General features: G+C 35.4%; 20 protein-coding genes and 3 long non-coding RNA genes across 32 annotated transcripts; 11 read left to right on the top strand and 12 right to left on the bottom strand.

Moving 5' to 3' along the window:
* Nucleotides 1–1,892: 1,892 nt before the first annotated feature.
* On the bottom strand, nt 1,893–8,958 carry LOC124630094. The gene is made up of 2 exons (XM_047163820.1): nt 8,689–8,958; nt 1,893–2,102 (listed from the first exon to the last, which is right to left on the bottom strand). The coding sequence occupies exons 1-2, from the start codon at nt 8,956–8,958 to the stop codon at nt 1,893–1,895; spliced, it is 480 nt and encodes a 159-aa protein (XP_047019776.1).
* An 811-nt stretch (nt 8,959–9,769) lies between these two features.
* Nucleotides 9,770–11,976, bottom strand: LOC124630046. The gene is made up of 4 exons (XM_047163756.1): nt 11,780–11,976; nt 10,906–11,049; nt 10,349–10,480; nt 9,770–9,959 (listed from the first exon to the last, which is right to left on the bottom strand). Exons 1-4 carry the CDS (start codon nt 11,852–11,854, stop codon nt 9,789–9,791), a joined length of 522 nt encoding a protein of 173 aa, XP_047019712.1. The 5' UTR covers nt 11,855–11,976; the 3' UTR covers nt 9,770–9,788.
* Nucleotides 11,977–12,315: 339 nt separating this feature from the next.
* On the top strand, nt 12,316–13,447 carry LOC124630134. Its single transcript, XM_047163869.1, has 4 exons — nt 12,316–12,384; nt 12,470–12,613; nt 13,013–13,144; nt 13,298–13,447. Exons 1-4 carry the CDS (start codon nt 12,316–12,318, stop codon nt 13,445–13,447), a joined length of 495 nt encoding a protein of 164 aa, XP_047019825.1.
* Nucleotides 13,448–16,486: 3,039 nt separating this feature from the next.
* LOC124629924 (aldehyde dehydrogenase X, mitochondrial-like) lies at nt 16,487–27,784 on the top strand. The gene is made up of 11 exons (XM_047163599.1): nt 16,487–16,596; nt 17,597–17,701; nt 18,062–18,329; nt 19,150–19,266; nt 19,608–19,795; nt 21,104–21,206; nt 25,519–25,700; nt 26,018–26,182; nt 26,489–26,646; nt 27,181–27,255; nt 27,554–27,784. The coding sequence occupies exons 1-11, from the start codon at nt 16,567–16,569 to the stop codon at nt 27,627–27,629; spliced, it is 1,467 nt and encodes a 488-aa protein (XP_047019555.1). The 5' UTR covers nt 16,487–16,566; the 3' UTR covers nt 27,630–27,784.
* Nucleotides 27,785–28,581: 797 nt separating this feature from the next.
* Nucleotides 28,582–30,444, top strand: LOC124629927. The gene is made up of 4 exons (XM_047163601.1): nt 28,582–28,984; nt 29,251–29,394; nt 29,798–29,929; nt 30,242–30,444. Exons 1-4 carry the CDS (start codon nt 28,913–28,915, stop codon nt 30,401–30,403), a joined length of 510 nt encoding a protein of 169 aa, XP_047019557.1. The 5' UTR covers nt 28,582–28,912; the 3' UTR covers nt 30,404–30,444.
* Nucleotides 30,445–30,665: 221 nt separating this feature from the next.
* LOC124630086 lies at nt 30,666–32,733 on the top strand. The gene is made up of 4 exons (XM_047163812.1): nt 30,666–31,053; nt 31,480–31,623; nt 31,918–32,049; nt 32,522–32,733. The coding sequence occupies exons 1-4, from the start codon at nt 30,979–30,981 to the stop codon at nt 32,678–32,680; spliced, it is 510 nt and encodes a 169-aa protein (XP_047019768.1). The 5' UTR covers nt 30,666–30,978; the 3' UTR covers nt 32,681–32,733.
* Nucleotides 32,734–32,860: 127 nt separating this feature from the next.
* On the bottom strand, nt 32,861–59,901 carry LOC124629637 (lipase member H-A-like). Its single transcript, XM_047163130.1, has 8 exons — nt 59,726–59,901; nt 45,702–45,816; nt 45,102–45,247; nt 44,115–44,208; nt 43,529–43,680; nt 34,865–35,056; nt 33,457–33,628; nt 32,861–33,087 (listed from the first exon to the last, which is right to left on the bottom strand). The coding sequence occupies exons 1-8, from the start codon at nt 59,781–59,783 to the stop codon at nt 33,030–33,032; spliced, it is 987 nt and encodes a 328-aa protein (XP_047019086.1). The 5' UTR covers nt 59,784–59,901; the 3' UTR covers nt 32,861–33,029.
* LOC124629636 (aldehyde dehydrogenase X, mitochondrial-like) lies at nt 35,846–42,941 on the top strand. The gene is made up of 11 exons (XM_047163129.1): nt 35,846–35,952; nt 38,350–38,454; nt 38,870–39,137; nt 39,918–40,034; nt 40,301–40,488; nt 40,694–40,796; nt 41,037–41,218; nt 41,491–41,655; nt 42,078–42,235; nt 42,442–42,516; nt 42,688–42,941. The coding sequence occupies exons 1-11, from the start codon at nt 35,923–35,925 to the stop codon at nt 42,761–42,763; spliced, it is 1,467 nt and encodes a 488-aa protein (XP_047019085.1). The 5' UTR covers nt 35,846–35,922; the 3' UTR covers nt 42,764–42,941.
* Nucleotides 48,197–49,610, top strand: LOC124629638 (three prime repair exonuclease 2-like). Its single transcript, XM_047163131.1, has one exon. It carries the CDS (start codon nt 48,265–48,267, stop codon nt 48,985–48,987), a length of 723 nt encoding a protein of 240 aa, XP_047019087.1. The 5' UTR covers nt 48,197–48,264; the 3' UTR covers nt 48,988–49,610.
* LOC124629639 (three prime repair exonuclease 2-like) lies at nt 49,878–57,334 on the top strand. Of its 4 annotated transcripts, XM_047163134.1 has the most exons (4): nt 53,464–53,801; nt 54,347–55,215; nt 55,564–55,772; nt 56,600–57,334. In XM_047163134.1, the coding sequence occupies exon 2, from the start codon at nt 54,449–54,451 to the stop codon at nt 55,160–55,162; it is 714 nt and encodes a 237-aa protein (XP_047019090.1). In that variant the 5' UTR covers nt 53,464–53,801; nt 54,347–54,448; the 3' UTR covers nt 55,163–55,215; nt 55,564–55,772; nt 56,600–57,334. The 4 variants fall into 4 exon arrangements, with proteins under 4 accessions (XP_047019088.1, XP_047019091.1, XP_047019089.1 ...); XM_047163132.1 differs by lacking the exons at nt 53,464–53,801; nt 55,564–55,772; nt 56,600–57,334 and adding exons at nt 49,878–50,505; nt 52,412–53,258 and having other exon boundaries at nt 54,347–54,476; XM_047163135.1 differs by lacking the exons at nt 53,464–53,801; nt 56,600–57,334 and adding an exon at nt 53,122–53,258 and having other exon boundaries at nt 55,564–55,792.
* Nucleotides 59,902–61,015: 1,114 nt separating the features above from the next.
* LOC124629644 (sodium/hydrogen exchanger 9B2-like) lies at nt 61,016–66,416 on the top strand. Of its 4 annotated transcripts, none has more exons than XM_047163141.1 (13): nt 61,016–61,161; nt 62,885–62,935; nt 63,032–63,055; nt 63,305–63,338; nt 63,419–63,561; nt 63,942–64,173; nt 64,243–64,412; nt 64,661–64,875; nt 64,969–65,140; nt 65,210–65,364; nt 65,451–65,615; nt 65,751–65,937; nt 66,032–66,416. In XM_047163141.1, the coding sequence occupies exons 2-13, from the start codon at nt 62,914–62,916 to the stop codon at nt 66,085–66,087; spliced, it is 1,575 nt and encodes a 524-aa protein (XP_047019097.1). In that variant the 5' UTR covers nt 61,016–61,161; nt 62,885–62,913; the 3' UTR covers nt 66,088–66,416. The 4 variants fall into 4 exon arrangements, with proteins under 4 accessions (XP_047019097.1, XP_047019099.1, XP_047019096.1 ...); XM_047163140.1 differs by lacking the exon at nt 61,016–61,161 and adding an exon at nt 61,757–61,954; XM_047163143.1 differs by lacking the exon at nt 63,032–63,055.
* A 195-nt stretch (nt 66,417–66,611) lies between these two features.
* On the top strand, nt 66,612–69,726 carry LOC124629645 (protein fuzzy homolog). Its single transcript, XM_047163144.1, has 8 exons — nt 66,612–66,916; nt 67,077–67,198; nt 67,508–67,781; nt 67,920–68,117; nt 68,555–68,754; nt 68,885–69,057; nt 69,130–69,262; nt 69,509–69,726. The coding sequence occupies exons 1-8, from the start codon at nt 66,839–66,841 to the stop codon at nt 69,564–69,566; spliced, it is 1,236 nt and encodes a 411-aa protein (XP_047019100.1). The 5' UTR covers nt 66,612–66,838; the 3' UTR covers nt 69,567–69,726.
* On the bottom strand, nt 69,721–77,496 carry LOC124629643 (polycomb protein Sfmbt-like). Its single transcript, XM_047163139.1, has 10 exons — nt 77,089–77,496; nt 76,803–77,020; nt 76,285–76,515; nt 75,880–76,052; nt 75,269–75,407; nt 74,705–75,180; nt 74,270–74,471; nt 73,766–73,946; nt 73,131–73,366; nt 69,721–72,156 (listed from the first exon to the last, which is right to left on the bottom strand). The coding sequence occupies exons 1-10, from the start codon at nt 77,201–77,203 to the stop codon at nt 71,773–71,775; spliced, it is 2,355 nt and encodes a 784-aa protein (XP_047019095.1). The 5' UTR covers nt 77,204–77,496; the 3' UTR covers nt 69,721–71,772.
* Nucleotides 77,497–78,525: 1,029 nt separating this feature from the next.
* On the top strand, nt 78,526–94,479 carry LOC124629623 (protein argonaute-2-like). Of its 3 annotated transcripts, none has more exons than XM_047163116.1 (23): nt 78,526–78,544; nt 78,806–78,844; nt 79,914–79,965; nt 81,004–81,941; nt 82,020–82,196; nt 82,277–82,365; nt 82,463–82,562; nt 82,650–82,770; nt 83,065–83,198; nt 83,515–83,684; nt 84,889–84,982; nt 85,371–85,475; nt 85,965–86,092; nt 86,932–87,043; nt 88,621–88,785; nt 89,056–89,160; nt 89,457–89,576; nt 89,836–89,925; nt 90,449–90,580; nt 90,923–91,032; nt 91,315–91,411; nt 91,986–92,188; nt 92,786–94,479. In XM_047163116.1, the coding sequence occupies exons 3-23, from the start codon at nt 79,953–79,955 to the stop codon at nt 92,880–92,882; spliced, it is 3,300 nt and encodes a 1,099-aa protein (XP_047019072.1). In that variant the 5' UTR covers nt 78,526–78,544; nt 78,806–78,844; nt 79,914–79,952; the 3' UTR covers nt 92,883–94,479. The 3 variants fall into 3 exon arrangements, with proteins under 3 accessions (XP_047019072.1, XP_047019071.1, XP_047019070.1); XM_047163115.1 differs by lacking the exon at nt 78,526–78,544 and adding an exon at nt 78,622–78,719; XM_047163114.1 differs by lacking the exons at nt 78,526–78,544; nt 78,806–78,844 and having other exon boundaries at nt 79,716–79,965.
* Nucleotides 94,480–108,361: 13,882 nt separating this feature from the next.
* On the top strand, nt 108,362–150,090 carry LOC124630003. 2 transcript variants are annotated; one of them, XM_047163705.1, is made up of 5 exons: nt 108,362–108,445; nt 108,597–108,743; nt 128,468–128,612; nt 141,857–141,958; nt 149,289–150,090. In XM_047163705.1, exons 2-5 carry the CDS (start codon nt 108,723–108,725, stop codon nt 149,339–149,341), a joined length of 321 nt encoding a protein of 106 aa, XP_047019661.1. In that variant the 5' UTR covers nt 108,362–108,445; nt 108,597–108,722; the 3' UTR covers nt 149,342–150,090. The 2 variants fall into 2 exon arrangements, with proteins under 2 accessions (XP_047019661.1, XP_047019660.1); XM_047163704.1 differs by having other exon boundaries at nt 128,468–128,627.
* A 3,134-nt stretch (nt 150,091–153,224) lies between these two features.
* On the bottom strand, nt 153,225–155,502 carry LOC124629966 (uncharacterized protein DDB_G0290685-like). Its single transcript, XM_047163649.1, has 3 exons — nt 155,451–155,502; nt 154,859–154,969; nt 153,225–154,526 (listed from the first exon to the last, which is right to left on the bottom strand). The coding sequence occupies exons 1-3, from the start codon at nt 155,500–155,502 to the stop codon at nt 153,460–153,462; spliced, it is 1,230 nt and encodes a 409-aa protein (XP_047019605.1). The 3' UTR covers nt 153,225–153,459.
* A 2,723-nt stretch (nt 155,503–158,225) lies between these two features.
* Nucleotides 158,226–166,323, bottom strand: LOC124629660 (uncharacterized protein DDB_G0290685-like). The gene is made up of 15 exons (XM_047163173.1): nt 166,246–166,323; nt 165,529–165,607; nt 165,019–165,084; nt 164,551–164,616; nt 164,110–164,241; nt 163,825–164,010; nt 163,367–163,414; nt 162,614–162,730; nt 162,383–162,433; nt 162,109–162,159; nt 161,966–162,019; nt 159,696–161,654; nt 159,160–159,486; nt 158,705–158,792; nt 158,226–158,375 (listed from the first exon to the last, which is right to left on the bottom strand). Exons 1-14 carry the CDS (start codon nt 166,321–166,323, stop codon nt 158,722–158,724), a joined length of 3,285 nt encoding a protein of 1,094 aa, XP_047019129.1. The 3' UTR covers nt 158,226–158,375; nt 158,705–158,721.
* Nucleotides 166,324–167,286: 963 nt separating this feature from the next.
* On the bottom strand, nt 167,287–168,347 carry LOC124630145. The gene is made up of 4 exons (XR_006984387.1): nt 168,336–168,347; nt 167,951–168,004; nt 167,430–167,522; nt 167,287–167,301 (listed from the first exon to the last, which is right to left on the bottom strand). It is a non-coding gene; the product is annotated as an uncharacterized LOC124630145 (long non-coding RNA).
* A 4,431-nt stretch (nt 168,348–172,778) lies between these two features.
* Nucleotides 172,779–173,733, bottom strand: LOC124630136. The gene is made up of 4 exons (XR_006984384.1): nt 173,704–173,733; nt 173,322–173,375; nt 172,922–173,014; nt 172,779–172,793 (listed from the first exon to the last, which is right to left on the bottom strand). It is a non-coding gene; the product is annotated as an uncharacterized LOC124630136 (long non-coding RNA).
* A 5,238-nt stretch (nt 173,734–178,971) lies between these two features.
* Nucleotides 178,972–181,751, bottom strand: LOC124629659 (secreted protein C-like). The gene is made up of 7 exons (XM_047163172.1): nt 181,676–181,751; nt 180,953–181,060; nt 180,823–180,873; nt 180,069–180,119; nt 179,931–179,984; nt 179,263–179,526; nt 178,972–179,036 (listed from the first exon to the last, which is right to left on the bottom strand). Exons 1-7 carry the CDS (start codon nt 181,749–181,751, stop codon nt 178,972–178,974), a joined length of 669 nt encoding a protein of 222 aa, XP_047019128.1.
* Nucleotides 181,752–183,378: 1,627 nt separating this feature from the next.
* Nucleotides 183,379–188,107, bottom strand: LOC124629658 (spidroin-1-like). Its single transcript, XM_047163171.1, has 13 exons — nt 188,041–188,107; nt 187,722–187,784; nt 187,259–187,321; nt 186,227–186,289; nt 185,736–185,804; nt 185,415–185,465; nt 185,134–185,193; nt 184,706–184,771; nt 184,409–184,465; nt 184,006–184,071; nt 183,798–183,833; nt 183,501–183,557; nt 183,379–183,428 (listed from the first exon to the last, which is right to left on the bottom strand). Exons 1-13 carry the CDS (start codon nt 188,105–188,107, stop codon nt 183,379–183,381), a joined length of 768 nt encoding a protein of 255 aa, XP_047019127.1.
* A 1,119-nt stretch (nt 188,108–189,226) lies between these two features.
* On the bottom strand, nt 189,227–191,267 carry LOC124629959 (putative odorant receptor 92a). The gene is made up of 5 exons (XM_047163642.1): nt 190,453–191,267; nt 190,051–190,147; nt 189,862–189,966; nt 189,360–189,515; nt 189,227–189,283 (listed from the first exon to the last, which is right to left on the bottom strand). Exons 1-5 carry the CDS (start codon nt 191,265–191,267, stop codon nt 189,227–189,229), a joined length of 1,230 nt encoding a protein of 409 aa, XP_047019598.1.
* A 943-nt stretch (nt 191,268–192,210) lies between these two features.
* On the bottom strand, nt 192,211–193,217 carry LOC124630110. The gene is made up of 4 exons (XR_006984379.1): nt 193,154–193,217; nt 193,012–193,050; nt 192,541–192,596; nt 192,211–192,325 (listed from the first exon to the last, which is right to left on the bottom strand). It is a non-coding gene; the product is annotated as an uncharacterized LOC124630110 (long non-coding RNA).
* Nucleotides 193,218–243,793: the final 50,576 nt, after the last annotated feature.

Below are 243,793 nucleotides of genomic sequence, written 5' to 3'. Positions count from 1 at the left end.
CCACACTGACAGTGAAAGCTATATATCGCTCATCGCTCAGAAATTCTCCTTTCGAGGACCATACGAAGAAAAATAAAGTTTGTATTAACTATTTCTAACGCTATTAAGTATGCAGCAACTTTGCTAAGTAGGACTAGGACAGGATAGATATAGGATACTAAGATGAAAAATTTACAATTGTTGCATTTCCAAGATGTATTTTGATCTTAATCTCTACATTGATTCAGCTATATATAGATAGCAGATTCAGAGATAAAGCGTAATGAAAAGCAAACTCATTGTAACGTATGTAATTATCACGTTAATTTGTATTTTACAAGTCATCAATCAATAATAAATAGCTACATATGTTCAGACTAAGCTTAATTCTTTTTGTGACAGATCTATAATGAAAATAGGATCTGTAGGGATGTAGTTACTTATGATTTGCAGTGAGTGAACGTTTCAAAATCATTCGTACGAAAAGGATGAGCGAATAAATCATCTACTTAAAAGTATAGCTCTCACTAGAAACCAGCCTAACATTCTTCCGAACAAGCAAACTCTGTATTGTCTAAACACTTTTGTATAGTAAAGAATAGTAGCCTGTGAATTATCAATACACTCATTCAATTCATTCATAGACGTAGTGATCGGCCCTAAATGTATTGATATATGATATTGATATTCAACACCTGTTGTACAATGAAAGAGAATGCACTTTCTACTCACGGTAAAGAAAAACATAGTTCAGAATACATTGTCAAACCGTTGCCGTTTCTTCGAAGGACGGACCGTTTTTTCATTTGACTGTAAAAGTAATTTAATAAAGATCATTTTTGATTGCAAAGTGTTAAAAAAATATTAAGTCCGCAAACGTGTATCCAGGAATAAATGGTAATGTTTTTTTCTTTAAAAACTCACGTATTACAGTGTGGACTTTATATATTATTAAATACTTAGTTTTTTAATACCTACTAGTCGTAATGTTAAGTAATATAAGAGGAAACATTTTTTGTGTGTACTAATGGCTCTGAAACTACTGAAAGGATCTGAAAAATTCTTCTGTTGGAAAGCTACGCTATTCCCGAGCAACATAGGCTATATTTTATCCGGGCAGTAGATCCACTGAGACCCGGGCGAAACTGCGGGGAAGCAGGTAATACCTAAGAAACATAATGATGAAACCTAGATGAGAATTAGGTAGTTGATATTAATATTAACAAAAAACAACACCACATATCTTAAATATCTTTATTGATTGCAGCGATGTGAATTGATCTAAAATATTCATCATGATCGAAATAATTAACATTCTACAAAAAATAGTTCATGGAAAGAATCCATATACAAAATAGAATAATTATCATCTTACACGGCACTATGTCTAGATCAGATATAGAAATCGTAATTGATCAGTATTCATCCTCATCCTCCGAGCCTTTTCCCAATCATGTTGGGGTCGGCTTCCAGTCTAACTGGATTCAGCTGAGTACCAATGCTTTACAAGAAGCGACTGCCTATCTGACCTCCTCAACCCAGTTACCCGGGCAACCCGATACCCCTTGGTTAGACTGGTGTCAGACCTTCTGGCTTCTGACTCATGTCTACCTTAAAAAGTCCTGAATCATCCAAAAGATTGCAATCTATTTTGCAATACTCATGAGGTTCAAATATGAAAATTCTTTCATTTCATCCTGCAAATTGCTTATATTTTAAAACGTTTATCTTCTATCTATCGTAACGATCTAATTGCAAAATTATTTATAAAACCCAAAAGATAAGTGATAACCAGTTCTAAAACAATTCATGTTAAAGAACCCAAACGAAACATAAGGATTATCCCAAAGTTCGTTTCTCGTCTCATCCTATCTCAAATCAAAGGAGTAATTATTTATCATCCAGAACCTAGACTAACTAGACGTTAGAATAAAGACGAGTTCAATCAACTTCAGTATACCAGCAACGAGGCATACTACTCCTATTGCATAGTAGACTTTGTCAAAGGTATCGTCACTTCCCCCTGACATAGGTTGTCCACGGCCGTGATGGGTGCGCGGCGGCGGTGGCTGGGTTACATTACGACGTCGAGACCTTCTTTGGCATTTTACTTCATGTATTATCTGTAAAAAAATTGATTCATCTCAATCACGACTTACCATTTTTTTTAAAGAATGTGCGTCGGATGGCACGTAAAAATGTAGGTCCCGGCTGTCATTGAACATCCTAGACAGTCGTTACAGGTAGTCAGAAGCCAGTAAGTCTGACACCAGTCTAACCAAGGGGTATTGGGTTGCCCGGGTAGAGGAGGTCAGATAAGGCAATCGCTCCTTGTAAAACACTGGTACACAGCTGCAACCGGTTCGACTAAAAGCTGACCCCAACATAGTTGGGAAAGGGCTCGGAAGAAGAAGAGATGGCAATGTGGATGGATTAGCGTTGATATTTGTGTATCCTGACGGGATATGCAGACTTATCAGTTTTAGGTCAAGTAGAAACACTTATCAAGCACGTAGTCGGTGCCATTTATTGGTAACAATTTGCAAAAAATATATATACAGATATAATATATACAGATTCAAACCGTATCTAACAAAACAATAAACCGGCCAAGTGCGAGTCGGACTCGCGCAGCGAGGGTTCCGTACAAATGATGTATAGATAAAAAGTGAGTTTCGCGCCAACCGTTCAGTTTAGATCAATCATAGTTATGGTAATTTCGTGAGAGTCAAAATAGTTAATATTTTTTATTTTATAATATATCTAAAATAGTAGGCCAGTACCTTGTAAAAGTTATTTTATTGAAGTTATTTATATACAACATTTTATAGTCATCATTCAGAAATCTGATTGAAAATAACTAATTATGTCTTAAAGGTCATGGGGCATATCTGACCCGCTTTGTAAAAAGTGGCGGACATGAATCAAAGTAGTTTTAAATCGTGGAGAATGGTATGACCTTTCTTTGAATATAAATATTTTATTAAAATTCCATGGAGACGAATGTCCAGGATCGTTTGAAAAATATAAAAGACAAGCAGTTTCAGAGGATTGTACAGGTTGCAATGCTAGTTTTTATTGTTAAAGACATTTCATAAAGAAGGAAGGTGCCAATCCGGATGACCAGGATCTGATGAGGATCTGGAAACCCTGAGAAATCGAGGGCAACTCTTGAATATTGTAGGCACGCATCGAGTCATAACCAGACATGTGAGTGTATTTTTGAGGGTACTGGTAAACAGTGAAGGTTTGGAGCTGATTTGATTATGGAGACTACAGAGAGTCAAGGGAACTCCCGAACGGTATGTTGCAACTACCACGAGTTTGGGCTTATTTTATTCGTATTGGCGAAGACTTTCCACAAAGATAGGTCTGACTGCCATTGTGGGATCGACAGCTAAGATCAGATATAGTTATGGGAACTCCTTTACAATTTATAACGTAACCTTGCGTTGGAGCTTATTTTATTTTAGGTGATGAGAATTCACTACTAACTTGGGTTAAAGCAGCCATTGCATTAATGGGATCTTTTATTTTTGAGGGATTAATCACCTAAAGAGCCCCAGTTTCAGGTTTTTTTCGAAACCGCCTGACGACTTGTAGCTGTCGAATTGTAACAACGACTTCTAGAGAGTAGGATTCGGGGCTGCTGGCTTTACGTTTCTAGAGCCTTGACAAAAGTGTAATTCTGTCCCTTTCTTTGTTTTATAAAGTCGGCATTATTTTATTTTGTTGCATTTTACAAACAAATCCAACTTCAAACATATAAAAAAGCAACAAGAAAACAAAAGCAAGAAAGAAATTAAAAAGATGTTAGGTGCATCGGTCTAGAAGTCAGTGTCTAGAGGATGCATCTATATTTATTTAACCACCGAGATCTAGACCGATGCATATAAACAGTTTTCTTGTTGTTTTAGAAGTTATTTTTTTTTTGTGAAAAGTTAAAATATAAGCCCAAACACGACGTAACTAAAACATACCGAGTTCTCTCGACTTTCTCACGTCTCCATCATCAGATAAGCTCTAAACCTACACTGTTTGAGTTTTAAGAATGTTGTTGTAATAGGAGATATTAATATTGATATCATAGACAATACCCCTGATACAAGATCTCTACACTACCTTAATTTAATAGCTTCGCACGGTATGCTGCCAGCTCACACCATCCCTACACATAACCGCACCTGTCTGGACCATGTTATGTTAAAGACTAAATTAGAGGCACACTGTTATGTCGCACAGACATATATTACAGATCATAACAGTGTTATTTTATTTATTGACAGAATACGACTACAAGGACAAGGCTCGAGAACTATAAAACGTGTTGATGAAGAAGGCCTAAACAGAGACGTAAAAAACCTAGATTTTAATCATATTTACAGCATCACTGATGTTAATAAAGCTACAGATCTATTAATTGACTCCTTAAATCAGGCTATCGATAAAAATACTACAATACTAAAAACACCTAGACGGAAAACAATTTTAAAGCCGTGGATTACTCCCGGTCTTTTAAGATGCATGCGAAACCGCGACAAACTATATCAAAAAGCACTAAAGTATCCAGACAATGATATAATACAGGTTACATCAAGGAGATACAGAAATTTTTGTAATAATATTTTGAAAAAAGTCAAGAGGAATTACGAGAAAGATTCCATTAACAAGGCCGGTAAAAACACAAAAAAAATATGGGAAGCTATTAAAAATATAACGTTTACTAATAAAATTCGTCAATCACCAACAGAACTGATATCGGATAAGACACCTGCTGAGTCTATTAATAACGTAAACTCATTCTTTGCCAATATAGGCAAAAATCTTTCTGAAAAGCTACTTTCGAAACAAATCCAATATTCCACTCAACACCAAAACATTCAATTCGATTCCACTTTTCATAAATCTCTCGTTCTCCTTCCGACAGACGAAGATGAAATTAAAACATTAATTACTAATTTGCGCAATGACTGTGCTGTAGGATTAGATAATATATCTGGGATCTTTCTCAAACGCTTTTCGGACATAGTTGTCCCACCTCTGACATATATTTGCAATCTTGCCTTCTCCACTGGAAAATTCCCACGAGCATTTAAGAGATCAAGAATTGTACCTGTATATAAGAGCGGTGACAGACACTGCGTAAACAACTACAGACCCATATCTATACTCCCAACACTATCAAAAATCCTAGAACGGTTAATAAACAATAGACTAGTCAATTTCTTAGAAAATAATAATCTTTTATCCCCGTCGCAATTTGGTTTTCGCTCAGGTAGATCTACTGCGGATGCGGTCCACGATCTAACTGATCATATAGTACATGGGCTTGACAATAAAAAGAAAATAATTGCTATCTATCTTGATCTAGCTAAAGCCTTTGATACAGTGTCTGTCCCAATCTTGTTAAATAAATTAGAACAATTAGGAGTTAGAAGTCTACCACTACAATTGTTTTCAGATTACCTATCTGACAGGACTCAAAGAGTAAAAATAGATCACTGGCTTAGTAATGAACTGCCAAATGAGTATGGAGTACCTCAAGGAAGTATTCTAGGACCCACATTATTTCTTGTCTATATCAATGACTTATGCAAAATCAACCTGCAAAATGGTAAAATTATTACTTTTGCAGATGATACGGCTTTATTATTCGACGGCGATTCATGGAATGAGGTTTATTCTCACGCACAGACCGGATTCAATTTAGTTTACAGATGGCTTTATGATAATCTCTTAACCTTAAATGTAGACAAAACAAAATATATGACTTATTCATTAAGAAGTAATGAACAACCAAATCTAAACCTTTACGCACATTACTGTGACTTATATAGCTCATGTGCATGTCCTAAATTAACTAAAACCACTTGTATTAGATACCTTGGAGTTCTCATTGATGACCACCTGAATTTTCAACAACATATCGATGCACTTGTTAAAAGAATCCGCAAGCTAATTTTCATTTTCAAAACCATACGCCATATCTCAGATACTACAGTTATCAAGTCAGTATATTATGCACTTTGTCAATCGCTACTTATCTATTGCATTACTTCTTGGGGTGGTACAAGTAAGTCTACACTCATAAACTTGGAACGTGCACAAAGAGCTGTATTAAAAGTCAGTTGTTTTCTACCCAGACTACACCCTACCTTTGAACTGTATCAACATTGCAAAGTTTTGACTGTTAGACAGCTCTTCATTCTAATGACAGTTCTCAAAAAACATTCTTTGACACACAACTCAATTAGTACTTCCCAGAATAAAAGGATCCCCACTGTATGCACAATAAACAGGTACAACACCAGTTTCTCACATAATTTTTTTGGTTTTCTTGGGACATTCCTTTACAATAAAATAAACCAAAAATTACATATCGTTACCAATACTAAATTACAATGTAAGAAGAAACTGACTACATGGCTTCAAAACTTAGATTATGACTCAACAGAAAAATTATTAAAACCTATAAACTAAGCTAAATTAGTAATTATTTATAGTAAAAAAAAAAAAAAAAAAAAAAAACCTTCATTGTAGGACTACACGTCAAACACTATTGATACCTATGCTATTTATACATATTGATAACTAAATGCAAAACATAAATTAGATATAAAATAAAAAAATAAATAAAATAAAATAAAATTGATGATATTACCTAAAATATGAAACAAAAATAACTAATAATATGAAACTAAAATATGAAACAAAAATTAGAATTATTAAATACACCACTACTAACTACCTACTAAATTAAATTTAGAAAAAATAAAAGTACTTTGTTAACTAAAAAACTTTCTAGGATTAATTCATCTGCCCTACCACAAATTTTATATCCTAAATAAATTATATTTTAAGTCTTGATTAGTAATTAAACTACATTTGATCTCAAAATGACTACACTTTTAAGTTACTATTAATTAGAAGTTCGCCATCGTATGTACTATGTGCATAATTGTGAATGTAATTGTACCTACCCACGGAAAAGTGGCTCTTAATATTAAGTTAATTTTGTGTTATTATTATTTATTATTGATAACGCGTATTCATAAGTGGAAAAAGCTATAATTATATGTTATGTGTTATATATTTAAATGTTTATTTGCAATAAATAAGTGCAGTGACTTATGTTTGTTAACGTATTCCTATTTTCTGTTATTTTAATTTATCTATGGTATAAGCATTACGATAATAAGCATAGATGTATTTTAGATTTCTCTTTGCCTCTCTCCTTACAAAATGTACTGTAGAAAATTCAATAGGATTAATGGTGATCTGTAACACAGGGGTAACCTTAAGCAGACACCATTCTCTTAGAAATGCAACTTGTATTGTAATGTACTTTTAACACTGTAATTGAAGAGAAAAATAAAGATTTTTTATGTTTATGTTATGTTATGTTATGTTTATGTATCACCAGACATACATCTGAGAATCAAGTTTTAATCCTATGCATGCCTACAATTTCTGATAGTTGCCCTCGATTTCTCAGAATTTCCATCATCAGATCCTGACCTGATGACAATGGAAATAAACGGCGAGTATACTCTTTCACTACAAAGAAATGATTTCTCAAATCCGTCAAACTTGGTCGTTTAAATTCCCCATTGAAATGAGGAAAATATTTGATGTTTACACCTGATTTTCTCTAGATTCCCATGGTTCACATTGATGCGACTAATGCCATAGTAAATCAGAGCCTTTATCATTATACTGTGCTATATTTCGTTCGTATCCGCCGTGGGTATGGTTTTCATACTAAGGTGCCCAATGACCTTTGAATGATTTAAAAATTTTCACAGTTTAGAGGCCATTATATTTAAGAAGTGTTTGATATGAATTTCACTTTTTATTCAAAACTTTAATATCTATACGCGTTCATGTGAAAAAGGGTAGGTAGTAAGTTTATAATTATTAAAAAAATATTTTATGTCATGTAAGCAAAAATAATATTTTAATATTTTATGTAACTTCAAATTTATCATTTTCGCAATTTTTCCTTTATCTGTACTATATAATGTTGCTTCGTGCCGAATTTTAAGATTCTGAGTTCACGGGAAGTACCTTGTAGGTTTTGATTCCCTAGCGTGTGACGGAAATTCGTCTAAGGTGTCGGTAAAACTGCTGTATCTTTTGATCGCGTTAACTTAGAAGATTGTTTTTTTCATTGCTTAAAGGGACAATAGACCTAGGTATTTGGTATAAATTTCAATTTGGTACCTTTATTCGTTCGTGAGAAATAAGGTAGTAAGTTTCATTTTATTAAAATATTTTTATTATATTATATAACAAAAAAAATGAGATTTTCGCATTTTTTCCTATATTTGCATTATATAACAATGCTTCATGCCAAATTTCAAGATTCTGAGTTTACGGGAAGTACCCTGTAGGTTTTGATTCCTTTGCGAGTGTCGAGAATTTGTTGAAAATATCGACATAATCGGTTGTATCTTTTGATTGGCTTGGCTTAGAAGCTTGATATTTTCACAGCCTAAAGGGACAATAGACCCGTATTTCATGTGAATTTCAGCTTGATACGTCCACGCGTTCTTAAGATAAAGGGTCTTGACAGACAGACAGACAGACAGACGGACAACAAAGTGATCCTATAAGGGTTCCGTTTTTTCATTTCGAGGTACGGAACCCTAAAAATTAGACACCCAACTAACACGTTAGGAAATATTGAGTCTTTCAAAAAATACTGACCAAAACGATTCCAGTTGCCCACAAAAGAGTGATTCCTGTTATCAAATAAAAGCCTTGAACAAAATTGTCAATGTGCTCTTCCACAATCTTGGATATCATTAGTCCTATAGGTATAATTATTTGACTCCATATCGTGCCACCGACTAGAGTCTGTTCGTCTCTGAATCGAGGTCTTGCATCCACCCCTGCTCCCGCCCAAAGTCCGGCCCCAGCAATCACTAACCCTATACTGCAGAGTTGCATTACTACTTCCACGTACTTTACGACCATCTAGTTATATGTCGGAGTTTTGGCGTTTAAATGATGCCTATCTTTACATTATTGGATTAGTTTTATACCTTTAATTTTGTTGACAAATATCTCAAAGTGAAGTGAATCATGAAATTCAGACAGCTGTCAATAAAATATGATGCATTCACCACATTCACTGCTGAAGCAATGCCATTAGCAGCGTTCATTTCTGCTCAAATTTCATGGAAATAAAAACTTTTTTATAGATTTGTTGTTATACGAATTAACATTCTTACAGTCGTCATTGAGAGACACTTTCATGAAAGTAATTTCACCTGCATTCAAATTAACTTTCTCATAACAAAATATTCCCATAACATATCTAATGTCACGACCTTTATTTTCATACAGGAAAGAAAATATGAGCAAGATAGAATAAACATAAATGAACGCGTACAGAGAATAGAATGGCTTTCTCATAGCCGTGCCTGTAATACACATTGTGCGAAACAGGGTCTTCTTACACTGAAATTCTAATACATACATACTTCCCGTATTTTAACCGTGAATTATTCTAATAGTCAAAGCAATTCGGGAGCATTGTTTAATTTACAGCTTTTAACCTAATATTTTGGAATACCTAAAACTTCTACTTGTAGGGATAATGTAAGAAAGCAAGGAAAATCATTCTCCTTTTTATTTATAGACTTTTTTTATAGATTTTAAAGTACAGAAGTGTATGTGTGTACTTAGTTATACACAGAAGTATGGCTCTCCCGCTTTTGTAAAATAAAAGGTCTTTTCAGGGTGATACATAAACAACATACTTATTACTTTAATAAAACAAAGGTTTCCATCAATACCAAAACTCAGTTTAATTTGCCACTATTTCCAGATATCATGACTTCGATGACACTGCAGGATAAATTGCAACTATCTCCATAGAAGAGTGCCTTGAATGCATATAGGCCATAAAAATGCATGCCGCCGTAGTACGCCCGTAGAACCTCTTCAAAATTAATCGTAAATAAATATCGGCCCTGAAATAGAAGCATAGTTTAAAATAATATTTCCTCGTGGCCAATTAACAGCCCCCACGGGCTGGCCTGTCTTGTCTCATAAATTAACACATTACGGACATATTATAATACGTGCTATGACTGGTGATCATTCTTTATCATAATATCACAAAAATGCAAAAGAAAGTCTGTCTATGTGACTGACTATCTATCTGCCTTGCTTTCAAGCCAGAACCAATGAACAGATTTCAATGAAATTTTACAAACATACCTAGTTCAGACCCCAAGAAAGCACGTAGGATACATTTTAACAGCATCCTGAAAGCTGTTCCATCATAGGAAATATACTACTATATAAGGGCAGCAAATTTTATTAATATTCCTTAAGCTAATCAGATGTGTTACCAAACCTTCTTAATAATGCAGTTATTCGTAATGTTAAACAAGGATGTAATGATCGGCTTCACGAATATATGTTCGCAAGGCTTGCTAATCTGTAGCCTCAAAAATTCCTTGCCTTTGGATATCGCCAGTACTTTTCCCTGAAAAAATTAAGAAAACCTTAAATTAAAAACAAGTTGCTATTTCTGCACTATGTGTACTAAACAGTCGGACGGCAGTCGAACTTTTTAACAAAAATCAATATTATTATGAAATGGAAATCTTGAGTCCTATAGAAGTTTTCAGCCGATCTGATACCAACTAAATACATAACTGCTTTCTACAATCCATCTCCATCTAATATATGTATAAGCCACTAACGTAACAATTATTCACCAGTTTTTTTAAAGATATTTTTCATCTATACAGGCGGTTCTTAGCCAAAGTGGTCGTCATTGATATCGATGGATAAAAACTAAAACCATGTAAAACCGCGGCAGGGGCTAATATAACTATACTTAAAAGATTTTTTTCTTTATGAGGTATTCAAAGATGAATTTAAAAATAATATAGAATGTACTGAAACCTTAACCGGCGACATGTTCTCAGTGATCTGGACATCAAAGTTAATAGTGACGTTATTATGTAGTTTCACACGGTATATGCTGCAATCTTTCCGTTTTGGTCCTTTGCAGAGCTCCACTTTCGTAACTACGAGGCCAAATGAACCCTGGATAGAAGATAAAAAATATTATTACTTTATTTCAACTTGCTACAGTATTCGTAACGTTGCTTGATTTTGCCTTAAAAATCCATCATTGCATAGCCTTTTCCCAACTGTTTTGGGGTCGGCATCCAGCATGCTTTCAGTCTCAAAAATTGCAGCTGAGTACCAGTGTTTTACATAGAGCGACTGTCTATTCGACCTCCACAACCCAGTTGCTTGCGCAACCCTATACCCCTTGGTAAGATTGGTGGCCAAAAATAAGGACCAAAGAAGATAAAACACTAGCCTGGGCTATCCCAGAATAGTCTAGCTAAGATATGACCACTTAAGAGAAACTATCTAATCGGATAAGAAATTATTATGAAATATATAACCTCCTTAAGATAAGAAAACTGTACTACGTATCAATCATTTCACAATTTGTTGCAATTCAAGTTAAAAATAAAAATTAATTCTGTTGATACAGTGCATATCCTACTTATATATAAATGTGAAAGTTTGTGAGAATGTATGGATGTATGTTTGTTATTAAATTTGGTATGTAGAGAGGTGATACCCTGGATTAACACATATGCTACTTTTTATCAACACACCACGCGGGCGAAGCCGCTGGCGGAAGCTAGTAGTGTATATGTATGACTTATCATAAACTTCATAAATAAGATTATGGGAATTTTACATTATAATCGAATAAATAAATGATGCAAGAGAACAAATAATTTGCGATACTCACATAATCCTTGAGTTTATCGGAACAAACATAAATTATAGTACAAGAGATTATAAAACTGTATAAAATGTATGACATTTTCTCTGAAGTCACAAAACGGAGTACATATTGGTCATTTTTGAAATTGGTCAACCCAATTATCCACGGTTCATGTTTAGGATAATTGGATATATTTAAGCTAAACTAGCATAGAATATTATATGTATCGTTATAGTTCAAAGTCTAAACATGAATTATTTAAATTGAAAGGAGCCCATTATTATTTTTTTTTTTTTGGAAATTGGCCCCTCATGTCTTACCGGAATACCTACTGAAAAATTTACTCTTGAAGAATATGAAAATAATCACTAAAACCACTACCAAACTTTAAAGATAAACTGTTGGTAGCTTTTTGGCATAACGTTCATACGTTCCGTTTGTAAATACACTAAGTGGACTGGGTAATAGAGTTTGCTACAAATTAAATCGAATAAATGCCGCAATTATCTTGCGACATTACAATAATTTATGTGTGTACATGTATGCCACAATATTTCAAAATGTTAAAAGGGACACATCTCTTTGTATTTGTACTTATATTCGTAGGTGTTAGTTCGGATATAAACTATGTAAGTTTTTCATTTTAGCAGGGAAAAGAAAGCTAGTATCTACATAAAGGATTATTATATTACAAGGATTTTTACAACTTTTCAGGGATCATTCAATTTAACGGTGACAGGCGTCGATATATGCAAGGGCCCGAAACATAAAGACTGTTCTTCTATGACGGTGCAACTTACTGAACATAATTTACTGAAGTATGATATAAATGTAACACAAACCCTCCTGATTACTAAAGTAAGTATTTACATATAGTGCAAAACCTCGGGGAAATGCAATTTTTGGCATTTTTTTTTTATTTGTCTCAGAAAGGCATATTCTCAAAGCACTTCCTCTTGATAAGTTAAGTTTTCATGGTTTTCACTCTAAGGCGTTGTGTGGTTATCAATGTTATATATTTTATAATCATCTTCATCATTACGAGCCTTTTCCCAACAATGTTGGTTCTAGTCTAACCGGTGGTTTTCAACAAGCAACTGCCTAACTGACCTCCTCAACACAGTTATCAGGGCAACCCAATACCCCTTGGTAAGACTGGTTGTCAGACTTACTGGCTCCTGACTACCCGTAACGACTGCCGAGGATGTTCAATATGTTTTATAACAAATAAGTAGTATTGACTTTTATATATTTTAGGGAAAAATAATGGCAATACAAGCAGGAAGAGAACACTTAAGACTACATATGAAGAAACCATGTGAACATCTATTTTTGAGACCAATATTTCAGACTTTTTTCAATGTAACAAAAGACTGTGCTGTATTAAAAGTAAGTCGTTTATTGTTCGTTCGTTTATCATGGAAATGCTTTTTTCTTTCATAAGAATTTATGATAATAGTTCAGTAGTAATATTAGCATTTAGAATATCATTGTACAAAAAAAAAACAAGAATAATCTTATTCAATTTTATATTTTTTTCAGGGTCGTTACCAATACAACGTGGATGTGCAAAAAATCACCCAGTCGTATTATGGTGGAAATTTCTTACTGGGTAACTTCATATTTAAATCTATGTTTTACAGTGACGATTGTAATTTTTACTGTGCTGGGGTTAAAGTTACTTTGTTTTGACACAAATTCAGTTAAACATAGTTATTATGTTGGTGTATTATGTGTTTTATTCTCCCTACTTTGTGTAGATGGCTAGGGTAGACATATGTCCATTTGTTTAGTCAAATATATATCAGTTTAAGTTAAAGTTTTCGAACTACCTATTATTATGTAAATATATAATTAACTGTAGTAAGTCCATACGGCCTGATCCATATTATAACAAATAATAATAACATTATTTTAATTAACACACATATCTTAACGACCTTTCAAAGTACCTACTTATAGGTAACAACCGAAGCTCTCGAGATAAAAGCTGATAAAAACAACACGTTGCTAAGTATATGAAGAAAATAACTAAGAGAGAAATGAGACACTGCAGAGTAACAGTCGGCCGAAAGTCGACCTTACCAGTACCTGCATATTAGTGTATAATCTATGGTCGACCCTATAGTAGGCATTTTTTCAAAAAATCAAAGTTTTCAGTCGGTTTGATGCCGGCTTAATTCCTGATCTTTTTAATGTGCATCTTCATACTGATTAATGGGCCCAAACAAACTATCGGCCGACTAAAAATTTGCAGTGTGCGGAGGCTCTGAAAGGAAATTATTTTCATACAGGAATAGCGAAAAACAAAGATATCGTATTTCCTATTATAAAAATTCCATGAGCCTCAGCTATAAGCTATGTAACTGATATTTAACGAAACAGGTACCTATTGTTTTTGTGTTCAGTCTAGACAATTCAGACATGCGACGGACTGATTCACAGACGTTACCTAAATGAGTTTGACAGTGCGTGGGCGCCTCTTTAAGCTTATAATGAAAAATATAAGTGTAAGTATGACTTCGTCTATATATCGTATTTACTTACTCCTTTCTTAGCTAATATTGTATTAGAGCAAAACCAGAATAAAGCCAATGATTATATGAGAGACATAATTTCAAGGCCTTAGAACTCAAAATGTAATTATGTAAGTATCGAGGTTCTTACATGGTCTGACAATACAAGAATGTTGAATAGGCATATAATAATATACGATTAAAATAACATTAAAATCAAGTGCTTTTGTGTCTAAGAGTGGACGAGACGAGTCAATTTATGCGTATTTTGTAGGCGGACACTTTTCACATCACAAAGTTATATATTAACATGTCACTGAGGCCCATCCTTGTGCAATTTAAATAATCCATATCTTTATAAGTCGGATCGAGTGGCTAAGTAACAGACGTGAATGGTTCCTGTTTGTCTTGCAACGTTAAATCTGGTCCTAACTGTCTTTTGAACATCCTTTTCAGAAGCTAGAAAGGTTGGGGAGTTAAGATATATAGGCATGTTCTCAATGTAAAATAATGGCAATCAGCATCTGGCATCTATTAAGACTTGAAGCGATGCCCAATATAGTTGGGATAAGGCTTGTCAGGTGAGGCAGATGATACACACAAGTACAAGGATTCAGGGAATCACAGATTATATACCAACTTAGCAGGAAGTATAGCAACTAGCCATAAGATGCCTACTGACAGTAAGTAATATTATACATCCCCATAGGGACAGAATAACAATGAAGAATATATAATATTCAGTACCTACGCCCTCACAATAAGTTCAAACATTAACTACATTAAAGAGATGAATTGTTTTTCTTATCAATTTGTTTTTCATTTCACTTAATGTTGTTTATTATTTATTGAGAATGTGAATAATACTCCGATATGACAGACCTCTGTGTAATAATGAGGACAGCCAATGATAAAAACACTTTCAATTTTATAATTAACGTTATTTATGTAAAAAAATCTTGTGATATGAAAACATTGTTTTGATAGGTATACCTCCTGCAGTATCCGCTATCACTATGCGTATATCAGTTACATTGTATTCAAAAAGCAAAATATATTTGGTTGATTTGGAAAAAAATGCCCCTATGGCTTTGTTCTCCCAACGAATTTGTAAATATTGAATCATCATCATATCAGTTTATTGCCATCCATTGCTGAACGTATTTCCCCTAAAGTGATGGCCAACTATCCCGGTCTGGTGCAGCGCGTAGCCATGCCCTGCCCACCACTCTTGAAATCAATTAAATAATAAACTGAATGTTGAATCTGCGCCCGATGTCTCTCTCCGGTCGTGTTGGATTACCGCCCCATCGGGCTATGAGAGTGAGAGAATTGTGAGTGCACCTTTGTCTTCGCAAATGCTCGTGTACTTTAATATACCCTGCGCAACTGGCTGATCTCCTTCTGTGAGAACAGAAAATCGGCCTTAGACGCCTACCTTAGTTTACTATATGGCCAAATCAAATAAAACATTTACTAAAATCATTCATTCTGAATGTACCGAAATTACCCAAAACGTTTGTATTGAGATAAGTAATCGCACTTTATTATTTTTCAGTAACACCTTTCCTTTATACATGTGTGAAACAATAACAACACACACATAGGCATATTAGTTAGATAATGCTTCTATGCGATATAAATAAGCAATGTCATTCTCCTCAGCGTATGAATGCCAATGCCAAGATTTATTTTCAGGATTCAGCGAGTTTATTAAACTGTAGTAAAACCAAATGTGTTACTTTGTTGCCTATGTTTATGGAAAGATAATTTTAAGTTGGTTTATGGACAACATATGAAACTGCTGAAATGTTTATTATAGAAGCATACTTTATAATACTACAAAGAAAAAAATATTTTAGTACACACAATATAATGTGAAAAGCCGTTGGTAAGTTGTCAATATTGTAAGATTGTTAATACAATTTGGCAAAGAGCCTTTAGAAAGACCTCATAATAAAGTTCAAGAAGTATGTAGGTACCATAAATATTTATTATACATATGAGTATAGTAAATGATCCATAAAACATTAAATTATCCTTAAGGGTAATAATATTTTTTTATTTTATAATGTAAAAAATATTTTAAAGAAGTATTTATTACAAATATACCATTTACAAACTGGGTATGAAAATAAATAAAACATACGGAACACTAAACAAATCAACAAAATCTATACTGCTGTTCGCTTATCTTTAGTCGCGTATGTTTAATACCGGCCCACTGTGAGCGAACTACTCATTTATAGAAGACCGTTGGGGCGAACGCACGTGTGGTAACGAACCGGCTTCAAAATGGTTAAAGTAGACATCAAATACACTAAGGTAAGCCCTATTTATTTATTAATCTAGTATATTATAACTCCAAAAAATATAACATTAATTTTTTGTGTCTAAATTCTGGTAGTTTCTGTGTAAAATCTGCTGTAAATGTGTCCTTTTACAATCAATTGGTTCGTCTAGTACAATTTGCCGGGTCTTATATGTATCATTTGGGTGTTGTCGCAAATTTGTCGGATTCAATTGTTTACGTACCTTCGTTTTGATTAATTAAAGGTAAAGGTTAATTTTACTCTGAAAGTTAGTATTTCCCTACATATATTTTGAAATGAAAATATGTAATCATTCATGGAACATAAAAAAACAGTTTCCGAATACTCCTGCTACAAAAATGTACTATGGTTAATATCGTCGTATTTACGGGCAGTTTTATCGTATGGTTTCTTATTTTAATGGTCCGTTTGGTTAGCAACGAGCTGTAATTTCATACTTCCGTACTAAACCCGGTGTCAACAATGCAACGTTCAGCAGCATACGATTGACCAACAAAACCACAATAGGTGATTCTCGGCCCAGTGTGCAGTATGCATTGTACCAAATTGAAAACATTTCCTCAACTCAGGGAATCGAGAACTGAATCGATGTGATTTGGCAATTGATGTCATATACTCTTTCAGCTAAAATAAGGAAAAATACACAGTTTCATGAATGGTGAACATGTAGTTACATAAATATATGTACTTGTGTGTATGTGCTATTCAGTAACTTTATTTTCCCTTGTATATTAATATTCCCATAGAAGATGTAATACAGATGTACTACATTAGAAAAGTACATTTAGTTGATATTATTTGTTTTACTCTAGTAGGTAGATGTAGTTTTATTTTTCTTTTTCCTTCTTTTACTTGGCCTACACGAATGGTTATGAGATAAATGTGCCTAAATGTATTTATTCAGGTGTTTGATGTGTGTTGGTATCAGTCTACTAGAACTAAAACATTTACTTATTTGTAATTTTAACTAACTTGGTATTTCTTTGGTTCAGTTGTTCATCAACAATGAGTGGGTGGACGCTGTCAGCAAGAAGACTTTCCCCACCATCAACCCTCAGGATGAGTCCGTCATCACACAAGTGGCTGAAGGCGACAAGGTAAGGATGGAAATATTTCTTTTCTTAGGAGAATAATCCACCAGATTATTTACTGGAATAAATTTAAGGTTTACCTAAGCAAACTAGATAGATAGATAGGTATATGAGCAAAGGTCTCATAGCGGTGTCTTGAGAAAAAATATAAGTTGGATTTCCATAGCAGTAACTCAAAAAGTATATCTTCAATAATCAAAGATATAAACTTGTTTACGTTTACCTATCGCTTTATGAGGGAAACGTAAGTATATTTATGTCAAGCACCTGATTTAGATAACAACATCATCATAATCATTGATAAAGTAGATACTACTGTCCACCTGTAATTTCAAAAAACGTTATTACATAAACTATTATCCGTAGGCTGACATAGACTTGGCTGTAGCTGCAGCCAAGAAGGCTTTCCACCGCTACTCAGAATGGCGTACCCTCGACGCATCCCAAAGGGGTCGCCTCCTCCTCAAGCTAGCTGACCTCATGGAGAGAGATGCTGCGTACTTAGGACAGCTGGAAACCCTGGACTGTGGCAAGCCCGTCAAGCAAGCTGAAGGCGAAGTTGTCTGGTCTGCTGGCATCATCAGATACTACGCTGGAAAAGCCGACAAAATCCTTGGCAGCACTATTCCCGCAGGTAATTGGTAATTCGAAAATTGTTGATCTCGGAGGCCACAAAGAAAAATACGAGCAACGTTTTACCAAAAATATGAAGTTGAAATCATACTCAACCTTTAAGCATGAGGTATAAACAAGCGCATGTAATCTTTTATTGATGAGTAAACTAGTGCATAGGTTGTCAATATGTCAGGAAATCGTTAAGGCCAGTTAGAGCAAATAAAGATCTAGTAATTCTAGTTGACTGCAATGAGACTGCTAAAGCCTAAGGTCTAGTCTAGGACAGTTCTTATAATCGCAATTATATCAGACATTGGTGACACGATGAGCATAAAGTTATCTGATATTAAAAACTATTTCTAATCACAAAATCTCGACGTGTCCGATGAGGCGTACTTCGATTTTATGATAAACGTCGACATTATTACATTCTATAATAAGTGTCTCTAAATGATAAACAAAATGTTGTCAAGGAAGCTTAGCATTTCTCAACGATCTTAATGTTAAGTTCAGATCGAAATCCAAGCATAAAAATACTTGCAGTGACTGCCTTTATTATGTCTGCAACCCCACTATGAAACGACAAATACTCGTTCTCATCAATAACTTCGGTCAAAAAAACCCATTATTATTATGTGGTTCACCTTGATAAATACCCTTACTCTTGTAAACCGAACCCCACATTCATCAACCCCAACAAATACAAAATATACCTCAATATTCATAGAAAACACACCAAGTATTTTAACTAGTAAAATGTCGTGTTTACAGCAATTTTTGCCGAACATTTTCATAGTTGTGACCTTGAACGATGGCGTTATAACAATTTTGTGTTTCAGACGGTGACGTCATGACCTTCACCTTGAAGGAGCCCGTGGGTGTGTGCGGACAAATTCTGCCATGGAACTACCCAATCCCCATGTTTGTATGGAAAATCGCCCCTGCTTTTGCTGCCGGTAAGATTATTTTATAAGTTTTTTGTAACATGCAAATGTAGAATACGTACTCAAATATCTTCAAGAAGTCTTCAGTTTATGGAATTGTAATTAACTTTTGTATATCTTACAATACTACAATAGACTAAAAAATATTTTCATAAAAACCATTTTCTCAACCAGTAGATAACATTATGAAGGTACATAAAGACTTGAGAAAAAAGTTTAAAGAAATTCTTCTTGTATGTAAAAATGACAAAAAAAAATATTATTTATTTATTTATCTTTATTACACAAGGTAACCATCTTATGTGCTAAGCCCCACAAAACCGTTGTAATGTCCCAACGTATTTCTTCACCAGGTTGCACCGTAGTAGTCAAGCCCGCGGAACAGACTCCTCTCACAGCTTTAGCCATGGCCGCCCTGGTCAAGGAAGCTGGTTTCCCTGCCGGAGTCCTCAACGTAGTCCCTGGCTACGGTCCCACAGCCGGACACGCTCTTACCCACCACCCTGATGTCGACAAAGTAGCTTTCACGGGCTCCACTGAGGTAAAACTATGCAGAACAAAATGACTAGCGGAGATGTCATAAAGCAAAATTTACTTAGAAAGTAGGGCGCCAAAATGAGGGTGACAAGGAACCCAAACGTCTCTCTAGTTCTAATAACTGGTCACGCATACTTTAAGCTCCTTGGCCTACAAGAAGACGCCAGAGTTACCTTGCTTATGGCATCTCCGCTATCTTTCCTTCCTCCGTGGGTAAAACCCATTTCTCTCATCACCCGGCTGCACCCAGAAATGTAATTTATATAAACATAACAAACCAACTTAAATTCCCATCACAAAAATGTGAAGATAAAAAATTAAATGTCATGTAAACGTAGAGTAGAGGGAATTTGTATTACATATCGCTGTGTTGTATACTATCGGTATCGTTAGATAAATAAAATAATAATCAGCTGTTTTCGATAAAGCTGTAAGCATTCCTGACAGTATTAAGTTAGAAGAATGCATAACATAAATATTTTTAATCGATTGCCCAAAGAGGAGGAGGCAAATAAACCTCACATAGCTTAGCTGCACTAGACACCGACTTCTAGACCTATGCACCTAATTTTTTTTTGTCTTACGTGTTCTCAGTAGTCGTATTTTGCCAAAAAAAATATTTTCCACGCATTTTTTTTTTTAAATTAAATACAGGTGGCTCAAAATTACAATCAAGCGCCAATTTTTTTCCCGTTTCCATACTGTTAATTGTTTGAAAAGTCTTTGTTTTAGGTATGACAAACCATAATAAAGATGATACAACAGAATTCAACATGAAAATAACAAATAAAATACTTTAGTCTCGTGCCATATATAGATAAGATTGTATTACACAATATTATGTAAAGCGTCACGGTAGATAAATTTATCAGTAACATTTGGGAGGGATACCTAATGTTTACAATTGCATTATAATTAATTATCATCCTTTGGTGCAAAAAGTGCATAATCATGTTTATTTATATGACACAATGATCACCATGCCGGTCTGCCGAACTAATGATCCCGGGTTCGATCTCCGGTACTGTCAATATTTGTGTATTGAGCATGCTTGTTGGCCGTGGTCTGGGTGACCCTTACATGTATTTATAAGTTTATACATGTAGTTTTTCAGTAATGGTGTTAGACATGGTGTCTTACAGCACTAACACAAGCTAATAAATAGCTTATCATAGGACTAACCGACCCTGTGTAAAGATGTCGCATTTATATTAGTATTCCTCCTTGAAGGGACATAAAATTTGCAATGCCAACTACATTATATTACGTGCTTAGCATAATGATTCATATAGGAATGTTTTTTCTCTAACAGGTGGGTAGGATCATTATGAGCGCTGCGTCCGCTGTCAACTTAAAGAGAGTAACTCTTGAACTTGGAGGCAAGAGCGCTCTGGTGGTCTTCAATGATGCTGATGGTAATTGATTCTTTGTTGTTAACTAAAAACTGGCTGAAACTTAACAAAAGACTAAATATTTTCCATTTCACAAATGTGTTAAAACATGACGAAGTCATAATCTATACATATAATAAATCTGTAGAAAAGTAATTTTTGTACATTGAAGAAATTGACAAAAAAAATAGCCAGCATGTTAAAGGATAACTAACAGAACCCATTTCCATCATTTTTGTCATTTTTGTCTGTTTGTCTGTTTGTCTGTTTGTCTGTTTGTCTGTTTATCTGTTTGTTTGTTCGGGATTCACGTAAAATCTACGAATTCAATGCAGACAATGCTTATATACAAAAATTCTACGTAACTTGGGGTATTACTTAGTTTTTGTTTTATCGAAATCGATTGACTCTATCAAAAGATATGATTAATTTTGTGAATTCAAGATGTAAAATTTTACGACACGCAATCTGTTTGTCAAAACTGTACATTTGAATGTTGTACTTATATTAGTTGATCGGCCTATTATTAACCTTTACACAGAAAATCACACCTTCATAAGTAACTTCGGAAGAAAAAAAAATATGAAAATTTTGTTTAGCCAAGGTTAAAGTAGCTCCATCTGTGGTAATCTGTGTTAAATAAAATACATCAAATTTGTCAAAGGAGCGAGGTGGTAAATGACAATAAATTACCATACATTCTTTATAGAGGATTATTATTTCAACAGATGGAGTTGTGTATTTTCCGTAATTCACCATATTTTAACACGTAGTGTAATTTTTCGATAGACATTTCAATAGAGTTTGTCAGTTTGCCGTGCCCCATCAAAATAAAATTATAATTATTACCTTGATGAAAGGAAAATGAATAGTTCTCAGCCAAATTTAAAACGGTGCCATCTAAATTATTTTTTGAACATTATGTCAAAAATGATGACTTTAGTGGAACAATTAATTATCATTTAAAGTTACAGATGGAGTTCATATCAGGATTTTTTCATAAACATAGTTTAGCTTATCTTCCACTAAAGGCGCGGTTCCACCGCAGTGCACGCTGTGCACGGACACGCGGCGCATTTTAGCTGCGTGTATTCATTTGTTTGACAACGTGGGTCTACGTTTCCACTGAAGTACACGAATATGACCCACGACTATGTATAGCGTGGCACGGCGCACGGGTAGACCCACGCTGACAGCGTTGAGCTACGTAACCGCTTATTCGAGCAAGCTATGCGTGTGTCAATGATCATCAATCTCACTTTCGGATTCATCGTCAGAAGAACTGTCTAGCAAAGTCAGTACCAATGCCATTCTATGAGTACCTCGATACGATATATGTATACGAGAAACACGAAACGCGTCCGTTCCACAACGTGAATGACTGAAAACTGCTCTGCGATAACCGAGCTGTACATAGTCGTGGGTCTTATTCGTGTACTCCAGTGGAAACGTAGACCCACGTTGACAGCATGAGCTATGTAACCGCCTATTCGAGCAAGCCACGCGTGTATCAATGACGTCAATTCATGCGTAGCCTCTCCGTGGGTTGCAGTGGACACAACCACATACATTTTCTTACAAAGCGAAGCTTAATACACGTGCCTAGCCTCTCCGTGCACCGCGGTGGAGCCGCGCCTTAATGTGAAAACAAATTACTTTGAGTGAGTAGTATTAAGTAGACCTTAATTATTTTTTCTGATGCAAAATATGTAAACTTAATCCTAGAAGAAAGGAGGATCTGCGTGAGCGTGTGCTAAACGTGAGGTAGGTAGGTAATGTAGGATTCTGTAGCTTTAAGAACAAGCCCAGATACAAAGTGCAGATAAGAAATGGGAGCTTTCTCGATTTAATACCATACACACGTAAAATGCTTTATGCGTCTGAAAACGCACAAATTGCGCGTCGCATACCAGAGACATGCTTACTTTCAACTTCTGATCGCAAATACACTGGTCACGATTACGAACAGTCTCAGTAAGACCCGAGCCAAGTCTAAAAAAACACCTTTTATATAAAACTACGTTTGATGTCATTCAATCACAAAGACAGAATTGTTTTCTGTTACAAATCCTATCCACCTGTATCCTATCCTAATCCAGCATGCATTGCAGGTGTGCATTGCACAAAAACCAATGGTATCCTATTCGAGAAGTCAAAAGAGTCGACCTGCCAACGTCAGCTTCTGCGCTAAGTAAGTGTTCTTAATAGTACCATCAGAATTACATTCATCGTTGAATGAGGTGAATAAATTTTCAGAAACCACAATAACAGTAGGAGCCAAAGCATATGATCGCTTCATAGAGCTCTGATTGGCCCCAGGTGACCAAGTCAGGTCTGATTTGTTCGTTCATCAGATCTTTGAAAGTGTTTCGGTGGATACTTACTGTCGTCCTGTGTGACACAAAATATGGTATATAAACGTCCTCCGCAAGAGCGAAATTTTCCCGGTGTGCGGTAGTGACGCACAGTATACAACACTTCTGTTTCTTTTGATTTGCTGGCTCCACCAAGAAATGACAAATTGCGAGAGTACATTTTGAAAATCTTGGCAAAACTGCAGGTTTCAAGTACGAACACATGAAGTGGACTCTCACAGATACGTACATTTTGCCTATTCGTGAACTAATGCAAACATTTCGGTGGAGTCCCGGCTTAGGCCACCACATTAGGCGTGCGCGATCCTCGGGCGTATGAGTAGCGCGGGCTAAGGCGTTTAGCGGGCGGCGGGGATAGCGGGCGAAGGGGTAAGAACGCAACTCGAGCGCCACGTGCTCGCCGCGAGCGCGTCGCTTGCATTCTTCACACATGCCGCAGGGCAGCAAAACGTGACGTTTACGCAGCACGCTCGCGACGCCCGCGCTACTCACACGCCCGAGGATCGCGCACGCCTAATGTGGGGTCAGCCTTACCATAGTGAGTAAGTGCACAGAAAATCCCCGTCATACAAGTGTTTCTCCCCAGTAGTGAAACTATCCTACCCTATGCGCCTGCTGATGATGATGACTCATTTTATCATCCATCCAGCTATTCCCCAACTATGTTGGTGTTGCCTTCCAGTCACCGAATCTGTTTGAGTACCAATATTTTGCTTGGAGCGACTACCTATCTACCTATCTTCAATCCAGTCTCACTACACAAGACGATATCCATGGTGAAACTGACAGACTTTCTGGCTTCTGATTAGTCGCAGCAGCTGCAGAAAATGTACAAATGACAGCTTTGTCAGACTCAAAGCATATAGACATAGATTATAACTGTTTCCTGTGAAAATTACTTACGCACCATACGTAATAATTTTCCAAATTGGCTGACTAGATCCAGAGATATTCACAACGTCACAAACTTTACTTCTTTTGTTTAGATAAATGGTCACATCCACAACACAACCTTGATCAATGAATCTATGCGACTGCTAAGTGCTAATCCTAATTATACTGTCACGTGAAAGAATGCACCTACGGGATAAGTAGTATTTTGACTATTCTATATTGCCTACGCAGACGAAGTTGCGGGCAACAGCTAGTACTTAATATATTATGTGGATATGATAGTTACGGGAATTGCTCTCATGATATGGCATCATGAGAGCAATTCCCGTTTTCTATTAATCTTTTAAAATAATTTCATAATATTTGGTCTGCTGATTCGCATTTTTGCTAGTTTACTTACCTATGTGTGCCTATTGGCACTATTTTTGATACTCATAAAGACGCAAAATATTGAATTATTCCGCACCAAATGCCAACATTTTTTCTTTATGAAATTGCACAACGCACAACTTAGATTTAAAATGGTCTAAGTGATATGTTAATAGAATTATCACGTATGTATTTCCATAAATGAAAGCTATTTATCTGGTTTTCGCTAAAACATGTGAAAGAATAAATTTAAGTGCATCTTACATTTTGTTGTGTAACTTTTGCACACAACAACTGCGACAAAAATAAAACAATAATCTCCAGACCACTTGAGTGTATGTACTTGTGATAAATCGTTCAATTGTTTGTGAAGAGCAAATTGAGGATATAAATGGTCGTTATTTATCGCTTAAATAAAGACAGCACTGTCGTTATGTCACTTAACTCCAGTCAAAGGGCAATATTTATTGCAAACATCTGTACTACCTACTCTTGTTAACTTATACTTGTCTTAAAAATAATGACGGGTTTCAGAGAACTTATTAAAATAGAGCTTCATTAAAAATAACATTTCATTTAAATATATGGATGGTCCGTTATCACAAAATACATATGTATTCCTACTGTTATTGCAGTGCACTGTTATAAAAAAACACGAAATCCAAATATCAAAATTGACATATAATTTTTCTGTACAGTCGACAAAGCAGCGGAGATTGCGCACAGGGCTGCGTTCGCCAACGCTGGTCAGTGCTGCGTCGCTGGCACCAGGACCTACGTCCAGTCAGGCATTTACGACAAGTTCGTCGCCAAGGCCGCTGAGATCGCCAAGAACAGGACTGTTGGAAACCCCTACACAGATGTTCAACAAGGACCCCAGGTTTGTAAAATAAATATTGACTATCTTTTAAGCCTGCTTTCTAAACTGATATTTAGACAAAGTTTATATCCAACCAGTTTTACCTAAACGCTATGCATATCGGCCTAATCTCTTGAGTTATTCGGAGTATATTTCTCGTAAATGTTTCTTGAATAAATACTTAAAAGAACTGGAGATTTTGAAACTGATAACACGGCTTTAGAAGAACTAAAGCGAGGAAACTGAGAGCCAAATGGTTTTGGCCAAATTTTTTAACTACAAAAACCAAAATAATTTGCGTCACATTACCTAACCAAAACAATTTTTGAAATTTTCAGATCGACACAGAGATGTTCACCAAGGTGATGGGTTACATCGAGGCGGGTAAGAAGGGTGGTGCCCGCTGCGTCGCTGGAGGAGAACGCCAAGGAAACGTCGGCTTCTTCGTCAAGCCCACTGTCTTCGCCGATGTCAAGGATGATATGAAGATTGCTAGGGAGGAGGTGAGTTGTATTCTGTGTGGCAGAAGGTTCAAATTTGCATGGCAGGTCTCGGGTACATGGCACGAAGGATTGGACTTTGTCTGTTAGTCTTTGATCATCCACGTGTGATTTTAACATTAGCATTAGGTATATGGGCATGATAACATGTTCTAAAACCGGTTTTAACTTTTGTCTATTTTTGTACTTTGTGGGCAGTACCTTAGGTAAAATCTTAGTTCAAGGTTGTTTTTTTTTCTATTGTACAACAACTTCTCCATTGCTAATTCTGTTTTGTTTTTTCTTAATGTTATTGTTTTCTTTGTATAGATCTTCGGGCCCGTCCAGAGTATCCTTAAGTTCGAGACCTTCGAGGAAGTTGTTGACCGTGCTAACGACTCCAACTACGGTTTGGGTGCTGGTGTCATCACCAACGATATCACCACAGCCTTGGCTTTCATCAAGCACGTGCGCGCTGGCTCCATGTGGTTCGTATTTAATGAATTAATTATGTGCAGTCTTATTATGGGATAACGTGTTGCTCGGATAATTGGTTTGAGGTGGTCAGTTGCTCCATGTAAAGACTGTCAAGCTTCATCTAGTAAGAATGGTAGAAGATGATGATAATGTTGAATCTTAAACTCCATTTTCTTGTTCAAATCGTATTGTGGCTAATACTTTTCAATAGATAAACCGATTAGAATACAATCACTTATTAATTATACAAACATTGGAATACGGAATCTAAAGTTCAGTTTGGTGTTAATATAGAAGTGACTAATACACTTTTTATACCAGCAATGCTATGTTAAGAGGGCTTTTTTTAGGTAAAAAATAACGGAAATGGTCCAAAAAAAGGTTTTCTTGTTTTAGCAACTAAAACAGAAGCTGTATTCGTTTTTTTCGTTAACCAAGCCAATATTTTTAATTGAGCACACTCATATTTAGGTCAAGAAGTTTTCTAAAACCACTTCAAATAAAACTTGGTTGATTATAATGCTCTAATGTTCTATAATTTTCAGGGTCAACACCTACGAAGTAGTGACTCCTCAAACTCCCTTCGGTGGATTCAAGGAGTCTGGAATCGGTCGTGAAATGTAAGTAGTCTTTCATTATTGTAACATCATCAATCAAGAATAATATTACCCACATCACAGGTTGATGTCAATATTATAATTTACAAAATGTTTACATAAACGTCAGGAAAAATACACAAATAACAGTATGAGCAAAATGAAGCTACTTTCCCCTAAATCCAAATTTTCTGTATTTGTGAAAAAAGGTAAATTTATATCTTTCATATTAGCGGTTTATGGTCAGAAGTAGATGTCCCACAGCTTGAGACGATGATGATAATTTTCATGATTCTAATGGATGTTTTTTTTTTTCTTTCAGGGGTGAGGACGGTATCCTGCAATACTTGGAGAACAAGACAGTCTCCTTCAGCCTCCCCAAGAAACCTCAGCTGTAAACCAAAGAACTGAAAATGCCACGAGAATTGAGAAATTAAGACAACTTTTATATTCCAATTATATGTTTATACATGTATGTCTGTAATGCCTGTTATGTATATTATGTCTGTTATTGATATATTTGTATAAATACAAAATTATCAATTATTTTTTATGTGGCTGTTTTTTATTTACACCTGCTTACGAACATTACTGGACCTATATTACTTAGTTAGCAGTATTTTTGCAATATTAAAAAGATTAGGAGTTTGATCATCGAAAAAAACAGTACTCTATTTAAACCCCTAATTTGCCTATCTATAGGTATACGTATCTAAGATATTCTATAACTAATCTACAAATTAATACAATAGGAGTTAACTCTATGATATCAAACAGCTTTTTACCTATTGGCTATTTAGATGTACTCGACTGTTGTAATAAATACGTAGACAGATAATTCCATACCTATACAACACAGCCGAATTTATTCGTATATACCAATCCCGTATTTTATAGTTAAGTCCGTTTGAATAAGGAGAACATAAGAGACAAAATATAGAACACAAAGAAAACATCGAACATAAAATACAAGTAGGTATGTTCCTTCTTGTTCCAGGGCCAAGATAAATATTTCAAACAATCCCACCGCCCCGGCAGGCTATATACCAATACAAATAATAGTTATATCATAGACACCAAAACGAACGATGAAGTCGTGGTGGCCTAGTGGGCAAAGAACCAACCTCTCGAGTATGAGGGCGCGGTTTCGATTCCAGGTCAGGCAAGTACCAATGCAACTTTTCTAAGTTTGTATGTACTTTCTAAGTATATCTTAGACACCAATGACTGTGTTTCGGATGGCACTTTAAACTGTAGGTCCCGGCTGTCATTGAACATCCTTGGCAGTCGTTACGGGTAGTCAGAAGCCAGTAAGTCTGACACCAGTCTAACCAAGGGGTTGCCCGGGTAACTGGGTTGAGGAGGTCAGATAGGCAGTCGCTTCTTGTAAAGCACTGGTACTCAGCTGAATCCGGTTAGACTGGAAGCCGACCCCAACATAGTTGGGAAAAGGCTCGGAGGATGATGATGATCATAGACACCAAAACAATAACTTAAACAAACGACATTTTAGATCATTCTATTTATTTGTGCCTACGATTAAATATCGGAAACTAAATTATGATCATTTGCCTCCAGCCAACCATGATGAATTTACAAACTGTAATTTATATGTTCAAGTTCAGCTAGAAAGGTGTTTGCAAAGGGTATCTATTTTATTCAAAATTAAATATAGATCGTTATGTTAAAGTATTTTGTGCTTGTTTCATTATTTTTCATTCTTTCAAAATCATTGAAGACACTGTTAGAATATGTAAGTACATTTTGTTTGTTACGTTAGTTTCAATGATATTAAAGACCCTAATTCGATGCCATTTCAATCATGACTTAACTGATTATCATGCAAATATTCAAGTTATTATTAAGTTCAAGGGACATTAAAGAAGCCCGTTTATTTTGTTAGAAAAGCTACCAATAGTCCTTCACGTCAACCCTCCGGGAGGGTATTAAAAAGAAAAAAAAACAGAAACCCCGGATTCTGCTCTGGTTTCAAATACATATCATTTTGTTTTTTTTTAGGGTGAATTCGACGTGAAAATGACAAACATCGAAATTTGCAATGGACCTAAACGTAGAACTTGCGCTGACTTCTCCTTTGAAATTGTCAATGAAGTTATTCTTAAAAGTGACATGACTGTGAAGGAGGATATGAAAACTGTGAAGGTAACCTTCCCTTGGTGAAGTTAACATAAAGAAAGTACCTAAAGCAAGTAAGGCATATCATTAAATGAAAGTGTTCGTCATGGATGCTGTGGATATTTATCTACTGACTAGAAGCCATCCATGTTCCTTCTCGAGCACTTCCTCTAGCCGGGCAAAAACCCATAAATTTTTTGGACTTTACGTATTTAACACATTTTCTGTAAGCCTCAAATCAGGATCCTTGCAAAGGAATCTAATCGGTCTGATACCTCCAACGTGATGAAGCAAAGATTCCTTGATAAACGGTCCTGCGTTCAAATGTGGGTTGTATAGATGTCATATGGAACAAAAAGACGAAACCAATGCTAATGATATTCCTATTCATGAAGAAGGTATAAATCTAACGTAGCTTTTTGGTTTTCAGGGTAAAATTGTCGGCACATTAAACGGTAAAGAATTACTTAGGGTGCAGGTCAAAAACTTGTGTGACCACATTTTCTTAAAACCACTCATTCAGTCTATCCTTAACAATTCCGACCACTGTGTTGTATCCAAGGTAAGTGTAAACTTTATAAATATCTTCAATTGTAGTATCCTTCTTACAAATATTTTAAGGCTTGTAGTTACATCGATATCTGTATGTAATTACTTAACGAATAAAAAAGAAACAGGAAATAAACAGTTAAAATTATGGGAGCTGAATTAAAACCAAGATAGGTATAGCAGAAATCTAAAATTTCCACAAAAGTTGAAGAATTATTATTTTGTTTTTATCCCTGGCTTTAGAAAATCAAAAGCGAAAATTAATTGTGTTTCGTTAAAAATAATGTGTAAGTACTTTGTTTATAAAATTATATTTTCTTATCAGGGTCATTACCAATTTAGCGTGGATATGCAAACGATTGCTCGAAGATTCTACGGAGGCAAGTTTATTTACGGCGATTGGGCGTTCAAGTGGATTTTTCACGCTGAATATTGTAACTTTCAGTGTGCCACATTGTATCTTACAATGAGTCCAAAATCTGATTAATAAAAAATATATTTAACTCAATATAAAAATCTTTGAATTTGTTCGCAATTTTTTTATACATTCCTTGTCCTAACTAATATGACAATATTTACGTAAGTGATACTTATGTTTAAACAACAACAGGTGTAGGAAAGTAGAAATATTATATTCTGGGTGACAGGATTATGATACTTTTACTAGGTTTTAGTGTAGGATATCGGGACAAGCAACGGTAGGTCTTTTGGTCTATTATAAAACATTACCACCGCAGTGATCACTTCGATCCTTAAATTATTCATCGTGATAAAATCAGAAAAAAGATAAAAATAAACCTATATCATCCCCACTGAAAAGCAACAATTCTATAAATACTTCCAATTATGTAAATACTTACCTACCTGCTTTCAGAGAACAAAATTAAACGCTCAGTTTCCACGTCAATCATAACATAATTTTACTGTTTAACCATCCATTTCACTGGGCACTAATAACCATATTTGTTTGTTAAAAAATAATCTTTAAATCTAACCGTTTAGTTAACTAAACTCAGGTTTAGTTGCTATTAACATTACAGATAAAGTTACTTTCAGAACAACATGTACATAAAATGTTTTGTGGTCTTTGCAATCTATGCTGTATATTTTGTAACTTCAAATCAGCAGAAGGAGTATGTGAGTAACCATGTTCTTATCATCATCCCTTCGTCCCTTTTAGACATAATGGCGTCCACGGCCGATTTCGGCCACGGCGGCTGTTCTCATTTAAGGAGATCAGCCAGCTGCGCAGGACATATGATAGTGCACGAGCATTTGCGCAGACACAGGTGCACTCCCTATGCCTTCACTCTCGTAACCCGATGGGACGGCAATCCGTCACGACCGGAAAGAGATCAGGCGCAGGACCGACATTTACGTGCTCTCCGATGCACGGAACTGTCCAACCAACAAAGCAAGCAGAGTGACGACCTCCCCGCCCTCAGCAATTTAAACTACAGGATACTTGTTAACTTTTTAACGCAATTTCACTTTCAACGTTCCAAGCCGGTTACAGCCGGGTAAAATGTAGCCGCTTAACGTAAGGGTGTTTTCTTTGTACAGGGAAAGTTTAACTTAACAATAACACAATTCGACGTATGCAAGGGGCCAAAACAAAAGGATTGTGCAGTTTTACAGGCCGGAATCAGCAACTACCATTCTTTATATATTGACTTGAATGTCTTGCAGAGAATATCGCCCTCAAAGGTAATGTGTTCATAAAATCTATACATATCATCATATGCCTAGCATTTTCCCAACTATGTTGGGGTCGGCTTCCAGTATAACAGATGTAGTATGCAGTGTTTGACAAAGAGCAAATGCCTGTCTGAACTCCTCAACCCAGTTATCCGAGCAAGCCAGTACCCACTACTAAGACTGGTTATCAGACTCTCTGGCTTCTGACTACCCGTAAAGACTACCAAAGGTGTTTAAACGACTTCCGAGAAGCCTACATATATAAATACATTATATAATTTACTCACCCTTATATATTTACAGGGGAAAATCGTCGCATATTCAAATGGAAAGGAGTTCCTTCGACTGCAAGTGAAGAAACCATGCGATCACCTGTTCTTGAGGCCTCTATTCAACTCCATCATGAATATTACTAAGGACTGTTATGTGATCAAGGTAAATAAAAATATTAGACTAGGCAAGTACAGGGTTGTAACAGAATTGTGAATCGGGAAAAATAAATAAGCGAATTCCTTGTCTAATATCAGAACAGGCTGTTACCCTTTAATGGAACAATAAAATAACACTGATGGTGACTGAATCATGGATGACTTATTCAAACGCCTCAGCAATTGAGGCGCGTCTAACCAAGGGGTATCGGGCTGCCGGGTAACTGGGTTGAGGAGGTCAGATAGGCAGTAGCTTCTTGTAAAGCACTGGTACTCAGCTGCATCAGGTTAGACTGGAAGCCGACCCCAACACGATTGGAAAAAGGCTCGGAGGATGATGGTGACTGAATCATGGATGACTTATTCAAGCGCATCAGCAATTGAGAGACATAAACTACATAGATAGTACCAGATCTTGCACAATGTTACTCATTATTCTTACATGCAAAATAAGCCTAACCATAAGACCTTATTCACAGGGCCACTACAAATACAGCATCGATATACTCTCAATAGCACAGTCGTACTTCGGTGGTACATTCATACTTGGCAACTGGACCTTCAAATCAGTGTTCTACAGTGATGTCTGCAATTTATCCTGCGCCAATATATATGTAGTGATGTCACCGTTGAAGTAAGAATTAAACAAGCGAGGCATAGTCCAGAACATTATATTATTTTGGAGTGAAGTTCGGACATTCTGTGGAAGAGAAATATCTGAAAATCTAAAGCTAATTTTAAGCTACATTCGTCGAAACAACGACGATACAACTTTTCTGTATCTAAATAAGCCCTTAATGTGAATAAAACTCTTTCGAAAAGTATAAAAACTTATTTTAATTCCTTACATTACAAATCAATAAATTACTTTCTTAAATACTTTAACCACTTATTGTATTACTTTGGAATTGTGTACTAATTAAATTCCCTTCACTTTGAATCATCTGTTGAAAGATGAATGAATGAAGACCTCATAATTCTTCAGAATCAATCGAATGGACAATCTTCGTTGTGGTCGAAACTGATGCAGTACATCCCTCGTGCTCTGAAAACCACAAAATATTGTATTTATTGATAAAATATTGATCAACTTCTTAGTTACGGAATTTTAAATGTAATGGAAAATATGCATGAAAGTCGATGTGTATTGTATATCATATTAACAAACCCATTTTCCATAAAAAATTGCACTATTTTAAAGAAATATAAATGTATTTTATTATATTTTTAATTCAGATTTTGTGACAATAAATTATTGTTCCTTCTATGATCAACACTAGGCCAATATTATTTTGTTCTTTACAACTAAATATGTAAGTACTCCTTATTGATTCTTCTTCTCGATTAATTTACCTCTTCAAAGACATTCCTCTTCCTCTCTATCAAAAAAACGACTTCTAGAATAGCAACTTACGAGTCAGGAACATCTTCGCCAAGCATCACAGCTTTCCTATCGAACTTGATGCCCCAATGACCTCGTTCCTTAGGGCACGTGCTGTCACACGGTATACCGACCAGGCGTCGTTTTTTGCGCACACTGGCGGCGAAGTAGCATGAACTCATGAAATGGCTGCAACGGGCTATGCCTGGAATAAAACATATAAAAAATAACTTGCGAAACTGCTTTTTAAAGATTTATGGAGAAGTTAAGGGAATCATCGGCGTTTAAAACCCTCACGTAAGTACTCTTAGCAATACTCTTAATAATAACGACCGTAAAAATAAGCATCTCAGTATAATATTGGAAAGTACTATATAGATCGATATCCATCATCATCTTTCATCATCCCCCGCTGAGTCAACGGGGTTGGCATGTTCTAAGAATAAAAGCACCTAAAACAGAAGATAATAAAAACATATCCTTATCCCAATTTATTGTTTGAATAATAACAGACAAAATAAGCAAACATTACTTTCTTACGTTCATTCATATTGATGAGGATATCAATATCACGGGACTCGACTTATTTTAAGAGGTCACAGAATTGCGTGACAAAGCCTAGCAATCAAAACTGTTACCAACACTGAAGTAATTTTTGTCCTTGGAGAACAAAATTACTAGCGGAGATGTCATAACGGAAAATCTCCTAACAAAATTGTCTCCGAAATGCGAGTGTTCGGCGGTTGAGGAACTTGACTGGCTACGCCCTCGTACGCCTTCTTTGGAGCCCGCCCATTCTTTGTAAAGCCGAAAAATGTTCTACCGATATTTAAAGGAAACCAAACGCCTCGTTTGCTAGTCATTGATCGTTTTCGTCACGACACGTCACGTTACTTGATCTAAAAGGAAGCGCCTGACCTGCCTTATGGCACCTCCGCTCATATTTCTTTTCTCCGTATGCTAGCTCACTAGCTCCCGCCAAATTCTGATTCCCCGTCAAGGCAAAAGTATTTCGCATAATTGGCATGATTGGATTCAACTCAAACAATGATACCAACACGTGTAAAATACGTCATAGATAGACCAAAAAATCTACACTTATTATTATAAACCCGAAGAGGTTTGTTTGAAAGCACCAATTTCACTAACTAATTAAATGAGTTGAAACTTGTTATCAATGTAAGACAGCCCATTTATCTGGGACGACAAAAGGCTTCTTTTTATCCGGGTAATCAAAGTAGTTGCCACGACGTTAAGTTGCGTTTAGACCAAATTAAAAGAACTATTACAGCTAGAATAAGACCAAACGGTTCCCCAAGTTTAAGTAGACGTATTTTTTTGTTGTTATCTCAAAAATACTTCGATATCATATGGATAGAATGAACATCAACTCATTTATTTAAAACACCCCCTATAATATAAAATATCAGGAATAACTCACGCATAACGTGTCCTTTACACCCAGGCTGTAATCTTCCCCCATTGACACAGAAGTCAGCATGGCCCACCAACCCGTCTTCTCCGAGGAAACCAGCATTAGTATGTATAACATGAACCACGTATGCGTCGTCTCTGCCTAGGCGGAACTGACGAGACCCATATGCTGATACTAAAGGTCTACCTGGATCTAAGCCTGAAAACAATAGAATAACGGTGGATTTTAATAACATAATATCTATGTATTGAAATTCAAGAGATGGGAATATGGGGTTCATGCTGATTTAAGTCAGAATAATTCTATTCTATTGCAATTCTATTGCAATTGAAACCCGCAGTAAGTTTCACTTTAAATCTACTTTAGGATGAAAAAAACTGGTGGAAAAACTGCGGAAAATCTTGCACATTCTTATAATTCCGAGTTTATTTAAGATAATGCTATACTTATGCTATCCGTAGATATAACTGGGTTGTCATTCACAATTAGGTACTGTACCTACTGATTGGTCTTTAAATACTGTTCAAAATTGAACTCACTAGTAGACACAATACGATTTATTTCAGTTTGGACAAGCGGACGTTGATTGTTATAGTTCAAGTCCAAACCCAGAGTTGCCAGCAGATACAAAATTCCCACTTAAGCGGTAACCTGATATTATTTGGGGCCTAATTAATAAATAACAGCGCACACTATTGCGGCCATATAGGATTGAATAGAGAATTAATATCTCATTACTATGATTTTATCATTGATACACCCACGCCACTCATAACTCACTCATTCATAAACAAAGCGTTCTTGCTTTTATCATATATTTTTCATTTAAAGAATGATGAAAATGATGCGTCTAAAATTACCACATATTTTTTTATAACAATATAGTTTATGTTCTCCAAAAACAATAGAAGCAAAAAGATTGTCACGAAAAAGGTTGCAGATCGCAAATTTAAATTTCGAATCTGGCAAGAACGCCATTCCTATTATATAGTTTGCCTGAAGCCAGCTTTGGGCGCGTACGCGAGAAGTGTTTTAATAAGAAATAGATATTCTAAACGTAAAATATGGTGAAAGTAGATGTCAAATACACAAAGGTAAGTGTCAAATAATCTACTTTTTTGTATAAAATAGAGATAAACATCAACTAAGCGAGTAAAACGGCTAGTTTCAATAAAAATATTTATAGACGCGTCGCTGTGGGTGCCGGCCATAGACATAATATTAGTAAACAGGACTGCGCATATAAACCCAAAAAACGAGCCGAGTGAAACAGTTAGTACGGAGGCTGTCTGTCCCTTTCTAATAGGGTGACTATGAGATTAAGCTATGTGAGACAAATCCGAATTTGCTAAGATTATTAAACACAGATTAGTATTGAAGTTTTAACTTACGCAGTTTGTGACCTTAAGATACTAATAAAGGCTTTTAATAATTAGCGGAAATTAGCAGTATAAAAGCAGGAAGATTCGAAGTGAAGACTGTTTTTTTTGTATTTCTACTTCATATATAGACTGCTGAGCCATTTATGTCGCCTTTCTTCATTTTTTGGGAAGCTATAACAATAGTACAACAGTTTTAAAATCCATCACCCATATTTTGACTCGTTACAAGAATTCATGGGCACCCTAGTTGTTTGGTTTACGAAAATGTTATTATTAGCTAACCTGTGGAACGATATATTGCAACCACCATAGGATTCACTTTTGCAAGTAGAAACGCAACACTTTTTCACCATTTTAATAGTTTAAATTGATTTAATACAAAAAAATATAAACAAAATTTTAAATGCTGATTACGCGCCAAAAATGTTCAGGGTTACCGCTAGAAAATAAAAAAAAGCAAAATAAAAATTTATGTTGTTTATGTTTTAATAATAAATACGAATAAATTAATGCGATTATTATTAATTTGTTGACTTACAATTGTTAAAATAAGATAAAAATATAAGTGATTCAATTGTTTTTGGGAAGGCAAAACTTTTGATCACAACATTTTTTTATGCTGGCAAGGTGTTAGAAAGAGACAAACAGACTCCGTTCGAACTATCCCTCTCGGCTCGGATTTGCCTCTGTGTATTATGCAACCAATTTAGTACCTTATTGCGTTAGAATAGAGTTCATTTTCGTAAATATTTATTTTGAGCGTGCGCAATCTTGTTTAGTAATATTATATCTATGGTGCCGGCAACGATAACATGTTTTTTTTTTTAGATGTTGTAATATAAGGCACAGACGATAAAAGAGTGTTAATATGACATTTAAAGGATTAAGAAAAGTATTGCTCTGTTTTAAGCTTGTGGTCTGCAGTACAATATTAAGCGTAGCCTAGATACAAGTATAATATATAAATAAAAAGTAATAATAACAAATATTGGCTACTTATTGACCAATCTTGTTTGTTTTGCCACCGGTCCGCTATCACTAAAAAAACAAACTGTTCTTGACGACAATAATTAATTACTTTATTACATTTCTGATAAATAGAACTTCGATACATAAAAAAATGCGCGGGTTAACGATTCATATTGTACATTTGTACCCACACTGTTACTATTTACTCAAGAGTTTATAGCGGTGGTAATCTTATTTCTAGTATTCACTCATATTTACATATTAAACAAAATCAAATTCGAGTCCTTGCCCCGCACTTTTTTATACCAGAAATTATTTTTTTTTTTTTGGCGATGCGTAAATAGACTAAAAAGAATTGCAACCTGATTGCAACCTTTTTTTTATAAAAAAAAAGGAGACGTCAAATGAGGCAGGATCATGATTGGGTTATGTCATTGATATTGATTGATATTGCCTGAAACTGAAATGGAAAATGACTAAGCGATTTCTTCCAGAAATAAGGTTTTGCAATGTGAATTCATATTATATTCATAATGTATACTTGACAGATTTTGCCTGGAATTAAAGTTACCCGTTGTTTTGTAAACGTCTAGAAATATAATCATATATAAAGCTATGATAACTTAGAGTAGTCCATTATCTCAACCAAATAAAATACATATTTTTTTATTATAACACATTCCTTAGTGATAATTGTTCTACTTTCAATGTACTAGTCGCTGTACAAGTTCCAATTTGTTCCTTAAATACACTTAAATGGAACGAGGCATAAAATATAACCGCGACGATTAAGAACCTGGTTTCAACCCAGTTATACACTACACTCAAAATAGACTTATTCCAAAACCAGTTATTCAGTCTTAGTACTTTTATAGTCCATGTAAAATTCTTGAGATAATTGACAGGATATGAACCATTTCTTGTCAATGATAGCTTGTGTATTTAGATCCATTTTGACCTGTTTGAGAAACTAGTTTAGTCTAGGTTCTTTTGGTCTGTAACTAGCTCAAAAATTTAAATCTCTCATGAGCAATTTCATCTAAATGTTAAGATTATTTTTAACCACCCAAACTTTACAAAAATAATCGTAGATCGGATTATTTTCACACTAATTAATTTACACGATTTTCATTCACATAGTTGTTCATCAACAATGAGTGGGTGGATGCTGTCAGCAAGAAGACTTTCCCAACCATCAACCCTCAGGATGAGTCCGTCATCACACAAGTGGCTGAAGGCGACAAGGTAAACTCAGTCGTAATTCATGACATTAAAGATTACATTACCATGAACTCGTAAGTAATGCAGTATGAACGAGAATTTTATCAGTCTGTATCACGTTAGAGTACCATTTGTTATAGCACCAATTAAAATTATCTTATCATCTTAACTCAAAATCCGGACAAGTGCGAGTCGGATGAGATTTTCGTGCCATCCTACTAATGTTATAACCGGGAAAGTTGGGAAGGATAGAACACAAATCCTTGGATATATTTTTGAAAACCATCGCAATATCGCTATCGAAACCAATTCCGATACCGACACACAAAAAGTAGGCCTACTAATTAAAATACGCTATAACTCAATCTCCCTCAAACACTCTATGACCATGACACATCTCCCAAAACTTTTTTTTAATCTAAGATAAATGGTTTTACAGGCTGACATAGATTTAGCAGTAGCAGCAGCTAAAAAAGCGTTTGACCGCTATTCAAAATGGCGGACAATGGATGCTTCTCAACGTGGGCTTCTAATGCTCAAGTTAGCAGACCTGATTGAATCACAAGCCAGATATTTAGCTGAACTAGAGACCTTGGATTGTGGGAAGCCGGTCAAAGATGCTGAAGAAGAAGTGTACTATTCGGCATCAGTTCTGAGATATTATGCAGGCAAAGCTGATAAAATATTGGGAAATACTATCCCTGCAGGTAATTAATATTTACTGAAGATAATTGTAGATAGTAAACTAATTGAAAATAGCAAAGTTTTTGATATAACGTTTTCTGTTCAAACTTTCCCAATTTATGTCTTTCAAACTATTTCCAAAATTCTAAAAAGTTCACGATACTTTTACAGGAAAAGGAAAAATAAACTATTTTAATTACTAAAAATAAAACGGATAATTTCATTTTCATCATTATAATTTTCTCCTATTACCGGAGTCATGATCACAATTAGCTTACACTTAATTGTGTGTGTTATCATCACTTCAGGCATAGATAATTATTATTGACGTCTATTGTCACGGTCTTACAGAATCTCTTCAACGTGATTGCAGTGTGTTTAGGACCAGAAAATCTTACTTGGCTATTTGTTTTAGAGATAAGCTTGAAAATCAAGGTTACGTAGAATTTCGCTATCGGCACAGCTGAGTTACAATGTGTATCCAGATGTTTAGATTGATACAGCATACACTTGTGTTAAATGCTATATCGCTCTAAAACCCTGTTTATTTCTGGCAAATCGTTGTCAGGATTTCTCGCAATTCCTCGATAGGCGTAATCTGTCGAGTCTTTCCCAACTATGTTAGGATCCCGTAACGACTACCAAATATGTAGGTACAAATGGCAGCTTTTGACTTCTAGAGAATCTATTCATATTAACGACATCTTTGAATGTCCATATTCCCCTGATTCCCCCTGATCCTATTGATCTGTTAAGGATCGTACCTAGCCATAGCGTTAAACAATGAATAAAACCTATTACAGATGGAGAAGTGTTGTCTTTCACTTTAAAAGAGCCAGTTGGTGTATGTGGCCAGATCATACCATGGAACTACCCAATACCAATGCTTGCATGGAAAATTTCACCAGCGCTAGCAGCGGGTAAGTGATATTTATTAATTGCTAATATTAGCAGTTTACTTACGTACTGTTTAATTAACATTTATTTACAATCTGTTAAGGAAACATAAATAAGGTGATATTTAACACCCCTTGAATAATGTAAATATCTACAGCTTGAGGCAGGTTATGGTAGGAATCACACACCGAGACACGGATTTGGTATAGATACCTACTCTTTCTAGAAATCTTAAGAGCCGATTTAATGGGTAACACCACAGTATTGCACATTTATAATATTTTTCCAGGTTGCACAATAGTCCTGAAGCCAGCAGAACAAACTCCCCTCACAGCTTTAGCAGTAGCTGCCTTGATCAAAGAGGCAGGGTTTCCCCCCGGAGTGGTGAATGTAGTGCCAGGGTATGGACCTACTGCAGGATCAGCTCTTACCCATCACCCTGACGTCGATAAAATAGCCTTCACTGGGTCTACTGAGGTTAGTAATGTTTTAACAAAGTAGGTACATTTTATTTACAAATCCGTAGTAAATGTCGTGCCTGTTTGGATAACAGCCATAAGTTCTATGGGACATTCTATATAGTAAATGACATCGAGAAGTAGGGGCCTTGAATACGACCAATTAAATTAATTGCAGTAGAAATTCATCAATCATAAGTGAGTGATGATTGAATTTTTTTTAGGTTGGCCGTTTGATTTTGGGGGCTGCATCTGCTGTCAACCTAAAACGAGTCACTTTAGAACTTGGCGGAAAGAGTCCTTTGGTGATCTTCAATGATGCTGATGGTAAGGAATACTTATACAACAAATCAGTATTTATAATATAGCGTACCTACGTATTTTATGTCGAATAACATCGAAACACGCGAAACCTTTCCTAGCAACTAAGTATAATACTCACTACGATAAGATTGTGATTGATTTATGAGCAAATAAATGTGATTTAACAGATATTTTAAATTTCACGATAATATAAGCTGCTTTACTATCCGTATATTCATGATTCATGATATTTAATCGTTTCAGTGGAGAAAGCAGCTCAAATAGCCCACGCAGCTGCTTTTGCGAATGGTGGTCAGTGTTGTTGCGCCGGCACTCGCACATACGTGCAGTCTGGTATCTATGACCAGTTTGTTAAGAAGGCAGCTGAGATCGCCTCCAAGAGGTCCGTCGGAAACCCCTTCGATGATGTACAGCAAGGACCTCAGGTAACTAATACAGTTTATGAAACGAACCATCATATTCAGATTGTAACTTCATTTTGATGACTCATACAACGATAATAAATATTTACAGGAACTTTCAAATTGAGAACTTAGAATGCCAATCATAACTTAAATAAAAAACCTCAACGCGAGCGTTGGTTAGTTCTCTTTGTAGTAAAAATGTGGAGAATATAAAACAAATGCAATCCCCCACCAACAGGCAACTTTTTCATCGGCAAAACACAAAATACAAAATGCGCAATTCCAATTTCCAGATCGACCAAGAGATGTACAGCAGAGTTCTGGGATACATCTCGGCCGGTAAGGAGGCAGGAGCAAAATGCGTGGCTGGTGGTGACAAAATGGGAGATAAGGGTTACTACATCAAGCCCACTGTCTTCGCTGATGTTACTGATAACATGAAGATTGCTAGGGAAGAGGTAATAGTATGCATTATTTAACTTACAGGAGCATTGATTGTCGTTCTAGTCAACTGAAAAATATTTGCTCACATTTTGATGAAAGACCAGCTTCGGTCAGCAGTTTTCCTGAGAGAGTTACTCACTTCGCCCATCCGTATAAAATATTACATTATGAAGTGGAAGCTGTACATATAATGGTCAATTCTCGCGTTTACAATATTAGTGTGACGTCTATTTGACAAATAGTTTTGGGTCAATTTCATCACCTCTCTCAACTATTACTTATTGAAATGGTAACAAAGTAGATTGATAGACTCAAATTGGACACTAACAGACATCATGTGCTTGCCTTGCTTGCCACTTGGTAGCAACCATTTATTCGTTTCGACATGAGTTTGATAATTTTTTGTTCAATTACCATCCACGTTGTTTCCTTCCAGATTTTTGGTCCAGTCCAAAGTATCCTAAAGTTCGATACGTTTGAAGAGGTTATTGAGAGAGCTAACGACTCTAACTATGGCCTGGGAGCTGGTGTCATCACCAATGATATCACCACTGCTCTTAGCTTTGCGAAGCAAGTTCGCGCTGGCTCCATTTGGTAAGTCGTTTTTGACATTACATAATCGATTTACTTGCCTCGATTTTTTTAAAGCTACTGTATCTAATATGTGTCTTCAAATATCACGTAAGTATTTAAAATTTTTCTTCAATAGAAAAGTACTTTCTTTATTTACATCTCGTATGTGTAATATACAGATCCCATTAGTAAGCCTCGGTTTAATTCAAATGTTTTAAATGTTTCAGGGTAAATACGTACGACCACACCACAAGCCAAACTCCGTTTGGGGGTTTCAAGGATTCTGGTATTGGTAGAGAATTGTAAGTATAATTTCCTTTTTCAAATGCATTTTATATATTCAGCTTATCTAGCTAGAGTTGTATTCACTTTGAAGCAAAACTTGCTATTGCTGACCTAGAGAGTATCCGGGGCAGACACAAATTCAGGACTTTATAATAGAAATTTTATACATTAAACATTTTCTGTTTCAGAGGAGAAGATGGCATCAACCAATATTTGGAAGTTAAGACAGTCACTCTATCTTTGCCGCGTCAACCACAGCTGTAAACCTTGTCGTTATTTGTTTAATTATTACTGTAAGAATACGTATAATATCCAAGAGCCTATTTTCGTACTGATACCTAAAAGGTGAATTATAATGTATATTAAAATCACTGTATTTCAGTGCCGCTATTAAAAATAAAATATAAATTGCCAAGAGCAAGAAAAAAATGCCAAAGTTTAATTTGTGTTTTCTTTATAGGAAAGCATCAAATGACTCCTCCCGCTGTCGGTTAGCAGCGGTGAGGGAGTGTCAGACTCTTAATGACAACTACTAGACCTTTTATGTACCAGGGCCGCGGTAACTCTTTCGAGCAATCCCGCAGCCCCGGTTCAATTTGTGCTTCAGCTATCATAGGGTGCGTCCACATCTGGCGAATGCGCCGCGAATGCGCAGCACGCGAGCCGATCGCGAGCTGTCCGCGAGCTGCGCGCGTGCAGTCACTGCAATAGTTCGGTGCGCCTCTTTAGCGCAACTCACGCAAGGCTCGTATAGAGCGCGCGAGCGGCGCGCGATCTGCGCGCAATCAGTTCTCGCCCTTACAGTTCCGTATATTGGCTCAGTACCATCGAAGATGGCAGACGTCGCGCGCCGCCTGCGCGCCGCTCGCGTGCGGCGCTTAGGTCGCGTGCGAGCTGCGCGCGAGCGGCGCAGAAGCGGCGCACGAACAAAAATGCACGCGCGCAGCTCGTGGACAGCTCGCGATCTGCTCGCGTGCTGCGCATTCGCGGCGCATTCGCCAGATGTGGACGCATCCTTATAATACTTACCAACAATTTTGTACTGCTTCTCGGTGAGATGGTTGGAGATCATGCCACATATATGAGCTCCTAAGGAGTGTCCCACACATGTGATCATCTTAGCCAGCGCTCCGGCTTGCGTGATCGCCGAGTAAAGTTGCGCTGTACATTGTGCTGCCTTTCTGGAAAATATTAAGGAAGTAATTAACAAAAGATTTAGGGTGAGTTGCAGATGTGACTATAACGATAAACAAACCAGCACCCATTGATCAAATCGACAATTTTACAACTGAAAATGGTTTGGTTATCGATATAGTTAAACATGTAACTGGAGTATATGGTAAAAGTGTGATTGGATGAAATAGGCCAAAGGATAAAATACTAGATGTTTTCGATAAAGCCTTCTACGGGATGGTCATCTTCAGCGTCATTATTGCAAATTATACTTTCCAAAGGAATTAGGATGAAACCTGTCTTAAAAGGTTGTATTCCTAATACATATATTCGAAAATCCCTTAAAACATACTTTGGAATAATAAGTTTAAGTACCTATAGCTTTGCCACATGCATCTGTACAAATATGTGATGATTATGTAAATATTTCAAAATGACTTACTTCATGTTAGACAACGCAGAAAGGTAGCAAGGAAATCTTGTGAGCACCGACCAGTCTACCATAAATACATTGTAGTCTCTGCGAGACAGGTACGCTGTGGAGAAATAAATAATGACACTTCATACAATGTAAATATATGGCCTAAATTGAGCAATTCTGGATTTTTGAAACAGGAGCCTTTAGGAATGCAAAATGTATGCAAACAATCAAATTTTTACTCTTTAAATATTAGAAAGAAGAAATGAGGTAGACCGCATTGAGCCATAGCTTCTAGAATACCTTGTATGTGGTTATATTCTCAAAGTCTACTTTCACTTTCCAATTAACTTTATTCGTTTTTTGGCTGCTAGCTGAAAAAACTAATTATAGTTTGGGATAACTGCATTGAAATCGTTAATCTTAACTGTCCAGTTAATATCTAGATTTAGAAAGTTTCGCTTATTTTATGCATTTCTATTGATATAATATTTTTATAGCTACGATCATAATGTATTTTGTGAAATAACAGCGTTTTTTTAAACACGAATCTACATTTAATGATCTGGATCCCCATATCCGTAAGACTTATTAGAAACTAAAGTATTTTTGCTCCTGCAACTATGTGGCTAGGCTACACAGTCCTACAGTCTACAACTACGGACATTGAAATTGACCCTAGTTCGAGTGTTGCATCAGAAAAATCTGTAGGCACTTTGGAACTTCTCAACACCTACTCACTGCCCTTGACCCGTAAGAACTACATCGTGCGTGCTAATATAAATGGGGCCCATCAGCCCCGACATGTATCTGACAGTAAAACAATTCTCTAACAAATTGAACCTCCTTCGTTTCTGACATTAGGCAACCATTTAAGGATGCTAACTCTTCAGCTTTAAATAGAACTAGCTTCTGCCAGCGGATTCACCCACATCCCCCGGGAACTGCAAGAACCCGGATATAAAGCCGATAGTTCTATATTATTAGTAAAGATGAATAGGTAAATCTTACCATCTCGAATAAATGTCATCGGTGTTTTAGAGTAGGTGCCATTAAAGCCATGGATGATTAGAACGTTCTTCCTCGTTTTCTTCCAACCGTAATCACGAAGGAGTTTTGGGTGTCGAGGATCCACGAAATGTTGATGGGGGTGTTCTCTAGAAAGATAGAAAATGGTAGAATTTTTATATAGGTATTGCATATGCACAACTACGTCTATGAGAAAGTTAACAAATAGGTAAATTCATTTTTAAAAGGCAGCACGGAGATTTTGTTGATGTACGGGGGATGGTAAACGTCTTGCCAACCTGCGTGGACCATGTGAATGTTTCTAAAGAATTTCCCGAACTATAATACCCGAATAGTAACAGTTGTTATTACGTACAATTCCGTCAGGCGAATTTTCAAAACATCCTAGACCTGGTTAAAATTTTACCCTGCAATCCACACGAACGAAGGAGGTGATACATGGAAAAGGAACCCTTAATTATACAGCCTGTGCGTATAGGCGTGATACAATTGATTTTCTATTGTCCTTTAATTAGCGGAACACAAGCATTTAATTGTTGCTGTTAAAGTAAAATGCATGCATCAGGTATTTTTAATACTTACGGAGTATACATAAAAAAGTTGATTTCGCTGTCTGGACATTTCCACTCTCGCTTCATAACACATCGAAAGTAACGGAAATCTATCATCGATGCGAGATCGCCATCCGCTTTAGAAACTGCAAAAATATATAAGGAAACATTATTTTTCATACACCTAATCGATTGTATAGTTAAAAGTAATACCTAACGCCATTTAGGTAGGTAATTAAAAGTGAACACGATGAGTGGAGCAGGATATTCAAAAATAAAATGGTTTTCGTTATCTAATTTACCATCAGATAAAGTTATCGGCACGGATATCGAGCCCTGACCTTCACCTGCGCAGAAGCGATTTACTGCCTTATTGCCTTATGCGTACGGTGCGCAAAGCGACCCCCACTCCTCCGCCGAGAGCTCAATATCCGTGCCGGTGACTATACAAGTCGCGATCTTATTATTATTCACGGTAATAGTATACCAGTAGTTTTCTCAAACATGTTATTTATATCAACATTTTAATGTAGGTATAAGTACTTGAAAATGTTGACATAACTTTCAAAAAATTAACCATGGAGTATCTAGGTATTTAAATTTAATTTAAATAAGATTGCGCAATGGTTTAAGTGACCAAAATGTTAGTTGCACAATATTATTATTTTAATGTAGCAACTTCACCGCTGCAAAATTTTTCTATTGCACAATGTTAGTTTAGATCTGGGTGACGATCATGGGTCGCCTAAAGCGGCTTCTTAATAAAGAAATCTCTTTGCTTAGTCCAAATAGCCCGACCGACTGTCAATCTCAACCAGATTTAAGATTAGAAGCCAAATCGGCAAATAATTGCCCCAATATGATTAATGTCAATTGAATGACATACGTAAGTGTAAACATAGAAATAATGCGGATTTCCCGCGCGCTTTTCCGAGCAAAATAGCTTGGTCCGTACGGGGCGATACAAACAATTGACAACAAATTATGATGTTTAAAAAAATAAATTAGGTTTCGCTACACGCGATAGAAATCTACCAGTGTGAAAGAGCTCCTGCACACTAGCCTGGCATTTGTCCAGAGCGTACCTAGGCTTTAGATGCCGTACTGTGGAATGGATACGTCATCTACCGCTTGTTTACAATGATGCGTCATACGCAGGGAACCACGCCGGCGCAGTGATCGAATGCGACGCCTCTAGCTCTTTTCGTTCATTCATGAATCACACTATATATAAACGCGATAAGTGCTTGTTTCGTATCATTTTTGTTGTGTTGTGGTGGTGAAGTTTGTGTATCACCTAATAGAATAAGGTTGTTTTGGAAAACAATATACACTACGAATTAATTGACGTGTTAAATTAGGTGGGTTCTTTAATATACACAATTACATACATACATAGTTTTTGAAGGACTTCCACAGACTTGTGTTGTGTGTGTGACAGGGACCGAAAACCTTTATAAATTGTTGTTACCGAAAAAATTGCCGTATTAATCATACCGGTTTCGGTCCCTGGTGTGTGACAGTGTTTGTTTATTCGTCATCTTTCATTTGTTCGATTATCATTAATAATACTTAGGTACGATCTGATAAGCCTATCTGTGTAAATATTAATAAATTAAATTATTAGCAAGTTTCCTTGCTATAAGATCATAGGTAGTTGATTTGTACGACTCACAATCTAATTGTGTTTACCTATGTTGCGCAATGAGGAAAAATCGCTTAGAATTAGTGTCGTTTTTATTCTTAGTTTTGTTTATTTTTATTTGATTTCATCAAAATTGGTACGTAACAGATACTGCTGAGTATATTGATTTTATAAATTCATTAATAAAACTTATTTGTATGGGTTTTTTTAGAGGAACACACCCTCACAGACAAAACTGGTACCTATAAAAAATAAAATCACTAATAACGATTATATATACTACTACATTGTGCAACAAAATATTTTTAATATAATTGTGCAATCGTTCATTTTGTACTAACCGTTGTGCTTTCACAATACCTGATCCACTTGGTTAGGTGTTTAACTAAAGGTAAACAATCTTGGTAGGGTTTTTTGAATAATCAAATGGAGTATAAGAAGATAAACGTTCGAAAGTATTACACAACGGTTTACGGTAATTCAGTAAATAGGTACTTGAATTACATTCAAATTCACCGATTCACTGCATTCTTTTACCTATTGTGATTAAAAGGATAGGTAAGCAAAGAAATAATTTAAATTTTTAATATGTAGGTACAAAACAGCCCTTCCTGCCTTTTCCCAACTATGTTTGAGGTCGGCCTGCCTAACCGGATGCAGTTGAGTACCAATGGTTTACAGGGAGCAAGTGCCTATTATATACCTCCTCATCCCTTTTACCTGGGCAAACCAATACCCCTTAGCAAAACTATTTGTCGGACTTTTTGGCTTCTGAGTACCATTTACGAACATTCAAGATGTTCAAATGACACCCCGGACTATTCCTCTATGCCAAAGTAAATACTTTTTATATGTTTTTTAACCTTTATCTCTGTTTTCAGGACCTGATTTAGAACCGATCTACAAGTAGTATCCATCGAAAGACCTATGTGCTTCTCTTATGTAAATAATGGGTAAAATAGCTACGTACGTATTCTTAGACATAACGACTAACGGATATCCACTAGAACACCCATGGTCTATAGACATTGCAGAACTATGTATGGTAGCAGTAAAACGAAAGTGCATTGAGAACCGCCAAATAGAGCCCCGAACTCAGAACAAGTTCAAAATGTGCTTCTGGATCTACTGCGGTTTTTATAAAACTGGTCCAATAACAGGATTAAGCAAAGAAGATTTTTATGAAGCGATACAACTTAACGAGGATGTATGCAACGCTATCAATTCCTATCTAAGTTGTCTAGAAAAGCCCGTTTGTATTATTGCCCATGACGGCTTCAAACTTCAGTTTCCATTACTCAAAGTCAAGTTTAGTAGATTGACGTGTTCGTTGCCAGATGATCTCCTGTGCACTGATAGCATTTACGCCTTTTATGACATATTGGCCCTAGAAAACAAAGAAGGTACCAAAAGTTCTCGTTCGAAACATAGTAAACCTGGTGTTAAGGTTTACAAAAATATGGTACGGGAAAATTTTTACGATAAAGAACCAAAGGAATCGTACGTGTTGAGTGATATTTACTATAGAGTAATAAAAGGCAATCTTACATCATACGAAGCAGAGGATCACTGTCAAATGATTATGCAATTAGCGATCGAGAAAAGTAAAGACTTCGTCGCGTGGGTTGAACGAAACCACTGCCGATTGTCGGAGGTGCCCTTACTTTATTGAATGGGCCATCATACAATCCACTTCATTCTTCAGTGTATATAATACTATTTATTATCATGAATTAGCATGGCTATACAACGACGTGGCAATGCAGCCAGTCTTCTGGGCACGTTTCCGGAGGAGAGTGATGCGGAGGAATACTTCGACGCCTAATTTTTTTTCGTTGTTCTTTTATACGTTTTTAATTTCGATTTTGTACATAGTATTTTAGTTTTAAAATATATTATTTATTTATTATTATTACAACAGTGTACAAACAATTAAATTTAGGACATTTTCCCACAAAACCGGTTTAGCGGTTTGACTGTGGGTGTTGAGCCGCATTGATTTATATAGGTAAATTAAAAAAAAACTACTCAGTCATTATATGTATAAAGATATTTTTTTAAACTTAATTTTAAAGAGTTTTAAATCATTTTTTCTTTGTCTGATGTCTGCCGGTAAACTATTGAGCACATGGTACACGTTTCTTAAGAGTTCTATCGCTAAATTATTATGGAACATTATATTCACCGGCGGACATAGACCTTATTGTGTATATTAGTAACAGATACGTCACAGATACATATTTGTAAAATGTTATGCTATGTTTTTATTGAAATAAAATAATATTATTTATTCTATCTTAAGATACATTATTCTCAGCCTGGAACTCCTACTACTCCCTCCTAATCTATTCCTTATTATGCAATTAGCGATCGAGAAAAGTAAAGAGTTTGTTACGTGGGTAAAAGGAAACCACTGCCGATTGTCAGAGGTTCCCCGTTACTAAACGGGTCATCATAAGAGGCACTTCTTTATATTTTTATTCTATGAGACACGTAGGTAACTATCAACCCGGACTACAACAAGCGTTTTATAAATAAATATATATATTTTTTTAATAATCTTTTTTTTCTCTCTCTGATAGCTAGATTATCCTATACACCGCCTCCAGGCAAACCTCCATTACCTATTTTCGTTTCGTTGTGTATTGAATACGACCTACGTACTTAAAAGTAGTTTCATTAGATTCATCTTTTTCCGCCAAACTAGATTCTAGTAGTGAAATGAAGTTACATTTTCTGTAGCATATTGAATATCTAATATTAGTGCTATGTGCTCTATTTAATTATGGAGGTGTACGGATGAGAAAAAATATTGGTAAACCAATAAATATAATAAATAAATGACGAGTGCGAGTGACAAAGAGGAAACACTGAGCCAAGCTTCAAACAAAATTGGGGAGAGGGCAGGAAACAGAAGAAGGTAGAGAGTTATAAAGCCCAGTATTAGTCTGCACACTACAGGCAGTAGCCGTGGCATTAACACTGGTGCCACAGGCAAGGACGATCGATTCTATACGCAGCGTCACAAATACAAAACAAAAAGTTCATTCGTACGGCCGCGATAGTTGAGTCAGAGTGATCTATAGGTAGTGTGTGGTCGTGTACTTGAGCTGTGTCTAGTGGATACAAACTTAATAAGAATCACGTTTAAAACAACATATTATTTATTGGTGAAATTCATCAGGATAAGGTTGGTAGATAAGATAAAATTCTGATATATTTCGGTCTAGTACCATCAGCCCCGGATCTAGGGGGGGCAAGCCGGGGCCCATGCCCCGGGCGGCAAATTCAGGGGGCGGCAAAATCAGGTGGCTGCCAAATTCACACTTCACAGACCAATGGACTACTCAACATTGATTTAACATTGACCACGGAATAAATAATAGCACAAGTACAGCAATTTTATGGCCATATCAACTTGACCGATACCCTGAGCGCGGAGTGAGATATGCTGCACGACTGCACGAACATTTATTATTCACGAGACGAAGTTTTAGCAAACTAAAACTGATTAAAATTATTTGCGATCATCTATGACCCAGAAACGCTTATCGCATATTTATTGTTATTTTAAATCCTACTCCTTCTTAACCTATGGTGCAGTTCGTGCGAATAACCCGGGCGCCTCGGTCTCAGGGACGCCCCCCCACCAGGAAATTTCAATGAAATGACAACCTTTTGATAAGGAAGTTTCACATTGTATCATGATAGTGACAAGCAAAGTTTCTAAAAAGTCGCCTCCGCTTTGTTTGATTGATCATTTTGATTATTTTTCACTTTTAACATCCACTAAGTGAAAAAATTGGCATTGAATGTGACACTGTATGTTCATTTTTTCTGATTGTTTATTATTTTTATTGACGCACCGAATCAACGAACACAAATGGCACTCGCTCTAATCACCGTTTCTTTTTATTTGTACTTACATAATTCCCAGTTTAATTTGTGAGTCATCAAACAAATATTTTAAAAAAGTTCGCGCTCGCTACGCTCGCGGCTACTTGTTGCTTTACAAGGTACATAATCATCAGGTACTTTTGCGTCGTGGGTTCAAAAAATTTTGCCTTCGTTACTACATAAGTCGAATGTAGCAAAAAACATTTTTACGGAGTCCTCAAAAACAAAAAAGTTTGCGCTGCTTGTTACTTTACAGCGCTTTTTAAAACTTATTAAGTTTTTGTGTCCCAAAATTAAAAAATTTGCGCGCTCGCTTCGCTCGCGCTACTTTTTACGGTTGCATGAATCTGTCTCGACTTTCATAACGTAATCCTGGCCAACAGTTTAAGCCTACAATGATTTGGACACCTTTTTTAAGTCCTTTACCTACCAAAAAAGTGACTTTCGTTCGAACGTTCTTATTTATATTCCTTGTAACTACTCTAAGTACTTCGATCAATATGTACTAGGTATAGGTGGCGCTTGGGTGATGATTGCACCCAAGCGCTATATGAGCTAGAGGCGGCCCTGCCTGCCTACATAGTGATAGCTGAAATTAAATGGATGATAAAGGTGAATAAACATAAGTAGGTAGGCAGGGCGGCATTTTTCAGTTTTTGCCCCGCCTAAAAAAAATTGAAGATCCGGGGCTGAGTACCATCAATTTAAATTTTTGGCTAGTTATAGAAAGAACTAGTTATTTACTTAATAATGTTTTTTTTATCTTGTTATTTAGTGTTTCTCAATATTGTTTGACTAGGTAGGTAGGTACTTTATAAATAAGTATTGTGCAACAAACTGTAAGCCACTGTTTACAAACATTGTGCAACACTTCTTCAATCTTTCAACACCCTCGACTTTCAGCGGTATTGCACAATCGTTAACGATATCAGTAACATGTAGATAGGTACAACAGGAATGGAATAATATATTCCATATTTTAAGCAGAAGTTTATTTCTTTAATATGGAAGTATTTTTGTTAATTGTCTACTCAAATACAGTGTCCGTGACTTCGAAATAACTTGTCCCTACTTGAGACTTGAGAAAACTGACTTTCCCGCCTGATTTCCAAGGCACTAGTGCAGATTTTATTATATTCTCCCCCAAATTATGTGATGTGGTTATATTCTGTTCTAGGTTTGACTTTTCTCTTTTTCAGAACTTGAATTAGAACGCAAGAGTAACAAGAGCTACCAATCTACGAAGGGACTTTTTCCACTCTTGTTTTATAATGGGTAAAATAGCTACGTATGTATTCTTAGACGCAGTGACAAACAAAGAAACAGCTCAATACAAGGGCGAGTTAAAAATTGCAGAACTGTGTATGATAGCAGTCAAACGAAAGCACATAGAGCTACGACAGGAGGAACCCCGAACTCAGAACAAGTTCAAAATGTGCTTCTGGGTTTATTATATTCATGACGATGACTATTCTCGACGCACTGGATTAAGCTCCATAAATATGAGAAACGAGACAAATTTCAATAACGATGCTTTCAACGCTATTAACTCCTTTCTTAGCTGTCTGGAAAAACCAGTTTGTATGATTGCCCATGATGGTTTTAAAGTTCACTTCCCGGTGCTCAAATATCACTTTCATAACTTAAAGGTCTCCTTGCCAAATGATTACTTGTGCACTGATAGTATTTACGCCTTTTATGATATAATGGAACCAGAAACCAAAGGAGGTACTAAAAGTTCTCGTTCGAGACATAATAAGCCTGGTGTTAAGCTTCATAAAAACATGGTACGGGAAACATTTTACGATGAAGAACCAAAAGAATCATACAAATTATGTGATATTTTCAGCAGAGTAATAAAAGGTGATCTTACACCTTACAATGCAGAGAATCACTGTCAAATGATTATGAAATTAGCGATCGAGAAAAATGATGCGTTTGTCGCATGGGTTGAACGAAACCACTGCCGGTTTTCTGGCGTGCCCTAGTATTTCTGCAATAAATCCTACATGACTAGCTGGGCTATGCTGTTGTAAAATTATTTTGGTGAGTCCGAAAATTATTTCTGTTAATCAACACATTTGTTTTTGACAATTTATAGCAATCAACTCTCAATGAAAAGCGAAATAAAAATCTATAGGTACTTTTTGTCGCAGTAGCATCATAATATGCCGAAATATGTATAAGTACCACTGAATATGTATACGTTATCCTATTTAAAATATTAAAATCATGACCGAACTGATTGTTATCTATGAGTTGGCATCAATTTTATATCAGGTTTGTTAGCTTTGAATGCCTGACCTTGGCTAATAGATTACTGGGTGTTCCGTGGCAAAGGCATTGACCTTGGCCCCCGCAAGGTGGGGCCGGAGAGAATGAACTGAGTTTTAGCGCCAAAACGCAGATGTTTTTACTCGTTCATTTCATTCATTCTTATAAACAAGCCAATAGTTGAATGTTGATAGTTGAATCAGTGTGTTGAATTTGCGTATAGTAGAGTGACGTGTTGTGCCTGTAATATTATATTGTGTAACGCAATTTGTTGGTTAAAAACAGTTTAGACGAAATTTCTCACAGTTATAATAGGTACGTACCTATCTATAAAAAGTATTCTTTTACCGGCTGACTCAGATATTTCGCAATAAGGGAAAAGTACACTTTTACATTTTTATCTTGCATTTGTTAGGTTTTGGATTTTTGATAATTCATTAATAAATAACTATTGTGCCAGTGTTGTGTTTTCCTCTTCCGATAACATTAAATGGCTTTGAATTAATAGATTAGGTACCTAAAATCTCAGAGTTAGTTTATAGATTAATAAATATATCAAGTGATATTTACTGTCAACCATTTTAGTCGTCTACAATAATTATTATATTATTAGCCATTTTCAGTCTGAAATATTGCGAAATAATCTGCAAGTCACTGTATACAAACATTGTGCAATTCCCCCCAAGATGTTTGGCGTTATCAATTGCGCAATCATCAACAATCATACGTACCTATTTTGATTTAGGCAAACATGAGTTTACAAAGCTACTTAAAATAGTCACTTATCAAAATCTTTGATTATTAAATCTTCAAAGGATGACCACTCAAAGCACATTCTTAATCATACTTTAATTTTTCAGAGCCAGAATAAACAAATTCAAGTTTTGTGCCATCCGATAAAGAGCCATCCAGACTAAAGCACACAGTTAATAAACAAGAAGACTGATATCATAGTTTAAACAATGGGTAAAATAGCAACGTATATATTCTTCGACATACAGTCCAACGGCTATCCAGGACCATGTCACATCGAAGTGCAAATTGCAGAAATATGTATGATAGCAGTAAAACGAATGCATATTGAGGCACGCGAGGAACAACCGCGAACTCTCAACAAGTTCAAGATGTGTTTCAGACTTCGTTATGTTATTGCAGACATAGTGGCTTTACGCAGTGGATTAACCAAACCAGTTTTGAAAAACGAAGCCGAATTTAACAAAGATGTCTTCAATATTATCAACACCTTCATAAGTTGTCAGGAAAAACCCGTGTGTATGATTGCCCATAATGCCTTCGAGTTTCACTTCCCATTACTCAAATATCACTTTCATCAATTGAAGGTTTCATTGCCAAATGATATTCTATGCACTGATAGTCTTTACGCCTTATATGATATAATGGAACCAGAAAACAATAAAAATACAATACACAATAAGCCTGGACGAACTGCTTATAAAAATGTCGTACGAACTAAATATTATGATGTAAAACCTAAAGAATCATATAGATTATCAGATATCTACAGCAGGGTAATAAACGGGGATCTTACACCATACAACTCAGAGAATAACTGTAAAATGATAATGAAATTAGCAATAGAGAAAAGTGAAGAATTTGTCGCATGGGTTGAAAGAAACCACTGCCTGTTCTCAGAGGTGCCCATAATGTATATGTAGATGACTTTATTCTAAACAGGCTATAGTGCCTGTAGATAACATGCCTAAGCAATGTAAGTGCTTCTAAATTTTTTTAATTGTGTTACCTATATGTTCTCTAATGTAGATATTTTCCAAAAAATGATTATAAACATTTTCATGAGATTCATTTAAACATCTAGCAGGTCTATATCTACCCAGCAGCTTTATATCGGAATCTTATTCTGACATAACACTAAAAATAATGGTAGTAAACTAAATGAAACCTATCCATATAAAATCTGAAGTAACCCGTTCACAGTTACAGTTGACATTATCCATAACCGGCGTTAAAACCAGACTTAACGTTATCTTAACGAGAGGACTAACCGTCTCACGGTCACCAACCCACTTCCTTGTATAACGTTCTTAAATATTTTTAGATTTGCCTGCAACGAGGCATAAGGCAGGGAGAGACCAAGACGGCCGTCAGATCTTAATGCGAGTTTCAACTCACAACTGAAGAAGCATTGGATGACCATAATATGGCGGTAGAAACAGAACACCAGAAAAGAGTCACGCCGCGCTTATTGCAGTCACGGCAAACGATGCGATATCATTATTTAGCCACGTTTTTTTTAGATGCCTATAAATAAGGGGAACAAATATAATGACCACCATAAAATGCTTTGATACCTACCCTTAGTTTTGTAACCAGAAATATCTACTGAACACCAGAAAAATGAAGTCTAAAAATGTAATAGTACCAGCTATTTTAGTCACGACTTCACTTTAAATTGTATTCGACCACCAAATTTAGTAAATGATCACCAACTCTTGACGACCAAATTAATGTATTATTTTTGCCTAAATAAGTCACTGTGATTGCCATAAAATGTAGGCTTATTACCAAATAAAGTATTATGATGCCATATTAAGTTATGTGTCCGGCTTGCAATGCATGCGTGAGTGTCAGTATGACGAGTGACAGCGGAAAATGGAAGAAAATGACATATTGCGCCGACCCCAAGTAAAATTGGGAACAGGGCAGGAGAAAGAAGAAGAAGAATGTGTTTCTCAATACACTCCCTCGAAAACACACTCTTATCGCACTGTTTAGAGGCATGCAATAGACAATTTTCCACCCTAGTGCAGGAAAAGGGTCCCCATAATGTTATTACATTTATTGTATCAGGCCGAACTTATTTTTTTGGAGTCAGTTTACTTAAACAGGATAGCAAGATGTAAAAACTTGGATTATCATTTTATATTAAAACGCTGATATAATTTTGATGATCATTTACTACTTTTGGGATAACAATGATTTATTTGGACTCATTTTGCTTAAATAGGATAGCAGAATTTAAAAACTTTGGTTATAATCTTACTTTAAAATGGTGGTTTAATTTTGGTGATCATTTACTATTTTTGTCTGTTATTTGTTACTATATCTGGTGATCAGTTAAACATAAGCCATAAATAAGTACAGTTATTTATGTGTCGTAACGTATTTTGAATAGTAGCATTCAAATTACTATACCAATAAATTAATGAATTGCTGTTCGTTAGTCTCACTAAAACTCGAGGATGGCTGGACCGATTTGGCTTTTTTGGTTTTAAAATGTTTGTAGAGGTCCAGGGAAGGTTTAAACGATACCAAGTTCGGGGGATCAGCTAGTTTCAAATAAATTACTACATAATGTTGTACATAAGTGAGTGAATTGCAATAATATACTTAGTTTAAACTTTGTGAGGGGGAATGCAGGCAGACTAGAAATGGCACTTTCACCACCCATCCACCGGACTGGCCAGTTTCCAGCAGTGGGTTCAATCACTGTTTTATAAACACGCAAATTACAAAATATGTATTTACATGTTAGGTACCTAATAAATAAAAAAAAACATGTCGTAATAATTACTGATAAATACTGGGTTTGCGTTCACAAGTAATTTCTGCCTGCTAAAAATGTTAACATAACAAGACTTCACTCCGACTGAACAGAGGCATTTAAGTATTTTCCATATTTATATTTCTGAGATGCATTTCTTTTTTTAAATTTTGTCTAAGAATAACCACAGATTACTAAGTAGTTATAGTGGTTAAGATCATCGTCAAAATAACTTTTATTTATAATTTATTAAAATTAATTTTACTAACTTTTATAAATAGAAAGTTGAAGTGCAATAATATTTAAATAAATGATCTTTGCATAATGAATGTTGTTTTTTTTCTTTAATTCGATTTGTTTTCAAAGTGGTTCCAACTGACGTGGTTGCAAATTCACATTAATTGAGGGAGTTTATAAGAGAATAGACAAGGGAGCACTTAAAGAGGTGTATAGGGAGTATATGTACATTTAAGTGGAATACATAAGAGTATACAATGGGGAGGAGAGATACTCGGATGTACATAGTAAGGGAGTAAGTATCGCATACCGCACTGGACATCGTGCGCCTATTACTAATAAACCACAATCACATTAACATCGTTAAGGAATATTAAACCAATAAAGACTGAATAATTAACTACTTCACGTATAGTAAGGGAATAAACACGATACATTCTGTATTGTGTAAATAAAAGTAAGTAAATTGCGCAAGTACTTTCGTTGTTATTTAATTCCGTACACTACCAGCGTAGTGACAATTTATTTTGATTTCTCTGAAAGTTGTTCCACTTTTAATGCATCGTCAGGTATCCATTTGGCGTTTAACGTAATGGCGAGGAGACAACAGCTGCATACACTGTCCCTTTCAACCGTCGGTAGCGTTGAGGGGTTAAGTAGGCTAACGATATACGGCTTTGTATTTATCAAAATACAACCATTAGTATGTAAAGCGATAGCTTTTAGACACGGGAACTGAATAATGGTGATTATACATGTCTGTCGGTTATATAAGAGACTAAACTATTCTAGTTTAGTTCTTCAAGAATTGAGTTAGGCGTCTACATTAAGAGTCTCCCTCAAAGTTCCAGAAGAAAGTCTTCAGAAGCACATAAAAATGTTGACTTGCATGTGTGCACTATCATACATTTCTATATTGATTAAGAGTCTAGAGTCCGATCATACAATCCGCCTATTAACTTCTCAGTCTGCGGGCTCTAAATATGACGTCCATCTTTCATTTACCAGACAAGGCAGCCTTGATTATGAAAAAAATATGTTGATTTGTTAACAGAACAAAAGTCGATGGTAAAGAAATAAGGGGTGATTGATCTTTCATAATAGACACTAATCTTGTACGACAAATACACTTTTACTTCTCAAGGCAAAGTTTACTTACAGTAGTAATTGTTCGCAGCACAATGCTATCATCCATTGTTATGCCATCGATATAGTATTTTCTTGTACTTGCACTAAAGGTGTCAAAATTGAAACAAAGATATATTTTTTGGTTGGAACATGAATATAATGTAAGTAACTCCGATCATTTTTTGTAGAACTTATCTCCTTGCGTGCTAAGACATTTGTTCTTTGAAATCTTCCCCACGGTTTCACTAATGTTTACGTGAGAAAACGGGATTAAAAAATGACACATGCTATTTCCTAAAATGATTCCTATTTTTTTCAGATGTTTAGATTTTTAAACGCTGTTTCTTTATCTTAGCGCTATGAAGTTAAATGGTTAAAGTTTTTTTTTAATTCAATCTTGGTTTGTTCCTTGTGATTTTTCATGGAGGTGTTTTTTTTTGTTTTTTAGATATATGTGTACCTATGTTATTTTTTAGATAAATTAAGTAATTTACTGAAACTAAAAACTTTTACAATTTTATGACAATTTACAAATCAAGCACGGGTTTTTTGGATAATAAAGAACATTTTCTTGACATAGGCGATGCTCCTACATTGTAACAGCGCAGAATTCATACTCCTCGCATCATTGAATGAACAAGATTATGAAGGCATTCACAATCAATGCGTTTGTGAACCAATTAAGAGACACAATTTCTCCACTGATTATACAAACATCGGCTGTATAAAAATCCGTTTAATTGTGGCATGTGAGTAAGAAGTACATATCATTATTATGAGATGGACTTGACGTGGTAATTGTAAAGTCAAGGTTTAATCGCTAAACTAAACCTCTACTTCTTCATTCACTTAAATCCTGGGCGTACCTATATTTAGGGTAAGTAATAAGGTTAGAAAAATATTTACAAAAAACTGAAACAAGTTTAGCAGCTCTACAATCCATTTTTTTAAATGTAATTTTAAAGATTATAGTTATAATCCGTATCTTCATCTTATTGGGGATTCCCAAAACATCTAAATAACGAGAATTGATAGTTTCGGAGACCTGTTTTTAACTACGGTTGGATATAGTTACGTTTATTGCAAGGAACCATTAACTGGATGTTAGCAGTTTTGCTTCCGTTAAAACTAAATAATTTATCTTTCAAGTTTTTTTTTACTGTAAGAATCACTTCTTCACAATCCGTTCAAGTGGGTTTTTGGATCAGCGAAAGGATTAAAAAACTTTCCACTGAACTTTCCACGAATAAAAAATTGGAGTTGGTATTTGTTTTAAGAGCTATTCTTGTTATTTTCAAATTCTTAAAATACTTACTAAAAAGATGTGAAATTAATAGGAATAGGTACTTGCCTAATTCTGTAGAAATAAATATTAAAAACATAAAAAATCCACATGTTGTAATACACATTATCACATTCACTGCACACACAGTTTTTATTTTTTGAAAACAACTATCACCTCATTTGAGATTCCTTTCTGTAAATTTTTTTTTTAAATAATTTATTAATGGAACGTTAACGCGCGCTGTCGGCGCAGCGGTATAGTGGCAACGATGCGAAAACAACACGCAGAGAAAAGTAAAATGTATGCCCACCTCTTGATCGCGATCTGCAGTGCAAAATGTTGACCCTGCCCCTGCACGGTAGCCGGGGTACGTCTGTCTCATGTTCAAGGCTCTTTACATATTTTCTTTCGGAGAACCAACTTCGCAAAATTATGATAGAAAGTTAGTGGTAAAGTAGCTGGTTCTATGAAGAGTGCCAGCGATTCTGACGGTCACCTGGAATCTTATTTATTTGAATAGAGGACAGTGACAGATCAATGATCTTGATTAGGTTCCTAGATAAGTACCTGCATTGCAAAATAGCTTCACATTCAAATATGGATTACATGACCCGTCATATCATTCATTGCCAATAAGCGAAGCGAATATAAAATTAGTCGATAGTGTTCTCAAGCACATAATCGTTTATCGCGGGAGGAGATACAAACATTCGGTTTGTTTTACAGGCTAACACCACAATCTTTCCAAATAGAATGGTCGTGGTAAGTCGAGGTTATCAACAAACATTTACGCGTAACGGACTGTAACTCCTAACCATTTATGATTTAGGTGGGCATAGCATAGGCACTTCACTTTTCAGGGCGAACCTTTTGAACGTATCTTTTATTTAATAAAGGTAAGCCGTGTGATTGGATTGTGTTAAGTCAAAGGGGATCTATCTTAGTTGCTTAACATTACCATTAACATCATCCATCTGCTACTATTTACTTACAAAATAGAAAACTAAAATTGTCTAAATAAAATTTCGAGAAAGAGAAGAACTTCACAGCCGATTTTTCATAATTGAGTAACGCCCAGTGACATCTCACGAATTTTTGTCGTACTATTTTGGTTTTCCTATTGACTGTATGTGATTGACCGTCAAGGCCGGAGACTTCAAAACAATAACATATTATTATCTAGCATTTTTATCTTTCTCCCTCTCTCTTCTCTTCCCTGTCTGTCCTAATATTCAATGCTAAACACTGAAGCTCAACTACTTACATATGTTTTTTGTTACAGAAGGCACAAATGTTTATTTACAATGCACTATTTATCTTTCTAACTTTTAATAATTTAATGAGGTCATGTTCCTACATAAAAGTTTGAATTAATTTGGTACAGTCAAAATACATTAGCTAATCAACTTGTGGGTGCGTTGTTGTATTGGGAATCAACAGCATTTGTTAAGTGTACTTAAAATAACTTACTTTTGATAACACACACAGTACTTAGGTATTTGGTAAGTAGAGTAGGTACCTATATGCTTTGTTAAAATTTAATTATTTTTGGCTTATTAGACAGTCACTTTATAAATCTAGCAGTTGTTTAGAGGTTAAGTACTTACGTCTAAAAAAAAATGTTGTCCTCGTCAAAATAACAGCTGATTTAACATTGATTTGTTTTTTAATAGGTTGATAACGTAAATACGAGCTCAAAGTAAAATTCGTGTTTTAAAAACAGAATGTGGCGGGTACCTTTAGCAGTGGATTAGGGTTCTAATCATCATAACATTGGTATCATATTGTTATGGTAGGTTGCTATTGCTAAAGGTAATAAAAGGTGGCTAAAGAGAGACAATTTTGAACAAATTAGATAATACTAGATATATTTACCATAGAAACTAATCGAGAATAGTAATTTGATTGTCGGAAAACACGCCAGGAGTATAATTTATTCCATTCCAATAGGTACATCGCTGCCGTGCCCGACCACCGCCGCCATCATTGATGGTATTGCCAGAGTAAATAATATTATCACATGATAGGGAGAACCACATGTTTTCAGTTATCTTGTTGACTTTTGACTTTAGGTAGCCTTCTCACATTTATTGGTCAGCAGATTCAGTAGTATAAACACGGCGCTAAAACCCGGTCGTTTAAAATTGTAACTGAGAAATCTTTTGTACGTCTTTGGTTTTACGATTATTATTTTTTTACGATAAAAAATAGATTATTTAAGTCAATGTCAAAGTTCTTTAATCTTAAATGTTTAATTGGACAAAATAACTGTATAAACTTGATTCTATTTCAACGGTAAGTTTGAAATATTTATTCACTCTTCAAAAAGCAGGAATTAGGATCATTTTTTTTTACCTTATGAATTTGCTGTCCACTGTAAAGTGGTATATTGTATCTCAAAGGTTTACCAGAAAACCTAATTTTGTGTTAAGTGCGTCGTCGACATGTAGGTTTTTTAACAGACTTCAAAAAGGAAGAGATTCTCAATTCGACAGATTTTTTACTATTTGTAAGCTTGTGAGCAATAAATCATGTAATTTTGAGGTTTTGAAGTTTGAGTTGAAAGTTTTTTGGACAAATCGTTCTGCATAAGAAATATTATGACTTCACGTATATAAAATATATAAAAACATTTCAAAAATGATAAGTTAAGTACTTATCGTTTAGCTTATAATTCTTTACCTACTATATAATAAGTCATGTTAATTTTTATAAATATCTAGGTTCCAGCAGTTTAACCCGCTGCCTGAGGAAATTGGGTAGTTATGTTATTCTGAAGTTTAAGCTATAACTGCCAAATTTGTAGCAGGTGTACAAACATACACATACATACCATCTTTTGCCTTTACATTAATTGGTTTGTGAGTGCAGTAGGTTCGATTCTCGCACCACTTTAATACTTCTTGGAGAAAGTTGATCCTGATCAGTGGTCGCTAAAGATAAATGAAGGCATGTATCACTTTCCTTCCTGAAATTCATCTATTCATAATGATGTAGTATTTACCTAGATGTAAAGAGAACACAATAGTAGCCCTATATCTTTACGCGTATGAGAATGTCGCTTCTATTTTATGGTTTGCACCAATCAACAGGCATAACATAGTCTTATCATTATAATATCTAGTAGTTAACTGTTTCATAATTGTTCAGACATATTTACGAGATAACTAGAATAGAGAGTCAATTATTTTTCAAGTGTTCAATACTTCAAAACAATGTTTTCAGCTAAGCGGCTTGGTTACTTAGACTTAGATATGGAACAAAAACACGAAACAGGTCAGACATTCCTTTTGTTATCTTATTTATTTGTTTGAAAGCTAACTATTTGTCCCATCTTACATGTTCATGTTTTAATCGTTTATGTGTTTATAGGTGTTCGGGTATATACGTTTGTAGGTAAACAAATCTTTGTTGTAAACTACAATTTGCACGGCTTCGCTTGTGAGGAAGTAAATAAATGGATGTTTTGTAATTTTAATGTTAAGATGGGGAAAAAATGTGATTTCATTAATTTACTTCTCTGTGTTTTCACATCTTCATTGTCTTGTCTTATGTTTTAATTGTCTCGTTGCTGATTCTGATGCATCACCTTCTGGTATGTAATTTCAAAAAATCTAATTTATTAAGGTCTCAATTTTTTTACAGATGACGACGGAAAAAATCGTAAACGACAATATAAGTAAGTACAAACTAAAATTAAAATATCGTAAATAAAGATTGTTGGTTTTTATATACTTAAGTAATTAATTACATTTATAGATGGTGGGAAAAGTTTTGCTTACGATGCCATCAAGAAGACTCAACGCCCTCATGGCAACCATCGTGGTGGTCGAAAGTTTTTCCGTTTCCATTTTTTTCAACCTACAGACAGTCGGCACAACAAATCTGCATTATAATGTTCTGTAAGTTTTAATTGTACTATTATCCTACAAAACAACGAGAATAGCCTGCTGGTCTGCTAAGGTACCTTTAATATCAGATATAACTCCAACAGTATCTAGGCTCCAGATTGTACAAATTGTTGTAACTACTCACTGCACCTGATTGAATCGTTATCTACGTTTATCTAACTTATTTCACATCACCAGTCAGGTCAACATAACACGAGGACCTTCATTCATATTACATACAATAAATCGATATTTGCTCAAATCGTGCACAATATTGAAATAATACGACTTCATGACATTCACGTTATATGCACATAAACTGTTATATAAAAGCAGGTAGGTAAGTACTGGAGTTATTCATTTAATAATTCCATCATTGTTTTTGGTTACAGTTCTTCTCGCGTGGGGTATCCTGTATTCAGAACTCGGTGAATCTGTAGGTTTACAAGGCGAACTACTTAGTATGTCACTTCTAGTCATCTCCGCGTACTTAATCGGCTGGGTATGGTTGAAGATTACGACACTACCAGCACTAATAGGAATGCTTCTAACAGGAATAGCTTTCCAAAATCTTCAACTCGTGCATATGACAGATTCGTACAGAAAATTGAATCAAGATTTGAGGTAACCTGCGTCACCTTGCTCTGGATTAATGCACATTTTCGGTGGTTTGATGATTGACAAACCTTTCAGAAAAATTGCGTTAGTGATAATACTTACCAGAGCTGGACTTGGTTTGGATGCAGAAGTCTTAAGGAAACACTACGCTGCGGTGCTTCAACTTGGTCTCCTGCCATGGCTTGTAGAATGCGTATTAATTGCTGTCAGCACACATTACCTGTTGTACTTACCATGGATTTGGGGTTAGCAGATTTATTTTTATACTATAATGGAGTTTCATGCCGGTTCTTCTCCATGAGAACAACTCTTTGAAACCGTGCAACTAGTTGGACGTTTCGAAAGAGCTTTTATAGGCCTATCTGAAATAAAAAAAATTGACTTTGACTTTGACTTGCTTCCCTTGATGATTGCGATAATTTGAGGTCTACCTTTGGTACACACAGATATATGCTATAACTAGGCGTCTTAAATTCTTATCCTTTATTTTCAGGATTCCTCCTAGGTTCAATGATAGCATCAGTATCTCCAGCAGTGGTAGTTCCATGTCTGTTTAGGCTACGAGACGTTGGTTATGGCGTTGCCAAAGGAATACCAACAATTGTTGTAGCTGCGGCTGCGGTGGACGATTCCATCAGTGTGGCTATTTTCGCCATTATCCTAAACGCTATGTTCTCAACAGGATCTGCTACTTTCAATATCATTAAGGTACATAGTGTTGACTTATTTTGCATTAATTTTATTAATGCTTATTCGTATTTTTTATGTAATTTTAAAAACCTTCATTTTTATGATTTTCAGGGTCCAGTATCGATAGTAGCAGGTGTGGTCCTTGGATCTCTTTGGGGAGCCATGACTTCTGTTATTCCAGAAAAGGGTGATACTTACGTAGTCCCATTGCGATTCATGGCACTATTTCTAGGAGGCTTATTCTCACTGTTTATATCGAGCATGATTGGGTGGAGCGGTGCAGGTAAAAAGTGGCCTATAGGTAGTTTTACAATGTAGCAATTCACATTCATCAAATTTTTGTTCATTTCAGGTCCTCTAGCTATAGTATCGTCTGGATTCGTAGCAGCATATTTCTGGGAAAAGCAGGGTTGGCCTGTAAATAAAAACCCCGTCAGCAACATTTTCAGAATTTTATGGATATTTTTCGAACCAATTTTATTTGCTTTCACTGGAGCCCAAATTACGGTAATACGCGATAGCTCAACGACCCTGAATGGAAGTTATCAAAGTACATATATTAATTGTTTGTAATGGCTTATTAATTCCAACAGATAAGCGCCTTAGACCCACAAGTGATCAAGATGGCTGTTATTTGCTTGGTATCATGTTTAGTGCTGCGTGCCATTGCCACATTTTTTGTAAGCTTTGGCTGCGGTCTTAATAGTAAGGAAAAAATATTCATTGGTCTTACATGGACGGCGAAAGCTACTGTACAGGTAATAATATTATTATTTATTAGATATATGTAATATTAATTTCGTATCCCTATTTTGGTTAAAATGATCACCAAAATATACAAAAAAATCAAAAATGATACAAAAATATTAATGTGATATTGGATACATTTTCAGGCTGCGTTAGGGCCAGCTGCTTTAGATCTAGTTAACAGTGGCCAGACATCAGGCGCTGCCAAAGAAGACGAACTATATTATGCGAAAGCAATCCTCGCTGTCAGTGTCATAAGTGTGGTGATTTCAGCTCCTCTAGGAGCGTTACTCATTGCTCTTACGGGTCCTAAATTGCTTAGCAAGGATGAGCGTAAGTATCTTTACCATCAGCTACTTTGTTTGACTGGTTTAACTCGTAAAGAATATGCTTTTGGATTACGTAATTTTTTTTTCATACATTCCAGCTGCCGAGGTGCAGAATGTTCAAGACGCTGAAAATCAGCAGTCCACTCAAATTTGACGCTACTAGTAAAACGTACGCTCGTGTTGCTTAAGCTCCGGTACTTCCGAGTACCTATGCAAACAAGAATTAAAAAAAAATCTCCACTATTTTAACTTTTTATAATATAAATTTTAACTTAGGAATGTTAAGTTCTTATCATATAATAAGGTTCATAAATATGGGTATAGTTTATAGGTATGTTTAAATAATTTGTATTATATACTTAATACTAGTTATACATGCAATTATAGTCAGGTCAGGACATAAATGTACAAAAAGTACCTAAGTCATGTTACTTAACTAGAAAATAAATAAGCGTGGATTTAAATAAAACAATTGAAAATGAAGGTGACTAAGTATATTACTATGGTACAATAAATTTTGTAAATCTAGTTGTATTACATTATCTGTTTAAAACTTACGTTGGTGCTCTTCATAATAAAATAATAATTAAAAAAACTGAAGTATATTTAAGGAAAAAAATCATTTTACCAATATTGACGTATTTTTTGTTATTTTTTTTTATCTTTCATTCTTATCAATATAACTGTAGCCAAATATACGAAAGATGTATCTTGAGATGTGGATAAAAACACTTCCTTTTAAATGGAAGTTAAAACATAGAATATGGCAACACTTCTTTGCAGAATGTCAAAACAAACAAACCGATTGGGGTTGTGTTGTTCATTAAAGTTACGAACTAAAACTTTTAGAAACTTTTGTTTATAATTTAATGGCTATTGGTTTATAAACGGAATCTTTTTGTAAGATGTCTGTGGTCGTTATTGCCGTTGCAACAGAAAGTGGCGTGCCCATATTTTCAAGAAAACGCGGTAATAATGAAAGTGTAAGTTTAAACTATACCTACCAAATTAATTGAAACTTTTTGTATGAGAATTTTTAATTTATTATTTTTGATTTGTTGAATAAAATTGTATCTTTATTTGATTCAATTATTATTGTTATCAAATACAAGACAGGTACTTAGTTTTTCCCAAACTTTTAAGGTCCAATTTTCTACCATTGCTTCCCTCCACGGCATTAATATGTTCAGTAAATGCCACAATTTATCTATGATCAACACGCAAGTCGACAATGGAGCTATTTTGTGGAAAGAATATTGTAAAAGGTATTTATTATTTTATTCGATTTTGCGTTCGTCTTTGAGTCCTGAAAAAACTACATATCTTCTGGATAAAAGCCTTAACTCTCTCCATACCAATGCAATCGGTTCAGCAGTTTCAGATGGCTTTCTTTTTTTCCTAAAACTAAGTAAAAGTTGTTTCTATGCAGAGAACTTAGTTTGAATTTCTGTAGCTACATTAAAAAAATAAATTTTCAACCACTTTTAGAGACAAATAGGTATTCTCCACGCTGAACTAAGAATTGTGTATGAATTTTATAAACAACCATACTGAACTCAAACATGACTTTTCAGTGTGACATTAATTGGCATTGCAACTGGCGGACTGGAATGTGATTTGGAACTGCTCTTGTCCTGTGTCCACGATGCCATGGTGTTCTGCATTGGAAAGAAGGATCTAGAAGCTTTAAAGAACATTGACCAAATCAAAAGGGATTTGAGACAGTGCTATCCGATATTGGATTACTTGTTGGAGTCTTTAGATCCTAATGCACTGTCTAGTCCACTGCCAACTTTGGTCTTGGACTTGACACAAAGTATTTTGTGTCCACAAACACAGCAACTACAGGTTTATAAACTCGAAATTCTGTTAAAAATATTTTTTTATCCTTTCCAAGGAGTAACTGTTAAAAGATCTCTACTTTTTAAATGCTTGTTAATAATGACAAGAAATAATTTTTAAGTTAACATTTATTTTTTATTCAAGCAAGCTTTAGACCACTATGCAGAAAGTGTAACAGGCAGATGGGCTTGTCTAATCATTCATGGGCACTTGGTTGCAACTAGTTCCGACTTCTACGAGCTTGATCCAAGAGAGGCCCGGTTAATGCTGTTACTTGCTGCAGCTCAGGACGGTGCCCCACTAAGAGATACACCCGTATATTTACCGCAAATGAGTCCTAATGTAAGTTAATAAAATAAAACTAGAAAAGCAAAATACCTGTTTAAAAAGCTACTTCACAGATAGGTTTAGATAGACAATTAATTTTCAAATATTGAATACCAATTTTATACTTTTTATATTTTTTTTTAAGTTTGTATGTACTTTCTTAGTATATCTTGGACACCAATGGCTGATAAAAAAGGTGAAGGAAAACATCTTGAGGAAACCTGTACTGTATAGTCTGAAATCACCAACCCGCATTGAGCAAGCGTGGTGATTAATGCTCAATCCTTCTCCGTGTGAGAGGAGGCCTGTGCCCAACAGTGAGACGATAAAAAAAAAAGGCTGTAACAGGAATACCAATTTGCTAACTTTTTAAAAATAATTAGAAAGAAATAAGTTACAGACATTTTTTTGTGGAAACACAATATAAAAAAATCATCAATGTTATGTTTCAGGTAGCTTTCAGAGCTGTCACATGTAAACTTTTGGCAGATGTTTACATTTTGGTAGTATGTGGGGCAACTCCCGCTTTATCACAGATAGATGAAATAGTCCTTCAATGCTGGGAGGGTTATGCATCAATTATCAAAGAAGCTAAACTTGGATACCCTAGAAATTTTCCTATGAGTTTGACTTTCGAGCCATGCGTTTTAGGGTATGGATACTTATTTTCATTGAAACTTTCTGATGAACAGATCATATTTAACGACACTAGATCAATTGAATTCACCTTTTGATAAAACTTTATTTCATTTCATGAATAATCTGCTGTAATTTTATTTTAGGGTACTGGTAATTAATATAAATAAGCGACGCTGTGTATTTTCACGACACCTACACCCATCTAATCAGAAAGGTCGAGGTATGTCGGGAGCGCACAGAATGGACATATTGAGGACTTTCTATGTGACATCAGCAAGGGATTTAGCACCTGAGTTGAAACTCAAAGATGATATAGGTAGTATTCTAAATGTAAAATATAAGTAGGTGAAGCCAGTTTATATGTTTTAATCATTTCATTTAATTACAGGGATAAAGGAGGACATAGGAAATATGTGTGAAACATACTGGTGCTCTGAATATCACAAATGTCATGCACAGCGATCTGGCAACATTTTGTGTTGCACTCTTTATGCATCAAATGTACAAATGCACACAATACGGTAAGAAGTTGTTCTAAGGGTCAATTCCCACTGAAAGAGCAGCGGCCGGCAGCGGCCGTAAGAGCACGGAAAATGTAAGAGCGCGGCGCGGTGCGGCGCCGCGCGGCCCGCCGCGCTCGCGCTCAATCCCTTGCAATTACGGCCGCTGCCGGCCGCTGCTCTTTCAGTGGGAATTGACCCTAAGGGAAAATTTTGATTACATTATGTGTGTACATAAGCTGACAATTAATTTTAATCCTGTTTCAGATTAATAACGAATCAAATACTTCAAGATTTAAGCACTAACAAAGATGTTTATTGGTGAAACCAATTGAATGTTGTGTTGGATGAAGACTGAAATATGTTTAAGCGTGTACAAGTGTAACTTGTGCCATGTATGAACTAAGCTTATTTTAGCTGATAAAATTATAACATAATCAATGTGGCAATATATGATATCAATAAATAAAAGACTTAAATATTAATACTTCCGCTTTTAATACCAGAACATTCAAATTTTACATGTACTACGCAGATGGTACTAAATGATATATTTCCTTGTAAGTCTCTAAAAAGGCAATGTATTTATCACTGAATATACTCTTTCGTCTAAGCTTAAAACTGTTTAAAATCCCGTTTGGTCACCACATCTATTTCCCAACTTAAAATTAACACAAAATAATAATAATACAATACAATGACTGCTATAATAATTATTAAATTTACAGCTCATTTCTCTTTCTCAGTATGTATGTGTTCACATAATGGATAAATGGAACACAGATCACTATACTAAATCCATGATTTAACATTACAAAATACCGATTTACAAACTACTGATTTAATATAATTTATCTCATCATTGAAAACACATCAAGTGATTGGTGTAAAGGTATTGTATATTGCTTTGGTTGTAATTTTGATTGGGGCAGGGTTATATCATATACACAAATATATTATGTTGACAACACATATCTATTTATAACTCTTATAAAAATATACGGTAGCATTGTGTATAATTACTATACATATAAGAAGTTCGCAGAGTTTTCTCAGATAAAGGCTATATTATTCCACCCAGTAAAATAATCAGTTTTCTTAATTTCAATTAAATCATAATCAATTATTTTCAACAAAGTTTGCCTGGAAAGCTTAAAAAATACATTACGGCAAGCATTGTTTAATTTGATTAGTATCCAACAGTGTGGTTCTTTCTGAGATCATTTTATTCGCACACAACACATAAAAAAGTGAAACATTTTTAAAATTATTATTCACTGTCAGTAAAAAACTGAAACCGAATACATATTTATTATCTTTCAAATGAGTGCTATCCGTGTGCTATCTCATATATAAGACAAATTTATTTTTACACTAAAATAACGGTTGAGACAGCATATAAATGACAGATTTTGGACATATCATTAATTAATACAGGTATCTCCTTTTGATGCAGTTACTGTAAACTAGAAAAGACTTGATGATTTTGTCATAATTATATTCGAGATGATTAATTATTTCGAATGTCCTACGTATATTCAAAAGTCTGATGATAACATACGAATATTTTCTTAGTCTCAATAACTTGGTCCAATAAGGACAAATGCAAAGCAGAAATCATATCATTTTTTGATAACTCAGAACCAGACAAAATAATTTCACCCGTGCTAAAACAAGTTCAGTGAAATCACATAGCCAGCTTACGCTTTATAAATGAATATTATCAAGAAATATAAAAAAATGTAGTGACGAATATAAAGGGAAACTCGTCATACACACACAAAGCTGATATCAAACATGCCCAAAATATGTTTACAAAAAATTATCGGCCATTATGCGATACCAAAATATAGGCGGGAGAGTAGATTCATGTACTTACTATTTCTATTTTATAAATATATAGTTGAATCCGTGTGTAAAGGTTTACTTGATAGAATTGCTATCCGGATTCTACCGACCAGAAGTTTTAAAAGCTACATCGCTGCACGTTTGTAAAATGCTCATCAAGAAAAAAAGTTGAAAGTTGAGTAAAACCAGAAAAAATACTTATTATAATATACGTTGTAGTACAAATTTCGATGATTCTGAAAACTTTTGTCATACTTACGTTTAATTTAAATATTTTTAATTTGTTGATAATTTATGATTAACAATCATTATAGTTGTGTAGGTACATTTTAATTTCAATTCGTAGTCCAATAATAATTCACGACGATTGTGATTTTAAACAAGACTTATCCATAAAATTAAATTAATTCATAGACTTTACCACTTTCTTATAAATGTGTGATGTTTGAAAATCATTGTTAAAGTCTTATGTGATTCAAAATTGTGACAATTGTTGACTCACGGTCTATAAGGCTAATTTTTCTACCTATGATCGACATTCATACACTCAGACGCTCTAATCAGCCAATTTAGCAACCAAATGTGTAAACAAAATTGATTACATAAATTATTACACAAGGCCAACGACCTGATGGGAATAACCCGTTACAAACGTGGAGTGAGGGAGCTTATTCAAATAAAGACTATTTAAAACTACTTAGCAATCTACATTGAGGTTGTTTTATTTTACATTTCAACTGTTGTATCAAGTCGAAGATTTTTAACGACGGACCTACTTTCATTTCTAATAATTCGATGATTTCGTCTTTTGTTAACTGGAGCATCATAGGGCCTGTTATATTGGTGAAGTTAATACAATAAGGTTGGCAATCATTGACGGTGAGGAACTTTGCTACATCTGCTGTCGACCAGTTTTCAGGGTCAACAGAATTGAGGACATCTAAGGGCACGGAGGTATTGACTAGTCTAGGTATCACCTTGTCGGTGTCCGAATCTTCCATGGAAACTACGGGAGAAAGCTGCGCTAAGTTCTGGCTTGAATCTTGAGATATGTCTGTAAGAGTATTCTGAAAGAAAAAAAGTATTGACTGTTAGTTATTGAAAATAATTATTCAACTGATGCTTGCAATACGATATAAAGGGTAATTTATAAGCAGATCTTGATTATTGATGTATATGTTAGCGGAAATGTATGAAGTCTAGGAGTTCTAAAAATCTCGTAGGAAATGAATACAATTCCGAAGCTATGTAGGAAATGTATTAAATATTCTTTCAATAATTATTTTATACATACATATTATCATATGATTGTATAAAATAATCCAATATCGTATTAGGAAATGTATAAGAACAATGGTTTCCGTCGGGTTCCTTCTATCTGGCAGAATTGGCGTACTATGAAGATGGTAGAATTTCATTTGGATTCATTTTATTTAGCATATTGCCATTTATAACCTCCAATGCAAACACGTTGTATTAAAAATTGAAGCTAATGACGAAAACGAATCTCTGCAAAACCGACTCCACGTAGTCTTGTTTGCCCTACCCCTAGAGTGCAATTCAAAACCGCTGAGGGGCGAGGCGGCCTGCGAGCTGAGGCGCAGGTAGTTTTAAGGCTCGCCGCGGTGGTGAGCGTGAAAACCATCTGCGACAATAAGCTCGCATGGGACCGCCGGAGCAGTGACAGAAGCCATGCTTGTTGCATGTTTGCTTCCATGCTGCATGCCTTCTTGCATGCTTCGCTTCAATCAGGTGACATAGCGCCCGATCGGATAATGCAATACCCTCGCTCCGCTATCCCCCGCTTACCCCTTGATATCTTAAATATACATTTCCGATTACTATTTAGGAAATGTGTCTAATGTAATTTATTTTACACATTTCCGGGCGGTATTAGGAATTTCATAGATTTCATAGGAATTGTAAACAATGACGGATTACATACATTTCCGTTAACATATACAGTATGTAAAACTATTGCAATTGTTCATCTCAGCATGGATACTGTTGGTACTAAAATTCTGATGATAATCAAACTTACAGGACTATCAGGCTTTGCCTCTGTAGGGATCCGTTCCTCAGATGGTTCAGAACTATCCTTGGACTCAGCATCAACATCCATTTTCGTAGGAGTCGATACAGTTTCAGCACGCGGTTCTGCGTCTGCTGAAACTTCAGACACGCTTGTAGGGGGTGAAAGACTCTTTGTGTCACCCATGTCGGAGTTTTGAGAACTATCCTCTGTGGTGTTTGGCGGTTGTGATGTCACTTTTGAACCTGAAATTGAGAAAGGAAATGTTTACTTCAAAAAAACCAATGGTACGAAAATCTCGTTAGTACCAAAATTAAATTACTAAAATAAGTAAATTCGGAAAAGAAAACCCGATAGCAGTGAAGCCAATCAGTCTACATAGCGCGACTGCCTATCGAACCTCCTCAACCCGTTGCTCAGGAAAGGAAAAACGTCTATATATTTTTTCAAACCAGTCAAAACTCATGACGCTGTCTGCGATTTAATTAAAAGCAACTTATTTTCCTACAAAAAAATCAAAACTAGCATTATAAACAGAGAGAGATTTGATTGTTTGTTGGCTCCGGATCTACTGAACCAAGTAAATCCCTCGGGACGTAGGTAAAACCACGAGCAACAGCTAGCACTTTATAATTATAATGTACCTTGTTGCTTCCGTCGTCGTCTAGGCTGCTTAGGTGGGTGTTTGCGCGGCGGCCTCGGCGGCGGCTGCAGGGGCCCTTCTAGCCGATGTCCTACCGCGCGGCACCAGCCTACTGGATACACGTCCGTACTATGCGCCCACAGCCATTGGTCGTATTCCATACCCCAGCCGTCGAAGTGGACCTGAATTATGGATTTTTTTCTTACACTAATGCCCGGTTTCTGGATGGTAGTTTTCGACATATAAGCTTTTTAAAAGTACATAAACTAGGGACCAGCCCCGGTTTCGCACGGGAACAATACTATTTAATGGATATTATTATATGTACCTATAAAACTACCTCTTTAATCACTGTATCTGTTGAAAAAACCGCATCAAAATCCGTTGCGTAGTTTTAAAAATTTAAGTATACATAGGGACAGAGAAATCAACTTTATTTTATACCATGTAGTGATTACAATCAATACCTTAAACATTATGAAAAAACTATGAATGTACTACAAACCTTAAGTAAATCAGCAACAACTCTAGCAACAGTGGCCACACAAACAAGCCTGGGGTCCATGAGATCGGCGCATTCTAACCGCATGCCGGCCACAAACCCGTGCGATACCACGTGACCTCGCGCCGCGAACAACGACCGGTCAGCCGCCTGACCACCGCACACTGACAGGTATTGCTCCCAACTGAACTCCTCCATTGTTATCCTGAAAGGAAATTAGAATAAATTATATATGACTGCAGAATTAAATAAACCATACATGCCTTTTAATGAATCAAAAGTAATATGAGGTGTGTGTACAACCAAATACAATCACGTCCCCCAATTTTCTCTCCAATCCAATCTATTGTCATTTAGAGATTTCAATTGTTACAAAAATAAAATCATAGCTTTTTCTTTCTGGTTCTATCATGATGAAAAAAATAACTGGATACTCACCCAGCAGGAGGCACAAGTGGAATATTGTTAGCTAATGCAAATCCAACAGGAAATATGCACGGCGATCTCTGATGGTAGCAAAACCAGTCGGCGCCCGACGCATCAGCCGGATAGCAGTCTATCCTGATCATCATGTATCCTTCATTCAATATCTGCATCACAGTTGCGGCACAAACGGCTGACAAGTTGAGAGGATCTATGGCTTCAAGCTTCATCCCCTCTGAGAACAATGGTGGTTCATTGCTCGGATATTTATAAAACATTTCCGGTGTTGAGTCATTTGGTATGAGCCGTCCTGCAGCCACTCTTTGGCAGTAACTCTGAGGAGCATCTAAAGGATGTCCAATTCTAAAAGCCCAGCCAACAGGATGTATGAGCGGCGAGTCTTCATGACACCAGAAACCATTGTCTTCTGGCGAACTATCATAATATTTTACATGTAAACGTTTTCCTACAATTTCACACACAGTAGCTACCTAAAAAGAAAACAAGATTTTTACTCAACATCATAACAAATAAAACCTACTTTTTGCAAAGTTGTCAATATTCTTGGATTTTACCCACCTTAACTTGAGAGATCCTATTCTTATCAACAACTTCCATAATGGAACCAATAGAAAACCTAGATGCAAGACTATCATTTAACTTAGTGTAGAAATTGGCAGGCAGTGTACGTGCCCCTGTTAGCTGCTTCACAAGAAACCTGAAAGAACAAACAGATATGGGGTCATCAGGGGTCAGGGGAATCTATGTAAAAGTTACTTTCAGTTTTTTTTGTGATGAAAAAGTCAGAACATGAAACAGACATTGCAAGCCCTTAGCTTCTTTAAACTCAATTGCGTTTTATAATGAGTAATGACTTGTATGTATGTTACAAATAATCTCAAAGACAAGTGGACGTAGTTATGCAGAAACGTTCCAACCCACAAGTCACCCGAAATCGAGTTATTGTGATTGAACAGCCTAAAATTTAGCATATGGTTATCTAAACTCAATATAATTCAACAATAAAACCTCTAGTACCTTTACTAGTTAGAATAAAACAGAATACAACTGAAACGCGTAAATGCTTATATCTCAAATTCAAGTTTAATTTGAGATATAAGCATTTACGCGTACAGTGGGTTGGAACGTTTCTGCATAACTACGTCCAAGTTATATGCAGACAAACTTACTTTTTCCAATCAGTATATTTATCCTCAATACTGCGAGGAGGTATAAGTGGCTTGCCTCTAGTCGCACACCACCCCACTGGATGCACTTCTGAACAGCACAGATTAACCCAAAAGTCTTTAGAATCATCACTGCCAAAGCCTTCATAGCGCAATAAGCCCATGTAACCTTTTACCTAGAAAAAGAGATTGAATATAAAAAACTAAAAATATAAAGTAGGTAAAGAATCATCAATTGACTCGAGGTTGTACAAATACCAATGCAACTTTTCTAAGTATATCATGAACACCAGTGACTGATTAAAGGTGGAAAACAAACACAATGGAGGTTCTGCACAATTTTATATAAAAACTTTGCAGCATTATTATATAGCACACAATATAGGTATAACTTAAATTTCTACTTACTTTCAATACTGTAGCTACCCAAAAATAGTCACTTAGTTTCTCAGAATAGTTTTCGCAGTCTGTGTTCTTTACTTCTACTTTCATGCCTTCAAATGTGCTGTCCCACATTTCATGAAGGGGTGCATGTTTGAAAAGGCTTACTGGTGCTGCCAGGAAATCACAACCAAACAACTCATCCTTCCATTCATAACTATTAGCTACTAAAGCTGCTGACTGTTTTATTGGTCCAGGCTGTAAAACACAAAGTAAAATTAACTACCTACTTAAGAAAAACAGCAAAAAAACTCATTTGGCCTTGAAACAAATTGGCCTTTAAACAAGACTGCTGAAAGTTATTCTTCATTCGAATGTCAAGCTGTTAGTCAAGCTGTTAAATCAACATTAATAGTTAAAATGAATTGCCTGCTTCCTAATCAAATGATAAGAAGTCAAACATAAACAAATTATTACAGCTATTATTCCTTCATAACATCAGCTGATACATAGGTAAAAAGGCTCTTACAACAAAATGTATGTACCTGTAAGTCATTTATAGTAGCCTGCCAGTGCTGCAGCTGAGGCAAAGGCTCCAACGGAATCATATCCGCCATGTGTTCGGCACCTTCCATCAATCGGAACCTCCAATTACAATTTCGTTTTCTAGAATGACTCGCTTGGCATCTAAGCGAACAAAACTTATTGTTTCTTGGGTAGAATTGTCCCCGACGACCAACTCGACCACACAATTCGCATATTGCTGTAAAATAACACTAAAAAGTTGATCTTAACAATTGCGATACTGTCATTACCAGTAAAATTACTCACCGAAACTGTCTTTTTCTAATGGTATTATTGTTAGATCGTCCGTAATATTTGTATCATCGGTTTCTTCAGGTGAGTTATTTATATCTACGACTTTGCCGGCATTATAAAAGGCCATATTTCCAATAAAGACACAATATAGCTGTCGAATGTCGTCGCCGTAAACACTTCAATACACATGACTAAAACTACTCAAAATATTTGGATACTTATCAATGAATACCCATAAATACACTATTTCCATAAACGGTTTCACCGTAGTGGTCGTACTTATAATAAAATATTGTTTTCACGTCGAACAAAATTAAAAATTGTCTTGCTTTGCATTCACAATTTTCAACAACATTGCTTTGCTTGAATTTGCTTTGCTCGCTTGCGAAGTTGCGATTTGCGAATTGAATCCACAGACAAAAAAACTCTCTTATTTGTTTTCTCTATGATACAATACAAGGTCTAGAGGGTGTCTAGAGGCCATGAATTATATCAGTGATTATATCCATATTATCCCTTTTTTTATTTATTATAGTATCATTATTTCAACTGCGACGATAACATAATAAACCCCATATCAATCTGTGGATTTAAAATATACTCATCATGATGGATATAGACCTCTGTATTTATCACTGGACCGGCTAGGGCTGTTCCGTAAGTTTGACAGCAATTTTTTTGTGCCCATTTGAAGCGCCAATATCGTCTAAGCGAGTGTCCACAGAACTAATTTTGACGTATAATTTCAAATGGCTGTGAGAGAAGTGTTTGTTCATTGGTTCACTGCATTGGTTCACTGCATCGAGCTTAGTATATGTCAATGGTTCACTGTAAAATAATTTTAGTACCACGGACACTCGCTACGTCTAACAGCGCCAAAATGGCGATTATCAAACGGGCACAAAAGCACGTTGACAACAGCCTGTCCAGTGGTAAATATAGAGGTCAGTGATATAGTCAGAAGCCAGAAAGTCTGTCAATCATGGCTGATTTACATTGAGTCAGTAACTGACGTCAGTCCACTGACAAGTCAGTGCTGACCCGGCACTGCCATCGTGTAAATTGATTTGAAGTCAGTACAGTACTACTGACGAAACACTGACACTACACTGACTTCGTGTAAATAGCACGCGTCAGTTTTCGGCGCCTACACTGACGTCAGTTACTGACTCAATGTAAATCAGCCTTTAGTCTTAACAAAGGGTAAATATCTGGTTGGCCGGGAAACTGGGTTGAAGAGGTCAGAATCATCTCCTGGCTTAACGGTCACTGTTAAGATAAGCAGTCACTGTTAGACTAAAAGCCGACCCCAACATAGTTACTAGGGAAACCGCTGGGCAGATATATGAATTAAAATATATTTAATACCCACAGTGGAAATCGTAACTCATAAACGATAAACGTTCTTATCAGCTTGAATAGAAAAAAGCTGCAACTATGTGGGAATATTACGTTAACTTTAAAACAGGTAACATTTCTGTATTTAGTTCTGTAATAGTGCAAACCCTGTTGATTATTATTGATTTATTTGATAGCACAACATATACAGTAGTATACAAAACGTATTTGACAGTTATGACAGTTCTGCATTGGCCGGCCATTGATTGGTCTCTGGTGATTAGAGATTATTTATTTTGATTGTGGTGAGTGGAGTCGTTTGCTTGGATTGAGGTGATTCTGGAGCGTATAGCACTAATTGCAAAAATATAAAGTGTTGTTGTTTTTTCAGGTTAATTGAAATCCCAAGTAAAGAAGTCCGAAGCAAAATGTAAGTATACTGTACCAGTACTTGTAGCTATCCTTGAGATTATATATTTGTAATTAAATGGGATTTGAACGTGATTTCGTTTCGATTTGCTTTCCAATTTTGCAGTAACTTTGACTGTGATAGTTCCAGCTCTTTATTATCCATCGATCCCATTCAATAATAGGCACTTGAGTTGCTAAAGCACAACAAAAAGCTAGTTCATATCTATGTATACTTTTACCATCCGATCCGCCATTTGGACCAAACACAACGGAGTCCACTATTGCGTGAATCTAGGCGTTGTTTTTGAGTCAAAAAGGAACTAAAAACATTTTTCAACATACAGGTAGGCATTTAAAAACTATAAAATTCATAATGATAAATGAAAAATCTACAGAATACAGTTATAAAATTTTGTTTAACTGTTATTGTAGAATCTAGTTTAATTTGAATAAATATAATGATATCAGTATTGGCAGCAAGTGACAAACTTGTTTGAATTAATAGGTTATGCACAATTTTTTAAAACAACTACCTATAGACTGTTAAAGGATTGGTTAGTCGTCTTTGGTTCATTTAAATTGAAGTCAAACCTCCAAAAGCGAGCCTCCTAGTACCTAAAAAAAGGTGCACAATAGATTTTGTTGTCTGAAATTATTTAAAATTTGTATACAATTTATACACATAAGCAATATATTCACTTTCATACTAGTAATTTTTTTATTTCTGCAATTAAAAAGCGATTGCGGCTTGCAATTTTTTTTTCACTGGGCCTATCAAAACACTCAAAATTCTTACTGTATTTGTTGTCTACTTTGAAAAGACAGAGAAGAGAAAACTGTTGCCATTTCGATAATTCAATAAACTGGCAACACTGTAGTAGGGGAATTCTATAACTTTCATTTCACCACATATGTTTATTTTAGACTAGAACATTCTATCTAACAACATTCATTGGACATGTTACAAGACACTAGACATTAATATTGTTCATTTGATACCAGTGTGAAATAGTGCACTTGTGCAAATTCAGTAAATTTTATTGTGTTTTAGAGTTGTGAATTCAACCAGTATTGTTATACTCTTACAGATCTTGAGAAGTTTCGTTGGAATCTAAGCAGTTTCCAAAATGGTTAAACCATGTAAGTGTTTGTGTTTTGTTTATTAAATAGTGAAGTCGCCAATCTAGTTCAAGTTTTCTCAATAACATTTATTGTTGTATGATGTAATAGTTAATAACCTATTGCTATAACTATTTGTTCTTTTGTTCAGTAATATTATTTGTGATTACAGTTTTAAAGACTATTCCAATTTTGACAAAAGAGTGGTTTGAGCTTTGTGAAGTGTGCATATTTCTGTGTTTATGTATGTAGTGGTCTGATATTGATTTCTTAAACTAGGTCATTTAATGCAACAGGTATGTTCTAGATGAAGTAATGAAGTATGAGTCATTGCTTCATCCCAGGATCACAATAATGTTGTGCAACAGTGATGCAACAGTCAAATGTCCTTGACTTGGTTTTTTTTTAATCCCGGTATAGTCTGAACCCTTGTTTTATATTGTATAAAATGTAATTGTTAATCTGATCAGATTGATATGCTACTACTACCATATTAAACTATAACAAAGCCAAGCTTGTCACAGGCCATGCTCAGAAGGGTTTTGGACATTTTATATATTCCAAACTGGATGAGCATAAACATAAACCCCCTTACTTATAAAAATCTCTAATCACCTTCTTAGCAACATTTTAACTAATCACTACTTAAAGCCTTAAGTAGTGATTAAATGTTAGGTAAGACATGCTTAAGCAACGTTTATAAGTAAGAATTTTCTTAAACACCCCTTAAGAATTACTTATTATTTAATTCACGTTTATAAGTAAGGCTGTAATTGTATAGACAAGAAGACACATCTGTGTCAGAGCACACAATTTACTGTCCTGATTTTATATAATGAAGACATTAGCAAGGTTGAGCTTCACTAGTTAGGCTCAACTCATGGCTTCTTAAAGGGCGAAGTGACCTTCTGGACTTACAAGAACCTGTTACGCTTTCTCTTGTGTTGTTGAGTCTGGTTGTTTATGTTGTGAGAAAAGTATGAAAATCAAAGTTACTTATTGAATTTATTTTTGAACAAAACTTACCTACTTTTTTAAATAAAAAATATGCATTTACAGCGAAAAAGAAAGGGAAAAAGGATTCTGCAAAGGAGCAAACTCCTAGTAGTGTCCAAGAAGAAGAACCATCCACTTCAGAAGTACCACCACCACCAGCAGAGGGAGAAGATGACTCCAACCTTTCAGCTGCAGAACGTAAAAGGAAGGAGAGAAAAGAAAAGAAGGAAAAAGCTCGGCTGACTATGGAAGCGTCTAGAAAACCATCACGTTTGGATTCTACATCTGATACAACATCTGAAACAACCATGTCTAGAGCGGCATCTGAGGCTCCGTCCGAACCGTCGGTTGAGGTACCAGAAAAAGCTAAAACTGATGCTCCTCCCGAAGCGCCGGCTGAAGTTGCAAAGCCGGCTGCTGGAGAAGCCGCAGCTAAACCTGAACCTGAAGCTGAGGAAGAATCTGGTTTAGGCTTGCTCAGCGGTAAGAAAAGGAAGCCACGGAAGAAGAAAGGAGCTGCTGAAGGTCAGCAACCAGCTGCTCCTGCTGGCCCTGCTGCCCCTGCTGCACCTACTGTCTCTGCGGCACCGGCAGCCGCCGATCAAAGATCAGTGTCAGCGTCCAGCTCAAGTTCTCAACTAGTCTCACCTAGTGGCTCAGGGCCTACTCCTGTATTAGTACAAATGCCGGAGCCTCAGAAAACTGCGCAGCCAGGTCCTTGGGGCAGAGGTCGTGGTTGGTCTGCTGCAGCAGGTCCGTCTACTTCTACTGCTATGCTACCTCCGAGAACGTCACCTTTGACTCCGACAGCTGCGCCAATACCCACTCCGCAACCAGTTGTAGCCCAGCAAACCGCACAGCCGACACGGCCTCCGAAATCTCTAGAACCGGTATTATGTCGTTACAAGATACCAAACAAGATTCCTGGTGGTATGGTTCGGGCCAGGGCTATAAGAGTAATGGTCAATTATCTGGAAATGACGTTTAAAACACTTCAAATTGTAAGTTAACTCCTTAACTTTGCACATGTTTATAGTATTGTTTCTAGCTATATTAATTGGGTTATTACCTTTTTACAGTCGCGTTACGATGTTAGCTTCAGCCCGGACAGGCCAAAGAGGATGTTACCCGAAGTATTCCAGAAGGTGAAAGCGGAATTTTTCTCGAAAGACTTGATTGCATTCGATCAGATGAAGAACTGTTATTCTCTGCGTCCGCTCAAGAATGTTACTTCAACGGAACGTTTTAATACACGCGTTGGTATTTTTTTACCACATTTTTTTTTAGTTTTATGGGTAAATTAAATGTTTTTGTTTTAATTATATGTATTTTTCAGGTTGAAATAATAGACCAAAATGGAAGGCCTATGAATTTTGAAGTGTCAATGAAAGCTACTGGTGTTGTAGATTTGGGTAACATTCAACGGTAAGTTGGTCGTATTATATACACGTTGCACGATTTTTGCGGTAGTTCGAAAATTTTTTTGGTCAAAATGCTTAATTAAAATATGATGTTGTTACAGTTATATGACGAACAGAAGCTCATCCCTTTGTCACCCCACTGAAGAAATTCAATGCATTGACGTTATTCTACGCCAAGGTGCTCTGGAATCTTATGTGAAGGTATGTTCTTAAAACTGCCAATACATTATCGTAATATATGTTTTTAATTTGAATCGAATATTTAAATTAATTACATAATTTTTGTAGGCTGGTCGTCAATTCTTCAAGCGTCCATTGCGCCCTGTAGACTTGGGCAGTGGCTACGAAATGTGGACTGGATTGTTCCAATCTGCTATTTTTACTAACAAAGCTTTCATCAACATTGATGGTAAGTTTTTTTTTTACTAAGAATATCTTTCTAATACTGGTTCTCAAATCTAATCACAATTCGTCGTCTTTCGATTTTCGATTTCGATTTTCGATCTAATCACAATATTATGACTATTAAATCTTATTTCGCCATGTGCACAGTGGTTCTTACTGAAATCATTGTTATTATTTTTTACCGCAAACAAATTATATTACTACACACACACCTCCACATGTACCTAATGCTACATGGTTACTATTAGCCTTAAATCTGCGCATTTTATAGGTGGCATAATTATTGTTTTTATTCTAGTTGCCCACAAAGGCTTCCCTAAACACCAGAGTGTACTTGATGCACTCGTGAAAGATTTCGGGTTGGATCCCACTCGCAATGTCGACCATCAACGCGGGGGTGAACAATTTTCAAACTTCGTGAAAGGCCTAAAGGTAATTTAAAATACTGTTTAGAAATTATTATCATTTGTAATGAACGCGGAATGTGTGTGTGTTTTTAATCTCCTTTAGCTGGATATTTAACCCTTCTAATTTATAACAAAATTTTCACATCTCCATTGGGTGCCTCCTTACGCAAAACTTTGTAAAATTCGTACATATCGGCGTATGTGTCCACAACTGCTAACCCCGTTTGCAGCTAATACCTAGAATGTAGTTCTGTGCAGTGACTTCGGTGACGGCAAAAAGTTTACCGAGACTTGTATCAAAGAAAAAATATGGCAACACCAAAACTATCTTAAAATTCCAGGTGGTGGCAACACTGGTAGGTAATACGCCATCAGCGGGTCATCGGCGCGAGTTCGTATGCAACGGTATGGTGGGACCCCCGGACGAGCTGACTTTCACTATCACTGAACCTGATGGTCGCACACGGAAGACCACGGTCGGCGAATATTTTGCCAGGGATAAGAAATATAGGTGAGTTACTGAGTTCTTAATACATCATTTCCACGGAGGAAGATCCTCCTAGCCGATTACACTGGTCAACAGCATTTTTGGTGCAAAGGTGAAATATATCATTTCTTATAGATTATTTGATACGTAATCGAAGTCCAGAACATAAAGTTGCACTAGCACGTAGGGATTTAGAGTTATACCCCTCCTAAAGTACCAAAAACGCGTTTTTAACGATATTTGACAATTTTTTTGAAGGACAGCAAAATTGATTTTTAGTTTCTATCTATAGCATTATACAGTACTACTCTTCCTGATTGAAATTCATTTTTATTTACGAAAGCTAAGAGTTTAAATTTTCATTAAATATGTATACAGCTCCGATAGTTCGATCTTCCCTATATTTTATTTAGCCTGTTAGTATGAAAAAACTCCACTTTAGATATAAAATGGTATATATTGAGAAAGAAAACTTGCAAAAATATAAATTAAAATGGGGTTAATGCGGGGAAAGTAGTACTATATAATGCTTTAGTTAAAAATTACTAGAAAATTCTGCTGTCCCCAAAAAATTACATCAAATTTCATAAAAAATCGCGTTTTTGGCACTTTAGCAGGGGTATATCTCTAAATCCCGACGTGCTAGTGCTGCTTTATGTTCTGGACTTCGATTACGTATCAAGTATTCTACAAGAAATTGTATATTTCACCTTTGCACCAAAAAAATAATAATAATTTGTTGACCAGTGTTATCGGCCATGGCGGCTGTTCTCACATAAGGAAATTAGCCAACTGCACAGAACATGTTATAGTGCAAAAGCATTTGCGCAGACACAGGTGCACTCACTATTTCTTCACTCTCATAGCCCGATGGGACGGTAAACCGACATGACCGGAAAGAGATCAGGCGCAGGTCCGACATGTGCTCTCCGGGTGTACAAATCACCGGTCTAGCTTACGGGCTGCTTTGTGAAAGTCTCTATCCTCTCGTCTGTGGCGGCCATTTTGCGCGATTCGGCGCATCTGTGTCAGCACTTCGTGGGTGGTCCGCGCGATACCGGCGCGTGTATTTAAAATTTTGTAACGTTCTACGACCCCCGAACACCCGCGTTTTGGCGCTGCTAACATAGGAGATTTTCTGTTATGGCATCTCCGCTAGTCATTTTGTTCTCCATGATTAAATGAAGAAATTAATCGTTTAATTACTTAATTTGCACATAATTTTCAGGCTGAAGTTCCCTAAGCTGAACTGCTTGTGGGTTGGATCCAGGGACAGATGCATTTATTTCCCAATTGAACTGTTGCAAGTGGCTTATGGACAGGTATGTACTAATAAATAAATAAAAAACTATAAGTTATTCTTAAAAATAGTAAGTTCACTGCCTGGACTATGGGGAAACAGTGGAGGATCTATAATCATCGGCAGGGATATTGAGCCCTGACCTTCACCTGCGCAGAAGCGATTTATTGGTTTCTTGCCTTAAGTTTATTGCCTCTTCCGCCGAGAGCTCATTATCCGTGCCGATAACTATACCTACTTGTAGTACCTCACTTCACGCTGCTGTAATTTGAACTGTTTACAAATATAGCATTCTGATTCTAATTGCTTCTGAAAGTTTTAAGGAAACTCTGAACAAAAACTATTTGACGATAATGCAACGTCATGCTTTTAGTAATATTTATTTATATTATTGTTATTTATATTTATAGCCATTAACCAGGCAGCTGAATGAACAGCAAGTTGCTAAGATGGTGAAGGAAGCCGCGACTCCGCCTGATGAGCGACTACAGAAAATTACAGAAGTTATTTCCAATGTAAGTTGTGTAAAAAAATGCCTTTAATGTTGCTTTAGGGCCGATTTTTGAAGTACCAGATAACTTTAACCTGAAGAATATGTATGAAGTTTTGTTAGCTTTTGTATAGAAGATATGTCAAACCGCCATATTTATTCCTCAGATGGAAGAAGAAGCCCTGAATAGAGTAATATTATATTTTCTTTACAAAAAACTTTTAGTATGAATCAAAAACAAATAAGAATACATTATATGTAACCATTACGTAATATATAGACATGATTTTAAAATAAATGCTATGATAAAGAGATTTTAGAATCTTTTCAGACATTTAATTTAAAATGTCTGAAAAGATTCTTAAATCTCTTTACTATGATAAAGAGATTTTAGAATCTTTAGAAATCTTTTCAGACATTTGCTATAATTACGAAATTATTTATTATTCATCGCACAGATAACTCTAATCCGTTCAAAATAGTTCTTTCATATTCACAAAAAAAATATTTTTAGATGAAATACTCGCAAAACAAAGACTTCAAGCAGTTTGGCCTTGAGATATCGGATAAGTTTTACACCGTCAAAGCAAAGGTTTTGGAACCACCAACTTTGGAGATTGGCAATGGCAAAATAGTTCCTAGGTAAGAACAGTATTTTTATTTATTTTGTACTAGCTTCTGCCAGCGACTTCGTCCGCGTTAGATTCGGAGTTTGTGCAAAGAGATTTGTCTATAAAGTCGTCAATAATATTATTGTCGGTCAATAAGGTTGAAGATACGTGGTTTCGGTGTAGCTTCAACCATAACGGCTGCACACGCGACAAAAGCTTAAAAAATGGAGTAACTTCTCCCGTTTTCCCAACATTTCCCTTCACTGCTCTGCTCCTATTGATCGTAGCGTGATGAAAAGTATTCTATAACCTGCCCAGGAGTATGAAGAATAATTGTACCAAGTTTCGTCAAAATCCGTCAAGTAGTTTTTGTTTCCATAACGAACATACAGACAGACAGACAAAAATTTTACTGATTGCATTTTTGGCGTCAGTATCGATCACTAATCACCCCCTAATAGTTATTTTGGAAATAAATTCAATGTACAGAATTGACCTCTCTACAGATTTATTATAATTTATTTTGTATTAACAAAAAAAATGCCTTGCCTTTGAGCCACAAACTAAGCACAGCTTGTATCTTGTGGCTCTAAGATATTAAAAGTATGGAAGCCAGTTTCCGCCAGTAGTTCACACACTTCCCGTCGAATATACGCGCACCTGGTAATAAAATAGTTTTAGCCGTTCTCAATAAATGGGCTACCAATATCCTACCATTGAAAGACTTTTCAAATCGGTCCAGCTGTTCCTGATATTAAGCGCGTTCTAACAAACGAACGAACAAACGAAACGAACATACAAACGAACTCATCAAATTTGTTATTATAACTAAACTATATTAAACAATAATATTTATATGTAATTTTTCAGAAGAGGACAATGGCAGGCTAACCGCCTTTTGAAACCAGAACATTTGCAGTCATGGGGTCTCGTCGCTTTGGACACAGATCCAAGAAATAATTACGACGAAATGATTTCATTGGTAACGTTTGAATTAATTATATATTTTTTAATAACGTATACTCTACCTTTTAAAGTGGACCTTTTAATTAACACATTAGGTGTGATCTTATTAGTCGAGTTAATAATTTATCAATGTACTGTGCCATTTTTACATGTTATTGGCAGTTCTCGTAGCTTCCCCATTCTTAGTCCATTAGCATCGAATCACAATGGAAAGATGAGCGGAGATGCCATAATGCAGGTAGGTCAGGCGCCTACTTCTAGGTCAAATTCGTACGGTGGGCATGACCAAAACGATCAGTTAAGAGTGAATTAACGAGGCTTTCAGACATCTGTCAACGATTTTTGGTATTACAAAAAATGGTCGGGACCGAAGATCGCGAAAAAAGAAAAATTCCTTGTCCCCCGCACCCCCGCATTTTGCACGCTCTGGCATCTCTGCTAGTCATTTTGTTCTCCATGGTTCCAACTGTTATTCATACTTACATACATTCACAATGATACTCAGCTACATCCGGTTAGACTGGAAGCCGACGAAAACATAGTTGGGAAAAAGGCTCGGGAGATGGATGGTTCCAATTATTATTATCTGTTCCAAACTGTGTGATTATACTTCGGCCGTTCAGAGAATGCGTTCCTGACACCTATCAGTTAGTCACGACTAGTGATGGGCACAACATAACACTGAGTTCGTTACCGTTCCTTCAAAATGAACCGCCGCATTATTTTAAGATTATTTTCGTTTTAAATTGGCGGAATCATTTGTTTTATATTTTAGTTATTTAAGTGGAAACCAAAAAAAGGTAATATTCATATAATAAAATTGTTTTATTTATTCTTTGTTACAAGTACATTGAATTGAATGTGCGAACAGAATATTAATCAGACTCCGATTTGCTTGAGGAGGTGGTGTCTTCATCATCATCTTCGCCTACATGTATAATTATATTATTATCAATAACAGAATCAATCCTGATATCTCGGTCTAACAAAAGCCGGGTAATCAAATAAAAACAGATCGAAAACACTTGAAAAACGTGGTCTATGCGCACGAAACGACAACGGACGACTGTTTTAGCGTCACAAAATGGCGGCCCATAACGCCATTTGGGGTTACCATTTTTAATCTAAGTATAAAAATGCGGTTTGGTCATAGTTTTATTTTTATATTTCATAAAAGTTATAATTAAGTCTTATAGTCCATTATTTTCCAATTCTTAAAAAGAAAATCAAAACGTATTATTTTATATTATAACTGTATAAGAACAGATTACGATACTTGCCTGTTATATTTAGCACAGCACTACAAAATATAAACCGCTGACATAACCTTGTAATAGCGCAGTATAGATTTAGAAAAATATTGTTTACCAAGTTATTTGACACTCAGTTTGGCACAAAATTATAACATTCATTGATTATTGATATAATAATGTTGTTTTAATGCTCCTCAATTGTTAAAACGGTAAACAACCAGCAAAAATATTTTTATCGTAACTGCAACGCCATTGCAAAGTTACGTCGTCAGTTCAATCGCGATGTGTCAGGAACGCATTCTCTGAATGGCCGAACTATAAATATGTAAAATAATTTCAGATCATAAGCACGGGTAACCAGATGGGTATGAGTGTAGCTCGGCCTAAGATGGTGATGGTGAGCGCTAGAATGACGTCTCTTCATAATATTCTCATGAATGCGTACCGCGATGTCAAGTTCTTATTCATTATCGTGTCTTCGAGGGGCAGAGATGACTATCATAAGGTATTTGTGGATATTTTTTTCTTTTATGACAAAATATGCATGGTTCAAATGTTTCAATGATTCCATTAATATTTAATTTTTGAAGGTAATGTTTGGAATTAAATATCGATAGAAAGTCCATTAAAAAGAAAGAATACCATGAAAACGCTGCTTTAAACATAGGTAGCCGTCTGCGGGGTTAAGCGACAAACCATACATTCTGATATATTTTTATTCGATATATTAGCTTGGTTGACGATTCAGTTGCTTTAAAACAATCTTAATTTTCAGGTGAAGCAAATGGCGGAACGCGAAGTAGGAATTCTGACGCAGTGCGTAAAGGAAATGACAGCTAGGCGAATGAACCCGATGACAGCCAGAAACATTCTGCTCAAGGTAACATAATGCTTCTTTAAATATTATAATTATGTGAATGTGAAAGTGTGCTTACGCCTCAACGGCTGAACGAATTCTAACGTAACATGGCAGCGATATTGCTTATGTACAGAATAACGTATAAGCTACTTTTTATCTTGAGGTGTGAAGTTGCGTGAAACCGCAGGCGGAGATCAGTTATACATAGCATATTATTAAAACTAAGTTGTCTTCTGGCCTTCTTATTGGCCTAAACCTAAATTATAGGTATATATGAGAAAATGTCATAGTGTAGTTAATGTATGGTTTTTGAATAGGTGAACTCGAAGCTCATGGGTATAAACCAAGCTATTGATACGGTCACCATGCCCAAGTGTTTGAAGGATGGTGGAGTAATGATCGTCGGTGCTGATGTCACTCACCCCTCGCCGGATCAGGTATTTATAAGTTTCAGATATTTCATGTTCACATTATGTTTGGTATCTAGAAATGTCAGTTTGAGAGATTACCACTGTTGAGAAGGTACGCTATCGCCGAAAAATCGGTTATATGTATTTTGAAGAATAAAAAAAAACCGGGAAAAACTGCTAGAAATTACGATAAAATTGGCTCCAAAGCCCTGCTTTTTAACTCTTAAATTTTATACATGCATATATTTGAAAAAGAACTTGTTTTTTACTGAGTTTTTTTTTTCAGTCCAACATACCGAGTATTGCGGCGGTGACAGCCTCAATTGATCCAAAATGTTACATGTATAACATTGAGCTCAGCATTCAGACGCCTAAGGTAAGGTTTCTCTTCTTAGTCGTTTCCCTCACTGCTGAGGATCGTGACTCCTTCTGATCTTGCCCACTAGATGACTAAAGAGCTGGAGATGCCTATGAATGTTGCAATGCATCAAGCAACAGAACGCAATAAATGGCGACATCTAGTGGACAAGGTAAGGTTTAAGACCACAAATTATAATAATCATAATGGTACAGTATGTTAGGCTGACTGTATAAGATTCATTTCCTTTGAAGAATGATTTCTTAATCTCTAGCTATATATTTTTAGAAAATAAAGTCCTCCGCTGCTTTCAAAACTACTAAATTCATGCGTTTTTCATCAATGGGCAGTCGGATTTCATACATAGATTCATAAGGAACGACTTATACCCATGCAAACCTGGGTCATGTCGCTAGCTTTTAACAGAGAGGCCATAATAAACCTTTTCCAAAACTCGTTGACCGTGTGTCTGACAATCAATAGTTTTTTTTTTTATTGTGTCTCTGTCTATGGTCGATGTCAGTTAAAGGTTTAATTACAGAAAGAGATGATAGTGGAGTTCGAAGACATGATGTTCGATCATCTGAAGGTGTACAAGGAGCGCAACCACAACGCTCTGCCGAGGAAGATATTTGTGTTCCGCGACGGTGTCTCCGAAGGACAGTTCGCTCAGGTATTGTAAGACAAATCATTTATCTACTTAAGCCTTGATAAGAACTTATGAAAGTCTAAAAAGGTTGATATATTTTGGTCGGTGTTTGGCCCTTAGAACTTAGTAGTTTCGTCTCAAAGGACTGTTACCAACCTAAAGGATTTGAAACTTTTGTTATACGTAAATTTCTAAATAAAAACGGGTCTGAAACGCGCGAATTATATTATTTTATAGGTAATATGTTATCAACCCGAAGAACAGGTGACCAAAGAGTAGTAGTATAACTTCAAAAACTGAAACTTCTTCCAGTGTTTATTACACTAAAAATAAAAGGTTTAAAGAAGTATTTATTTTCTCGCATAGGTGATGAATAGTGAGCTCGCAGCCGTTCACAACGCTTACCAGCGCATGGCAGGCCAGTCCAGGAAGCCTGAAGTACTGTTCCTATTGGTGCAGAAGCGACATCACACGAGGTATGAATTTGCATGTTACTAGCGGTTTTCAGTTTTCTGTTAAAATGGTTAAGTTTTCCTATCTGTTTCATATCTGTAACCAATTTTTTTTTTGAAAATTACCCCAGATACTTATTTTGTAAGCAGCAAAAAGTAGCATACAGCGTTTCTGATAATTTTCAATATAATTTGTGTAACAATTGTAGGTTAATTAATTAATTGTAGGGGTTTTTCAATAAGTCTGTATACGTGTAATCGGAAAATATTCTATTAAAATATCATTTTTTCTTTGCTTGTCTTTAGATTGTTCAACGAAGGTGTAAACAAGCAACAGAACGTTGAACCAGGCACTGTTGTCGATACGGATATCGTTCACTCGTCTGAATTGGACTTTTATCTGGTATGTATTCATTTGTGTCAAATTAAAAATTATTTATTCATACTGCAAAACCACACCGTCTTACGTGTATTTGTCGGGAAGAAGAAATTGCGCAACAAACTCCCCAGAAAAGTAGTGTATAGGGGAAGACTTGATTAAATCAGAATGTTATTATTTATTATACATACTTTTTAGTAATCTTTTCGTCTCGGGACACAAAAAATCTGACTCTTGTACACGCGGCTACACTTGTACCTTGCACCCAGGGGAAAATCCGCTCTTTTGAAAGTGTTTTCGACCTTAAAATCTAGATCTGGTTGGCTAATTTCTAAAATGTACTTGTTTCTACTACACTTACTAATCTACTTGTTTATAGTCGTTTTTAATTATCTCATAATATTTTAAGTGGAATATATTTTTTGACGAATGGAGTCGAGTCACTAAATAAACGATAACAACTCAGTACCTACCCATATTTATCTCTGTCGTCAGTTGGCACTGTTGGCAGAGATGTATCATTTTGATACCCAGCGAAACTGTAGTATTTGTCTGTTTGAACCGACTTATTTATGTTTTTGTTTGCCAATTCCTACAGGTATCCCACCAGGCCATAAAAGGCACGGCCCGTCCGACCCGCTACCACGCGGTGTGCAACGACGGCAAGATCCCTGACGATGAAGTGGAGCAGCTGACGTACTACCTGTGCCACCTGTACTCGCGCTGCATGCGCTCCGTGTCCTACCCCACGCCCACTTACTACGCACATCTCGCCTGCCTGCGAGCTAGATCGCTTACACAGTAAGTATTATCTAATCAATGGGTGTAGTTGTCCGGGATGCCGCGGAAATCGCGAGTAGAAGTTAGTTGTTGTATAGTAATCAGCTGTAGCGGCGGCGGTGGGTTCTAGTGACTGAATAATAAACTATGTGCATATTATCATCTGCCTAGCCTTTTCCCAACTATGTTGGGGTCGGCTTCCAGTCTAACCGGTTGCAGCCGAGTGTTTTACAAGGAGCGACTGCCTATATGACCTCCTCAACCCAGTTACCCGGGCAACCCAATACCCTTGGTAAGGCTGGTTGTAAGACTTACTGGCTTCTGACTACCCGTAACCACTGCTAAAGATGTTTAGTGACAGCCGAGACCTACAGTTTGACATACCCTCTGATACCCTGAAAAAGCATCAGCAACGTCCTTTGTCGTGTTTTAGCGACTTAATGAAGTAAACAAAAAATCACCTTACATAATAGGCAATTTAATATTGGATACTTTTTATCTAATCATTGGGAGTAGTTTCCCCGAGACACACAGTGACCGAATAATAGACTGTATGTATGTAAAAATAAGGTAGCTCTACGTAGCAGTTACTAATAAATATGTTTTTTTTATTTCCAGTGGCGAGAAGTTTGACAACAAAGAGCTGGAACGCAAGCCGAAGCGTCTTCACGTGCTCGATAAGATGCTGCAATTCAGTCGCATGTTCTTTGTCTAATCATATTTATACTAGTAAATCATAATCACTTTTGTATTCATGTTATATTCGTCTTATCGCTGTATTTGCCGTTTGCAGGATCACCCGCGCTCCGTGGGTACTTCTAACCGTACCCGGATAAAATATAGCCTATGTCCACCGGGGATAATGTAGCTTTCTAGCAGTGAAAGAATTTTTCTATTCGGTCAAGTAGTTTCGGAGCCTATTCATAAACATCTTTCCAAATCTATCCTCTTTGTAATATTAGTGTAGATTAACGCACATCATTATTAAATCATTCATTCAATATCAGTGTCCATTTATATTAGTCGTAAATAATTAAATAGACCAAAAGAAAAACCTAAAAAATACAAAAAAATATAAATGTGTGAAATTGGATATTTTCTAACATTCTTTATACCTACTATCGAAGTGTTTCAAGTACTGCTTATAAAAAGTACTTTCTATTTTGTTTACCTATTTATAAAAATCGGAATTTCTATCTGCGTAATTTTAAGAAATGATTTTTTCCTATTTATTTTTAAAGGTGAGATTTTATTTTTAATGTAAGCATTATGCAGGGATTGTGTCAAATGATGTTAATGTTAGAATATTATTATTATCAATGAACTTTTAGAATATACATGCATTTAATCTCTGTTCGATGTCTTTAATAGAATATAATTCAATAATCAAATATAATTCAATGTCGTAATATCAAGATAGTAATAATTCTACAAATATAAGGGGGGCGTTACCACGACCTAAGTTTTAGACCGGATTGGACCACTGCTCACTAAATAGGTTTACCGCTAAAAAATTTCCCACAACCTCAAATTGATAAAGACAGTATATCTTTACTATTTACATACATAGTTATTTAGCAGTAAAATATTTGGGGAGTATTCTAAAGTTGTAAGAACATAGAGGTATAAAAATAGTGTGCAATCTCACTAGAAGTCCTTAAGAGGTTTAAAGAGATAGCATTTCTAGCTAGCGCTCTGTCTAACTCTTGGTTGAGGAGGGGAACAACCAATCACGAGTCAGCAAGAAAAAGATAGAGTGCTGGCTTAGAATGCTCCCTCGCTAACATTCTGATATGCACTTGGAGTTTCAATAGATTTGAGCATGACAATTCATTTAGAGATGCTGAAGTAGCTAGAATCGCCTAAGTTTCTAGCTTGAGAAAGGAGTATGATTGAGGTAACTTAAATGACTGTTATTGCTTGATGTGAATTTGAGAGACTGATATCGTAACGAAAAAGATTGTGATGTTGGTTGGTAACGGCTTCGTTATACAATTAATTTAGCTAACAATTATATGTGTAGCAGTAGCATAAAATATGTTGTGTACGTTGTTTTAACTTCAGGCTCATTATTTTGTGGTGGTATTCCAGTATTCCTATGATAAACTAGAACCCAGTCATGGTTGATCTTACAAAGAAAGCCGTCGTCGAAATAGTTTGCCTGCAAAAAAATAATAAAAAATCAAAAAATGGATCTATAACAGGGTGAGTTGTGGTATCTTATAAAGTCCACAACCGCTGTTTTCTTAAAGTACTTTACTGTCTGTAACTTCAATTAAATTATCCAGTAGTCAATAAATACTTTAAGGGTCTGTTTTGTTTTTATTTTGCAATTTCCCTTTCCTGTCTAATTATCAAATCTTTATATTAGTTAGACGTTACACAATACAAAATTCAAAGAGGACAGTCAACTCTTTAAAAGGTATGTCTTGTATTCTTTTTCTCGGCATAAGACTGATGCCGATTCTCAACTGGATGTACGGGGATGTGTTCGAGTGAACCAGATCTACTATGAGTCCTAGAACTGGAAGACCTTTTTGAGCAAAATAGTACCTGGAGGTAGGTATGCATATTAGTATTGGACTTGACAGCCAGGTCTGTAGTTCTGCGTTGGGGTATTATAGGAAATAATCCGTATGCGTTAGGTTAACTTTTCAGCCTGTCTCAAATACTTCTCGAAAATAGAAGTAGACTTACCAAGTTTCCAGCTATCAAAAGAATCTCCGTCTTCCTGGAATATCTACCTACTTACTAAGCAATTAATAAAAAAAACTAATCGCCACTAATGGTCAGCTACGACACAGTTCTCAGACTTACGTAATATTATAAAGCAAAACATTCGTACAACGGTTTCCGGCGGTTCTGTCCTATTTAGTTCGGCCTCAGCACCGCCTCGACATAGAGTGCATGTTAATTACCTAACACTTCGCTACAGCCCGTTGTTGCATGTTTAAAATAACAATAATGCGTTGCAAATTAACAATTAAGTTTTTCTATGCAGAATGTCTCGTGGCACCCCGGAGTCTGGTTGTGGTCAGGTGTAGTGTCCAGTTTACCTAGATTTTTTTAACGTAGGTAGGTACTGTACTTTTGTAAGGCTGCCTGCCCGCAACAGACTCTTAGTAGGACAGATAAATCAGTCCGATTTTTTTGTAGGACTTTCTGGATTTTCTGACTGACTTTTTAGGACGTGTATTTTGCACTACTGCTATGTGTGGTTCTATTTTTCTCCAACAAAAAATTGAGCACCGATTAATCGGCGGGAAGCCTCACAGCCTCACAAAAATTTATTACCTAAGTAGTAGGTACATGGATGGCAGGTTAACGCTTTATTCACATAGCTTTATTCTCACATTATTTCAGGATTTGTTGATTTGCCCACAGTGACTTTTTTAGAGCATCCTTTTCTTGCTACGCCGTAGACTACGGCGCTACGTAGGTACTTAGGTACTTAGAAATTATTCACGTAGTCCATTTTAATAACACAAGATACCTACATAAAAAGCAAAAATTGGAAACAATTAGGTACCTTTGATGTTTTTTTTTATGTAAACAGTTCTAAAAACGTCTGAAAGCTTAGAAGAAATACTTAAATTCCTTAACGACTTGGTTCAGAAAGTACGAACAACCTTATTGCTTGCTGACTTGTAAATTCTGTGTATTTGAGTAGGTACTATTACGCTAGTTTTTCATCGTAAAAGACATTGAATGTATATAGAAAAACTTCTACAATTCTATTCTTAGTGTTCACTGAAAGAAAAGTATTATTGTAACAGCACTTTTTTGCTTCTTCGAGGCATTGGAATTAAGCACGTATTTCGTCGGATCAAGGTTGATTATACAACAAAGCTATCTTAGTTATCATCACGGCTTTATCACGAATTCTGAGTCGTGCAAGTGGTCACGTAAGCTTAGTTGATAGCTACCTACTGTCTTAGCAACCGTAGGGCCTGACCACAGCTATGTAGACCGCATTGTGTAGTTAACCAAATTATTGTAGACGTATGCATGTATAAGTAGGCTTTAGTACTGCAGAGAATTCTTTTGTTTTAGAAATTGACGGTACATCTACGACATTATTGACGGCATGATTAGGTACTCTACTAGACCCACATAAGAAAATGTGAGTAGAGTACCTATATATAATGTATCTATGTATAATGTAATTTTGAATTTTAGATAATGTAACTAATTTTGTCGTATTAGGCGTACCTGTGAAGATTAAATTATAGTAGGGGAGGCCTAGAAGGGATTTCGGGATTTACTCATGCGCGGCAGATTAGTATATAGGGAGGTACCTATTACCCCATTTAACACCTCCACCAAATATAAGCCCTGTATATGCAGCCGCGCGTCTAGAATAAAGGATCAGATTAGTAAAAAAAAATTTATCATCTGACATTCTCCAGCGCGTCAGATTAAGATAGGGTTAGTTAGTTATATGCTAAAAAGTGTATATTCCACTAATCTGACAATTTGCGATTGACGATAAGAAGTAGGAAGGTTACAAACTTGTAAAAAAAAAACGTCATCTTGACTTTCTTGAGCGCGGCTATTTTTTTTTTTATTTTGAAGGGAGTAATTCAACGTTCACGAAAAATATAAAATCTGACGATTCCCGTAAGCCGAAGTAAGGAAAATTAATCGATAAAGTTTAAAGCGTGCAGCTACGTGATGCCGGTATTCTCCTCCCAAGTTTCTATTCCTCTCTCTCTTTTTTCAATTCAATTCATTTGCAATAAGTGTTAGTACATTTTGGGTCTTAAATAATCTACACTAATATTATAAAGCTGAAGAGTTTTTTGTTTGAACTCGCTAATCTCAGGAAGTTACTGGTCATGGTATGCAGATATATTGTTTTTAACGAAGACGATTCATTTTATTGGATACTTTTGTTAAATACGTGTGCCTTCCAGTTGCATTGTTTGTCTATCGTGATACCGAGAAATGCCGTTTCGTATACTTCGCCTTTTTTATACAGGTCGTGGTGGCCTAGTCATCCGGTTAACATTGGCTCTACTCTGCATAACGTGGTTCACAAATTACGCGCGTAGTGTCGCGTCATCAATGAAAGCAACTGCTATCTCTTTCTATCTGTTCTGCAAGAGTGGCAACGCGCAACTCTACTGGATGTTTTTAAACTAATAAATTAAGTCAAATTTATACGTATTTTTTTTTGTATGAAAGTAGCTGGGAAAAAGGCTAGGCAGATTATTTAGATTTTAGATTTATCTATGTGTATTAAATTGAATAAAATTAGTTTTTGTAAGATTTACGCGTAGATTATTTCCGTCAAGCCATGTTATTATATATAGATTCTATTGTATTGTTTATGACACATGTATTATCAATGTCATTATAATCAAATGTAATTATTATAGACATGTATTATTTTATGAGCAGATTGGTACACTCCGCTAATAGCAATGTCATATATATCATTGTATGTGCCTTCTTATCGAGAACAACCTTTATTATAACAGCTTTGTTGAAATGTTTGTCCGTTCTGAGATATAGATCAAAAAGTGTGTAAAAGTTGATAGTACTTAGAAGACATACTCGTAGTAGCACTTAGATATTCCTTTAAAAACTTGAGATATCAATGGATTATTTAGTTTTAACTTTAACACACTTTTTGATCTATATCTCAGGACGGGCAAACGTCAACAAAGCTGTCATATTAAAGGTTGTTCTAGATAAATATACAATGCCTATACAATGATATGTATGACATTGCTATTGGTGGAGTTTACGAGGTTCCGTATATTTGTGCCCATTGTCCTTTATGTTTTTCATACTTATTTGCTTATAAATAAAAGTTTTGTACTTCAAAGAATAGGTACATACTGGTTTATTTACTTGCAATTTTTTCAGTTCTTCAATTTGTTAAAAGGTTTGCAAAAAAACTTTCCATTGTCAGATTAAGCGAATTCCTCCAGATAATCGTCAGATTATAAGATGATTACGTTAAGGGTACATAAATGAACCATATATATCTTAATCTGACGCGCTCGAGTATTTCAAAATGGCGATTTTTTTTTGCAATTTCAAGTAATGGCCATGAGTTTAGGTCACGTCTAAATCGTCAGATTATTGCATAAGTGCCTTCGTTTTGGTTCACTTAACACCCCTTTTGATAATCTGACGCGCTCGATAAAATTATTTTTTTTCCCATTTTTAACCCTTACCTACTACCACCCCCACCATGGAAACAGTCAGATTAATATACGTATGTTTTCAAAATGACGTAGGACGTGCATGCTATTAATATCTGACGCGCTATAGTATGTCCATGCAACTGTTTTTTTTTACATGTTTGAAAGTTTATAGCCGCTCCACCCACCGATGAAAGTGTATGTATGTCAGGACATTTTTTTCTTCTTATCATCTAAGCTTCGCAATCTAATAGGTCTCATTGACGCTCGAGTCACTCCCGATTTAGCACTCTCGCCTCCCCTACTATTAGCTGTGTTTTTGATAAATAAATAAATAAATATTTCATATCATCCTCCGAGCCTTTTTCCCAAACTATGTTGGGGTCGGCTTCCAGTCTAACCGGATTCAGCTGAGTACCAGTGCTTTACAAGAAGCCACTGCCTATCTGACCTCCTCAACCCAGTTACCCAGGCAACCCGATACCCCTTGGTTAGACTGGTGTCAGACTTACTGGCTTCTGACTACCCGTAACGACTGCCAAGGATGTTCAATGACAGCCGGGACCTACAGTTTAACGTGCCATCCGAAACACAGTCATTGGTGTCTAAGATATACTTAGAAAGTACATACAAACTTAGAAAAGTTGCATTGGTACTTGCCTGACCTGGGATCGAACCCGCGCCCTCATACTCGAGAGGTTGGTTCTTTGCCCACTAGGCCACCACGTGGTGTGTTAACCATAGTGGTTTATTAAAATTGTAATCTGTGGTATCTACTATAAATTCCTTGTTGTTTTACCGATGGTAGGTACCTATGAGTTGATGGCACGAAGATGAGCAAGTTATCGTTACAAATGTATTGCTAAGAATATTGCAACTCTGACACAACATCTATTAAATGATGAACGATAGAGTGAAGATGACTTTGAATCGCAAAGAAAATGCCGATTAGTAACAGGTAATTAATTCACACGATTCTTGCCTTTTTAGATAGGCAGTGCCTATAGCAATAGAAGGCTAAAGGCTACAAATTAATTCTACAAGCAGGTTTAATTAATTGAAGGAGAAATTATTGTATTTTTGCGACGTGTTTATTAGTATGTTTTACATTATACGCACTTTCTCGTCATAAAAATGTCTGCAGACTATATTTATAAATCTAGATTGACGTGTGTTATACCAATAAAAATAAATTGCATAACAGTTTGTTATAATTACACCGGATTATTAGTTTATCTCGTGATAAAGTGAAAAAACACATTTGCATTTCGGTTTAATTGTATAAGCCTATAAAGTCTTGACTGCATAATTGTGTGTTCAAGTAAAACGAGTTTGAAAACAGCGTTTTCTACTATATAATCGGTTGACATTGTTTTTTAATAAGAAATTTATAAGTAAATATGAGGTGTACCGTGTAGGTACGTTTCATTGGGTCGAGAGTGGAGGTTGAGCAAGTGCACTAGTTCCGATTACGATAAAGGAAGTAGATGCAAGGTCTATGGCACCGTCATCCTTCCTTCCGCTATAAGATTATCTTATTCTAATAACACTCCAACGTATGTACTTTAATTTATTCACAATTAAACCGCGACATTCACCCATTCTCCAATTGTGACCGAAAAATAAATGGTGTTAATAATACCTTTATTTTAAGTTTGATTCGTAAGTCAGTAATTATTGCATGGTTGCATGCAATTTGAATGTTTTAGTATATTTAAACGTTACTTATTTGACCAATTCGGTTTCAATGTTGTGTCGAGGACAGCCGAATGAGTTCATTCTGTGCGCATGTTGTCTGTCTCAATGAATGCTACCATTATTTGCATTTACATAACGATTAAAATAAATCTACTTAAATTATATTACGAAATGAAGATGGTGGATAACATGCGTGACGTTGCATGATTGAGGAATACCTACGCGGTAGACTGATTCCGTACTCACTGTGAAAAATCCGATGATTCCAAAGCTCGGAAGCCTCTAAGATGTCAAAGTCGTATACCGTGTAATAATTTACATTTAACACAGTCTTAAATAGTCAGACGAGTTCTAAACCGTATAAATTTGCTTTAGAAAAAAAAAATACACTTTCATTCGTTTGTTGATGAAGGCAGAAAATGATTGAACTTTGTAACATGACCGTTATTTTGCCGCCTTTTTGCATATCTTAAAACAAAACTTGCAATGTCGTTGAAAGCTAGTGTTTAATGATATATGTCAATCCATGATTGCCCTGTCAATACTAGCAAAGTTAAATTACATAAATAAACCCATCATTCACCACAGACCACAATGGAGAAGTTGCTGTTTTCACACATAAACATCAACCGTGTTACCACAAAAACTATTAAACGTCAGTTTAAGACTTGTCTAAAAAAATTACAAATTATGACGTTGACATATGGTTCATTTAGCAGCCACAGTTTTTTTAGACAAGTGTAAAACAGACGTTTAAGTTTTTGAAGTAAGGCCACAAGTGTTCATAGGCGCTTGCAGAAACGCAAAAGACAGCAAATAATTGAACGAAGTTATAGTAAAGTGCAATAGAGCCTTAGTTGTGTTATTTTAGATGTTACATTTCACGCTAAACAATCAGTTTACACGACCTAGAACATACCAACATGTCAATATTGCGTAGGTCAGTTAACAATATACCTACTTTGTTAGATATACTTAGGTAGATTTCCAACAATCATTTAAAAGTAATTATTGATCTCCTAAATTGCATTAAGTTCCTTCCGCCTTCCTAAAGATTATCTTGATTCCATTTTAGTCACTCCGGTCCGTAGGTAGCAGCCTTAAAACATTTTTTCCTTATGAATATACCTATGAGTTTCTTCGATGAATTGAGAAAAGTTATGATTAATTGTGGTTAAGGTAAAATATTTTAATTTTGATTCTAACCGCACTCGAAACCTAACTTTTAGTATTTGCATGGATTCTTAGTTAATCGCAACAATTGACAATAAACGAATATGTCGACGTGTATTGAAAGAAAAGTCACACGAAACCACATTATTTTGTCCACAATCGTTGGTATTGTTTCGAACTTATTTCAGACAATTCTTAAAGGCATAGTGCCCAATGAACTTGGCATAATTCTGTTGTTATTAAGTAATAACGTTTTTTTGGCGGAGTTACGCTTGATCGAGAGATTGGCAAGGTGAAGGATTGTCGAGTATGCTTAACCTGTTTGATGTACCGTGTAATAACTAAGTGTTTGTTCGTAAATGCTGCTAGTAAATAATATGCTACCGATGGTCGAATGACGTGTTGGTGATCTAGATGTTTAGGTCAAGTGAATATTTCCGTACAGATTATTAAGGATTTTTTATCGACAAGACTTAGTTTTTTCCTGATTCTCCCCACTTTCGTCACACACAATTTTTCCCTTTTACACTTTTTCTTCCTATTTTGTCACGAAAATTTATGTGAATGAATAAAGAATGATGAAAGAAAATTATTATTACCTAACTATTAAATTGGATGACATGACCATTAAGTTCATTTCTAAATAAGTTTTTTTCTATTGTTTCAAATACTGAGCAGACCTACTAAGAATACTTGTTTCAGTATTTCTCGAAATAATTTGTAGTTTAGTTGTTATTATTTCTATTTGTATTGACGCAATCGAATGGCATTTATTAATTGAACTATGGGGTGGGATACCATGATTAGATTTGCGTGGTTGTAATAGATACAGGTAGAAAGTGGGACAATATCAAGCAATTAAGTAATGAATAACTCTGATTTCTATGAATAGCAAAATGGGAAATACGCCCATTATAAGAATAAGTAGCGTGACTAAAATTATGCATGGGACTCTAGAGATGCTTCTGAAATTAGTATTGATTCAGTCATTCGTGGGAATGAAGGTTCGTTTCATTTCCAGGCATTTAGGTATTTGATTTATAGCATTCAAGAATGGTATTGATTTAAGAATCTAATTTATTCTTTGAATCTGTTTACGATGGCGATGATTAAAGTCCCCTTGACTTGGCTCAGGTTTTCAGGCTAATGCAATACAGGACCATTTGGACAAACCATTTGTTGTTACCTACTGGTTTATGCGATGTTTCTTTATCATTAATCGAAATTAAAAGGAGGAAGCCATTAATTCGGATTTGGCTGCTTTTTCTCTCTTATAAGTATCATTTTGCTTATCTTGTAAATAAACATGCTTAAGTCATTAGGAATATTGAATGTTTATGACTAATTCGGCTAGAATATCGGAATGCTTATTCATAAACTTCTGGCGCCAGATAAATAATATAAAGTTTTAATCTATCTCCCAAGGTTTTACATTAATTCTTAGCATCATCAAAACATAATATATAAGTTCTTGAATAAAAGTAGGCGTGTTATCTTCTAAGTAGGTGTTGCAGACTCAGTCTTGCAGTTATAAATAAATCTTTTATTATAAAGCTGAACAGTATGTTTGTTTGTGTGAAATCTTAGTAACAACTGGTCCGATTCGATAAATTATTTCAGGTTTAAATAACGTATTTATTGAGGAAGCGTGCAGAAGTTCCCTCGGGTTGCGGGCGAAACCGCTGGAAGAAGCTAGTAACTTTGAAAGAAGAGCGACAGACTACCTAATCCATTTTCATCCTGGCAACCCAAATCCCATTGGTATGACAAGTTCCTATCGTCTTTCGAAAATCAGGATAGTACAGCTACAAATAACTATTCCAAGGGTAGCTCGTTCTGTTCCTGCCTCGTAAATAGAAACAGTTCAGTACTCAGTCTTTCAGGCTTTGTATGAACGGCATTGTTACATATTAATTTAACTTTTTAATTACTGCCAAGTCACCGGTAAAGGTTTACTTATTGGACCATGGATATATTAATTAGGTCGATGTCGTTCTATTTTAGTCAAGTTCAATGGTTCTTGGCGAAACAGTGAAAAAACTTGACTTTTATATTATTATTATTATGTAACTGTTTTGCAAATCGAAGGCTGGAACATCCAGTCGGTTGATAAGGTCTAGCTTTTTGTATCTATTGTCTGTCGTGAGATTGTTTTTTTGTGAATGGGTGTAATGTTGGTGAAAGGTATGAGGTGAAGTGCAAAGTCCGGAACTCTTCAGATCAAAGTATCTTTTTTAATTAACCTTATTAGAGGATGTAACATTCTCCGTAATATTAGGCACAATAATGTTTAGCTTGGGAAAAGATACCTATCAATTTCAATAATTAGTGAGTACGTAAATGTAATGTAACTTTTGTGGTTTAGTTATCAGTTATTTTACTTATAGGTACATATTATATGAGCACATAAGAAAGTAGGTATCAGAAGTCGTAGCCTAAAGTTTTCAGAACGCAACACTGTTCCGGCAATAACTAGCCAAAAAGTTTACATTTTTAGTCGGGCAGACACTTTGTTCCGAGTAGTCGGAGTTACATACATATCTTTTAAACAATACTAGTTAACAGCGATTCATAGAAATCGGGTTTTAAATCATCTTGTAATACAACGTGATCTTAAAAAAATCTAAGATTTAGTGATAGGCTTCATACTTACAATCATCTTAAAGAAAGACCAAATTTTATAATAAGTCAAAACCTAATAAGTCAAATATGGTTGGTGATCATTGCTGTAACTATAGAAAAATGTACCATATGTCCAACAGTAGGTAAATAGGCCAATAGCCTAGAGCATCATGCTCACGATTATGTCAGCGACTTCCGACCACTATGATGTGTGAAATAATGATCATTATTAGAGTATGTGCCTATTGTTATATCACCGGCGATAATCTACATATTTTTTATGTGGTAAGCACATGCCTACGTATGTGGCAACGACTTTTTTATTTTATTAAGAAAGACAAATCATGTTGGTCTACAGTTGATATAGTAAGTATGGAAAGAAATGCGTACTAACGTGATAAAAAGAAAAAAAAACCTTTGCTTAATTTTTATCCTAAAGGCTCCGAAATTTCCAAACACTATCCCTGGATGACATATACATGGGTTGTAGTCGTATTTTATCCTGGTACCGGGACTTAGCTTCCTTTGGACGCGGGTGAAACCATGTTATCAGACAGTTCATATATACGAATTAGGCTGTCTATACATATCGGAACTATTTCACTATTCAAACTATTTCACCTTAATTAATCAGTCGCACATTAAAGCCGTAATAATCTGCAAATTAATAGACTGAATCACTTTTGCATGTCCGGTAGACTAAAATCTTCTAAAATGACAAACATTAACCATGACCGAATATCGGTTCGATGACACCAGCAAACAATGATTTTCCGTTAAACGTGATGAAATGACTTCTAAGTTTCCTTTTCACTATTTTGTTATTTCTATAAGATGTTGATTTTCTGAGTGAACAAAATCAGTCTAGTTTAAAGAATAATTAAAATGCTTTTAAATTTGATTAACGTTTTTTTCTTGTTATGAGGATATGCTTCCTACAGTACGTGTAATAGCTACTTAAGAATAGTGTAGGAAGTGAGGAAGTCAAATGAAACATCCTATATAGATAAGGACCTGTTTTTTACTTTTATCGATAGTACCTATTAGCTAAGCTAATTATTCTTCGAAGACCTTAAAATCTATTGATATTGAATGACAATTTGAGAAAGATAGTACTGGAGTGTTAAGTTAAGATTTTCAAGTAGATTAAGTTATCTACCTTAGTCGTGTTTTTGCTTATCTTACTCAAGGTTAAGGTTAGAACTGTTAATTTAATTGTTTAATGACTTCAGAAAAACTCTTAAAGACAAAAATACTCTGCAAAAAAAAAAAAACCACGATGATTATTCTGTCTAATCACATCATTTAAATTAATGAGTATATTAATCCTACGATAGGTGAAACCTAGGTGACACGAACACTTCAATTTTAATAATGAACAGCAAACCTACTAATGATAATTTTGACACTGAAAATAAAATAACTTTTTTGCAAAGCACGTACAGCTATCAACATAAATATCTGAAAGTCAATAAAACAATTAACTTTACCTCAAATTGCGTAATCGAACAATCGATATTTAGCCGTGGCGAAAAATATGACATAAAAAATTACAAGAAGAAGGATTTTAAAAAGTCCCACTCACTGACATTGCCCTGTTTCGAGCCCACGGGCATTCACCTTCCATGTCACACGCGGAAGCCTAGTTGCCAAGCATTTTAACGTTTCAACATCAGCAAGGGCAAGTTCACTCGCAGTTTTATTTATACGAAAGTTACTTAGTGTTAAAGGCACGAATACGTGTTGATATGTGTGTCCTGGCATTGTATTACCGTTTATATTGAAGGTCGTGCTCTATATTTTTTTCTTTTCGTTGCGTAATGGGAATCATCTTTTGGTATGATTGTTTCTTGCGTTTCAAAGTATATTATACCTACCGTGACCCTGGTACACAAAAGGTTCCAAAAGGAACAAGGTTGATTTTAGTCAGTAGAAGCTTGACACTCCCTCTTGCTACATCCAAAGCGGGAGAATCATCTGATAGTATCCAAACTCAGAAAACCGGCCAAGTGCGAGTCGGACTCGTGCACGAAGGGTTCCGTAAATTACAGTTAAATCAACCTATCTCAAAAACTATAAGAGATACTTTGATCAAACCAAAAATCGTTGAAAGAGTTAATTAGCATGCATCACCTCTATTTTTTTTAGAATTTTATACCCCGTAGTTATAAAAATAGAGGGGGGGGGACATACTTTTTACGACTTTGAGAGCTGATATCTCAAAAACCGTTCACTTTAAGAAAAATGTTTTTTAGAAAACTTTATATCATTTTAAAAGACCTTTCCATTGATACCCCACACGGGTATGTACATCGAAAAAAAAAATTTCATCCCTCAGTTACATGTATGGGGGGCCCCACCCCCAATTCTTTTTTTTACTATTTAGTGTCATATTTTTGTAGCGGTTCATACAACACATATTCCCATCAAATTTCATCACTGTAGTACTTATAGTTTCCGAGTAAATCGGCTGTGACAGACGGACAGACGGACAGACGGACAGACGGACATGACGAAACTATAAGGGTTCCGTTTTTGCCATTTTGGCTACGGAACCCTAAAAAGGGCGTATAGTACCCTAAGGATATTACAAAACATCATAAGTAGGTTCCTGTTACCTGTTCAAATGTTTACCTTAAAGACTTAAGTCATCATCATCCCGTGGCCCTAATAAATTTTCTCATTTGGAGCATGTTTTCTTCTTCCATACTGCCTGACGTCAACTGAAACGTAATATTTATTCCAGCCTTACTGTCGTTCCGAAGGCTTGACAGCTGAACTTTACATAATTTTACCAATAAAGACCAACTTCTATTTAAATACTCATCATAGTAAGACTCATGAGTAAGACACATTAGCGGATTCACCAATCTCGTTCGCGTTGCTAAAAATAAGCTCATAGATAAAACTCCTGATGACCTTGCGATTAACGTATCATTAAATTCGTACAGGAAAACGACATAACTTTACAACTAGGAAGTCTTTTGGATTCCGACACATGTCACTTAACTATCAAGTTACAAACTGTGAGAATTTACAAATGATTGAACGCAATTTAATTTCATGACGTGTGGTTAGGGGGTGGCATGTTTTGACCAAAAATGTGGTGAGATGAATATGTATGGTATTCGTGTTTTTAACATACTGGCCGGTACAGGAAGTAGTCTTAATTAATCTAAGGGTGCGTTTAAAATGAACGAGCTGATGCTAATTCTATTCCCACCTATCAAATTATTTTATGGAAAATAACAAAAGTAAGCTTTGCATCTATTTATCTCAAATTCATGTAACCTAACGTAAGTACATAGCCATAGCAGGGTTACAAAAAGCACATATTATAAGAATTTAACAGGGAAAGAAAGCCCCATTAATCCAGTTTTTGTTTCTTGAGCCTAAAACCGTCCCAAGTTATTAATTACAAAATGACGACCCCCCTGAAAAATTCTGATAATCCAAACGCCTATAAAAATACATGCTACTCAATCCCTCGTTTGTATTTCACACTTAATATCTCATTCAAAGTGTGAACAGTTGAATATGTTCAATCAATCAATGTGGCAAGTGTAAGCGTTTCAGTTCACTGGTCACACAAGCATGTCGAGTTGTTGGCTCATCGCAAGGACCTCGATTCTTAATCCAGATTCCGAAGTAACTCTCTCTATTTAGAGTACCCGAACACAGACTAAACGTAACACAACAACACAACACAGAAAAGTAGCTCTGTCCGTCTGTCTGTCTGTGTGTCTGTTACTCTTTCACGTCTAAATCGCTGAGCTGATTTTAATAAAATTTGGTACAGAGATAGAGTTGACCTTGAGATAGAACATAGGATAGTTTTTATCCCGGGATTTTGATGAATTCTCTTGGAAACGCGATATAACCGAACACTACGCGGGCGAAGCCGCGGGCGGAAGCCAGTTATTAACACCTGATCTTTGTTATGTGTGTATTAATTTCCTACTGATTTATAGCCCCGAACAAACTGTCAGCCGACTAAAAGTTTGCGGTATACGAGAACTCTTAATGCTATGTAAGTATTAGGATGGTCTTAACATGTTGCAAGTTAGGTGAAAGAAGTTTTCGGTAAACGTTTTTGTTAGACCACAATTAACACATTGCGTATGATTGATTTCATAAATTGCTCGGCAGTTTTTCATGAAATATTTACACTCTATTATTTCACACGGGTCATGTTGGATGTTTCTTATGCACCGGTTATCTCATGTAGAAACGCAGAAAGTGCAGCAATATCAAGACCACCAAGAGCATCAGATAAAACTATACAACTAAAAATGATGTCACAAAATATAGAAATTGTTTTATATTTTAAGGTAACGAAACCAGGCAATTTTGTTTATGTCAGTATAAAACACTCCAATAATGCTAAAAATGAGATACCCCGAAGAATATATCTATGTATGTTGATGTTCATACATAGGTATATTTGCGAGAGCTCTTTTAGGTACCCGGCCTGGCTGCATCGGTTACCATGGCAGCGGGAGCACGTGGTGCGCAGACGCACTTCCCGCGTGTCGGAGGTCGCGCAGCGTTCTATATAATGTGAACAAGTTGCCCAAGCGCACACTACCACACTCACGCGCACGCCGCCAACATCCACCCACAAAACACTGTACGTAATAAAGGATATTAAAAAAAACTCATAACATTAAAATCGATCTAATTCCCAAGGTCAATTGAACCTTTTTTTTGTCTGAAATGCGTGTGTAGCTACCGGTTGTGTCGCGGTAATTGTGGACCCACCACCGATCGTTTGGTTGCAGCGGGAGCGGTCAGTCCTGCACCTCCAAGCCCCAGTCAGTCTGCGCTCACGCATCCGCCACTCGGACACAGTGCGCGCTCACTACAGTGATACTGTGACAGTGACAGTACCCGTTAAACCAAACAACATGAACCACTACGTCAAAATCGTAAGTCATTTTAATTTATATTTTGTGCAATTAAAATATAGAACAACCTTGCCCATTAACGTGTAAAGATTAGATTCAAATTGTTGGCCATTCAAACAATTAATTTTAATTAATAACTCGCTACTGAAGTTAATATAAACAAACAATTTTTTTCGACTATTGTGTTTGTGAACAATTTTTATTAAATAATCGGAATCACGTAATCGATATTGTTTTCGTGTATAATGTGAGACAATCACGATATTCAGGTATAAGTGTTAAAGTGTCAATGATCCAGTTTGTGTGAATTTATGTCAAGTTCTTTAACACATTGGTATAAAAAACGTTTACATGATAAACTTGAAAAACAATGATGAAATGGTAATTCGTAGCTTACGTGTGTACTTAGTCATAGCAATGTTTGTGTAGGTAAATAGCATTTTTATGACTTAGAATCTTGTTGAGCAAAAACAGATACAGCAAGCTAAGTCACTAAGATATAATTGGTAATGGAAAGAAAGTTCAAATACCATTAATGATGTAACAGGGTTTAATCAATTTATTAAAATATTTTTCTGTTAACATTTAAATTGATTTAATAGGACACGACAATCGTACTTCAATTAGATAACAATATTAATTTTATAGGCCTTAATAATAGGCAGCAAAAACGGAAATAATAATAATAACCACGAAGTGCAACGCATTTCATATTAGCATATCTCATTAGTATGATACGCATACATAACTTACGCACTGATTTTCTTAAGTTACATAAGAAACCAGTCCATATGACAAGGATTATCTAAAGCGTTTTCGTGAAAAATATACAAATATTACTCAATGAATTTTATGTAATATTGACAGGTTTTAATATAATTGATTAAATAATAGTAGTAACATGCATCAAAGGTCATTTTAGGTAATCGTTCTAAACGCCTTTTAAGGAAAAATTATATAGATCAAGTCTACCATAAATACCAAGACATTATGTGTATTATTGCCACATTTAATTAACTATATTGTTTAAATATCTGATCTAAACCAACGACATAACAAAGGGGATATTATAATACATTAAAGTTTTAATTTCATAGATAAGATCGGTACAGCAAATTATTTTAATGATCTTATTTCGTGGTTTAGTAAAAGCACTGAATTTGTTTCATGTTAATTTATCGAATCGGTAACTTGTATTGTTAGTTGAAGTGAGTCATTTGACTGTCGGAGACATTAATCAGTCGATCGGTAACTTAAGACACGGATTTCCGTGATAACGTTTGTTACCGATTTGTTGATTTATGAATATTTTTGCATACATAATCTAACAATAATCGATCCAGTTCATTATTTTTGAAACTATTAGGCTCTGATTTTAACTAGATTATTTATAATCTGTTAACCTGTCATTTATAGTATTATTTATTAATTCTTTTAATTGCTAAATTACAAAGCAATCACGTTCTATTTGAAATTTGTGGCTTTATTTGTTTATGATCTTAACTAGTTTGCATAAACTTAATTAGTTACGTTACGGTGAAGTTTCGTTATTTTAACTGTGAGTTTAGTGCTTCTAATTAGAGGTTGTTTATGTAAAGCGATTGAATTTAGTTTAATTGATTTTTAGGTATTGCTTCAGTATTTCATGAGATACACGACCAAAATAACTTAAATTAATTGAGTATCAAAAGCAGAATCTTTGGATATTTAATGTCGTTTCTTTTTAAAGTAATTAACGTGACTAAGTTGACTTTTAGGATAATATTAAATCGACATTTGGCGATAACAAAAGACATTAAAAAGTGCAGAGATTTCGTTACATAAGTTTTAATTAGTTTCAAAATCTTTAAGCGTTGTCATCCTTTCATTTGTTTAAGCCGTAATTCTTAAAGAAAGGAATTTATCTGATTTAAAGAAGTTGATTAGCTTTCTAAAGTTTGTAGGTAGCTAGAATGGTACAGATCGGACTTTTTGGTTCAGACTTAAATTTTTAAAGTATCTGGATAACTTCAAAAAGACCTGAGCTCAGCATATACTCTGCCGGGGCTGCGGGTTGTTCGAAAGAGATACCGCGGCCCTGGTACATAAACGGCCTATGACGGAACACGACGGTTTTTAGTCAGTAAGAGTCTGACACTCCCTCATTCATCTTCCTCCTCAATCATTTGATGATTTTTGACGTCGGAAAAAAAGCTTAGCATATACTATTTGGTACTTCATTAAATAATTAATTTAAATAGTTCAAAACAACATTAACTTAAACGATTTATAATAAATCTTTATTAATTAAAACCGCGCCTACCTAACTGTTTCCAATACTTATCAGAAATAACTGTTTTCCGTTAACACTATAATAATACGGGGGTAAAATATTAAACTATTATACAGTAATTTCACAATTCATATCGCGTTTCGTAGATACAGCGATAGACTTGTTCTAACGATAGTGGTCGATAACTGCCCATTACGTCGCGGAGCTTATAAATCGCAGAAAACAGAATTGAAACACTTTGAATATAAGTTACGGTATATTTAAATAGTTTCAGAGTTTTGTTTAGCTGTCTATTTATTTTTAAATAACCTTTTACCTAAATTACTTGGGGGAAAAAAAATGTCTGGTGCACAGAACCGGTAAAATTCCGTTTTAACCTTGCTGTTTAGTTTAGTTAACTTGCTATAAAATCTATATTTAAATGCTTTTCTTATAAAGTTGTTTCCAAATAGAAAGAGATTTAACAAGTAAATTAATTATTAATTTAAATGAGTTAAAATCGAAATACATAGGTATCTAAGGGCTTGGAGAGCCTAATAGTGAAAATGCTTAGGATGCAGTGTATATCTTGATTCCCGAGTGTACGTTTAAAGTTTTCGCATCCTAGATAATAGCAATGTTATAAGGATCTACCTATATAATGATGAAATGTCATATTCTATGGGAAAATCAAGGTAAGCAGTAACCAATTGTATTTAGGAATGCGGCTTCATAAATGTAAATCACGCATTGTTCATCGTTTTAGGATACACTGACATGGAGCTATGTTTTTATAGATAGTATAGGAAGATTGATTTTATTGTATGCACATATATTCGGACCAAATCTGCAAAGCTTTACACAATGATATTAAACTGTTCGCAAACTTACATACCTCTCACTAAACGTGATACATTTTTTGTTTGCCCAATCCTATTTATTTTTAGACCACGCCCGTCGAATTGTTTGCAGCGATAGATCAAATTTCAATTTTAATTCAAATTATGCGTCAAACTTATCATAAAATCATTCACGTTTTAGAGTAGACAACGAAATCTGAGGATCAGAGGTGACAATGAACTATGACCTGTGTCACTCAGAATACCTATAGGTTATTAATGTCATTTGGGAACCAAAGCTATTATATTTTACAGCTAATGCATCATATGCAGTGTATTGCAACACAGTTGCATTGACACGGTCAGTTAATAGCTAAAATTTTAATCTATTTGCTTTATTTCTTGGCTTGTCGTCAGGTTTAGTTAAATACCTTATTTACATTCCATTTGTGAGACCTTGGTGGAAATAATAATTGTTTGGCGAAAAAACATCACTTTGATTTCACGCAAAAAATAAAGTCTTCGTAAAGTGAGCAAGTGTCGAAAATCAATCAGCCCAAAATGTTCTGAGCTTTGAACAAGTGCCTTCATAATCTTGAATGCCTGAATAACGTATTCATGTCAGAGTTGTCATACAGATATAACAAATGATTTGTATCATATGAATACATGCTAATTCTATCATATCATTTTTCAATACAACTTGATTTACTAAGCAGCTTTTATTAAAATCATTATAATAGTTGCATCAGCGTAACAAACATACTTCCTAGTTGAGCAATGATAGAAGATCGCATGCAGACAATTAATTAATATCTCTGCAGACAAATACAGTTTCCATGTAGTGCCACACAAGTCGGGCAGTTAATCCTATCATACATTGATCAGACAAAAGTATTTGATTAATTACGGCCAAGGGTGACGTTGCGTCAAACAATGGTTCTCATAATAATTGCAGTATTTTTTTGTGTGGTTTATTCGCATAAATTTCATATTTCATGATCGCCAGATGATCATCAGTTGGCTCGTGACCGAGATATGCAAAAAGCGACCTTCACGACTTTACGGATAGTGGGTGAATGACCCATTTAGTGACAAGAGTATGTTGACTTCGTTTTTGCTATAAGTGCTTTAATTGTCTGTTCAAATTAATGATGTGACGACTAAATTATTCGCGATAATTATCGTGTTTTTAATGAGCTATTGAAGTGCGATTAAGCTGTGATTATATTTTAAACAATGATTAAACTATGCTGTTTAAAGGCGAGATTACGTTGACAGTAATGTGTTCACAATTCGTATGTGACCAAAATAATAGTACTTTAATGATAGCGTTAGCGCAGTTTTAAGAGCAACTGTTGTAAGATTGTGTAACACAGAAAGCGCATTCGTAAAATGTACGTAGAAAGCGAAATCGGCGATTGCATTCAACGCTTGTTTTAGTTTCTATGGGAATTATAAACTGCATGTTGTGTTAACATGGAAATAATTGCTTGAACAATTTCCTGATGTTTCACTAAGAAAGAAAATTTTAGGTAATATATAGTTGAAGAATATATTTGGGTTGTTAAAAATAGAATAGTTTCAATAATTGTTTGATTTGGGTTAATAAAATTCAAGTTAAAACAACATCAATAAAATAATTTGATGTCTAACAAGATACACAATGCGTATCTACAATTTATGATCATCAAATCACATAATGCAGTAATTTGCAGTACAATTGAATAGCACAAATAATATGGGAAGTATGTAACGATACTTTAATACCATAGTCTTACGGTGTCAATGTCGATGGGATTAGACCTTCGTAGAACGAGACCTGCTAATCGTAATCGTCAATGGACGAATTTTCCATTGTAAAGGTCTACTTCCTTTTTCCAATCCAAGTGAGGCCTCAGTATTGTCAAGGCGAATTTAAATATGTCTTTTAATGCGTTATGAAGGCCTTGTCTCTGTTTACATAAATGATGACCTCGTGTAATGCAGTCGCTATATAATTGACATCTTTCAATAGGTCTGTACGGTTATTGTTTGTTTTGGAACGGAATCTTAAAATAGGACGCTTTTTCATTGTTTTGCAACTTTTTGTAGAATTGACGCTTTTGTACGTAAATGGGAAGTCGTTATTAAATTATGTACGCATCTTTGTAACAGTGACGTGTGTCTGTAGGCAATTAATTCATTCTTCTCATTGAAGGGGTCATTTGATGATTTTTGACGTCATTAAAAAAAAAAAAAAAGGTCATGTACTATGAAAGTTCAGTGTAGTACTTATACATGCTAGAAGATTTTATTAATATTGTGAATTGTGAACATCTTCATTCGTATTTAGCAGTCATTCATGATACATTCATAAGCTCGTTACGTCATATAAACTGATTTAATAAGCAATACATATATTTTGATCCATTATAAAATAATCATTGCGTAAATATTTACATTTGTTCTTGGAAAATCTTTTATATCATTTGTTTTGAAAACTGTACACGTCATCAACTGTTAATGAGGACATAATTTTACATGTAATTTAATACCGCTAAATTGTCCTTTATTTTAACATGTAATAATTTACACGTATGATCATCGTATTACATAATTTGCCGATAAATTGAGTCATGGTACGGTTGCCAGTGGTTTTCGCAACATCATACGGTTGATGAGAATTTTTTGTATTTTTCTTTACTGATGTAACGGAGAGAGTGCACAGGCGCGGGCACTTATGGCTGCAGAATGCTCGCAGTTTAACGCTACGACATGTGTGACATGTGAGAGTATAAACTATTAGTTATAGTGTGTAAACACAATATTATCAGATTCAGATAATCTTCGCAAACGAGGCATCCACAGTCATTTGTTTCGGCCTATTACTAAAATGACCTCTAATATTTCGGAATGCGATTAATTTGTCAATAATCCGATAACATATGTTTTACATTCCAAGAAACGCCAAAAGATGAGTCCATTTGTAAAGCCTAATAAAAATTCAAATTAGGATTCTATTTTATGGCTTCATTAACAAAAGTCCGGACATTAAGGTCACGTCTAAAATAGCGAATATTAGAATTATAAACAAACAAATATTAATAGCAAATCGATAAATGTTATTGCGGTAGTCGGAAGGCGGAACTATGTAGGACCGGTTAGGCTCGCGTTATCAAGTGCGCGGGCGCACACTTCCCGCTATGTGACGTATGTGCGTACGTTGCCCATTCATGGTACGTGCAAGCTTTTATTTATTATGATATGATACGTGATATAAGCTACGGGTTTTCTATAAGACTTATTTGATTTATAAAATCATTTAATGTTTATTTAATTTATGTTATAATTTATCTAGCTTTCTCAGAAGTATGACTCATCACTATCCTCCCTGTCCTTATCCCAATTTATTTGGGGGTGACGCAGCATGTTTAGTTCTTCCATACTCTTCTAATCGACGTCATCTCACAAGTAAGATTCTTTCTTGCTATATCGTATTTTATTTCGTCTTCTTCCTCATATGTAGTAACATGTTAAAATCTTGTTTTCAACCTTGCGCATATTTGTTCTATTTCAACTCATCCTACTGTCAAAGTGCTAGGTCGTGGTCACACCGAATTATACAGAATTAAAAAATATTTACATTTAAACACATGCATTTGAATAAGTCATTTAAAAAAATTCTAACCGCATAATGTCGCAACTAATTTAAAAGTTAAAAAAATAAATCTATAAAAATAACTGATCTTATAAATGATTGATGATATTAATGATTTCACATGGATTAAAGATTTATAAGGCGTAAAAATTTGTCAATGATTGCCAATAAAGTATTTTTCGTTCTTTATATTTCATTTTATGCAAATATTGATTCTTATATTTTTACCTCATGAATATCCAGTTTTCCCACAAAATATATTTGGTAAAAGTTCCCAAAGATGATTTTTTTGAGAGGTAAAAAAATATAAATATGTAGAAGGAAAACAAATAACCATTTATCGTCGAAATCTTCTGAAGATTAACGAAAAAATACACGTTTAATAAAGATATCTATAAGGAATTAGTCGCCTGGATATTTCTCAACCTTACCTAAATAGATAAGCATCCCTACTAATTTACCTACTTAATATTTATGGTATTCAAATGATAACATCGATATTTGATATAATAGCTGTTGAGGTCAAATTCACTCCATAAATTGGAAGACTCCAAAAACATCCATATAGACCCAGATATATATTAAAATATTTAGAGCTACCTATACTAATAAGTTATCTATCACTTAGTCAAATATGTTGATAGTTACGTGCTAAAAGTAGGTATTTATCAGTCTTAACCTAGTTTCAAAATGTAGTAACGTTTAGTTTTATAATTATTTGAATAATGATAGCTTGTTCGACCGGAAAAGTAGGAAATGTAATTTTACAAAAATATTTGTTTATATAGTAAAGAGAATCATTTTTTTGTTTGCACCCTAAAAGCTCCAAAAATACTGAACCGAAATGAAAAATTAATTCACTAGTGGAAAGCTAAACTCTTTCCGAGTAAGATAGGCTATATTTTGTCCTGGTGTGGGATGTAGTTCCCATGGGACGCGGGTAAAATCGCGAGGAATCGGTTAGTTGTTAAAAAAATCGTAGACTTTGTGGTGGCACACTGACCAGCGTGCGCCCATTTTTTTGCGGTCATAATTGTTTCTTCATATGATTTGTGAAAGATTGTTGATGGATCCTTTAAGTATAAACCGATACCTACTTGGTCTGAGCAATAAAACAATACATTTCTTGCTCAACAAGATCGTATTACGTTGATTAACAAGTTAGGTATTATTTTAGTGTTACTAAATAGATCACACATGACTGTGTAAGTAGGTACCTAGTGCTAAATCTAGGATAGAATTTCAAGTAAGATTATCTTCTAGAAGAGATTACGTTATATTGGCAAGGCCTAATATATTTATTTATAGACTTCTTATTAGTGTAGAAAAACGCAGAAAAAAACTGTGCGAAAATCGAACTTAAAGTGGTTTCAAGATCACGCAAACAGAAGCGTAAAGGAACTAAGCCGAGATGTATAATTTATTTATTTTTATCACGGATACGTTACGATTATCTTTAATTGCAATTACCCACATACGCAATCATAGAAAAAAATAACATATCCGTATGTAATAGAATAATACTGAGAAACACGATAATGTAAGAAATCCGTTAGTTCGGTAGACCACACTTTGGTTACTGGATTGTCGGAATGCGGAACTTTTCGTGGACCTAATAAATATTCGTGGATTATTCAGTGCAAGTAGGCCTCAGGCTATGTGGTCACAGCTAAGTGATGGTTACAGCTATTTATGCGTAGGTTGAGGACCGATTGACTAATAATCATATCGATTAAGGAATAGGAAGTGTCTCCGAATCCTGTCTTGCGTTTTTTATCTTGCGTCACGTTTGTATTTCTCAAGAAAACTGTCATGTCAACTGTTACTTAATTTTTAATGCCAAAAAAAGGTCCCGTGAGAAAAATGTCTTATTACAGCACGGGAAGCAATAACTTTTATTCGTATCCGAGTCGGAAACATGCGTGTGTTATAAATTTCAATGTTCCGATATTGTTACGTAGTTTGATGGTTATTAATGGTAGTCAATGTCGGTGTAGCCCACAGCCTTAATGTCTGGGAATGCATTAATTCCTTGTATCATAATTCAGCTTATATCTGTACCTAGTGGTGGTCGTTAGAGCATGTCAAGGGGACGTTGATAAATACCTCATTGTTACCACTTCTGCGCTTGTCAATATGAGGATATTAAACACTATAAATTATAAACAACGAGAGACTCGAAACTAACTACTAGATTGCAAACAATTTAGAGTTCATTTATTATATTTTTTGTGCAGGCAAATATTAGTAAACAAAATAATATTAATATTTATCGCGACTATAAGAGAAATAAAGTTGCGCAATGCAAATAAAAAAGTGAAACCTGAAGTTTCTTTCGGAAAATAGGCTTCAGACGTCCTTCAGCGTACAATGTAGACTTTAATTTAAAAATAATTATCGTCTTTACATAATACACGTAAAATCGGTCGTTGGGGACATGCGACCTTCTCGAATTCGCTTTCATTACTTGTGGACAATTTTATAATCGAATGTAAACTATTATAGAGGTAAGTAGTTGAGTTGGTGACTTGGAATAGGCGTGGCTTTAATGATGTTGGCCCGTGTGACGTAGCCAGGCTAACCTTGGATATCTAGGTGACACTAGGCGATCACGATTAGCATCAGCGAAGACGTCAACACAATGTTATGATGTTTGTTCATTCAAGTGTATTATTATTCGCTCTTCATTCTATTTATTTATCGGTAGTTTCTCTGGTTTGCATAATGTCTAACAGATTGCAACTCCTTAAATAGAGTTAGCTATTTTAAAATCAAGGTGAATAACCAAACTGAGCACATACCTACAATTTATATTGACGAAACAATTTGTCAAATTAATGGCTATCTTTTCGAAAAAGTTGACCAAGAATGTGTCTGAAATCATCGTGTCCGCAGATAGTTGGGCTGCTAAAGTTATTAATAAGTAAGAGTAATAAAGGCTTGTACAAAAAAACTAACGAGACTTGCCAGTCCTGTATAATTTGTATGTAGAAACGTGAATAAAAGATAACGACTCAATCTCCGCTCTATTTGAATACACCAAAGTGATACATTATGACGTTTTTGCACACATTTTGTTTCGTGATCCAGCAAATGGATTGTGGATGCAATAAAGACTATTTCTATCGGTGTTTGTATCGTTAAAGAGCTAACTGGCATTTAATTGGACGTTTTAAATAACTCGTTCACCTGCATACCAGATTCACGGTAGCATTGAAAGCTTATGACAATTATATTGCGTTAATATATTAATTTATGTGAGTGCATTTACCACTTTTATTTCTGTAATTGATTTGTTTTGTAATGTCATGGGTAAAACAGAGATGCGGAAGTCAGTTGTAGCTAATTGTTTTAATATTCAAAAGGATAATATCATTCTTAATCATTCGATTGTAAATAGAGGTATGTTTTGAATTTTTTAATTTCCCTTTAAGTAGGTAATTACCTACTGATTCCACGAAAGGTACGAATTATTATAAATAGGTACACAAGGGCCTTTCCCGTTACTTTTCCTCAAACAATCAATATAAGGTTTCTCCATTTTGAAATATTAAATATCCCTTTTAATCTACAAATGATGCACCTCATATTTAGCAGTAGGTAAGTATTTGTCATACGCGGAAACAATATTACCTTTTAAAGTCGAAGCTTATGGAGAAATGTTGCCCTAATAAAATATTTAGTTCAAAATGCAACAGTATTTATAGCAGTAATAAACATTATACCAAGTGTAATAGCGCTTAGATGTCGTAAATCATGATACCACTGTATTCAGATATGCCCTATATAGAACTTATAATAGGTATGACCTTAGACAGCATATTACTTTGATACGAATCGATAATGGGCCGTAAACGTTTATAGCTGGACATAGGGCCTTCTTTACGGTTGTTACAACAATTGAGCATAAGTCATAATGCAGTATTTGTGATTGGAGGGTGTTCTGTGATTTTGATATGACTTTTAATTGAGTGGGAATTAGCGGGATAATTACTTGATTAGCGTTTTTGCCCAAACAGATATTATGCTTTCTGCAGCCTATTCTAAAACCTGAAGTATTCGTTTTTGTGGGAAATTGAAGCCTCAAAACCTTGTTACGTTCTGTTCGGGGGTGAAAGTATTTTCTTCCATCAAGATGTTTCTTTTTTTTGCCAACGCTAGTAATTCTGAATGTTGGCTTTTACTATTGTTTGTGCATTGAATAGAGACGGATGAATCACAATGACGAAGAACTTAATACCACAGTCCGTACTCTAATAAGCCCACGCAATAATCATAAGATGACCTCTGATAAAACTATAACTTTATGATATGAATCAATAATTATCATACGCAATGTAATTGGTGAAACTAGGCGCGTGATGTACAACATTTTTATTTAGTCTGACCCTCAAGAATATCCGGTATTCGTGATCAAAATCATCTGCTGTACTAACCTGAACTCCGATTATTATCTCAGACCGAATCATTTTCGCATAAATAAAACTATAATACCCAATTATATGGTAATTAAAATGTTCTAGCTGTTTAAATTATAACGAATTATGGTCTATGGTTCATGACAAATGAGGATGTTATCATTTAAACTTCAGTAGTCAGACTTTTTGATATTTATTGGCCATTTTTCTGGGCGTCGTTTTCTCTGCGTGCGGTCAAGGCCTGTTTTGCATAGATGATCATTATGATCATTATCTTTAATTGCAGCATAATGACTTTATTGCTGTTGTTAGATTTGCTCATTACGCACTGAAGTGTTAATTGTTAATAATTCCTTCCGCCGTCAAATAAGACCTTAAAGCGTTTTGAACTACTGACAAAATTCTCCTACAATAGTGAAACTAGTTCCCGATTCCATTTTAGCTCTCAAAAAATGCAACTTAGCCTAAGGCCAAGCATTCCCCAATAGAATCCAGTCCAATTATTCAAATGAAGCTTAAATTCCGACCATGTTCCCAGAACAAACAGGTTGTTTTGCTCGTGACTACTGCAGGTCTGATCTAAATCGATCATCTTCAAGTGAGAGGCAGCTACTGTTGCCAGTAAATCCTTTAATTCCATACTACTGAGATGGATTGTCTTCGTGAGTATTATTTATGCGCAGATCTGACGCATGTCCGTTATGCACGTAAATGAGTTATTAGTGTCGCTTGAATTAGCAATTGTAGATTTGTAAAGGTGAATTGAAATGATACGATAACTTTAGTTTTCTAAAGAGGCTAGATTTTAATAAGTTCTTTATAAATTATGGAGTCAGGGGTTACCTACGTTGTGGAAATCCCTCCACGGGGCTTCTTCAAGAGATTGATTCATCGACCGATCGAGCAAGTATCTAAAGCCTCGATTAACGATCACCCGGAACACGCCACGTATATTTCCAAACATTTTAGTGTAATAAATTACAAAAACAATGGGACTTACAATATGTCATGCTTATTTTTAATGGTCTTTTTAATCTAGAGCAACATCTTAAGTAATTTCATTTACTTACTAAAATCTACGTGCCTAATCTCGTTAATACTTCTAGTTGACCCAAAAAAGAGAAATGCAGACATCAATTACCATACATCGGCCATTAATCTGTAGTGAAGCATACACAGCGAATTTTAAGTAAGTTGCGTCCAGCATAACAATTCCAAGTAGCCTGTTCCGAAATCACTTGTGTAATATAATGTAACAGTTCCACATAATACTCGTATGCTATATATTAATGTAGCTATTAGTTCATAGACCTGAAATTGCAATTTTACTGTCGATTGATCATTGACGTGTGTTCGTAATAAAATGCGTGAGTGGTTTTTCAGATGGTTTTTGCTTTCAGTGGTTTGGGCCATTTTATTTACTGTTTCTTCAATGTAACCTGTTATTTTTCGAATCAGAATGTTTCCTTACAGTAACTGATTGAAATGAAATTGTTGAAACTAAGTAACACTACAATGTTGATTTATTGGTATTCTGCAAATGTTGAGAAATTAGAAAGATTGCGAAGCTGATCATTAGTCTTTACGTGCTTGTCCACGCTTACATACCTATCTGGTAGTTTATCATTTTGATAAATAGAGGTGACAATGCCTAATGGTCGGATTTTCTTTCCAACACTGACCATTAGCCATTGTCATTGCTTTTACAAAATACACTCCATTATAGTAGGCTAGTATTAGAAAATAAAATGTATGTCATTTCCAGTTTTATAAGATGATTTCGGTAAGAAATTAGATTTGTGGAAAATTAAAAATATGGATACATTTTATAGGTAGGTTTTTATACCTTTATCAATTTGTATTTAGTCAGCTGTTGAGTTTAAATATTTAAATAATAGTTTTATTATGTTAATCGTTCCAATCAATCACTTTTAATGGCAATTTCGACTCGTACATTTCTAAGGGACACCCCAAAAGTGGTTCAAGATCGGACCATTAGACGAATAATGCTAAATATGGACTTACAACAGTGTCTCGACACAATGGCCGCCGTGTTGCGTCACAATGTCGCAAGCGCACCTCGGTGCGTTCACACTTGATTCGGTTTCCTCGCACGCATGCGCGTGATTTGTGAATTGTACGTACATACTTAACGCATAAGGTAACTTTATACTGGTGCATTTTTAACGAGGTTTTGTATTTACTTTTAATATTTATTTATAGTATTTTATTTGAATAGATTAGTGTCAAATTACCTACTTATTTATTTTGGTTATTGCCAAGGTTTTTTTTGCTGACGTAGGTATTTAGCGTTCTAACAAAGTCAGTGTAGCTTTATTGATGAGCATAATAAAAATATTAATCAATATTATTCATACATTTATTCTGACTATTTTAACTTCTTAGATTTAATAAGAAGAACAGCACAGTATGTTGTAAAGATAGAAAATTACCTCAATATGTGTGAGCCTTACGTTCCAGAAATGTGGTGAAGGACTGAGATTGTTAAATAAATTCTGTTACAGCAAGATCGATGCTCAATGATGTGAAGAACTAGATCTGATTTATTAACTTCTTAAGTGGTTAACGCATAATATGATGAAATATTACACAATTTTAAATTAATTTAGAAACAAGCATTATTCAAATATACTTGACGCATTTGGTGTAGCATTTAAATAATTAATTTCCTACATATAGAGCCTCAGGCATGTGGTCCGTTCATTATATTGATGTTACATTGAACCACACTTTTTGTATTTTGAACCTTAATTGAATTATCCGCGAGGACTACTTTTCTTTGTCAACTTTCTCATGATCATCGCTCGTGTATTGTGTAGCAGCTCAATGTACGCAAAGAATTTAATGAATCTGAAGAATGTAATGTTCAGGTATTTTGTGAGTTACTTATTAACGCTCTTTAACCTTGCTTTAATGTTCGACGTGGGAAATTCATTAGGCGTGTAAATAGATATTAATAATTAGTGCTAGCATTTGTCTTCAAAGAATGTGGGCCCCAATGTTATCTTGTATGTATATAGAGTACAAGTTTTATGACAGTGACAAATTGCAATAAATACCATAGAGTCTATTTATTACGAAGCGTAAGGTAGGTACTAATTACACGTTTTTCTATTTGAATAGAACGGTTATAGTTCGGCCATTCAGAGAATGCGTTCCTGACACGTCGCGATTGAACTGACGACGTAATAACATTCATTGATTATTGATATAATAATGTTGTTTTAATGCTCCTCAATTGTTAAAACGGTAAACAACCAGCAAAAATATTTTTATCGTAACTGCAACGCCATTGCAAAGTTACGTCGTCAGTTCAATCGCGACGTGTCAGGAACGCATTCTCTGAATGGCCGAACTATAATAAGTTAGGTAGTATAGTTAGAAAAATACTGCAACTGATTTCATCAATTTAATAAGATCACGACAAGTTCGGGAGAAAATCGGACATACCTATTTAATTATTGCCCAAAAATATATTCAGTAGGTTGACTAATAGAATTTTATTTAAATCACATGGTCACTCGTAAACGGTACTCGATTCACGTAGCCTACTAAAAGACCTTGTTGTTTGTAGTGAAATTTCGCGATGAGAATCAATCGGAATGCAATTTGAATTGTGCAATCTTCGATCAAATTGTAATTGTGAGGTTACCTACGCTTTTTTTGCTTGGAATTAATTTTTGAGACGATTGTCAAAAAGGAAAATGTTCTCAATTCGTCGAAATCACGACTTTTATTTGTCAAAGACTGCTGGGTTTTTTCGGATTGACAGAGAGAGAGAGCGATGACGTATGTTAGAAGTTAATTATGAAATGTTGCAAGGGTTTTTGGCCAGATATACAAGTACCTAAGTGATTTTGGTAGACAAAGAATTGAATGAAACCGATTCAAGGACCAATCTACAAAGATTGATTAAACTTTTCTCGGCTCACCCGAGTTTTGAAATTGAAATACATCAGCCCTACATTCGTAACCTTAAATAAAGGTTATTTTTAGAAACTTTACATTTGCGTAATGATACCTGTCTGTATTTATATTATAAATTATTATAAGTTACAACAAATATAATAGAGAAAAGGCTCTTTGTAAAGGTAAATGCCTTTGTTCAGCATTTAAATAACTTTACTTATAGGATTGTGTAATCAATTAGTATTACTAAGCAGTTAGTAGTTACCAGGAAGAGTCGTTATTTAGAAAATAGATAGATTTATGATCCACAGATATCTATTAGATAATCCCTACTTATTGAGATGTAAATAATATAATTTATATGTATATGTATTATTTGGTATTAGCATATATAATGTTTATGTATTTGAAAGTATGATTTGTTGATGTTTATTTTTACTTTTCCCGGTTTCTATCGAACTTCGAACTCTTCCTTAGAAATCAGTATTCACTATTATTATATCAGTATTATTCTAGATTGTATAGGTATTGTTTGAATCTATTTATAATTATAAGATAATGAATATTTATGAAGAAAATGTCAGCTGTTTGGCGAAGTTAATCTTAATCTTAACTATAAACCTGCAAACCTTATAAACGATTACAATTTGTTTCTCGATTTGCTTAACTATGAATAATCATTGATCAATAACTTAAGATATCATTAATTGCATATATTTGTAGACTTTGGTAACTTAATCGCAATGTAAATTAATTAGCAAAGCTATCTCAATTTATTCTCCAAATACTTGTTAATCTTAATCAATAAAAAAAACCGGCATGTAATTATCACGAACGTCAATATTCTTATCTCCTAACATCGTATCTATAAATTAGCGCAAAAAATCGTTTAAAATATGGAAGAGAAGGCTTTCAAACACCATCTAGAAAACCCAGCAAACCAGCAATGTATAGATATTCAGATCTTTATTAACCCGTATTAGCGAAACAACTTCGAAAACAACGCTCATAACACAAAGGCCCATATTCTGATATCACTCGCGTTTACATTAACTTATTAAGCGATAAACTAACGAGTGATATCGTTTACTCTGACACTATCGTAACTTACACCCTGTCAGTTTTGTAATGACCAGTCTCACCCACTCGCAATTTGCTGATAATCGAAAAGTCACATTATAGAATTTACGCAAAACAAATTATTTATTAAATTATGTGAAATTTTCCTTAAGATATTTAGACAGCGTTAATGTAGGCACCTAATCTATATTTTAGATTTCAATACATCGTTTCATTAAATTTCGTCTGGCATTATGACTATGACAAAAGGTATCTGTGTAATATGTTTTAATGTGACTATTATTCTTTCTTAATACTCTTGTACTTCAGGAGTCGGCACTCAGTAGACCTTAAAGCCTTTCTAATAGGAGTTGTATAACACAATTATCTGTATAGTTTTATCGCGAGCAGTTTCATCAATAGAACACTAGTTGCTAAACTTCCTAGACAGCATTTAAACTCGCTTCGTTACTTCACATAACCAAGTTAGGATATTTAAACTATTTTATTGCTCTTTACTCCATTTACTTTATTTATTAGTGGTGTTACATGTGAATTATTATTTGACGTAACTGATTTTGGAAAATTAATTCCAATTGAGTTTTACGTCACTTCTATAATACCTATATAACAGTACCTATTTATGTTATGTGCAATCCATGTGGTATAATTGGTAGCGTGCAATAATCAAATTATTAATCTTTTATTTCATATTAATTTAGGGCTGCCATCACGAATTTCGCCAAACCCGGACAAATATTAAAAAAACCCGGACATTTTACGTAAATCGCATTTTTTTCCCGAACGAGTACGATTTTTTTTAAACAAAATAATACCTAATTTGTAATCCATTTATTATTAACATATACTTAAATTAAATGAGGTGCTTCCTTATATGCAAAGTGTCCGGGTTTTCCCCGGACACTTCTTGAAACCCCGCCCGGACGGCCCCCGGACGGCCTCCAAACGAGGACAAATCCGGGGAAACCCGGACGGATGGCAGCCCTATATTGATTGAATGTAAACTGGATTATTCTAGTAATTATGAGAAAACGGATAACTTACAGTCACCGAATGGCCTAAACTGGGTAAAGTATTTAAGGGAAATTAGATGACATTTAACGACACGCAATTTATAATTCGCTGTTTTTTGACCGATCTGCCTTGACACCCTTTGCAGGGACAGCTTAAAGGGCTCTGTAATTAAAGGGAACTATTACTAATTGCTACACTTTCAAAGGAATTTGGTTTAGTAATAAAGTCACAGTTTTGCAAGCTAAAGTGTATTGAACTTATTACCATATTTGATTCAGAAAGTATTTACGTCTCCTTAAATGGGGGCAGGTATGTTGCGTAGGGCTCTACAGACGGGCGTCTGGCCCACTAGACTAGTTGCGAAAGTCACTTCAGCAGTAAATAAATCGTAGATACGGAAGCAATCAATGTATGGGTGGGAGTAAATCTTGCAATGGTCAATACATTGGCGAGTTACTTTGTTTTAATTGAAGAGATCTGTTGTGATGGTTTTCTTATTGAATAGGTTTTTTTTTATGTTGAGAATTAAATTAATGGACAATAGATTTACATAGGCTGTTTTTATAGTTATGGCGTATTAATCCATTGATAGATCAGATTCCACAATTGTCAGATTTCACAATCGAATAAAATATAGAGGTAATAATAAAGGCCCGGTAATAATAGCTAACCCTTTGTTAAAGAATTTAAGTCAATAAAAACCTACACAAATATTCTCATCAACAAAAGCGAATTGAAACCACAACATCGTATACACCGCCGGTCTGCTCGCCCAACCCACGTGTGTACACATCAGCTGACTGCCAGGGTTCACGCACGCCCAACCCGCCACGGAGGTCACATATCAAGATCACATACCTGTTTCCAATCTGCTCTGAACCAGTTTAGCCGTATGAATGTATGCATGGCTTACGTCACTGTATTTCCGTACATTACCTTCCTACTATTGCAATTGATAAAAGCCAGTTGTGTAAGTCATTGTCGAATATGAACTATATGGAGTATTGCTTGTAAAAATAGTTTTAGAAAGTATTGAAGGTCGTTGTTTAATTTGTTCCAATCAAATGTTCCGTGTCTCTGTTTTGACATTTTTTGTCGCCAAATTGTCTGGTTTGTGTGTTTTGACGGTAGTTTGCCTGCCCACGTCAGACTTTTTGTAGGGCAGATAATCGGACCGATTTCTTGTAGGACGTTCTGACCGAATTTAAGTAGAACTATTGCAATCAGTGCGTTCTGTTTTTCTCCTACAAAAATCGTAAATCGTTTATATTATCGAACGTGGGCGGGTAGCCTTAGTCGGCATCTTCTTTTTGGTTATAAAAAGCTTAAAAATTAACTGGAATAGAATAATTATGATGATACTGATTAATCGCTATTGCACAAACGATAAGAAGGTCGCATAAGAATCACGGTTATTGCGAAGGCTTCTAAAATAACTTCGTAGTAGCAATGTAGCAATTTGAATAAATGATAATAATCTTATTACATGTTACTTAATTATAACATGTTCATATCGATTCCTTTTAATCGATCCTTTGTTCTAATGATAAATATGTTGTGGGTCATGTGTATGAAATATTTTTGTATCGAGATGTAATCTGATTATGATTATCGGCGCGAATCGTTTTATGTTTTTGTTGCAAGCTCAGAACTAGTTTGGCATACATTTTGTAGATAGGTAGATACTGTTTATTGCTCATGTGTTAGGTAGTTCTTTTACCTATTCTTGATTATTTTTAAATGTGCTGTGATAATTAAATTACAATAACAAGTTAAGAAATGTTTTCTCTTCTTTCGGCTTTTCTAAAAATAAGCAAAATGGGTATTTATTTACAAAACTGCAAAACCAATTATCTTTAAACCCACTGAAATCAAATTCAATCGATTTATTGAATTAACAACGTTAAAAAAACTGCTCTGAAAACGGATGTCCTTGCTGATTCTTTCCGAGTTCAATGACCTTTAGAATTAGTGCACAGATTAATTTGAATTACCCATTTTCCTGGTATTGTACACTTCCATTTCAGTTTCACAATTGTAAATTACAGTTCAATGACCTCTGTAACGTCTTAACGTATTTTTATTTTCCTCTGTACTTGACGTGTTAAACACTTGGAGGTTTTACGAGCAAAAACCAGGATTATAGTTGGTACGAAACATGAATAATAGTTCAAATCCATTACGATCCATTAAATGCCACACGTTCATGTTTTTTGTATGAAATCAAGTTTTTGCATTCATTACTGATGTTAAGCTTCGAAGGTAATAAGTCTCATTCACTGAATGTTATTAGGCTGTGTACCGAATTCTTTGTCTTTGTAATCTTTTTTTAATTTATCGTAGTATGATCGTAGGAACTTGGTATTAAAAAACATAACTTTAATTTTTTTTTCTCTGTGACTTCATTTATTTTTCGTTCAACTTACGCAAACCAATCGTATCATTGTGACTGGCCTATATTTAATTCAATTCTACGATTACGTGATCCCTATTCTTTTTATAAAATACTGTCAATTATCAACCCATGTACCCATTGTCAATTTTAATTAAACAAACATTTCTTTTGTCCACAGGCGTTAGTTGTGTGCGCGTGCATAGCTCTGACATCAGCCCAATTTGGGCACTATGATGTCGATTTTTCCGACTTCGGGACCAGTTTCGGAGGTGCGGGGTACAATAGTTACGCAGCGGCCGCGAGAGACCCCCGGGCTAACCAGGGTAAGGGGTTCCAAGGTTTATACGGTTCCAAATTTTGTTTGCATGCTAGCATAATGTTGAGGTATGCATGCGAAATGAAGTTATTGCATGAAAAATAATTGTGGAGATTTTTGCTGCATGAAATTGCATGGTTTATGACGGATGAATATCGCAATATCTTTTGCACTGAGATCGTTAACTAAGTTATAGCTTCTATACATTTTTATAGAATGAAAACTGGCTTAAAATGCATGTTTAACGCAATTTACTACCTACACAATCATGTTGTTTCAAATAGTTTGCTTCGCCGCTAATTATAATACTGCTGGCTAAATCCGTCAGGGAACGTAACTGTAATTGTACCTATTCATGTAAATGCAAACTAGACATACACTTCTTGTTTATTTATAAATGCACGTGTTAACTGCAAGGTTATTTAACATTATTATGCAACCACAAAAAATCTTAACAATCTAGAGTTAAATGGAGCATTTGACACTCGAAGGAATTCTGATATAAAACAAAAAAATATCCCACGAAAAGCACGTACGCCTCAGTTTTCAATGACACACATTTATATCAAGACAAAACATAATTCATTCTCATACCATGTAGGTAGCCTTAAGTAATTAAAAATGTCAAAGCTTTGGGTATTAAAACAATGTCAGGCATACGTTGGCCCTAATGTTAAATTGCATATTAAGAACCAGATAGTTGTGGTGAAGGTCGTGAGAAGAACAATTGTGGTCTGATTGTTATCAGAACGTTGGTGAACGAGAATGTTGGCCCGTCTGCGTTTGCCGTGTAGCTGTCACGTTTACGAGCTTGAAAAATGGTTTAGTCTTTGTTAAAATAAAATGGTGCAATAAAATCCAACATATTGGATATTTCTAAAAATAGACGCCTTTTTTGTGGAATATTCAGAGAAATGTATTAAAGAAGCTCCGTATTGTGGATATAGATTTGTACCTATTGCTTGTAGTATCATACACGTTTGTTAGCTAAATAATACCTATGTAGTAGCTTGAGACTTTAAAATATAGCATAGTCTTTTTTGTAAGACGTATACCTATAGCTCTAGATAGACAACATGTCATTTGTTACCTATATCAATTGCTCATTTGCAAATCAATCACAAGTTATTCAACATACTGTGTAACACTGTTATCGATATTAAACCACATGCAAATATAACACGCTATCACAAATTTCCACAATTTCCTACTAGTATGCAAATTACATTCCTTCATTCAAATGTACCTTACCTACGTACAATAATTATCCCGGTATCGCAATCAGTCATCGTAATTTTATCAGTTTCGCGATTTAGTCAATCAAGTTGGTCAAAACATTTCACAATGTTAGTCAAAAACGGACTCAGACACGGCTGATAAGCAAGCTGCCCATGTAGATAGAAATCACGTTTGTTACGAAAACCACCATTGCGTAGGTACTAACATTTTTGGCAGTTAAATATGACGTTTGTTAAAATGTAGAAACCATAATGTCTGTGCCTAGATACGACCTTTTGAACATAATGCTAACAACAGCTAACATGATGTCGTCAAAATCTTAGTTCTAAAATACCTCTTTGAGCTTTGACATTTCAATTCATCAGTTCTCAACTGATTTATACAGCAGTATTAAAATAATTTTATAACTATTACGGAAACGGTATCCGCTAGTTAAACACTGGTTACAACCTCGTGATCATTTTATGAAGTGACGATACTCAGTAGATCTTGCTCGGTCAGTCCCGATCCTCTAGTTACAGGTTACTGGTAAAATAGCACCATAATGACGTTTTTCTAGTTACACAAGCTGCAATTCCATAAGGCGCGGCACTCACTAATGTCCATGGCTATGAAATTAAGGAAGTACGACTGTCTACGACTGTACTATAATTAATTGCATGTAACTGATCTGTCGGAGCTAGTAAGCGCTTTTGTTGTTGCCAGTACAAAGCTCGAGTCCTTTTACTCGATGTGTAATGTCCTGTGTCGTTTGATAAACCCCCGTGGTGTTCTGTTTTCAAGTCGTTTGTCTCAGTTCTACCATTAGCAAATCGATGTAGCTGCATTGCGAAAATTGAATTCCTTTTAGTTGAAAGAAAATAGTCACTTAAAGATAGTAGTTTACAATACAAGGCGAACCTTTTACAACATGGTAATTACCCTTTTAATTCTATAGCAGGAAGTAGATTAAACGTTTTACGCAGCTAATGCTTCGATTTTGAGCTTATGCCTGTAATTAATTATCCATTCAATCCAATATGCTTTGATTAATGGGCACACCTAAATTCCGGGACGTAGAAGCATTAAGTACGAGGCATATTATTACCGCACAGCAAGACGAGGAAAAAAATCACACACGGTTACATACCTCTACATTCATAGTTCCGGATAGTTCATAGAATGTACATTGTCTTTTTATTCGTGGTTTATTTACATTGCAACAAGCGTTTGTAAAAGCTGTGTGCAATAAAACAAATTGGATTGAACGAACAAAGTTTCGTTATTACGGAACCTTTGTAGATACAAGGCTTGCTGTATGGAAATTAAATATAATTAACTGGCTCGGTCCTTTTTACGGCTGAACAAACCGCAATGTTAGTCTATTTGCATTTTGTTATGTAAGCTAACTTTGGTTTATTGATTTTAAGACAACGAGAGGGAGAGATCTTTGTATTTGTTTAATTATTTTGACAAATTGATTTTTTAAACTAGTTTATAGATATATTTATTTAATTGAATCTTTTAAATACAAATTGATTAGATATAAACTTAAATTCTTTTTCACGATATTTTCAGCTTACGTAGGACCCGTAAAGAATATTAACATTTCTTTTATCTACAACTTGCTTCTGCCTTCTCTAACACTGAAAGACTTTTTCATATCGGACCAGTAGTTTATGAAATTAGCGCGTTCAAGAAAACAAACTCTTCAGCTTTATAATATTAGGATAGATAACACTTTTTATGCCTATATGTCTAGATGCATAACGAAACCTAAATAAAGCTACGCTTATCAAGTTTATGTATGTGGGTACCCTTTTGGTTGTTTATCATAAAATAACCAGGTCCTAACAGGTGCCCAATGTTTCTGTTTTATGCGGGCCCTTATTCAATTTCAATTACTTATCTACTAGCTTCTGCCCGCGACTTCGTACGCGGATCCTGTCCCTTATGCCAGCGACTATGGGGTCAGCAAAATCAAAGATCTGAATAGTCGCAATAGACGTGACCATAGGGATAAAAGTAGTGATTCTAATTAGACCGCATTTAAGTTGTGTGTGGCAAAAATATTACACGTAGGTATTATTTCGTAAAAAAACATTAAATAGATGACAAAGTCGTGGTGACTTAGTGGAATTCGTGGTGGTTTAGTGGGTAGAGAACCAATCTCTCAAGTATGAGCGTGCGTCTTTGATTCCAGGTCTGGCAAGTGCCTGCCAATGCAACTTTTCTAAGTTCGTATGTACTTTCTACGTATATTTTGGATACCAATGACCGTTATTTGGAGGGGATGTTAAACTGTAGGTTCCGACTGTCATTGAACATTCTTGGCAGTCGTTATGGGTAGTCAGAAGCCAGTAAGTCTTACCAAGGGGTAACCGGGTTGTGGAGGTCAGATAGGCAGTCGCTCCTTGTAAAACACTGGTACTCAGTTGCATCGTGACTGGAAGTCGACCCTAACATAATTGGGACAAAGGCTCTTGAGATAATAACGACAATAATAATGAGATATATGCACCGCAAGACATCTGAGGCTGATGACGGGGAGTAGCGACCCCGCGGGGCTATATATACTGAGTTCTCCAGGGAGAGTATACTGTCCCCCATCTCCGGCCGGTCGGAGTGAACCATGACGGGGGTAGGTCTCACGCCTCTGGCTTGGCTTGGCCGTCCAGAGTGGAGTCACTAGAGCAGGATTAGTGGCCCTGCTCGGAGGGTAGGTGCCTCATGGTAAGCACAGGGAGCGCGTAATCCGCGTTTAAAGTCCGCCGAGGTATCCTCACCCTTCAGCCGCTCATGTCCCTATTGCCCTCTTGTTGCTATTCAGTGACTGGTTACAGTAAGTGAGGTGGCGAGTCTCCACCTGCCGTTTTTACATGTACCTAATACATTGTCATCCACTAACATCCCATCAAAATAGCCCAAGTAGTTTTCCTCCATAGTTAGCAATAGTTTAGCACAGAACCTTGGATTGTGTTCATTTCTATAGTGTATAAAGGGATAATCGTCGGTTTTGTGTCACCATTTCATTAAAGTTGTCTCAAAAGGGCTTCAGCGTGTTGGCTTCGACCCCACGTTTGCCTCCCAAAAATTTGGAACTCTGTAGTCCCGAGGTCTGGAAGAGATATACAAAATAATAATGAAGATAAAACGCAACAAAGTTAGAGAGTGGAGGCTCGTGACGCCACGTCTAGGTATGTAAAATTTGTACTAAGCAGTGACTTAACACGAAATTCAAGCGTTGTTGTATCTTCGTTATTATTTATTTGTGAGAGAGAGAAAAGAAAAATGCGTGTCCATTATTTTAGGGTTATCTAAAAGACGGACTAATTACTTATTTTGATTCACTATACCTATTTCATAACATTCATTTCTATACATTTCAAGTGTAGTATTGCTCTTGAAGTTCCACATCAGGTGTTCCAGATCTTCGATGTTTACACGTCAATAGAGAGTGCTTATCAGATTGAACAACTTTTGCTAAAACGTCATACCTCTATATGCTATAGTCTAGCTGGGCCCCTGGAGTTCCACATCAGGTGTTTTAGATCTTCAATTTGTATAAGTCAATAGAAAGTGCTTATCAAATTGAACAACTTTTGCTAAAACGGCATACCTGTATATGGTACAGAGAAGCTGGGCTCTTGGGGTTCCACATCAGGTGTTCCAGATCTTAAAATTTATAATCTCAGCTGAAAATGCTCATCAAATGAAACAATTTTTGCCACGGCACCATATTTGTATCTCTTATAGTTTTATTGGTCTGTTGGAGTTCTGCATCAGGTCTTCAAGTTTCGAAGATAAATTATAGCCTATATGTTGACCAGGCCTAATACTGATACAACAAAGAAAAAATCATTGAAATCCGTTCAGTAGTTCGGAAGATTAGCGTGTACAAACAAACAGACATACAGACATACAGACATACAGACATACAGACAAACAGACAGAATTTTTTTTTTGAATTTGTGCTCCATTACTGTTTCTAAACCCCACCCAATTATTATTTTTTTAATATATTCAATGTACAGACACAGTTTTTTTACAGATTTATTATATGTATAGATTTACGGTTTGATCTATTATTAATACCTATAATATTGAACTTGCAAACTTCGCTCTTAATTTGATGATCAGAATAAGGTAAATATTGCGTTATTTAAGAAGGACAAATTCTTGGTATTCGTCATAATTTCCATACATTTTAATATTGTAGCTACAGGGGTTTCATAATATGATTTCAATTTGATTCGGAGAAAATTGCTGTTTTTTGAATAAATAATAGGCAATAATACTAGAGCAATTCGTACATAAAAACAGATAAATACCTACTTTTTGCGATACGTCTGTATTTTACAAGGGCGTTCTGTAAAATTGATTAGTGAGTCACGAAAAATAACTTTTCTACTTCACCGTTGGTTACAAAGTTACAATACTCAAAGAAACAATATTTAATAACCACCTTATGTTTTTGTGGCAATTGTTTAGAAAATTAATTACAAAGGTCAAAGTTAGAATTTGTCATATTCTGAAACATTATTATTAACTGTGTGAAAATGCGGGATCATTTATAATGCGAGAGTTTAATGACCGACAAACTGACATACCTATGTATTTTATTCTCGGTGCTTTTACATTATTTTTTCTGTATTATATTTTGACTTTGCTTTGTCATATTATCCAGTACCTAATTACTTAAGAGTGAAGCATTAGTAGGTGCACGTTACGGTGTTCCTAAAACATTTTCTTAGTGTGCGTGTATTTAAAAGTCACTAAAGTTATGTAAATGATACTCAATGTGACACAAACTTGGGCCTTCGTCTGTACAGTGTAATACACACATGATTTTGGTTGTTTATGTTAGAAACACGTGTTTTCTTCACGAGTGTAAATATTGTGACACATTTGTCTCACGATGTCTTTCTTGCTTATTTGTAATTGTTAAATGTAACGCTAATACGCTAACTAGTTCACCGTTAAATATTATATAAAATTAGAAAACACTTAATACATAAGTGTCACATAATCAGGGAATTAAGATTTCCTACCATACATAGTACGTAATACCGCCGTCCTGTGGTTGATCTCTTCGTACTTCTGTCAGATTTATGTCGCACCAGGCTGCCTGCTTTATATTAAAATGCATCTGTTTGAGTTTCCTGTACGTATAGATGACTAGTTTCTGATGACATTAACCTTTGGCCGCTATCACTGAATTTCAGAATACATGCCATTTTGCCTCGCTTTTGCTATCAAATAGACACTGGTAATTTTTTTTCCTGTTGAAAGAGCAGATGTCTTCTGTAGTTCCATTTAAAAGTTTACCAAAATTCTGTACTATTCATCATATCTTCTATTATATCTAAGTCGAAGTCGATTTTCCATATCGATGACTCCACGATAAGAACAAAATGACTTATCAATTTAACACCACTTGTCTATAACGAGACAAATTAAGCCATACATGCTCTCGTTGGTCACCTAGCCATGGCATATTTTCCGTTCAAATTTAACGTGCGTAACCGCAGTATGACACGCTCTTAGAAGGGTCCTAATGACAGAATCATGCTTCGCCGAGCAAAAACCGAGGACATTTTGCAAGTCCGCGTTTGACAAACGCATCCCTCTATCAGAATTAATTATGGCTACAGCTTGTGTCCCTAAACAAATAAACTTTGCATGTTATATGATTTTGTGTGGATTTCGCTTTTGAATGTTTTGGTTGGCATTTAAGTTTGAAACGGTTTTGTATGCTTTAAAGCATTTACATTTATTTTCTATTTGTTCCTTTCAGCCTACTTTGTATACATAATTAATATAATTTTTCAACAAAAACGTCTTGAACTATCCTTAGTCCGCCTTTATTTTTGGTAAGCCTCAGCATTTATATGTATTTAGCATTTCGCAAGTAAAGGTACAGCAACAAAGAACAATAACTACCTACTAATTGGCATACCTATTTGTCTGTAGGACCAAAATATTACAATCCCATGTTTGGCACAGTTTACTTTATGCAAAGTGCATTGCTAAATACACAGCAGCACTCCGGGTCTATAAAAAACAAGACCCGTAAATTGACTCTGAAAAACGGTCAATAAGGACTTATTTATAAAATAAACAAATCGATATATAAATGACCTTTTTCACCACAGGGCACTGTTTTTCTTCAACTTCCATATACGAATAGAATTGATTTAATTAACTTATCACGCGACTAACATAAAATTTGCATTTTATAAGACGTGTATTTATTGACTCAAATCTATCCGATTTCGTAAAGGTGTCGATCGAAAATACGAATGTAATAACTATTGGGAGTTTACTATGTGAATGAAATCTATAGATACAAGGACCTCATAAAGAGATCAGTATCGGACATCCCTTTTAGTTAAATGAGTGTTTTGGAAGCCAATTCATAAAAAGTTAATGTTGAAATTATTTAAGGACTAGCTTTTGCCCGCGGCTCGCTCCCGTCAACTGACTTCTCTACTTTACCCTATTTTTTTTTTCATAAGAACCTTCTCCTGACAATAACAAACACAACAAAAAAAGAATTAGCCAAATTGGTCCAGGCGTTGTTGAGTTATGCGCTTACCAACACATTTTGCGATTCATTTTTATATTATAGATGGAAGATCGAAAGTGATAAGCATAAATATATCAACATCAACACAAAAGCAAAAGAAGAACTATACTTCTTCTATACTCGTATAGATAACATACAAAAAGATCATAATATTATTACGAGAGACAATACTATTTCGGAATATCCGTCTATCTAAACAACATAATTGGTCTAAAGTCTAAGTTAAAAAAGTAAGTAAAGAAGCAAACTTTATCATAGTTTCGTCTGAAATTTTAATTACATAGCAGTAGAATATAAACTAGATAATATCATGTAAGTGTGGTTAATTTAATTGTTTCTAGCTGCAGTCACGATTAGCGTAGCATTTGCTAATACATTCACGCGCTCTGTTTAGTTCCTTCAATGTCATGGTGATGCCTCGCTTTGCAATTAGAGCATGATCGTTGCGTTAATTTTTAAATGTTATTCTATAGATTTATGCGTGGTTAGATTGGGGTTTGTTATCAGCCATTATTTTTAGTATTTAATTTTACTGTCAATTACGGATCTCTCTTCAACTATCAAACGATGGTACGATCTCTTCTTAATACAAACATTTGTATGGCAACTTTTCTCGTAAGTAGTTAGAAATAAGTAAGTAGAAAATGTCTATGTCATTCAAATGTTTCTTTTGATTTTCTCGCTAGTGTTCATCGAAACCAATCTTATGCTATGTTAAATAATGTGTTTAATATAATTTTGTATATATCGACGGTAAAAAGGCAAAAGGGGTCAAGCGCCACATTTTGCGATTTTAACTTTTTTATTGACCCCAAATCCGCTATTTTTTCTCTTTCGAATGGTCGTAATATCGTTTTCCTAGCATGAAAAAAAGTCACTTGCACCAAAGAATTATTTGTACTGAAGTGCCAAATCGATACTTGCCAAAAGTGCTCAAGCGACACCAACTTTACCTTGCTTGGTTGAAGGACCATTTTGTGTATTACGTTTTTGTATCGCCTTGTCATTTGGCATAATGTTAAAAACAATATTAGAAGTAAATATGTCGTTTGTATCCATTTTTCTTTTATTTGTTTAATAACTATAACGTCGCTTACACCAATAGTAAAAATTGTCAACTAAACATAATTGGCGCTTGGCCCCTTTCTTAAATAATTTTATTTTCATTACGTTGCATTTGATCCACTAAGCGCGCGCCAGCGCCTGGAGCTTAGGCCAAAATCTAAATATTCCAATATTAGATATTGGTGCTTGACCCCTCGCGAAAGCGATAAACATGGTTAAAACCTGGGGTCAAGCGACATCTATCTTTGAAACTATTGATCTCAGGCTTATTTTGATGTAAAATTATTAAAGAACATTGTATTTTAGTAAACTTTTCTGAAGATTGTGATGTGATTCAATAAAGCAATAAAGAGATATTATTTTTTAAAACTTTCTTTTTACTCTCCTGAACAATATGATCTGTGGTGCTTGACCCCTTTTGCCTTTTACCCGTCGATATATAATTTCATATTTTGTCTAAACAAAGAGACAAAATGACTCACAAACATTAGTACATGAGCAATTTAGTATCAGAGCTTGACATCCTACTACAATGGTACTTTAGCTCCTAAGGACAAATATTTCGCAATGCACGTTTATGTCGCGTGTTCAACAACAGAGAGACAATTACATTCATTATAGACACCTTTAATAATCTCGGAAGTAACCACTTAACTATAATATGTAAAGAGTTGCATAAATATAATCCTTGCATGGTCGATATACCTAGCCTAGAATTACAAATTCAATAGTAAGGTAAATTGTTACCTAGAAAATGGCTTGCGGCTCTTCGAGTTGTAAATTGTGGTAAAGATATAATAATATAACCTTATCTATCATTACTTATTATGCCAAGTGGGTATGAATTTCCATCTGGGTGATCCTTTTGAGTTCTCGGTCAGAATATTGCAATATCTTAAATATTCTCAACTGCAATTAAAATAAAACAATGTTCAAAGGAACATGTTTTGGAAAACGTGGAAAGTAAACCACGTGTAATATTTTAATAAGCCTGTGTATCAGATTTGAAAAGAGGCCAAGTATGAATTTCAGTTGGATTACTAAATTTTTCTGACCTCAGTACTTTCAATAATAATTAATTGTTAATTTATACTTTTACATACAAATAGAGGACACTATGAAAATATGACGTCAAATAGTCGTGACGACATCTAATACATAATAGTTGAAATAAATAATAGTTTAAACTAGAATAAAGCTGTATCATTTTTGAATAGCTGTCTAAATAAGTGACTTGTTTTGTAAATGTCAAGCCCAGAGGTCTAATGACTACCTGCAAATCGTTGTTAGCAATTTAAATGTATTTAAGGCAAACAAAAATTTGTAATCATTTAGGCCTCCCACGGAGAGTGCGAGGCGGTCTCCTTCAATTAATCTATTATTTCGTCACATTATTGTGTTCTCGTCATAACGGCTCAATTAATTATTAGTTTGTAACATTATAATAATGTGTACTTTCATTGCGTAAAGGTATGTGGGCCACTGAAATAGCCTAAGGGGCCAATCATGTGGTTATAGAAGCCTTCATTTTAGGGGACCTAATTTAGTAATGATAGATAATGATTTCATTGTAATTGATAGATGTAATTGTTGAGAAATTGTGGCCTGGGTTGTTGCTACAAGAGTTTGTCCATTTATATGTTTTTGTGACATCGTACAGGATATAAGTGGTAATTTTATTTAAAATTCTTTGACATTATTAATTTTAATACGTTTTTAATGATCTTTAATAAACCATTTTTTAATCTTTTAAAATGCACCTTATCTAACATGTCTTATAAACAATAATAAAATAATACGTAAAATCAAAAGGTTACTGAGCATTAACATTTTAAATCATCCGCATCTGATTTATTATTAGTAAATAAACAAATAATTATTTTTCTAAATAAATTAGTTATTATAATTTTGAGATAACTGCCTAATTAGAATTAATATTGATATTTATGAAGTTTATTTTTAGTCATGAATGTGGCGCCAATGTTGTTACAAGCTTATTTATATATACTTAGTGAGGTATATATTAATATAAAATGGATTATATTTTTGTGATTTCCTGATCGAAGCTACTTATTGTGTTTGTGAGCAAACCGATCATCATGACCGATATGACCATTAGTTATCTATGCTACACTTAACTAAAATAAAAAAAAATGTTTTAAATACCGAAGACAATTACAATTTGTCGCCTCTAATAATTCTACTGACATTTCAATAAACGTATTTAGAAATCGTAGCCAAAACATTGAGCTACAATTAAATAATCCTTGAGTACTACAAATTAGAGTAATAAACTTCTGTTTTACGACTTCTATTATACTCGTAACATCTTATTTGTCATAGACTTTATAATTCAGTGTACAAATAATTAGCAGTTACTCAAAGGTTAACGAAAGCTTAACTAGCTGCTGATTTACATCTGTAACCAATCGTGCAATAATTGAACGTTAAGACGTATTTGGACTTATTTATTGGTTGCTAATTATTAAGTCTATCAAGGACTTTTTAATTTGAAAGCATATCTTTTATTATTATCTAAAACATACCATATTTATATCACTTGTTATATAGTTACACTTAATTTTTAATATTTAATGAGATAATAAGGGGTTGCTATATCGAGATTAAATACCTATGTTATCCATTAAAATCTTCGTGTGTACTAAATTACTTAATTAATTGAATCCCACTGTTTTGCTATGACTTTATAAAAAAAGAATCATACAGTGACCTTATTGTATGTTCTTAACAATTAATCGAATCTTGTAATAATAACATAATTGATGTGAATGACTGACCGTATCATTAATATTAAGTATGTAATCATACAATGAAGGCTTGTAGGCTTGGTATGAGGAAATAGAACTATGTGAATAAAGGCTTCAACTACTGACAGGAGGAAATAACGAAATTATGAAGCTTCCTCATTTTATACGTATAAGGAATCACAGAAACGGATTTCCTAAGTTGTGCTAAATGTTTTAGCTTTGATAACCTAGTTCTTAATATCACTATGGGCCACTCTTGTTCTTCGATACTGGCAAAAGGATTTGCATGAAGAAAAAGTATGCGGTAGTAATAAGCTACTGTAGTGTTAATATTCAGAGAAAATTATAATTATCGCGTAACCACGTAAGTGTATTGTGACACTGTGTGTGGCCTTATCATTTCAATGAAAGTATGATACAAAGATATAACATGAATAATATGAAAATCCAAGGCATTTTAACGACTCGCAATCTTCATATTAATTAGCAGAAATGTGAAAATGTCATCGTAATCGCATGCCATGTTAATCCGGTTCGTTTATGATTTTACATAATGCGACGCAATTGCATAATATCTCAATTACGGATTAAGTTATTGGCCCCAAATCTTCATTAGAGTGTCAAAGTATAAATAAAGTTTACTCGCTTATTTTGAATTACGATTGAATTACTCCTTAGGCTGATAATATCGCTATGAAAATGTGGCAAAGCATTTGTCTATATTATCAGGGAAAGGGTGTTTATCTATTTTGTACTAAGTCTCCGGTTTATCTAGAATCTAGCCTTTATTTAAACTTTGTTTCTAGCGGTATAATTCGATTATCTTGTCTTATCGGGCTAACATCTATGAGGTAAAAACTGATGCAATCATCTATAATAGATTTGATTACAGCTCTGTTATCTTTTCAATCTTACTGGAAGTTGTTTGTAGATAAAGCATTTTCCTCGCTTTACTTAAAGCTGAATTGATATCTTCTAATATTATAAAAGTATGCATGCTTTCTTGCAATCAGTTTCATTAATATCTTACTAATAACTTCTAAAACAATTTGGTGACCCAGAACAGCGCGTACGCATTAATTCTCCCCCCTTCTTTTTTCTAAAGGCCATTGTCGTTCAATTATCACTTAACCGAAGTGTCAGTGTTCCATTTTTGTCATTGTCAAAGTTACGTTTACCTAATTGATAAAATCTTGACAATTGATTAACGATTAAAGAATTTACTTTTGTCAGACTGCTGACAAATTCATAATGATTGCTATGTGATCTTTGAACTGACAGGTCGATTATAATCGCTTTGTCTGTTTGATTAAAAAGAAACGTTCCTTTGTTCGTTTTCGTTTTGAATTCTAAGAATGTTAAATGCTGAGGTTGGTTTAAGGTTATGGGTAATGTTTAAGAAATACTTTACTTTAATATCACTTGAATAGACCCCAAACAGGCCACTAATAAATTACAAATATAAAATGTTTCAAAATTTTAATTCAGTACAATTATTTTGTCTATAAATATTTAAGTCCTCGAAAGTCTTTAAATTGTTTTCCTACATGATGACAAGTTCAAAAGTTTTTTAATGCTATCTAACTAACAAAATATTTCGAACAATTCCAGGTCCAGTGCTGTTCCCTCCATCCCCCAGCGGTGACCCCTCCCAAACCAGCGGCGTGGTCGTAGGAGCATCAGGCTACGGCTTTGTGCCCCCCGGCTCCCAAGGTAAACCCTACGGCCGATGAATGACCCCCTAGTCCAAATGTAGTTAGCACTAATATAGAAATACAAATTGTAACACGAGATTCAGGTCCAAAATATTTTTGTAGTGGCATTTTGACCCAAAAGGGGGTCATGCCCAACTTTGTCAGGAAATAGACCCCTGTTCGACAATTTCTGACAAGGAATAGTCAAACAGGACTCTTTTTCTTTTTTTAAATTTCAAATTTAGGTAAATATTTAGTTTGGATTTATGATTTCACAGAATTAAAGAATTACTAACAAAATGGTGGCTGAAAAACTTAGTTGTTGTGTAGGTTATGTTTGGGATAATTTCGACATACCGAAATTATCTGAAATAGTTAATTTATGTATGAGTTACTGTAAGTATATAATAGATAAATGATGAAGACTGGAGTACTAAACTAACTTGATCTTAAAGTTGAATACTTCCTAATCTCGTGTTACAAGTTTGTACAAATAAATGTAACTGTTTAATATGTTATTCTACCAAAAACCATTAATTGGAGAATAGCATATTGATTGTAAATTATTTTTGTTAAATATTGCTGTAGTGTAATATAATTGCATGGGTAGTAACTGCATGTATCTTCATACTTTCCCACGGGAGTTTTGGTTATTTAGCTGAACCTGTAGTGGGGATATGGGAAACCAGATCCTGTATAAAAATAGCAAAAAAATCAAGCATGTACATGTACACTGAGCTGAAAAAATATTTTGTATTATATAAGTGTGTTTGTGAGAGCCCATGTTATTTATGATTTATAAATAAACGAATGAATTATTATATGTTTTATTTTATTACCTGCGCGTTGCACTATAATACGCATGTTTGCACTGCCGACGCCCGTAGTACTTAGCTACTAATGTACCTCAAATAACAATTGGCAATGTAATTATTATATAGCATTGTAGAGCAATATAAATAGCTTTTTAATTAGACAGTATCTGTACAATAGTAGTGTCAAATTAATCGTGATCCTGACTACTGCACGATCTTGGTAAGAGGTGTGACAGAAGCAATCCGTCTCAGCGATTAATATCTAACGATATTCATTTTGAAGGAAACCCACTTGAACGTTAATTTAGTTTCTCAAAGTATATATATTTAATACTATTACTTGAAATGTAATCATAAAATTGAAAAGTGTTTATTTCTATAAGTACAAATCCTTTGTTGCCAACAATCAATTTTCATCAATTACATCCAATTACAGGTAAACAATAAATATTCATTAATTGACAAAACTCGTCAATAAAACGAGGTCGGTTGCCAAAGTTTGTATTACTGATGCAGTACCTGATACCGACACTAAGAACTTACAATAGTTACATGTTGAAAGTCGTGATTGATTTGACAATAGTGGACAAAGAAAATAATTATAAATAAACTTAATAGGGAAACGAATGCTAGCTTTCTGATCCGGCATTATGAAGGTCACTTGTACGTGAACTTGCCGGAACAAGTCTGGCATTAGGCTGTTTGTACACGGAGATAGTTAGACAATAGATCGTGAGATGAAGGGGCGAGTCTCTCTAGTGAGTGGTTACCGTTACCACCTTTCAAATTCGCGTGAAAGATAAGCTCCTCTACCTCTTTACAATAGGCATGATGACAAATTTTTAAATTCCTTTGTATGATGTAGGTATACGTCTATTTTATATGAAAAATTATTAATTTTAAGAAAATGCGAAGTTTTTTTATCAAATAATTGCATTTTTCTCTGTCCACTTTGAATCCGGCGCGAAAACGCTTGTCAGTGTCATGTCGTCACTTGTGACGTCACGACTGAAATTACAAGACGCAAGTAAACAACGCTCGTGCAATAATTAAGTTTTTTGTGTTATTAAATATGAATTCGAAAGTGCATAGGTGTTGTGGGGTCCCCCAGTGTAAGAACACATCCAAAACAACTCCTGATAAGTTATTTGTGTACGTTCCTCACAATAAAAAAATACGAAACAAGTGGCTTAAACTTGCAAGGCGAGATTCAAAAGCAATATTGCCCAGGGTACAAGTTTATTTTTTTGTTTTATTTTTTGCGTTTCAGCTGTACGTAACTCACAGCGTCATCACCAAAGAATGGCCTGGAGGACCTAAAAGAAAAATCAATTTATAAATAAAGGGTAGAACCATGATAATAGATTTCATTAACATTTACACCTGATAACAAATACATTGTCAAAAGTAATTTTAAGGAATTATTTATAACTAAAATTGTTTTTAATTAAACTAATATTCTAACATAGAAGTTTTTTTAATTAAACTAATACACTTACATGGAAGTTTTTTTTAATTAAACTAGTATACTTACATGGAACTTTTAACATTTCTAAATTCAGCTGAACAAAAATCTTTATTTGATGCGAAAAACTCTCCCAGCATTATGATATCAATTCTAGGCAAATTAGCGCTGTTTGCCTTGATAAATCCGGGCTCCATAACTCATGTTATAAACAATTAAATAATTAAAAACAAAGATTGCAGTGGAAGTTCACAATAACGAAATGTGACGTTCGCGCGCTTTCGCGCGAGTTGTTTTCAGAGATGACGTCACGAGCTCTGATTGGTGTTCAAGATATCATGGCGGATTGCCTTATTTCGTAATTTTATTTTATAAAAATACATATTAATCGCATTATTAATAAAGAAAACAATGCGCGTTTTATATTCCAAGCTTCAAGTTTAATTTAATAAATATATTATTTTAATGATTTTTGATTACTGTCATCATGCCTATTCTCATAATTGTAATCATTCGTTGGAGTAAATGAGATGTAAATCAATTATCATTTAGATAATTGCATTCAAGATTTGCGGTTCAAAGACTATGTAACTACTATTTTTGATCAGTGTAAACCGATTTACAATTTCCACAAAAAGTAAGATACAGTAAAAAGGTTAATTACTTATTAAAATGCACCGACACTGAATCACCCTTTAACATTATAGACACGGGAACTCCAATGAGTAAAGCGAAATCATACAAAAACTGATTTAATGTGAACGAGTCAGCTGATTCGAATCACGGCCAGTTGACTAAGTCGCGAGGTATGTAGCCAGCCTTATAGATTACAAACAATTCAATTGACCTGAGGGCCCTGCGTTTTGACACGTCAAGTTATAAACTTATATTAATCTATCAATTAATATAGGTTGGTTGTAATATTTTGTATAGGAAATGTAATAAAGCAGTTCAAGTGACGTGTATTGCTGAGTCATAGATTTTGTAATGTCTGTTAGTTTCAACAGCTATTGTTCCTGAAATGCAACCTCACAGATACTCGTTGATAGATAATAATATGCACTTAATAAATTGAATTTATGTGCGTTGTTCTTTAGAAAACCCCTTGAAGAGATTGTATAATCATTCTCTGTTTTTTACAATTTATAGAAATACACACATTAAAAATTGCAATTTAAAATGTAATAAACATAGACCTAAAGCGTTTTCACAATCAAACAAACACTCACTCAAATTAAAGGTTTCATCAAATTAATAAAACAAAACAGCAGTATGAGATTAAATTATTCATAACGGACATTTTAATTGTGTTTGACGAAATTTCCCGATGACTTCATTTATATTTTTGGGTTCACTTTCAACCGGGTTCACTTTTCGGGTTGAATATTCAATTTGCGTACTTATAATCTCGTGGGCCCTCCCTACACGGTCAAATGCATTTTAATTATGAAATTGACATATCACAAGTCCGTAGGCTGCGCACATTTTATAATTTAATAAAAGAGTTTGGACTTATGAAATTAATTGAACCCTTCCTCTGCCATTCCTAGCCAGACCTCTGATATTTATCTAATGCATATTTATATGTTTGCTCACACAAAAATAGGGCGTTGTTTGTGTTTATTAAAGGGTTCACATTAGAACCCTTTTAGTGATGTGTTTTGTATAAATGCTCGATTTTTGAATGACCCTTTTTTATTTAACACTAAATCATTGTTGCTTGAAAAATAAATATTTATCTTTATGAAATAGTTTTGTTCGTTTCTTGTATGATGACAATTGTTTTAACAAAGGGCGGAAAAACGGATACGTATTGAAAAGTTCCCCGGCGCGACAGTTTCATAAGCTTTTTTACTGTGACAGCTTAGACATGGATTCTGTTTTATGAGGAAATTGTTTGTTTTCTTAGAAAAGAACTGTTGTCAAAGAAAGTTTGTCCACAAAGTAATAATATTTTTGAGTAATTTTCTTTTCCTTTTTTTTATGGTCCGGGATAAATACAGGAAGTACTTTTGGCGGTGAGTTTAAAAAGCGACATATTTATTGATTAGAATATTGATGCGATGGCAAAAATAAGGTATGGTAAGTTGCATTTAAAAAGTGTTTCTTGAACATAGTATTCGCATTACTGCCAACTAAGTAAAGAGTCGATATAAAAGTGTACATGAAATATAAATAGGTAAAAAATATATCTGGAACATTCCATATCAGGTACAGTCAAGTTATTCAAAATTAACATACCTACTACCAAAGATCCAAAACCGACTCGTCTAGCATCAAGTCAGTTTAAACTGTAACACGAATTAAATTCTAGGTTTGTTCTTAATGAACACGACTTCTTGTCTGACTTAAAACTTTGCACGTCTGTAATACGTGCATCGCTTGTTCTGTGTAAAGGACAGGTTATGTTGAGGAGCGTAGACAGAAGCGATGAGCGTTTGAAACTTTTTTTTGGTAATTGCCTTTTTGAATTGGTATGTTTGAGGGTTGAATTCTAGGACAAAAATTCACCCTTTAGCAACATATGTAAATGATCTCAGTCAGTCAGTTGATCTTAAACACTGGTGAATATGCATTTTAAACTAAAATATTATTCTTCAAGAAAATGAGATCACTCATAAGCACGTGATGCGACCTTTGTAAAATATCGTTAGGACAGAAAAGTCATTGTGATGATTCAGAAATCTATTTATAAACTCCCCCTAAAATATTTGAGAACTTAGCAGTATCACCAAAATAAGTATCAATAATATTACAATCGCTAACTCTTATAAATGGGGCAGTTCCATGACGGAAGTGACGCGTCTCGCCGTAGCGGCGCCACGCCGGAACCCGGCTGAAGGGTTGCCCCGTCACAAATCAAGTTATGAGAAACGCCACAAAAGGAAACTTTGTGCATTTCCGAGCCGACAAGCGTGAAATCCGACACAAACGACCCCGTGCAATTTTAAACCTTAAACTTATTCACTAAGTCCCAAATTCCCTTGTACATAATTAGAAGCACTCTTCAATACTGATATAAGTTTACTTGAGTGATTATTCTTGGTATATTGAATGTGTTTGTAATATTTTGTATTAAATTGTTAGCGCGGATAAACAATGAGATGAATGCCTTTGTTTCGGTCTAGTAACGATTTTGAGGTTTTCTTTGATGAGGTTCTTTTACAACCGTGAACAAACACTGGTAAGTTTAAAGGGGTATCCTTTACGCCTTACGGTAAAGAAGTAGGTATAGGAATAGATCATTCAAAAAAATACTGATTAATAAATGCACAATACCTAATAGATATAGAGGAAGAGGATGATCAGAAAAACGTCAGATGGATTTTGTGAAAGACGGTGTGGCTGCATAGAGTATTAAGTACTTACTTGTGAGATGACGCCCGATAGGAAAGCATGGCAGAAGATAACATGCTGCGCCGACCCCAAATATTAAATTTGAATAAGGGCATAATATTGATGATGAGACAGATCCATGCAGTTTATTAACAGAGTCTTTAGAACAGTTTTAATACTTATTAAAGTCATAAAGCATGAAATAGTTTATAAATAAATCATAATCATGATTCATTCAGTGTTTTGGTGCAATGCATGAATTTGGTAAACACGGAATTCACGAGTCATGACTAAGCAAGTTGGCTACTGTTCCACTGCCAAATAAGTAAGTAGCCGAAATGCCGGATTATAATAATAACGACACAACCGTGTCATAAAACATACTTGGATAAGTTACGTGGTTAGGAAACACAAAAAAGGTCGTTCTCTCAACCTGAAAAGTGAAGATACCAAAAGATTAAGCTATCAGTAAGAGTTCTTACAGAAGTGATTAAATGAGAAAATAATAACTGTTGCAGGTTTACAAATAGAATTGAAATTCCAAGGCCTATTATAAAAAAATGTTATACATTACACACTTAAACTGTCTTTTAAAAGCACATTATTAATATCGGTACAATAGAAATGAAATCGAGACAAAAACCTTATCGGACTGCAAGCAATTTATTGTAGGTACATTGACTTTACATTTATTTTCATTATAACCTTGTGGTTAGTTTAGCGAAATATCGAAACCAATCAAATGAACGTTACCGTTTTTGTTAAAAGTTTAATTTGAAAGTATAATATTTAGAACACACTGCAGACTAAATAATCGGCCGACAGTTGGCCCGATGGTTGGTCAATTTTAGTTTATAAGAAAATCCTGAATTACTTAAATCAAAGTGTTTACTCAGTTTGATGCCGGTTAAATACAACTTCATTAAATAAAATAAAATTCAACTTCATAGTGATTTACGAGCCTAAACAAACTATCGGCCGACTAAAAGTTTGCAGTATGCTGGTATTCTTAATTTAATTTTTCTTTCTTTGACGTCATTAAGATATGATTTATAGGAGCAAATAGTGTCAGTAGGTGGTCTGATTTCATCCAACGAAGTCGAGATGTGATTCTTGCGGTTTTTATTTTTAATTTACTCATAATGATGATGGAAATCATGCTAAGAAGAGAATATAGTTATTTATAGTTTATTTTGTTTATGTATCTAGGTTAATAACTGTTTCAGAGATTATATGTATAATTTTACCGTGTTATATAAGAGATAAACAAAACCTACTTATGGGTAGTGTAGAGTTTGGAAATGGTTTCCATATAGAAAGATGCGCTTTTAATAATGAACTTGATACCTTTAGGAGCTAGTAGATTTTACTTCTAAATAATGTTAATGGCATAACGAGCACCGTAGGTATTACTTATTTGCACGTTTCCTCCGCATGGTCTGACATTTTTTTTTATCATAACATACATATAATACAAATTGATGCTTTACTTTAAAATAGCCTTTTCTGTATGGGGTCCCTGATGAGTGAGTAAAACCTTAACTGTTCCTAAAGTTAAATATCATTGAACTATCAGAGTTAACGGCAATAAGAATTAAAAATTAACGTAAGAAGGAGTTACTACATGTACACGCAACACACTAAGCCAAGTTACATATTTAATTAAATAAATTAATAACATGTAAATAAATATGAAAGCAATAAATTAATGAATTACATTTTTCTACTTCCAGGCCCGGCGATACCTAGGTTTTTCTACAGAAGACGTCTTTATCTAAGAAGGTAGAACACAATTAGTTAAATCAAACACGAATGGTGTCTACGTTGGTTTGTACAAAATAATTATTTAATGATTGCCTGAGTACCTTTTTGTGTAAAATTAATGAAAATATTGATTTATGAACGTGTCAAATATCGCCATGTGTTTATAAATATTGTATAAGGCTTGTTTCACCATTTTAAATGAATGGTTTAATTTTGATTGGCAGGTCATCAATAATTTTTCATAGCCCTCGACTTAATGAATTAATTTAAAGCAACATGATTTTAAATTAAGGCAAATCTTTAGCATAATAATCTTGTTATGGAGTAGTTTAACTACGTAAAGAATTTGCTTTGATTTAGATGTAACTTTTATAACGTATAAATTAAGTGTATTTTCAAATGTATAGGTAGGAATTGTTGAATAACTTTCTTAGCTTTAAGCATCATCTATTAACATACTCTATACATATATTTAATCATGTAGGTAGGTATACTTTGTAAGATTTTATCAGAAAAGCTTTCTTTAAATAACATTCTGGTGAGACAAGGCTTATAGCTTATGTATTCATATTATGTAAATACAACACAATGACGAAAAACTGTGATAACAATAAAATAAGTATGTATCTACAGAGAAGGAAGATGTAAAGTATTCTTTATCCCTATATATAATAGGTATGTGCCGAATGTTGTGTAGGTATTAATTTTGTATGAAAATGGGAATTAATGTGAAAAATAGTAATGTAAATAAATATGAAAAATGTATATAAATAAATGTCTATATTTCTTAAACGTTCGTTGTTTCTTGAATTCATCAAAAAATGTTAGTAGTTTTAGTACCTATTTCTAGAAGGCTATCCTCTAGTTACTTTACCTACGTTTGGATTTTTAAAATGTATGATTCTAATGATTAACAGCCAGTTTCTTCATCAAAAGTAAAAACCAAAGTAATGTCATAAAGTAAAAGTAACGGTCAAATTCGTTTTTTTAAGGCTAAAGTAACAGCAAAACTAATAGATAAAATGAATTTGACCGTTACTTTTACTTTATGACATTACTTTGGCTTTTACTTTTGATGAAGAAAGTGGCTGTAAATTTTTACAGATATTTGAAAAAACAAAAAATATTTATGGCAATAAAATTTCTCCATTTATACCAATAAGGAAAAAATACCGATACCTAGTCTAATATTGTCTTGACACATCCCTAAAATTTTGCACCACACAAAAAATATCCATATCAAAGCAAAATCCTAAGGTGAAGCTTTTATGAAGATTTTTTCCTCGAAACATGTGTCCCAAAAGTCTTATAGGAAATATGTAGTAAAGTTAAATGAGATTTACGTTCACAGATGTAGTTGCCAGCCACTTCAATCTTCTCTCACGCCTCATTTCATCACCTAAACGAAATTCGCTCTTTTTAAGGGTGAATATGTCATACAAATATGATGGTAGGTATAGTTTCTTGTACGTAGTTACTTTATATTTTCCAGTACTGTAGGAGGAGCCTTCAAATAATATAAGCGCGTTCAAATAAATAATATAAAGTTTGTGTGTTTGATTTTATTGTAGGATAGTAACTGCCAAATTGATATTGATGATTGATATTGATTGATACTGATTGATATTGTCAGAATAATTATGAGCGACTTTTTATGCCCGTACTGGAAGTACCGCTTGCAGAAGCTAGTTGGCTTATAATTACGTTTATTCTACACTTCAAGTTTGGGTGAAATGTACTGATCTAACGATCTAAGCAAATATCATGAGTCGAAAATGATTTTGAACTACGTTGGTGGGCCATATAAGTCTTACACTATTACTGATGGCGTTTACTACAAAATTAATTGGAGTATTTTGCTGCTACAATCAAATTGTTCCTGCCTTTCGAACTTACAACAATTACTCAACGTTATAACATTTTATCTGCATTCACGCTCCAAACACGTCGTGTTTATGTAAATGTCTGGCAAACCGTTGCCTTGTACAAACATTTGATAGTTCACCCAGTATAGTCTTAAAGGCGAAATTAACATCAGAGGTATCACGATTTAATTATGTACTCATATTGTTTGGTAAATAGTATTTGGTAATGTAAAGCTTACTGTTGGTAACGTTGCATAAATTATATTTTATGAAGACCAGCCATACTAATATGCATCTATAGGTAGGTACTTGACCTTCCCTTGTTCCTGAATCTCTAATTTTTCAAAAAATATAAAGTAAAGTACAAAGTAGTATCACCATATTTTCCCCTGGTTTCTTCAACCCTAAACACACGTATGTTTTCTTCGGAGGGTTATTTATTTTTAAATTAGATTTGGTTTCGGAGGCAGCCTTCTGTCTTTTATCCGATGCCATTATGTGGAATCTATCACGTATCCACGAGCCTTCAAAGACACGACGAATTTTTTTTTTTAAACCCACTTTGATATTCAAAGCATGGCCAGCCAATCCGTTTACCGTGAACAAAGTAATATTAGAACTGTGTGTGATATAGTACTCACGCAATATGTTTGATATTTCAGATTATGTCATATAACCGTGTGTTTTTATACAGTTTTTAATCATGTGTTATAATATTATACAGAGTGATTTTTCCTCAGACATCTAGACACACGGCAGTGTGTCCGCCAAGTTCGAGCAAAAAAAGCGACACACCGGCCGTGGGTTATATTACACGAACCATTTCGGGCCAAATTCGACCCCCCTATAACTCAAAATCTATTTTATTTACACATTTCAAATTTCAAGTATCTGTTGAGACCCCCTCACTTATCTAAAATACAAAATTTCATTAATATACCTATTGTAGGTCTTGAGATATTGACGTCAGAAAATCGCTATTTTTACTATACACTCACTGACTGACTCACTGATTCACTGACTCACTCATCAAAAACCTAGACCACTTCCAGGTCGTATTGACTTGAAATTTGGCATGGAGGTAGGTCTTTATGTCAAGGTAAAGGGAAAAATCTGAAAATGGCCAAGTGTGAGTCGGTTTCAAAATAATGAAGGTGTAAAATACCCAGTGTAAATTTATACCCCTAAGGAACTAAAACGAACTAAATTTATCTATATTTATATAATATATCTTCGAATGGTCGTACCGATCTGAAATTCGTTACAAAGGTTTGTATTTAGTCAAAGTAAAAATCTGAAAACGGCCAAGTGTGAGTCACTTTCGAAAATAACGAATGTGTAACTTTGACCCACGAACATAATATATGATAACATGTCATGTCAGTCAGTTGGTAAATCTAGTCCATTTAGTTAATCTAGTTCATTTCTTTGTAAGAAGTATAGTGCATATTCAAAAATCTGAAAGATAGTATAAATGAGACATTGCCTTAACTAAATCATAAGAAAAAAATAAAATAAACAACCTTACAAAAATAAATGAAATCCCACCCAAAACAAAAATGTGAAAGGCTGCCAAGTTCGATAATATGGAAATCCTTCGCCTATAAAAGAAGTGAGATCTGAATAAGTACCAAGTTCCATACACATGCCTCAGTTAAAAATAGTTACTTTTTAATAATGTTACTTGGCAAGTTTTAATAGAAAATTAAATACTTGATTCATTGCGTTTAGTAGGTTTATAAGGTGTGTGAAAACTTGCCAAGTAACATCATTAAAAAGTAACTATTTTCAACTGAGGTATGTGTATGGAACTTGGTACTTATTCAGATCTCACTTCTTTTATAGGCGAAGGATTTCCATATTATCGAACTTGGCAGCCTTTCACATTTTTGTTTTGGGTGGGATAGGAATTCAACATTATTGACTATGTTTTGTACTTTCCAAGGTGATCTTGTAGGTACTACACCTATTATGGAGTGTAATTGTGATTTGCTGAAAGTTAACTCAAAATAAAACTACTTCAGGTGCATATACATTTTATTTAATCATGTGGAGGTCAAAAGGGGAAGCCTATGTTCAGCAGTGGACGTTCTATGGCTGAGATGATGATGATGATGTGAAAAATTGGTGTGTTATGTCAATGCTTTCACAATTTTGCTTGAATTATCTACTAGTGCAAGTACACTATTACAAGTGCTTTGGTAGTTGAATTGAAAACTCTGCGCGTGTAAGTGGCGCGGTATACTTTTTTTTATGTTAACCCCCAGTGTACAGTCTACAAGCGGCCAAGTAGCCGTTCTTTGATGGAATAAGCTTTCTCAAACTTTCTTCTGAGCTTAGATTTAAACTTTCGTTTGATGCTGGGTATAAGACCATATTCTCTTTCAGGAATGTATCTGGGATCCCCCCGTGGGTTTCTTCTTGGATCATTTTCGTCAATTCTGGTACCAGGCCGTTGTCCGTCATTCCGATTACGTTCTTGATCGTTATTGCGATCACTTCCTCTTTCGTTGTTGCGATCACCTCTTCGTTCGTTATCGCGATCACCTCGTTCGTTATCGCGATCACCTCGTTCGTTGTCGCGATCACCTCCTCGTTCGTTGTCGCGATCACCTCCTCGTTCGTTGTTGCGATCACCTCCTCGTTCGTTGCTGCGATCACCTCCTCGTTCGTTGTTGCGATCGCCTCCTCGTTCGTTGTTGCGATCACCTCCTCGTTCGTTGTTGCGATCACCTCCTCGTTCGTTATTGCGATCACCTCCTCGTTCGTTGTTGCGATCACCTCCTCGTTCGTTGTTGCGATCACCTCCTCGATCGTTGTTGCGATCACCTCCTCGATCGTTGTTCGGATTACCTCCTGGGTTGTTGTTCGGATTACCTGATGGGTTGTTGTTCTGTTTATCTCCTGGGTTGTTGTTCTGTTTACCTCCTGGGTTGTTGTTCTGTTTATCTCCTGGGTTGTTGTTCTGTTTACCTCCTGAGTTCTTGTTCTGATTACCTTCTGGGTTGTTGTTCGGATTACCTCCTTGACCCATGTTCTGATTACCTCCTTGATCCTTGTTCTGATTACCTCTTTGACCCATGTTCTGATTACCTCCTTGATTCTTGTTCTGATTACCTCCTTGACCCATGTTCTGATTACCTCCTTGATCCTTGTTCTGATTACCTCCTTGGCCCTTATTCGGATTACCTCCTTGACCCTTATTCGGATTACCTCCCTGACCCTTGTTCTGATTATCTCCTTGACCGGAGTTCTGATCGATGTTCTGACTGGAATTTTCCTGGGACGTATCAGTTGAATCCTGATCTTGGTTGGCTACCTCTGCTGCCATTGTGTTTGAACCTGCATCACCCGGATAAAACGTTATTTATTAAAAAAAAATTGCTTTTTCTTGGGGTTTCAACTGCACCTTGAAGCATTTATTAGCATTCCACAGAATTATTGTTTGAAAATATTCTTGTAGTTATTTGAGTTGACTTGTTCAAAATATAAATAGAATTTTAAAGCATGAGTATTTCAAACAGTAGAAGTACACAATAGCAAGTGATTTTGTTGCTTGGATTGATCAGAAAACTCATTTTATTTCAAATAGTTATTATAATCGTCCATATATGCAGCCAGTATATAACTTAAAATATCGTAAAAGATAATAATATATATAATATACTACTCACCACCATCAGACTGACCTCTGTTTCTTGGAAAAGTATTTTCACCTTGTCCATATTGAGAATAAACGTTTGTCGAGACTTGAGTTATTTGTGTATTGGAGGCATGGCTTTCAACTGAAAATTCAGAATACATTAATTACAAAAGAATGTAAATTAATATTAAGTTAAAACAAGCTCCAAACTACCTATATACACATAGTTAAGAGTAGAAGTGGTATTGTATTTCTTGAATGGCTCTTAATATTCATTTATTGCTGACGAAGTCACTTTTCTATGTTTTGCTATAATAAAAACTAGAGGAGCTTTTTCCTTTGTATTTTTTTAACTACGTATACTTCGCTGACGCTTTTTAAAGACGTCACATTATAGTCCTACTAATATTATAAATGTGAAAGTTTGAGAGAATGTATGGATTTACATGTGTTTGTTATTCTTTCGCGCAAAAAGGGCTCGACCGATTTGTTTTAAATTTGGGATGTAGATAGGTGATACCCTGCATTAACACATAGTCTACTTTTTATCAACACACCACGCGTTCGAAGCCGCGGGCGGAGGCTAGTATTAGTATTATGGATATATGTACATTGGGACTTACCAATTGCGAAGGTAATGACAAATGCATATATCAGGTACCGATGCTTCGCCATCGCGAATACTTTTGTTACAATAAACATCAGTGAAATGACATATCTATATTTATAGGTAAAATTATAATTATTGGGCAGTACCGATAGAAATTAAATTTATTGCTGTATCATGATTATTCGTGACTCAGGTTTTGTGGCTAATCGAGCGTCATTTGTTTTTATTATGTCGTGGATTTGGAATACTTAGGTACTTAATTTAATTGTATTTATTAAATATTTATGTATATTATTCGTCATACACTTTACTGGATATTTATATATAAAATAAATACTTTATAGGTTTCTATGCCATAGCCCAATTGTCACGAGACGGTTGGGTTGCGCATTTTTCGCTGCATTTAACATTGCAAGAGTAGGTTTGAGATTTGTAATACTCTGCACATCTACATATTTTAATGTAAGCGAAGGAATTAAAAAAAAATAATCAATCTCATAAGTCAGTTCAGAAGCCCGTCTGGTCTTGGTGATTTCTTGAACACGCCTCTTTCTCTCCTGAATACTATCTTGTTGTGCCTGTTAGGGTTCATAAGAGTACCGACACACTACAGAATAAGCAGTCGACAGCTGATCCGATGTTTGGCGTACTACCACCACTCATCTTCATACTTTTTATGACCTCAAACAATCTAGTGTTTGGGTGTTGCTTCAACCATTTTATATTCATACCTGACGCATTATGGAATGCAATCTATACTAATATTGTAAAGAGGTAAGTAAGTTTGTATGTGGGGGGTAATCTTCGCTGGTCGGATTTCCAAAATTTATCCACTGATAGATACACATTCACAGCTACAATGTTAGTACATTTTATCCCGGTACAGGCAGCAGTTACCACTGAACGCGGGTGAAACCGCGGGAAAACTTCTAGGTAACGCCAGTTAGAAGCCAGAAAAACTGGTAACTTTTACGTTTACGTTTAACTTTTATTCTGACGTTTGGAAAGTGCTATCTTTCAGACTACTTTGAATAAATGATTTTTGATTTAGTTTCCTGACAAAAAAGATGACGTCTGCGTTTTGCCGCTTACAGTGTGTCGCGCGTTTAATATTGGAATCGCTACGCACGTCATACTTAAAACCTGCCAGTATGAAAGCAATGTTGAGGTATTCAATTCAGTCAATGCACCATGCCTTTTGTTCATGAATCTAAGCTAAATCCTTTGTTTGTGCTTTGAAGATCATGCCATTTCGTCCATTGTAGTTAGCCACCCCGCCATAATATGTATTTAAGGTAGGTATTTTACTTTCAGGTGACATATAGAGAATTTGAATTTGACAATGGCATCAACAACAGATGATTGGTCATTTATTCCATTTTAAGTGTTGTTTAATTCAGCATAATATTGGCTGTGTCAAACCCATACAAGAGTGCAAAGTTGCTTTTTAACCGAGCTAGCGAAGGATTTAAAAAAAATCGTAGAATAGTAACTTTTCATCCCACCTTATCGAGGAAATTAGGTAGGTAGGTAAGTAGTTGACTAGGGCAAAAATAAATTATATTCTCACTAGCTTCCGCCAGCGGCTTCGCCCGCGTGGTGTGTTGATTAAAAGTAGCCTATGTGTTAATCCAGGGTATCACCTATCTACATACCAAGTTTCAATCAAATCGGTCCAGCCGTTTTTGCGTGATTGAATAACAAGCATACATTCTCACAAACTTTCACATTTATAATATAAAGTAGGATATTCATTTGGTAAAGCATCTTGAAAGAATGTGACTTTCATAAATTGTATTGATGTCGGTGGATTATGCAATTTACTTATTAAAAAGGTTTTCTAATGCTCGCTCATTTTGATTCTATTTTTAATTTGTGCTTATTTTTATTTTTTCTTTGTGTTGATCGACATACATTAACCAGTATAGTTACGTGTTTAATTTAATGTGATTAGGTATGACACACTTTAATTTCCACTTTCGTCAACTTCAAAATCGGTATTTGTGGCGTTTCTTTCTTTTGGACATCGAACATTCAAGCATTTTTGCATTGATATTTGAAATCTATAAAACGGTAGTGGGATCCTAAATCAATGGAATTCAGTGATTTATTTGACCTTGCTCAGTAATATCATAAGGTACTTCAACGAAGAATCCGCTACTGTTAATATCCCCGGCTATCATCCATTTATTTGTTTCAAAGTTTTGGTCTCAAAGCCATACTGTATCTGTATTACACAAATGTTTTAAACTGAGGTTTCTTCAGTCGCAGCTCATGTCATGAACTACAGGTCCAATTTGAAATATTTTTTTAGTTTTAGATAGCAAAGTAGATGCAGGTGAAAAGACTGAAAAAAAATCTGGTTGAATAATCATCTAGCATATATGGACGACGATCTTACGTCCGCGTCGTTTGATAATTTCGCTTTGAACTTTTCTATTTTTTTATTCTTTCTGAGCTGTGTGACTTCTATCGGAAAATCCCGCATTATACCTATTTCCCTAGCCTTTTCCAAACTATGTTGGGATTGGCTTCCAGTCTAACAGGATGCAGTTGAGTGACTATAGTACCTACTTTAACTAAATTAAGATATAGCTAGATTCTTTTCTGCCAATGTATCACATAAGTATACTGGCTTATATATAAGACTTTACTTGTTATTATTTACAAGGAAATTCTTATGTATTTACCAATATCTCTTTTAAGGATAACATTTATGTATCAGTGTGTAATGTCTATAATTAAAGGATAAAGGGATAGGAACATATTTGGCAAATAAAACGGGAAATTATCATGCTTGCTTGAATTTATTGCCATTAAAAATTTATCCACAACCAAAATTGATTATATGTTTGTTTGAATATTAATAACTCGGAGTCCATTTTCTTGCCGCATTTGTCGGATTATTTCTTCACTTCTTATTCTAGGTAGGTATGTGCTGAAATAAGAAAAAAAAACACAAGAATTAGTATGAAAACTATAAAGGTGATGTTCTGTCTTGAAAGTAAAAATCTAGATAAGTCTACATGTATAGAAAATGAATCCCTGTGTCCCTTAGTCACGCCATTACGCGTGAACGGCTGGACCGAAATTAGAGGGGAGGTAGCTTAGACCTACATACATATTACATGGGATACTTTATGTCACCATAGTTATCTCGCTGGTGTAAGCTAGTATAGAATATAAATACTTTTTCTAGCTTTTTGCAAGTAACAAAACTAGATTATATAATAAGACATATTGAATTATAACAAATGCAATACAAACCATTGTATGTAGCGCGTTTAGTTTTCTGGTCGTCGTTCTTTGCAAGGGCATCTTTCCCTACGCCTTCTTCTATTCGCACGAGCCCGGACTGAAAAAAAAAACAAATAAGTACAAATGCAAGAGCTCGGGATCGATTCCCTTATCAGGCTAAAATGGCTTTAACTGACTATGTTCCAAAGCTATTTGGGAAAAAACTGTAAGGTCTAGCTTTTAAGTTATACCTGTACCCCTACTACATATCGTTGCAATAGTTGCTATATAGCTATAAATGCTTGCATAAATTTCTTAGTTACCATACTACTTAGAAGTTGTACAAAGAACAGCTTCTTGATTAGTATAATAATCGTCAAAAAATCGTCATAATTATCATGAACCGTTCGTTAAAAAGTCGCCAATGATTTCATAAATTCTATATCGAATCTGTATAAACAAAAAAGTAATTAAATGAAACTTACTTCTCCTGTAGGGACGACGAACATACCGTTCGTATTCTTCCAAAGTAAAATCTCTGTTAGGGAAGATTTGTTTAATAAAGTCGTTTAATGGGATGCCTTTGATAGGGAAGCCTTGAACATATGGGCTTGGATCCTTAGAGCCAAACCTTCGCCTGAAAATGCGCCTTAATCGTCTTCTAGACCTTCGTGACCTGCGACGAGGGTTTTCATCTAAAGACTCATCATCATCGTTAATCTCCCGATTTTGTTCATCGGAGTCATCTGAATCATCATTTTCATCATTTGATTGCACTTCTCTGTCATCTCCAGAGTCCGTTTCATCACCTCCTGTTAAAAAATATTTAACAATCACTAACTAAATATCAACTATCGACTTGTCATGTGTGCTATGATATGGTTTTCCTTTCACAAAAACTTTTCGAGGCTGTAATGTTAAATAACGCGAAAATCATTGCGAGTTGTGCTGGACTTTCGTAAAGAAAGCTACGATTAGGTGCGCTTTAATAAAAGTTAGAAATAAAGCACTTTTTACAAACCTTCTTGATCGACATCGTCTGATTCTTCATTGTCGATATCATCATTGACCCCACAACCTCTGTTATCCTGTCCATTAGTATTATCCCCAGATTTTCCTGTCTGTTTGTCACCGCCTGCTTGTTTATCTTGCTTGTCACCGCCTGATTGGTTGTCTTGGTTGTCACCGCCTGATTGGTTGTCTTGGTTGTCACCGCCTGATTGATTGTCTTGGTTGTCACCACCTGATTGGTTGTCACCGCCTGATTGGTTGTCACCGCCTGACTGGTTGTCACCGCCTGATTGGTTGTCTTGGTTGTCACCGCCTGATTGATTGTCTTGGTTGTCACCGCCTGATTGGTTGTCACCGCCTGATTGGTTGTCACCGCCTGACTGGTTGTCACCGCCTGACTGGTTGTCACCACCTGATTGGTTGTCACCGCCTGACTGGTTGTCACCGCCTGACTGGTTGTCACCGCCTGACTGGTTGTCACCGCCTGATTGGTTGTCTTGGTTGTCACCGTCTGATTGATTGTCTTGGTTGTCACCGCCTGATTGATTGTCTTGGTTGTCACCGCCTGATTGATTGTCTTGGTTGTCACCGCCTGATTGATTGTCTTGGTTGTCACCGCCTGATTGGTTGTCTTGGTTGTCACCGCCTGATTGATTGTCTTGGTTGTCACCGCCTGATTGATTGTTTTGGTTGTCACCGCCTGATTGATTGTCTTGGTTGTCACCGCCTGATTGATTGTCTTGGTTGTCACCGCCTGATTGGTTGTCTTGGTTGTCACCGCCTGATTGGTTGTCTTGGTTGTCACCGCCTGATTGGTTGTCTTGGTTGTCACCGCCTGATTGGTTGTCTTGGTTGTCACCGCCTGACTGGTTGTCACCGCCTGACTGGTTGTCACCGCCTGATTGGTTGTCTTGGTTGTCACCGCCTGATTGATTGTCCTGGTTGTCACCGCCTGATTGATTGTCCTGGTTGTCACCGCCTGATTGATTGTCTTGGTTGTCACCGCCTGATTGATTGTCTTGGTTGTCACCGCCTGATTGATTGTCTTGGTTGTCACCGCCTGATTGATTGTCTTGGTTGTCACCGCCTGATTGATTGTCTTGGTTGTCACCGCCTGATTGGTTGTCACCGCCTGATTGGTTGTCACCGCCTGTTTGTTTATCTTGGTTGTTACCGCCTGTTTGTTTATCTTGGTTGTTACCGCCTGTTTGTTTATCTTGGTTGTTACCGCCTGTTTGTTTATCTTGGTTGTCACCGCCTGATTGTTTATCTTGGTTGTCACCGCCTGTTTGTTTATCTTGGTTGTTACCGCCTGATTGTTTATCTTGGTTGTCACCGCCTGATTGTTTATCTTGGTTGTCACCGCCTGATTGATTGTCTTGGTTGTCACCGCCTGATTGATTGTCTTGGTTGTCACCGCCTGATTGATTGTCTTGGTTGTCACCGCCTGATTGATTGTCTTGGTTGTCACCGCCTGATTGATTGTCTTGGTTGTCACCGCCTGATTGATTGTCTTGGTTGTCACCGCCTGATTGGTTGTCACCGCCTGTTTGTTTATCTTGGTTGTTACCGCCTGTTTGTTTATCTTGGTTGTTACCGCCTGTTTGTTTATCTTGGTTGTTACCGCCTGTTTGTTTATCTTGGTTGTCACCGCCTGATTGTTTATCTTGGTTGTCACCGCCTGATTGTTTATCTTGGTTGTCACCGCCTGTTTGTTTATCTTGGTTGTTACCGCCTGTTTGTTTATCTTGGTTGTCACCGCCTGATTGTTTATCTTGGTTGTCACCGCCTGATTGTTTATCTTGGTTGTCACCGCCTGTTTGTTTATCTTGGTTGTTACCGCCTGTTTGTTTATCTTGGTTGTCACCGCCTGATTGTTTATCTTGGTTGTCACCGCCTGTTTGTTTATCTTGGTTGTTACCGCCTGATTGTTTATCTTGGTTGTCACCAGTCTCGCTTGTCTTGCTCACTAAAAAGAAATTTGTTATTAAAAATAAGTGCAAGTGACGAGAAGATTTCAACCTTTTGTTCAATTGAGACACAGTTGTTTTGTTTGTTTGTGATTTGAGAATTTATGGGTCAGTTTAAGGTCATGGCACACATGAACGTCATGGCACGGCGCAGCTGAAACCCAGCGATTAACTTGTCATTTGAATAACACCCTTAAATCGTATCTCGTAAAGACAGGATGACAGCGAGCTTGCAGCTACATATTATGTAACGATAGCTGCGCCGTGCCGTTTATGTAAACCACGACTTTCATATTTGTAAAAAACACACCTTTTGTTGAACTACCAGTGGTCGAGCCAGCTGTAGCATTCCCTGAAGAAGTGCCTGAAATTTAAGTATATTTTAGTACATTGTATGTAACCATTGTTTTTACTAATTCTTTAATATATGATTTAGTGAAAAAGTATCGTTACCCGAAGTCTGAGAAGTTGATTTCGTTGATCCGTCCCCATCTTTAGTATTGCCTGAAGAAAAGGATTAGATTTTACTATTACTGGATTAATATCAAATGTTTGGCTTAAATTATTCGGTGTATAATTATTTTTATTTCTCTTATTTATCATTAAAAAGTACCCATGTTCAAGAGATGGGACAAACGTACTTTCAATGCCAGTGAGATTCCTGAGATTCAATGAGATTTCCTTTAACTCAGTAATTTCGAGTATGCAACTTAAACTATATACTAACCTGTTGTCGATCCAGATGTAGTAGCGGTTCCTCCTTGTCCAGATATCACAACTAGAAAGTCAGACACAGATTAATATTAAGATCTTCAAATTGAAAAAAAAACACTGACACAACACAAGACATACATATGTACACATAGAATAAAAAATAACAAAAGTTTGCATCAATTAGATTCAGTTCAGCATTATGCCAGACATGCTTGTGCATGTGTTTTCCGAATAGAGAACCTACCGCTTTGAGATCCTGAGGAATCAGTTATGGTTATAGTTGTCTTCGTCCCTGGCTTGTCTGATGGAGTTTTGCCCAGTGCGTTGACTCCGCCTGATTGCCCAGATTCTGTTTTGTTTACTGTAAAAATCAAGGATGCTTGAACTTTCAAATGAGCAAAATGATGTAAGATTTCCTGTCAGTAATATATACTTCTCACGATATCATAAAGTTATTGCTATATTGGTTTTTATTACACTATAGTATATAGAATAACTTGATAAATGACCACCAAAATTTTAAGAGTGATTACATAGTATTTGTGGAGATAAAAGGGGGAGGCCTATGTTCAGCAGTGGACGTCCTATGACTGAGATGATGATGACGATGACACAGTATTTAAAGATAAAATGTTCTTTACATACATGTTGATGAGGTTACAGAGGTTGAGCCACCTGAAGCATTCCCTGAAGAAGTGCCTGCGAAATATAAAAGAGTCAATGATGTTTTTTCACTGTCTGTGTCAGTAGAAGTCCAGTTGTAGCACTATATAGTTACTTAGCATTTTCATGTAAACTTTATAATTGAAGCATCTATATTCTATTGCATGAATCTTTGAGTCCTATAAGTTTCTGCTAACTAAAGTGTCAGTTCCAAACATATGGACATTAAAAAAAAGATGATGAGAATATCGTAACACTAAATGTTTAGTGATCGCATTGGACATCTTAACATTTCGAAGCATACGTTCCTACCGAGCCATTTCAACGTCATTACCTGAGGTCTTAGTGGTCGATTGTGAATTATTTCCGTCATTAGTGCTACCTGAAAATAAGATGAAACGTACGAAAGTATAATTGGGTTGGTAAAGTCTGTGGTTTACTGACGAAATATTTAAAGATTTAAATTATGCCTTGCCTTCTGACATGCCCGATGTAGTAGCTGACCCTCCTTGTCCAGACACCACAACTATAATGCAAGTAAAAAAAAAAAGCTTAAATTATGCAACTTCAAGTAGGTGAATGATCATCATCTTTTATGGAGATACGCGTTACCTTGGCGACTGGTTGCAGGCTACTTATTTTATGGAAACATCAATTTAATATCCAGGGTGAATAAGTATTTAAAAACAGCTAGTGAAAGTATGTTAATGAAGTGTACATTCTATTACAAGTTGGATTAACGTGTCGGGGTTTTCTATTACATTAGCAAGTACTTAAACGACGAGAACTTACCGCTTTGAGATCCAGATGAAGTAGTGATAGTTGTAATTATTTTATTCCCTGGTTCACCTGCTTGAGATCCGTTCTGCCCTCCAGAGCCCGCTTGAGTTGCATTCTTGTTTGGTTCATTGCCTGGGGACCCACTCTGTTGAGTGGCATTCTTGCCTGGGGACCCACCCTGTTGAGTTACATTCTTGCCTGGGGACCCACCCTGTTGAGTTGCATTCTTGCCTGGGGACCCACCCTGTTGAGTGGCATTCTTGCCTGGGGACCCACCCTGTTGAGTGGCATTCTTGCCTGGGGACCCACCCTGTTGAGTGGCATTCTTGCCTGGGGATCCACCTTGTTGAGTGGCATTCTTGCCTGGGGACCCACCCTGTTGAGTTGCATTCTTGCCTGGAGACCCACCCTGTTGAGTGGCATTCTTGCCTGGGGACCCACCCTGTTGAGTTGCATTCTTGCCTGGGGACCCACCCTGTTGAGTGGCATTCTTGCCCGGGGAGCCACCCTGTTGAGTGGCATTCTTGCCTGGGGACCCACCCTGTTGAGTGGCATTCTTGCCTGGGGAGCCACCCTGTTGAGTTGCATTCTTGCTTGGTTCACTGCCTGGGGAGCCACCCTGTTGAGTGGCATTCTTGCCTGGGGAGCCACCCTGTTGAGTGGCATTCTTGCCTGGGGACCCACCCTCTTGAGTGGCATTCTTGCCTGGGGACCCACCCTGTTGAGTTGCATTCTTGCCTGGGGACCCACCCTGTTGAGTGGCATTCTTGCCCGGGGAGCCACCCTGTTGAGTGGCATTCTTGCCTGGGGAGCCACCCTGTTGAGTTGCATTCTTGCTTGGTTCACTGCCTGGGGAGCCACCCTGTTGAGTTGCATTCTTGCTTGGTTCACTGCCTGGGGACCCACCCTGTTGAGTTGCATTCTTGCTTGGTTCACTGCCTGGGGAGCCACCCTGTTGAGTGGCATTCTTGCTTGGTTCACTGCCTGGGGAGCCACCCTGTTGAGTGGCATTCTTGCTTGGTTCACTGCCTGGGGAGCCACCTTGTTGAGTTGCATTCTTGCTTGGTTCACTGCCTGGGGAGCCACCCTGTTGAGTGGCATTCTTGCCTGGGGACCCACCCTGTTGAGTTGCATTCTTGCCTGGAGACCCACCCTGTTGAGTGGCATTCTTGCCTGGGGACCCACCCTGTTGAGTTGCATTCTTGCCTGGGGACCCACCCTGTTGAGTGGCATTCTTGCCCGGGGAGCCACCCTGTTGAGTGGCATTCTTGCCTGGGGACCCACCCTGTTGAGTGGCATTCTTGCCTGGGGAGCCACCCTGTTGAGTTGCATTCTTGCTTGGTTCACTGCCTGGGGAGCCACCCTGTTGAGTGGCATTCTTGCTTGGTTCACTACCTGGGGACCCACCCTGTTGAGTTGCATTCTTGCTTGGTTCACTGCCTGGGGAGCCACCCTGTTGAGTGGCATTCTTGCCTGGGGAGCCACCCTGTTGAGTTGCATTCTTGCTTGGTTCACTGCCTGGGGAGCCACCCTGTTGAGTGGCATTCTTGCCTGGGGAGCCACCCTGTTGAGTGGCATTCTTGCCTGGGGAGCCACCCTGTTGAGTGGCATTCTTGCCTGGGGACCCACCCTGTTGAGTTGCATTCTTGCCTGGGGACCCACCCTCTTGAGTGGCATTCTTGCCTGGGGACCCACCCTGTTGAGTTGCATTCTTGCCTGGGGACCCACCCTGTTGAGTGGCATTCTTGCCCGGGGAGCCACCCTGTTGAGTGGCATTCTTGCCTGGGGAGCCACCCTGTTGAGTTGCATTCTTGCTTGGTTCACTGCCTGGGGAGCCACCCTGTTGAGTTGCATTCTTGCTTGGTTCACTGCCTGGGGACCCACCCTGTTGAGTTGCATTCTTGCTTGGTTCACTGCCTGGGGAGCCACCCTGTTGAGTGGCATTCTTGCTTGGTTCACTGCCTGGGGAGCCACCCTGTTGAGTGGCATTCTTGCTTGGTTCACTGCCTGGGGAGCCACCTTGTTGAGTTGCATTCTTGCTTGGTTCACTGCCTGGGGAGCCACCCTGTTGAGTGGCATTCTTGCTTGGTTCACTGCCTGGGGACCCACCCTGTTGAGTTGCATTCTTGCTTGTTTCACTGCCTGGGGAGCCACCCTGTTGAGTGGCATTCTTGCTTGGTTCACTGCCTGGGGACCCACCCTGTTGAGTGGCATTCTTGCCTGGGGAGCCACCCTGTTGAGTTGCATTCTTGCTTGGTTCACTGCCTGGGGAGCCACCCTGTTGAGTGGCATTCTTGCTTGGTTCACTGCCTGGGGACCCACCCTGTTGAGTGGCATTCTTGCCTGGGGAGCCACCCTGTTGAGTTGCATTCTTGCTTGGTTCACTGCCTGGGGAACCACCCTGTTGAGTGGCATTCTTGCTTGGTTCACTACCTGGGGAGACACCCTGTTGAGTTGCATTCTTGCTTGGTTCCATGCCTGGGGAGCCACCCTTTCCTCCAGTTTGTTCATTGCCAGTTGTTATTTCTCCGGTTTCGCTTATATTGTTGACTATGGAAAATATGGAAAAATTTGTTTAGTGGAGAAAAAATAGTTCTTACGATACTATTCTGTTCAGGTTTCAGATGCATCTTTTCTTCCACAACGACACATTTTTTGTTTGTTTATACCCTGAAGGCTCCGAAACTATTCAGCTGATTTCAGAAATTCTTTTACTGTTGGCAATCTACACTCTTTCCGAGTAACATAGGCTATATTTTATCTCGATATTGACAGTAGTCTACACTAGATACTTTACTAAAACGTCTAAAAAGTGAAGTCACCATGCTGAAGCTTTGTGTGACGAAATGTCTTGAAACAATCAGATTGCCTTTCTACCATGACAGAATTTACATAAAATCTTATGTCTGACAATGAACTCTCCAACAAAATGTTTTAAATAGATAAAAGTCGGTCAAATATTTGTAAAAAAACAGACCTTGTGTTGAACCCCCAGAGGTCGAGCCAGCTTTAGCATTCCCTGAAGAAGTGCCTGCAAATTAAAGTTTCTTGTTATTGTCTTACTATCGAGTGCGTATGGTACATTATGTTAAGCAAGCATAAAATAAAGCTTCATTACCTGAGGTCTGAGATGTTAATTTCGTAGATTTGCCTCCATCGTTAGTGTTGGCTAAAAAATATAATATTGTGGTTATTTTTTTTAACGTTATTTTGCTGCCTGTTTCTTTACAATTACTCGGTTTATCTTTTTACAAATTGTTGATAGTATATATATTGTTTTAAATTTCAATATTCTATTTACGGGTTATCCTTTTGTAGAAACATACGTGCGCTATTGAAGATAACAGTGCTATTATTTATTTAAATAATACATTTTTTAAGAGTGAAGTGAAGTCGTCAGTTGTATAGTAGGTATAAAGTAGAAAACTGTGTGCCTACCTTCTGTGGATCCCGAAGTAGTAGCTGTTCCTCCTTGTCCGGACACCACAACTAAAAGATGAGACATTGATTATGGGATTTCAATGCAGTTGTGTTACTTTTTCATGTTATATAAAATGAGCATAGATACCCTGTTTCACTAATGTTAATTTTGGAAATCATGTCGAATGTGAACCTACCACTTTGAGAACCAGAAGAGTCGCGTATGGTTATAATTGTTTTGCCCGGTGTGTTATCTCCTCCTGATTGTCCCGTTTCAGATGTTTCGTTTGCTGAAAAAACAATTGATGTTAAGGACTACAGAATTGGCAATTAAACATTTGTATCTACGAACGGACGAAAGCGTGTTAGTAATTCAGATGGATAAATCTTACGATATTACGACTGTTAACGATATATTGTTTTAATATTATTGGAAAATAACATTGTTTGATTCAAGGTTCTGTTATCTGTTACAGCCTTTTTATCGTCCCACTGCTGGGCACAGGCCTCCTCTCACACGGAGAAGGATTGAGCATTAATCATCAATCACCACGCTTGCTCAATGCGGGTTGGCGATTCAAGGTTAAAGTTATAAAAACTCTTGGCACTGTATTTATTTTAAGAAAAGTTTACGTATTTTCAATGAATAGCCACCAACTTACAATTAAGAAAATAGGTGAAACTGTAAACGTGGTAAAATGTTTTAGTTGGTACTTACTTGTTGTTGATGTACCCGCGATCGAGCCACCTGAAGCATTTCCTGAAGAAGTGCCTGCGACAAAATATAAGAGTAATTGTGTAAAAAAAACTTTATTCATGTTTTATAAGAAAAACGAGTAAGTAAAAGTTGAGTGCAATAAAGTACATTGTCAAGTATAATACCTGTTGGCTGTTTAAGTTCTATTTATGAATGGGTGCAAGCATATCCAACTGTTTGCTAGTATAGTGGTATGGTATCTATAAGAAACAGGGCTACGATGTGATTCCTCAATATATTTATCACATATTTCTCTCTTAATTATAAAGAACATTAAATTAGACAGGTGACATCGAAGAAGAATAAGGTCAGAATTATAAAACAAACATTATTATTATTCAATCACCTGATGTCTTAGTTGACGATTGTGAATTTTTCCCATCTTGACTGCTACCTGGAAGTGAGATGCCACGTTTGAAAAGTAAAATTAGGAAAAAAGGTATGAATGAGTTAATATATCATAAGTAATAAGAACACAATGTATAACGCTATAAATGCTTGCTTACCTTCTGAGGAGCCTGATGAAGTAGCTGACCCTCCTTGTCCAGACGTCACAACTAGAAAATAATTAATTATGCAACTACTTAATTCATCAGGAATGAAATAAACCACAACATTTAATATACCTAGTCTTGCCATAAATATTGTAATAAAGAAAAAAGAAAATTGTTAACTGCAAATAACATTTATTACTTTTACAGTGTGTCAGTTTAATACATAAATATAAAACAATTAAAAATATAAAAAGCTTATTCGAAGTGGTCTCCATTGGCTGCAATACAGTCCTTTAAACGATGAGGCCAGTTATCAATAGAAGCACGCACTCTTTCCATGGGAAAATTCTTCACTGCCAATCGTATAGATTGTTTTAGGGACTCCAAATTATCATGGCGTTTAGAGCAAGCTGTACTCTCTAAAACTGACCACAAATCATAATCCAGCGGATTAAGATCGGGACTAGACGACGGCCAGTCTTCAGCTCTGATGAAGTCCGAAACGTTCGATTCCAACCAAGACTGCGTGGACCGAGCTTTATGACCCGGCGCCGAGTCTTGCTGGAAGGACCATACTTGGTTATTGAACATGGTGATGTTAAGGGGCTTAACTACCTTCTCAAGAATGGTATCTTGATACACTTGTGCCGATGTTTTGATACCTTTTTCACAAAAATATGGCTCAGTCACTCCTTCATAGCTAACACCCCACCAAACCATCACTGAAGTCGGATAATGTCCACGTTGCACTCTGTCGACTAATTGGGAAGCTTCCTTAGAGCTTTGAGCATAAATACGGTCATTTTGTTTGTTAAAATGTTGCTCAATTGTAAAAATTTTCTCATCCGTAAACAAAATTTTTCTGTGACCTCCCTTTGCGTACCGCTTCAGTAGTTGTTTCGATTTTACCACCCTATTCTTCTTTAAATTATCAGTTAAGAAATGGCCAGTGCGTCTCTTATAGGCTGCAAGTCCTAAGTCATCTTTTAAAATACGCGACATGGTTCTAGGTGCTATCTTCATTTCCCGAGATAAAATCTTTTGCTTTCGGACAGGATTTCTTCGAATTCTTTCCCTTACTGCTTTGACCACCTTTTTCGTACGAACACTACGTGGACGGCCAGATCTTTTTCTGTCACAAACAGAGGAGGTCTCATTGTACCTATTAATAGCCCGGTACACAAACATTTTACTAATACCAAGTGTATGGAGAGTTTTAAAAATTGCATTTGGCTCCATACCTACTTTGTGTAATGCTATCACAGCGATTCGGTTCTCTTTATCACCCCACACCATTTTAATATCGCAAAATATTTTACAATGTATTGGCGCCAAAATGAGAAAACACAATGAACAATCATATAAAAATGACAGATTCGAAATTCAAATGTAATATTTTTTTATAATTAAGTGTAACAGTATTTATGGCCAGACTAAGTATATGATCTGTGTGTAGACTATTAAATGAATGATATTTCAATTTAAATGTTTATTGTAGAATTGTAATGAAAATACGCAGCTTGACTATTTTATTTGATGCATCAAAACAACATTTGATACGACGAGTACTTACCGCTTGTAGATCCAGATGAAGTAGTAATGGTTGTTACTACTTTCTGCCCTGGTTGACTACCTTGGGATAACCCCTGCCCTCCTTGAGATCCACCCTGTCCTCCGGTGTTCTTTGGTGATCCACCCTGTTGAGTTGCATTCTTGCTTGGTTCACTGCCTGGGGACCCACCCTGTTGAGTGGCATTCTTGCCTGGTTCACTGTCTGGGGACCCACCCTGTTGAGTTGCATTCTTGCTTGGTTCACTGCCTGGGGAGCCACCCTGTTCAGTTGCATTCTTGCTTGGTTCACTGCCTGGCGAGCCACCCTGTTGAGTTGCATTCTTGCTTGGTTCACTGCCTGGGGACCCACCCTGTTGAGTTGCATTCTTGCTTGGTTCACTGCCTGGGGAGCCACCCTGTTGGGTTGCATTCTTGCTTGGTTCACTGCCAGGCGAGCCACCCTGTTGAGTTGCATTCTTGCTTGGTTCACTGCCTGGGGATCCACCCTGTTGAGTTGCATTCTTGCTTGGTTCACTGCCTGGGGAGCCACCCTGTTGAGTGGCATTCTTGCTTGGTTCACTGCCTGGGGAGCCACCCTGTTGAGTTGCATTCTTGCTTGGTTCACTGCCTGGGGAGCCACCCTGTTCAGTTGCATTCTTGCTTGGTTCACTTCCTGGGAGGCCACCCTGTTCAGTTGCATTCTTGCTTGGTTCACTGCCTGGGAGGCCACCCTGTTGAGTTCCATTCTTGCTTGGTTCACTGCCTGGGTACCCACCCTGTTGAGTGGCATTCTTGCTTGGTTCACTGCCCGGGGACCCACCCTGTTGAGTTGCATTCTTGCTTGGTTCACTGCCTGGGGACCCACCCTGTTGAGTTGCATTCTTGCTTGGTTCCCTGCCTGGGGACCCACCCTGTTGAGTTGCATTCTTGCTTGGTTCACTGCCTGGGGACCCACCCTGTTGAGTTGCATTCTTGCTTGGTTCACTGCCTGGGGATCCACCCTGTTGAGTTGCATTCTTGCTTGGTTCACTGCCTGGGGATCCACCCTGTTGAGTTGCATTCTTGCTTGGTTCACTGCCTGGGGAGCCACCCTGTTGAGTGGCATTCTTGCCTGGGGAGCCACCCTGTTGAGTGGCATTCTTGCTTGGTTCACTGCCTGGGGACCCACCCTGTTGAGTGGCATTCTTGCCTGGGGAGCCACCCTGTTGAGTTGCATTCTTGCTTGGTTCACTGCCTGGAGAACCACCCTGTTGAGTGGCATTCTTGCTTGGTTCACTGCCTGGGGACCCACCCTGTTGAGTTGCATTCTTGCTTGGTTCACTGCCTGGGGAGCCACCCTGTTGAGTTGCATTCTTGCTTGGTTCACTACCTGGGGAGCCACCCTGTTGAGTTGCATTCTTGCTTGGTTCACTGCCTGGGGATCCACCCTGTTGAGTTGCATTCTTGCTTGGTTCACTGCCTGGGGATCCACCCTGTTGAGTTGCATTCTTGCTTGGTTCACTGCCTGGGGATCCACCCTGTTGAGTTGCATTCTTGCTTGGTTCACTGCCTGGGGAGCCACCCTGTTGAGTTGCATTCTTGCTTGGTTCACTGCCTGGGGATCCACCCTGTTGAGTTGCATTCTTGCTTGGTTCACTGCCTGGGGACCCACCCTGTTGAGTTGCATTCTTGCTTGGTTCACTGCCTGGGGACCCACCCTGTTGAGTTGCATTCTTGCTTGGTTCACTGCCTGGGGACCCACCCTGTTGAGTTGCATTCTTGCTTGGTTCCATGCCTGGGGAGCCACCCTTTCCTTCAGTTTGTTTATTGCCAGTTGTTATTTCTCCGGTTTCGGTTATATTGATGACTATGGAAAATATGGAAAAAATTGTTTAGTGGAGAAGAAATAGTTCTTACGATACTATTTTGTTCAGGTTTCAGATGCATCTTTTCTTCCACAACGACACATTTTTTGTTTGTTTATACCCTGAAGGCTCCGAAAATTTTCAGCTGATTTCAGAAATTCTTTTACTGTTGGCAATCTAGACTCTTTCCGAGTAACATAGGCTATATTTTGTCTCGATATTGACAGTAGTCTACACTAGATACTTTATGAAAATGTCTAAAACGTGAAGTCACCATGCTGAAGCTTTGTGTGACGAAATGTCTTGAAACAATCAGATTGCCTTTCTTCCATGACAGAATTTACATAAAATCTTATGTCTGACAATGAACTCTCCAACAAAATGTTTTAAATAGATAAAAGTCGGTTAAATATTTGTAAAAAAACAAACCTTGTGTTGAACCCCCAGAGGTCGAGCCAGCTTTAGCATTCCCTGAAGAAGTGCCTGCAAATTAAAGTTTCTTGTTATTGTCTTACTATCGAGTGCGTATGGTACATTATGTTAAGCAAGCATAAAATAAAGCTTTATTACCTGAGGTCTGAGATGTTAATTTCGTAGATTTGCCTCCATCGTTAGTGTTGGCTAAAAAAATAAAAAAATGCTGTTATTGTTTCACTTGGTTTATCTTTTTACCAATTGTTGATAGTATATAGAGGTATTGTTTTAAATTTCAGTTTTCTATTTACGGGTTATCCTTTTGTAGAAACATACCTACGCTATTGAAGATAACAGTGCTATTATTTATTTCAATAATGCATTTTTTTTAAGAGCGAAGTGAAGTCGTCAGTTGTATAGTAGGTATAAAGTAGAAAACTGTGTGCCTACCTTCTGTGGATCCCGAAGTAGTAGCTGTTCCTCCTTGTCCGGACACCACAACTAAAAGATGAGACATTGATTATGGGATTTCAATGCAGTTGTGTTACTTTTTCATGTTATATAAAATGAGCATAGATACCCTGTTTCACTAATGTAAATTTTGGAAATCATGTCGAATGTGAACCTACCACTTTGAGAACCAGAAGAGTCGCTTATGGTTATAACTGTCTTGCCCGGAGTGTTATCTCCTCCTGATTGTCCCGTTTCAGATGTTTCGTTTGCTGAAAAACCAATTGATGTTAAGGACTACAGAATTGGCAATTAAACATTTGTATCTACGAATGCACGGAAGTGTGTTAGTAATTCAGATGGATAAATCTTACGAAATTACGAGTATTAACGATATATTGTTTCTATATTATTGGAAAACAACATTGTTTGATTCAAGGTTAAACTTAGAAAAAACTCTTGGCATTGTATTTATTTAAAGCAAAGAAATTTACATATTTTCAATGAATAGCCACCAACTTACAATCAGGAAAATAGGTGAAACTGTAAATGTGGCAATTTTTTTTAGTGTGTACTTACTTGTTGTTGATGTACCCGTGATCGAGCCACCTGAAGCATTTCCTGAAGAAGTGCCTGCGACAAATAAGTGTCATTGTAAAAAAAAGCTTTTATTCTTTATTCATGTTTTATAAGAAAAACGAGTAAGTAAAAGTCGAGTGCAATAAAGTACATTGTCAAGTATGATACCTGTTTAAGTTCTATTTATGAATGGGTGGAAGCATATCCATATTAGTTTAGTATAGTGGTATAGTATCTATAAGAAACAGGGCTACTATGTGATTTCTCAATATATTTTTCACATATATCTCTCTTAACTATAAACAACATTAAGTTAGACAGGTGACATCGAAGAAGAATAAGAAAACCAAAAATAAAACAAACATTATTATTATTCAATTACCTGATGTCTTAGTTGTCGATCGTGAATTTTTCCCGTCTTGACTGCTACCTGGAAGTGAGATGCCACGGTTGAAAATTAAAATTAGGAAATAAGGTATGAGTGACTGAATATATCACAATAAATTAGAATAAAGTATAATGCTACAAATGCTTGCTTACCTTCTGAGGAGCCTGATGTAGTAGCTGATCCTCCTTGTCCAGACGTCACAACTAGAAAATAATTAATTATGTAACTTCTTACTTCATCAGGAATGAGAAACCACAACATTTAATATATCTGATCTAAACCTTAAATGTGTGTAGACTATTAAATGAGCGATATTTCAATATAAATGTTAATTGTAGAATTCTTAAGAAAATTATCAAAGATAACTGACACAGCTTGACTATTTTATTTCATCATCCTCCGAGCCTTTTCCCAATCATGTTGGGGTCGGCTTCCAGTCTAACCGGATTCAGCTGAGTACCAGTGCTTTACAAGAAGCGACTGCCTATCTGACCTCCTCAACCCAGTAACTCGGGCAACCCGGTACCCCTTGGTTAGACTGGTGTCAGACTTTCAGCTTGACTATTTTATTTGATGCATCGTTGAACGGCCTCGTTGGTCTAGTGGTCGCAAGTGCTGCTGCTGAGCGCGAGGTCTCGGGTTCGATTCCCGGGTCGGGCCGAAATCGCTTTGTGGGTTTTCTTAAACTTTCACAAAGCAGCTCGTAGTCTGGAAGTTGGTGATTGATTCACCCGTGCATCGGAGAGCACGTAAATGTCGGTCCTGCGCCTGATCTCTTTCCGGTCGTGTCGGATTGCCGTCCCAACGGGTTATGAGAGTAAAGGAATAGGGAGTGCACCTGTGTCTGTGCAAATACTCGTGCACTATAATATGTCCTGCGCAGCTGGCTGATCTCCTTACAAGAGAACAGCCGCCGTGGCCGAAATCGGCCGTGGACGCCATTATTGATGCATCAAAACAACATTTGATACCAGGAGTACTTACCGCTTGTAGATCCAGATGAAGTAGTAATGGTTGTCACTACTATCTTCCCTGGGACATTTTCATTTGATCCTGGTTGACTACCTTGGGATCCAACCTGCCCTCCTTGAGATCCACCCTGTCCTCCGGTGTTCTTTGATGGTCCACCCTGTTGAGTTGCATTCTTGCTTGGTTCACTGCCTGGGGACCCACCCTGTTGAGTTGCATTCTTGCTTGGTTCACTGCCTGGGGACCCACCCTGTTGGGTTGCATTCTTGCTTGGTTCACTGCCTGGGGACCCACCCTGTTGGGTTGCATTCTTGCTTGGTTCACTGCCTGGGGACCCACCCTGTTGGGTTGCATTCTTGCTTGGTTCACTGCCTGGGGACCCACCCTGTTGGGTTGCATTCTTGCTTGGTTCACTGCCTGGGGACCCACCCTGTTGAGTTACATTCTTGCTTGGTTCACTGCCTGGGGACCCACCCTGTTGAGTTGCATTCTTGCTTGGTTCACTGCCTGGGGATCCACCCTGTTGGGTTGCATTCTTGCTTGGTTCACTGCCTGGGGACCCACCCTGTTGGGTTGCATTCTTGCTTGGTTCACTGCCTGGGGACCCACCCTGTTGGGTTGCATTCTTGCTTGGTTCACTGCCTGGGGACCCACCCTGTTGAGTTGCATTCTTGCTTGGTTCACTGCCTGGGGAGCCACCCTGTTGAGTTGCATTCTTGCTTGGTTCACTGCCTGGGGAGCCACCCTGTTGAGTTGCATTCTTGCTTGGTTCACTGCCTGGGGACCCATCCTGTTGAGTTGCATTCTTGCTTGGTTCACTGCCTGGGGACCCACCCTGTTGGGTTGCATTCTTGCTTGGTTCACTGCCTGGGGACCCACCCTGTTGAGTTACATTCTTGCTTGGTTCACTGCCTGGGGACCCACCCTGTTGAGTTGCATTCTTGCTTGGTTCACTGCCTCGGGATCCACCCTGTTGGGTTGCATTCTTGCTTGGTTCACTGCCTGGGGACCCACCCTGTTGGGTTGCATTCTTGCTTGGTTCACTGCCTGGGGACCCACCCTGTTGAGTTGCATTCTTGCTTGGTTCACTGCCTGGGGAGCCACCCTTTCCTCCAGGAGATGTATCAGAATTTTCTCCACTTTTGCCAGTTTGTTCATTGCCAGTTGTTATTTCACCGGTTTCCGTTATATTGATGACTATGGAAAATATGGAAAGATTTGTTTATTGTAGAAGAAATACATAGTTCTTACGATACTATTTTGTTTAGTTTTTAGATACCTAGTCTTCCACAACGACACATTTTTTTGCTTGTTTGTACCCTGAAGGCTCCGAAACTATACAGCTGATTTGAAAAATTCTTTCATTGTTGGCAATCTACACTCTTTCCGAGTAATATATTTATATATTTGTATTAGGCTATATTTTATCTCGATATTGATAGTAGTTTACACTAGATATTTTATTAAAATATCTAAAACGTGAAGTCAACATGCGGAAGCTTTGTGTGCCGAAATGTCTTGAAACAATCAGATTGCCTTTTTTCCCTGACAGAATTTACATAAAATCTTATGGCTGACAATGAACTCCAACAAAATATTTTAAATACGTAAAAGTCGGTTAAATATTTGTAAAAAAAAAAAACATACCTTGTGTTGAACCCCCAGAGGTCGAGCCAGCTTTAGCATTCCCTGAAGAAGTGCCTGCAAATTAAAGTTTCGTGTCAGAGGTAGAGTCGTAGAAGTAGAGTGAGTATGCTATACATTATATTAAGCAAGCATAAACTTTATTTATTTATTTATTATGTTAAAACGGTTTACACACCAATTACATTAACATAAACAAAAAAAGGGAAAGAAAAAAAAATAACATATTGTTATAAAATAATACAAATAAAACTTAATAATATTACAGAATAAAATATTAAAAACACAACAAAAGGTAAATATACAATTTAAATTAGATAAGAATTTAAAATGAAGTTTTGTTACCTGAGGTCTGAGATGTTAAGTTCGTAGATTTTCCTCCATCTTTAGTGTTGGCTAAGAAATGAAAATAATGTTGTTATTGATTCATTGTTATTTTTGCATTTAAATTGTCGTCATTTGGCTGCTTTTTTGCCCGTTTATTTTTAAACTAATTGTTGATACTTTATATCGTTTTAATTTCAGTATACTTATTTACGGGTTAGGGACTACTCACACTTATTCAGCTCCATTCAGCTTATGTCCATAGAAAACAACGATTTTGTATGGAGACGCGTACGCATCCATTCAGCTTTCCGCGTTTATTCAGCTTTTGCGGCAAACAAGTATAAAATGAGAACAAATGTGTTTTTATCAGGCGAGTGCTTTAGATGGAGATCAGCGCTGATCTGCCGCATTCAGCGCTGTTCCGCCACGTTCGACGCTGAATGGGGCGGAACAGCGCTGCACACGTATGGTTCTCAACTCCTTGTCGACAAGTTGGAACCTGCATAGCTCCTGGATAGATTTGATTTATTATTACGTAATCATTATGCAATATCCATCCGAAAATGCTCTTTGAATTTAGTATAGTTTTGTTTTAATTGGGGTACCATACGTCGCGTATTAGGGCATGCAACCAAATTTCTATTTACCCGAAGTGGAGCGATCCTCTGTCGTTTGCGTTTAAATTTTTTACGCTTATTTTTTTCTATGTCTTCTGCAAGTAACGAAACGACAAAAATATCGCACATAGAACTGTCCATGTTGAAGGCACAATACTAATTGAGTAGCTGACCGTCTTCGCAGCATATTCAGCGCCGTACGTAGTAGATAAAAGCTTTTAGCGGCGATAACACTCTTACGCCGCTGTACGCCGCTGATAGAAGTAGAACTGAATAAGTGTGACCAAAACCGTTCAGCGAAACGCGACTAGAGCTGAATAAGTGTGTGTAGTCCCTTATTCTTTTGTAGAAACATACCCACGCTATTGAAGATAACAGTGCTATTATCTATTCAGATTCTCAAACTACAAGTGAAGACCTCAGTTGTATAGTAGGTATAAAGTAGAAAACTGTGTGCCTACCTTCTGTGGATCCCGAAGTAGTAGCTGTTCCTCCTTGTCCAGACACCACAACTAAAAGATGAGACATTGATCATATTTCGTTTATTCATCTTTATACATATATTTTTAAGTATTAGATAAAAAAAAATAAAACAAAGGTGGGCACCGATATCGGGATACAAGGTCCAAGGTACCGGTAATTAGGGTCCCAGAGACAGAAACCTCTTCACAATACGCGCCGTATCATGGAGTACTGCTTATCTATCAATCATCAATATATCAGGCTTATTGGCTGCAATAGTCCTGTCAGTGATGATAGATTGAGGCCATTACAACGTGATATGGTCCTTTTCGAGAACTGTTACTGTCTTATTATGTAATATGAGACCTACCACTTTGAGAACCAGAAGAGTCGCCTATGATTATAGTTGTCTTGCCCAGTTGAATTTTGGGCAATGTTATATCTCCTCCAAATTGTCCGGTTTCAGATGATTCGTTTACTGAAAAAAACAATTGATGTTTAAGACTACTGAATTACCAATTAGCTGATTGTATCTACAAGCGGGTGAAAGTCTGCAAGTATTCAGATTGATAAATCTTACGACATCAAAAACGATATTGGAAAATAGCACGATTTTTAGAGCCAAGTTTAAACTTACAATTATATAAGAAAATAGGTGCAACTGTAAATTTGGCAACATTTTTTAGTTGGTACTTACTTGTTGATGATGTACCCGCGGCCGAGGCACCTGAAGCATTTCCTGAAGAAGTGCCTGCGACATATAAAAGTGTCGTAGAGTAAAATAAAAAAAAATGGTTCTTTACTCTGTGTTTGATAAGAAAAACAAGTAGAACTTGGTAAAATAAAATACATGGTCAAGTCTGACACTATAGGTAAATAAGCTCTATTAATGAATGTATGTAAGCACATTGGGCTATGTTTGTTAAGTGGTAAGGTATCTATAAGAAACAGTGCTACTGGTCCTACTGAGTGATATTTTAATATATTTAAAGCATCTGTCTCTCTAAATTGTAAACAGCATTAAAAGAAGAAATTTTAGACGGATGACATTGAAGAAGAAAGTTAATAAGATCGGAATAACTTTCCAAATTCAATTACCTGATGTCTTAGTTGTCGATTGTGAATTTTTCCCGTCTTGACTGCTACCTGAAAGTGAGATCCCACGGTTGAAAAATAAAACTAGGAAATAAGGTATTAGTGAGTGAATATATCACAAGTAATTAGAAAAACAATGATAACGGTATTAATGCTTGCTACCTTCTGAGGAGCCTGATGAAGTAGCTGACCCTCCTTGTCCAGCCGTCGCAACTAGAAAATAATTAATTAAGGAACTTATAACTTCATCAGGAATGAAATAAACCACAACATTTAATATATGATCTAAAACTTAAATGTTTGTAGACTATTAAATAAATGTAATTTCAATATAATCATCAACTGTAAGAATTCTTAAGAATATTGTAGAATGTAAGTGACGCAATCTGACTATTTTATTTTTTACATCAAAACAACATTTGCTACGACGAGTACTTACCGCTTGTAGATCCAGATGAAGTAGTAATGGTTGTCACTACTTTCTTCCCTGGAACGTTTTCATTCGATTCTGGTTGACTACCTTCAGATCCGCCTTGTGCTTCTGTTTTCTTTGGTGACGGGCTTGGTTCAGGTTGGTTACCCTGTGATCCCTGTCCTCCTTGGCCTTCTGTGCTCTTTGGTGACGGGCTCGGTTCAGGTTGGCTACCCTTGCCAGTTTGTTCCTTGCCAGTTGTTATTTCACCGGTGTCGCTTATATTGATTACTAGGAAAAATAAAAATTAATCATTAAATTTGGCTTCGTGGAAAATAAATAATTATTACGATACTATTTTGTAAAGTTTTCAGATTCATCTATCCTTCTACGACGATTCATTGTTTGTTTGTTTATACCCCGAAGGCTCGAAACTATAAAGCCGATTTGAAAAATTCTTTCACTGTTGGAAAGGTATTCTGTTTCCGAATATTTCATTCCGGTACTGGAAATATTTCTACTAGACACGGGTGAAACCACGAGAACGTCACGTCACGAACACGTCTAATCATTATTAAGACATCTGAAACTTAAGTCAGATTGCCTTTCTTCATCAAATATCTGACGCTGAAATGTCATAAGGAAACGTTTTTAAATATATAAAAGTCGGTTAAATATTTGTAAAATAAACAAACCTTGTGTTGAACCCCCAGAGGTCGAGCCAGCTTTAGCATTCCCTGAAGAAGTGCCTGCAAAGTTTTGTTTTAGAGGTAGAGTCTTACTATCGAGTGCGTATGCTACATTATGTTAAGTATTAAATAAAGCTTAATTACCTGAGGTCTGAGATGTTAATTTCGAAGATTTGCCTCCGTCTTTAGTATTGGCTAAGGAGAGAAAATAATGTTGTTGTTATTGTTTAGAATTATTTTTGCACTAAAATTTAAGTCATTTTGCTGCTTTTTTTGTTACCTCCGTATTGTTTATCCGTAATACTAATCGACGGTACTAAATTTCAATTTTACTAAGATTTCTTATGGGTAATTCTTTCGCAGAAATATACCTGCGCTATTGAACATAAGAGTGCTATTTAAATTTTAAGTTATACGACTTTCTTAAATTGCAATTGAAATTATCTATACTATAGTTCGGCCATTCAGAGAATGCGTTCCTGACACGTCGCGATTGAACTGACGACGTAACTTTGCAATGGCGTTGCAGTTACGATAAAAATATTTTTGCTGGTTGTTTACCGTTTTAACAATTGAGGAGCATTAAAACAACATTATTATATCAATAATCAATGAATGTTATTACGTCGTCAGTTCAATCGCGACGTGTCAGGAACGCATTCTCTGAATGGCCGAACTATAATGTTATAAAGCTAGAGACTTTATTGGTTTATTTCCTTGAATACCATAATTACAGGAAGTACTGGCCCGATTTAAAAATGTATAATATTTTAGGTAGTCCATTTATCGAGGAAGGCAATAGGCTCTTTTTATCCGTGTTCTTATAGAGGTTCTCGTGGGATGCGAATGCAACCGCTTGGAGAAGCTAGTAAAGTATAAATAAAAACTATATGCCTACCTTCTGTGGATCCCGAAGTAGTAGCTGTTCCTCCTTGTCCAGATGAAACAACTAAAAGATGAGACATTGATTATTATGGGATTTCAATTCAATACTGTAACTTTTCATATAATGTAAAATGAGAACCTACCACTTTGAGAACCAGAAGTGTCGCCTATGATTATAGTTGTCTTGCCCAGTTGAATTTTAGCCAGTGGGTTATCTCCTCCTGATTGTCTAGTTTCAGATGATTCGTTTGCTGAAAAAAGCAATTGATGTTCAGGACTACTGAATTTGCTTTTAAGCATTTGTATCTAGAAGCGGGGAAAGTCTGCTAGTAATTCAGATTAAAAAATCTTAACGACATTATAAACGATATTTTAAAATAACACGATTGTTTTATCATCCTCCGAGCCTTTTCCCAATCATGTTGGGGTCGGCTTCCAGTCTAACCGGATTCAGCTGAGTACCAGTGCTTTACAAGAAGCAACTGCCTATCTGACCTCCTCAACCCAGTTACCCGGGCAACCCGATACCCCTTGGTTAGACTGGTGCCAGACTTACCTACTGGCTTCTGACTACCCGTAACGACTGCCAAGGATGTTCAATGACAGCCGGGACCTACAGTTTAAAGTGCCATCCGAAACACAGCCAATGGTGTCTAAGATATACATAGAAAGTACATACAAACTTTGAAAAGTTGCATTGGTACTTGCCTGACCTGGGATCGAACCCGCGCCCTCATACTTGAGAGGTTGGTCCTTTACCCACTAGGCCACCACGACTTACACGATTGTTTTATGCAAGTTTAAAATTACAATTAAGAAATTAGGTGAAACTGTAAACGTGACAACATGTCCTAGGATGTACTTACTTGTTGATAATGTACCCGCGGTTGAGCTACCTGAAGCATTTCCTGAAGAAGTGCCTGTGACGTATAAAAGTATCATTGTGTAAAATAAAATAAAGTTTTGTTTTTTATACAAAAAGTTTTTTGTAAACATATTTAGCTATGTTTGTTTAGTGGTATGGTATCTTTAGAAACACTGCTGATGCCAATATTTCAATTACCTGATGTTTTAGTTGTCGATTGTGAATTTTTCCCGTCTTGACTGCTTCCTGAAAGATAGATGCCACGTTTGAAAAATAAAATTAGGAAATAAGATATGAGTGTGTGTACCTATATACATTTATCACAAGTAATCATAACATAATGTGTAAAGCTATAAATGCTCGCCTACCTTCTGAGGAGCCTGATGAAGTAGCTGACCCTCCTTGTCCAGACGTCACAACTAGAAAATAATGAATTATGTAACTTCTAACATGATCAGGAGTGAGGAAAACAACTTCATTCAATATTAGGTGTAAAACTTGAATGATTAATTTCAATATAGGTAATTATTAAATGTAGAATTGTAAAGAAAATTATCGAAGGTGAGTGACGCAATTTGATTATTTCATTTTTAACATCATTGATACGACGAGTACTTACCGCTTGTAGATCCAGATGAAGTAGTAATGGTTGTCACTACTTTCTTCCCTGGAACGTTTTGATTCGTTTCTGGTTGACTACCTTGAGATCCGCCTTGACCTCCTGTGTTCTTTGGTGCCGGGCTCGGTTCAGGTTGGTTACTCTGAGATCCCTGTCCTCCTGGGGATCCTCCTTGACCGCCTGCGTTCTTTGGTGACGGGCTCGGTCCAGGTTGGCCACCCTGAGATCCCTGTCCTCCTGGGGATCCGCCTTGACCTCCTGGGTTCTTTGGTGCCGGACTAGGTTCAGGTTGGCTACCCTGAGATCCCTGTCCTCCTGGGGATCCTCCTTGATCTCCTGCGTTCTTTGGTGACGGGCTCGGTCCAGGTTGGTTACCTTGAGATCCTTTCTGATTTTCATCAATACCTTCAGTGCCATCGGTTACGATATCTAGTATGACAAAAGCCGTGAATAACTTATAATGCACGAATATGTATAAGGCTTTGGCAAAAAACAAGTGATTCAAACTGTTACGAAAATAAGTAAAAAATTACATTAAAGATATAACATTAATCATTATCCGTCCTTAAAAAAAATATTCAAAAAATTGCAAAGTACGTAATGATGGGAAACAAAACGTGCTAAATTCTATATTTTCTATTTTTTTTAATGTAAATAATATATTACCTGGTTCGGGTCTTATTATTATTGGTCTGCGCCGTATTGGTTGGTTTCGACTTCCAGCATAAGAATTGGCAACTGCAATTGGATGTATTATAATGTGTGTAGTGTGTTTTATACGTATTATTATAAGATTTATTTGAGGACGATTATAAAAGGGTTGTTTACTAGGTCAAAATATTGTATTCTGTTATCATAGGTTTTGATAATTCATCAAAAGTATTGAATTTCACTACATGTAAACTACCGTTTTTCGAAACAACCAATTTTTTTATTTTCTGTGTTTGATTATAATTTTGAAAACAGAATATTTTCATATCTTTAGTAATTCCAAAGCGTTTTGAAATTACCAAGGGAGTATCAAATTGTATCTAAAGCATTATAATTCTTATACCTATTCGATGTGATATTCACATTTGTTGTTTCTACTTACTTGCTTGTGATTGGGACTTGCCACCTCTGCTACCAGCGTTGGCTAGAATATAGAATTTGATTATCAACGCTCATTCTTCTCGTGTTTTAATTTACTTATAGTATCTATATTTACCTGATGCTATGGAGCGGGATTGTGAGCCAAATCTTCCTCGTGGTCCAAAATATGTTCCTGTGAGATTCATAAAGGTAATAAACCTTATGTACTTCTAAGTTTCTCAGTCATATTATACATAGTGACCCAAATAGATAGGCATTTATGAGTTTGCAGCTTGGATAACACAAAAATCTTTGAAATATTAAATTCGAAAACAATTAAGAGATGTTTTTTTTTTTTGTTTTCAAATAACTACCAGTGATAAAAAAGTAAAACTCCAGTGTCAATCTTAATTTAACTATTTAAATGACTCACCTTCACCGAAGCCCCAGAATGGATTTCTGTACAATCCTATAAACGATAAAGAGAACTAAACAAACAAGTCATGTTGTCATTTTTTGTAGAAAGTAACATTGGATTACTTTTTTCCTTATTTAAATTATTTATTTTCATATTTATATTTTTATCGCACTACTTATAATTTTTTTGTTATTGCTGATGTAGGTATTATAGTAGTTCTTACCTCTTCTGCCTCCTGAGCCCGACCCTGCGTATGATCCAGCCTGGGCCATACTTTGGCCGTAACCGCCTGAATATAAATAAAATATAAGGAATTACAGCATAAGTACGTACCTATATTTACAATGTACATACTTATATATGCATCAAGCACAAGATATGTTAACATATTGTTAGAACGATATAATCATTATATTGTTAGAACGATATAATCATCACTTATGAATGAGGTAGAGAAGGTTAGCACCGAGATTTGTAATGGATTCATAAAAGATCAACAACACATATCAAAAAATGCTTCGTAGTTCACAAATAAAATGGCAAATCATAAATTTCTTAATTGTTGAGTAAATTACACCATTGAACAAAAGTCTATACCTCATTGTTTCTATGAAGCAATTTCTTACCTTTGCCGCCTCCTGCACTTGCTCTTGTTTGTGCTGAACTCTGTCCATAGCCACCTCCTGAAAGAACACAAGTCAATTCATTTATAAGTACTTTACTTTTATCGTTGTTATTTTACATTCATTTTTGGAAATGATTTTTTGGTTTTCCAAAAAGGGTACTACGGTAAATACCGTTGACTGACTCACTTAATTTTTAGAGTGGTTTTATAGCCATTGAATTGAGATGATTGAAATACTGAATTTTAAATAAATTTAGCAATTTGCCTTTTTAATTAATATTTAGTCTGTAATTCTCACCTCTGCCTTGTCCTCCTGAGAGCGAATATGATCCTGCTTGGGCACCGCTTTGTCCACCGTAACCTACTGTAAGACATAGTGAAGTTTGACTTCAACTTGGTTGTATTGATAGACTAATATTAACGTTAGTAACTAAGAATAAAATATAGAGGTATGTATTTGTTGAATCCACGAAAAAATGAAAGATTTAAATAATTGGCATTTTAATTGGCAAGTTACTTTTCAGTGGGAAAAGTCTATATGGAGAGAAAATCCGTCAGTTGCACAAACCTCCTTTAAAGTTAGTGCTTCTTTAGAATTATTGCTGACTCTTTCTATGTCAACCAGATAAAAAGTGTTAGCAATAGATTTGTGAGCTATACATAGCTCACTGAGGGATTAAGAGTAAACGAAACGAATTAAGGTTACAAAATAATGATAATGCTTACGATTAGCAGCTCTTGCGATGGCTTGTGATTGTGCTACATTTCGTCCTTTTCCACCAGCTCCTATAACAACAAACAACCATTCGTCATATTTTTTTACAGAAATAAGATGAATATTTTCAGTTAATTATCGTACTATGCAATCTATTTATTAGTTACGATATAGCTATGTATCTATTACCTTCGTATTATTAACACCTAACTGGTTGGAGATAAAGAAATGCGTTTATAGTCATTACATTTCAATAAAGGCACAAATAAGAAAAATAAAGCTATAGACTCACTGCTGGCAGCGTTAGCTGAAGCTATTGAATTTGACCCATCTCCACCAGCTCCTGCAATTAAAAAACAAATCATCAATATGAAAATTCTATGTTAACGTGTTATTAAATTGAGAGCCTCAGCCGTCATATCCGGGTAGTCAGAAGTACTTAAACGTCAGAAAATCCGACAGACAGCCTTATCCGACTAGTGGGTGACTGGTTTGAGAAGGTCAAATAGGCGGTCACCTTAATAAGCCAATTAATAGCAAAAAAAAAGCTTAGCAGATGATGAGTTACCTTGTCCTCGAATGTATCTAAAATATACTTAAAAAAATGTTTTACCACTGTAAGCGTTTGACAGTGCTTGAGATTGCGAGTAGCCATCATCGCCGTATCCATCGCTACCCGACTCTGTAAGAATTAAATGCCTATCTATACTTAATATTATAAAGAGGAAAACTTTGTTTGTTTGGTTGTAACGGATAAACTCAAAAGCTACTGAACCGATTTTAAATACTCTTTCACCATTAGAAAGCTATATTATCTGCGAGTAACATAGGCTATATTTTATCCCGGTGCGGGCAGTAGCTCCCACGGGACGCGGGTGAAACCGCGGGAAAACGGCTAGTTAGGTATACAGCACGGCCTCAAAAGTCTTGCCATTTATAAACATTATAATTTTTTACAGTTAATTCACAACACAGAGCCAAGATAACTCAGCCTTCAATGTTGCATGTACACAGAAAAACTGCCTTTTTCTTTGTATTTATTCATTTTCTTTGACTAGGTAAGACTTATTGGCGAATTAAAAATGTATTGAAAAAATAACTTACGAGAATAGGCGTTGGCTAGAGATTGAGCTCCACTGTCACCACCATATCCGTCCGCGCCAGATTCTGTAGAGATAGGAATTAATTAAGAAGGAGGACTAATTATCAATCAAAAAGCTATCAGCGGGCTATCAATTACCATTCCATATACATAGTTTAATATAACATATGATCATGTACATACAAGGGATATTAAAGTAAAACTTATGGAAATCAGAACACCGGTTTGGTAGACGGATTTTCCAATTCTGACGTAAACGTATTAAAAATTTGCTTGAGTTTTCAACTTATTAAAAACACACAGCTAATACATGTTTGTACCTAGGTTGCGTTATTTAGATAAATTAATCTTTAACAAATTTTAGAACTTGTAAGTAGTCAAGAATTAAATGTAACAAACTCCGCCCCTAAGACGACCCACTGACCGATAATTTTAAGGTTTATTAATTTTATATTTATTTATTTCAAATTAAGAAAGCACAATCACGTAATAAAACACAATCATCTTCGCGCCATTTTCTTTTTTTTTCTTTTCATTGCGCTGGCTTGTTTGAATTTCGAACACAATTTTATTATCATTTTATTGCGAAACTCCTTGGTAAACATTAAGATGTGATTTTTTTTTCTTTTGGCAAGTCGCTTAGTAAGCGAATTTGAATGGAAGTTCCAAACGCATAAAATGAAAGGGATAGACTGATCATGTAGGAAAGAGTAAAAAAAAAACGTGTAATGAAACAAATGACACGTCAATGACGTCACGCACGAAATGAAAGGGATAGATATAAATAAGAGTGGGACAAATAGATATTTAAAAATATTTTTCTTTTAATACGAAACTAATTCTAATTTCGAAGTTCATAAGGTTGATAATTCTTATAGAGGCTTTGAAAGGCAGCATTAGTTTGGATAATTCAAGCTTATGCTTATATTATTATTTAAAGCCGAATAAATCCAACGTAGTATTTTGTAGGCAAGTGAATAGGTGTGTAAACAGATTTTTTTGAGTTCTGACAAATGGATATGAAAAGTTCTTACGAGCTATTGAACTTGCGTAAGCATTTGATAGTCCTAAACCGCCATCGTCATCTCCCTCAGCAACTATGAAAGAAAGTAACAACAATTATATTAATACTTTATAGATGATTTAATTGCCGGTAAAGAAGCAGTTGATACAATTTTTTAAACACAAAACTGAAATTCGAAAAAGCGATAAAAACCAAGCTGTGGGTTGTCGCCAAACATTTTCCGTCTTACCACAAAAACTTTTAAACGTCAGTTTAAGACTTGTCTAAAAAAATGACAAATTATGACGTTGAAATAAGGTCCATTTTGGAACCACACTTTTTTTAGACAAGTGTTTGACACATGGTTAAGTTTTTGTAGTAAGACCATTTGTCGTTGAACCGACCGACCGATCTGCGGACCGAAATTGTGTTTGAGATAAATGTAAGAACCTAATGTAGCTATAGTATGTGTGGTATTTAAATCAAATTCTTGCCTGATTGGGCCAGGGCTTGAGACTCAGCAGAACTTATGGAATCGTCTCCATCATCTAAAATTACTGTAAAGAAGTTAAGTAAATTTTCAGACAAATTATAAGATGTAGTCTTTGTAAGGGGTTGCAGGTTGTCGGATAAAAGTTTATATAGTACTTAACTGATTTCGCTAAATATCATCCACGTAAAGTAATTCATGTTTTTTTCATTTCATGCATTTTACAGAATCATTATTTGTTATTTATTCAAAATATTTAACAAATAAAAAAATAAAATGTTGGCTACAATAGGAAAATCTAAAAATAAAAAAATGGAACTCACCATCCTGTGCTAATAAGCCCGAAGGCAATGTGACTAAGAGAACTATAGCCCACAGTTTGGTACCCATCTTCCAACGAGTGCCTGGACTGATGAGACCAGGTAACGCTACAGTATTTAAACCAAACCAAATCAATTAAAATACGAAAATTACACCAAATTCGTGATGAACTAATTTAATAAAACTTTTATGACATTTCTTTATAGTGTTCGTGATAGATATGTAATAATAGAATAGATAGTTATCATTATAATTACCTATATATACTGTAAAATCCCCTTAGTTTCAGTTTTAGTACTGTAGAACAGACATTTGCGTATAGATAAACTAATACTTCCATTAGTTATCTACTTGCTTTTAATTATGAAATAAACAGATTCAATATAGGGTGAAAATGCTATGCAGTGAGACAATACACGCTCAATACGCCTATTTTTCATCCACTCTCTCGATATGAAGGTAGACATCTTGCTTTTATGACGTCCCTAGAGCCGATTTCAATATACGAAGCCATTGGCTGTTCAGTTTTCTACATTTGCGTCGTCGAATGCATGCCGTTATTTTGTGGAGGTTTCTGCAAATATTCATATTATGTTTCTATGTGAAAATCTTGCTGATAAATACATTTTCATTTTTCTTTGAAGCGGTTTTGTGGTACATATTTGATTTTGTAAGAACTTTTTAGAGATGGTGTTTTTCAAAGTATGGAGCAAATGGAATAAGGGCATGGGTATAGGTTATTTGCCAACTTTTTGTATTATGTACCTATAAGTATCGTAAAGTTAAATGTAAAAGCTTCAATTTACATGTACATTCCTGTTTATACTAGATATTAATATGTAGATAAATACATAAGCTAGGATAAAACAGGGTCACGAAAAAAGAAGGGTATTAACATGTGCAATCTTCAATTGATTTGATTAACACCATTGTACATAGTGTTTTTAAGCAAGTAAATAAAACAAACTTGGTTGATTGCTAAGTATTTTAATTTGGATTTCATTGCAAAAACCTTAACAGTGCACTTGGGGGTTATATTCTAAGCTGCTATTACTGCTGTGTTGTGTTGAGAGCTACAGAGATGCAAAGTTATTTGGCGCGATGTATTGGTACTCAATGATGACGATTAAGACATATAATAGATATTTATTAATTTATTGATATTGATATTAATTTATTGATAATTTATTACTCCGAGTATGCAGTGCGCAGTAAATTGAAAAACTGGTAGGACAAGCTGCAGACCTGGAAATCAAACACATTTTACTGTAAATAGGAGCAAAAATCGGTGCTTCTAGTAGATTTAATTTATAATTCTTACCCCACTAAAAGTGTCTAAATTCATAGTCAAGTAGCCCTTTGCGCTCAAACCGAAAGGTTTTTGTGAACGCATCAAGAATATTAGCAACATCTTTTTTGTATCTGAATCAGCATACACCCAGTCTGCGAAGTATATGGCTCTTTCTAGTTTATTACTCTGAAAACATATCGAGAGGTACATTGGGTAAATGAATACAAGTAGATATCAAATTATCAAATTACAACATCGCTTTCTATGAAATAGTAGATTCGCAAAAAGGTGGAGAACAAGGAATGAGGGAAAAGAAGGTAAACTTTTATCTCGAGTAGTATTACCACAATTTTAATGCATGATAAAGCTAGGAAAATATAACGATAGGTACTAGCTCCTGCCGACGGTTTTTCTGTGTCGCAGAGAATAACTCACACTGAAAATATATGCTATCCAACAATACAAGAATTAATGCAAATAAATAAGCTCATTAGCTTTATGATATAAGCATAGATTACCTAATATAACTTACGTGATCTATAAGAAGTTGTCCTATTATACACTGGATGAAAACTTCCACAAGCAAAGAACAAAAGAAGGAAAAATATCTCATAGATTTGTAGAGATTATCCACGACCTAGGAAATAATTAGGATATTAGTTACTTAATTTGCCTTTTTACTTATATTTAAAATTATTTAAAATGTAAGGAAAAGGTTTACCGTTGCTGTAAATATAGTCAAGCAAATGAATACAGATCCAAATAAGTATGTCAAAAACATGCCATCACCCAGAACTTCATCTAAATCAGATACTATTCTGCAATCAAAAGAAAATATTATTTTCGATTTCCATTTTACTATAGGATAGTTACGAGAAAGTCGTACCACCAGTCCTACCATGATGTAGGAGTATGTGTATAGGGTTGCACAGGTATCTCTGTTAAGAAGGTCAGTTAGACAGTCGCTCCATGTAAAATACTGGTATGTTTAGACTGGAAGCTAATCATAACTTAGTTGGGAAAAAGCAAGTCAAATGTTACCTAACTTTACTACATTTACTACATGGCGTAAATGCTGAATAAATCATTTTTAATTTCTATAAACAACACACACGTTTCTTACCTGTCCAAAAACTGATGCTTACAAATTATAAATTTTAGTTTTTTCCTAATGTTGCAATGTATTCTATCGACATCTTTACGTTTCTTGATTTTAACAACTTCTTCATTGCTAATTAGTCCTTCCATGGAACTACCAAGTATTTTTAATTCTAAACAAATAAATCGTGTGTAAGACATATGGAGCATATTAACATAAACGAAGACAAAAATTACGACTGTTGTCATGAAACTTTCCCAGATATATGCAGCGTCATACCATTGAATCTTATCAAACGGGTACCAACCGTCAAACGGGTATAAGTACTGTTTTTCTTTCCCCAAAATATTGTTCTGGTAAACCATGATAAGTCTTGGAAACAAATCAATGACGATAACCAAGCCAATAGTGTAGTAGAACTCAAATCTCAATATAATCTTAGTCATCCATGTACTATTATTTAAAATCTCTTTGTGGGCTGGTGTATCCGAAATAGCATCCCATATATCAAATCGAAAATGTTTGTTAATTTGATCATACAGCACTTTATTGTCATGAATTTTCCCGTATTTGATCAGAATCATGAGACAGACTCCGATGTTCGGAGCCACATTGATGATCTCGAAAACGTCGATGTCATTAATACAAATTAAGGTTAGAGTAATCATTAATTGGGTCATTGTGAAAAATAAGAGTCCATATGTGATGTGGTAACAGTAAGTGGCAAGCTTGGATCTGCCTACAAAAGGATATATGAACATTTTTACGCCAAGGTTACTGATGAAATCCATTTCATGCAGAAAATTTTCTTTTAAAGAATCGTATGATTTGTCAGCCATTGTGAGAAAATGGTTCTTTCTTACCGCTTGCTCCGATATATGTGTGATTTTACATTTCTTTAAATCAATACATTGAATGTCTTAAGCAATACATTGTTACAATGACATCCATTAATAGTATCCGATCTCAATTTCTAGATTGTAAAAATCCTTTATCTAGACCAAGTCATAAGTAAAATCGTAGCATGTAAAAGGCACAAGAATCAATCACGTTTGTGACAAATAACTGGTTGTTCCTTAGATCAAAGACAAGTCATGTAAGTATGTTTTTGTCAGTGCTTATTACAGAAGCTTATGATTCTAGAACATAATGCGCATCGATCGAAAAGACTTCATGGAAAGGCGTAATTTCGTAATTATTTTTTTTTCATTCTCTACTTTGGTAGTAGAAAAGGTTATCTACAATATTAGTAAAAAGAAAAAAGTTTTCATTGTTTGTTTAACATGAATAACCTCCGAAATCATTGATCGATTTGATAAATTCTTCCACTGTTGTGAAGCTACATTATCTTTTATTATTCATCTCCTTCGTTTTAAACATCTCATACTTTCAGATCTTCATATATTTCTAGGGAATGTGAAGTATTGGAATGTTATCTGTGCTATACCTACTTATTTTTTTGTTTGTTTTTTATTTTTTTTTACCCCAAAGGCTCCAAATCTGCTGAGTCGATTTAAACAATACTATCAGTGTTAGAAAGCTACACTTCCAGAGTGGCATAGCTAGTTTTGATCCCTACGTGCGTAGTGGTTCCCAGTATCTAATATGACAGTCTTTCAATTGTTTGTTACAGTATTTTTATAGTATGAGCATTTAAACATACTTTTCATCTCATTTGTAGTTCTCCTACCTAGCAATGGAAATAGGAAAGAGGCCACATATCAAAAGACAAAAGTGTTACGTTGTAGAACATTTAATAAATAAGAATTGAAATTATAAATTGCTTAGTGGAAATAAATATTGGTACCAGATATACATATATAGTTTTACAGTATTTATTGTTATTACATTTATGCAAGATTTCTTCATAAATATTGCTCAACTGGAACAGCGGCTCCTGAAAACATAAAAATGTATATTAAATAATTATCGAAAGTAAATATCTACCAAAGTTGGGTATCTGTTAGCTGTTTTACATGGTTTTTAAACACACAAAAACATTAAATTACAACATTAATGGATTATTTTGTACCTACATAGTGTTAAACTAGTTTTGTCCCCCAACTAAGAAAATTGAGAAATCTGTATTTTTTCAATGTAATTTGTACTCACCTTCTGATGTTTGGAGAACTTGTATGACTAACCCATACTGGTCGCTATGCTAATAGCTATTGCAAAAACAAAAGATTTTCATTTGAGTAAATTGTAAAAAAAACTGGTGCAAAAACTGACAAAGATTTTTCCATTAATAAAATTGCTTCTCGTACCAAGATCAAATAGAGGCTCGTAACTCTACAGAGTAGCAGGTTCAGCTGGTATACATTCTTATAATGCGTAATGGCGAGATTCTACCAATAAAGTCTCGCAACTCCACTGTTAGTAGTTTTCGCACACAAAGGTTGTGATTTTGCGAACATTTCGGAAATGTCCGTACGCAATTTGTTGCTGTAACTGTTTGCTAGAGCGAATGATCCAGACGAAACATTTGTGTGCGTCACAGTGCCGCGCAGTGTTAATGCGATTCTTGCCGATTATGTAGGTGATGTCTCAAGACCAGATTAGGGCATTAGGAGGATATCATACCTTTAGTCGCCAGGTCAGTGCCAGTATTCATCATGTGACCTAAAAAGATTTATATTTGATGAAACGAAAAGACGTTACAATTAACATGTTATAAAAAACTAGGAACTAATAATACATTTATCTAGTACCTAACTTGTCTTACCTGCCATGCCCATGGCACTATTCAATACACCCGTCGCAATACTCATGCCAGGTATAGTTGATGCAAAACCTGAAATTTTATATTAATAAACGATTAAATGCTGCTCTTGTAATGTATAAATAAATATTCTTTTAATAAATAAATTGTAGTAAAACTTGCCAAAACCACCGCCCTCGGCATCATCACCACCAAAGAGAATGGCCGCAGCTGATGCTACTGATACTAAAAAAAATATTTGAGCGAACGACATAGAAAAAATAAAAAAATGATAGATATGTATCATAAAATAACAATATAGTTAAAACTCACAGACTATTGGAAATATCCATATACTTAGAATAATTTTGCTTTTCATTTTGAAAATGGAAAACAAACTGGCCACTTGAAAACGGCGTACGCTTATAAAAGATAACATAAATCCATTAAAAGTATATCACATAATGTACTTACTAGAATTCGTGAAACGAAAATGCCATAATTACCTACGTCATTTCAATAATATCGTGACTATAATGAAATATGATAATATTTTATTATAATGAAATATGATAATATTTATATATTTTTTATTACATCGGTACCAAGTTATTTATGTTACATGAGTAAATTATTTATTAAATATCAGTTGCTGTCACTTCAAAATCTTTAAAATGTAAGTGAAATAATTATAAAAAAAATCGTATAAAAATGCGAAATCGTCATCAAACAAATTCACCAAAATCCTATTAATTGAAGTCACCAATGCAAATAATTTTCAATCCTAAACTTACACTTATAATGTTGAAATTCGTATGAATGTAGCTGCGTAATTCCATATTAGGTCAAGAAGCTCTTACCCGTAGCGAGATCTCATAATTCCTATTGTTCAAATCACGGGAGTACCCCATACTGAGAGCCTTTGATGCATGCGTAATATAGATTAATTCGTTGAGTGTATGACATATACTTGATGCTAATGCGCCACGAGTATGGCTTTCTACGGCTTTGCAATTCCCTTAGGTTATTTGAGGTACAAAATATTACAATTTGATGAGCATTTCAAGTGGTATTGGTGGAATTAATTTGCATTGTGATTTGGAACAGTAGGTAGTAGTATCGGAGTGGTTTTGGAGTGAAAGACGTAGTTAATGGTACATTATAAGCAGACAATACTTGAGAAGGACTTTACCCATATGAATAATTTAATAATTTCAAAATAATTGATTGTACCTATTGGCTGTAAATCATGTGATCAAAATCGCTATAAAAAATACCTACTTGCCTTCTCTTAACAATCTTCACATCAATTCACATAAGTTATACTCAGATAAGGAACAAGCTTTTAAATAAAATTACATAAAGGTAAAACATATTCTTTCATCTGCATAACCGTTTTAGCTGTCATCCTTTTGTGTGTTCCCCAAACATTGGGGCTGACAAAATATGACGTCATTACGGTCGAATCGGGCGCCGAACGTTCATTCAAATTGAGAATCCAAAAACGCATTCGTCTTTAAATTGTGTTCATTTGCGGAATGCGTTCGAAATCTTTATAAATGCGAACTTACACGCTTTGAGATCATCTTCAAAAACGACCAGTGTTACCTGACATCTCCTTCCTCCCGTATTCCTAAAAGAATGGGGGAAAAGGGGCTGTTCAAACGTATTTCTGAAGGGCATTGGATATTGGACGGATAATACACGTGGGTCGTATAGGCCCTTTGCGTGTATTCTTATTCACACGCAATGGGCTACGTTTTCATATCAGATGAAAATGTCTTTGGAGTTGTTAATACCTCTTCAGGTTTCATTTTAGTTTTTAACTGAAGTTTGAAGTTTTTTTCTATACCTGATCTACACAACATAGATTTTGTCAAAAGGGCTATTTAAAAAAATAATGATCATAAATGGAATATAAATGAAGGTTTATGTCCAGCCTTCCGGAAATGCGGAATTGTTTAATTTAAAAGATTAGTTACAGCGACAATGGTAGACAAAAGGCTCTAGAAGAAACAAAGTTAGGTTTTACACGAATTTGATCTTTTTGGTCACAGAAGATTTCCTATCTCATAATGAAAGACGTGACCATGATTGTATATACCCGTCCACAATGTCTCAAGAACAGGAACTACGTGTTTAACCAGACACCAGCTTCAAATCACACATGCCGTACCTAATAACTTGTAACATACCATTCACATCTCTATACAAATCCCCTTTTTACACCAAAATGAAGAAATCACAAGGAATAATAAGGCGTCGCGATGGTTATGAGATAGATATGTTCCACCTTTCAACCCAGCACAATGGGTTCTCTTCAACGCTTTATTTGAACCGGCAGAGGTCTCACACGTCAAATTTCACATCCTGAATAGACCTCCCCTTTACCACGGAATCTTTATAAATAGTTTTGCGAAGACGGTGCTTAATTTGATGGAAATCCGGATCTCGAAGTCAGATGCCGTGAAGTCAAAGGATTGTGAGCAGTTTCTGAATTCGTGTTTGATTTAATTACTGCGTATTTGATTATGGGTAGTCGTTGAGGGTTGGTATTGAATGTTGAATGGTACTTATATTGGTTTTTGGGGACCACTTTAGGTAAGGAATTAAAAAATTGCTGATAGCATTAGATGAAGAAGCAAAACTAACATTTTAAGAGAAATTCACGTTTGGGGGTTTCTGTATTTAGAATACGTATTAATGTTATTGCACATAAGTGCAATAAAATGACAACTAAGTGAAGTTTTTTCTCATACACATCTCAGGAAGGTTTTTCGGAAATGAAGAAGACATATACATCTCAGAAAGGTTTTTCGGAAATGAAGAAGACATGTCAAAAATATTATACATAAATAAAACTCTTTATTTCATTTCCACAACCATTACAGCGTTAACATCAGCATCAAAGGTATTTATTTTTACAGCAAACAGTTTCTCTTTCAGTCTCCAATTAGTTTTTCAACAAACAACACACTGAGAGCAGTTCTTTACATTTTTCACGAGCACAAAATTACAGTTGCAACAAAATGTAAACAAAGAACTCTTAACTGTGTTCTCGTACTGTGAAGCACTTATTTTGAGCTTCAACGAACGATAAGTATGCACATTGTGCTAATTAAAATAGTCTTTTCAGAAGACCGGGGAGGTATTACACAGAAGTACACTTAAATAGTAAATAAAGTTGCAAATTAGCTGTAACTTTAGAGTACTTGAATATTTGCTGAGTAAGATTTCTTCATATTTAATGAGCCTGTTATTTCCGAGCGTCTGTCTGTCGTCTGATCTTGTCATGTAATGGATTTTGAGAGTTGTTAATAATCTAACAATATTGTCTAGTTTCATATTTTATTCTAAATATGGTGATATTGAAGAGTCAATAAGTAAATGTTGAAGTAACGACTTTGAGAGCAGACAAATACATTTAAAGTGGAATTAACATTTTTGACTTACGGAAATTATACATACCTAAATTTTTTTTAATGACATACGAAAGTTGCATTCAATTTTTCCACACAATACCGAAACCAATCCTACACGAGTTCACAGAATATTCTACAACAAAATTACAACACACAATAAACAGAATCGTGAGCATTTTTAATACACAACAATTTAATTATAGGTGCTTTCTGCACAGAACGAACAATTTCATTACTTATTTTAATAGCCAATAAAGTTCACTAAATTTATAGCGACTATTACGTGTGGGGAATCAACTGAGACCGTATCCTACTCATGAATAATGGGAGAACCTTTAAACTTTAATATGGTCCTTGCAGTACTGTATGAGTAACGATCTAATTTTACAATTTTCCCTTAGTTTGCTTCGTAGATATATTGAGAGGACGAGCCGCGAATTAAGCAGTTTCGAACTTCGAAGATTGTGTATTCGTATCTGTAGTAAAATTGTGTATGGCGTTTTCGTGTGTAGGCTGCCTAAATTAGTTTGGTGGTTTTATTGCTTTAACATTTTTACTTTCTGTACTTTTTGGTGTTGCTTTTTCAGTATTATGGAGATTTTATAGTATAGAATTCAAGTCAAGGTTGGCCTTAATTCTGATTCCATGCATGTTAGCTCTAATTCTATGCACCATCCTTAGTATTAAAGCAACAACGTACCTAATACGGTGGTCAATAAACACTGCGTATGATCATTACTATCAAAAACGAGACACAAAAAAACAACACAACATTTATTATTTTTCATTTGTTTTTTCCTTTTGTAATTTACAGCGTCATAAGAGCGGCTCATAACTCCAGCAAATTGATCGCGTCAATCCATTTCTTCCTTGACGATTGCCACAAAAAAACTATTTCTATCACAATAACAATAAAGCAGCTAACAAAATTGCCATTATACGCTTATAACGTGGCCTGAGTTATATTGCTCGACGAACGACAGATTGCTCGCATTACAGTAACGAATTGCACCAGACTGGCCTCGAGGTGGATGAACTTATAATATTGCTAAACTATGGTAATACACGGTAATCTGTTTACGATTTTGTTGATATTGTTTACTTTGTTACCTGTGTTGTTTGCGTGTTAAATTATAGTTGTCTCGTTAATTTACTTCAGGTTATCTACTTTCCTTAGGGAGAAGTATTTTTAACATTTAAATAGGCTTAATGATGGTATTTTATGTAACTCAAGCTGCAATGCATTTTGTGATCTCATTTTTTGTTATTAAACTTTCAACTTATCTTAGTTATTTATTTATGGTTAAGGTTAACACCCACGTTATATCGTTAACTATTCTGAATAAACTGATTTCGGTTCCTTTATTTCAAATAGGTAATTAAATTATCCTAAAGACAAAGGCACTTACAAAACAATTGAAATAACTAATATAATTACAATATATGAAATCCCTCTCAGAAATGTCGCCAGTTTATTACAGAAACAAAACAGCGAAATACCAACTAAATAACAAAGGCGACTCAATAAAGCAACTATTTCACGAATGTTGTCAAAAAGGCAATATAATAATTAATAGCTTACGTCCACTGGCTAGAGTTGTGGTCACTGCCAGAAATTATAGAGGAATTATTATTGAAAAGCACCCTCGGTTTGGGACAAATTGTCGGCCGTTGCGAAGCGACGGCTTTTGTCCCCACTGGAGACTTTACTGATATAGTTATTATTTTGATGCAAGTAATACATATTGGGTAAATTGAGAACACCTATAAAATATCTCACGTTTTTACTTCGTAATGATTCATAACAGCGACACTGTTAAATCGCTGAATTAGATGGACAAGTTCATGCAGTTATAAGGAAAATGTATTTTACAATGAGCTCTACAAGGACTTATAGTCAACCACAGATATTTCATATCTGTACGTTTGATGGTTGATGGTCCGTGATACCTTTAGCAGGGACAAAAAAAAATATATTTTCAATATGTGCAATTCAATAAGTATAGATTTCCTAAATAAATATCAACATCTGACCTAGACGTATCTACAAATAAAAAATGTACATGAAGATTATGTTAGTTCATGATGGCAAGTCTTGTTCCCTATTATATGGGGCTTACAACACTCGTGTGAAATGTGGGTGACACTTCTGCCTATCCCTTCAGGGAATAGATACGAACATGTTTATGTTGTGCTTGTTTAAGGGAAAAGAAACTTATCATTTGGTCTGATAAAAATATTTAATTTATGTGCAAAATTAAGAATTAAAAACCACGATATGATAATGTAAGTGTACTTATAGCACGTGTTATAGTGCAACTAATATTTCAGTCACATTCCCGAAAAATAAAACAGCTAATACAATTTTTTTCATATTTCTTATTGCACTTTTCCGTATTGAAAAAATAAACCCTTGTACTAATGTTATATTTTTGATATGAAAAGAGTAACATGAAAGCTTATGTGCTTAAGATAGGTACTGTCATGTTAGCGAGCGACGGCTTGCTTTGTGCAAAAGTATTTGTTATTTTTGCGCTCCGTTATGAATCACGATGATTTAATGTTTTCCTTCAATGTGCGACTGTAAATAATGGAGGAAGAAAATCATGTTAGCTTTTATGTTTATTTTATAGTTTTTGTTAAATATCAGATTTTTAAATAATGTCTTATAATCTGTGTAAAGTTACTTCAGATCGCTACCTCTTCTTACGTAAATAACAACGACTGAATAAATCAGAAAAGAAAAATATTAAAAGTTTGTAAAAAGTTGAGTTATATAATTATTTTTTCACTACCTGTCACATTTAGCACCTCTGTCAGTCATAAACGTCTCTGAAACATGAATTACATAAACAAGACTTCCTTTACATACTGTCCATCAAAGTTACAATTAAATAAAATATGAACAGCGCACCCCAACATCATTAAATCATACATATCCGATATACCTGCTACAATGTTCACCCTAATCAATGTTCCGAGGGAACAATAACGTGTGGTCATCCTCCTTTGGACGAAATTCAATAAATTCGGACAGCTAGGGTGGCCCCATCTCTGTCAACTGGAAACTTTTGAATCGCCGACAGCGACCAGCGCACAAGGGGCAGCCTTTTGTCCGCGAAATTGCCTTATTTCGTGGTGCACCTAATAAGGGTTTTCTGGAACTATCAATTGAAAATTGTAATTGAGTCTACTCTTTGTAGTCTTTGATGTCGTCTGCATACTGTCCTGTTGTTATTATTTTCGCTTTGTTTAATACACAACAACAGTTTTCGTTGCGATCAGATAAAAAGAATAGCATTTTCTTTAAAGGAATAACTACTCAGTATACAGATTCGATTGTTATTGGATGTCGTAAATGCAGGAGGTTATGTAAATGCGATCCGATTGGAATATTTATTGGATACATCGAATTTGTAATTAGAAATCTTCATCTTGTTGAGTCGGTCCATTGGGAAATCGTATCGGGTCGGAGAGACGTCGTGACTTTGCATGAATTAGATAAGATAAGCTCTGTATCTTGATTTACTTGTTAACTTAACAAAGCTTGTGAATATATGATCAAGGGTAACGAGTGTGGTGTTAGGTTAGGTTGAAAATTCAACGTTGTTTCTAATCATAGTAGCTACTATTTTGGGCGTTGTATTATATGTACGGGTCTGCTGTGTATGTATAAATAATCTTATACTATCGTTATTTTATTTTAGATCTAAATAGCATGTCCCAATTAATTTTATCAGGTAATAAGGGATACCCTTTCATACTCCAACAACGTTACTACTCACCCACTTCGACTCTTCACACTGATTATTTCCGCCAAATGTAAGGTAGCTATGAAAAGAGAAATCAGCCAATTAGTGTAACTACGAAATATGCATATTAATTGGGTGTAAGGGAGCAGTCCAGCCTAATTAAGGGCTGGTTTCAACTCGCCTTTATTGTAACTGACCAATTGTGACATACAGGCGTAAAGTTGTGCCAACTTATGAAATACATTTTTTTTTTCATTTAGTTTGGAAAGTGTTTTATATAAATAGATATTTACAATACATATTGATACTATTCTAGTGAAACAAAAAAAAAACTGAAACTAAAAGCGTTAAAAAATTCATCCACATCGCTGTCGACTCGGCGTACTGAAATACATATTAGATAACAACGACACAATTGAAATAATAAAAATACAAAAATATTGTTCATATTATAATTCTCAAAAATATTTTTTGATATGAAACTTGATTGCAGGGAACAACTACGATTATAAACTATATAAAACGATGATTCCAAAAATGTTGTCCAAACATTTCTATCCATGAGTACCATAGCCAAATTGCAAAACGAGCATCAGTGTAGCCCAAGTGGGCAGGCTGGTCCAACAGGGATTTGAAGCCGCTATAATCTGAGATGAGAGCGAGCGCCGTCACGCCCGTCAAATCCATTGTTAATGAAGTGGGGTGCTGATGATCAGCCGTTATACGTCATGAGATAGTTTGTGATTGGATTCCTATTCGATGTTTGGTATTTGTATTTTTGTTTGGTTCGGTGATGACTTGCATATGTTTTTTTGCAATGGCTCGTGTACGGAGTTTTTCTTTTTCCGAATACAATATACAAAAATACACGATTATTATCGGAGCAAATAGGGCAGAGTTGGGTCTGTTAAATGTTTAATCCTACTAATCCTACTTCCTTCCTACTGATATTATAAATGTGAAAGTTTGTGAATGTATGGATGTATGTTTGTTATTTTTTCACGCAAAAACCGCTGGACCGATTTGGTTGAAATTTGGTATGTATGTTAGGTGATACCCTGGGTTAACACATATACTTTTTATCAATACCCCAAGCGGGCGACGCTGCAAGCGGAAGCTAGTGATTTTATAAAGGAAACAGTTGCTGATTAAAATCACCTTCCATTTTATTCTAAAAAAGAAAACATAGTGATCCTACAAAACGGATTCACACAAAGCGACTCACAAATTGTTGTCGCGTGAAAAATGTCCGTGGTCCTGACTAATCTTTATTCTGGCACGGTCAATCCGGCACGGCACCGACTATTTTTCACCAACCGCCTCGTTTGTTAGGATATTCGTAAATATTTCAAGCTTTATTGCCAACATCAACATAATGTTATGGGGTGAAATTTTACAAAACGGAAACAAAAGATATAAAGCGACGACGTGGCGCTGTATCTTATTCTGTATTAATGTTGTTTTGAATTGTATTGGACGGTTTGTTTTGATTCCGATGTACCTATGTAATAAAAGCGTATATATTTTTGAGTCTTCAATATAAGTATTTATCGTCAACGGATTATTATCTATCCTAACATTATAAAGAAGTAAACTTTGTTTGTTTGGCTGTAATGGATAAACTCAAAAACTACAGGACCGATTTTAAATATTCTTTCACCATTTGAAAGCTATAAGTATTATCTGCGAGTAACATAGGCTATATTTTATCCCGGTGCCGGCAGTAGCTCCCACGGGACGCGGGTGAAACCGCGGGAAAACGGCTAGTAATATCATATTTTAGGTATCCCGCTTTACCTTTGGTTTCATAATAAACCAATTTTATAGTGCCATTAAAAATATTTAATTCATTTAAAACAATGGCACTACAGTTCAAAAAACCTATTTTTACATTCCACTAACTCCATAACAAACGTGAAAATAAATTCTATTTTTGCATAAAAATCCTTTTTTAATTTCTAAATAATAAAAAACCGGGCAGTTAGTTTCCAAAAAAAGTGTCCAAATCGTTTTTAAAGTGCTTTAGAAAAGTAAAAAAAGAAAGAGCTGTGTGTAAAAATGCACGTGTAATGTAAAACAAATTGCTGCGAGTGCAAATGGAGCGTTGTGCATTATTGTCGCGCGGGATGAACCGCTCCAAATTGTTCTGTTACGACACCTGCGCGGGATAGTGCTGTGCAAGAGGGTTGTGATTGTATATGGAAAGAAGTTAAGGGAAAATCCAATGCTTCCTGTATCTTAAAAATATATTTATAAGCAAAAAAGTTATGTACGGATTTCATTCATTTCATTGTTGAAAACGAATCAACTTTAGACAATTAGGTGCTTATTAATAGTTATTACATATTACAAACTAATACTAATACTTATTGTGTTTATATGGGTACAAGAATCATTTTTTTAAACACTTTATTTCTACAGAGACGAAAACCTAAACAACAACACACGGCTACAAAATAAACTAAGTTTAGTTTAAGTTGACAGAGAGAAGTTGTCAGTTGTCTACGCTGCATGAGGATTAATTCACACGAAACATTTTCAATAGAAACACGAGTTTAATTTCAAGTAACAGTGTTATTTTCACCGACGTAAAATCACAGTAGTATTACAGTATTAAATTTGAAAGCGCCTGGGTACGTCTAGGCGACATCTCCGACTACCCACTATAGCTTTATAAATAAATGATCGTTCAGTCCCTTGCATCTTCTAAATTGCATCGGAAAGATTGAGCGAAAACCTTTCCTCAAATAACTGAAGGAAACGGGAGTTAAATTCTGCAATGTCTGCACTTAAATGCGTTTGAAAATGATTTTATTTTAAAAAGTTCCTCTGTTGTTCTGGTTATTAATTCAACATTATAATATACATCGCAGCTTTTTAAAAGGGAGTAACATAAAGGAGGCCAAAATGTTCTTTTTAAACCAATAACAGCCGCTATAAAATACACCAGCGCTATATTCTTCCGAAACCATAGACCGCCTGTTGTACCGCACACACATAAACTTAGAACACCACTTGTTCTCGTAAACCCGAAACGAATTATGTTTAAAAATAAACACGAGAGACTGAGCGTTTAGCGTAATGAAAATAACCGTAAACATAGAACCGCAAAGCCGGCTTCGCAAACCCTTACCCGCCGGCAAGAATTCACGCCGGTCCGCTCAGACCAAATTAGACATTATTGAGTCAGTTATTTAATACCACACGGACCACGTGCATTTTTGGGTTATTATTATTATTGGGGCTTATGTAAGCTCCGTAATCCAATGAAGTCTCATTACGGTGCGTTTTGAGCATAACTTTATTTGTTCCCGTGGCTCGGACGAAGCCTCTTGATACCCTTAACGGCACGAAGCAGATACGATGTTGCTTCAAACGGTAACATAACGTAATTATTAAAAATTGCCTTTATTTAAAGGGAAATGGTTTTTATTAGAATACATTTTTCAAAGCGTAGTTAATTTTGCGGAAAAATTCTGTTGTGCGTTTGTTTTTATTGCGTTATTTGATGTTAATGCTTATTACGAGAGGTTTTGTTTGCTTGTTTTTTATTTATTTTAAATTAAAGTGATCTTCTTTTGGTTGAGATTGATTGTTGTGTTTGCAAGTAATTTGGTTTTGTGCTTAGTGAGTTTCAAGGGTATTTTGTCTAAAGATGAAAATAAATTTATTTGTTGCAAAATTTTAACAAAAACACTACAGCAAATTAATATTTTATGGAATAAATTTTTCAACAGATTAGAAATTCATAGACAAGGTACGTAATATCGACTTATAAGAAAGACGTTGCAAGTTAATTAAAATTTCTTTCTATCAGAGTAAATACAAAACCGTCCAAGACTTTCGTTAAGCGCAAACCTACATTTTTTATCAAAGCCCCATTCCGTTTAAGATAAATTCATTTTAAAAATTAAAACTCTAATATAAACCGGTTAATGGACAGGGAAGAGCAACATTTTCTCGCTCATACGCCCGCGCTAAAGACTGAAATAAAATTGAACTTTAGACGGTAAGCCGAGGGGGCAGTAAGGGGGTAGACGCTGCCCGCTAACCATCATGTTTATGACTTCTATAGGGAAATACAATGCGATGTACCCACTGGATGGGAAAAAACTTTCATCCCAACACATGTACAGAACATTAGGTATATTTTTCATATTTTTGCCGATGAGTTTTTTATGTTTATATCGTCGTAAAGTTGCTAGTCGTTTAGTTTGCGACAGTTCGCTCCAATGTGTTTACGTTCCGTATATGAAATTTTCAGTGTTACGGGCGTTGAGCGACTATTTATTACCGAGGTATGATACAGTGTTGATAACACCCTTTAATGGTGTGTTTTTCCATTTCTTGTATCTATTTTATTTTGCAATAATGTTTGTACTTTGTTGATGTTTTTAAAACTACTTTGTAGAGCGACTTAAATTGAATCAGAGGATCAGGTGACTCGCAAAAAGGTTTTATTGCTTTTACACTATTTTTTAACATAATTTATAGAGCCGTAGGTATTATATAGGTAGGTGTCTTGTATCTATGTTGGACAAGTTCTCAAAATCCTTTTGATATGTTATCAATCTCAACAAAACCATACAAAACCCATCATACACGCCGCCTTAAATGAAAACCACAAATAATTACTCCTCAAAACTTTGTCACTGGATTTCGATTTCACCCCACACAATACTCGTTCTATGACATAGGGCCCCACGGGAGCTCTATTGACGCGACCCACCACGATGGCACTTGGCAACAAACACGATTTTAATCAATACATCAAACAAAACTTGGCCACTACCAATAATAATTAGAAGCGAATGATTATATGGAATATTTGTACAGGACCAAAGGGATGTTTGGCCGCGGGCGAGACGGCTATTGCATAAGTAAGACATAGTTAGGCTTAGGGTTGTCGCTCCACTGATTGTCGTCTTCAAAAAATTGCGTAAGACAAATTAAAAATGAAAGCAAATAATAAAATTCTTCTGTAAAATCGCAAAAATTATATGCAAATATAAAAATCGTATGCATTGGGAAATGGTTCGGTACATTTAGCCAGTCAAGGTACTTTAAATTCTTGATTTTTTTCAATGCCTAGGTAACTTGCTTCAGGAAAAATTTAATGATAGAAAAGCGAGGTTAAATAGGTGAAAAAAAATATTTACATGGTACAAAATACATATTATTTATTTTATAGGACAGCATGTCCAAACTGTATTTTGGCAGCCCTGTTCAATAATCCCGTGCCCTCATGTAATCCTGGTCCAAGATGATGATTGCGTCCCATTTTAGTTTACAAAAGGTAATCCTTTAAGAGGAACTATCGGGAATTTTGATAACAGTTAGTGTTTACGATGTAAATTCTACTGTAATATCATAAACCTCTTTGATTGGTACCCAAGTTACCCAACTTCGGAAGGGATGAAGACTTTGCATTCTGCAGATTATTACGGGGTTGTTACTTTGTATGGAATGGCGGAATTATCTTTGAAGTTAGCCCTTATCTTATGTACTTACCTCGGTTATGTAAATGTTTTGCGTACGTTATTGACTTTCATATATATATTCGAATCTCATTGAGGGAAGTTGCCGTACCCAATAATCGGTGAAACAAGATTAGTACAATTACCGCGCATTAATATTAAGATAAAAATGGGAAAATGTTTTGATCATTCCCACTTCTCAGTATTTTGTAATAATTAAAATTTTCCTTGTTAGATGTAAACATTGTCCAACGAGGTCGTGTTTTCGGTTCTTCCGCGAAGTTCGCAACTCGTGGGTAAACTCAAGGGTACAATTTGTATAATTTTAAAATTTGCTTAAAACGTATCAGGTGGACCCGGAAAAATACTCATACATCTCAACCCTTCAACTTAGTATCAACTCAAAACGAAAAAAAAACAACATCGAAAATTTTCAAAAAAGCTTCCAATTGCGTGGAACCTCTTGGCATTCATTCGGAACCCTCATCAAAAAGCGTTATATTATCAAAACGCGCATTGTTTAAGAGAGTATCTGTTTCTGCAAGCTCGTGTTTTCGACGCCATTATGAGAACGTCTCTTGAAGAATAAAAGAGCATAGAACGTTTCGTATGCTGAAAGGGTGGCTCACAAAAGCCTTTTTATATTACTTTCGGCAGGCATGTGCATAATCAAACCACCCGCTGTTCTTAATAAATACGAGTACCTGTGCTGAGTAATTATTTGGACCCTTGTTTTGTATATTAGGTTGTTTTAATGCACGGTTTTGTTTAATTGTATGAATGTTTCGTTTAAGAGTTTTTCGAAAGGATCGTAGACTTTGAGTGTGTTCGAAATTATTCTATCTACTTGTATCTCAGATAATATATTTTTGCATCTGATCTGAAAATTTCCACCAAATATTTCAGTATTTTCCACGATGTATCCAAAGTTATTGTAAACAAAACGTAAATACAGTGTAATGGTATAAAGTACACAATATTTCGATAAACAGGAAGGTACTTTACATGTCTAGGAAGAGGTCGGTAATGTCCCCGGGGAGGTACTGCAATTTCACTGCTATCTAACAACTATACACGAAAATATTACTAGCAGATAGGGTGAACTAACATTTTCTTGATTATACTTGCCTAACTATTTTGAAAGGTGTATGAAATGCAAGGTATTTTAATAAGTATTTTTTTATCATCTTAAGCGAAGTCTTTTTTGTAGAGTTAAATAAACTTTTATTAAATAAAATAATGGTGTTTGTATACAAATCGTAAAATAATTTAGAATATAGGTATATTCATATTAAAATAAAATTTGATGAAACTAAGTCTTAATCAACCCACGGCGAAGTTATTAAATGTGACTTTAAATTAATTAAAACTGCCTCTTTAAAGAAAGTACTCCAAGATTTATGTTGAGAGATTTTTAATTTGAAAACATTTTTAAAACATTAGTGGTCGATAACTGGTTCGTTTACCTTTATCACAAACTAGCCATTTTCACGCGGAAACTACTGTCCATACCGGGATAAAATATAGCCTATGTTATTACGGGATAGTCTAGCTTCCTAACAGTGAAACAATTTTTCAAACAGCCACCATCATGAAGGTGATGATAATGGTTATTTTTTCTACAGTTATTGAAAAACATTAAATGATTTATGAATTAATAAGGAAAGAATGGACTGGATTGAATTTGAGACAATTTTGCTGGCAACCGTTTTGAAATTTAAAGTAATTTTATTTCACAAAGTAAGTAATGGATTTAGGCACAATTTACTCATACAGAAAATATAAATAAATATTTCGTGAATGTAAGCATTGTTTTATAGTAATTGAATGTGTTTAAAATTAAATAACAATCACAAACTGTAATTGCAGAATTATTTTAATCAAAGTGTTGTAATAGAAAATTAATTTATACATTGTATTGAGCAGACGTGAATTATTAACTTTAACAGTTCATCATCATCATCATCATCTCAGCCATAGGACGTCCACTGCTGAACATAGGCCTCCCCCTTTGATCTCCACAGATACCTGTACTTTAACAGTTAAAACTTAATAATTCATACTTTTTTGATGACTGTAAATTACAATTAAATTAAGACTTAATTTATTGTACAAAATGAGAGCGAGCAAACGAACATTATTTGTTCAAAACCAGGACATGTTCAATGATGGTTCGAAAGCGAACTATTGGGTTGTTGAACACATTATATTCCACCCAGCCGATGAACCAAAACAATACAGGGTTGGTACAGTCAGCGTCATGTGCACCTCATCAAAATATCACATTACAGAATCACAAATTCATTCCGGGACGCCAATTATCCGTGAGCGCTCATTTTCCGACTCATTCCCCGGTGTAATGATCACGTGGTGATTTTGACAGTTGCCCCGGCTTTGCTCGTCGACTGTCGTGTTGACGTTCCGTGGAGGCGAATGGTCGGTGTGAGATGACATTTTTTGATGCCAAGTTGAAACTGCAAGCAAGGTTACAGGAAAATGTGAAGGATGAGTTTTCTTCTCTTTTTTTGATATTCCTTTTCTGATATTCCTAATTTTAATTTCAAGATGTTTGGCTGCATTGGCAGTGTAGCTCATGGCGAGAACATTCATAAAATAGGCAATAAAAACGATTAAACTAATTTAGGATAATACAATAAATACAAAAATTATGTCACTCACAAGCTCCCCACAATTCTTAGGCTCGCGCAGTGGAACCAACCCCACACGCATAAAGCGGGATCCAAATGCAAATGTCAGTCGTTAACATGCATGGCGTGAAGTCGGCCGTCTAATTAGGAAAACTACTTTGACAAGGACTGCAGATATCATTTTGTGAAATGGTTATGAAAATTTCTAGATATTACCTCTTTGAGTGAGTGTTTATGTCGGGCGTTACATTAAGGACGAATCCTTTATGGTGAAAGGGTTTAATTTGTAAATAAAGGCAGTTATCACCCGTATAAGTTGTCAAGCCATTATCGAAAAGAACAGCGAGGCCATTTTATTTATAATTCACACTCTATTTACTTTCTATGAAACTTATTATCAATACTGATTTATTAAAGAACAAACCACGCAAGTAACATTTATCACCACATAAAAATATAAAATGCATTCCCAAAAAACTGAAAGCAGATTCTGTTTCACCCAACTTTCTCTAAGGTCGTTGTAAATTTCAAAAGATTGAAACTTACTAAAAATATATATCTAGTTTAGAATTTATTGAAGTGGCAGTTAGGGGACGCAGTTAAATTAGTTCTTCAAGCTTCTGGAATCGACGAAGCAAGTTTGTCCCCCCCCTCCTCCCAAGCTCCCAACTACTAGATCTCCCTATTCACAAGCGAAACGGGCATACATTAAAAGTTTCCCGGCAAAATATAAACATGCTGTAGGAAAAAGGATATTTTAAAGTTTTCTATTTTAAATGAAACTGTGGGTTGTATATCATAAGAAGTTTTGTTTGTAACTGTTATTGTTCGTGAATTGTGGGCGGGTTTCTAGTAAGCGATGTGTTGACTGCCTTTCTCTCTGGATAAAACTGGGAACGTACAATATGTCCAACTAGTGAAGTTGTGCAGGTTGGCTCATTGTGCGAAATTGTACTTGTCTATTGGTATTTATTTAAAAACTCTGCAGAGTTTTTTAATGGAAGGAATGTCAGTGCAGTCTGAGATACAAAAATCAGTTTTTCAGAAATCAAGATTGGAGATGATACTTGCCTACTTGCACCACTAGATTGAAGTTTAGTTAACTATTAACTTTTCTATAATAAGATTAATCTCATTACCTTACTAAGATCGTCTTATCAAATTCCGAGCGTCTAAAACCCTTGAAAATTCGATTTCTCGTCAAAGACGCGATCATATTGGCAATTTACAATTTATTAGTTGCCATAACAGCACAATTGCTCTTCAACTTACGTACAACGTTTTCCAACTATGCTTAAGTAATTGACTTTCCTCTCCATTGTATTATAAGAGCCGATAGCTAATCTACATTCTCAAATATACCTCAGCAATACGCATAAGCCGACCATTTTAAAAGACCTCCGTGGGTTCTCCGTGTTTTGTTATTCTCATGTTACGTGCGAAGTAATGTGGTGTATACAAGTGTCTCCTTAAACTGGTCGTATGTAGTGGTGTGTTCTGTCAGTGTGAGTAATTGAGTTACTCAGTATAAATGAAGGGTCTCGTGCTATCTAGAACAGGTAATTAGTTTATGCGTCAATTGAGCTCCTTATTGTAATTTGTATGTAGGAAATGGAAAATTATGATCTTTCAACGTTTTCTTTTGTCAGTATTTTGTTTAGGAATGTTGTTGTTACTGTATGACCTCACAAATCTCTGAATAACAATAAAATCTCACCAATGACTTCATACTCTGTGAGAAGAAATACCTGGGTAATGACGGTCTTTTTCACGATTGAAATGTTCAGTAAATAATAAATTATGAAACTTAAAACATACATGAATGATTTGACTGAAGATAAATCTATCACAAGAGAGCGAAATATATTGTAGCCCAAAAGAATCAAAATATTTTTAATAAGAATTAACATACCTATTCTGCTTACCACTTAAATATCTCCCTCCGCCTAAAAACCGAAACAAACACCAAATACATATTTCACTCAAAACAAATTGCCATGACAGTTAGCGCACAAAGTGGCTATTCAGTATAAACCTAGCAGACCCTTTTACCAATTATTATAATTAACTATAAGAGGAAGTGACCTCTTGGGCTTAGAGGGACCAAACTTTGTAATACGGAGGCCATTTGAGCAGATTGATGGCTACAAGACAACAGACTTAAGTCAATATTGTTTTGTTAAGTTTGTATATAGGCTGTGTTTGCATCAGAGCACAGTATGAGTTATTGGTTGGGTCTCATGATTTTGAATATGGATTTTTTGAGGGGAAAGCAAACAGTTTTTGTAGAAAAAAGCAACCTTTGTAAAATCCAGCTTCGTCTTATGGGTAACTATCAAAGTTTGATTAATGAAAGTATCTAGTACCTATCTAAAAAATACCAAAGAAAATCTAAAGGTCATAATCTCACAATCGAGACGATAATGCTGACCAGAATTTTCATACAACCTTCAGAGTTATAAAATCTTCAGTGCCATAAAAATGCAAATAATAATAAAATCCTAGAATAAAAATTAGCCGTAACAGCGAATTCGAATATAGAAAAAACTTTGTCGGAGTTGGCACAACTTTCAGGTCATTATTTCTGCTGTTGCCAGACGAAGGAATATTTCTAAGATGAACTTGCTTCATTACTGCTTTTATTTTCTCTTTTATTATGTTGAATGTGATTGAGTCTAAACAAGAATGAGTGAATGAATGCTGACTGAACGGAGCCGAACAAACCGCTAATAAAACAGTTTTCCGATCAATGCCGGTTATGTTTGCTGGTTAAGTGGAAAACTTGAGATTGGCGAAGCTCAAATCGCTTTCTGTAAATGTTGGTCTAGACGGGTTATTAAAAATTTATTCTTCATAGATTTTCGGTAAATGCATTCGTTTTGTTTATATTTGCATAACATTAATATATTTTGTGTTTGACTCGGGATTTTATTCTTGTTTGGATTACTTTCTTAGTAAGTTAAATAAAAATTGTTGAGTCACTTTATTTGTGAACTTTGATCGGTGTAATCAAATATTTTTATCATTTTTAATTCCACTACAAGTTTTTCAGAACTTGAAATTGCAGAACATTTTATAGGTATAAAATTAATTTAATTTTTTAAAAACGATTTGAAGTCAGATCTCATTTTAAAACAGGTGTAACAACCCGACCATTATAGTTTTCATAAACTTTAAGTAATAAAAATAGCAAACGACTATTTTTTTCACTTTATTGTACCACCAACATGCCAACACCATGAAAGGTCGTGACCGTGAAAACTGAGAAACTTCTGAACTCTCAATGAAACAAGAAATACGGCTTAAACGTGTAATATATTATAATAAATAGAACTATAAACATGTTAAAAGCTACAACAATAAACTATTTGTCTAACTGCGAAGCTTTATGTTTCACATTTAGTATTTATCGAGCCATTAAATCATCGATTTATGGTGATGCAAAAACACTATAAACTTGTATTAAAATAGTTTGTTACGAGAATACTTTGTTAGTGAGATCTCGTTTTAATTTAACTTGTAACATTACTTTCTTGATATCTAGATTTATATTCATATGCTACAAAAACATATTATTGTGTAACGAAATAAATAAACGTGAAGAAATATAAAACATTGCGTAAATAAAAGATCAAATGACGTTCAGTGAATTGATAAAAGATGGCGCTACACTCACCGTTTGATGCACGGATATGCACTTTGGTTTGAATATTATTTGAAAAAATATATGTAAAGCTACTTACTGCATTATTATTATATTAATTAGCATGAAAAAATATATTTAAAGCTACTTACTGCATTATTATTATATAAATTAGCATGAAAAAATATATGTAAAGCTACTTACTGCATTATTATTATATTATTTAGCATGAAAAAACACTTCAAGGCATGTCTTAGCATCCAGATAGAAATGTAAGAAAATTAATCGTAGATCGGTCGTATTGTTAGGCCAAAAGCTGTAGATTTAATAAATACCTAAGCGAAATCTTTATTTGATAAAAAAAACTAACTATGAATACACATTTGTTTCATTTTTAACTGATTCATATTTGATGAAGGATCTTTCCAAAAAAATTGTGTTTTGACTACTGCACAACAAATGAGCAACTCTAGTACCTGCTAGGAGCTATACCTACTTGAAGCAAACAAATCAAAACAATCAATACAAATTCACCTTTCAAATACGATCAAAACCAATTAAATGATTAACACACAATCTTAATAATAGGAATATTAATTTATTCTGCAAACGAAGTGAGTTTCATCGCAAGAGGTCACTCTGTGGTTGGAGCAATTATTATAATGAAATACATTAGTTAAGAAGAAGAAGGGTTGGCTCCTTCACTTAACTCCTTTGTCTTGATCTCTCGTTAATACGTATTTATGGAGACATTTGGAGTAATTTATGTCCCTTTTTGGCGTTATTCGGCGAAATTATTAGATCGGTGATGTGAATGTGAGTGATTAAGATTTTAACGAAGGATTAACGGAGGTATTAATTTTATTCGTAGATATTGTTATACGCGAGCAGAGTATTAAATTATATAGCATATTGGGATATGTTGTTCCTACTGTGTTGTAGATCGATTTAGTTTCAACCAGCTCTATTTAGGTAAAAGGATACCTACTCAATAAAGTAGATACATATCTTCGTGTAGATACTTGGTCGGTTTCATAAGAGGGCGAATAACTGAATCATCTTAATACCTATAGGTACCAAAGAAAGGTATCCCAACTGTAATGCAATACTATATTTTGTTTTGTTATTTATTCGCTACCGAAAATCTATACGAAAAAAATACAAGTATTTTCACAAATTCGTGCCTCCGAATTCACGTTCACCGTTTTTCTTCCAGACTTTGTATCTAAGAATCAAAGGGAAATTCGATTTGTCGTCCCTATACGTCAACCTGTAACGAATAAACAATGCGAATGGGATTTTAGTTCGAAAACTTTGTGCATGGTAACATATGCAGTGCAGGTATGGGTCGGGTCTAACGAAGACCGCCCGAAGAATACTTGATGTCAACGGGTACATTTTTAGTTTGTTTTATGGACCGAAGATGCGCTTGACTGCGAATCTTTTGCAACAATGTTTGAATGTACAATGTAAGTTTGTTGTTGTTTTTACCTATGTTATTGATTGCCGCAAAAAGTTGCCTAGCTAGTGAGTTCTTGATAAGGTAAGATGAAAGATCCATCAAAGTTGATATTTATTTCAATAAATAATGAACAAAGTAGCATAAGTACCTAATATTAGCATGTAACGAAAGATCTTAGCGAAGACAATACAAGTACAAGAGATTATTTAGACTGCATTAACAGACATAAATATTAAACGCAGCCAACAGAAGCACTCATTGGACCGTGTCATTACTCTGCTCAAGCGTTTTAAGGATCTAAAAAGAATCTTCCTGAACATCAAATAGAGGCATTTGAAGAGTACCCCGCAAACGATTCCCAGATTTGCATGTAATTATCATTTTTGATTCTCTCTTCTTTTGTGTAAATACTCGTCTAAAAGGTAACGCCGTAAATGACATAATGCGCAGAAAGATATGCTGAATTATTTATGTGATAATACGTTCCTGTGAGGTTTGGCTTTTTAGTGTGGGGTAACCACGTTGTGTAGCATATCGATAGTTGGTTTTGCTTTTGGGATTTCGGAATTGATAATACTAGTTTGTTAAAGTATAAAAAAGTATTAATTGATTGCTTTACCTAAATACGCATTAAAAATTCGTAAAATATAAAACTTGCGCAATGCATTTTATATTTTGTAGTAAGTCTCTCTACTCTGATTTCATGTTTTATTTATTCGTCAAATAAATACAAAACCTGTAATAACTAAGTATATTTATTTCATCGTATTCCCCCCTCACTATTTGACATCTCCACTTTAGCGTTAAATACGCTTCAATGGATATTACTTTTCGGGGTTTTTGTTGCTTAAATAAATTATTACATTTGACTAAGAACACGTTTTAATGAATTTCAAGTTGGGACGTCGAAGACTAATATGATTTCCCATTTCTCTCCTGTTGCCTTAACGACATGAAAGGGAATTCATTTGGGGTTTGTCAACGTGTCGATATTCGGAATTGAATAATAAATAGCTAGGTGTGCTATTTTATTCATGCCAAGACGAGAGCGGTTTTTGCCCTGTGGAAAATGTTTTAACTTTCTTGAAAAATCAAGTATTTTCTAAAGCTTATTTTAGTTCAGTGATCAATTTCAAAAATGAGAATTTTCCCAAGCCTACAAGTCAAACATCACATTATTAATAACTAAAACCTTACTGAAGATAAAATGTTAAACCTAATTCATTCTAGCAGTTTAATTGAGCTTTGAAAAAATATTACACATTTATTAACCTGTCCCAAAATTCTACGTCAAAAAAACAAATTGAACACTTTATTTGCAAATATGAAAACTCGAGATTACATTTACAGCAATAAAAAAAAATATCCCACTGTAATCGCTGCAGCTTGACATTTCACTCCGCCATCTTTGTTGGCGGGAATATTGTGTTTGACGTAAACATTATTCGTTCGGATACAACACGAAAACAACTTAAAATTGACTTGCTTGCGAGTGATGGCTAATAAAAATTGGGAAAGTAAAATGGAATTGGAGTGTCGACGTTGCAAATCGGGAAATGTTTTTGTAGGAGCATATGAAGCTATGGCCAAATGATGTGTATTTTTTTGCAAATTATGTATTTTTTTTTCTGTACTTGATCCATTGTTTTGGGCTGCGGGTTGTTCGAAAGAGATACCGCGGCCCTGGTACATAAAAGGCCTATGACGGAACACGACGGTTTTTAGTCAGAAAGAGTCTGACACTCCCTCACCGCTGCTAACCAACAGCACATTTGATGATTTTTGACGTCGTTAAAAAAAAAATCATTCATTTTCGAAATGTTCAATACTTTTTTTATCTAGCGTTTTCTAATAACGTTCTTTCTTAAAATTATAGCGAAAGGTCCAGATAATTGCTTCTATTTGTGTCTAAAAATCTAATAACTGCATATGAAAATTGACTTTTCAAAATGAAATTCATTACCAAACTCAGGCGTTCAAGAGATTGTAATTTAACAAGAAAGATTAAAAATATAATATTTGAAACAAAAGGGAGACTTTTGTAACGAACGTGAAATATTCAAATAGTATAATTATTGTTTGCTCTATCAAAATTGAAATAACGAAATAACCTAATGATTGCTTTGTCTATGCTCGATTCGTAAATATATCTTATTAAATTAAATCTGTCGCGAGATTCATTAATAACGTTTATTCAATTAATTTTACGTCTAATTAGTTTTCCTTCGGAGCTAATGAATTAGATACTTGAGTATTTCTTGAAAACGAAGAAAAGTAATGTCAAGAATCTGCTAAGTACGTGTTCCAAGAAAACAGCAGTCTTGAGTTATAATCTATTTTATTTATGTAAACTAAATAGTTCATTAAGATATTCGAAGCCCAGATTGTAACGCGAAACAAGGTACCATATTCGCCATCATTTTATGTAGTCTATCAATATTTTTTTATTCACCCAATACCTAGACATTTTTAGACGATGTTGCCAGGTATAAAAATAAAGAAAGAAAGAAAGCAAGCGACGGTAATATATCAGAACAAAATCTGTCGCTGGGGCGGCGACGACGCTGAAAAACTTACTTCATATAACGATAGTTTACGATTTCCTTTCGTACATCTACTACAGAACTGTTAGCCCGTAAAATTGATTGTTTATTACATTTGTTGCAAGTTTTTTTTATTAAACTAGAAGTTGTAAAGACGTTAACGCTTTATGTGTTTTTGCTGAATGACAAAAGAATGTTGTCCTGCACCGAAAGTTTGGTCACCATTCGACTGGAAAAATCGGTGATATTTTGAAATATTTTCGTGCGTTATAAATCTTAAAATTATAACTGATTTTAATTAAAATACGACATCCAAATGAAATTTATGAAATACCTAGAAAAATAAGTGAAATTCGTTATAAAATGAAATAATGTTTTTATCAAACGGAGTTCAAGTTTTCATGGTGGATACGAACAAAAAACAATTTTATATGCCAATTCAAATACATAATTTTAAGCCGTTTATAAAGACGATGATAAACAGAGTATTGATAGCAAATACGTCAGAAATAAATCTGAATACAAATCGGGTGTCATCCCTCAACATCACGTAAACATAACTGGGCTTTCAGCAGCAAATTTCACACACGATAGCCCCCCCTGACACACTACGTGTTACTTTTAACAAAGGGAAAATCCGTACGAAATGACATAGGCTGACAGTATCCACCGACGTCGAACATTATCGCAAAATACCCTTAACTCGATTCGTTCATATAATATTCATGACGGGGTACAATCTTTCAAAAATTGACACCTTTTTACCCGGGGTTACCCTCGGGATGGACAAGTTTTCTGTGTTGCCAACGGTGAATAAATTACTGGACACAATGGGGTTTTTGGTTACGACTGCGTTTAATTTATTGTGGGGAAGGTAATGAAATATATTAATGGTTTATTTATTGATGTGATTATGATATCAATGATCTGTGAGATAATAATGGAATGTTACGGTATTGATGATGTATGAGATTTTATACAATAACATTTACGAGCAATAAATCTGGATCACTTGTAAGAAATGTTATACCTTCTCATTGGTACGGGATCCCGTACTTAGGTTTACGAGAGAGAAAATTCAGAACTTGTAAAGTTTTGGGAACTACATAAAAAGTGTTTCAAAAAGTGTATGTAAAGTAACAGAAATTAAATACAAATTACCATTTACAACGACACTACAAAATTCAAATGCCTTTCAACAGCCATCACCATTCACAAATTAAACAAAAGAATACGCATAAATAACCCACGAATTCCGCATTAAACATATTGGTCAACATAGATCTACACAATTTTTAGAGGGCTGACCTATGCACACATTACTTAGTAATAAAGCTTTAAAACAAATACCATGGTCCCTGGAGATTGTAGAGGATCTCAAATAGATGGTTAGGTGAGGACCCTACGTCAGTGGGGCCGCAGTAACTAAAGCTGATTGTTTGTTCAGCGAACATAGATTTTTCCACTTGATTGTCTGATTTGATTTTGTTGAGGGCCGCCTCTTAGGTTGCCGAGCAAATAGATTGTCTAAAATAATCCTCGTCGGACAAGTCCGGACTTCGATTTACCTTTTCTAAAAGAGTTTGTTTTCGTTTTTCGTTTTGGTTGGATTCTGATTGCGAGTGAGATTCGTGTGTTGAGAGTTATGTATTGAGATGTTTAATGTTACCTAGCGATGTGTTATTGCATCGATTTCAGCTGTAAGAATGCTATTTATGAACTTTAAATGACCTAGGCAGGTAAATAAATCCACAATTCTTAATTTTACCAACTAATTTACACAAAAACAGCAAACTGTTTTATTATTACTTTCCTATTGTTTACCTTAACTTGTTCAACCACTAAAAAAAACATGACGATTCAAAAATAGTCTTAGAAAGACAACTATCAACAAAAGCAATTCCTTTTATGCTTCCTTTGTTAAAAAGAATCAACATTTCAATTAAGGATTATATAAAGTTGTGCGAGCCCCCTGTTTCTCGGCGTATCCCGACAATCTCGCGGCGACAAGCGTCTCGAATCTCCTTCATTGTCCACTTGTCATTAAGTTTTTGTCTTTCCCCCCTTCTTACACTTGGATGTTAGGCTTATGGTATTTGACATAAGGGGAAAAAGTTGGGCGAACATTGTGTTTAAAAAAACTATTGCTTTCAACTCAAATAGTAGATACTTAAATAAAGAGGATATTGCAAATATATTCTATTATTATGTACCGCTATCACATTGTGAGAAGTTTTTAGAAACCAAAAAATAGACAGAACATTAGGTACATTATGTAAAATAAAATAAACATTTCAAAAGAGAAAAAATGTTTAGAACTCCTTACTGAGAGCACGCAATTATTGATAGAAGAAGTGTCTTCGCATCCTTAGGAAAACTGAGCAGACTTCGAATTGTTAACCAATCGTTCGACCAGTGTGTCACTCCAAAAGATTTAACGACAGCAAATGGCCACGAATTGACGTCACATTTATTCCAGTGACATCTAATGTTATTGTGCAGATTTATTTGTTTCCGACAGCATCGGGAAATGCCATTATAATGGATACGCTTTTTGACAGGTCGGCTAATTTGTCATTCGAGTGGTCCGTAGTTTGGATACGACTATTATATAGTGGGAGATATATTATTCGACATGTGCCTAGTGAGTATTGTGTCATCTCTCAAAATAATAGATGTGACCGAGAAAGATAACGGATTTCTTGCTAATATACATTTTTGTTGGTTCCGCCTCTATCATTAAATGCTGCCTCTATCTATTGTTTTCAGATAAATCAGGGTGAGCGATGGTGGAATCAAGTGACAGATCTATTATATTCAGCCTCTGCCGATTTTCGATGTCAGTGTTTCATTGCATTTCTTATACTGTATCCCTTGTTTGGAAAGCCACACATAACAACCATCTACCAATTGTTGCCCCATTTTCTCGCAAGAAATTTCTTCCCGTAACCAAATAAATTCCAATAGAAATGAACACGCAATTCAGGACAATGTTCCTCAATTGGAAAAATTAAATGACGGAATCCGTATCATGTGTGGTAACCAGTTTACATGGGCGAAACGTTCCGAAGGCGATCCGAATTATCTTGCATTCGCCAAAACTGCTGACGTAGTATGAAGACATTATTGAACATGTAGAAATACTGGATAAGCCAAGTGACTTCTTTTTAAGCGTAGTATGTTGGTATATTTAAATCAATAATATATCAGATTACGAATAATTAAGTAAGTACCTAAAAAACGAGAGTCCTATTTTGTGTTAAATTATTATATAGTTAGGTAATAGGTAATTAATTGTAGGTAGCTGTTTAAAAAAAAATTCGACATCACATTTCAAAGACAAAAAGCAAAAGTGACAGAAAAACGTCTTGACCTGGTGTCACGACCTTATGTTAATTATTTCCTGATTAAGTGCAATTTACAATTGCAGTAAATAAAGATTACTCCACAACTTCTAGACTGTACATAGAATATATAAAATTGTACAACTGTATATGACCTTTTTGGAGCACCTATTTTGGACTACAGTGTTCACAATCACACATCTAACCACATCCAGGCTATCTATCTCTCTGTCTCACGTACGTGGTCGCGCGTCTCCATAATGAGCGACGCCGGGCGACCGCACTAACTAGATTACCGTACACGAGTCTCGCATTGTAATGGACAGACACTATTTTTTCCACATTATTAGATGATGTTGTGTGTCTAGAGTTACTCAAATGCCTTTCTAAGTGAATTACGAATATTATTTTGGAATGACTATTATTGTTGATTATTTTGGAGTAAAATAGGAGCTCCTTAGGCGATTATCACACTGCCCCGCATGATGCAGCGTAGTGCGTGGATGCGTTTTTTTCTGTTGCTTGTAAATATCTCCGTTTGTATGGAAAACACGCATAGTCCAACACACTGAAAATGCATCCACGCGCGTTCATGCGGATCACGCGCATACACGCGGAGAAACACGCACCCCCGCGCGTAGGTGCGGGGCGAGACGCAAGGTATGGCACACTGAATCTCGCAATGCCGCGCGTGATTTTGAATGGGCGTGACGTGTATATTTGAAAATGGAACTCTATGAGAGCCGCCGTGCGTGATCTACTAAACGCACCTACGCGCGTGAGTGCGCGAAAAACCCGCACGATGATGCAGATCTGCACTCCCGCAGGAACGCGCGTAGGTGCGTTGACACGCAAGATGCAGCGTGATGCGGGGCAGTGTGAAGATCACCAGCCCTGATTCATATTTTCTTTTTATAAAAAAGTTTTTCATAATTTTTAAATACCTATTCTACCTAACAGATTTTACCCCCGTAAAAGCAATTTAAAATTGAATTGAACTATACCACAGTTTTTCCAATCACAAAAAAAAAAAAAACTGCACGATCTATAGCAATAAATTACTCGTCAAAGTATACGTAATCATGCAAATAACTTCCAACAAAATGGAAAAATTCCGATCACATCGAATGAATGAAAAACAATTTGATATTACTTTATTGTTTCATCACATACGAACACAAATAAAAGGCTTGCATTCAATAACTTCAATGCAGTTTTCGTGTGTTGATCCAGTCATCAGACAGACCCATTGAAAACAATTGGGGATCGTTACGTATTAAAAAAAATATCGATTTATTTGGACAACGATTTATTTATGATGTTGGTAGGATGTTGGTTGAATATTCAAGGTGTTTATTTTAAATGATGTGTTTGTATTGGTTTTCACGTAATTTATGTTTGGCTGGAATCCTCGAGGCGAGAATTAATAGGGAAGCATTATTGGTGCTAGCATGATCCATCCACCGAAGAATCTGATCAGGTTGATATATTGTACCTAATGATTTTTTTCATTACTCTCAAAACGAATTACTACCTATATCTACCTACCTATCCAGTCTTGATGGATATGCATATAGCAAAGTGAACCTTATCTGCAATCTCACGAATCACTTTACCATTCACATATTACAAGCATTTTCCTGAACCATAAACCACAACAGAATGATACATATCGTGCAATAAAACCTTTATTAAAATAGTACACGCCGTCGATTAGAGCGCTCAGATAGCGACAGTTAAAGTACACTGATGGCGCCCTTAATGGTTTCTACGCGTATTTCACCCTTATTATCTATTTACAACCCGTATTTTATTATTGGGGTTAAGACGAGCTGTATAAAGCGCTCGCGCAACGGCTGGGCGGGGCTAAAGGATCGCACGACCGTTAAGGGATACTTTTACGACCATCAAACGATACTCAGAGAGATGGCGTCCGGTAGTTGCCTCGTAACTGAACATTTTGTAGTCGTTCAGATAGATTTTAGTTTAATTTAAAAGCTTTTTTTCTGTTGATTCAGATGTTTTATGTGCTTAAGTGCCTTTGCTTAATCGGCGTCTCTTTTCGAGTGCGTCATTCTGAGTTATGGTCCATTTAGTGAATTAAGGTGTTCATTTGTAATTCTTCGCAATGTCATGTTAAATAAAAGTTTTTTAAGCATTTAAATCTTTTACATCTCTGAGGACTTTTTAATGTTCTTGTTAAAACAATAATAATCAATCTGTTAAAGATTTTACAAGAACAAATTACTGCTAGAAGGCAACTCGCAAAGAATGTTGTTCCTCGTAGAATTCCAAGGGTAGCTTAAATCTGTTTTGTACGTGGTTCAGCTGTGAACTGAGTTTTTTTAATGAATAAGCAGTTAGCAGCAAGTAAGTAGTTTGAACTGTAACAATACTGTTGAAAAAACCTTTTTACTAATTGACGCGATAGTAGATTGCATAGTTTAATTTAAAATGAAGGAAAATTAGTTCTTTGAAAACTTGATGTTTAGCTGCATAGATTTAAGTGAATTTTAAGTTTATGTTAGCAGCTATTGAACTTTCTTCATATCTACAAAATTAATAGTTATTATCCAGTATATAACATAAGTGACCATTTACACTTTCGCTGGTCCCAATCTTACAGTAGAGAGCGTCGTTCAACATAAGTAAAAACGATACGCCAAACATTTTTCGCAAACTTCTAAGTCAATTACGTAACTTATGCTGTCAGGATCAGTAATCTTGAATAACGATAAGTGATTCTGAGGACATGCGACGATCACTATAAATAAACTGCCAATGGTTGGGGATGACGGTAATCATGTGACATTTACCAGCCCTAAACATCTTGGAAAGATCATTATGTTTAGAGGGTAGCTTGGGATTGTCTTTCTTTCTATATGAGTTTTATAAGAGAATATTGGCATGAACAAAACAGTCTGTCTTTATCGGTCTTGAGTTGTATTATTTTCTTGGTTTCAACTTTAAATGTAATTTAAATATTGTAAATAGTTCTGATTTAAAGAGTATCCTTGGAGTTTCTTGCCGGTTCTTCTCCATAAGACAAACTCCTTGCAACCATGCACCAGCAGTTATTGACATTTCGTAAGAACCTGTGATCGGTGAAAGAGTAATCTACTTACCTTTAGTGAAACAGTCAGCGGGATGGTTAACATTCTATGTACCCTATATAAAAATAAGAAAAATGTACTATCTAGACTCCCTATCAACGATAAGACCAAACTAATTTAGATTCATAAACCATACAAAAAGCACGTATTCGTTCAATGACTAACAAGCTGTATCTACGTCAAAATGCCAGCAGCATTTTTGCCTTTTTCTGGTAAAATGTATGAATGCATACAAAATAATGCAAATAAGGAGTGCTATCTACCTTCGCTTGATGAATAATTGAAACTTCGACATACGTGGTGCAGTGTTTACATAATGCCACCGCTAAATATACCAGTGCTTATGTAATTGTATGTTAACATGCAAATCGACACTTAAGGCTTGTTAGGTTCTGTTTTGAACTATAAAAACTGTTAGTGTTGAGGTCTTAGTGTTCACTTTCACCTACTAAAAACTTCGAAGTTGGTCAACTGAAACAAATTCAAATAACATTTTTAATGACCCTTGATTCATACGTAGTTATTTTATTTTAACTAGTAAAATACCTATATGAAATAAAACTTATTCTTGTGCTACTATATAGCCGAAGTCACGACTTTCAGTTTTTGTAGAAAAATATCACGTTGCAGGGTATAAAGCAGTCTCATACATATTTCAGGCATACCTTCAGTGCGATTTTTCCACAGATTTAATATTAAGAAATTGATATTGAAATTGTACGCGAATATCTATCTGCGGTAGGTTACCTACGTTTCATATATTTGTCAAATATCAATTTTTATAAATATCAGAATTTTTGCGACGATATATTATTATTTTTGATGCGTATTTGCGACAAATAAGTTTTCACGTCAAAATAAATACGAGGTTGTAAGATATTTTGCTTAGTTTACTAGAAAAAATATTTCAAGAAAATCTCGAAGCCGTTGTCAGAATGTAAAAAAATATTGATAATACGATAGGATTTATTTTTGGAAACTATGTAATCTATCGAGAAAAGCTTTGCTTTTCTTGTAGCATCATCATCATATCATATCGGATTGGATTAGACTTTCAGTGTGTCTAATCCAAAGCGAACTTTATATTCATCATAGAACGACTTTTGACCTTTTAGGCTGTATTTTTGTTACCTAATCTTATTTGAAGATAAATTCACTTATCAAACATATTGAGTTTTAGCTTTTCATCTGTAATAGACCCAGATTTTCCTACCATCTTACTTTTTTATAGGAAATATAAATGTATCAATATTGACAAACATAAACATTTTTACGATTAGATTAAAATAAAATAAATGACACTTGTAAGTAGCCCTCAAATCACCCTGAACCAAAGTAACGCATAAAACAATAAATTATAGTAACAAAGGATCACTTAACAAAGTTCATACGACATAAATAACGTCGCGACGTAAACGTCATAGTATTAAAATATGAAAACCATCTTGATTATTCAGAGAACGTTTTTAATTAAAGACGAAGCAAGTTCTAACGCAACATAAAATTTTACAACCCTTTAATAAGACATAAAAGTGGTGTTAAGTGTAGTTTTAACGATGGATATTAATTATTATAGGCGCCACAAGATATTTTTCGGTATTATTAAATGGGTTTATTGTTATGCAAATTTTGGAAGCTCACTGGTTATAAATCTAGAGAATTTAAATAATGAAGACGCGTTTAGTTTAAATTCTTAATTTGTGAAAAGTTTTATTGAGATATAAATCTTTTCATTATTGAACAAGGAGAGTCAATAATAGTTAAAATTTATAAAGAAAAGTAACTCATACTTACTTATTAAATATTCCTGGCCTATTGACCTGTTGATTTGCATCCGTGCCATATTCAAGGAGGTAATTATGCTAATGATTCTCGACCCAAATCAACAAAAAAATTGGTACATAATTTTTTTTCTTTATTTTTTTTCGGAATTCCGTTAATGTCATCTAGCCTTATTTAAACTTGGCGCGTATGTTACTGGCCTTAAAACCATGCTAAGCCCTCACACAAACGCAAACACAAAGCATAGGCAACGATCACTCATAAATTTCATTCATAAAATAGCATTACTTCTGAAATACCACGACATTACAATGACAAAAAAGCAGTGCATATTAGTTATTTCCCATCTACTGTAATTCCAATCGATTAATTATTTACGTATTTTAGGTCCTCCTCCTGAACTATGGCACAAATGCAAATCAACACCTTGTATCTAGCATATGCCCATTACCCAGGAAATAGGAACGAGTTTGGTTTCCTTAACAATTGGCAATGACTTACAGACTTTATTAACCTATCATTAAAACCGCCTTATTTCTACTTTAAAAATAACAAACTGCACTACATAATAACTAACACAAATATAAATAAAAGATACATAGTTTTTCTGTCGCCCTCAGAGAGCAGGTCCGTAACTTTGGCAGTAAAATCAACGAACCGTTACAGATAAACATTACTAGTCGTACCGACAGACTTTCAAATAGAAAGCGAATACTTTATGTGCGCTTGTTTTATATTTGACTCTGTGTTTATTTTAAAAAGTAAATAGAAGGATGCGTAAGGTGATTTGCATTTTGGTTGGACACTTATCTAAAAAAATGACAGATTATAAAGTTGACATAAGGTTCATTTTGCAACCACACTTGTTTTAGACAAGTATTCAAAAGATGTTTAAGTTTTTGTAGTAGGGCCACCTAAATAGTTTTTTTTTCAGAAAATGGAAGTAAGTAATTAAATCAAAGCTGGTACCTAAATTAATAATTATTTTTATATTGAAAAATATTTCAATCTTATTTTCAAATAAAACACGTTTCTAATAATATAGTATAAGTAAATCTGGTTTGCAAATCTGTAAATAATCTAAAAATCTGTTGTCAAGCGTGGGATGAAGCTAATGATGTCTTATTAGTTGGAGTTAGGCTTATCATTATTATAGACATACATACAACAACATATATTCAAATGTTATACTTATATCAATAGTAAACTTTTAGAACCAATGTTTGATAAAGTGAAGCAGAAAAATATAGGTATTCTTTATGTTACGTCGAGGTTTACTTCAGAGCCTATAAATATCTCTTAATATATAATAACTTAAAGTTTTACAGCATAAATATCGTATAACTCACCTCGACTTTTAAGGCCGAACTATTAAATCCAGACTTCTTTTTTACAGCCCACGGCCAACAAATACCTAAACTTTATTCAATAAAATCTTAGCTAAATGCATTTTTTTTTCTACAAATCACGATAGTTAATTTTCGCTTTCATTTTTGGCTCTGAACTATAATTCAATAGAGGACATAAATTTTTCGTACGGCACTTCTCGGCAGTGTGCAATAGAGAGGGAAATTAATTTGTTTTTCTTACATGGGTCGTCTAGACAAACGCGTATAATTCAAGTTTCACTTAGTCCTTAGCAGACATTAATGGCCGAAAGCCGAGGCGTATATTAAGACAACAACGGTGTACATCATTTTAGAGGTGGATTATAATATGTATGAGTGCAACCCCATTTGTGAATGAGGTCGGATTTGTGTAAACTCTACACCGACAGCAATTTAAATTGCTTTCGAATACACACTAGTTCTTTTTTCAATTTTAAATTGTATGTACGAACGGTAAGCTCATAGTGCTTTCGTCTACTATTAAAAATGAAATAGCTTTTTAAAATATTTTCTTTTTACGACTTATCTAAGGTTATAACTAAATTACATTTAGAGGTATTTTAACGAAGCTATAAAATATCCTGAGTACTAAATCTAAAAGCTCTGCCAGTGAAATAGCAAGCAAAAATCGAGTCCGTTTTTATTCCCTGTAGTTTTTGCGGAATTTTTAACGGTCACTCTCATCTAAAACAACGGCCATCTTTCTTTTATAACTACATTCAAATTTAATCTAACTGAGTGGTGGCGGATTGGAAATACGGTCTTTTTGGTAGCGTCCGCGTCGTGGTTGGGTTTGCAGTATTTATTATCAGTCCCCAAACGACCGGAACATACCACTTTTGTCTGTCCCTTTTGCTAGAAAATAGAATTTGTAATAATATATCGCCTATTAGGTTTTCAATTTAATTGACAATCCATTCTCCGTGTAGGTATTTACGATATTTGAATACAGTAAACAATACAATATATTTTATTTTATTTTTTATCTCAATGAACCGAATTGTTGAAGTCATGACACTCGAGCTTTCGTTACCTTTTAACAACAATATCTTCGAGCAAATTTCGAAAAATGACAGTATGACCATCTAAAAAATTGGACACTGGCATGGAAATACTATGCCAATTTACTCAGAATACTCTGACATACACATAGACACCGCCTATTACTCTAGCTTCAACACCTAACCCAACTCTTTATTTATCGGATGGGAAACCCTTTTGTGCCATCCGAGTCTACTTTCCTAATGGTCATGTTTCGGTGCGACTGTGCGATTTTAATTATTTTCGTTCAATTTACGAGTGGCCATTAAAGAAGCGGTCCCTTGTGACCCATTAGAGGTCCTGTTTATATTTTGTGAGGTCCCACTCCTTGTTGATAAGTTTACACCGCTGTATTTTATTCGGGGGTGAGAATTAGTGTTAATCAGAACGTGTTCCGTTGGGATAATGGGAACCTTGATGCATGCGATATGTTGGACTATTTAATGGTTTTGCAATTAGCGGGTGGCAAATAATTTAACAACGCTGTTTCAATTTAGTGTGGGATGTCCGTTCTGAGTTTTGTTTTTGTTTGTGTCCAGTATAATTATGGATAGTTTGAGACTAGCTGCATAGGCCGTAAGGGCGTTTGGTATAGTCGTAACTTTTTTAGTCAGAATCGCTCAAGAAGAAATTAATTTGTTTATGCTAAAAATCTTTATACAAAGTTTCTGGGAATCACTCTGCGAATTCGGATAAAAAGTAGCCTATAGTAGTGGTTCTTCCTCAATATGGTCTACCTAACACTGTACCTATTTGATGAAATTATTGCCTTCAAGTAAACATACAAACTGTTCAGCATTAAACATATAACTATAGTATAGAATAATACTTTTGTTGCAAACAATAACAACATGAAGTGCGTATCAACAAAGATGAATCATAGCTCCCAATCAACGAGCTCGTCAATAGGTATGTGGGTCAAGGCTTTGGAAGCCTCACAAAGTTGGGCTCCTGTTATTTATTAATACGTCTTATCTTTCAAGCCACCCTTCTTTTACGTCACCCCTAAGTAAGTTCAGCCCCTAAAACTGTTCGAAGCTTTTAATCGTTTTTCAAAACGGAGTAGACTGCATTTTTAGGACATTTTCCCATGAATAACCGTAATTATTTACGGTATTTCAGAACTTGTGGTTTTAGTTACTTCGACTGGTTTTATTCCGGGATCAGCGCGTTCAAAAAATCTCTTCAGTTTTATTTTATAAGTATCAAAGTTATCATAATTACTTAAACTATATTTTAAATACCTAGTAAAAATAAATTGCTCTTGATTTTGCAGCAACGATATTCAAACTTAATTAAAACTTCCTTCTAAGCTTGTTTTAAAAAACTCAAGGTAAATGGAATAGCTAATCGATTTATTTTATAATGAACCCCGTCTTAAACAACCACGATGTTAGCTTGATTTTCGAAGAAACTTTGCCGTTTAAAAGGCTCCTTCTTATGAACATTAGGAACTACATAATACTATACATATAAGTAAGCATGTTTGATAATAAGGTATATTGCGTTCTTATTGCATTTTCTGAAACATTATAATGTCTAGATAATTTCCAAAACTGCAATAAATAAGCTGAAATCACGCAAGGAAAAAGTTACGAGTCAAATGAACGCTATGGCTGAACCATATTGTGGAAAACCTGCAAAAATATACCTACTGGCAAATATCACGACTGTTTCAGCCTAGAGTATTATACAACCAGTGTATTATGAAGTAGCAACTTATCTCCAGTTGCTAGAGCCCTATATGACAAGAGCAAACATTACATTTATAATCAACAATCGAACAAAAAGCATCAACATAAATGAAGTCGGTTCGCGAGAGTATAGAGTTATGTAATTCCCAAAATAAGAATTCAGAACATCATACATTGCAATACCGGTTTCAAAAACCAAATCAATGACGCATTCACCTCCACCAAGCAATATCAAAAATCGTATCCACCAATTTTAATACCTACGCATCTTCAAACAAATTGCAACAAACGACCCCTCATGTTGGCTAAAAAGAATCAAAATCTAAGAGATAATCCGAGACGAGAACAGGTAAATAGCTATTACTCGCTCCGTTGGTTGAAAGGAGATAAGATTTGACAAGCTCAGACCCCGTCATCTGATTGATGGCACCGTCGAACTTGACAGCTTCATTTCATGGCTTTTACTAAATAAAGCCATGCACGATAACTGAGTGATAACGATGATTGATTGCTTTGTAATCTTGAGTAGTTTTCTTGTGGCTGTGTTGTAAAAATGTTACGTGATGTCATAGGGAGTCAATTGCAAAGAGGTTATCAACAATGCTTTTACGTGGCACAAATAATTTTCTTCTTAATTTTTCGTTACCTTGAAGTAATTTTGAAAACGATGATGGTTATTATATATAGGTAGTTTGTGTTTTTTTTATGTTTAATGGTATCAGTATGTAAATTTTAGGGTTAAATAATAAATCACTGCCGTCACTGGTCAATTTTTAACCCCCGACGCAAAAACGACGGGGTGTTATAAGTTTGACATGTCTGTGTGTGTGTGTGTGTGTGTGTGTATGTGGCATCGTAGCTCCCAAACGGATGATCCGATTGTAATGCGGTTTTTTTTGTTTAAAAGGTTTGTCAGTCGGGAGTGTTCTTAGCTATGTTTGGTGGAAATCGGTTCAGGTCTTCAAGTTCATCAGCTCGTTTGCTAGATGTGATAGGAATGTTACACGATCAGTTTACTTGCAAGTATATGTGGGATCTGAAATTTGAAACACTAATGTCTTTTGGAACCACTGAGCTGGTCTGCTGTTAGGGCACGAAGGTAGGAGACGTAACCCTGAACTGCCTTTTAGTAAACCCATCGAGTTTGGGCTCGTTGAATTTGTCTTGACAAGTTCTCTTCATGTTTCTGATTGACGAGAACCTGATGCTGGAAATGGGATGTGGCGGATGAAACCCTGAAATGCCGGAATGAAACGGATAAACCGATTTATATTTTTGCTGAAAATCTAGAATGTCCAAATGTTTCTCAATCTGTGCAATTCTCCCAGAGCCAGTTTGTCATGAGGATTGTTAAACAGCTTCCTTTGGCCGAGATCGCATATAGCGACCCCATCTTAAGATAAAATAAATTAAATGAAAGAAGGAAAAATTAAGGAGCTCCTTTAAAAAGCATGAAATAAAATTAAATTATAAATTTAAAAAAACCCCCGACCCAAAAAAGTACGCAATAATTATGACAAAAGGTTAAAAACGCTAAACCCTATAAAAAGCAAAAAATAACTTTTAACACTACGTAAACTAAATTTTGACGTGTCGGGGGACCGCTTTTTACCTTCATAAATACTTACATAAATCAAATGATACCTACCTAATTACAACATTCGTTAAAAAAAAAACACGTATCTAAAGTAATGAATTAGAGCGGTCCCCCGACACGAAAAAATTTAGTTTACGTAGTGTTAAAAGTTATTTTTTGCTTTTTATAGGGTTTAGCGTTTTTAACCTTTTGTCATAATTATTGCGTACTTTTTTGGGTCGGAGGTTTTTTTTATAATGTGCAGAATGAATACTTTCATTATAACGTAAGTTCGTTCATTTCTTTTTGTTCTTGACAGATGTTTTACCGTAGTAAGTAACGATTTTCTTTAACAAAGGTGCAAATGAACACACAAAACACCGTAGAAGAAAATGTTTACTAACCATATCAATAAAACCTCTAGCGTGGAAGTTGCGATACATACAAACTGTATATTCCTCTTATATACCGCCATAGGAACGTTGTATATGGCCCTGTCGCTATTTTCCTTTATGTTGCAGAGGAAATTCGAAGCTGTAACGACATGAAATGTATTGGTACCGTGACGATAAGGCACTTCTGATTTCCTGACGAGGTACGATATTTTATTTTTGTACTATGAAAGTCTGTGTGCAGACAGAATGGGAATCAATGCCTTGTTTATTTCATATCCCGTTAATCTCGTAACTGTGTTTGTTCAATTGAGAAAATATGCGTCCTATCATTTCTTTATTATGGCTCTTCACTTTTACTTCAAACAAAAAATACAATATCTTTAATGGTTGCCCATACAAAGACATTAAGATCTGAAACAGTAAATTGCCTTTACCGAACCGATCCTAGGATACTCAGCAATTGCTTTGTTCCTAGAAGGAAATGTCCTAGGTATGAAGCAAATAAAAGATATTGTAATATAAAGCGACTCGAAAACAGGACTTGGATTTCAATGTAAATGAAATACACACCTACATCTTGATAAGGAACGAAGTTCGTAAATTAAACTCTCAAGTGGCACTGACAAAGACTGTCATTGGATAAGTTCGCTACGATAGAATTTCTGTCTCAAGAACAGCCTTATTAAATCAGATTTTCATAACATCGCGTTAGTATCAAATACGTTCAGTAGCAAATTGTAAAGCCCTAAAGAATTTCCTCATGCGAAATAATTTAACTTCAGAACGAGGCTTCTTTGGGAAAAAATTAAAATACGTCCCGTCTCCTCGATAATTCAGCCCTCGCCGGCGCCGACTCGAACTCCCCATTGAAATCGGAACATTATTCATTAAATGATACTTTAAGCGGCTCGCAATTACGCAGGACCTACTCCGAACTTTATTCACAATTGGTAAATAATTATAATTATCACTGTGCCTGTGGCTCCGTTTGGTGATTCCGCAAAACGGCAAAGTGTAAAACTTCAAGTGACGCCCTCTTGGTTATTAAAATTTTCTCCATACAAAAACATCTAAGCATCACGCTTGCCCAATTTTCTACCGTATTCCGCTAAAGCTAAAGTAAATATTCGTGGTTATAATTTTTCTAAACACCGATGAAAGAGAAGTTAGATTTTGCGGTGATAATTGTGGTGAATCCTTAATTATTTTGAGGGTAAACTTTCTCCGAAGTTAATTTGAGGTGGATGCTGGTTTCCTTTAATGGACACTCTTTTTGGTGACTTCCAATTTATTTGGTTGACTGGAATATTCATTAAAACGGAGCATTGACTTGATATCCTTTTAACGATGGCTCAAAAATACTTTGATGAATAATTTTGCGTCCGTCTTTGATTCAAAGTATACGTGAAAAGGTAAACAAAATTTAATCCGTTGCTCGTGAAGTATCGGGTATCTCGTATACCATGCAAAGTATTTGTTTAAAATACAAGGCAGACTCGTGTATCGTGCTCCCCTGTGCATCGAACATACACACTATAACTTTGATACGAATTTATATCACACGACGCTCGCACCCTTTTAGCATTCCCCTCGCAAATCCCGTCGAGCACCCAAATGTAGATATACCTAGATTCAGTCAGTACCTAGGTATTATGGTTTGGGGCAGGGGCGAGGGAAAGGGGAAGTAATTACTGGGGGGAAACATCAAGTGTGTCACAGGGAGACTGTGTTGTAAGGACAAAAATGTGGGGGCTGACTGCATAGAAGGTAAGTGTGTCGCTACGCGTCAGTTCACTGTGTCACTGCTGATCTTTTGAAGATGTTTGCTATAACTTTAACCACACATATATGCAGTTTTTGGGGGACGAAAATTCGTGCGAACTGTGTGCGGCGACATCACGAAAATATTTCCGCATGCAACGGAAACTGCGCAGTGAAATTGTTTTAAGCACGTGTACGTGTGTGTGAATATTTATTAATTAAACATTGCACTTTGCATATTTGTAGCAGAGGGCAAATATTTATATAAGTTAACGAATACAACCCACTTTTATTTTGCATATTAAATGACTTTAGAAAAGTATGACAAAAGAGTAATCGCATTGTTGACAGAAATTGAATAAAACCCACGAGTTCTCCTGTAAACTGCAAACTAGCTACATCAACAACAGAAAAATTTTCAATAGATTTTTGACCGACCCTTTTGCCTTATGCAATAGTTCTTCATTCTTCGTTCGCTAGCAATACATTTCAAAAGCCATAATATCAAAGTTTCCGAACGTCTCAACAAGTTTTCCGCCTTGCATTCTTCTTATAAAATGACGTAAAATTTTTCTCATCTCAATTCCATCAGTTGCAGAAGGTTAGCATCAATACAGGTTGATATAGTGTTGAAAGTATTCATCAGTTTGATTGTGGCGTTTGAGGGTTGGGTGTGACGCAACCCGCCTGCACGCGGGGGTTGGGTGACGCATACGACCAGGGAATACCTATGAAAGCGTCAGCCTTGGACATGACGGACTTTGACGTATTATTTTTCGAATTCTCGGAATTTTGTTGTTGTTGTAACCTTTGGTACTGTGGATGATCGGATGCACCGTAGTTTTATGGATAATTTGAAGCAGTAAAGACCGGATTTATTAGTTTCAAACATTAAAGATTACCTACGTACAAATATATTATTATTTAGTTAGTTTATTATTAGATTTTCGAACATAAATTAATTAGCTCAACGCCAAAATTGTGCATCTCAAACAAAAATCCCATCTGGGATAAAATACGCATACTAGCACAAATATCTCAAAACTTGTTCATCAATAGTGTGTAAGTTTTTTTTTTTTGAAAACGTAGTCTAAATTGTGCCAATTTTTTAATTGCTCGTCCAACTCCCAAAATTTCTAACTTCACAAACATCAGATATAGGAACCCTATACGTACGATGATCTGTAGATTAGACCGGGCTAGGGGGCCCAAGTACAATACTGGCGTTGCTAGGTTACCAGACTTTCCAAGGTCAGAATACGCCATAAGCGCATGTATGTGTATATAGTCTATCAAATTACACAAGGGGTGGAAAGTACTAGCGTTGCAATCGATTCATTTTATACTTGTGTTATTAGGACAAATATTTTGTAGCGTTTGAAGTCCCTCCCGGGTTTTTCTCATTGGTTGTTTTAGCTCTGTTCATAATTACGAATATGTTCGCTGAGGGATGAATTAGTTGTTCTTTTGTTTTATTGCTGTTTGCCGCCTGTTCTTGTATTGGCATTTGTTTTTTCGTTTGTCAATGTATTAACGTAGGAATTGGAAAAATTGATTTCGAATTTCAATTTTCAATTTAGCAATAACAATTTAGCAGATTACGTGTGTGCAGTTTTTATAGAGCTACAATTTTTGTTTAATAAAGGTGACTTATGTTTTTTTTAATGCATTAATTGCTACAAATTAGTACTTTAACATCTTTTTTTCTTACTGACATAATTATAATTCGTTTACGGACACCGACTTTATACAACTCAATTTTCCCTACATTATTTATTTACATAAAAAGTGAGTGCAGCTCCGCAATAATAATTTGTCCACAACGTTCAATAAAACTATCTGAAATTGTAAATTTTGGACATGAAGTCTGCATTAGCTATTGGTCTCTTGTGGCAAAGCAACGTTTGATATCGAAAATGGTAAAAAACTTGTATCGAATTCTCAATATTCGAGTATTTCTTCAGACCACACATTTGTGAATTCAACTGGGAGACAGATAAGCTGAATGGCATAAATAAATGAGCATGCTTTTAAATAAATGCATATACAAGTAAATAAGGTACACAGTATTAGAAGTGAAGTGACCCTTTATACTTTTGAATTTAAATATCTAAATGAGATGAATTAAATTGGTTGGCCTATTTTCGAAACCCAATTTTAAATAATTTTTACTCAAAATGTTATGCGATGATTTGGAAGCCATCTTAGACAGGGATGGTTGGTGCTCATTAAGGGGAGATGACTATGTGGTACTTTTGTTTTTAAGGTCAAAAAAGTTAGATAACGTTAATATTTCAATGGGAACGTTGCTTTGCATTTTTCGCGCTCGTACGATATTAATGGCGATTTCGCGCATGGTCGAGCGCGATCGGAATTGCAACCGTTTGTATTCGAGACCGCGGGGAGGCTCAGATTTCATTATGTGATTTATTTTTTTCATCCCCCTCCCTCTCCAATAAATCCCTATGCGGCGATGGCAAGTTAATTAATAATTTAAGGCCAAACCATACCAGTTATACCAGCTAATGGAATTGAGGTGACAATTTAGTTTGTGAAAAATCCGTAGTAATCGAATCCCGCCGTTGTTAGTTCGCGGATGTGGGCGAAAGTTTTAAATTGAAACTACTATCGTATTCTGTTCATACTTTATCCGATCAAACCGAGTTGATTGGTTCGAAATTGTTTTTGCTATCAGTGAAGTTTTAAATCTGAAAGGACTTTTTTGTACAGAATGTTTGTCAATAAATTATTCATTTATTAATAAATGTTTATGTTGATTGTTTTATTTACAACAAAATTTTTAAAGGAGGAATAAATATCAACAAACTTTTTACGAGAACATTAATATAATTACCTACAGTCCTCGGAGCAATTTAATCTTTTTTCCAAATTACAACTGTGACAGTACAGTTGGGCAATTGTAACAGTTATTTACGACTTCAATAAAGTGAACCTTAAAATTGTTAATGAAAAGGTATTAAAACACAGCGGACCCCTCGTAAATAACCCGGTGACAGTGCAGAGGAAAGAAAAATTCACTTGGATTTGAACAAATTGTACCCACCGTCATGTTATGGTATAAGTAGATTGGTGCTATATGTTAAGCCCGATGGTGTTCGTCCTTTTCATACAAAATACCCCTTTCGCATTGGTAGGGTTAATTTCGTACTAATTGAGTGACATTATTCATGTGAAAAGATTGAAAATTGCCATGAAAACGTTATAAATTCACGGTGTTACTGAATGTATAAATTAATGTGTTATTTAATTCAATCAAATCATAGCGAGGTCCCATAGGCACCCATGATTAAATATTATAACACTACAGTATTACTAGTAATTTTCCTCAGTTTTGGTTTTGTATATAATCACACATTAACTTTCCACAGAGCATAAAACATCTCCCAGCTTCTAAATAACTGATCACAACATGTTTAAATTCAAACAATAGTTCGGTACATACGTATAGATTGGCATAAGGAGACATAATAAAATTGATGGTTCCCATTTTATAGGTCTGTCGTCTTCTACCTTCGAAGAACGTCTAGTGCTTTCAATATCTGATACAAAAGTCAATCCTTTTAAGATTAAATTAGATTAGACAGACGGATCTTACAATTTATTTCGTCTTTTGTTTGAGAAATGGAAGATATTTTATTTTATTTATGCTAGGTTTAAGGACATACATTTATTGATCCAATTATTTTATTCATATTATGTATAAATTGGTGGTATCAAGGTAAAACTTTTACAAATTCAACACAAAAGTGTATGTTATATAAAAAAAGTTCAGTAAAAGTCGCTGAAGAAATGCGACCGTGAACAAAAAATATGTTTTCAATATTTTAATTAACTCTGTTGCAATGATTACAAATTATAAAAAAAAAATCTTAAGAAATGTTATTGTTAATTTTTTTAATATCATCATAATTTGTCAATCCAATCGTTATTTACCTAATCCTGAAAACCAATATAAATTACTTAATAGTCTGCTAACTAAAAACAGAACCCTTCCTGGCGGTAGGGTTAAAACATGATTTAATCATCACATTAACTCAATTTTTGCTAACACTATAACGCGTAATACTATAGATTAACCCTCACGTGCACATCTGCGTCATACCCTAAAGGGTGGCTTCACTATGAATACTAAACGCCATATTGATTATTGACCTTTTCGTGATTCAATTTGACCAAACCAATTCATACGATTAATCGAATATTTCTTGGACTCACTCGAATTATTCAAAGATTTGTATTCGACATTGGAAAGTTATTAACCCCCAAATAATGCCGAGTTGGGATTATTATCAGAATTTTCAATTATGCGTGAACTTTTGGCGAGTCGTGAACTTTGGTTGGAGTTGACGTGTGAGAAGTCAATGACTGTTTCACATACTTATTATATCATGTATTGTTTCCGATACAATATTTGTTAAGTCTGAGAATCGTCTGGTCTGTTATTTTTAAAAGAAGATTCTTACAGCCTCTGCTTTTGGAATTCAAACGGGAAAACGCCCATACGAACCCCGCGGTAAAGCTGAGTGGAAAATCCGCCAGCGCCAATAGGCTGTACTACTTAAAATAACCTTCAGTATGTGTCATCATCATCCTCCGAGCCTTTTCCCAATCATGTTGGGGTCAATTTTACACAAACTGATGGAAGCCGAACCTTCAGTATGTGTAAAATTGTAATATTATGGAATAATTTCACCTATTACAATAAATCGAGGATCATATAGGCAGCAACCATTCGCACAGAAACAAAATACAAATATACTTAGTACTCCTAAATACTCTCCCCAAACTTTATCGAAAATAAATTCAATTTATCACGAATTTATATCCTAGTGGCGCTTTTAAATTGTAAGGATACTAATCGAAATCTTATTTCATATAGCAAATGTACCGTGAAGGCGAGCCTCAATGTCTCACAAAGATACTGAAGTTTGGTCACATATACGTTTTGGCGCACGGATGAACACGTTTTCAATAATATACACCGAGTATAAGACGGAATTGTTTGGGAAAAAGATTTTATTTTTACACCAGTGGGAAGTTTCAAAATGTTGGCTAGGATGAGGTGTCAAAGGTATCGACAATTTAAATTGTCTTAACATTGTTCAGTTGGAAAAACTGACACGGCACCAATGTGGAAAAACCTTGATAATTTAAGCAAATTTTATTTATATTTTGAAATGTTAGCTCCTTTCTCTTTGTATTTAGCTATACCTACCTTTACCGTAACATATAGTCCGTAGTTAATGTGAACTTATGGTTATACGACAGCCATATTAACACTTTCCAAATTATCAATTTCCGAAGAAATAAAAACTATTGCCTAAAAATATACACACAGCTCGACAATCCAGTATCTCCTCTAATATATTCCGTGTCCATTCGTCCGTCCAGGCGGCCATTTTGTTCCTCATGCCTGTCACGTTCGCGTTTCTTTTTTAACAGGCTCCTGCATGTGCCCTGACTGAAATTACAGTGTTTTTCGACGACATCTACGGTGTTTTGATTCCTCTATTGTATTGATTTGGGTTTTGTACCGTGTTCGCCTGATATGAATGTAGATGGTACACTGTTTTGAATATTTTTTTGGACATTTTCGACTTCAATTTTGGTCAAAATCTAGGTATTTTTGAATTTATATTAAATAAGCATGCAATAGTTTAGTTTATCTTCAAAATGCTAATTATTTGCAAGTTATTAAACATTCATCTTTTACTACGAAACCCAGTGAGATATACATAGCCACAATTAAATACTATGACAACAAAACAGTTATAAAGTTCCTAGTTAAGTCAACATATAAACCGAAGCCAGCCAGAATAACTTACTTATTTAAATAAAACGTTAAATTTTACGTGCACGTTTATTGAAACTACTTTAGAAATTCGATTTTAAAACCGCTCCGTGGTTCAAACACAAACAAATCGTAAAGTTAGCGTCATAAACAGCCAACACCTTGGTTGATACAAAAGGAAATTGCTTATTTTACGTCAATGTGTCGGGTTGTTACGCTCGCTCTTATTATTCTCACCAACATACCTTGACACACGACAGAATCACAAACTAACTCTGGAAGTTCTAAATTTGACATATCTTTGACAGCTGTCTTGACAAACAGCGCCATTGTGAAAGGTCAAGCTATAATGGGCGTCTTCTACGTTTGAAAATAAACACTTTTATGTCCAAAGAAACACGATGACTGTCTAGCAATATGATCTATGATTTCGACTTAGAAAAGATCAGGTTTCGATTCCCGTGGGTGTCGTAGGTATTCCTGCGTGGTCATCCTGTGGTATTAACAAGGAAAGTAAAGGTGTCTTTTCATACAGTTAGTATAGTCATTCAATATAAGCCCTTTTCAGGAAGGCGGAGAGCTGCTAAAAGACCTTTTTATACCTACCTATTGGAAGAATATATTCGCTCTTTTTCTATTTCAAGAGTATTTAAAATTATAAGACAATCTCAGAATCCCTAATTAATTGAAAAGTTTCAATTTCAACGTCATTCAGCACCTTCCAAAAACATACAAAATTACAGAGTTCCAGAACTTAAGTTTGAGTTTATGCAGCAGTATTAACGATTCTACATAAAATTGTAACAATTCAACTTGTAGATAAATGTTAAGAAAACTTGAGGAACCTCTCAAGTTACTTGTCGCGTGCACAGTGGGAACAAACAGGTGGAGTCTGGTCACAATCCTGCTCACTTATAACTTGTTACATTATCTCTTAGAACTTTATTTTCGCACTAATACGATGTGGGGTGTGATACGTAGGTATTTTATTTTACACGTTAAAAGAGAATTAGATGGATAATAGTTTTTCTATTTTTGTTTGAAAAGTTATTTCGTGTTTTTATCTGCTGAAATGTTTTAATGTTGAACTTTATAAAGCAAAAAAAAAAACAAAGATTCAGAAGATAAGGTAATTAAAGATTATTCAATTAAGTTAATGTCGAGCATATCAAGCGATATAAATACACTTGTTATCAAGTAATTTATGTTTCTATGTAATAAAGAAAACTCTTAATTGTGTGCAACTTTTCAAACTTAAACTTGACAAAAGAACTGCAAACAAAAAAGCGACGCAACAAAATTATTCTAAAATAACATCGTAGAAAAACACAAGGTAAAAACAAGCAGTAGACTAATTTGCTGCCGCTATTGTATTTTTAATTGAACAAGCGAAAGCTTCATTACTCGCAATAAAAATATACATCTAAGCATGTACTTTGTTCCTTCTTTGTTCTATAAAAGTAACTTATAAATCATTTATTCTTTTCGTGAAAGATTAAATAAACAATGGATGACAGTCTACCTACAAGAGTCCATTTAGAAGACAAAAGCTAAGCGAGACGCGATCTTTGCGAAGTGGATCGTTTTATATTATATTTATCTTTAATTACCACACGACGGTGGATAGGAGAAAAACTGTGAAGTTTAAGTTGTTTTGTGATGTTGAGGGTCTGCATAAGAATGAAATTGTGTTAAAGGTTTACTTTACAAATGTGGTAGCTTCAATTTTAAATATTTTTTTTACACATTAACACTGATCAATTTATTTTTTTTATAGGAAACGAAAAGGCCTGCAAGCGCCAAAGGACCTTTCAAAATTAATAATACCAAAACTCCATACGGTACCCGAAAAAATAATAAAAATCTCGATCCATGAAATAATGACGTGATCCGCCGCTGGGGAAAGAGAAATGCGGAAAACAAATAGCGATTTTCTTTTGTTAGCTTATTATTCTCAGGAGCATTCATTACTCCGCCCGCTGTGTACACACGGTTACTTGTTCCTAATGTGTTAGTATTGTGTTAGATTATATACGACCGGGAGTTTCTCTTTGATTGTAAGAACCACTCGGATAAGGTTTGCAAGAACAACCGGATTAAGTTGTTCGTGATTTGTTGTATTTCCATCGTGAAGAAAGTATTCAGTCGTATTATTACAGACAAACAACAAAATTATCCCTGACAATATATTTAAGTTCTTGTAATCCATCAATTTTGTTGATCTTCCTCTTCATCAATGCAGTATAAAAGTTTCCCAAAACATAAAATACTTAATACACGACCATAAAAATACTCAAAACCCTAGACGACCATACACATATCTGCATACATCTTCAAATACAGTTCTAACTTTTCGACATCAATATACTATCTAAAACTCTAAAGGGCTGTTAAAATTTTACGAGCTCATGTGAAATTTAATTAGAGACGTGTCAGAACGGTGATGCGGTATTTTAATAATGTCCTGTTGTCCCCCAGTGGCGATTTATGACTCTTAAGGACGCTTGACATCGTTAAACCATGAATGTGAATTAAAATTTTATATTGTTTGGTGTCTCGGATGTGCATGAAGTCCATAGATCAGTTTATGATGTACTCGTGTCATTTGCCAATCGACAAGGATAGTGAGATTGACTGTAAGAACCTATCACATCTCGATAGGTAGGAAGAAGAGAATCTAAATCGACCATTCGTTCCATTGAAGGAGATGAATTTTATCAATTTTCCACATCACGGTGGATTATTAAAGTAAACTTCTTACCTCCCCACTCAGAGACATTTAATGGTTACTTAAGCCATTCTTTAGTGAAGGATTTGTATGACATTCCGTCACTAAGGAGTGACTTAAGTAACCATTAAATGTCTCTGAGTGGGGAGGTTAATTTATCATTCTGATGTTTTTAAATCAAATCTAGGAGCATTGTTGCTAATTATACTGTATCTATAAAACATTAGTCATAACTCTACAAGAAAATAAATAATAGACGGTGTACAATCAGAATACCTACACTACGAATTCTGAAACTACGTGTTAATCCGCGAAAGACAGTAACAAACGATGTCTGTTCAGAACTACATGAGGTTTAATACAAACTTTTAACTAGCATTTCTTATCCCAAACGTGTATTCAAGAATTTTTCGAGTCTAACTGCAATTTGCTTCGTTATAATGATTCATATAATGTACAAGTATTCACATAAGTTAGTACTAATACCTTACATAGTTGCAGAGTTTATTTTGGATACGTAATATACTTAGCTTAGCCAACTTTATAATTAAGTTACGTGACTGTTCAGCCATTGCTTAGTTTTGTGTGTTAGAAATAATTTCTGTAATTTAAGTTTAGTGTGACATGACTGTAAAAGTTTGTCCATCTAGAGTTTTGAATAGATCACATTTACACGCTTATTTATGTCACCTTCGTTAATACACAGACAGCAAGTTATGGGTAAAGGCAGCTTTTCAGACAGAAAATTCATAAAAATATTGATTGTTCTTTTCACGAAATTCTTCCACTAGCAGCGCTTTTCTACCTGTTAAGCACTCCAACAAAAATGCTTGTATGCCTATGTGCTGTTTATTTTTAACGTATGTATTCATTTATGATACGAGAACCTACCTATCAACATTTCATGTTTGTCATTCCACGTTCAATAAGCATGGTTAGGTCTTTATATTTAACAACAAAGTAAAGCCTTGCTAAGTTAAGAATCCAACATAGTTGGGAAAAGGCTTGGCAGATTTGATGACGATTTCATTAACGCATCATCGGTATACATAGCAACAAAATGAAACCCTGGCTAAGTTGTCCAACAGCTCCCGGTTATTATTATTAACTCCGCAGGCTATTGTGGCGCATATTTTCATTAGGAAGGCAGATAGCGGCACGGTGTTATCTTCCATGTACGGAACGAGACGCTTATCGCACGAGTGGCTCTCGCTTCCGTACGCAACAGGACCTGTTAAGGCGATGTTTTTTGATATTAAGTTATTTTTTCAGTGTTAGGAAAAATATGTTTCATATAATTTGTAGTAGGTGCCCAGGTAATTCTGTATTAAGTCGAATCAATAAAATTTTACATAACTATCAAATATTTAGTAGAATATATTTTTAATTGCCTGAATAGTGTGTGTTTTAATATGAGATTTGGAAAAAATCATAAAGGTTTTCATACTTTTTACCATTTATTTTGCACCTAGCTTTGATTCTTTTTTGAGTACCCAGAATATAAACGACGTTACGTATTCGAAAATCACATCACAATAAACTATGATAAGAATTCAATAAGTCGTGCCTAAAAAATACTTTCAGTGAAAATTCTTGCGTGGTGCCTACCCTTAACACGAAACTGTCACGCAAAATATTAGTATCTACAAAACTACTAAAGTCGTCGAGATTGAGATTATTGAAGCTTGTGTACTGTATGCAGATATTTTTCACGGTACACTCGTCAAATATGAATGCTGTGGAAATAAGATTTCCATTTCGCGAAATCAAATTCTAGTTTCAATATGATGAATGACGGATTGTACGTGAACATGTAGAGATGTGGTTAGTAACGGTTTAGAGTTTTTGGAATCCTAAATTACGAAGCTATGTGATTTTTGTGAATATTTTTACTCTTATTTATTATTCGCAAAAGGAAAAATCACACGGTACACAACAGAGAAGCCTTGCTTCTATTATAAAAAACCACTACAGACTTTAAACATATGCCTGTCTATTGTCTGATAATGAAAACATAATTTTGATTCACTTTCAAAATTAGGTATTTTATGTAATTTTTATTATAATTTCTTTTATCTCAAAGTTTTATAAAAGTAAGTATGGGAATAACCATTAAAGAAGTAAGTTGAGTCTGGACTGCCTTGAACTACAAAAAGAAAGACACTCTATCACATATAAATACGTAGAAAAGCCAAAAAACTTGCAAGATTTTATCGAAACTATTTTAGATTTAAGATAAATATGCGGTCCGACCACAAACTCTTCTCCTACAATAAATTAAAGGCTTGTTTCGGTAACAATTTATTGAAACAATCCTTTGTCTGAAACGATGGCAAAGTTTTAGAATCCAAGTATATCAATCGTGTATTCTTGGAATTGCTATAAATAGACTTCAATTTCTTAAAATTTATATGAAAATATCAAACATGAGTTTTAGTGATGTACTTTTTATAAGGCCTGATTGTAAGAAATTGTCGTCTCAACACCAGAAGAGTCGCGTTGCCTGCTTATAAAATTATTTAGATTAAATAATATTATTATTTCAGGCTTATAAAAGTTTTGCAAAGAAATGTATGGTGTATACTTTTTTGTGTAAAAAATCTCCGGACACTAAACCGATCGTGTGTAAGAATGTAATAGATCTTCAGTGCATCCTAGAAGCAGTCAACATTTTTAACGCTCAAGTTCTCCGAGCCGAGAAATGAGTGGTCCAATAAAATACAAACTTAGACACCGTCTAAAATTAAATAAAGCTTAAAATAAAATTACACAAAGTCACAAATAACGTGTCTACTAGCTAAATTCCTTCGTCATAATAACATGCCGTTATAGGTACCTACGTTATTCAGCGGTTTCATTAAAGCCTTAGGAAAATGTCTGGCGGGACTACATCCCGACCTTTTGTTAATGAAAGGTTTTCGCATATCAAGTTTAGCTTCGGATAATATTGGCGTTTATGCTGAACTGATCGGTGAGGGGAATTTAATTTCTTATTCTAAGAAAAGTTTAGTACCTACCTATACCTAGACCTAGGAGAGTCAAGAGTCAGATTGTTGGAAATCTAAGAATTATAGATGGGCTGA

This window comes from Helicoverpa zea, chromosome 4 (genome assembly GCF_022581195.2).
Source record: "Helicoverpa zea isolate HzStark_Cry1AcR chromosome 4, ilHelZeax1.1, whole genome shotgun sequence".
In the NCBI taxonomy this organism is placed as follows: Eukaryota; Metazoa; Arthropoda; class Insecta; order Lepidoptera; family Noctuidae; genus Helicoverpa; species Helicoverpa zea.
The sequence above is the reverse complement of the archived record's forward strand: the minus strand, read 5'-3'. Positions and strand labels throughout refer to the sequence as shown.

Coding starts and splice junctions, on each gene's coding strand:
- LOC124629966 (XM_047163649.1), bottom strand. CDS start 155,502: ATGGCGAAGCATCGGTACCTGATATATGCATTTGTCATTACCTTCGCA. Junction 154,970..155,450: donor TGTCATTACCTTCGCAATTG/GTAAGTCCCAAT, acceptor CTGAATTTTCAG/TTGAAAGCCATGCCTCCAAT. Junction 154,527..154,858: donor CAGAGGTCAGTCTGATGGTG/GTGAGTAGTATA, acceptor CGGGTGATGCAG/GTTCAAACACAATGGCAGCA.
- LOC124630134 (XM_047163869.1), top strand. CDS start 12,316: ATGTTAAAAGGGACACATCTCTTTGTATTTGTACTTATATTCGTAGGT. Junction 12,385..12,469: donor TTAGTTCGGATATAAACTAT/GTAAGTTTTTCA, acceptor ACAACTTTTCAG/GGATCATTCAATTTAACGGT. Junction 13,145..13,297: donor AAGACTGTGCTGTATTAAAA/GTAAGTCGTTTA, acceptor TATTTTTTTCAG/GGTCGTTACCAATACAACGT.
- LOC124629659 (XM_047163172.1), bottom strand. CDS start 181,751: ATGATACTTTTATACGTCACAGGCACTTCTTCAGGAAATGCTTCAGGT. Junction 181,061..181,675: donor CGCGGGTACATTATCAACAA/GTAAGTACATCC, acceptor TGCTTTTTTCAG/CAAACGAATCATCTGAAACT. Junction 180,874..180,952: donor CACTTCTGGTTCTCAAAGTG/GTAGGTTCTCAT, acceptor CTCATCTTTTAG/TTGTTTCATCTGGACAAGGA.
- LOC124629643 (XM_047163139.1), bottom strand. CDS start 77,203: ATGGCCTTTTATAATGCCGGCAAAGTCGTAGATATAAATAACTCACCT. Junction 74,472..74,704: donor CCACTTGTGCCTCCTGCTGG/GTGAGTATCCAG, acceptor ATTTCCTTTCAG/GATAACAATGGAGGAGTTCA. Junction 72,157..73,130: donor AGGCAAAGCCTGATAGTCCT/GTAAGTTTGATT, acceptor TTTTTCTTTCAG/AATACTCTTACAGACATATC.
- LOC124629658 (XM_047163171.1), bottom strand. CDS start 188,107: ATGGGTACCAAACTGTGGGCTATAGTTCTCTTAGTCACATTGCCTTCG. Junction 185,194..185,414: donor TTCAGCTAACGCTGCCAGCA/GTGAGTCTATAG, acceptor TTGTTGTTATAG/GAGCTGGTGGAAAAGGACGA. Junction 184,772..185,133: donor CATCGCAAGAGCTGCTAATC/GTAAGCATTATC, acceptor TATGTCTTACAG/TAGGTTACGGTGGACAAAGC.
- LOC124629644 (XM_047163141.1), top strand. CDS start 62,914: ATGGAACAAAAACACGAAACAG. Junction 63,339..63,418: donor AATCGTAAACGACAATATAA/GTAAGTACAAAC, acceptor TTACATTTATAG/ATGGTGGGAAAAGTTTTGCT. Junction 65,141..65,209: donor GATTGGGTGGAGCGGTGCAG/GTAAAAAGTGGC, acceptor TGTTCATTTCAG/GTCCTCTAGCTATAGTATCG.
- LOC124629636 (XM_047163129.1), top strand. CDS start 35,923: ATGGTGAAAGTAGATGTCAAATACACAAAG. Junction 35,953..38,349: donor TAGATGTCAAATACACAAAG/GTAAGTGTCAAA, acceptor TCATTCACATAG/TTGTTCATCAACAATGAGTG. Junction 42,517..42,687: donor TCTGGTATTGGTAGAGAATT/GTAAGTATAATT, acceptor TTTCTGTTTCAG/AGGAGAAGATGGCATCAACC.
- LOC124629638 (XM_047163131.1), top strand. CDS start 48,265: ATGGGTAAAATAGCTACGTACGTATTCTTAGACATAACGACTAACGGA.
- LOC124629645 (XM_047163144.1), top strand. CDS start 66,839: ATGTCTGTGGTCGTTATTGCCGTTGCAACAGAAAGTGGCGTGCCCATA. Junction 67,199..67,507: donor TGGAAAGAATATTGTAAAAG/GTATTTATTATT, acceptor ATGACTTTTCAG/TGTGACATTAATTGGCATTG. Junction 67,782..67,919: donor CACAAACACAGCAACTACAG/GTTTATAAACTC, acceptor TTTTTATTCAAG/CAAGCTTTAGACCACTATGC.
- LOC124629637 (XM_047163130.1), bottom strand. CDS start 59,783: ATGTGTATTACAACATGTGGATTTTTTATGTTTTTAATATTTATTTCT. Junction 45,817..59,725: donor ATTTATTTCTACAGAATTAG/GCAAGTACCTAT, acceptor ATATTTTTGCAG/TTTCTAAAGCGGATGGCGAT. Junction 44,209..45,101: donor GATGACATTTATTCGAGATG/GTAAGATTTACC, acceptor ATTTCTCCACAG/CGTACCTGTCTCGCAGAGAC.
- LOC124629924 (XM_047163599.1), top strand. CDS start 16,567: ATGGTTAAAGTAGACATCAAATACACTAAG. Junction 16,597..17,596: donor TAGACATCAAATACACTAAG/GTAAGCCCTATT, acceptor TCTTTGGTTCAG/TTGTTCATCAACAATGAGTG. Junction 19,796..21,103: donor CTTTCACGGGCTCCACTGAG/GTAAAACTATGC, acceptor TTTCTCTAACAG/GTGGGTAGGATCATTATGAG.
- LOC124630046 (XM_047163756.1), bottom strand. CDS start 11,854: ATGTCATACATTTTATACAGTTTTATAATCTCTTGTACTATAATTTAT. Junction 11,050..11,779: donor CCGATAAACTCAAGGATTAT/GTGAGTATCGCA, acceptor TCTTCTATCCAG/GGTTCATTTGGCCTCGTAGT. Junction 10,481..10,905: donor AGAACATGTCGCCGGTTAAG/GTTTCAGTACAT, acceptor TAATTTTTTCAG/GGAAAAGTACTGGCGATATC.
- LOC124630094 (XM_047163820.1), bottom strand. CDS start 8,958: ATGGTCGTAAAGTACGTGGAAGTAGTAATGCAACTCTGCAGTATAGGG. Junction 2,103..8,688: donor GGGCAACTGGAATCGTTTTG/GTCAGTATTTTT, acceptor ATTTTTTTACAG/ATAATACATGAAGTAAAATG.
- LOC124630003 (XM_047163704.1), top strand. CDS start 108,723: ATGAACCACTACGTCAAAATC. Junction 108,744..128,467: donor TGAACCACTACGTCAAAATC/GTAAGTCATTTT, acceptor TTTTGTCCACAG/GCGTTAGTTGTGTGCGCGTG. Junction 128,628..141,856: donor CCAGGGTAAGGGGTTCCAAG/GTTTATACGGTT, acceptor GAACAATTCCAG/GTCCAGTGCTGTTCCCTCCA.
- LOC124629959 (XM_047163642.1), bottom strand. CDS start 191,267: ATGGCTGACAAATCATACGATTCTTTAAAAGAAAATTTTCTGCATGAA. Junction 189,967..190,050: donor TGACTATATTTACAGCAACG/GTAAACCTTTTC, acceptor ATTATTTCCTAG/GTCGTGGATAATCTCTACAA. Junction 189,516..189,861: donor GACAACTTCTTATAGATCAC/GTAAGTTATATT, acceptor ATATGTTTTCAG/AGTAATAAACTAGAAAGAGC.
- LOC124630086 (XM_047163812.1), top strand. CDS start 30,979: ATGTACATAAAATGTTTTGTGGTCTTTGCAATCTATGCTGTATATTTT. Junction 31,624..31,917: donor AGAGAATATCGCCCTCAAAG/GTAATGTGTTCA, acceptor ATATATTTACAG/GGGAAAATCGTCGCATATTC. Junction 32,050..32,521: donor AGGACTGTTATGTGATCAAG/GTAAATAAAAAT, acceptor CCTTATTCACAG/GGCCACTACAAATACAGCAT.
- LOC124629927 (XM_047163601.1), top strand. CDS start 28,913: ATGTTAAAGTATTTTGTGCTTGTTTCATTATTTTTCATTCTTTCAAAA. Junction 28,985..29,250: donor TGAAGACACTGTTAGAATAT/GTAAGTACATTT, acceptor GTTTTTTTTTAG/GGTGAATTCGACGTGAAAAT. Junction 29,395..29,797: donor AGGATATGAAAACTGTGAAG/GTAACCTTCCCT, acceptor TTTGGTTTTCAG/GGTAAAATTGTCGGCACATT.
- LOC124629639 (XM_047163132.1), top strand. CDS start 52,484: ATGGGTAAAATAGCTACGTATGTATTCTTAGACGCAGTGACAAACAAA.
- LOC124629660 (XM_047163173.1), bottom strand. CDS start 166,323: ATGAACAAACTGGAGGAAAGGGTGGCTCCCCAGGCATGGAACCAAGCA. Junction 164,242..164,550: donor TCAACAGGGTGGGTCCCCAG/GCAAGAATGCAA, acceptor GTGGGTCCCCAG/GCAAGAATGCCACTCAACAG. Junction 162,020..162,108: donor ATCAACTTCTCAGACTTCGG/GTAACGATACTT, acceptor CTTAAATTTCAG/GCACTTCTTCAGGGAATGCT.
- LOC124629623 (XM_047163116.1), top strand. Junction 82,366..82,462: donor GATTTGGGTAACATTCAACG/GTAAGTTGGTCG, acceptor ATGTTGTTACAG/TTATATGACGAACAGAAGCT. Junction 88,786..89,055: donor GCAGAGATGACTATCATAAG/GTATTTGTGGAT, acceptor CTTAATTTTCAG/GTGAAGCAAATGGCGGAACG.